Source organism: Elephas maximus, chromosome 4 (genome assembly GCF_024166365.1).
Source record: "Elephas maximus indicus isolate mEleMax1 chromosome 4, mEleMax1 primary haplotype, whole genome shotgun sequence".
NCBI classification, from domain to species: domain Eukaryota; kingdom Metazoa; phylum Chordata; class Mammalia; order Proboscidea; family Elephantidae; genus Elephas; species Elephas maximus.
Window position 1 is genome coordinate 106,707,961 of NC_064822.1, and position 212,685 is coordinate 106,920,645.

At 42.9% G+C, this 212,685-nt stretch overlaps 3 protein-coding genes across 14 annotated transcripts; 1 reads left to right on the top strand and 2 right to left on the bottom strand.

Annotated features, from left to right (window-relative positions):
* Nucleotides 1-3,055: 3,055 nt before the first annotated feature.
* On the bottom strand, nucleotides 3,056-17,835 carry CELA1 (chymotrypsin like elastase 1). Its single transcript, XM_049883161.1, is given in 9 exon segments — nucleotides 3,056-3,103; nucleotides 3,830-3,979; nucleotides 10,195-10,340; nucleotides 11,535-11,537; nucleotides 11,743-11,876; nucleotides 12,798-12,918; nucleotides 14,302-14,416; nucleotides 15,533-15,615; nucleotides 17,796-17,835. Coding segments are annotated over 9 exon segments (810 nt in total). The 3' UTR covers nucleotides 3,056-3,085.
* Nucleotides 17,836-21,580: 3,745 nt separating this feature from the next.
* On the bottom strand, nucleotides 21,581-65,901 carry GALNT6 (polypeptide N-acetylgalactosaminyltransferase 6). 5 transcript variants are annotated; one of them, XM_049883127.1, is made up of 13 exons: nucleotides 65,814-65,891; nucleotides 61,777-61,921; nucleotides 56,049-56,167; nucleotides 49,883-50,473; nucleotides 48,720-48,892; nucleotides 33,741-33,890; nucleotides 32,448-32,682; nucleotides 29,100-29,217; nucleotides 27,577-27,777; nucleotides 26,884-27,015; nucleotides 26,147-26,248; nucleotides 24,493-24,645; nucleotides 21,581-23,369 (listed from the first exon to the last, which is right to left on the bottom strand). In XM_049883127.1, the coding sequence occupies exons 4-13, from the start codon at nucleotides 50,371-50,373 to the stop codon at nucleotides 23,256-23,258; spliced, it is 1,869 nt and encodes a 622-aa protein (XP_049739084.1). In that variant the 5' UTR covers nucleotides 50,374-50,473; nucleotides 56,049-56,167; nucleotides 61,777-61,921; nucleotides 65,814-65,891; the 3' UTR covers nucleotides 21,581-23,255. The 5 variants fall into 5 exon arrangements, with proteins under 5 accessions (XP_049739084.1, XP_049739083.1, XP_049739085.1 ...); XM_049883126.1 differs by lacking the exon at nucleotides 65,814-65,891 and adding an exon at nucleotides 65,124-65,195; XM_049883128.1 differs by lacking the exon at nucleotides 65,814-65,891 and adding an exon at nucleotides 65,124-65,195 and having other exon boundaries at nucleotides 61,735-61,921.
* On the top strand, nucleotides 65,281-206,952 carry SLC4A8 (solute carrier family 4 member 8). Of its 8 annotated transcripts, none has more exons than XM_049883109.1 (30): nucleotides 65,281-65,791; nucleotides 66,286-67,604; nucleotides 95,039-95,132; nucleotides 96,639-96,835; nucleotides 97,446-97,513; nucleotides 97,960-98,025; nucleotides 130,469-130,550; nucleotides 146,239-146,385; nucleotides 146,890-147,025; nucleotides 148,374-148,534; nucleotides 150,923-151,111; nucleotides 152,296-152,387; nucleotides 153,295-153,452; nucleotides 154,526-154,613; nucleotides 155,599-155,745; nucleotides 156,600-156,700; nucleotides 172,193-172,367; nucleotides 172,979-173,112; nucleotides 175,552-175,797; nucleotides 178,156-178,261; nucleotides 178,861-179,022; nucleotides 182,016-182,129; nucleotides 184,666-184,827; nucleotides 185,967-186,218; nucleotides 189,478-189,546; nucleotides 194,241-194,414; nucleotides 196,045-196,182; nucleotides 199,283-199,374; nucleotides 203,333-203,428; nucleotides 205,058-206,952. In XM_049883109.1, exons 8-30 carry the CDS (start codon nucleotides 146,268-146,270, stop codon nucleotides 205,068-205,070), a joined length of 3,123 nt encoding a protein of 1,040 aa, XP_049739066.1. In that variant the 5' UTR covers nucleotides 65,281-65,791; nucleotides 66,286-67,604; nucleotides 95,039-95,132; nucleotides 96,639-96,835; nucleotides 97,446-97,513; nucleotides 97,960-98,025; nucleotides 130,469-130,550; nucleotides 146,239-146,267; the 3' UTR covers nucleotides 205,071-206,952. The 8 variants fall into 8 exon arrangements, with proteins under 8 accessions (XP_049739066.1, XP_049739065.1, XP_049739069.1 ...); XM_049883108.1 differs by having other exon boundaries at nucleotides 65,281-65,669; XM_049883112.1 differs by having other exon boundaries at nucleotides 65,281-65,642.
* Nucleotides 206,953-212,685: the final 5,733 nt, after the last annotated feature.

The following is a 212,685-nucleotide window of genomic DNA, read 5'->3' on the forward strand; positions in this document are numbered from 1 at the left end:
GCGAAGGGCTGGGGGCACCCCAACGCCCAAAGCAGCGGGCCGACTGGGGACATGTCGCGCTCTGGCTAGGGGGCTGGGCCTGTCCAGAGGAGGCCGGGTCAGAACGGTGGAGACTTGGGCCTCCCCTCAGGAGGCCGTCACTCAAGTCCTGCTTCTGTGACCCTGAACACTGGCCCTGTTGAACAGGGTTCACAAATGTGAGCCAACACTCATTCTTTAGAAAAACCAAATTAGCTATGGTAATCAGCACTGGAAAATAACTGAAATAATAGGATAGAACGTACTGTGATTTTCACTCAGTATGGGTATTTATTGTATTGGGAAACGTGTTTCAGGCATATGGGTATGCATGCTGGGTCTCCAAGTAAAACGTATTTCTTACTTCAGGTTGCAGTTTTGAAAAATGGCAAGCCATGAGGTTGGCTCTAGGCCTGGGACTGATAGGGGTTGAGTGCAAAAAGGGGACCAGACTCCAGATCTGGATTTGAAACGGGAGGAACAACTGAGCTGGAGAGAGAAATATGGGTCCAGAGGAAAGAAGATCTCAAAAAAGATTGCTTGGGATGGGAAGCCAGTTTTCCTAGCTGGACGGAGAGCAGCATACCAGGTGGAGGCAGGATGTGAAGATAGACGCACATTGTGTAAATTGGAAGGGCGGTGCTGAGATTACAACTATGGCTTCTCTAGGGAGAAGGTCTCCAAATGCAGGTTATTCCCTGGCCTGCCTGAGGGAATAGCTGGAATTTAGGACACTAGGTTTGGAGCAATCATTTACTTAAGGAATTTTTAGTAGAGGTAAAATTCCCTCCAGTGAAGGAACAGGGTCAGTACAGTTCCTAAGGAGTGGAGAGAAAATCTGGAGGCCTGAGACAAAACTGGACACTCTTTTCTGCTATTGTTTTCCAATTCATTCTTCCAAACAAACATACATACCGCATTCAGGGCCAATGGTGTGCCAGGCATTGTTGGGTATTGGGAAGCCAAAAATGAATAAAATGCAACCCCTGACCTGTAGATGTTAAAAGCCTGGAGATGGAGATAGACTGTAATCTGATCATTATAATGTAATGTGCCAAATTTGTTTTTAGCTGTCATTGAGTAGACCCCGACTCCTGGCGACCCCATGCACGGTGGGACAAAATGCTGCCTGGTTCTGTGCCATCCCCATTTAGGTTGTGGATCAAACCATTGTGATCCATAGAGTTTTCATTGTTTGAATTTTGGAAGTACATTGCCAGACCTTTCTTCCTAGTCCCTCTTAGTCTGGAAGCTCCTTTGAATCCCATTCAGCATCATAAACCAAAATCAAACCAAACCCGTTGCTGACGAGTCGATTCTGACTCATAGCAACCCTATAGCACGTGAACGTCTACTGACAGACGAGTGGCAGCTGAAGTGCATTGGCTGGGAATTGAACCCAGGTGACCTGCATGATTGGCAAGAATTCTACCACTGAACTCCCACTGCCCCCATTAAATTCATTTATAGAGGTGGACAAATTTTTCAGGCAATAGGTGATTATTCTGGGTGTTGGCTGTGAGGATGGCCTGGAAGGGGCAAAGTGAAAAAAATGGAAGGACTTGGTGTTGGTTGGAGTGGAGTGGGGAGTGGCCCAGAGGGTGGTTGTACTGTGCCAACACTGAGAGAATACGGTGATGACAGGTGTGTCACTAGCAGGAGGCTGTATCACTCTCAGGACTCCATAGCACCCTCAGCAACACGGCCCAACAATTGCCTCCCATGAAACGCTCCCTCATTGTTAATCTTTTGGGAATAACTGAAATTGATGGTTACCAAATCATAGAATACTGGAGCAGGAACAGCCCTTAGAAGTTAACCAGATGGGGAAACTGAGTCACAGAAAGGGCGGGTGACTTGCCCCAGGTTACCTCCTCAGTCGTGGAACTGAGAGGAGAACACAGGCCTCCTGATTCTAGTTGAGCTTTCTATATCCACTGCTTCCTTCCAGAGGGCTCTGCTGACATAGCAGCCGATCAGTTCCGGGACTGGTCTCAGCCAGGTTCTCCTGCTGTAATTTAGCTACCGATCCATCTTGGAAACCCTGGTGGTGTAGTGGTTAAGAGCTATGGCTGTTAACCAAAAGCTTGGCCATTCAAATCCTCTGGGCGCTCTTTGGAAACCCTGTGGGGCAGTTCTACTCTGTGCTATAGGGTCACTATGAGTTGGAATCAACTAGATAGCACTAGTTTTTTTTTTTTAGTCCCTCTTGTCTTCAGAGACTACTAGGAAAAGCTGCTACTCATCTTCTTAACCTTCTCCTTTCAGTTCCCCCTTTGCTCACTCCCTGACTGCTCTACCAGACTGAACCCTAGCCAGGATGAAGCAGAATTACCAGCTTCCCAGTTCTCAGCAGTTTATAGAACCCTGGATCCGGTTGTCTATTTTAGGCCTGGCCTTGAAGTGCTGACTCACACTTATTATGAGGCCCCATGTTGTTGTCTCCTCTCCCTTTCTGTTTTGCCTTTTCCCCTCAACCCTTTCCTTTCTTTACTTAGTATCTTTTCTTTTTCTTATTCTTTCCTCCCTAATCTTTCTTATTCATCACTTTCTTTGTCTGCCAGCATCTGACCTACTGCCTAATCCTGTATTCCTCCCTCTAGTGTATCCCAGTAGTTGTCACCACCCAGAAGTTGGAGTAAGCGCTTGTTCTATAAACTGGAGAAGAAACCAAAGGACAAGCCCACAGTCTGTTTGGGAGAGTCAGGGCAAATTGAGTCGGTGCTTTTGAATAAAGCAAATGTGGGGGTCGGGGAGAACAGATTAATAGATAGATGGTAGATCCTAAAATAATCCAAAATGAATAATGTAAAACCACTCAGCGTAATGTGTAGACTGGTAGGGGTGACAGCAATGCAAGGGAGGAACTGGCCCAGAGATGTGGTAAAGTCTAGCCCGGGACCTATACCTGCATTTTTTTCTGTAGGGCTTGGTTCCAAATAGAAAGACACGGGATGAGAATGTATATTCAGTTTTATTTTCTTTGCTGTATCTGGTTCAAATGTCTTGCTTGATGGTATCAAGTTTTGCTGAGGACGTGAGAACCACCTTGGACTCAGGAAAATGCTCAGTTGGAGGCAATGGCCTGAAGGAGAAACAGTTATGTCCACAGTCAGTAACTTCTGCCCACCTCCCTTCTCTCTTTTATTTAGAGATCCTAGTTAAGTATGGCTCTGTACTAGGTGTATTGACAGGGTGGGGGCAGGAAGCAGGCTTCAGCTGTCAGAACATATCAATGTATGGGCATGTACCCAGGACATAGTGGCAAGGACAAACTTCCTTGTGAGCCAAGACTCATTCCACAGGGCTCCAGAAAGTGTTTGAAGGCAGAAAGGCACAGGTGGGATGGGTCGTGGGGCTTTACCACTAGGTCATTGTAGGCGGAATCTCACCTAACCCACAAGCGTTATTTAAGGTGATAAAACTACTCTCCAAAGGAGAGAGCAAATTCTCACAACACCCTTAGAAAGAGCTTTTGAGAGAGGACATTGGTGCTTTCTTCCCTTGTCCAGAAGAGTGTTGGTCTTTCTGAATGATTTCTCCCTTGGGTTTGACTTAGGACAAAACTTATATATGTCTGGTTCAAGCCTGCTGCTGCCACCATCTTACCCTAAGCAATAAACAGTATGTGAAGGGGGACTGAAGATGGCAGTATTATTGGGGAAAGTGCACTCTGTGGGGAAGACAGGAGGGAACCACATGAATGGTGAGGAAGATGATGGCTTCCCCAGCCTAACCTTTGTTTCCCACTATAGGCAGTGTGCGGATCTCTTGGTGACCCTATTTCAATCCATCATTTGTGAGGACTCACATTATTTATCCAAGAGATGTAAGCAGAGACCCGGGTGAAGACTGTGGGCTTCTTGGAGACATTACAGCCCAGGATGGACACAAAGGTGGTCACTCCATGGATAGCATACTGGCCATTCACCAAGCAATGAAGAGGGCTCCCAGAATCACCCTGCAGGGAAGAGGAGCGGAGTCTGAAAAAGTCCACATCTTCTGATCTTTGGGACTTTGTTTTTGTTCTCTCTCTCGTGCCCTACCCACTCCATCTCTGCTTATGAAATCCTGTACTGTTTTAAAGCTCCAGTTCATACCCCCACCTTCTTCATACCGTCACAATCAAGATGAATCTCTTCTTCCTTTCTAAACAACCACAGTACTTTCTTCCTCTTTTACAGCGCTTATGTTATGGTCTGCCTTGTATTATGGTTTCATAATTTGTTTCTACCTCCCACGCATACATATCTATGAGCTTCTTGAGACAGGAACTAGATCTTACTGATGTTTTTCCTTTCCAAACTGCTTGCACACAACTTTGAACATCTTAAGCTCAATAGCTTTTACTGATTTAAATTGAACCTGGGGTGGGGGAAGTGGGGTATTCTAATAGTTCTTTATTCCCAGCATCTAGACCGGTGCATGTCAGAGGGTAGGTAGTCAACAGATGTTAAACTAAACTGGGGCGAAGAGGAGATAGAGTGATGTGTTGGATAATAGTTACATGCTCAGGCTTAGAATTAGAGAAACCTGCATTGATAGAATATGACTTTAACCGTCTCCTCCTGCAAAGCTCCCAGAATGCCAGCAGCAGGCCTGTCATTCTGTACATAAAATTGGAAGCTATTTCTCTGGAGAATCTGACCAGCTCAAGAGGAAAGATCCAGAGGTACTGACATTAGAGGTCACCTAAGGAAGTTACCTAGCTCAGTGACCTGACAAAAGAAGTCCTCTACAGATGAACCCCATGTAAGACTCTGAGCAACCAATCAGTTTTTTAGCTTGCCACTCTGCAATAAGAGCAGCTGGTCAAGAATCACCCAACATCTGAAGAAAGCTTCTAATATAAAATAAAGATAAAAACAAATAGACAAAGAAATAAACAAAAAATGAAGACTACACAGGTCGAAGAATACTAGCAAGAAGACAATTAGTATTGCATCCACAATACAAGAGCAGCATGCTATTAAACAGAACACCCAGAGAACAAAGAGAACCTTTGGATATTACAAATATGATAGGAGAAATGAAATATTTGAAGGGTTGGAAGACAAAGTAGGACAAGCAAACAAAATACAGGGAAAATAAGAGGAGGTAAACATGAAGAATAACCTGAAAACCTGCTGCTGTCGAGTTGATTCCGACTCATAGCGACCCTATAGGGCGGAGAAGAACTGCCCCATAGAGTTTCCAAGGAGCACCTGGCGGATTTGAACTGCCAACCTTTTGGTTAGCAGCCGTAGCACTTAACCACTACGCCACCAGGGTTTCCAAATGTGAAGAATAGAAAACTGAAAATGGAAGGGGGGAAATCGTTAACAAAAATTAAACATTTTCAGAATGAAAGGCCTCAAATTTACAGATTGAAAAAGCCAAGGTGTCCCGCACAGTAAATGCAAAGACTCATACCAAGACAGGACACACTAGGGTCAAGAAAAGATAAAAACGGGTCACTTTGGGGGATAAGGATGAGGATGGGAAAGTGCATGCCTAGAGTGTGTGTGTGTGTGTGTGTGTGTGTGTGTGTGTAAAAGAGATCCATATCTCCCATAATGCCTGAGCTAAAAAATCAAGTAGCAATATAAGTACATATTTTTAGAGATACATGGAGGCAAACACCAAAAGAATCATTTGAAAGAGTTGGAAGCAGTCGCCTCCGTAGAGGGATAATTAGTGGGGTGGAGGGAGCACAAAGACAGTTCTTTTCCATTATTAAGCCTCATAGTTTGATTTACCAATTTAAGTAATTTAATATTATAGCTTTGATAAAAATAAAAACTTAAAAAAAGAAGAGCTAGGGGAAAGGACCAAAAGTTCAAATGGGGATAGTTTCAAAGAAGAACTAGCAGTACCCTACCCCGACTACTTCTTAGGAAAAGAAGGTATTTTCTTTAGATTATGGTACTCAAAACAACACAAAACAAATGAATCTCTTCCACCGAAATGCTAATTGAGATTCAGAGTATATCTGGACTAGAGAAATGGAAGAGTAACTGAGTTGTATATAAGCTATTGTTTTATGCTAATTGACCTGAAAAGAGACAAAGCCTCTGGAAAAATGAAATGTATGGCTGAGCATTTTATGGCAAAAGAAAGAGCTGGAAAAGAGCTCAGTGGGAATGAGTGGGTTGAGGTAGGAGGGGGTCTCAGTGAATCTACTCTGAGGAGAAGTATTGGGGACCCAGAACTCTGAAGGCTTCTTAAGATATACTATTTGGGAAACTCCAGTGGAAAGGAAAATAGAAACACTGCCTCAAGAGAATTGTCAGTTGGGAGTGGCAGCTAGAAAAAAAGGACTCCAGTGTTTTAGAGATCAAGGCCTTGAAACAGAGAAGAGACTAGTGAACTAACTCAGGTTAAATGTTAGGAGGTTGGTTATAAGAGGAGCTGGGTGTGAGGGCCTGAAAGAAGTTTAATTACGCTTTACGGTTTTTTTTTTTTTTTTGCCCCTACCCCCATGTAGGCACCTGGGACACAGAACTTTCAATTTTAAAACTAGGAAGGTCTGGGTCACTCTACTTCCATACTTCTTCAGGCTCACAGAAACCTTCAATTCCTTCTATTTCAGCTGGCCCACCAGCCTCCTGCTGGCTTCTCTTCCCCCTTTACCGAGCTTGCATGTTGCAGTTGATATGCAACCCTGTTTTTGTCCCAACCATGCAAGAAAACCCAGGCCTGGATTAATCAATTGTCAGCCCTACAACTGGACCTTTGAGTAAAATGGAGTGAATTATATACCCATGTGGTCATTACTGTGCAAGTGAATGGTCTCCAATCTCAGTTTATCAGCAACATCTTGGAGAACAATCCTCCCATTCCCCTTAACAACTACTCCAGAGGTGAACAACCTTGAGCCCTTCCTCACTTTGAGCAGTTAACCTGACTCCTCCTAGTTCATTAGGAAATTGAAGCAATAATGTGGAACACCTTCCAACTTCCGGCTACCCAACCTACAAACTCATTCACATCCACATGCATCAGGTGTCCCTCTTCCTGCTCAAAGCCAGCTCCCTCTGTGCTCTTGGTACCATCTCTTCCTTCTCCTCTGGGACCTTGTGCCATCTGTTATTCCTTTTCTCTGACTCTACAGGATCCTTCCCTCCCTCCCTGTAACATACTCATTTTTCTTCTCTCTAAAATCCCCCCCTCTCGCCTCATCACTTGCGTTCCTCCTTTAGCTAACCAAGTTTTTCTGCCCTTGTTATTTCATTCGGGATTTTTGGAAGAGTAATTTACATTCCTTGCTGTATTTCTTAAGGTCCCTAGGTGGTACAAACCGTTTGCACTTGACTACTAACCTAAAAGGTTGGCAGTTTGTACTCACCCAGTGGTACCATGGAAGAAAGGCCTAGCAATCTGCTTCCATTAGGATTCTACCCAAGAAAACCCTATGGAGCACTTCTGCCCTGTAACACATGGGGTCGCCATGATATTGCCTCTTTGTTCCTCACCCTTCCCATTTGAGCTTCTGCTCTCATCATTCCTCTGAAATTTCTCTTGCCATGGTTACCAGTGACCCACCAATTTCCAAATCCAGTAGACATTTTCAACTCTTCTCTGATGGGACTCTTTGCTACATTGTATTTTATTTGATGACCTATCTTAAATCTCTATGAAACCAAAATCACCCGGCTTTTCTCTTACCTCTTAAAAACACTCCTTATATCCTGTGGGCTCTTTGTCTTCCAAAAACACTCAAACGTTTATATTTTCTGGGGTTCTTCCCCAACCTGCCTCTCTTTCCTCATTCTACAACTTTTCCCTTGCTCTCATGGGTATGTCTAGCCCAGATCTCTCCCCTTAACTCCACTTTCTTATATCTAGTTTCTTACTAGTTAGCAACATATGGATGCGCCTCTGGAATCTCATACTCAACTTGTCCAGAAATGACCTCATTATCTTCCCTCTCAAATCCTGTAAATCTTGTCTCATCTGTGGCAACACCCCTCGTCCCCAAATCACTTAAGCCAGATGCCTGAAAGTCATTCCAGATCTTCTTCTTCCGTCCTCTCCATTCCTACCACCACTGCCCTAATTCATTCAGGCTGTCAAATTTCTTACCTAAATAATTGCAATTACCCCCTAACTAGTCTCCTTGTCTTTCCTGCCCTCTTCAAAAACATGCTTACATTGTCATCAGAGAGCTCCTAAAAGGCAAGTCTGCTGCTACTCTCCTATTTAACTCTTCAATGGTTTCCTGGTACCTAAGAGATAAACTTCATGTCCCCAAGGCCCTATGGCATATGGCTCCTGCTTACCTCTCAGGTCTCATTTCCTGACTTTCTCTAGTATAGTTATAAATTATGCTCTACCTAGAGGCTTGCACACTTTTTCTGTTAAGGGTCTGTTATGGATTGAATTGTGTCCCCCGAAAATGTGTGTCAACTTGGCTAGACCATGATTCCCAGTATTGTGTGATTGTCTACCATTTTGTCATCTGATATGATTTTCATGTGTTGTAAATCCCACCTCTATGATGTTAATGAGGCAGGATTAGAGGCAGTTACGTTAATGAGCAGGACTCAGTCTACAGGATTAGGTTGTATTCTGAGTCAATCTCTTCTGAGATATAAAGGAGAGATTCCATCAGAGAGGAGAGGGAGCTCATGGCACCAGGAAAAAAGTGCTGGGAGCAGAGCATGTTCTTTGAACCCAGGGCCCCTGTGCTGAGAAGCTCCTAGACCGGGGGAAGATTGACGACAAGGATCTTCCCCCAGAACCAACAGAGAGAGCGAGCCTTCCCCAGGAGCTAGTACCCTGAATTTGGACTTCTAGCCTCCTAGACTGTGAGACAATAAATTTGTTTTGTTAAAGCCACTTATGGTATTTCTGTTACAGCAGCACTACATAACTAAGACAGAGCCAAATAGTAAATATTTCAGATTCTGCAGGCCATCCAGTCTTTGTCACAATTCTGCCCTTGTAGCATGAAAGCAGCCATACACAATAGATAAATGAACAATCATGGCTGTATTCCAATAAAACATTACTTACGGACACTGAAATTTTATATATTTTTTGATGAGTCATGAAATATTCTCCTTTTGATTTTTCCAACCATTAAAAAAACATGAAAACAAGCCAAAAATGTAAAAACCATTCTTATGTTGTGGGCCATACAAAGACAGGCAGCTAGCTAAATTGGCCTATGGGCCTCTGACCTCTGCTCTAGCTATAAGAACCAAACCAAACCAAACCCGTTGCTGTTGAGTTATCACTCAGAGACCCTGTAGGGATGCTATATAATTCTCTACATCTTCTGGATTGTTTATTGGCCCCATGCCTTTGTTCATGCTGTTCTTGCTCTCTGAATGTCTTTTTCCCTTTTTCCTGGCTTATTCCTATTTAACCTTCAGGACTCACTACAGACATCCTTTTGTCCACCAAGGCAAGTCTTTTCAGATCCCAACAGGTAGAGGTAGGTACCTATCCTTTGGGTTTCCATATCTCCCTGTGCATATCTTTATTATTATAACACTTAACCACATTGTCTTACTATGTTCTATTATGTGCTTGCTCTTCCCATTCCTCCGCTAGTCACTGTTTGATTCATCTTTACATCCCTAGCACTTAGCACAGTGTCTGACAAACAGAAGGTGCTCAATGGTTATTTGTTGATCTGCATTAGGTAATCTGTAAGATGGTGTACTGCAGAGTGAACTTGTCTAAATAGAGGATTCTCTCTATTATATATAATCTATTATAAAGTTAAAAAAAATTTTTTTTTTGTTATTATAAAATTATGGGCACTTTCCCTTACCATACTCACCTGTATATACTGTCATAAATGCTTCTCGGGTAAAGGGGTGGTGGAGCTACAAGAAAAGCTGGGGATTGACAGGAAGGGGAACCACCTCTTTCACATCTCTAACCACCCCGCCAGGCCCCAGCCCTGTCACTGCCATACACCAGCACACACATGTTGGGTGACATTCAAGCTTTTTGAAGTGGCGGCATTGAACATGGTAAATTTTAACTATGTCCTTTCAACCATAAGATTCTGTGATTATAGAGTTAGAAGCACAGACTCATTCACGTGCCGGAGTAGAAAGTTGAATCCATGCATGGGGGTGTGATTTGGGTGGGGAGTAGGAAAGTGAGGAAAGAGTGGAGGGTGGGAGACAGCGGGGGGTTGGTGCTGGAGTTGGGCTTCTGATACCTCCTATTGTTTACCTGGCATCCAGGGCGAACCCCGTCTCCACCAGCACACACCACGATGTTCTTCACGGTGCAGCCCCAGTGGGAGGAACTGGAGCAGGTGGAGTAGTTCACACAGGGCAGGTAAGCCTGCTGCAGGGTCTGGGCCAGCTGCCCATTGGCTGCAAAAGGCACACAGCATTGAAGGGTCAGCCCCAGATGCTGTCCAGGGAAAAACCCTCCACGCTCTGCCAAACCTTCTCAAGCTCTGGTGAAAGCCGACTCAGGGCAATCTCCTCTCCACCCACAGCATTGTCATGGAGACTCTTCCTCACATCTCAAGCTATAGGCAGCTTCCTCCAGGGAGTCATATTTGATTACTCTCCCCAAGCTCCAAGCCACCCATCCTACTCCTGCCCTTTTTTCACTCTTAGTTAATTTAGCTAAGGGAATCAGAGGGTCTTATCGGTTGACAACTTATCTATCCTGCTTCATCCTCACACTGTAAGCCTCTGAAACAGAACTAGGACTGTACACTCTTGTTTCCATTTCTTAGCAGCTTTCCCTTATCTGGCTCTTTTAACTTTTCAAAGCCTTTGCACATATACCGTTTCTTTTGATCCTTACGACAACCCTTTCATGTTATAGATCAGGAAATGGAAGCACAATGACATTAAATGAACTGAGAGCAAAGCTGCATTAGAAGCATGTCTCTGTCTGCTCCAGGTTTTCCCAGTACACAGGCTGCTCACAGCAAGGTCCTGTCTCTCCTTCAGAAGCTCAATACTGCCTGGTGGCTGATGGACACCTGTGTCAGGCCTAATGTCTCTTTAACTATTCCTGCTCATAGCCCTCCTACCTTTCCATGTCATCTGAATGACATTCCCTACCAGAAATCTTCTCATGATGACCAGAAGAGGGTTGAGGCCTCCTCTCTCACTCCTCTGGATATATAGCTACCTCTGTTTTTCCCTCCAACCCACAGCCCAGTGCCATCTATGGAGGTAGCATGGTGGTATAATGACCACCAAGTAGGCATCAGAGTGTCTAGGTTCTGGCCTCAGCTTTGCACTAACCAGCCATGTGATCTTGTACAAGGTTCTTAATTTTTCTGGGCTCCTGCTTCCTCATGTATAAAATGAGAGGCTGGTACAGAATGAGGAGACCTGGTAGTTCAGTAGTTAAGCATTGGGCTATTAACTGAAAGGCCAGTAATTTGAACCCACCAGTTGCTCTGCAGAAGAAAGATGTGGCAGACTGCTTCCCATAAATATTACTACCTTAGAAAACCGATGGAGCCGTTTTCCTCTGTCCAATAGGGTGGTTATGAGTCGATTCCAACTCAACAGTAACAGGTTTTATTCGGTACAGAATACTTTCTGAAGTAAGACTTTTTTAGTTTTAATAACCTGTGAATCTTTGACTTGGCAATTTCACATTCCATTTTTAGCTTGGTTTAATGTACCATTTATTTTATCTGTTGTTCCTTTGGCTCTTGGTCTCTGCCTATGAACACTTAGAATCACAGAAAAACATGCCCCACAAACTGAGCTACCTTATCAAGATGGTCCCCGTGTAGATGACTTACTCTGCCCCAGCCTGTGATATAGCAAGGGGTGTTGTTAGCCAGGACGATTCCCTTCTGGGGCAGAACACCAAGTTGGATGTAGCTGTTGAGAGAAACGCTTTGGGCCAGGCGCAGCACAGCAATGTCATAGCTGCAGGAGGAAAGGAGACTGGGGTCAGGTCTTCCCTGTGGTCAAGACCCCACCCTCTCTAATCCTCTGTGTACCCGTGGAATTGGGAACCAAGACTTTTAAGAAGGAGGGTGGTAACTTGCATGCTAAGCCCCAAATTTGAGGAATTAAGCCATTTGGATTGTAGAACATTATATGTTTAATAGCAGCACCTGCTGGTGGGGCCTTGGTATTGCAGCTTAACGCTCATTGCTGGCAACCCAGGAGAGTGGAGCTTAGATCTTTCAGCCATGAATGGGGAATTCAGAAGGAACTGAGTGGAGTATTTGGTGGCAGAGAAGAGTTCTCAAAGGAGAAAGATGTATTCAGACTCTGAAAGCTCTGAAGAAATATCACAATTACTTAAACCCATCCCCACCACCCAGTTCCCCAGCCCCACACTCAACAGAATTGACCACCATTTTGGTTACTTCCTTTCCAAAACTTTACAACTCAGCCTTGCAAGAAGTTTCCCATGCTTAGATCCAAATTAAGAAATTTACATTTGGGATGGAGTCTATCTCATAAAGTGAATAATAACAATAAAAAGATAATAAAAACAGAAATGTTAAACTGTAAGGGAAGGAGATTAAGGTGAGGCAATCATGCAACCCAGCCTAGATCAAGCAAATCCCAAACACCTTAAAAAATTTTCAAGCCCTCCAAAATCTAAATTCTCAGAACTTTCCTGGATGAACATGCCAGCTCATTGTCCCCCTCCAAGACATGACACGCTCTCCCAGGCTCAACTGGGCCCTCTGCCAAAGGCCAAGCCACGAGCCACAGACTTGGTCTCAGGCAGTGCAATTTCTGCAGTCCTCTGGGAACACATGTGAAGGAAGCCTCGACCCCCATGGCCAACCAGTCAGTCCCCCACCTCCCATCCCAGGGCCTTGCCCCTACCCGGCAGCTGCGTTATTGCTGCTCCAGTATGGATGCAGCATAATCTTCCGCACACTCACATACTGCTCAGTGCCATCGTTCTGGCTCAGGTTGTGTTCGCCGACCACCACACGGAAGGTCAGTTGGCTGGAGTGAGAGAAGGAAGCCTTGAGTGATTCAGGGGCTTCAACCCTCTTTCCCCTGTTAGAGAAAAGTTGGAAAGCCATCTTATATCTTATCTTTAGGGCACATCTTATCCAGCCCAGGCAGAGGAGGGGGTGAAAGACCTTCAGAGGTGGGAAAGTAACAGTCCGTCTTATTCCCTAACAGGGCTCTGAACTGGTTTGGTTCAAACTCCTGCTGGGAATTTGTATTTCTAATAAGTTCCCAGGTGATGCTAATGCTGCTGGTTAGGGACCAGTTCTGAGAACCACTAGTAGAGCAGTGGTTCTCGAAATTTCTTATGCTAACAATCACCTGGGCATCTTGTTAAAATGTAGATTCTGATTAAGTATATCTGGGGTGGAGGTGAAAATTCTCAGCCGGGTTTCGGACCGGAACAAACCAGTTTGAAGCCCTGTTCCCAAATCCATTACTTTGTGGGACTGGCAAAAACTCCCATCAACTTCATTTTCCCAATTTATTAGGCTAAACTTCATAGGCTGAGTATCTCATAACCTAAGAGGTGTGGTGGGCATAAGTAAATAATGGCTGTCAGTCCACAGAAGAATTTTGAAGGAAATATAAACTTCTAGAAGGAGCCCTGGTGGTACAGTGGTTAAAGCGCTTGGCTGCTAAATGGAAGGTTGGTGGTTCGAACCCACCAGCTGCTCTGTGGGAGAAAGATGTAGCAATCTGCTTCCATAAAAATTACAGACTTGGAAACCCTAAGGGGCAGTTCTACTCTGTCCTATACGGTCATCGTGATTTGGAATTGATTCAGTAGCACTGAAAGTATAAACTTTTAGATCAGTAGTTTTTAAAGCATGGTGCCTGAGCCAGCAGCAGCAGCAGCAACATCACCTGGGAATTGTTAGAAATGTAAAATTCCAGGCTTTACCCTGGACCTACCAAATAAGAAACTCTGCTGGGTGGGCCCAGCAATCTGTGCCCTCCAGGTGATTCTGAGGCATGCTCAAATTTGAGAACCACTGCTGAAGATAAATATGAAAAAAAAAATAGTTACCAGCCATACAGTGACTAGGTACTTTAATATTTACTCACTTAATTCTCATAAAGTAGGTATTATTTTAAAGATAAGAGAATGGGGGTATGGAGGAGCTAAGTCGTCCAAAGCTACATAGCAAGAACGTGGAATGCAATTTGAACCAGAGCCCACCTGACTCCAAAATTGGTACTTTTCATTATACTGTACGGCCTCCCCATAGGCCCCCAAACATGAATGGACTTAGCAATAGCCCACTGCCCACCCCTAACTCTGGCCCAGAGAGGCCAAGTGTACATATTTCCCCAGAAGGGCTGGGCTCATAGACTCTTCCTTTTTCAGGGGCTCAGTAAAGCTGATTTTTGTTTTTCTCCCCATCCACACAGTGAGCAGCTGTCAACACTCAGTTCTGCCTAATGAGGGTCTCTCCACAGGTGTGATACCAGGAACCTCTGGACAGATACTGAAGGGAAATCTAGATCGGGAGGGAAGAAAGATAAGTGGGTGTTTCTCAAAAGGCTTTGCCCAAAACTACATTTTACCTCCTTAAATTCCTGTCATCTCTCAAAACGTTCTCCAACTTTATGGGCTAGAGGCGGCAAACAGGTTCCATTTGACCTGCCAGTTGCTTGGTTGGTTGGTAGTGGCTGCCTGGAGTATGGTGTTGAGAATGGCTGTGAAGATGCCTCAGCAGCAAAGAGTGCTGCATTGTTTGATGATGTTTGCTGTGTACATGGACCGGGGGAGTGAAGACATACACGCACCGTGTATTTGGCATCCCTGCTGTAGGTTTTTGCAATAGGCCTAGACCCTAGGTCCTTCTACCTTCTTTCCCTCCGGAAGGATGAAGCGAATGAATTACTCCATCACCTAAACCCCGCAAGCTCAGGTCTTCAGAGCTTCCTCTCCAATGTTATCAAGACACACTGCTCCCCTCCCCAGCACCATTTCAGGGGATACTTAGAAACACCTTTGGAGTGTTCAGTTGATCAGCTCATGTCTCCTCCTTCACACCACATATTATACGATAGCTCTGCTCCTAAAAATGAGGCCTCAGACTATTGTGAACTAAATCTAGTTCTAATTGTAGTGGTTCCTTTCAAAGTGTGGCCATTTACCAGTTACACTAACAGTTTCATACATTTATATTTGCTTAAATCAAGGTCCAGCTGCCCTTCAATGAACCTCTTTAAACAGCCAAATAAACAACGTGCTGTACTTGGGGGCAGCAGGTGCACGCACATGCATGACACACTGTGTGGAGGGGTGTGTGCATCATTGTATGTGGAATCTGAGGTGCAGAGCTGGCACACAGTCACGTGAGTGTGGCACAGTGGTGTCGCTGGGGGTATAACCATGGTCTGTGTTTGGGTGTGTGCCTGGTAGAGTGAGTGAGTGTAGTTGAGGTTTAAAACCCCTTTTCTTAGCTTTCTGTATTTAGAGGCTACCTAGACCCGGTCCCCTCTGTCCTTATATCTGGAATCCAGGCAGCTGGAGAGCTGCCTGTTCATAAGGACACACATAATCCTGTATATCCGTGCACAGGCAACTCTTATTTTGATGGAACTCTGGAGCTGTGAGGAACACCCACCGGAGAGGGCCGGGAATTCCTCCCAGCCTCAGTCCCTCCAACTACCCAGGCGTTGGTTTCCGGAAAGTCCTGGGTGCTGTGTCCTTTGTGGGCAGAAGAAAGTGATGATTAAGCATGGAGTCAGTTCACGGTGGGGTCAAGGAGTGGGAGCTGTGCTTTGAGGAATGTTAGCCTTGTCTGTTCGTAAGGTTTTCACTGTCTAACGCTTTTCAGAAGTAGACTGCCGGGTCCTTCTTCCTAGTCTGTCTTAGTCTGGAAGCTCAGCTGAAATCTGTCCTCCATGGGTGACCCTGCTGGTATCTGAATACCGGTGGCATAGCTTCCAGCATCACAGCAACACACAAGCCCCCACAGTACGACAAACTGACAGACACATATTTATGCCTATTCCCAAGAAAGGTGATCCAACTGAATGTGGAAATTATAGAACAATATCATTAATATCACACGCAAGCAAAATTTTGTTGAAGATCATTCAAAAATGGCTGCAGCAGTATATCTATAGGGAACTACCAGAAATTCAGGGCGGTTTCAGAAGAGGACGTGGAACCAGGGATGTCATTGCTGAAGTCAGATGGATCCTGGCTGAAAGCAGAGAATACCAGAAGGATATTTACCTGTGTTTATTGACTACGCAAAGGCATTCGACTGTGTGGATCATAACAAATTATGGATAACATTGCGAAGAATGGGAATTCCAGAACACTTAATTGTGCTCATGAGGAACCTTTACATAGATCGAGAGGCAGTTGTTCGGACAGAACAGGGAGATACTGATTGGTTTAAAGTTAGGAACGATGTGCGTCAGGGTTGTATTCTTTCACCATATATATTTACTCTGTATGCTGAACAAATAATCCGAGAAGCTGGACTATATGAAGAAGAACAGGGCATCAGGACTGGAGGAAGACTCATTAACAACCTGCGTTATGCAGATGACACAACCTTGCTTGCTGAAAGTGAAGAGGACTTGAAGCATTTACTAATGAAGATCAAAGACCACAGCCTTCAGTATGGATTACACCTCAAAATAAAGAAAACAAAAATCCTCACAACTGGACCAATGAGCAACATCATGATAAACGGAGAAAAGACTGAAGTTGTCAAGGATTTCATTTTACTTGGATCCACAATCAACAGCCACGGAAGCAGCAGTCAAGAAATCAAAAGACGCATTGCATTGGGCAAATCTGCTGCCAAGGACCTCTTCAAAGTGTTGAAGAGCAAAGATGTCACCTTGAAGACTAAGGTGCTCCTGACCCAAGCCATGGTATTTTCAATCGCATCATATGCATGTGAGAGCTGGACAATGAATAAGGAAGACCGAAGAAGAGTTGACGCCTTTGAATTGTGGTGTTGGTGAAGGATATTGAATATACCATGGGCTGCCAAAACAACAAACAAATTTGTCTTGGAAGAAATGTGGCCAGAATGCTCCTTAGAGGCAAGGATGGCGAGACTGCATCTTACATACTTTGGACATGTTGTCAGGAGGGATAAGTCCCTGGAGAAGGACATCACGCTTGGCAGGGTACAGGGTCAGCAGAAAAGAGGAAGACCCTCAATGAGGTGGATTGACACAGTGGTTGCAACAATGAGCTCAAGCATAATAATGATTGTAAGGATGGCGCAGGACCGGGCAGTGTTTCATTCTGTTGTGCACAGGGTCACTATGAGTCGGAACTGACTCGATGGCACCTAACAACAACAACAACAGCCTGTCTGCAAATTCACAGCTCCTTTCTAACAAATGAGGGGCCCAGCTGTGTGTTCCCTGAGCCTCTTCTGAAAGCAGGGGAGTCTGTCTTCTGCTTCTTCCAGGTGTCCCCAGAACTCTGGCATACTGTGAAGGACCAGTCTCACACACCACGTTAGGACCTCAGAGGTCTCAGCCTTGTTCACCCCATGACCTGAGGACCCCCACCCCTGTGCTTTGGCAGGATTCCCCAGGGAGCAGGGACAGCAGTGCACATCCCAGCCAGGCATGAGGATGTCTTCCTGTCACTGGTGCTGGTGGGGAAGCCCTGGCACCCAGAAGAGGCTTTTCTCTGCTTCATGGGTCAGGGACCTGCCACCTAGGGGAGCTGTGTGTCCCTGACCTTTCCTATTATAGACTCCAGGAGAGTAAAGTTTTTGCTAGACTCACGGGCAGAGCGTTCCACTCCTTCCTGGGATAGGGAGCAGGCCTGGGCTTAGGGATGACTTTCTGACCTTCCTGTTCAGATCCCCTCCCTGCAGAACTTGGGCTAGATGACCCACTTACCATAAAGGATCAGGGTGGCAAACACCAGGAAGCACAGCATATTGCCAGCAGAGTAGATCACTGCCCCCTTGCATGCACCAAGCCCTCTTTATATTCCTCTTATCAGTAGCTTTGCTGACCTTCCTCCTGCCAGCTGGCAGGGCTTTGGGTGGAAGGCAGGGAAAATCACAGGTGACACGGAAATACAAATGAAAAGATTTCTTTTCAAGTAAACTCGTTCATCTGTTGTTCAAAGACAGAACAAAGCCAGGGCTGAATTAATAATCCGCTTTTAGTTGCCCTGGCAGCGCAGTGGTTAAGAGCTTGGTTGCTAATCAAGAGGTCGGCAGTTCGAATCCCCAGCAGTTCCTTGGACACCCTGCGGGGCACTTCTGCTCTGTCCTATGGGGTCGCTATGAGTTGGAGTCAACTTGACAGCAACTTTTTTTTTTTAATTGAAACTCATCCAGCAAACTTTCTTGGAAATGAGATGGAGAACTGGGACTGGCTTTTGCCTTGGAGTTCCCTCCCGCTTCAAGCCCATCACTGTCTCACTGTCATCCTTAGTGGCACCTGTACACTAGGTAGTGGATGCAAGTGTAGGATGGCGGATGGGAGCATGGTTAACAAGAGGAAGCTAAGCCAAGAGGAAGTCAGCAACATCTCCCTGCTCCCAGGATTCAGAAATAGGTGTAAATGCAGGTAGATAAAGGCAGATTCTGGTGGAAGAGGGTACCAAGAGACAGGCTTAGGGAGACTCAACTGGGGAACCAAAGAGAAAGAGCTTCTTAGAGAAGAAGAATGTGGGATGGATCAGAGGAGGCAACCCTTAGGACAGGAACATACTCTGAGGGCTATGATGGTGGAGGGCAGAGGTAGCAGGAGGTGAGGAGCGGGTATATCCTGCAGGAGATGAAAGGCAAGCAAAGGAGAAAGGAGGGAGGGACAGTGCGCTAAGAACATTGAGGTGGGCGGAGGGCTTTGGGTTCGGCTTAAAATGCCCAGAGCCATTGCGAGCCCTAGAGCAGAAGACTGTGGGTGGAGCAGTGATGGTGGCAAAGCATGGGATTCTGATTTAGGCAGGAAGAAGCCAGGAAAATTACCTGGTCTACCTGGTGCACCTGGGGACTTCTTTTGCTTACACACTCTGGAATTCAGACTCATGCCTGCAAGGGTGGGATAGGTCTGGGAAGGCAATTTCATGGAGTCCTGCAGACTATCACCTTTTTAGGGCCCTTAAGCTGTGCAGGGGAGTTGCATTTTGCTGCTTAGGTAGACTTGAGGGCTTCCTCTCACCCAAACATGTAGACCTTGGGGAAGAAGGCTGAGCTGGGGTAGGGAACCCAGGGCCTCTTTATTATTTTCCTCCTACCTCCTTACCTTCTCTGGAGAGAAAGGAGATAGCTCTAGTTACAGGATGAGTTGCCCAAGAGGAGGCTTTAACCAAAACCCATTGCCATTGAGTGATTCTGACTCATAACGACCTTATAGGACAGAATAGAACTGCCCCCACAGGGTTTCCAAGGAGCAGCTGGTTGGTTCGAACTGCCAACCTTTTGGTTAGCAGCCGAGTTCTTAACCACTGCACCACCAGGCCTCCAAAAGGAGACTTTAGGGCCTCCTAAAGGTTACCCCTTGACAGCACTTACTCCGAAGTGGTAGGCAACCAAGGACAGAGACAATGTCATATCCATCTCTGAACCCTAGGTCTAGCTTGCTCAGGATCTAGCCCAGAGAAGCCCACTCTAGTGTTTGTTTAAAAAAACCAAACTGTTCAGGCCTTCATGAAAGGCCTCACAACCTGTCCCTGATCTATGTAACTAGCCTCATCTTCCATGCTTAGGGTCAGGCCTATTTTTATTTTCATTCTTAGAATTAGTCATGGCCAGTGGCCTGAGTTTAAATTCTGAAGCAGTGCATTCCTTCTAAGTAATTCCAAGAATGCATCCTTTTGAAATACAACCACAAAAATAAATGTACAAGGATGTGCATTATAGGATAGTTTATCATAACACAAAACTGGAAAAAAACCCAGTATTCATTAAGAGGGGGAGGTAAAATAGATTTTGGTTTAACCATATTATGGAATACTATGCAGCTTTTAAAAAGAATGAGTTAGAGTTAAATGGACTGACGTGAAAAAATGTCCTTAGTATAGTAAGGGAAGAGACCAAGTTGTAAGTAATATGGTCTCTGTGTGGGTATGTACATATTCATAGGATCTAGAATGATCTATAACAAGCTATAAACAGGGAATGGATAGGTATGAGGGTGCATGAGGACAAATTTCACTTTTTTACCTCATATTCCTCTGTATTATTTGACTTCTCTACAGTATTACTTTTGTAATTAAAAATAAAGAATAAATTCTGGGACATTCAGCTGTCTTTACCTTTCAAGGTGTCCATACCTTTCAAGTGGCAAATAGATCTCTAGAGGGAAGCAGCTCTTCAACGCTCAGTCCTTGCAAACGTGAGAAGCTTCTGGAGCCTAGATGTAATAGCCCAGGGCTAGCAGCAAGGTTTTGAGAGGTGGGGGACCCTAGTTAGCGCAAAGAATGGTGAAAGAAGTAAGTTTTAGGAAGAGTGCCGATGTTGGGTTAGTGCAAGACTAGCCTTGGCTAAGGGCCAGGTCATGAAGCTGGTTTCTTGAGCCTTCCCACCATACCACCAGTGCCCTCTCCCTCATCTTGACTACTTCCTTTTCCTAGTCTTCCCTTTAATCTCAAGCTTGGGTCTACTTTCTAGGCATGTCATGTGGTCTTTCCTCCCTCCTGCTAGCTTCTCACCCCCTGTGAGTTACTCTTAGCTGGCTGCACATGGGAGAGGCTATATTATTTTTGGGCAGGGGTGAGGAATCTTGACTTCACAACAGGACACCGTGGTTGGGCATATATCATGAGAAGATTGGGCTGGGGGGCTGTTGGGCAATGCTGCAGGCAATATTAAGGATAATGGGATAAATGGCAAATTGTCAATACCTGATAAATGTTTGGGTGGTTAATGCAACAGAGAGCAGGGTTAAGATTAGGGTTAGGAGCTATGGCTCCCTATGGCTTACCTGATTTATGAGCATAGCATTCAAAGCCTTTCTCAAATGGGCCCCAACCTACTCTTCTACAAGACTGACTTACCCAGTAGGCACAGGGCCTAGGCCCCTCAGTACTTTTAGGGGCCTACTAAAATGTTTTAATTTCTTTAAAAATTATTGGGGGGGGGAAGCAAATACAATCTAGCCTAGATTATATATGTCTTCATACCAATACAATTGTAAAATGTAATTTGATTTTTTTTTAAAGGAGTGAGTCCCATGAAGGCCAAAGTGTTTAGGGCCCATGAAAGGCATAATACAGTCCTGCTCTTATTACTTCTGTACCTACCACTCCCTCACCCTGATGTCCTTTTGATTTTCCAGACCTACTTGTACCTCTGTGCCTCAGTGGCTTTGCTGATGGTAGATCTTTGCTTATTGAGCCTTTCCCATCTGACCACTCATCCTTTGAGGTCTTAGGTCAGATGTCACTGTCTTCGTGAGGCCTTCACTGATTCACCTAAATGAAAGGAACTGTTCCTTTTAACCCACCTAGCATACCTTTAAACATCTCCAGGCTTGTCATTTGCTTATATCTTCTTTCCCCAGCTAGAAGGACCCCATCTTATATTTCCCCATACTCATGTCTACGCTGTGCTTGACATATAATATGTAGGGTAGATCTGGGGACAAGAGACAGTGACTGTGACACACTCTTCCAGAGGTGAATCAACAGATTCTCCAAATGGATCATTTAACAGAAAACACAGGGGAGGAGGAACTTAACACAAACTTACTTTACTAATGTCATAAAACCTTTATTTCCCGCTGAGATACCATGTCCAGTTCTCTTCTCTTCCAGGAAAGAACTGCTCTCTTTCTCCACCCCAGGTGACATCCTGGCCATACTCTTCTCTCCCTTTGGCTGGGATACTCCAGAAAGTCTCCTCTATAGGGTCCCTCGGGCTCTCAGGGACCTAGCAGACCCTCCTCAGTGGTGCACCGTAACAAAAGGTAGTCGTGGTCTGATGGCACCCTCATGTGGCAATGCCCAAGATTACAGTCTGCCACTGAGTCAAAAAAAAAAAAAAAAAAAAAACCCTTCTGTATGGAATCTCAGCCCTGTCTAGGCATCTGGGCTCTCTACTTCAGGCAAAGAAGCCATGTGCAGTGGGGCCCAGATGTGGTCACCATGGGTTCCAACTTGCTTGGAGAAGAGCTGGCATGCACTTGGGGACTTCATGTGAGTTCACTCTGTACGCTGTCCCTGCTTCCTCAGACTCCCAGAGCTCTTGTTAGCCTACCTGTTCAGGAGGCCTGGGTTTTAGCTTCAGATCTGCCAATACCTTGCTGTGTGGCCTTGGACAGATTATTTCACCTCTCTGGCTCTGGTTGTAATATGAAAATGGTAAGGTTGCACTAAAAGACAGTTTTTCAAATTGTGTCCTACAGACCGTTGGAAGTTCAGGGACTGGTAGACATTGCCCTCCCACCGTCCCTCAATTTTACCCATAGCTACTTTGCCTTTTATCTACTTTATATACAGGATTTTGAACAAAGGGTTCTGGGACTTAAACTTGAGAGTCACTAGCTCCATGAGCTTTCTTTCAACACCAACATCCCAGGATTCCCAAATGAGGTCTCTCCCAACATGGCTACCTGTCTCCATTGTTCTAGGCTTTATGAAGGCCACCCAGCTGGAAACAATTAGAAATGGAGGGAAGACGAACCAGGAAGACTGGCTGCTAGTTATCTAGTGTTCTTGTGGCGTGGTGGAAGGAACCCTGATTCCAAGTTGAAGATCAAGTCTCAATCCTGGCTCCACCATCTGCTAGCTGTGGGACTATGGGCGAGCCCCTTGAAGCTCTTTGCCTTTAGCTTTCTTATCTGTAAAATGGGCAAGGTGATTCCTAGCCTGGCTTTCTCAAAGCATTATTGTGCAGACGAAATAAGATAATGGACATGGGCCAGGGTGCTTTCTGTAAACTATAACTGGTTCTACAAACTTTGAGTAATATTAGCAAGGGAGGCTGTCTTAGACCTCCAATCCTCCTGTTAGGTCAAATTATTTCACTAGATTCTGTGGGTGCTCTGGGTGAGCAGGGACTGGGAAGAAGACTGCAGAGGTACTTTTCTTGAGTTCAGCATTGTTGTCCTGAGCCCTCCCCTAGCTGCCTTCTCTGCTTTGGAAGCCTCTGTTTCTAGGACAGAAGGAATGTCCTAGACCAAATCCTTCAATCGATGTGTCCTTCCATCAGTGTGGGAGAAAAAAAAAAAAAAAAATGGGCCCAATGTTTTTGCAAGGAGTAGAAAGTTCCTGCCTTGATATTCATTGAGTTTAGAAATCCATCTATAAGGCCTGCAAAGGTGCTGATGATTGGGTTCCCAGACATCAGCAATCCTGTTTCCTGAGTGGCTGTGGAGGCTCCCACTGAGTGGTGATCCAGGGTCCTAGGTGAAGAGCCAGTGCTGGTGGGGATCGCTGGGATTGCAGGGGGCCATGGCTGGCTGCTTGTCCTGGGATGTCAGGCAGGTACCAGATCCTGAGTTCCTGATGAGTTGATCCTAAAAAAATAAAGAGTAAAGGGTGAACCTGGGCCACTGGACCTCTGATAGCACTGCTGAGGGGTAGCAAAATGGCGGGGGTGGGGGGGAATAGACAAAAGGCAAAGGAAACCCAACAAGGCACAAAGAGAAGGCTTCCAAAGTCCTTTCCTCAGCAGGTCACTCTGAGGGGATGCATTCCCGAGTCAGGTCTCCACCTGTCTCCAGCACTAATTCCCTACCCCCAGGTTTAGCCTAAGTGGCTGGCATAGAGGAAGGCAGGAAGGTGAGATAACTGAAAAATGAAAAAGCAAAAAAACAAATCCAACTAATAACAACTGAAAAATGTTTTCAGGCTCCCCCCACCCCCAGCAATGACCAGGCTCAAAGACCTGGAGCCACTGTTGCTCCGCTCCCCATTTTCTGAGTCTGATCATAATCTCCTCCTCACCCTGTATCCCCCAGGTTAGGACTCTCTTTACTTAAGCCAGGAACTGGAGACTGGGGTAGGGTAGGGTGCAGAGGTTCATGGCGGGTGCTGGGGGCCCAGTATCGTGGAAGTTACATTGTATATCGTGAGGCCCTGTGGTATAATAGGATGAGCTCATGCTTTCAAGGCAGACTTATCAAGGTCTGAATCTCAGGCCTGCCATTTACCAGTGATCGATCTTGGGCTAGTCACAAACTTGCTTGAGTTTCAGTTGCCTCATCTATAGAAATGAGACCACCACCTACCTGGGAATGATCTCTGGAAAAGTAACCAGGTCAATGTGTATGAGTGCCTAGCTCTGCACCTGGCACACAGACAGCAGGCAGCAACTATGAGTGACTCTTCACCCTCATCTACTTGGAGTCAGCCTAAAAACTCCTGGGCCATCGAAGAGCTGGCCGCAGACCATAATCCCCAACCCCATCTTCATGTCGCCTACAACAGCCATCCCCTAACACCACTTAAGCCTGTGAGACGCCTGCCTGTGACCAAGCCCATACTCTCCAAGCTTTCTACGTTGCCCTGATCCACCCCGTGGTTTCTCCGTTGCCCTGATCCATCCCATGGTGTCTCAGGCAGAAGATGGAAAAAATAAGAAGGGGAAGGTAGTAGCCTTAACTTCTTGATCCTGAGCTTCCTGGGCAGCTGACTCACCTGGGTTAATTCCCATTCTTCGTCCTTGGGAACCTGGCTATTTTTGCCAGTGAAGTGACAGCTCCTAAGGCCCAGAGTGCCAGCGTTGGCATGTAGACACAGCTGCTTCGCGATGTTGTGGCGAAGGTCCCTCTGGGTTGTATACTCAAAGTACTGTAAGGCAAGGCAAGAGAAGCCCTGAGGGGTAGGCAGAGAGTTTGCCCACCATCTTACAAAGCCATCACCGTAAGATGCCAACCCTGGCATAGCCTCCCAGGAAGGGAAGGGAGCAGGCAAGACTTTAGTAATTTATGTGCTACCTTCATGATTTTTACCATGTCTGGCTGGGTTACACTAGAGTAATAGTTACTTAATATTTTTTTAAGTTAATTCAAAATTAAACTTTAACTTAGCCTTATTTTAAGGAATATCTGTGAAATCATGTGTTTGATACAGTTGTTTTATTTTTGCTAAAGTTGTTGTTGTTGCTCACTGTTGCTGAGTCAGTCCCCAACTCATGGTAACCCCATGTGCAATGTAATAAAATGCTGCCCAGTCCTGTGCCATCCCCACGATCAGTTAGAACTGGACTGCTGTGATCCACAAGATTTCCATTGTGGAAGTTACACGGTATACTCTGAGGCTGTGCAAAGTAATAGGAAGAGCTTGTGCTTTCAAGCCAGACATATCTAGGCCTGAATCCCAGGCCTGCCATTTACTGCCGTTTTTGGAACTAGATCACCAGGCCTTTCTTCCTAGTTTGTCTCAGTCTGGAAGCTCTGCTGAAACCTGCTCATCATCATAGCAACACATAAGCCTCCAGTGACAGAAGGTGGTAGCTGCACACGAGGTGCACCAGCCGGGAATTGAACCTAGATCTGCACGGACGGTGAGAATCTTACCACTGAACCACCAATGCCTCAGGTTTGTTTTTTTGCTAATAGAGTACCATTAAAATAAAAAATGTTCATCAGTTTACCACTTAAAATCGTCTTGCAGAACAGTGGCTCAGAAAACTGCTTTAGAGTTACTTCTGTTCATGCCACCTGTTCAGGGTCCCGTGCCACCCCTTTCTTTGCCCCACCTCTGTTTCTAACACCTCTTACCAGATGCCAAGCATCCAAGGTCGACTAAAGAACTGTGGATGGGGAGGTTCATGGTTATCCCTCAGGGAAAAGCTGGGGCATTGTAGAGCACGGGGTAAATTCTCAAGATGCCAGGTAGCTGTGAGGTGTCAGCAGGTGGCTGGTATCGGGGGCCACTGCTGGGGGGTAAGGCTGCAGTGGTAGCTTCTGGGCAGGGGAGACACTGAAGATAGAAGTTGAGTATAGGTGAAGGAAAGCCCTCAAAAAATGTCCACACTCAGCATTTGGCACCACTCAGCAGTTGGCATCATCCAGGAAGCCTCTATGATTACAGGCCTCCTTTCCCAGCCCCCTCTAGTTAGTGCTCTCTCTAGATGTTCCTAATTCAGATGCTGTTTGTCTGTGTCATGTGTTTCCCCTCAGACTGGGAGCTTCCTGGAGGCAGGGCTGATATCTCCTTCTCTCTTGGGATCTCCCCCACTCTAGGCCTCAGGAAAGGACTCTTTAGGGTAAAAAGAGGGTCTGTGAGGAGAGGGGATACCCCAGAGAGGCTTCTCTCAGACCTCCTCTGGTGTGATTGGGCTGCACACCTGGTTGCCGCCGAGGCTGTGGCAGGGGTACATGATGAGGGGCTTCCCGCCATGGTTGTTCTCTCCCACATCCAGGCAGTGATCTGTCCCAAGGCTCTTGATCTGCAAATAGAGTAATATGGGCAGAGAGGGGAACCAGGATAGCACAGTCAGGACTTTCCTAGTTCAAGGTGTGGGGCCCAGCTGGAATACATTTGCATGACTGGATTTCCTCTCTGTGATTTTTCTCCTCTGCTCATCAACCCAGATGCCTGGAATTAATAGCAAAGTGAGGTGCAAAGTCCCAGACAATGGGCAAGGGCAGGACCAGACATCCTCTGTAGGGCAGGATGGGTAACCTCTCAGGATGCCAGGTTCCAGGAAGTCTCAGCTCATGGTAGTTTCCTTAAGAGAAGTGATTCTCAAAGTGTGATCCTTAGACCATCACCTGCGAGCTTGCTAGAAATGTAAATTCTTGGGTTCTGCATCCAGAAACTCTGGGGGTGGGACCCAGCAAGGTGTATTTTAACAAGCCCTCCAGGTGATTCTGATGCACCGTGAGGTATGACAATCTGGCTTCTGGGTTGTTTTCCCCTTATAAGGCTTTTTAGCTATAGGAGCCCCAAAGTGGCCTCTCAGTCCTCTTCCTAGATAAAGGGGTATCAGTTTTGTCGGTCATCCATCTGTGGGATAAGTGGTCCTGAATTTCTCCAGGCGGTGATGTGATGGTGGGTAGGCAGGTTGGTTTCAAGACTTACGGCTCCATAGAAGGTGGGCTTCAGGTCAGGGACAAACATCTCTGGGTAGACATTGTGTAGAAACCAGGAAAAGTTGTGACAGTGTAGTTGTTCCTTCAACTTTAGTCGTTCCGAAATGTCACCAAAGGATTTCTGTCAACCAAGCCAGCCCCCAAAGGGTCAATACCACTAGCCTTGACCTTTCCATCTGGGTTGAAATAGCCCAGACAGCATGAAACTCCTGGGGCCACCTTCCCCCAAATATGTCTGAGGCTCATTCCTGCTCAGGACTTGTTGGAGCTATTGACTCAACCTCATATCCAATCCCAAACCCCCTGCCTTGGCTTTGGAATCCCCATCTATACCTCCCCATGCCCTCATCTCTTGTGACTCCCCACTGAGTTTTCCCCAAGTCCTTAATTCCGAGTCTTTCAGAGTCATTACTTCTAACAGGTTCTTCCTCCCAATCTCCTTCCTCCCCTTCCCTTCTAAAGGATGCTGGGACACTCCAGACGGGGACAACAAATGCTCCTCTCCTCATTCTTCATCTTTCAAAATCTCTGTGCCTGAGACTTCCCCTCACAGGGCTCAGAGGGATGAAGGGAGGTACCAGGTGGTAGAGATGAGGTGGCCTTTGTCATTAGCCCTTGGCCAGCCTCTGGAATTCTGAACTTCTCTTCATCCAAACACCTCCCAAGTACCACCTTCTCTCACCTCTTCAGCCATCTTCGCTGCTTGCAGGTTTCTCCGGTAGAAAATCTCTTTGTACTCATCCATCCAGACCTCAGCCAGGCGTACTTGGTTGCGGGCAATGACATTGATGCCTTTGGGGAAAGTGTGGGGGCTCTTGGTGCGGAACACATGGCCTACCACAGAGCAGGGGATGATTTCCAGCTGACCACCACACTGCCACACCTGCCACAGAGGAGACAGGGTGGGGCTTTCAGGGGTGAGTCAGAAAAATCTTCCCCTAAGCACCTCTGTTCTCTTCCCAGGGTACCAGACCCCAGGTCCTAGGTCTCAGGCAATAGCTGTTCTTTCTCCTTGGAAACAAAACAAAACAAAACATTGACCGGGCCTCTTTCCAGGTCATGACTACACAGCCCCAGGATCTTGGATGTTGGTTCACTCTGACCTAAGCAAGCAGAGATTTACAGGGGTCCTGAGAGTTTTTTTTGAGAGTTAGCATGGCCCACTCTAGAGAAAAGACAGTTGGTTAACTTTGTGTACCTACTCTGAGCTCTGGCCACTTGACTTTTTGACCTGTAAATGTGATTTTATCAGCTCACCCAGATATTACTGGAAACTAAAACTTCTCAAATCAAGATAGACTGGTGACCCAAATCAGAGCATCAAAATGCATTAATGGTGAGGATGCTAACTGCCAGGTGGCCTGTGGTAGTCCCCTGGACCTTTGGCACACTCGTGTCCCAGGAGAGAGACTGAACAGAGGTGAGCCTAGAATCAGAGCCCTGGGTGTTATGGTGACTGGGCTGATTTAATACTGGAAGGTATGTTGTTATTCATTTCTAGTATAGCAGCAACAGAAACACATTGTCATAGTCATAGTAACAGCAGATATCAATTATGTGCTTAAAATGCGCCAGGCACTGTGAGGGGTGACTTTATAAATGAGCTCATTTACTTACTAATTACCTCTCCCCTGGCATGGCAATTTGTGCAGATTTCGTGGAGGCGAAATGCTTTCTGACTTGATCCTTATTTACCTAATTCCTGGAATCCCTCAGAGTTCTGGGATCCACCAGAATTTGGGCCACCATCTTTTCCCCCACAGTTACGCAGGGCTTGCTGAGCAAAGAGCAACTCCAAGGCCACCAGTGTATGTGTCCTATGACCTTGGCAGGAGAGCTTTATTTTTCTAGAAAAAAGGTGGTGATTGGATTCTGACCTGTTTCCACCTTTACCTTCACCCTTTTCCCACAGACATCATGAAAGATGTCATCAGTTTCTAGACGTCCAGTCCTATTGCCACTATGGCCCCTTCCTTCTGAGAAGTGCTGCCCAGTAATTTGCCCAGTTGTCCAATCTGTTTCCCAAAGATCTGCTGCCATGAACAGGGAGGGGATCAGAGGAAAGGCGGAGCTATGATGAGAAACAGCCACCCTTCTACGCTCAGTTCCAGATATGACATCCCTGAGGCTGCTGCTGCTCCAGAGACAGGTTCTCAGGTGTCCCCTGGGACATTGTGGTTCCCCCCAAGCCCTCTTCACTCTCACCCGGAAGGACATTTCCACGTTCTCCCCTCCCCAGATCTCCATCTGATTATCATAGGTACCGATGTGCTCAAAGTAGGACTTGGCGATGGAGAAGAGGCCACCAGCAAACGTCGGGGATCTGGAGAGAGAGAGGGAGAAGCATGTGCATCTTCTGGGGGGAAGAGAAGCAGAAGCCTGGCATGAAACAGCTGTTTGTGGAGTCACCGCTAATGCCTCCTAATCTACCTCCCCCTCCACCCCTCTCTCTGGGACGCGCAGTCCCTCTTCCATTAATTCACCCATTCATTTAGCAAACGTTTTTCGAGCATTTACGATGTCCTCTTCCCCTCCTAAAACCAGGCCAGGAAGGGATGTAATTATACTATCTTCTAAAAGGCACCTATTCATTCATTGATTCAACCAGTGATAAACACCAGCCGCCAGGGCCTGTGCTACACGTTTGGAATCCAGGGCTGAGACGGACACAGATCTTGTTCTCTGAGAGATCAGTCTTGTAGCCCAGGGGAAAGCTACCATAGTTTGCTTTGTGGTAGCAAATGCCTGGAATATAGTAGATACTCAGTTATCAGAAGTTGCTTGAAATTGTTTTTGGAAATAGGCAGGATTCAAATCATGAATGAATGAACAAATATTATCAGCTGGGCTGGCCCTATACTGTTTTAGGGTTCCTGGCCCTTCTGAGATAATTAAAAACAAAACAAAAAACTGTTGTTGTTGAGTGGATTCTGACTCATAGCGACCCCATGTGTTACAGAGTAGAACTGCTCCACAGAGTTTTCTTGCTGTAATTTTTACAGAAGCCGATTGCTAGGCCTTTCTTCTGCAGTGCCACTGGGTGAGTTCGAACAACCAGCCTTTTGATTAGTAGCTCAGTGCAAGCCGTTTGCACCTCCCAGGGACCTCAAAACCAAATTTGTTGCCATTAAGTCAATTCTAACTCATGGCAACCTATACTAAAAAACCCAAACCCATTGCCACTGAGTTGATTCCAACTTATAGAGACCCTGTAGGGCAGAGTAGAACTGCCCTGTAGGGTTTCCAAGAAGCAGCTGGTGGATTTGAACTGCCAATCTTTTGGTTAGCAGATAAGCTCTTAACCATTGCAGCACCAAGGCTCCATGGCAACCTATAAAAAAAACCCGTACCCGTTGCCGTCAAGTTGATTCCGACTCATAGCAACCCTAAAGAACAGAGGAGAACTGCCCCACAGAACTTCCAAGGAGTGACTGATGGATTCGAACTGCTGACCATAGAGCCTGCACATTAGTAGGATCCTGGCCGCCGTACTTAATACTGTGCGAGAAACTTTAGCTTTGGGGAAAAGCTACTAGCTGCTCTGAACAGGGGAACATGACAAGAGGTGTTCCTGGGAATAGGATGAGCAGTGAGGTGAGATCAAGCTCAATTTGGACTAAAGGGAGCCTTTGGGAGGTTGCAAAAAGATTCTGGCTTCAGACAAAGGCAGGGAGGCACAGACTCAAGATAAATGAACAAAAACATCTCATTCTTTGAATTTAGATAGTAGGTTGCTCATAAGAGGAGCTGAGCTAAGATGAAAGTATCCAGTTGTACAAGGAGAAACAGAAAGGAAGGGGGGTATGTAATCATTGGCTGTTGGCTTCTGTGCCTGGGCCAGGCTGCCTGAATAGAGCTTTGCTGCCACCAGTGGGTGGCTCCATGCGCTACAACCAATGAGAGAGACACTGACTGCTCTGTAAAGCTGGAACATAGCAAGGTGCCTTACACGGTGGGGCTCACCCAGTGCTCATCGGACTGATCTGTCTAGGTGACCACCCAGGAGCCTGACCTTGGTGTTACCCTGAGACTGATGTTGTCGCCTTGAGGTTGACTATACACAGCTCTCTCGGCCGCTTCTGGAAGGAATTTAAGCCGGGAAACCCTCTTGCTCAGGCTGGCTTCCCCTCTCCCCTTCCGTTGTTTCCTTTCCTCCTCCTGATGGAGCCAGCAGCTGGCTTTTCAGGGTCCGTGGGAGTCCTTTCTACTGAAACCCTGGGCAGCGTCTCTTAGGGCTCTGGGTATGTGAAGGGAGAGGAACTCCAGCCCCCTCTCCCTTTAAATCTACCCTCTTATCTTTAGCTACTGTATCCCCAACCCGCTCTTCCCTCCACCCCTAATGTACATTCAGTAGTCTTTTAAGTTTCCTGGCCAGTAGAAGAAAACAATGGCACAGATAATCCAAAACCAAATATTCTAACAGTCACTCCCCAGCTCAATTGGGAGTGACAACCGTTAAAATAAACCTGTGGTCTCTAACAACACCAGCAGGCAATCTGGAGAGGGAGAGGCAGGTGGGTGTGTATGGTGGAGGGAGTTGAATTGGGCACTGTGGATATTCACAGTGGATAAACTCTTGAGTAGTCATCATACAGAAGTCCTCTGGCACAAACAATTAAGTGCCAAACTACTGGCTGAAACGTTGGCAGTTCGAACCCACCCAGTGGTACCTTGGAAGACAGGTCCGATGATGTGCTTCCAAAAGATCACAGCCTTGAAAACCCTATGGAGCACAGTTCCACTCTGCACACATGGGGTCACCATGAATTGGTCGACTTGACAGCAACTAACAACAACAACATCTACAGTCTAGCCCAGATATTGACTAACCATGGCCAAATCTGGCTTCACAGCCTGTTTTTGTAAGGCTCTGGAGCTGAGAATGGTTTTTACATTTTTAAAGGGTCATAAACAAAGAGAATATGCAACAGACTGTATGTGGCCTGCAAAGCTCAAAATATTTACTAGCTGGCCCTTTACAGAAAAAATTCATGGCAGCTGCAACAAAGTGCAAACTGCAGCACGCTCATCTATTTCCTTTTAGTATGTTCTGTCTTTTCAAAGATAGTGACCTGGGCACACATGGCACCCCTTCAGTCCCAATGGCTATTCAACAATGGCCTCCCTCCACCCTCTCTCACCTGCTCTGCAAGCACCAGTCATGACCTTCGATGACTGGGGAGGAATAAATGAAATAAAGTATGTACAGCCCTTAGCCCAGTGCCTGCCACACAGTGAGTGGTAAGAGCAAACTGTTATGGCGTGGGGCAGTACAGTGCCACAGTTAGGAGAGGGCTTTGGGCTAGGCAGGCCAGGCTAGGTATCCTTGCTCCATCATTTTCTAGCTACATGATCTTAGGCCAAATGTTTATTACAGTGAGCCTTGACGTTCTCATCCGTAAAACAGGCTAATCATAGTACCTGCGATAGGCAGTGAGGACTACATAAAATGTGTCAAGTGCTTGGTAGAGCACCTAATAAATGTTGATATGAGATGGATAGGACTGGGGCCGAGAAGGCCAAGTTGCGAGCTCACCAGGCTGTGGTCCTTACTTGATGGGGTAGGTCTCATCCTTGCGCCTCTGTTTCTCATGCAGAGGGACAGTTTCCCAGCCGAAGGTCAGGCTCCAGTCAAAGTTGCCCCGGCTATGGACTCTGCCCCTCTGGACAGGCTTGGAGAACTCGAAAGTGTTCAGGTCAATGGTGATGATGTCTGGGCTGACCACCACTGTCTCATCCTCAGCAATGCGAGCCAGGAGGGGCTCCAGCCAGCCATGGAAGCACTCGCCTGCAGGCCCGGACCAGGAGGCAGCAGTCAGGGCCCTGCCCAGAGCCACCCCAGGGAGAAGACCCAGAACAGAAGGACCCTCCACCTACTCCCTGGTTATAGACTGAGAAACACACACAAGCTGCACGGCGTAGAGAGCTCTCCTGAGACTCCACCCCAAACCCCCAGCTACTCCCAGGTGGAGGCAGCCTCGGATAGGAGGATGGGGGTCTTAGAACCTCTGCCCATCTCGTGGCAAGAACACCAGCACTCTCCGGGGAGTAAGATGGCACCTCCAATCATCTAGCCTTTTCACCGAATCAGCCCTCTCCACTCAAGTGAGGATTTCAGAAAGGTCTGTTTCCTCTCCCAGGGGTATTTGCATCTTAAGCTTTAGCTCCAGTTGTCTAGCTGTCAGATTTTCAATGAATTTCTGCAAATACGACTTCATTTAGCCCTCAGAGTGATAATTCTGCTAGGTGAGTAAGGTCAGTATCCTCATTCTCACTTTACAAAGAGGAAGTTGAGGCTCAGTCAGTGGTGGAGCCAGAGGGCAAACCCAGGTCTTCTGACACCACGTGCAGAGCTCTTGCCAAGATATGTCTCCCCTCTTAGGGTATATTTTTTCCCCGACCAGTGGTGGGGAGATGTTTTGGCTTGAGGCAGGATGGAAGGCCTTCCTGGGTCTGTGTGGCCCTACAGGAAACTCCACACAAGCCATTCTTAGTGGTGGTGGGAGGCCTCTCTGAGGGCTGAGCTCAGAAAAAGGAACGGATGGGGAGGGGGGCGTGTCTGGGGCCCCAGGGCCCACTCCCTGCAATTTTTGGGTCACCAAATGTTTGAGTTCTGTTTGTCCCTACTGATAAATATCTTTGGAGTTGGGAAAGAGAAAGGGGTAGGAAAGGCTGGGGCAGGTCCCAAGCTTCCCACACTCTTGGACAGTAGAGCAGGAAGGGGGTTTGGTGATGCTGCCTGTGGTCCCAGCTTTCCATTCCACCAGGGAAGAAGCTGAGGCCCAGAGAGGCCGCCCCGGACCACACCCAGGCCTCCTGGCGGTCAGGCAGCACCCTGTTACTCACAGTGGGCATCCAGGAATGTGAGCACCTCTGCCTGTGCCACGCTGGCCCCCAGCAGCCGGGCAGTGATTAACCCCTTCCGCTCCTGCTGCCGCACCACCCTCACGATCTGCAGCTGCTTCACGTACTGGTCCAGCTGCTCCTTTAAGTACTCTGCAAGTGACAGTGTCATTGTTGCCAGCTCACCACTTTGTTGCAAACCTAATCCTGTGTGGGCACCAAGCCCAAGTGCTCTTGGGCCTCCAGCAGGCCCGACTTTTAACCCTCCAGCACCTACAGCTAAGCAATTCCACAGAAGCTGGAGGCGAGGGGCGGAGCGGGGGAGGCCGGAAGGAGGAGAATGCGGAGAGGAAGGGGAAGCCCCACCTGTGGCCAAGCCCACCCCGCTATCCCAAGCCCACCTTGCCAGGACAGCGGCTCTGCAGTGTTGGATCCTGGGCCTATTTACCTAGGCACCTTCTGTAATGTCATGACAGGACCTGAGAGTTGTGTTTCTTTGTCCACAAATCAAACAATCTTCTGACAAAGGCTCTCAAAAGCCTCTCCTGGTTACCCCACCCTCTCAGCCACTATCTTTCAGAACTGAGATTCTGGCCTCCTCCTCTCTCCACACCTGGAGCTTGTGGCAGACATTTCTTAGTGTCTACGATTCCTGGTCTCCCAGACTCTTCAGAGTGTGGTTGACATGTAGAGCACACATACAGTCTGATTTCTTGCTTGCTGGATCAGCAGCAGGAAGTCTTATTCTAATCCTCTTTACTACCTCCTCTGCATATGGTATTCTTTAAGAAGATGAAAAGACATCAGACAGCTTTTTCATTAAAAAAAAAAAAAAAAAAATCATGTACCAGATGCCTGCCCTGGACCAGGCACAGTGATAGGAGTTGGGGGGTAGAGTGTGAGCCTGGCCCATATGGTCATTGTCCTAAGGAGTGCACTGTCCAGGGGGCAAGGCTGGCCAGGGGCAGGTAACTGCAGGGCAGGTGACCTGCCAGAGGTTGTACAGGGCAGGCAGAGCCCCCAGGAGGGGCAGTCATCCTGAGTTTCAAGGAAAGCTTTTTGAAAAGGGAGAGGTATTTCTCCCGAGATTGCCAGCTCATTCTGAGTTGGGGTTTAATTCATGACCTTGTTCTTCAATCTGAAATTTTCAGAGCCTTACAAGTAGCTCTATTCTGAAACAATCCATCATGAAACATATTCTAAACCTTATGTTTTCTTAACTGCCAGTTTGGTTTATCTGTGCCACTGCTCTATTCCCAACTGCAAGGGATGGGGTTGCCTATAGTTTTGGAGGTGAAAGGCAGGTGTGTATGTTTTCCCTCTGGGGCTGTGACCTGGCACTGACTGCACCATGTGTCCTGAAATCAATTGCTTGGGTTGTGATCACACATACACACACATTATACCCAAACACTTGAGCACCTACTATGTGCCGCCTCTTGAACTAGGTCCTTTCATGTTTACTTTCTTATTTAATCTTCTCTGTGAAGCTTAACTGGAGCTCTGGTAGCACAGTGGTTAAGAGTTACAGCTGCTAACCAAAAGGTCAGCAGTTCGAATCTACCAGCCGCTCCTTGGAAACCCTGTGGGGCAGTTCCACTCTGTCCTATAGGGTTGCTGTGGGTCAGAATCGACTCGACAGCAATGGGTTTGGTTTTTGTACGAAGGTTAATTGAGTCCCTGGGTGGTGCAGATGGTTGATACACTTGGCTGCTAACCAAAAAGTTGGAGGTCTGAGTCTACCCAGAGGTGCCTCGGAAGAAAGTTCTGGCAATCCGCTTCCAAAAAGGGAGCCACTGAAAACCCTATGGCGCACCGTTCTACCCTGTCGTACATGGGTTTGCCATGAGTCAGAGTTGACTCCACAGCAACTTTTTTTTTTTTTTTTTAAATGAGTCTTAACAACTCTATGAAATACAGAGTTTTTTCCCTAGCTTTTATAGATGGGAAAGCTAAGACTCAAAGTGACGAGCCCAGGGTCACAGGAAATGCAAAGGGCAATGGCAGCCACGTCTGAGGATCCTCATCTCCCCTCTCTGGGGGCAGCAAGGACACAACGTGCATGGGTGTCAGTGTGGCCTGTGTGGCCTCCGTCAGTCATCCAGGGCCTTAGCCACTTCCGTATGTGTGAGATCCCAGGAGGGAGGAGGAGAGAAAGGTACTTGGACACTGCTCCTCCTTAGTCTAGCTTTGGTCACTGCCTAGGAGAGGGGAGCTCCAGGAGAATAAAACTTTCCATAAATGGGAACTTCAGCTCTTTTCTTCTCTCTTTCTCAATCCTTCTGGATAGACAGTGTTCTGATGCGGTGCCAACTTATGAAGGGATCCTTCGGGCAGTCATCTGAGAAGAGGCTGTATCTTACTCCAGGAATGGGGCCTCTTGTCTCAGGCACCAGAACCCCATGAGTCAAATTTAGCCTCATGTGACAGCTTCAGCCCACCACTCACTCAGCAAATGTCTGCTATAGCCCTGCCTGGGTGCTAGAGACACTACCCTGGGCATGGAGGGGCCTGGTCTGAGTCCTGCCCTCAAGGAGCTCCCAGACTCATAATCTAACTACAATCCCAAGTGCTGGAAGGGGAAAGGAACCCTGGCCAGGAGCCTCACCTTTTCAGGGTGGCTGATTTTCCCCCTGAGAACTTGCTTAACTGGGTTTATAGACGTTCACAGTGGTGGAGATAACCCGGGGACAAAACATCACAGGAAGTGGGTTTTGTGGTAAGAGACTGTGAAGTACTGAGCTGTGAACCTCAGGGGGCCTGAGTTCTACCCAAAGCCATTTCCCGTACCTTCCTTCCAGTCTCCGGCGATGAGGATGGACCTCCGGATTCTGAGCCTTACAGGCAGGGCTCCTCTGGGACCCCACACTGTTAAGATTGTGTGTCAACTTGGCTGGGCCATGATTCTCAGTGGTTTGGTGGTTATATAATGAAGTTGTCATCCTCCATGATGTGATCTCATGTGATCAGCCAATCAGTTGTAAGGGGAGTTTCCTCAGGGCTGTGGCCTGCATCCAATACACACGGATGTTCTAGCAAAGCTCGCTTGTGTGCTCTGGATTCTACATCTGGCTCATTATCACCTGACCTCCAGTTCTTAGGACTTGAGTGAGCGGCCTGCCATCTTAGCTGCTGATCTTAGATTCGTCAGCCTTCCCAGCCCTTGAACCAACAGCCTGCTGTCTTGACTTGCCAGTCTTGGGTCCCTGAGTCAGGAGAAGCCTCCAGCCTGATGCCTAGCCAGTGGACTTTGGACTTGCCAGCCTCTACAACCACGTGAGTGGTTGAGATAAATCTCTCCCTCTTTCTTTCTCTCTCTATTTTTGCTAGTTTTGCTCACTAGTTTTGCTCCTCTAGAGAATCCAGCCTAAGACATTTGGTAGCAGAAATGGTTCTAGAGAAACAAAATCATAATGATGAGTTTTCTAAATTGGTTCTCAAGTCTGATTAATCTTATAGGCACTGATGACTCTGCCTCCAGTAGTAAAGAGGGTGCTGCTAGTCCACGGCGTGAGGTGGCAATATTAATATGCAAAATATCACCACCAACAGATCAAGCATTGGTGAGAAGTGAGGCTCTGGGTGACTGCATGTTTGATACTTTTCTATAGTTTTGTCAGAATAAGAAGTATAGGGAAGCTAGCTGGTTGGCCTACTTTCACTAGACAAAGTGATGAAATAAAGGGATGAGATTAGGGTTTGAGTCACAGCTCAAGTGCCATATAAAAGACCTCAGAATTGCCACTTGTGTCCTAAAAGAAAGCCTTATTTCTTATAGTAACAGAGCTGATATTGCCGAAAACCAGAGTCTTATTGTAAGAGTGGACAAATTACAATACCAACTGAATTTCCAACCTCAAATGGTAGCTGAAGTTAAAGTGAGGGCATTGACTGGGAAGAAATGGGATCCTGAAACTTAGGATGGGGACATATGGACAGATAATCAGGAAGCTGGGGACACTGAGCCCCTAAATTCCATTGACTCGCCCTTGCCAACAGAACCAGTCCTCTTACTCCCATCTGAAGAGATTACCACATCTTTGTCAGCTAAATCACACTTCGCAGTAAAACCATTATCCCCTCCAACCCCATCTGATGAGATTAACCCAGCTGTGCCTGAAGAGCCTTTGTCTGAGTTAACACATGGGTGGCATCTGAATCATTGCCTGGGGCACTGCTGGGGTAGATATCTTTCAAGACACTGCTGAATGTTCCCAGGACCCACCCCCACCACTCGTTTTTGCTAGACTTAAGTCCCAGCAAGCCCCAAAAGGTGAAATACAAAGTGTGACCCAGGAGGAGGTACACTACTTTCCAAAATGTACATTCCAAAAGAACTTCTTGACTTTTCTAATACGTAGAAACAGAGACCTGGGGAATATGTGTGGGATGATGGTTTAAGGTACATAAAGTTGGATCAGTTTGAGTTTACTGATGTGGGCTCACTAAGCACAGATTCTTCATTAAATTTTTCAACTCAAGATGTTAGGAAAGGAGCTAATACTTCATTTGGTCGGTTTGCTGAAGCATGGATTATGCGGCGGCCTACACTAAATCAAGTTGAAGTACCTGACCTGCCTTGGTATACTGTATGTAGAAGGTATCCAAAGACTTAGGGAAATTGGCATGTTAGAGTGGATTTATAAGGTTAGATCCACAGAGCCACACATGGAGTGCCCAGAGGACACATCTTTTACCACAACTGTGAGGAACAAACTTGCCAAGGGAGCCACAGCATCCTTGAAGACTGCTGTAATTGCTATTTTATGTAAGTCAGATTTGACAGTGGAAACTGCCCTAACTAAATTAAGACATCTAACTGGACCCTGTGGTAGTAGGGTTCAAGTGGCGGCATTCTATTGACAAAGACAAGATGGGCATGGTTTCTTTAATGGACAGTGGAGTCAAAGTAGTAATCAGAATAGTCTGACTCATACAGACTTATGGTATTGGCTATTTAGTCATGATGTCCCTAGGAGTGAAATAGATGGGAAATCTACTAAGTATTTACTTGATCTGTACAAGCAGAAGAATTCTAGGTCAGGTGAATAATTGAATCACCAGTCTAGAAAGTCACAGCTGCTCAATCAATTCCCAGACTTGAGCCAATTTACAGATCCACAATCCCTTGAACGAAGGGGAGGCTGGGTCCCCTGGAGAAAGGACTTTACGACACTGCCAAAAATTTATACACTGTTAATTTTTCTCTCAGCTTTCCCCAAAGGGATCTACAGCCTTCTACTAGAATGACTGTCACTGGGGAAAAGGAAATAATCAGACTTCTCAGGGAGTACTGGATACTGGTTCTGAATTGATGCTAATGCCAGGAGACCCAAAACATCACCCTGGCCCACCAGAGTGGGGGCATGTGGAGGTCAGGTTATTAAGAAGTCTTAGCTTAGCTTAGGTTTGTCTCACAGCAGGTTCCCAAATCTATCTTGTAGTGATTTCCACAATTCCAGAATGCATAATTGGAATAGACATACTCAGCAACTGGCAGAACCACCACACTGAATTTCTGACAAGTGAAGTAAGGACTATTATGGCAGGAAAAGCCAAGTGGAAGCCATTAGAACTGCCCTTACTTAGGAAATAGTAAACTAAAAGCAATACCACTTTCCTCAAGAGATTGCAGAGATTACTGCCACCATCAAAGACTTGAAGGATCCAGGGGTGGTGATTCCTACTACATCCCCATTCAACACATCTGTTTGGTCTGTGCAAAAAACAAGTGGATCTTGGAGAATCACAGTGGACTATCATAAACTTAGCCAGGTGGTGACTCCAATTGTAGCTGCTGTTCTAGATGTGGTTTCACTACTTGAGCAAATTAATACATCTCCTGGTACCTGGTACACTGCTATTGATCTGGCCAATGCCTTTTTCTCAATTCCGGTTTCTAAGGAACGCTAGAAGCCACTTGGCTTCAGCTGGCAAGGCCAGCAATATACCTTCACTGTCCTACCTCAAGGGTATAGCAACTCTCCAGCCCTGTGCCGTAATTCAGTTCACAGGAAACTTGATCGCCTTTCCCTTCCACAAGACATCACACTGGTCCATTATATTGATGACATTATGCTCACTGGACCTAGTAAGGAAGAAGTGTCAATGACTCTGAACTTTTGGTAAAACAGTTGTGTGCTAGAGAGTGGGGAATTAATCTCACAAAAATTCAGGCACCTTCTACCTCTGTGAAATTTTTAGGAGTCCAGTGGTTTGGGATACTCCTTCTGAAGTGAAAGATAAGTTGTTATATCTGTTTCCTCCTACAACTAAAAAGAAGGCACAATGCCACAATGCCTGATGGGCCTGTTTGGGTTTTGGAGGCAACATATCCCTCATTTAGGTGTGCTATCCCAGCCTATTTATCAAATGACTCAAAAAGCTGCTAGTTTCTTAATGCTTCGAAGGCCAGTGTAGCAGGGGCGGGGGTTTGGGGACCATGGTTTCAGGGGACATCTAAGTCAACTGGCATAATAAAATCTACTAAGAAAACATTCTGCATCCCACTTTGGAGAGTGGAAGCCGGGGTCTTAAACGCTAGCAAGTGTCCACCTAAGATGCATCAACTGGTCTCAACCCACTTGGAGCAAAGGAGAATGAAGAACACCAAAGACACAAGGTAATTATGGGCCCAAGTGACAGAAAGGGCCACATAAACCAGAAACTACATCAGCCCGAGACCAGAAGAAGTAGATGGGGCCAGCTACAACCGAAGACTGCCCTGACAGGGAACACAACAGAGAACCCCTGAGGAGCAGGAGAGCAGTGGGATGCAGACCCCAAATTCTTGTAAAAAGACCAGACTTAATGGTCTGACTGAGACTAGAAGGACCCTGGAGGTCATGGTCCCCAGACCTTCTGTTCACCTAAGACAGGAGCCATTCCCAAAGCCAACTCTTCAGACAGGGATTGGACTGGACTATAGGATAGAAAATGATACTGGTGAAGAGCGAGCTTCTTAGATCAAGCCGACACATGAGACTATGTGGGTAGCTACTGTTTGGAGGGGAGATGAGAGGGCAGAGGGGGTCAGAAGCTGGCCGAATGGACACGGAAATAGGGAGTGGAGGGAAGGAGTGTGTTTCTCATTAGGGTGAGAGCAACTAGGAGTATATAGCAAGGTGTATATAAATTTTTGTATGAGAGACTGACTTGATTTGTAAGCTTTCACTTAAAGCACAATAAAAATTAAAAAAACAAAAACAAAAACCTGCTAGTTTTGACCGTGGCCCAGAACAAAAGAAGGCCCTGCAATAGGTTCAGGCTGCTATGTAAGCTACTCTGACACTTGGGCCATATTATCCAGCTGATTCAATGGTGCTTGAAGTGTCAGTGGCAGATAGATACGCTGTTTGGAGTTTTTGGCAGACCCCTACTGGTAAATCACACCACAGACCTTTAGGATTTTGGAGCAAAGCTCTGCCATCCTCAACAGATAACTACTCTTTTTGAAGAACAGCTTTTGGCTTGTTACTGTGCCTTAGTAGAGACGGAATGTTTAACCATGGGCCACCAAGTTACCATGTGGCCTGAGCTGCCCATCATGAACTGGATGTTGTCTGACTCACAGAGCCATAAAGTCGGAAACACACTGCAGCACTCTATCATTAAATGGAAGTGGTATATTCGAGATCGGGCTCAAGCAGCAGCTGAAGATAAAAGTTACATGAGGAAATAGCCCAAACGGCCATGATCTAGACTCCTGTCACATTACCCTCCCTCTCCCAGTCAGCATCTATAGCCCCATGGGGGAATTCCTTATGATCAGTTGACTGAGGAAGAGAAAACTCGCGCCTGGATTACAGATGGTTCTGTGTGATATGCAGGGACCACTTGAAGGTAAACAGGCAGCACTACAGCCCCTTTCTGGGGCCTCCCTGCAGGACAGTGGTGAAGGGAAATCCTCCCAATAGGCAGAACTTCTAGCAGTGTACCTGGTTATCCACTTTGCTTGGGAGGAGAAAAGGCCACTTGTGTGACTGTATACCGATTCATGGGTTTGGCTGGATGGTCAGGGACTTGGAAAGAATATATTTGGAAAATAGGTGATAAGGAGGTATAGGGAGGGGTATGTGGAGAGAGCTCTGTGGATGGGCCAAAAGAGTGAGGATATTTGTGTCTCATGTGAATGTTCACCAAAGGGGAGCAGAGGAGGATTTTAACAATCAAGTGGACAGGATGATGCGTTCTGTGGAAACCAGTCATCCTTTCCCTAGCCACTCCTGTCGTTGCCCGATGGGCTCATGAACAAAGCAGCAATGGTAGCAGGGATGGAGGTTATGCATGGGCTCAGCAACATGGACTTCCACTCACCAAGGCCAACTTGGCTACCACCACTGCTGAGTGCCCAATCTGCCAGCAGCAGAGACCAACACTGAGTCCCTGATATGGCATCATTCCTTGAGGAGGTCGGCCAACAAGCTGGTGGCAGGTTGATTACACTGGACTGCTTCCATCATGGAAAGGGCAGCATTTTGTTCTTACTGGGATAGACATGTACTCTGGATATGGATTTGCCTTCCCTGCATGCAATGCTTCTGCCAAAACGATCATCTGTGGACTTACAGAATGCCTTATCCACCATTATGGTATCCCACAAAGCATCGTTTCAGATCGAGAGACTCACTTCACAGCAAATGAAGTGTGGCAATGGGCCCATGATCATGGAATTCACTAGTCTTACCATGTTCCCCATGATCCTAAAGCAACTGGCTTGATAGAACGATGGAACAGCTTCCTACAGGCACAATTATGGTGCTGCTAAGTGGCAGTACTTTTCAGGGTTAGGGAAATGTTCACCAGGAGGCTGTACATGCCCTAAACGAGCGTCGGATATATGGTGCTTGTCATGGATTGAACTGCGTCCCCCCAAAATATGTGTCAACTTGGCTAGGCCGTGATTCCCAGTATTGTGTGATTGTCAACCATTTTGTGATCTGATGTGATCTTCTGAATTGTTGTAAATCCCACCTCTATGTTAATGAGGTGAGATTAGCAGCAGTTATGTTAATGAGGTAGTACTCAAGCTACAAGAGTAGATTGTGTTTTACATCAATCTCTTTTGAGATATAAGAGAGAAGTGAGCAGAGAGACATGGGGATCTCATACCACCAAGAAACAAGAGCCAGGAGAATAGAGCGTCCTTTGAACCGGAGGTCCCTGCATGGAGAAGCTCCTAGACCAGGGGAAGATTGATGACAAGGACTTTCCTCCAGAGCCAACAGAGAGAGAATCCCTTCTCCTGGAGCTGGCAATCTGAATTTGGACTTCTAACCTCCTAGACTGTGAGAGAATAAATTTCTCTTTGTTAAAGCCATTCACTTGTGGAATTTCTGTTATAGCAGCACTAGATAACTAAAACAGAATTTGGTACCAGGTGTGGGGTGCTGCTCTAACAGATATCTAAAATGTGGAAGTGGCTTTGAAACTGTGAATGGATAGAGGCTGAAAAAGTTTTAAAGTGACTAATAGTTAAAGCCTAGGTTATCTTGAAGAGATCATTGGTGAAATTATGGACATCAAAGACTACTGGTAAGGACTCAGAAGGAAATGAGGAGAGCTGATACACTGGAAATGGTGCAGATGGCAAGAGGCAGCAGCAGAACCAGGAGACCAGCACCAGACAGTGCTGGAGCCGACCCACAGAGTGAGAGAGCTGAGTGCCTTTGGCAGAAGGCTTCCTGGTAGAGTGGGGTGCCTCTGAGCATTTATTGGTGGAGCTAGGCTTGCCAATCCATGGAGCAAGAGAGCTGAGTGTCTTCCGGTGGAAGTTTACTGGCAGAGTGGGGTGTCTCCAGGCACTTATCAGTGGAGCTAAAGAGCTTTGGAACACTTGCCCCAGCAGGGCAGATGCAGGCAGTGAGGCCCAAGGGGCTGAGAGGCCAAGGAACCAGGAAGTAGAAGCTGAAAAGACAAGGAACACAGGAAGCAGAGCTACCTCAGTCTTAAAGGGTAGGCCCACAACCTCTCAGGTCTCAAAGGGTGGAGTCGCCACTTAAAGGAACTAAGAGAATGGGGCTGCTCAAATTTGAGGGAGCAGAGCTGCCGTTCCATTGGGCCTGGGAGGCAGAGCTGAAGGCCAGACAATATAGCAGCACTAGGTAACTAAGACACTGTATGATCTCACTTATACGAAATAAACAAATATATGGAAACCAAAGATTATTAGTGGTTACCAGAGGTGGCAGGGAGGGAAAAAGGGGGAACTTTTGCTTAGGGGGCACTGACTTTACATTAATAGAATAATTTTGAAAAGGATAGTGATAATGGATGCACAACATGAAGAATGTAATCAATGTCACTGAACTACACACGTAGAAATTGATGAATGTTTTGTTGTGTATATTTCACCACAAAAACAAAACAAATTCAGGTGATAGATGAACATCATAGTGAATAACATTAAAGTCACTGAACTACATACATAAAAATGGTTGAAATGGAAAATGTTTGGTTGTATATTTTTTTTATCACAAAAAGAAACAAAAAATACAAATCCAAACACTGATCATCACTTACAAATATCTTCATGATTCAGTTCGCCTCTCTAAACTCACTTTGCACCAGTGTTCCTTCTGCTTCCTTGCTCACTTCCCTCCAGCCTCCCTGGCCTGCTTTTTGCCCCATTAAAACACCAAGCCTCTGGGCCTTTGCATTTGCTGTTCCCTGGTCGCTATGAGTCAGAATCGACTCAATGGCAACGGGTTTGGTTTTTTTGTTTTGTTTTTGATTGGAACATTCAGAGTAGCCTTTCCTCGCCACCCTGACTAAAAAAGACAGCTGCTGTGCAGTTGATTCCAACTCATGGCAACTCCATGTATGTCAAAATAGAACTGTGCTCCATAGAATTTTCAATGGCTGATTTTTCAGACGTAGATCACCAGGCCTTTCTTCTGAGGCATGTCTGAGTGGACTCGAAGTTCCAACTTTTTGGTTACCAGCTGAGTGTGTTAACTGTTTGCACCATCCAGGGACTCCTAACTAAACGAGCTCCCTAATTAGTCACTATTCCGTCACCATGCATTATTTTCTCTTTTTCCTTACACAGCACTTGTTACTATCTGAAATTATTTATTTTGTGTCTTTCCCACTAAAAAAGTAAACTCCAAGGAGACAAAGACGTTGCCTAACCTATTTGCTGTTGTATCCCCAAGGCTTGGCACAAGGTCTTCCACCCAGTAGGTGACCCCTAAATACTCATTATGCAAATCAGTGAATTCCTGCCTTTACTGACACTTCTCTTGCTTGGACTGTTCCCTTCTTCCTTGGCTTCTGAAAAATCTAGAAAAGTAAAAAAGAACACCTTTTCTTCCAGGGAAGGCTGTCTTTCTAATTTTTCCTGTTTTGTTTTTTATTCTATTTTTCTGCTTATCCATGTTCTATCCAGCCTCAAATTTAATTGCAACTAGGAAATTTTTCTTGATTAATCCGTTAGGAAGGATGGGAGGAGAAATACACAAGCTTGATACCCTTTGGGAATATTCTATAATCCACCTGCCCAGGTAGAGCATTTGGATCTTGGGCCATAGTTTCTAACCCAAATCAAGACTCAGTGTCTGACACTTCCCACTTTCAGGGGTAGACTGGCAGATGACATTTACATGTGGGATTAGTAGAATTTCTTAATAAGGAGAAACGGAAGAAAATACTGCAATGGAAACTTTCCCAGAAAATCCAGGATATAAGGTTTAATATAGAGATATTTTCCTCTATTACACTACAAGCTCAGAGGTTGGGACAGACACTGGAAGTTGTAAATCATCTAAAATCAGAGCCTTTGAGCAATTTCTGTATTGCATCCCTGACACCTCTTAGGAGCGCAGGTGGCCATAAGAAAAACTGCCACTTAGCTCAGTTCTGATCAACAAGAGATGCGAAAGTGGGAGAAATCTTGGGTTAATCCACGTTCCCATCTCCTCCCTGGGTCCCGCACAGGGCACTTCCCGACCTCAGGGCTGCCCTTTCTCTCCTTTCCTCCCTCTGCTGATCTCTCTACCTTCCCTTCCTACAGCACCCCCTCCCTGACCAACCCCACCTCCTCTCTCTGTAAGGAACTTGCTCACTAAGGGTCATGTTCGTTCCCAGATGCTCTCTGGGCCTTGGGTATGTGTCTGATCTCCTCCAGGAAATCCCCACAGGAGGGAGACCTAGGCTCTCTTCTCCTTGGCCTCCCCCAGGGGCAGGCAGGGCTTTGGACATGGGGATGTGCCCCTCTTTGGGGCAGAGTAGGCTAACGGGACTGGGGGGCCAGTTTTCAGAAGCTCAAGGAGTGTGTCAGACCAGGACCAAACTCTGACTGCTGACGCGGCTCCTCACGAGTGAAGTACTTGGCCTAGTTCTGACTCTGAGGTGGGAAAGAAAACGTTCTCCAGCCTGGCACTGGGCCTCCTCTCCCCCTGCATCAAATGCTCGTGTATTCACGGTTACAGAGCAGCTGCCGGGTGCCTGGGTAGGAGGAGAGAGAGCGTGGACATCATATTTCAGCAGAGACACAGCCCCGTTTGTATGTGAGTAACAGGAGCCGGTTAATCTGATCGAATGGTCCAATGTGTGGGAAATTTTATCCCACTGTGGACCGCAGAGATTTCTGACCAGGAGTCTGAGGTTTTTTTCCCCTTTCCCCACTGAACTGAACATTGCTTAAAGTATCTCTACAGTCTGAAAGCCCTCGAGGTAGGGTTGTTTATCATAGGGTCTACCAACTCCCTGAAATGACATGCAAAAATGTGTGTGTGCATATCATTGTGGGAAATTATGCACCATTGCAGGGAAAGGGGCGTAGCTCTTCACAGATTCTCAAAGGAGGCCAGGACACAGAAAAGTAAGAATCGCTAGCTTAGGTTTTTCAGGCAGGTGATTCAGAGATGCTGGAATTGGCCTTAAGAGAAATTTCAAGGCCACAAGGGAGAAATAGCCAGAGGGAATGAGTATGTGTCTGGTGGCCCCAAGGAGCAGACACTTCGGAGAGGCTTCGGCAAATTTCACCCCACTGGGCACAGGAGACTCCACCCTTTAGATGCTTCCTGTGCCTATCTGGCACCATGTCACTTGTCCAGCCTGGTCAGAGGAGTTGCCCAATTGGGCACTTGTACCTTATGAACTCACTAAATTGAGTGACGAGTTAAAACAGCTTAGAACCCCCGCCTCATGTGATTCAGGGAGAAGGAGCTTCCGGGGGATGGTGGCACAGGGTTAGAGGGAGAAGGGTCATAAGAGAGTCCAGTTTGAGAGGAAGGGTGGCTGGTACACATTCCATGTAACCATTCCATTGCTCTGGAGATTCCCCAGAGACTACTTGCAAGCCCCTCTTATCTCTGTCAAACTTTGCCCCTCCCTTCCCAGAAGCCTAATCTTTGTGTTTCACCAGACCCTTATCACTGCACCCGTGCTATTTCGTTAGTGCAGCTAAGTGCCTGCCCTCCCTGGGACAATATGAGTTCCCTAAAGATACAGATTGCACAGTCCTGACACTCAGTCCTCCTTCCATGGCCTTCCCCAGCCCTAGTCATCTTTTTAGCATCACCCCTAACCTGGAGGGCATGAGGGAAGTGGGGGCAAGGTAAGGAGACAGCAGCAGCCCTCCACGGGGGTGGCCCAAGGGCCTAAGATGGGAAGCTTGGAATCAGGTCCTGCCCTTGATATGGGAGCTTGGGCACAGAGGGCCAACCTGGGAGAGGCCAAGATACCATGTGCCATCTGGGAAGAGGGCTCAGCTCCGGGAGAATCCTGGTCTAATGATGCATCAGTACCACAGCCACTTTCCTAGATCTGGCCCCGTAACTCCACTCAAGTGATTTTAAGAACTTGCTCTCAGAACTCTGGGACCTCCGCCTCTCTTTCTGCCAACTACCATGCCCCCTCTACCCCCAAGGCTGCCATCATTCTGAAACATATCACTCTGCAGCTTAAACACTGCCAATGGCTCCTCATTTCTTCCTAAACACTTTCAGCATGGCATGAATGCTTATTCAGTGCCTTTTTAGTCTCATTTTCTATGATAAATCTAAGCTTCAGCCACACCAGGTCTCTCAAAGTTCCACACACACATTGATGTCTGTAGGCTCTGCTCATGTGGTTCTCTCTTCCAGGAATGCCCTTCATACCCTCTTCTCTGCCTAGACAATCACACTCATCCTTTACGGCCCAGCTCCAATCTGGCCTCCACTGTGAAGCCCCCAGCCATGCCAGGCAGAAATAATAACCCCTGGCTCTGCCCTCCCATGGCCCATTGTTCCCCTACAATGAACAAAATGAACCTAATGCTTATGGGGCTCTTGCTCAATGCCAAGTACTCTGTAGCACATGAATTATCTCATTCATCATGTATCTTGCCTGGATCCCTCACCCACCATGTGAGGGAGTCAATTGTCAGTTATTTTTAGAAGAGGAGACTGAGGTTCAGAGAGGCTAAGTGTCAGAGACCTAGGAAGATTTAGAGCTGGAATTTGAATCCCTGGGTATCAGACTCCCAAGTCCATGGCCTTTTCTGTTACTGATTGCTGTTGTAAACGGCTGGCTGTCCTGTGAAGGTTAGTAGCCTTTTCAGGGCAGGACCTGCCTCATTTGTCATGGTGTCCCCCAGTCCTAGGTCAGTGCCAGGTAAAGGGCAAGTGCTCATTAGATGTTTATGGAACTGCCTTGAAAGGTGGGAAGTTTGGAGGGCAACCTCATTTACCTATTAACAACCATAGTAAACAGGGCTTCGTAGGTGGAATCTTTAAGAGCAGAAGAGTGGTTTGCATGTGATACAGAGGGGAAGGCCCCCCGCCCCACCTGTCTTGACCTCTCTCAGCACTTCTGAATTGGGGTTGGTCTTGGCAGTCTTAAGGGAGTCCTGGAGGCCAGAACTGTAAAGCTCTTGGGCTTTAGGAAGGTCCAGGCTTTAGGAATGTGGTGCCTGCTCCCTCGAGAGGCCCTACCCTCCTTCCCAGAGTGCCAATGGGAGACCCTGACCCCTCCTCAGGGCCCCTCAAGCCTCACCTTCAGTGCTGGCATCATCCACCAGTATGATCTCCTTCAGGAAAATGGCAGGGGCAGTATGCAGGACACTGTACACCGTTCGCAGCAGTGTAGACCAGGCCTCGTTGTGGAACACAATGATGACACTGGTGGTGGGCAGTTGGGGGCAGCGCCGGAACTTCTGGTCCAAACACCTAGAGGGATGAAAGTGTGGACACACCTCTCCAGGCCCCTGGGAATTCCTCAGGAGATAGAGAGGGCTCTGTCCAAAGGCCCCCCACAACCACCCTCTGTTCCTCTGAACCATGAGCCACATTCCCTGTTGCTGTCCAGAATATCTACTCCCTCCCCCAGGCCAAAAGTCCCTGGGTGGTGCAAACAGTTAATATGCTCAGCTGCTAACCAAAACATTGGAAGTTTGAGTCCATCAGAGCTACCTGGAAAGAAAGGTCTGAAGGCCCACTTCCAATAAAATCAGTCATTGAAAACCCTGTGGAGCACAGTTCTACTCTGACACATGCGGGGTTGCCATGAGTTGGAATTTACTCAACAGCATCTGACTGGTTTAACTGGTCCCTGGATCACTCTAAAATTGCCACCCTCTCTGAGCCTCTGGCACTGGACCTAGCCACCTCACTTGAAAACTCAGCTCCCCAGTGCTGGCTCGGCCCCGCAGCTGTATTGCTGAGGGCTCACTTCTCTGTCTGCTCTCTGCTGGGAGTTCCCAGGGCTGACTCTCTCTTCTTCAGTAATGTGTGCTGCATAAAGTGTAATGCAATCCAGAAGTTCCAGAGGGGTACGTGATAATGGCAAAACTGACACCTGAGAAAAGTGACTACTATAATTTCCATACTCAATGAGAGGAAAAGGCTCCTTTCTTTTTACAAACTACAGTTCCTCTAATCCATTTCCTCATTAAGTCCCTGTAATCTGACACTATTATCACAGTCAATTTCCTGTGACCTTTCTCTATCCTTATCCATTCCAACCACTCGGTGGCACTTGACCACACTGTCCCTTCTTGACACTGCATTTTGGGGATGGGGGATAGGAGTATGTGACTCCTGGATCTCAAGGAACCATCTGGCTGAACATCCTTTCTTTCCTTTCGGGGGGTTTATGGTCACGCCAGTCACACCTTTGGTACAGCCCTGACCTCATCCCAGGATTTCGGTGTTACTTACTCAGGGGGTCGGGTGTCTGGCCCCAGTGCCCTCTGCAAGGAAATCCGGTCACTGGCAAAGGCATTGAAGCAGTGCTTCTTATAGCCCTCCTCTTTTTCCTGGGTCTCTTGCGGGGTCCACTTGTCCTTCTGAAATGCTTTTCCGTCTGCCCCAGGACCATTGGGGTCCTGCGGTGGCCGTTCCCAGAAGGGCTTCAGCTCGGCTGGGACATAAAACCCAGGGAGGCAGGACTGGTTTGTTGACACCATGGTCTCCTGGGGCTCTGGAGCCTTGATCTGGAGTTTGGGCATCGAATCCCTAAGGTTATTCACAGCTCCCAGCATGAGGTCCAGGACGTGATCCTTCTGACTCACCAGGGACTTTAGCCATGGTTTCTCCGTGACCTGCTCCCTGTTGCTGACATCCCTTTGCAGAATGAAGAGGAAGAGCACAAAGGCGCTGCCCACCATGGCCAGGCGCAGGGGCATGTGGCGTCTGCGGAGGAGCCTCATCCCCTGGAATCGGTGAGGCCCAGCTAGGTCAGCTCCAAGTGCTGGGCCCACCCTGGAGAGAGTGCATTAAGTCGTGGTGGCCACACTTTGGGACCTTAGCCTGAGAAGGGAGGGGAAGAGAGAGAGAAATGAGCCAGGGGAGGGACAGGGAGGGGGTCAGGTGTTTGAAGTTCAAGTCCAGGCTCTGCTGTTGAATGGTGGCATTCCCTTAGCCCAGCCACTTAACTTTCCTTTGCCAAAATTCCCTTCATCCATAAAATGAGGCAACTGGACTCAGTGTTTCTTTCCTGTATTAAGATCCTGAGATTCATGGATCTACAGAAACCAGAATACTGAAATGCTACATGAAGAGGTTTAAATCAACATAACCACTTTGGGAAACAATGTGGAATTATCAAGTAAAATTTAAAATGTACATACCCTATGGCCCAGCAATTCCACTCCTTGTTTCATATCCCAGATAAACCCTCATACACGTGAACCAGGAGGCGTGTACAGGAATGTTCATAGCAGCACTGACTAAAATCACAAAAACTGGGAACAACCCAAATGGCCATCAGTGGTACAAAAAAAAAACCCCAAAACAAAACCCACTGCCATTCAGTCAATTCCAACTCATAGCAACCCTATAGGACAAAGTAGAACTGCCCCATAGGGTTTCCTAGGCTGTAATCTTTACGGAAGTAGACCGCCACATCTTTCTTCTGTGGAGCGGCTGGTGGGTTCCAACTGCCAACCTTTCGGTTAGCAACCAAGTGCTTAACCACTGTACCACCCGGGCTCCTCTATCATCAGCAGAATGAATAAAATGTGAAATAGTCATACCATGGAGCACTCTACAGCAATAACAAAGAACGAACCACTTCTACACGTAACAAGGATGCAATACTGAGTGAAAAAAGGATGTTGCAGAAAGATAACACAGTATGCTTCCATTTACAGGAAATTCAAACACACGTTAAGCTAAACAATATATTGTTTAGGAATACAAATATGTGGCAAAACTATAAAGAAAACTAAAGGAATGATAAAGCCAAAGTTTCTGAAGAGGGAGGAAAAGGTACAGGAATAGAGATAAGCACAAAAGGGACTTCCAAGTAAGGTGTCTGTCTTAGCTATCTAGTGCTGTCATAACAGAAATACTACAAGTGGATGGCTTTAACAAAAAGAAGTTTATTTTCTCACAGGAAAGTAGTCTAAAAGTCCAAATTCAGGGTGTCAGCTCCAGGGAAAGGCTTTCTCTCTCTGTTGGCCTTATCATCAATCTTCCCCTAGACTAGGAGCTTCCCTGTGCAGGGGCCCCAGGTCCAAAGGATGAGCTCTGCTCCCGGCACTGCTCTCTTGGTGATATGAGGTCCCCAACTCTGCTTGCTTCCCTTTCCTTTTATCTCTTGAGAGATAAAAGGTAGTACAGGCCACAGCCCATGGAAACTCCCTTTACAGGGATGTAACCTGGGTAAGGGTGTTACAATCCCACCCTAATCCTTTTTAACATAGAATTACAATCACAAAATAGAGGACAACTACACAATGCTGGAAATCACGGTGCAGCCAAACTGATACACATATTTTTGGGGGGATACAATTCAATCCATGACAGTGTCTTTTCTTAAAGGGATGAGGGTGACTGCTGGTGGTATTATTATTCTTTATACCCTGTTGTTGAGTGCTGTCGAGTCGATTTTGACCCGTAGCAACTTCATATACCCTACTCATATTTTACAAATATTCTTCTATAACTGTTCATTTTAAATGTGTTTTTTATTGTGGCAAAAAACACATGACATAAAATTTGCTCTATCATCTCATATTTTTTTAATATAATTTTTATCGTGCTTTAAGTGAGTTTATAAATCAAGTCAGTCTCTCACATATAAACTTATATACACCTTACTACATACTCCCATTTACTCTCCCCCTAATGAGTCAGCCCGCTCCCTCCTTCTAGTCTCTCCTTTCGTGACCGTTTTGCCAGTTTCTAACCCTCTCTACCCTCCCATCTCCCCTCCAGACAGGAGATGCCAACACAGTCTCAAGTGTCCACCTGATATAAGTAGCTCACTCCTCATCAGCATCTGTCTCCAACCTATTGTCCAGTCCATTCCATGTCTGATGAGTTGTCTTCAGGAATGGTTCCTATCCTGGGCCAACAGAAGGTTTGGGGACCATGACCACCAGGATTCTTCTAGTCTCAGTCAGACCATTAAGTCTGGTCTTTTTATGAGAATTTGGGGTCTGCATCCCACTGTTCTCCTGTTCCCTCAGGGGTTCTCTGTTGTGCTCCCTGTCAGGGCAGTCATGGATTGTGGCTGGGCACCATCTAGTTCTTCTGGTCTCAGGTTGATGTAAGTCTCTAGTTCATGTGGCCCTTTATGTCTCTTGGGCTCATAATTATCTTGTGACCTTGGTGTTCTTCATTCTCCTTTGATCCAGGTGGGTTGAGACCAATAGATGCATCTTAGATGGCCGCTTGTTAGCATTTAAGACCCCATTGAAGACTTCAAAGTGGGATGCGGAATGTTTTCTGAATAGAATTTATTTTGCCAATTGACTTAGATGTCCCAAGGCCATAGTCCCTCAACCCCCGCCCTTGCTCTGCTGACCTTCGAAGCATTCAGTTTATTCAGGAAACTTCTTTGCTTTTGGTCCAGTCCAGTTGAGCTGACCTTCCCTGTATCGAGTATTGTCCTTCCCTTCACCTATTTTTTTTTCACCTAAAGTAGTTCTTATCTACTATCTATTCAGTAAATAACCCTCTCCCACCCTCCCTCCCTCCCCCTTCTCATAACCACAAAAGAATGTGTTCTCAGTTTAAACTATTTCTCAAGATCTTGTAATAGTGGTCTTATACAATATTTGTCCTTTTGTATCTGACTAATTTCACTCAGCATAATGCCTTCCAGGTTCCTCCATGTTATGAAATGTTTCACAGATTCATCACTGTTCTTTATTGATGTGTAGTATTCCATTGTGTGAATATACCATAATTTATTTATCCATTCATCCCTTGATGGACACCTTGGTTGCTTCCAGCTTTTTGCTATTATAAACAGTGCTGCAATAAACATGGGTGTGCATATATCTGTTTGTGTAAAGGCTCTTATTTCTCTAGGATATACTCCGAGGAGTGGGATTTCTGGGTCGTATGGTAGTTCTATTTCTCGCTTCTTAAGGAAGTGCCAAATCAATTTCCAAAGTGGTTGTAGCATTTTACATTCCCACCAGCAGTGTATAAGAGTTCCAATCTCTCTGCAGCCTCTCCAACATTTATTATTTTGTGTTTTTTGGATTAATGCTAGCCTTGTTGGAGTGAGATGGAATCTCATCGTGGTTTTAATTTGCATTTCTCTAATGGCTAATGATCGAGAGCATTTTCTCATGTATCTGTTAGCCCCCTAAACATCTTTAGTGAAGTGCGTGTTCATATCCTTTGCCCAAATTTTAATTGGGTTGTTTGTCTTTTTGTGGTTGATCAACTCATATTTAATAAAAAAGAATTAAAAAAAAATTCTAATATCTCATGACAACACCTTCCAGGCAGAACTGGGCATAGGGCCTCCACCCCCCAGGCACGTGGTCCCTCAGCTCAGAGGAGGGATGTTTGTAAAATGTTCTGTGGAAAGCTCTGGGTGTATAAGGCTCACTGGTTAAATGCTAGATATTGGTGGCATTAGACCTGGGCACAAATCCCAGTTCTGCCCCTTCTAGTAATAGCACCTACCTCCTAGGATTGTTTTAAGGATTAAGTTCAATGAAATCAGTCAAGAAAAAGGCTTAGCTGTCTCTGCACATGGTGAATTATCAAAAAGTGTTAGTTTTTATCACTAGCAGCTGTGTGACCCTTGGGCAAATTACTTAATCTCGCTAAGCCTCAATTTCCTCATCTATAAAATGTGGGTAACTAATACCTAACTCACAGGGTTGTGGAAAGGATTAAATCAGACAATGTATATAAGTACTTGGTAAAGTGCCTGGCATATACTAAACCCTCAATAAATGGTATCAATTATTTCTACTATAACTAATAAGACCCTGCTCAGCAACCCGGCAATTATCTCTAAGCACCTGGTCTTTAGCCAAAGCCACACTCATCACCCCTCAGCACATCTTGCTCAAAAGTAGCTCCAGTTGAGCTGTTTTAGGCTGTTATTTAAACACACAAGCTCCTGCTATGGAGAAGCTTGGTGTTCGGAGTCACCTGGATCTAGGGAATATGTGGCTGCAGTGATCAAGGGGGAGCAGGGGTCATTCTGGGCTGGGGGAGACAGATGGTTTGTTTCACAACGTCAGAGTCAAATCAACTGAAATCTCTTTGAGTGCCTACTTTATGTTAGGTGTTGTCTAGGAGATGGGAGAAGAGATTTGTTCATGCTGCTTCTATTTGTCAAATACCTGTGATATGTCAGGTATTTTACAAGATGCAGGGATACAGAGATGTGCAAACCCAGCCCTCATGCAGTGTGCAGTCAATTGGGGGAGCCAGATTTTAAGTGGAAAGATCACCCAATGGGAAGACAGCATGACCAAGGCACCTCAGGTGCTGCAGAAGAGGGGGCACAGGAAACTCAGCAAATAGGGGAGAGAGGGAGTCTGTGAAGAAGTCCTGCAGGAAGAGAAGCTTGGGCTGAGTCCTCACCTGTGAGCAGGAGTTGCAGGCAAGGAGAGCACATTTCAGAGGGAACAGCACACGCAAATGCCCAGAGGTAGAAGACAGCATGGTCAACCAGAGAACTGCAGTATTTTGGTATGGCAGGAGTGTGAAGGGTGACGGGAGTAGCAGACACTGGGCCTGGAAAAGCAGCTGAAGCCAAGTCAGAGGGCCTTGTTCATCACGCCAAGGAGTTTGCCCTTGACTTGAGGTTATGGGGAGCAATAAAGTGTTGGCTGGAAACCAAGCATTACAGAAAGAACAATGTGGCAGCTGTGTGGAAGGGGTCTAGGAAATGGACCTGGTTGGCAGCTGGATGGCCAGTTCAGAGCGGACTGGGATATAGCCCAAAATAACAGCACTGCTCATGCAGGAAGCAAGGGGTGGTGCTAATAAAACTCCTTTGGGTGACGGAGTGGAAAAATTCACCCCAGCAGGAACACAGAGAGGGAGATAAGTATGAGACGAGATTCCTTTCCCACAAGATTCCTTTCCCCAGGGGATTTTAAAACCAGAACAAGAACTGACAGCACTGGATCCAGGTAGCACCTGTCCAAGGAAGGGACAGGACCAGGAAAAGAGCTTTCACTGAATATCTTTTTGCACTTTGGATCATGACAATATTACCTATTCAAAAATTAATACAATTAAAACTTAATAATAGTATAGAGAGTAAGTGCCATTCTGAGAAAGGCAGAGTTTCCTATGGGCTTCAAGGAAGAAATGGGAATTCAGTGTAGAGGCAGTTTCCTGTCCCGGGGGTTGAGCTGTGCTGGGGTCAGCACAAGGGGTTCTGCTTGACCTAGACATCGTATCAGTTCTGGAACTGTCCTGGCTAAGCCCAATCAGAGGGCCAGCAGAACGGGGGCATGTCTGTCACGACGGTGTTGAATCATCCTGTGGGCTCCATCTTTCCCGCTACTTTCTGACCACCGACTTTCCCAATCCATCAAAATAGAGAGCACAATTAGAAACAAAGGCATGGTAACAGCTTAGTTACCAGCTGTTGCCCATGCTCAAAACTCACCTCCAGGAAGGCTTCCCTGACTGATTCACTCAAAATCACCCAGGTCACTCCAACTCTTTTATCCTGGCACTGTCTTGTGGTCCCTCGCAGTGGGGTTCGTCTTTGCTCCTTTTATTTCCCTTGGAGAAAGAGACCCAAAGTTAACTCAAGCCCTTCCCAGGCATCTCCTCTCTTGCCCCAACCTGACTAAACCTCTGCCTGCAGCCAGCAAGTTCCTCAAGGTACTAACCACATCCTGGATGAAATGAGATACCTGTGATTTGCCTTGGAGGTAAGGGACACACTCTTGAGTTTGCTTAGCATGTAGGTAACAGGAAAGAGCCCTTAGAAGAGACACATAAACTGATGGAAGCCAGAGAACTTTGGGATTAAAGATTCCTGCTCTCTGCATAAAAAATGATACCCAGAAGTGTGGTGAGGTCTGCTGGTCACCCCTCCACCAGCCTTATAGAAGGAAGAGCCCCTGTGCTAGTACTTTGTGCAGTGCCAGGCTTCACAGGATCCTCAATAGGTGTCCTGCATAGCTCCTTTACCTTCAGGATCCCACAGCCTGGCCTCTAGGTACACCACAAGGTGCCAACAACCCTCATCCACCCACCCCGCTCCTGCTGCTTGTGCATTCATCCTCAAGTCTTTTCCCCCCAGCCACCCTTGGGCCTGCAACTCATCAAACCATCTTGGTTTTAGTACTGAGATGATGTCAGAAATCCTCTTCTTCCAGGAAGCCTTCCTAGGCTGAACAAATGGACTTGCTTCCTTGGCTGTGCTGGCTGAAACATGAACCTACCTTCTCTTACTGGTGTAAGGGAACTGAGGCTTCACCCAGCCCAGTGCCTATCAAACCACTGATTGCAACCCATTACACGATTGTGAAATAAATTTAGTGTTGCAAGTCAGCATGAAAATATTTCTTTAAAAGACCAGAATAGAATAAAAAAACAAGATATCAAAGCGTATCACATGTAATATAGAAAATATTGTTTTGTCAAACTTTTGTTTCAGTATTATATGTAATATATAAACCAAACCAAAACCTGTTGCTGTCAAGTCAATTCCCAACTCATAGCAACCCTATAGGACAGAGTAGAACTGCTCCATAGGTTTTCCAAGGAGCGGCTGGTGGATTCAAACCGCCGACCTTTTGGTTAGCAGCCGAGCTCTTAACCACTGTGCCATTCGAGCTCCATATAATATATAGAGTATACCAAACGTCTTTATTGGTTGTCATTGACTCAATTGCAACTCATGGTGACCCCACATGAATCATAGTAGAACTGTGCTCCATAGGGTTTTCAGTGGCTGATTTTTTTGTAAGTAGATCGCCAGGCCTTTCTTCTAAGGCACCTCTGGGTGGACTTGAACCTCCAACCTTTTGGTTAGCAGCTAAGCACATCAACTGTATCACCCAGAGATTCCACCAAAAGTCTTAGTGCAGCTTTAAGCTTTAATAACCTCAGAAGAATAAATGCTACAGATTTACAAAGAACATCATTTGCAAGTTTTATTTAAATTTCTTTTACCTTTATTTAGTTTCATGAATTTTGAATAATAATTCGTTTCAGTCCACTGAAGATGGTAAAAAAAAAAGATGGTAAAACTGCCTAACACAAAATTAAAATAAAAATGTGTTATTCAAAATTCATAAAACTAAATAAAGGTAAAAGAAATTCAAATCATTAAATTTCTTAAAATGATTTTATTTTTAATGATTTAAATGTTTTTTGTTAGTTTGTAGAATTTTTACTTCTGATGTTATTAAAGGGTAAAAGTGCCCTAAGACTTCTGGGGTACTCTGTCACGTGTACGTAGGTACTCACTCTTGTTGTAAAACGTATTTCTTCTTGTGATCCAGCCACAGAAGTTTCAAAGCCAATGATGGATAAAGTCTGATGCCTCCATTTTATAGCCTAGCCTCCTCCAAGAAGCCCTCTCAGATCTAGCAGAATCAATCCCCCAGCTCATCCCCTTAGCATACTGTTGATGCTGCTACTCTGATCTCATCACAGCCTATCTTCTGTCAGTCACTTACTCACTTACCAGAGAGGCCAGACCATTTTCACCTTTGTATTACTTGCAAACTGGCTGCTGTCAAGTCAATTACTTGCAAAGTCTAGCACAAGTTTTTCATGCAGTAGGTATTTCATAAACTCTTATTAAATGCGATGAGAAAACCAAGGCCAGAGGGGTTAAAGTCAGCTCAGCATTAAGCACTGGATTCTCAAAATGCTGTTCTTATAAAGCATTTACTGCAACAAGCATTTGAGTTATATGATACTCTTTCTTTAAAAAGAAATTAATCTTTCTCCCTTTCTCTCTCTCTTCTTTCTTTTTAACTGTGGTGAAATATCTATAACATAAAATTTGTAATTTTAACCAATTGGAAGTGTACAGTTCAGTGGTATTGTAGCCCTTGGGTGGTGCAAACAGTTAATGTGCTTGGCTGCTAACAGAAAGGTTGGAGGTTCAAGTCTACCCAGAGGTGCCTCGGAAGAAAGGCCTGGCAATCTACTTCCAAAAAAATCAGCCACTGAAGACCCAAGGAGCATAGTTCTACTTTGACATACATGGGGTTGCCATGAGTCAGAACTGACTCAACAGGCATTCATTACATTCACAATGTTGTGTAACCATCACCACTATATATTTCTAAAACTTTTTCATCACCCCAAACAGACACTCTGTACCCATTAGCCAATAACTCTCCCTAGTAACCATCAATCTGCTCTATGCATTTGGCTATTCTAGATATTTCACAGAAGTTGGATCACGTAACATCTGTCCTTTTGTATGATACTCTTTTATTACATACATATGCCCCTATGACTAGGTTCATCTGTAAGTCCAGTACCCTCACTCTCGGGTGAGTCTGGAGTATTAGGTGACTTCTCTAGCATCACAAACCTGGTCTCCCTACTCCCAGGCCACTCTCTGTTCACACTCTTGCCTCCCTTAGAGTTGCGTGGGAGTTTGAGGGCTGAGCCGGGCTGGAGCTTGGGGGAAGGCTGTTTTCTGGAGCCACCCCCACTCAACTCTAAGACCCCCACCCCCAGCCTTGTACCTGCTCTCCCCCAGCTCCCACTCACGGTCAAAAATGCTTTAAAGATGCCGAAACTGAAAGTGTCAGGCAACATCTGCTTTTGTGAAACCCAGGGTCAGCCACCCAGAACACGCCCTTGCTGGCCAGGTGGCTCCTTTGTAACAAAGTTTCTTTCTGTTTATCAACTGGGCTGCTCACCTCCGGGGACGTGGCAGCCAGGAAGTAAGCAGTCCCCACAGGGATGTTTGCTCAAGTTACTCAGACTGTGGCTCAATTACAGGTTTCTTCGAAAAGTAGACTGTCACCACTCTCACTGAGGGCACAGGTGTGTGGAGCTAGCCATCACTGTGGGGAGGGGACAGACCAATTTCAAGCAACTGAGGGAAGTGGGAGGCTGAGTAGCCATTTTGGCCAAATGATTGGCCCTTTCTTCTTTGCAAGCCCTTTCTCTCCATGAAACGCTTGTTTCATTTCCCCTGTGCTCATGCTAGGAACAGAGCAGCAAATGATCTCCTCCAAAGCCCTCCCCCCACTTCTGACCCTTTTGATCACAGAATGCAGGGAGGTTTTCACTTCTCCGCATAATTACACCTTCAAGATGCTTCAGCTTTTCACCTAGACCAAAGCTGCAGTGCTGTGGCTTATCTTCCCAGACAGATAAACTGAAAGTAGCTAGTCTATCAGGCTTTTTCTCCCAGGATATCTAGGTTCATGCTATGTTTGCGTAACATTTTAAATGTAAGTTACCCAAACATGAATTTTCAGTTGAAAAAATCCGACCTAACCGGGGTCAATACTGTAGACCTAAAACAGTGTTTGGCATATCATAGGCACTTAGTAAATATTCGGTGACTTATTCCAAGTTTGTAAAAGTCACCGAAAATCAACATGATACGTGACCAACAGGAACTATGTGCAAGTCCAACAGCTCACAGGTTTCTCACCAGGAGATGTCAAGGTAGGGCGGGGCGTGTAGCTGTTTTCAAGTTGAGCCTTGACACTGGAGGTACCTAGGTATCCAGGGGTGAAGGGACCCTGGTGGGGATGGGATGGGATTCCCTAATCACATAGGAACTCTGTCCAATTAACTGTTCCTAACAATCAGGCTGGGTTTGAGAGAAGGAAAAAGGGAACTTGAATTGATTTTCACCAACTGTTGGTAGCGGGAGGAAGGGAATAAGAGAAGTGGGGGAGGGTGCAGGAGAGCTTTTTTTTTTTTTTATTGTGCTTTAAGTGAAAGTTTACAAATCAAGTCAGTCTCTCATACAAAAGCTTATATGTACCTTGCTATATATACTCCTAGTTGCTCTCCCCCTAACGAGACAGCACACTTCTTCCCTCTACTCTCTCTTTTCGTGTCTATTCGGCCAGCGTCTGACCCCCTCTGCCTTCTCATCTCCCCTCCAGACAGGAGCTTCCCACATAGTCTCATGTGTCTTCTTGATCCAAGAAGCTCACTCTTCACCAGTATCATTTTCTATCCTATAGTCCAGTCCAATCCCTGTCTGAAGAGTTGGCTTTGGGAATGGTTCCTGTCTTGGGCTAACATAAGGTCTGGAGACCACCACCTCCGAGGTCATTCTGGCCTCAGTCAGACCATTAAGTCTGGTCTTTGTACAAGAATTTGGGGTTTGCATCCCACTGCTCAGGAGAGCTATTCTTAAAGGAAGGATCCTGGGTGGCACAAACAGTTTGTGCTTCACTGCTAACTTAAAAGTTGGCAGTTCAAACCCACCCAGCGACACCAAAGGCCTGGTGATCTGTTTCCGTAATGATTACAGCCAAGAAAACCCTATGAAGCGGCTCATAGGTTGCTGTGAGTCAGAATTGAGTCTACAACAACAGGTTTGGTGTTTTGGTTTTATTCTTAAAGGGTTGGGCCAGTCTAGGGACAAGGCAGTGATAGGAGGGGCAGAACTGAGTGTTTTCCTGTTCTCTTCGTCCCACAGTCTGCTCCCCGCTGCAGAACTTCTACCCGGGGCCACCAGATACTCAACACGCTACACTCTGAACTTAAGCTCTGTGCACTGTCCCCTAAGGTGGCCAGTCTTTCCAATTTCCCTTGTTGCCAGTAGCATAGCAATCCTTCAAATGACCCCTACCCCCGCTCCACTCCCAGACCTGGAGTAGTTTTTAGTCCCTTCTCAACAGCAGGCTCACTCCACTCCACCCACTCCCAAATCCTGCTGATTCATTCCCTGCCTCCCAGGGCCTCCCCTTTTACTCTCACAACCAAGTCATTTGAAACTGTGCCCTTATCGCCCAACATCTAGAGGATCAGCAGTAGCTGCCGGCAAGCCTCCTCTGCCTCTGGCCTCTCTCCCCCTTTCAAAACCAAAACAGCCATTTTCGTATTCCTTCAGAACCATTTGATGGTGGGCAGTCAGCTTCCTGTTTGCTTCTCACCTTCAGGCTTGACCAGTGCTTGGCAGTGGCTATCCTTCCCTCCTCAAAGCTCTTTCCTAATCTTCTTGCTAAGCAAGCCATGTCTCTTTTCTGTTTCAAGTTTTTACTATGACCAGAAGAACTAGATGGTGCCCGGACACAACCGATGACTGCCCTGACAGGGAGCACAACAGAGAACCCCTGAGGGAGCAGAAGAACAGTGGGATGCAGACCCCAAATTCTCATAAAAAGATCAGACTTAACGGTCTAAGACTAGAAGAATCCTGGCAGTCATGGTCCCCAAACCTTCTGTTGGCCCAGGACAGGAACCATTCCCGAAGCGAACTCATCAGACATGGACTGGACTGGACAGTGGGTGGGAGAGAGATGCTGATGAGGAGTGAGCTACTTGCATCAGGTGGACACTTGAGACTGTGTTGGCATCTCCTGTCTGGAGGGGAGATGGGAGGGTAGAGGGGGTTAGAAACTGGCAAAACGGTCACAAAAGGAGAGACTGGAAGGAGGGAGCGGGCTGACTCATTAGGCGGAGAGTAAATGGGAGTATGTAGTAAGGTGTATATAAGTTTATATGTGAGAGACTGACTTGATTTGTAAACTTTCACTTAAAGCACAACAAAAATTATTTAAAAAAAAAAATTCTTACTCTGAACCTTCCTCCTCCAAGAAGACTTCCTGTCCTCAGTATCCAAGTGCACCTGTTTCTAAGCTTCACCACTAGTCTTTTCCCCATGTGGAGTTCTCCCACTAGATTTTACTGAGCAAAGAAAACCAACAGGCCCAGCCGCAAGGCCACCCAGATCCCGTTTTCTTTCTCAATCCTTAAATCCTGGTCCCCAAACTTTTGCCTCCAGAATGCCTTTCCTGACCAATCCACCTAGCCTTCCAGTCCTGTAGTGTCTGCTACCTTGAGGCACATGGTCGTGCCGTCCTAGTCCACTGACCTGGCTGTCAGTCCTGTGTTCTCTATTAGATGCAGAGCTGAGGGCGAGGATTGGGTTTCCTCCTTCGTCCAAATGTCTACCCTGAGCTCAGGACTGGGTAGCACGGGGCAGAGGAGAATAACCTGACCTCCCAGTGCTCTCAGGTACCATAAAAGAGTCTTCTAATAGTCTTTCTTCTCCCTGAGCTGAACCCATCCTTGTTTACCATGCACGCCTTTTACATAGCACAATTACAGCATTGAGCTCCACACAGAGACAGGCGCTGCCCTGCACTTGACCTCTAGCTTTTTCAAATTCTCACCCTTATCCCCATCAAATGGAACTGGACATTCTGGGCTTTCCCAGAGAGGGACAGAGGGCTATCTGAAGAACTGAGTTCACCCAAGCCTGTGACATGGCTATTCACTGGGTCCCTTTGGCACCTGCTCCCACTCTGGTTCTCAGCCGCACTTCCAGGACTGGAGACTTTGGACATGTCTATGTGAGCCTAAGAATATTTAGGACAATGTCACCACTGTTTTTATCACCAAAACCAAAACCAAAACCAAAATCCACTGCCATCAAGTCGATTCTGACTCATAACTACCCTATAGGACAAAGAGCTGCCCCATAGGGTTTCCAAGGCTGTACATCTTTAGGAAAGCAGACTGCCACATCTTCCGCTGACCTTTTGTTTAGCAGCAGGTGCTTTAACTGCTGTGCCACCAGGGCTCCGTTTATATTGATATCAAGTTAAGCTAAAGTTATCTTCTCCATTTTACACAGAAGGAAACTAAAGCACAGGGAACTTAAGTAACTTGACCAAAGTCACACAGCTAGGAAGTAGCAGAGGCTGAATTTGAACTCAGGGCCATGTCTCTCCAAAGCCCACTCTCTTAACCACTACACCTCATTGCCTTGCATTTGGCCTGTGCTTGGAGCTTTGCCAAAGCACATTCATATACATTTTCTCATTTGCTCCCCTCCCAGGAAGTGTTTATGTGATTTGGCCAATGTTATAGAGCTAAATTAGTGACAGAGCTGAGCCCGCTGCCTGGCTCCATTATACCCACCACCTCCTTGCATTGAGAAGTTACTGCCATTCCTATTCCTAATTTCTGTTCTAGACAATGGTTAATGGACTAAGGAAGCAATGGTCATATCTCCTATCCAGGTTTCCCCCAGCTGAACTTGGTCTAAGGTGCTCCTGATCTCAGAGGGCATCTGACACATATCAGCTGCCCTGCTGACTGTGGGCAGTGATTAGAGGGTGAGGCCATCTCAGACAGCCCGGTGTCCTTCATGGTTCTGCCAGCTTCAGACTCTTCCTCTTCCCTTTGATGGTCCTGTCCTGCTCTCTGCCCTGGTGCCCCTGGCAGCAGCTTTCTCTTAGTAGCTCTGAGTGCCTAAAATGAGTGGCATCCTTGAGGAACTGATGCTAGGGAAATGCTTGTGATAATACTGGCTTCTGGTGGATAATTTGAACCAAAGAATATTTCAAACCCCTCACTTCAGCTTGTTCTATTCACCACTTGAATTTGCCTATCTCATTGTTCTTAGTCCTCCTCTGACGGGTAGGGGCACAGCCCATCTGTGTGGGTGGAGAATAGGTCCTGGGTCATGCACACACATGTCTGGTAAAATGAGCCATTTCGGTGTGTCCAGAGTTACTAACCTCTCACAGCGCCTGTAAACTGCATTTTGTGGGTCTGGGTGTGAGCTGAGAGAATGGCCTTAAAACCAACGGTGGGACTGTCGCAATGGGTTGTTGGCTGATGGGGGGGGGTCTCTTCTCAGCTTCTCTGGAAAACTGACCTCCCCCCCAACACACACAAAGGAGAGCCCTGTCCTACACTCTGTAGGTCATGGGGGCAAATAACAAGCCATTTCTCCTTTCTGTCAGCCTGGGACTTGGAGCAAGTGACGGGAGAAATAGGGAAGTTGGTGACAGTCACAGTCACGAACAATCATTCAGGCCCCCCTTCCCCCCCCCAATACCACAGAGCGCCCTCCTAACCCCCAGAAGGCCCAAGCCTCTGGAGGGAGTTTAAGGAAGTCCCTGCTCAGACCACCCCCACCAGGGTAGCCTCTCCTCCCTCATCACTTCTGCTCAGGCGCAACGTGGCAATGGCAGGAGGGAAGCTTCTCTGAAAGATTTTCCGGACTAGAGCACACGGGGTGGCCCAACTTGGGGGGACTGGGGTGGGGGCGCGGAAGGAACGCGGGGGGCGTGGGTGGGTGAGGAGAAGAGGGTGTAGAGCCCTGGAGGGACGGCCATGGCTTGTCTCCCCGCATCCCCCACTGCCCCCCCACCCCGCCCCAGTACCAGAGGTCTGGGCTACCCCACTCATCCCTTAAAGAAGGGGCAAAGGCAAGGGAGATCCCCTCAGCCCAAACAGATTGGTTAAAGAAAGTCTGAAGAGAAAAGGAGAGAGTGGAGGGGGGTCCTACCGAGGGAGGAGCTGGAGGCCACGACAAAGGGCAAATAGCGTGGGCAGGAGGGCTCAGTCTAACCCAGCCCCTTCATTTAACTGTGGGGGGTGGTGAGGAGGAGGAGACGAAGGTTGGCAGAGGCGGGAGTGGGAAGCAAGGACTTGGCAGAAGCGAGACCAACTGGAGGGAAGTCCCGAGAAGCGGAAGGGATCTGGGCCCCGAAGCCGGGGGAAGGCTCGCGGGGGGCTGAGAGGGGCGCGGGCAGCCTGGGCCGCTTACCTGTCACGCCGAGTCACAGCCGCGGCCGCGCCGCCGGACAGCTCGCGGGTTTGCAGACGGGAAAACCGGAAGGCGGGGCCGGGGCGGGCCCTACTCGGCCGCCCGGGCGCGTCTGACCCGCCCCTCCCGGCGGCCAGGTGCAGCCGCCCGCCCGCCCGTCGGCCCGCCGGCCGGTCCTCCGCGCTCCGGGGCGCAGCTGCGCGCTCCGAGGCTCCCAGCGGGTCCTAGGGCCGCCTGGAGACCTGCGCCTGGCGGCGGCGGCCCTCGTGCCCTACCCGGCCCGCCCCTGCTGGTAGCTGAGCTCCTCCAGATTTCAGCCCACCCCGCGGTGCCAGTCTCCGCAGCCGGGGTCTCGGCGCCGAAAAAGGCTGTAGGGTCCTAGCCACCCGAAAGGCGACAGGCACCATTAGAAGACCCCGCGGCGGAAGCACAACGTGCAGACGCCGGCTCCGAGGCAGCGCCGCGCCAGCGCTCAGAGCCCGGAGGCAGCGGCGCTGGAGGGAAAAACGCGGCCGGGCGGTGAGGAGCCCTGCAGCCCGGTCCCAGGTTTGCTTCTCATTTGTGGGATGGTGTTGGTCAAAGGACACCTCCCTCCCATCCAACAGTAATAGCTAGTATATAATTGTGTGCCACGAACTGTGCTAAGGACTTCACGCTCCAGGTCTCAGGTAAACCCCAGCAGGTACCTACCATTATTAGCCCGAATATACACGAGCGGTGGCTGGTTAAATAGCTGGAGAGTGCTTCTTAAAGTGTGGTCCCTGGTCCAGCAGCATGGGCATCACCTGGGAACTTGTTAGAAATGAAGGCTCTTGGGCCTCACCCCAGACTAAATAATCAGAAACTATGGGGGTGGAGCCCAGCGGCCTGTGTTTTTAGAAGTCCTCCAAGTGGTTCTGGTGCACCCTAAGCTTTGAGAACCACTGAGCGAGCAGCGGCAGGGCTGGAATTAGTATCCAAGTAAGTAAGTTCCAATTCCTAAACTCGTGCCTGAATCACCCGGCTAGGGCCCCTGCCTGCTCATCAACACTCCAGTTCTGAAGTTCTGTGATTTAATCTTTTGGGCCCTTATCTCAGTGATAGAAAAAAATAGCATGGATGACTCCACATAACTGATCATTTGGAAACTTCCTATTTACTAACGGAATTAATTTTGTTATAGAAACTTGGACCACATGGTAGAATTGAGTCTTTCTGAAGAAGAGGTTTTGCCAGAGGCCAGAGATGGTCCAGTGATGGAGTCTGCAGAGGGCAGGCCAGTGAAGCATGGAGAAGAAGAGCTTCCTCAGGGTGACAACGAAGGGTGAACATCTCCCTAGGACTTTTGCCTCTCTCTACAGGTCTGAGCCTACCTCTTTGCCCTATCCTTCCTCTGACTCTGCTGTGGAACCCTCAGGGCCTTGTGCCTTAGTCACAGCCCAACCTGACCTGGGGGTGATGGGCTAGGCTGGACTTGCAGCCTCAGCTCTTTCTGGGGAGAGGGCTACGACCACTGACCTCAGCCTGGAGTTCCTGAGAGGGGTGTGCCCAGCTTCCCAAGGAAGCAGCATCAGTCTGTGCTATGCGCTCCGTGTTCTGGATGCAAGTTACTCATCGGATTTTACTTCAGGTGACTCTGATTTTAAATGTGACTTTGAGTCCTCAGACTGCCTAATTTGGAGGTGCATGTTGTTTGTAGGATGTGTGACCCACCCTTAATGTGTCATGCACTGAGCTCTTCTTTCCCAGCAGGAAGGGTGGTGCAGGCTCCTCTCTCATTGGTCCAGGAAGGGCTGGCAGGAGCCACTGCAGAATGGTGACTGAGACCTCAGCTGCCACTGATGGCAGGCCCCTTAAAAAAGAATTGATATCTTTAGAAAAGTTGTATATGCACATGGAAAAAAAAAAATCAAGCACTATAAAACAGTATACAATGAAAGATGCACTTCCTACCTTGAGCCTCTTTCCAGAAGTCATATATGCATATTCATAACTGAAACTCTTCCTGTCATTAAACTTTTTTGCAGACCATACCTCAACTCCCCTAGCTGCAAAGAGAAGACTCAAAATGACCCCTCCTCAGGAAGCCCTGGGAGTTTCTTTCTTTTTTTTTTTTTTCTCACAGCCTTATTTTTATTTCTTGGCCATTTGAGATTGTTTTTAGGTGTTCTGAGTTTCATTTTTCACATCAGTGTGCTTCAGGGGCTTTCCCTGTCAGCAAGGCAGGAAATACGGTGCAGAGCAGATCAGTTGAAGCAAACGAGACAAGGCAGCTCTGTGAAGCTCTTGACATTGGCTCTGGCCCTTATCAAAGTCACTTCCTTCCGCACACAGTCCCTGGTGAGGGGACGCCTGCCTCTGGCTGGGGCAGTATAGCCAAGTATAGGCTCCACTTAGCAGGGAAAGTTTGCGGAGGAAGCTGTCTCAAACTTGCCAAGGCTGCTCGAGAGCCAGCCAGCCAGCCCGCCCACATTCCCATTACTCCCTGGCTGCCCCTAACCAGTAAGTCTCTTAACCTTTTTGAGTCTAAGTTTCTTTTCTGTGAAGGGGGGTGAATAATCCCCAGGGTTGTTGTGAAGCTCAAGGGAAAACTGATTTGAAACTGTGATGGTTAGTTTCTTCTGTTAAATTTGTTTCTTCGCCTCTTCTTCCCCCATTTTTCCTCTTCTTCTCATCTTACCCCACGCCTAGAAGAGAGATAATCAAAGCAAGAGATGTTTTAGGAACTGCTCCAAGTGCTTCTATAATCACTCATGCATTATAATTCACCTGTCTCTGTGTACCTGAACTTCCTCAACTGTAAAATGGGGATAATATTTTTATTACTGGATTTTTTTTTTTTAGATTAAGTAGGTAGTGTTTAACCCAGTGTCTGGTACATAATAAACACTCAATAAATGTTAAAATATTAGCTATTCTGGTGAGGAGTGAGCTTCTTGGATCAGGTGGACACTTGAGACTATGTTGGCATCTCCTGCCTGGAGGGGAGATGAGAGGGTGGAGGGGGTTAGAAGCTGGTGAAATGGACATGAAAAGAGAGAGTGGAGGGAGAGAGCGGGCTGTCTCATTAAAAAAGAAAATTTTTTTTTTCTTTTAGGGGGAGAGTAATTGGGAGTGTGTAGCAAGGTGTACATGGGTTTTTTGTGAGAGACTGACTTGATTTATAAACTTTCACTTAAAGTACAATAAAAATTATTAAAAAAAAATATTTTAGGTGAGGGGAAAGACAACATACAATGCAGGGGAGGTCAGCACACCTGGACTAAAGCAAAAGCAAAGAAGTTTCCTGAATACAACCAAAGGCTTTGAAGGCCAGAGTAGCAGGAATGGGGTTCTAGGGACTATGGTTTCAGGGGACATCTAGGTCAATTGGCATAACAAAATGTATTAAGAAAACGTTCTGCATTCCACGTTGGCGAGTGGCATCTGGGGTCTTAAATGCTAGCAAGCAGCCATCTAAGATACATCAATTGGTCTCAACCCACCTGGAGCAAAGGAGAATGAAGAACATCAAAGACACAAGGTAAGTATGAACCCAACAGACAGAAAGGGCCACATAAACCAGAGACTCCATCAGCCTGAGACCAAAAGAACTAGATAGTGCCTGGCTATCACCAGTGACTCCCCTAACAGGGAACACAACAGAGAGTCCCCGGTGGAGCAGGAGAACAGTGGGATGCAGGCCTCAAATTCTCATTAAAAGACCGGACTTAATTGTCTGACTGAGCTGGGGGGACCCCAGAGGTCATGGCCCCCGGAGCCTCTGCTAGCCCAATACTGGAACTACTCCTGAAGTCAACTCTTCAGACAAGGATTGGACTGGACTATAAAGACAGAAAATGATACTGGTGAGGAGTGAGCTCCTTGGCTGAAGGAGACACATGAGACTATGTGGGCAGCTCCAGTCTGGAGGTGAGATGCGAAGGCCGAGGGGAACAGGAGCTGGTTAAATGGACACAGGGAATACAGGGTGGAGAGGAAGAGTGTGCTGTCACATTAGGGAGAGAGCAGCTAGGGTTATGTAGCAAGGTGTATATAAGTTTTTGTATGAAAGACTGACTTGATTTGTAAACTTTCTCTTAAAGCATAACAAATAAATAATTTAAAAACTTATTAGTTATTTTTCTTCCTTCCTCCCTTTCTCCTTTCCTCCTTACCTTCGTTCCTTTCTTCTTTTGTTCCTTCCACAAAACAATGTTGTAGCCCCACCATGTGCTAGCCTCTGTGCTAGGTTGTATGCCCATAGTTTAGCAAGGGAGGCAGATAAATGTAGAAAGGGTTATCACTGAGGCAGGACCAGGACTAGGGTAATGCAAGTGAGGCACTCACCTTGGGTGCAAAATATAAGGGGGCATCAAAAAAATCAGTATCTAGATGTCTTAGTCATCTAGTGCTGCTATAACAGAAATACCACGAGTGGATGGCTTTAACGAACAGAAGTTTATCCTCACGGTCTAGTAGGCTAGAAGTTCAAATCCAGGGTGCCAGTTCCCGGGGAAAGCTTTTTCTCTCTGTCAGCTCTGGGGGAAGGTCCTTGTCATCAATCTTCCCCTGGTCTAGGAGCTTCTCCACACAGGAACCCTGGGTCCAAAGGATGCACTCCGCTTCTGGTGATGCTTTCTTGGTGGTATGAGGCCCCATGTCTCTCTGCTTGCTTCTGTCTTTTATATCTCAAAAGAGATTGGTTTAAGACACAACCGAATTTTGGAGATTGAGCCCTGCCTCATCAACATAACTGCCACTAATCCCATCTCATTAATATCAGAGAGATAGGATTTACAACACATAAGAAAACCACATCAGATGACAAAATGGTGGACAATCACACAATACTGGGAATCATGGCCTGGCCAAGTTGACAGATATTTTTGGGAGACACAATTCAATCCATGACACCAGAGAAGTGATATTTTATTATAATATCTAAAAGACATCAAAATTAATGCAAAGAATCTATGATGAACAAAATCTCAAAAATATATAAAAAAAGGAAGTTATTTTACATGCTGTGACTTGGATGAACCTTGAAACTGTGCTAAGTGAAGTAAGTCAGACACAGAAGGACAAATATTGTATGATTCCACTTACACCAAATATCTAGAGTAGACAAATGCCTAAAGACTAAAGAAGATTTGTGGTTACCAGTGCATGTGGGGAAGGGAAATGCAGACTTACTGTTTAATGGGTACTCAGTTTCTTTTTTGGGGTGATTGAAAAGTTTCAGAAAGGTAGTGGTGATAGTTGTACAACATCGGGAATGTAATTAATGTCACTGAATTGTACACTTAAAAGCGGTAAAAATGGCAAATTTTATTATGTTTAGGTTTTTTTTTTATCTTTATCTACATGTATAATTTTGCCTTAGTTATCTAGTGCTGCTATAACAGAAATACAACAAGTGGGTGGCTTTAACGAACAGAAATTTATTTTCACACAGTTCAGGAGATTAGAAGTCCAAATTCTGGACACAGGCTCGAGGGGAAGGTGTTTTCTCTGTAGGCTCTGGGGGAAGGTCCTTGTCTCTTTTCAGCTTCTGTTCCTTATGGCGATCTTCATGTGGTGTGGCATCTGTCTTTCCCTATCTATGCTTGCTTGCTTCCTTGCGGAATCTGCTCCTTTTATATATCAAAAGTTACTGGCTTAAAGCACACCCTACCTTAATACGGCCTTATTAACATAAAAAAGAAAATCATATTCCCAAATGGGATTACATCCACAAGTATAGGGGTTAGGGTTTACAACACATATTTTTGGTACATACAATTCAATTCATAACAATTACCATGATTAAAAAAAATAAAAAATGAGTGTTTTGCTGAGACATTTGGAACCTGAAACAAAATGGTTACTTTCGTTCCCCAGAACATTAAAGTAGTTGAAAAAATGAAAGGTAACCTGTTAACCCATTGCCGAGAACACTAAAGTAGTTGAAAAAATGAAAAGCAGATGTATTAAGACCCACAACATTATTTTAAGTATTCATACCATAACAGAGTTTGTTATGATTTTATTTCTGTTTAAGTTAATTAAAATTTATTTAAGATTGTCACTTGGTCAAGAGAAATTGTCAAACATTGCAATTCTCTCAATTGAAAATGAAATAAGCAAGGAAGCAGATTTTGAAAATACTGCAGAGTTTGCTCGCATTAAGCTCTTTGTTGGGTGCTGTATAGCGACCCCATGTGACACAGTAGGGCTGCTTCATAGGGATTTCTTGAAGTAGCTCTCCGGGTCTCTCCAAGAGCAGAGTGAAGAGTGGCTGAGTGGGTTTAAATCGCCAACCTTTCACTTAGCAGCTGAGCCCTAAACCATTGTGTCACCAGGGTTCCTTTGCATTAAAGCTAAGGTGACACATTTTTCCTTTTGCCTCAGGCTCCAATAAGGCTTGGCACAGCATTGGGTTGGGGTCTGGACAAAGAACCAGAAGAGAATACAGGGGAGCATAAGAGAAAGAGAGAAAGTTAGAAGAGCCAGGGACAAGGATATAGTATTTATTGTTTTTTTCTAATTACCCAAATATCACATTTGATATACAGAATTTAGAGAGCACAGAATATCACAAAGAAGAAAATAAGTGACCTGTACTTACGATACCTAAGAATAACCACTGTTACTATTTTGCTGTAATATGTTATGGATTGAAATGTGTTCCTCAAAAATATGTGTTGTAAATCCTACTGTACCAGTGGTTATAATCCCATTTGGGAATAAGGTTTACTTTATGTTAATGAGCATATTAATGTAGGGTTTGTCTTGAATCAATCTCTTTTGAGATATAAGAGAGCAGATTAAAAAAGGAGCAAGGAAACAGATGAGGGAAGTAGGTGCCAAGCCACATGAAGATCGCTATGGATCAGAAGCTCAAAAGAGACGAGAACTTCCCTCGAGAGCCAACAAAGGGAGAAAGCCTAGAGCCAGTGCCCTGAATTCGGACTTCTAGCCTTCTAAACTGCGAGGAAATAATCTTCTGTTTGTTAAAGTCACGCACTTGTGGTATTTCTGTTATAGCAGCACTAGATGACTAAGACAACATTCTACTCTTTTTGTATGCGTATATAATTCATATACGAATATATATTTTATCAATTTTAAAATGCCTATTTTTTTACTTTTAAGCATTTCTGAAATCAGGATATATCTTAAATTGATAGTGTCATAATTTAATTAGCAGTGTTGTTTAATTTAGTGGTATATAAAATAATGGTTTGTTTTCAATTGTATGTTAGATGACATATAGTAAATGAAATTATATAAAGATAATATTACCCATGTATTACTATATATATTATGAAACTTGTATTGAACATACAGTATTTTGATTTTTTTTTTTTACACTTACTATATTGTGAATATTTTTCAAGGTGATAGAATAATCTTCCCCTCCAAGATCATTAATGGCTGCGTAGTAGTCTGTTGTATGGATGAGCCATATATATATATATAAACCCAAAAACCCAGTGCCGTCGAGTCGATTCCAACTCATAGCGACCCTATAGGACAGAGTAGAACATATATATATATAATTTAAAATTTAGCCAACTACCTGTTGCGGGGCAATGTTTTCCTTGTTTTTCTCTACTCCACTAGAGGTTAAACCCATGCATGTGCTTTTCTTTCCCTCTCTGTCCCTCCTCAAGTGACAGAGAAACCAGAGAGTAGGTTTGGTTAGCCTTTGGAGGATAAATCACGTTTGAGTCCTTGAAGGATCTTCTTACCAAAAGGTGTGTGTGTGTGATTATTACCCTGAAAAGCACCACAGGACCTGTAGATAGGCATGTAACCGTATTGGCTACAGGAAAGTGAGACGTTATTAGCCCTTTTGTGTTTGGAGGGTCTAAAAGAAGAAAATGCTAAACCCCTGGAAGTGGCCAGAAGAAGGAAAAGTGGTCTCAGTGGTAGGTCCAGGAGACCCTTTGTAGCTGGGAGGTGGCCATGCAAGAGACAAGATTATGGGCATTGGAGATGTACGCGTAGTGGAAACTGCACTAGAAAATATAGCCTATCACAAATTTAGGCCCAACTTGGCCAGGCCTCTACCCCATCTGCTGCAGAAGATACTGATATCTTTATCCTGGTGAAACCCAGTATAATACAGACAGCAGGCATCCTTTGTCTAGGCGGGGCCAGGCATCTCTCTGCTATACCCTGTTGCAGTGGGTACTATGAATTTCTCTGTTTTTCCAAAAGAGGAGTTTATAAACACAGCAGGTCACTGTGATCCCAGGGTCTGAGCTCTTAGCTACTACTTTTTACAAGTCTCTGCATTTATTTATATCCTTATTTTAACACCCACAGAGAAGTTTCCTAGTGTTCTCCCTCCCTAATCTGCAGTTTTTTTTTTTTTAATTACTCCATGGTATTTTATATTTTGGTTGCTGTTGTAAATATTATTTATTCCAAGAGACTGTTGGTCAATTTGTCTTTTATATGACTGAAGCCTCCTAATGTCATACGTTTAATAATTTTTCCTGCCTTGGGAAACACATGGGGTTGACAAACTGTGACTATAGACTCTTCTACTTAAGTCACATAAGACCTTCTTTTTTAAAGCGCACAAGATGCCCAAGATCTGTGGGCGCCTTTTGCAAAAGAGACATTTCATAATTGTGATGAATAAAACATGTAAATGCTTGCCAGGTTTTGCTGTGAGAACTCTTTCTGCCCCAAATTATGATTTTTTTTTATTCTTTAATATCCCTTCTAAAAAGAGAGAGAGGCATATGCACGTTGAACCTTCTCAAATGAGGTAATTGGATCTTAACCTGGTAATTATTTTTGTCGAAAGGGAGGTAATAAAAGGAGTAATAAACTGTCTCCCACTTTAGTAGCTCAATTGGGGGAAAAAGTAAGCTCATTGCTTACTAATTCCCATAGAATTTTATTTATTTAACCTCATAGTTTATACATGCACATGGCACAGCAATCAAAAGTCCGAAAGTCCAGTGCCTACCTCTAAAAAAAATTGGAGAGGAGGTTCTTATCTTCTTAGATATTTTAAAAACTGGTAAATTTAATTACAGGGTTGAAATCTGATAGCATTTGAATGTTTATACATATATATAGTACTCTTTTAAAAAAAATTGTGCTTTAGGTGAAAGTTCACAGCTCAAGTTAATTTCTCATATAAAAATTTAAACACATATTGTTATGTGACACTAGTTGGAACCCCCATAATGTGACAGCACACTCCCCCTTTCCACCCCGAGTTTCCCGTGTCCATCCAACCAGCACCTGTCCCTTCCTGCCTTCTCATCCTGCCTCTGGACAGGAGGTGCCCATTTGGTCTCATGTAGCTACGTGAACTAAGAAGTACATTCTTCATGAGTGTTATTTTATGTTTTATAGTTCAGTCTAATCTTTGTCTGAAGAGTGGGCTTCAGGAATGGTTTTGGTTCTGGGTTAACAAAGAGTCTGGGGGCCATGTCTTGGAGGGTTCCTCCAGTCTCAGTCAGACAGTTAAGTCTGGTCTTTTTACGTGAATTTCAGTTCTGCTCCACACTTTTCTCCTGCTCTGTTGGGGACTCTCCATTGTGTTCCCTGTCAGGGCAGTCATTGGTGATAGCTGGGCACCATCTAGTCCTTCTGGTCTCAGGCTGATGGAGTCTCTAGTTTATGTGGCCCTTTTGTCTCTTGGGCTAATATTTTCCTTGTGTCTTTGGTGTTCTTCATTCTCCTTTGCTCCAAGTGGATTGGGACAAATTGATGCATTTTAGATGGCCGCTGTCTAGCTTTTAAGACCCCAAGGTGGGATGCAGAACATTTTCTTAATAAACTTTGTTATACCAGTTGACCTAGATGTCCCCTGAAGTCATGGTCCCCAGACCCCTGCCCCTGCTACTCTCTGTCCCTTGAAGTGTTTGGTTGTGTTCAGGAAACTTCTTAGCTTTTAATTGAATGTTAATATTGATTTGGATGGAAAATAAAGGAGGGGCAATAGAATAACTCATTGGCAGTTCTAATGTCCTGAAAATTCTGTCTCATTGCTTACTAATTCCCATAGAATTTTATTTATTTAAGCTCATAGTTCATACCTGCGCATGGCACAGCAATCAAAAGTCCAGAAGTCCAGTGATGCATAAGTTTCCCTCCTACTCCCATCCCCAGTCACCTAGTTTTCCTCCCCAGGGACAGCCATTGTTACCTGTTTCTTTCGATTCTTTCTAGAAACATTCTATTTTATTTGCTTATAAAAAAAAAAGAAGAAAAATAGACCAAGCCCAGAGAAGGAGCCACTCTGATTTGGGCAAGTACCTTAAGTAGTAACTTTTTTTTTCATTATATTGTTCAAAATGGTTAAAACTATTTTGAAAGCAGACAACTTACTGAGCTCTCTTTGTGGCTCTGATAGGTTTCCGATTGATTCTCCGGGGTTTTCTCAGTGGACAGACATATCAACAGAATATGATTCTGGCAAGGTGAAAACAGTTTTGGAGTGAGACCTGGGCTGAAGGCTGGTTCTTCCAGCCACCAGCTGTCTAATCTTCAAGCCAGCCTTTAAAGGCAACATATAGGTACAAAGTAGTCCTCCTGCCCCTCAGCTTAGGTGCGTGAAGTGGGCAGAGGGCCACACAGAGCCAAATGCTGCCCCCTCCTAGGTTTGTTTTACCTGGACCCACAGATAAATCTAGAAGGCTTTAATTTCAGAGATTTTAAACTTCCAGAGATAGGAGGTGAGACTGAAGAGGAAGCCCTAAACTAACCTTTTCTTTCTTCATGAATGGAATGTTGGTTATGTTTGGTGAGAGCAGACAGGGTTTTGGTGTATTTGGTGCTGGTGTTTGATAAGGAGTGGTACCAAGGAAAATTATGGTAGTGAGGGAAAAAACACGCTGTCTATTGTCTGTAGAGTTTTATCAGATTGAATAGGTGCTCCAGAACATCTTAGGGACCCCTGCTCCCTTTAACTACCCGAGGGGAAAGGTGATTTGGGGATGTAGATTATCTAATTTGCTTAGATGATGTAATATTTTTTCAGCAGGACCTTAGAGGAACAGGAATGAACTCTTTCGTATCCTATACCACCAGGAGGAGACAGCTTGAAGTGGTACCTTCATATATGCACATTCTGCTAAAATGTGACAGGGGTGACCTCAGACCTTGAAAAGAGATGTCAGCCTGCTTACTGGTTACCAAGACTAAAATATCCTGGGGTCAGCTGCTATAGAGGTTTATAGGAAACTATTCCAGGATTGCCAAACCACCTAGTGATGTAAGGGGTGCTAAGCAAAGACATTTCGAGAACAGAGGAAGAAGAAGCCCCACTGAGGGGACCTGAGATTAAAATAGATTTTATTGTCTGAAATCATTTAGGACACTGAAGGGGTCTTTAATGTGTTATAGTGTCCTGGCATTCGCTGCCCAATGAGCTCACAGGTGCAAAATTTCAAGTCTGTGGTGGTCAGGGTAGTTACTCTCCCTCCCTCTTGCATTTATTGGTTCCCAAGCAATTTTTTTTTTTAAGCAATTGTCTAAACTCAACATGGTCATCGCATTCTCCTTGCCAGTGATGGCCATTCAGGATGTCTGCTTGGGGCCTCTGAGAAAACTTTCATTTCTTTGAAAAAATGAGACGCAAGAATAAGACAGACCCTCAGGAGCCTACCTGAGGACAAAGCTCAGCATGGTGGGAAGGGGGATGACGGAACCTGGGCCCTTGCTGAGACTGTCAAGCTCGAGCTCATACTGGTTGTAGGGCCAACCCCACCCTGGCATCTGTTATGTGAGATAACACAGTGGGCTGTTTGGGAGCCAAGGCGGAGACCAAAGGGGAGAATAGAGAGCATCTCCCAAAGGGACATGGACCTCCTTCAGGGCCATTAAGATTTTGCTTTGAGTCTAGAAAACTAGAATTTCTTTAGGACCTGGTATGCAACACTGGAAACTATCCTACCTGAGGAGCCAGAGAACTTTAGCACTAAGATGAAGCTAATCTTTTAACCCCAATGGCCAAGAAAGCCATGTCTGGATTGGAGGCTCAGCTTACCTCACATGTGAATGGCTTCTCTACCCCAGCAAAGGAGTGAAGTCCTGGAGCCAGGGCTTATGTTTGCCTTTGGAACCAGAGAGCTAGAGCCCAGGGAACATTTGGAGGTAGAAGGCCACTTCACCCGTTCTCACAGGGTTATCCCATATCTGGATGCTATGGGAGAGGCACATCTTAGTACATGTGACTAGGAGGCTTTGATAGAATTTCCCCCAAACGAAGAAGAGATTCTGAGAGTGACTGCATGAAGTCCCTCATTTAGCTGACAGTTGTGTAATTGTGGGCAAGGTGTGTAACCTCAGTTTTCTTGTTTTAAAAAGGGGATATTGATACGTGTGTGCTGTGAATATTAGATGAGATAACATGTGTAAGGAGTCCCTGGGTGGTGCAAATGGTTAAACGCTTGACTACTAACCAAAAGATTGGAGTTTAGAGTCCATCCAGAGATGTTTTGGAAAGGAGCCTTGGCAATTTGCTTCCAAAAGATCACAGCTGTTGAAAACCGTATGGAGCACAGTTCTACTCTGACACACATGGAGTCACCATGAGTCAGAGTGACTCAACGGCAACTGGTTTTAATATGTGTAAATTACTTGGAATGGTGCGCAGAACATAAGTGGTAGTTACAACAACAATAACACAGGTATCCAGGGCCACTCCTTCCTGCTTCCAAGGAGACCCAGAATAATTAAACTCTACTGAAGGTGTTGGATGCTCAGCGTTTCTCAAGCTGAAAGAACTGACGAAAAAATTTAAGCCTCGAGTTGCAATATTAAAGAATTCTATGGGCAAAATACTGAGCAATGCAGGAAGCATCAAAAGAAGATGGAGTGAATACAGTCACTACATGAAAAAGAATTGGTCAACAGTCATTTCAGGAGGCAGCATGTGATCAAGAACAGATGGAAGAAGTCCAAGCTACACTGAAGGCATTGGCGACAAACAGGGCTCCAGGAACTGATGGAATATCAACTGAGATGTTTCAACAAACAGGTTCAGCGCTGGAGGTGCTCAATCATCTATGCCAAGAAATTTGGAAGACAGCTACCTGGCCAACCGACTGGAAGAGACCATATTTTTGCCTATTCCCAAGAAAAGTGATCCAACTGAATGCAAAAATTATCGAACAATATCATTAGTATCACATAAAAGTAAAATTTTGCTGAAGATCATTCAAAAGTGGTTGCAGGAGTACATTGACAGGGAACTGCCAGAAATTTAAGCCAGATTCAGAAGAGGACGTGGAACCGGGGTTATCATTACTGATGTCAGATGGACCCTGGTTCAAAGCAGAGAATACCAGAAAGATGTTTACTTGTGTTTCATTGACTATGCAAAGACATTCGACTGTGTGGATCATAACAAATTTTGGATAACATTGCAAAGAGTGGAAATTCTGGAACACTTAATTGTGCTCATGAGGAACTTGTACATAGACCAAGAGGCAGTCATTCAGACAGAACAAGGAAATATTGCATGGTTTAAAGTCAGGAAAGGTGTTCATCAGAGTTGTATCCTTTCACCATACTTATTCAATCTGTATGCTGAGCAAATGATCTGAGAAGCTGGACTATATGAAGAAGAATGGGGCATCAGGATTGGAGGAAGACTCATTAACAGCCTTCGATATGCAGATGACACAACCTTGCTTGCAGAAAGTGAAGAGGACTTGAAGCACTAACTGATGAAAGTCAAGGACTACAGCCTTCAGTATGGATTACACCTCAACATAAAGAAAGCAAAAATCAGCTGAGCCAAGATGGTGGAATAGACAGACACTTCCGGCGAGCTCTCTTTACAACACAGACCTGAAAAAACAAGTGAAACGAGTATATTTGTGACAAGCTGGGAGCCCTGAGCATCAAAGGCAAGCATAGACAATGAATTGAGGGGCAGGGGGAGGAAGAGATCAGTCAGAAGTGGAGAGGAGTTACTGGACCTGAATCGTGGGGAGCCCTCAGGCACCATTCCCGGGGTGGCGGCTGCAGCGGGCTGGTACTAGCATTCAGCCGCAGTTTCCTAAAGGAGAAGCAGCCAGCCACACAGCCTACTTACACCTCTGGAACCTGAGGAGAACGGAGCTCTCAGCAAAAGCTAAGTACTTGCATATATTTTACCATGCCCCCCTGACCCCCAAGCCGGCCTTGGCGGCTGAATCCCTGGGCCTGAGATAGACCCTGGTGAGCACCTAGAGCCATCCTCCCAGCCTTGGGGAAGGAAAAAATTTGCAATTGGGGGGAAAAGATAATTTGCTAGCTCCATTAACCGGGGGAGCTCAGGAAAGAAGCGGCTCCTGTCCAGGCATAAACCATCCATGGACCTTGAGCACCTTTCCCTTCTTCATGGACCTGTGTGAGCCTATTTCAGGAGAATAAGCCCTTGTTGGCAAGCTCCAACCATTTCAGCTGTGTGGTGGAGAGGTGGGTGTTTGATGTTTGACATTGCTTTGCCTATTAAACAAGGTCCTCACCTACCCACATGAGGGACCTAAGGACTGGTAGCTCCACTCAGGTCACCCAGCAACCTGCGACAGGGATCCAAAGATAACTGGTACCTCCCAGTCCTTACAACCAAAATCTTTGGGTGCCTATCGTCCCTCTGCAGAATCCCACCCACCAGCATGCTCTAGGGAACAGAGACACGTTTTCCTCAGAGACACCTGGGGGTCAGTTCTCAGCCCCCTGCCTTGTTCAGAGAGTGACCCCCTGCTGCAATCAGATACCGATATATACGCCAATCACCCCTGCCCCTCTAAGACTGTAGGACAGAGCCTATACCACACACTTGATGATCAGCTTTCTGGAAACCTGAGCTGAATTCATACAGGAAAACTGAATGGACTCCTAGACTGATATACCTGATAACAGCTCTAGCCAGCTGGGGACAGGACACCAGAGCTCCAAAGGTGAAAATAATCAAGCTAGCTCACTCAAGCAACCCATAGGGATATACCAAAACAAAACAAAGCAAGCAGCTACAACACAGTAAGCAAGTATAAACAAATACAATAACTTACAGATGGCTCAGAGACAACAGTCAATATCAAGTCACATAAAGAAACAGACCATGATCACCTCAACAGGCTGTCAAAACAAAGAATCCAGGGATCTTTTAGATGAAAGTGCATTCCTGGAATTACCAGATGCAGAATACAAAAGTTTAATATACAGAACCCTTCAAGACATCAGGAAGGAAATGAGGCAATATGCAGAACAAGCCAAGGAACACACAGATAAAGCAACTGAAGAAATTAGAAAGATTATACAGGAACATAATGAAAAGTTTAATAAGCTGGAAAAATCCATAGACAGAGAGCAATCAGAAATTCTGAAGATTAACAATAAAATTACAGAATTAGACAACTCAATAGAAAGTCAGAGGAGCAGAATTGAGCAAGTAGAAGCTAGAATTTCTGAACTTGAAGATATATCATTTGGCACTGATATATTTGAAGAAAAATCAGATAAAAGAATTGAAAAAAAAAGAAGAAACTTTAAGAATCATGTGGGACTCTATCAAGAGAAATAACCTACGAGTGATTGGAGTACCAGAACAGGGAGGGATAACAGAAAATACAGAAAAAATTGTTGAAGATTTGTTGGCAGAAAACTTCCCTGGTATTGTGAAAGATGAGAAGATATCTATCCAAGATGCTCATCGAACTCCACATAAGGTAGATGTTAAAAGAAAGTCACCAAGACATATTATAATCAAGCTTGCCAAAACCAAAGATAAAGAGAGAATTATAAGAGCAGCGAGGGATAAATGAAAAGTCACCTACAAAGGAGAGCCGATAAGAATAAGCTCGGACTACTCGGCAGAAACCATGCAGGCAAGAAGGCAATGGGATGACATACTTAAAAAATTGAAGGAAAAAAATTGCCTGCCAAGAATCATATATCCATCAAAACAGTCTCTTAAATATGAAGGTGAAATTAAGACATTTCCAGATAAACACAAGTTGAGGGAATTTGTAAAAACCAAACCAAAACTATAAGAAATACTAAAGAGAGTTCTTTGGTTAGAAAATCAATAATATCAGGTATCAACCCAAGACAAGAACATGGGGCAGAGCAACCAGAAGTCAACCCAGACAGGGAAATCCAAAAAAACAAAGCAAGGTTATAAAAAAAAAGCCAAAAACAGGGTAACAGCGATGCTATTATATAAAAGAAGACCATATTAAAATAATAAAGAGGGACTAAGAAATGTAATCATACACCTTCCATATGGAGAAGAAGGTATGGCGATACAAAGAAATAAAAGTTAGTTTTAAATTTAGAAAAATAGGGGTAAATAATAAGGTAAACACAAAGGAGACAAAATATTCTACTCATCAAAATAAAATACAAGGGAAAAATACAGACTCAGCAGAAACAAAATCAACAACAACAAATATGAGGAAAGGACAATATATAAAGAAAATCTACTCAGCACATAAAATCAAGTGGGAGACTTCTAAGTCAATTGGCAAAATAATTCTATTATGAAATCATTCTGCATCCCACTTTGAAATGTGGCGTCTGGGGTCTTAAATGCTAACAAGCGGCCATCTAAGATGCAGCAATTGGTCTCAACCCACCTGGAAAAAAAAACCTGGAGCAAAGGAAAATGAAGAACACCAAGGCCACACGACAACTAAGAGCCCAAGAGACAGAAAGGGCCACATGAACCAGAGACCTACATCATCCTGAGACCAGAAGAACTAGTTGGTGCCCGGCCACAATCGATGACTGCCCTGACAGGGAGCACAGCAGAGGACCCCTGAGGGAGCAGGAGATCAGTGGGATGCAGACCCCAAATTCTCATAAAAAGACCAAACTTAATGGTCTGACTGAGACTGGAGGAATCCCGGCGGCCATGCTCCCCAGACCTTCTGTTGACACAGGACAGGAACCGTCCCCGAAGACAACTCATCAGACATGAAAGGGACTGGTCAGCGGGTGGGAGAGAGACGATGATGAAGAGTGAGCTAATTATATCAGGTGGACACTTGAGATTGTGTTGGCAACTCTTGTCTGGAGGGGGGATGGGAGGATAGAGAGAGAGGGAAGCCGGCAAAATTGTCACGAAAGGAGAGACTGAAAGGGCTGACTCAAGAGGGGGTGAGCAAGTGGGAGTAGGGAGTGAGATGTATGTAAACTTATATGTGACAGACTGATTGGATTTGTAAACGTTCACTTGAAGCTTAATAAAAGTTATTTAAAAAAAAAAAATCAAGTGGGAAAAAGAAACTGTCAACACATAAAAAAAAGACTTCAAAATGATAGCACTAAATTCATACCTCTCCATAATTACCCTGAATGTAAATGGACTAAATGCACCAGTAAAGAAACAGAGAGTGGCAGAATGGATTAAAAAACAAGATCCGTCTATATGCTGCTGCCTACAAGAGACACACTTTAGAGACACAAACAAACTAAAACTCAAAGGATGGAAAAAATATATCAAGCAAAAAACAATCAAAAAAGAGCAGGAGTGGCAATATTAATTTCTGACAAAATAGACTTTAAAGTTAAATCCATCGGAAAGGATAAGGAAGGATAGTATATAATGATGAAAGGGACAATACACCAAGAAGATATAACCATATTAAATATTTATGCACCCAATGTCAGGGCTGCAAGATGCGGAAAACGAACTCTATCAGCATTGAAAAGTGAGATAGACAGCTCCACAATAATAGTAGGAGACTTCAACATACCACTTTCAGTGAAGGACAGGACATCCAGAAAGAAGCTCAATAAAGACACGGAAGATCTAAATGCCACAATCAACCAAATTGACCTCACAGACATATACAGAACACTCCACCCAACAGCAACCAACTATACTTTCTTTTCTAGTGCCCATGGAACATGCTCTAGAATAGACCACATATTAGGTCATAAAGCAAGCCTTAGCAGAATCCAAAACATTGAAATATTACAAAGCATCTTCTCTGACCATAAGGCCATAAAAGTGGAAATCAATAACAGGAAAAGCAGGGAAAAGAAATCAAACACTTGGAGACTGAATAATACCCTGCTCAAAAAAGACTGGATTATAGATGACATTAAGGATGGAATAAAGAAATTCATAGAATCCAATAAGAATGAAAACACTTCCTATCAGAACCTTTGGGACACAGCAAAAGTGGTGCTCAGAGGCCAATTTATATCAAGAGATGCACACATCCAAAAAGAAGAAAGGGCCAAAATCAAAGAATTATCCCTACAACTTGAACAAATAGAAAGAGAGCAACAAAGGAAATCCACAGGCACCAGAAGAAAACAAATAATAAAAATTAGAGCTGAACTAAATGAAATAGAAAACAGAAAAACGATTGAAAGAATTAACAAGACCAAAAGCTGGTTTTTTTAAAAAATCAACAAAATTGATAAACCACTGGCCAAACTGACGAAAGAAAAGCAGGAGAGGAAGCAAATAACCCGAATAAGAAATGAGATGGGCGATATTACAACAGACCCAACTGAAATTAAAAGAATCATATCAGATTACTATGAAAAACTATACTCAAACAAATTTGAAAACCTAGAAGAAACGGATGAACTCCTAGAAACACACTACCTACCTAAACTAACACATTCAGAAGTAGAACAACTAAATAGACTCATAACAAAAGAAGAGATTGAAAAGGTAATCAAAAAAACTCCCAACAAAAAAAAAACCCTGGTCCAGACGGCTTCACTGCAGAGTTCTAACAAACTTTTAGAGAAGAGTTAACACCACTACTACTAAAGGTATTTCAGAGCGTAGGAAAAGACAGAATACTACCAAACTCATTCTATGGAGCCACTATAGCCCTGATACCAAAACCAGGTAAAGACACCACAAGAAAAGAAAATTATAGACCTATATCCCTCATGAACTTAGATGTAAAAATCCTCAACAAAATTCTAGCCAATAGAATTCAACAACATATCAAAAAAATAATTCACCATAACCAAGTGGGATTCATACCAGGTATGCAGGGATGGTTCAACATTAGAAAAACAATTAATGTAATCTACCACATAAATAAAACAAAAGACAAGAATCACATGATTTTATCAATTGATGCAGAAAAGGCATTCGACAAAGTTCAACACTCATTCACGATAAAAACTCTCAGCAAAATAGGAATAGGAGGAAAATTCCTCAACATAATAAAGGGCGTTTATACAAAGCCAACAGCCAACATCACCCTAAATGGAGAGAGCCTGAAAACATTCCCACTGAGATCGGCAACTAGACGAGGATGCCCTTTATCACCACTCTTATTCAACATTGTGCTGGAAGTCCTAGCCAGAAAATTAGGCTAGATAAAGAAATAAAGGGCATCCAGATTGGCAAGGAAGAAGTAAAAGTATCTGTATTTGCAGATGACATGATCTTATACACAGAAAACCCTAAGGAATCCTCCAGAAAACTACTGAAACTAGTAGAAGAGTTCAGCAGAGTATCGGGATACAAGATAAACATACAAAAATCAGTTGGATTCCTCTACACCAACAAAAAGAACATCGAAGAGGAAATCACCAAATCAATGCCATTTACAGTAGCCACCAAGAAGATAAAATACTTAGGAATAAATCTTACCAGAGATGTAAAAGACTTATACAAAGAAAACTACAGTACACTTCTGCAAGAAACCAAAAGAGACTTATGTAAGTGGAAGAATATCCCTTGCTCGTGGATAGTAAGACTTAACATTATAAAAATGTCTATTTTACCAAAAGCGATCTATACATTTAATGCAATTCCGATCCAAATCCCAAGGACATTGTTTAATGAGATGGAGAAACAAATCACCAATTTCATATGGAAGGGAAATAGGCCCCAGATAAATAAGGCATTACTAAAAAAGGAGAACAAAGTGGGAGGCCTTTCTTTACCTGATTTTAGAACCTATTATACCGCCACTGTAGTCAAAACAGCCTGGTACTGGTACAACAACAGATACATGGATCAATGGAACAGAATTGAGAATCCAGACATAAATCCATCCACATATCAGCAGTTGATATTTGACAAAGGCCCTAAAACAGTTAAATGGGGAAAAGACAGTCTTTTTAACAAATGGTGCAGGCATAACTGGATATCCATCTCCAAAAAAATGAAACAAGACCCATACCTCACTCCATGCACAAAAACTAACTCAAAATGGATCAAACACCTAAATATAAAATCTAAAATGATAAAGACCATGGAAGAAAAAATAGGGACAACATTAGGAGCCCTAATACATGGCATAAAGAGTATACAAAACATTATAAAGAATGTAGAAGAAAAACTAGATAACTGGGAGCTCCTAAAAATCAAACACCTATGCTCATCCAAAGACTTCCCTAAAAGAGTAAAAAGACTACCTACGGACTAGGAAAAAGTTTTTAGCTATGACATTTCTGATCAGCGCCTGATCTCTAAAATCTACGTGATACTGCAAAAACTCAACTACAAAAAGAAAAATAACCCAGTTAAAAAATGGGTTAAAGATATGAATAGACACTTCACTAAAGAAGACATTCAGGTAGCTAACATATATGAGGAAATGTTCATGATCATTAGCCATTAGAGAAATGCAGATCAAAACTACAATGAGATTTCATCTCTCTCCAACAAGGCTGGCATTAATCCAAAAAACACAAAATAATAGATGTTGGAGAGGCTGTGGAAAGATTGGAACACTTCTACACTGCTGGTGGGAATGTCAAACGGTACAACGACTTTGGAAATCGATTTGGCGTTTCCTTAAAACCTAGAAATAGAACATCATACGATTCAGCAATCCCACTCCTTGGAATATATCCTAGAGAAATAAGAGCCTTTACATGAACAGATATATGCACACCCATGTTTTTTGCAAGACTGTTTAAAATAGCAAAAAGATGGAAGCAACCAAGGTTCCCATCAGCGGATGAATGGATAAATAAATTATGGCATATTCACACAATGGAATACTATGCATTGATAAAGAACAGTGAGGAATCTGTGAAACATTTCATAACACAGAGGAACCTGGAAGGCATTATGCTGAGTGAAATTATTCAGTTGCAAAAGGACAAATATTCTATAAGACCACTATTATAAGAACTTGAGAAATAGTTTGAACTGAGAAGAAAACATTCTTTTGTGGTTATGAGATGGGGGAGGGAGGAAAGGTGGGAGGGGGCATTCACTAATTAGATAGTAGATAAGAACTACATCAGGTGAAGGGAAAGACAGCACACAATACAGGGGAGGTCAGCACAATTGGACTAAACCAAAAGCAAAAAAGTTTCCTGAATAAACTGAGTGCTTCGAAGGCCAGCGTAGCAGGGGCAGAGGTCTGGGGACCATGGTTTCAGGGGACATCTAAGTCAACTGGCATAATAAAATCTATTAAGAAAACATTCTGCATCCCAACTGAAGAGTGGTGCCTGGGGTCTTAAATGCTAGCAAGCGGCCATCTAAGATGCATCAATTGGTCTCAGCCCACCTGGATCAAAGGAGAATGAAGAACACCAAGGACACAAGGCGATTACCAGCCCAAGGGACAGAAAGGGCCACATGAACCAGAGACTATGTCATCCTGAGACCAGAAGAACTAGATGGTGACTGGCTACAACCAATGACTGCCCTGACAGGGAGCACAACAGAGAACCCCTGAGGGAGCAGGAGAGCAGTGGGATGCAGACCCCAAATTCTCATAAGACCAGACTTAATGGTCTGACTGAGACTAGAAGGACCCCGGTGGTCACGGTCCCCAGACCTTCTGTTGCCCCAGGACAGGAACCATTCCCGAAGCCAATTCTTCAGACAGGGATTGGACTGGAGAATGGGTTGGAGAGGGATGCTGGTGAGGAGTGAGCTCCTTGGATCAGGTGGACACTTGAGACTATGTTGGCATCTCCTGCCTGGAGGGGAGATGAGAGGGTGGAGGGGGTTAGAAGCTGGCAAAATGGACACGAAAAGAGAGAGTGGAGGGAGAGAGCAGGCTGTCTCATTAAGGAGAGAGTAATTGGGAGTGTGTACAAGGTATGTATGGGTTTTTGTGTGAGAGACTGACTTGATTTGTAAACTTCCACTTAAAGCACAATAAAAATAAAAAACAAAAAACAAAAATCTTCACAACTTGACCAATAAGCAACATCATGATAAACAAAGAAAAGATTGAAGTTGTCAAGAGTTTCATTTACTTGGATCTACAATCAACACCCATGGAAGCAGGAAAATCTGGAAAAGACCTCTTTAAAGTGTTAAAAAGCAAAGATATCACTTTAAGGACTAAGGTGCACCTGACCCAAGCCGTGGTGTTTTCAGTCACCTCATATGCATGCGAAAGCTGGACAATGAATAAGGAAAAACAAAGAAGAATTGATGTCTTTGAATTATGGTGTTGGTGAAGAATATTGCATATATCATGGACTGTCAAAAGAACAAGCATATCTGTCTTGGAAGAAGTACTGCTAGAATGCTCCTTAGAGGCAAGGATGGCGAGACTTCGTCTCACATACTTTGGACAAGTTAACAGGAGGGACCAGTCCCTGGAGAAGAGCATCATGCTTGGTAAAGTAGAGGGTCGCAAAAGAGAGGAAGACCCTCAATGAGGTGGATTGACAATGGCTGCAACAATGGGCTCAAGTATAACAACAATTATGAGGATGGTGCAGGACACGGCAGTGTTTTGTTCTATTGTACATAGGGTCCCTATGAGTCAGAACTGACTGGATGGCACCTAACAACAAGGGTGTTGGAAAGACACTAGGTGTCATAAATGGTTTGTGCTCAACTGCTAACCTAAAGGTTGGCGGTTCAAACCCACCCAGCAGTACCACAGAAGAAAAGGCCTGGTGATCTGCTTTAATTTATATTACAGCCAAGAAAACCCTATGGAGCAGTTCCACTCTGTAACATGTGGGGTCGCCGTGAGTCAGAATTGACTCAAGGGCAACTAACAGCAACATAGGTCTTGGGGCCACGCAACCTGAACAAAAGTGTCGATGGAGCCAACCCATGGCTTTCTTTATATGTGGTTTTCACTAGAAAGCTTTATTTACTTGTTTCTGGTGTTTGGGCAGGAGCCTTGATAGCTCCTTGATGAGCTTGGCTGAACCATGAAGTTTGGTCTGGGGTTGAGGATATGCAAGAATGACCACTTGGATCCTGTTCAAAGTTGCTTTCAGTTTGGTTTATTCCCAAAACAGCTGAAAGCAGTGCAAAGAGCAGAAAAGAGACAAGAGTACATACAGGGGTGTGTTGCTGCTCCCCATGGCCTCTCGCATCAACTCACAGAGAAGCACCCTCCAAAGTTTGACAATACTGACGGTGGATGGGGAACAAGATGTTTGCCAGACTGGAGTTGCACAGAACTACAGGTTCACTGCCCTCTATACCTTAGCTATACTATATCCAGAAGCAACACAAACATTCACAAGGCAATTACTCTGCTGCTTGAGTCATGTCTAAAGTCCAGATTCCAAGCTTTCCAATTCTTCTTGTGCCAGCCTTGGGACAATCGTCCCTTATCTGCTCCTGTGCTTCAGACAGGGAACTTGTTAGCCCAGGAGTAGCTGCGTGTGAATTATTAAAAGGCACGCCTTCCTCCAGGCAGATGCAGACCTGAACCAGCACTCTTGGCTTGGCAAGCTGAGCATGCTCCTTTCAGCCAGGCGCTCTTGGGGAGGGCACAAGCGGCAAAACCGCATGTGGCAGCCATGGCTGCGAGCCTTGGAGTTTCCATTTCTGCCCACTTAGTGGCTCTCTGTGTCCCGCCCAGGTTTGGACAGGGCCTGACACAGTGATCTCTGCCTTAGGAGAGGCAAGGAGAGTGGGATTTCTTCAGGGCGAAGCCAGGCTTATGGGCAAATTACAGGAATCATACTGCTTAGCCATAGTTTCTGCTTGCTGCACACCAACAGAATAGACACAAGCATGATGTCAGCTACATGAAGGGGACTGATTACTGTTTGGAACCAGGGGCTGCCTGGTGGACAGAAAATTGTCAGTCTGTGGAAGTTGACTGCAACCAAATGTGGGAGGAACTGGGGAGCCTGACTGTCTGTACAGGACAGGCAGAGATTGGGACAAGACCAGTCAGATATAAAAACAAAACAAAACAAAACAAAAAAACCAAACCCACTGCTGTAGAGTTGATTTCAACTCAGGGCTATCCTATATGACAGAGTAGAACTGCCCCATAGGGTTTCCAAGGCTGTAAATCTTTACGGAAGCAGATTGCCACATCTTTCTCCTGAAGCAGCTGGTGGGTTAAAACCAACGACCTTTCGGTTAGCAGCCCAGCACATAACCATTGCATCACCAGGGCTTCAATGTTAAATATAAAGAACCTGCTTTTATCTTTATTCAGTGTCTCTTTAAGCAACTACTTTCCTTTGATTCTTAGTCCAGAATTTGAGGTTCAGATGAGGCTGACCTCACTCCCCAGAAGCAGGGTGGCTCTATGACCCCTTGGCGACAGTGATTGGTTTAGGGTCAGGAACCTAACTCAAACCAGGCCAGTCAGAGCCTTCCCTGGGGCATTTGCTGGAACTGGCAAGAACGATGCACCAGCTCCCCCTCCCTCTCACCACCATTCTACTACCAGTGGAATCATTTGGCTGGGAAGGTGATGTAAGTTTAGAGTTACTGGTGGCCATCTTCGCTATTATTTAAGAAAGAAGAGTCAACCTGAGCATAAAGCCAACACAGAGAAAGCAGAGGAGGTAGAGAGTGAGAAGACCCCAATGATATCTTTTGGACTCCTAGATCCTGCTGTACCTAAAGTCATTTACTCCTAGACTTCTCCTCTCTTTCACCCCCTCTCCCCTTCCCTCCTTTCCTTTCTCTTTCTTCCTTCCCCACCTCTCCCCTTCTGTCCTCTCCTCTCCTCTTCTCCCCTCTCTTCTTTTTTTTTTCCTCCCCTGCTCCACCCATCACCCTCTTTCTTTTTTTTTTTCTTGTCTTGGCTAAAACTTGAGTGTGTTTTGTCACTTGCAGCCAAAGGATCAGGTCAATAAATAATATGATACACTGAACTGACTTATCGCTATAGGGGTGTTGGTGAAAGGACTGTCTATGTTCCTTTAAATCTGGTTGGGAGGTTTGCTGCCAAGGAGGAAGCAGAGGGAAGCCTCCAAGAAAAACTTAGGAAATGATGCCTTGACTCCCCAGGTGTCATGAATTGAATTATGTTCCCCCAAAATGTGTGTATCAGTTTGGCTGGGCCATGATTCCCAGTATTGTGTGATCTTCCTATATGTTGTAAATCCTGCCTCTAAGATGTTAATAAGGGAGGATGGGTGGCAGTTGTGATAGTGAGGCAGGATTGGATTGTGTCTTGAGGCAATCTCTCGATATATAAAAGAAAGACTCAAGCAGAGAAACAGGGGGACCTCATACCACGAAGAAAGCAGCACTAGGAGCAGAGCATGTCCTTTGGGCCTGGGGTCTCTGCACCTGAGAAGGTCCTTGACCAAAGACCTTGCTCCAGAGCCGACAGAGAGAGAAAGCCTTTCCCTGGATCTGACACCTTGAATTTGGACTTTTAGCCTACTTTACTGTGAGAAAATAAACTTCTCTTTGTTAAAGCCAACCACTTGTGGTATTTCTGGTATGGCAGCACTAGATAACTAAGACACCAGAGAATAGGAAAAGGGAGTTGAGTGGTGACTGACTGGGAATATGGGGACATATTGAACCACCCATCCTTCTAAGGTCTTATCTTCTGTAATGCCCTTGAGTCAGGTACTTCCCCAGGTAGGTCTTGGAGGTAGATGCGAGAGCGGGGGAAATGAAAGACTTTCCCTTGGAAGAGGAGGTGACCTAAAGACCAGAGAGGCAAGAGGCTAGTCCAGCATCTGACCCATCTCTAAGATCTTTTAGAGCATGCTACACCTCAATTCCTTCAGGTGCTGGGTGAGCCTCAGAGAGCACCCTTTTTCCACTGCATTGCAAACTCAGGCTCAGGCGTGCAGATGTGCTCTATGGCCAGCCATGTCCTTCAGGTTTGCTTTGGAGAGGTTGCCTTTAAGTTCTCCAGTGGGGTCCCTTGTTCTATATAAATAGTGTTGCTATAATCCCCCTTGGTGCACTTCTCTGACCATTTTTCTGACAGTTAACTTCCTTAAGTTGAATTCGCTGGGTCAAAGGCTATGAATGTTATTGAAGTTTTTGATTCATATTCCAGGATATTATCCATTACTAGAAAAGAGATTTAAAATGTTCCAGCCCTTCTCAACTAAGAGAGGGCTGATTGTCAAATAACTCATGGCAAGAGGTGGCCTGTTTTTCAGAAAGGCAGAGTCATGTCACACTGTCTATTACAAACGGAATTAAGACCATAAAATGTGGTGTGGGTGCAGTAGATCACATGGCATTAAATAAATTGGACTGTCTGGTTCTCTGGAGATACACGGGCCAAAAGGCCCCAGGGAGGCGTAATGGGGTTACAGGGTGTTCCTACCCTTGAAAGTAGGAAGTGTGGCTGCAGCAGCTGCAGTTGCATTTACTGAGGTCGACTTCTGTGTGGATGAGGTTAGGACCAGAGGAGGGCAAAGAACTAGCATTTCTTTCTCAGGGAACTCTTTGTCTAATGAGGGAGATCACCAGCTCCAAAGAAGATTATCCCAGGAGACAGATTTTGGCCCTGTGTAAGGAAAGACACTCTAATATTCTATTTGTAGCTGGAAAGGGTAAAGCATTTGAAAGCACTGTGGAAACGGTAAAGCACTATTGGTGTGGGGTGCAGTGCTAGGTCCCAGGGAGTCAGAGATCAAAGACATGGTCCCTACCCGTAGGAGGCTCACAGTCTACTGAAGAGTCAGTCTAAAGTGTGATGAGAGCTTCAGCAGAAGAATGTATGTAGGAGGCCCAGTGACAGCACAAAGGAGGGAGTGATTAACTTCACTAACTGGAGGAAGTGGTGCTTTAGGATTTAGAAGAGGTGACATGACCTGGTTTGTGAAGAATGAATAGAAGTTTGCCAGGTGGGTAAGTGGGAGAGATGCAGGTAGAGTGAAGATCATATGTGTGACCTGGATAGCTCCCACAATTTGGGGTTCAAATAACATGTCCCAGCTGGTCCCTGGAATTTAGCACTCCTGGCCCCACATGCAGTGATAGCCAGTCTAGAAGTCCAGTCTGTTGCCCTCTAAGGCTCCACCCTCTCCTCAGGGTCCCAGGGGCTTACTAGTGTGGAGAGGAAGAAGCTAGTCTGGCTTGGTCCTGGCTCAGTGGGCTCACTGAAACAGAGGGCTGTGGTTAATGAGGAGCTAGCCTAGGACAGTGAGGACTCAGGGTGGAAGCGGGCAAAGTTCAAGGCATGCGAGAGGACGAGGGCACTGGCTGGCGTGATGTCTTGCCCTGAGGGTGTGTCTCTTAAATGTGGGCTCCTTAGTCTCTGGAAAGTACACTCTTAACTGAATTGGTCAGCATTCCCTGTTTAAAGCTCATTTGGTAGCAGAAATGCAAATAGAAACCTGTACACCATTGTTCATTGTAGCACCTTTCACAATAGACAAAAGGTGGAAACAGCCGAAATGTCCATGAACAGGAAAACAGATTTAAAAAATGTGGTATATAAATACAGTAGAATATTACTCACCCGTAAAGAAAGATGAAGTTTTGATACATTCTACAGGAGCCCTGGTGGTGCGGTGGTTAAAGCGCTCCACTGCTAACCAAAAAGTCATCAATCTGAACCCACCAGCCGCTGTGTGGGAGAAAGTTGTGGCAGCCTGCTTCCATAAACATGTACAGCCTTGGACCTATGGGGCAGTTCTACTCTGTCCTATAGGGTCGCTGATGAGTCAGAATTGACTCAATGGCAGTGCGTTTCTTTTTGGTTGGATACAGTCAACGGCATGGATGAACCTTGAAAACATGTTGAATGATGTAAGTCAGTCAAAAAAGGAGAAATATGACCTCACTTATATGAGATAGGAGCCTGGGTGGCACGGTAGTTAAGCATTAGGCTGCCAACCAAAAGGTCAGCAGTTTGAATCCACCAGCCACTCCTTGGAAACCGTATGGGGCAGTTCTACTCTCTCCTGTAGTGTTGTGATTAGTTGGAATCTACTCGCTGGCAATGAGTTTCATAGGAGATAAGCAAATGTATAGAAAAAACATATTGCCTTTGAGTCCAACTCATAGTGGCCCTATGGGACACAGCAGAACTGCCCTACAGGGTTTCCAAGGAGCAGCTGTGGATTTGAACTGCTGATCCTTTGGTTAGCAGCCAAGCTCTTGACCACTGCACCACCAGGGCTCCAATGTATAGAAAGCAAAGTTTATTAGTGGCTAGCAGGGGTGGGAGGGAGAGAAAAGGGGGAAGTTTTTGCTTGGGTGGGGGCACTGGGTTTATATTAATGGGGTGGAATAATTAGGAAAAAGATAGGGAGAGGGGTTGCACAACGTGAAGAGTATGATCAATGTCACTGAATTGTACATGTAGAAACCGTTGAATTGGTGAATGTTTTATGGGATATATTTTCACTACACACACACACAGACATACACACACACAACTAGAAAAAAATATTTTGGTTTTTTCCAACAGGCCACTTCACCAGTACTGAGCTGTCTGCTCTGGTGGTGGTGAGAGCACAAATTCTGTCACAGACAGGTGACGGCTGAACTTTGAGATACTGAGGACCAACACTCCTGTACTGCTCAGGCGTGGCACTTCAGGAACGTGGTATTTAACTCTCTCTGCTTGAGGACACAAGGCTGCTCAAGATTGTAGCTGCAGGAAGGCATGGCCTACAGGACACTGGAGCTCTGCCCATGCTCACTTGGTGTTAAACAAGGATTGTTTAATGGAGGTTGAGTCCCCACTTCCCAGCTGTCAAGGGAGCTTGAGCTGGTCCCTTGTCCCTCAAGGAAAGATGAACCCCCAGTGTAATGCTCTTTCCACAGCATTTTCCATCTAGAATATTTATTTCACTTGTTAATATTGAAATCTTTGGTCCATCTGGGATTTATTTTGGTGTAAGGTGTGAGGAAGGGGTCTAAATAGCTCCTCAGTTTTATTTTTTCAGAATTGTCCTGGGTATTTTTCCTTTCTCATTAAAAAACTAGAAACAAAACCAACAAACAACAGCAAACACCTCTTGGAAATGTTATTAGGATGTTCTGAAATTTATAGGTGAGTAGAAGAAGAATTAACGTCTTTAACAAAACTGAGTTTTTCCCACTAGAGGACAGAGGGAAATTTTCCATGTATTCAAGGCTTCTTTTGTGCCCCTCGGAAGCCCTGGTGACATAGTGGTTAGGTGCTATGGCTGCTAACCAAGAGGTCGGCAGTTCGAATCCGCCAGGTGCTCCTTGGAAACTCTATCAGGCAGTTCTATTCTGTCCCATAGGGTCGCTATGAGTCGGAATCAACTTGATGGCAGTGTGTTTGGTTTTGGTTTTGTGCCCCTCGGTAGTATGTTAATGATTTTTTCACGTAGTTTTTGCATATTACTTGCTGTTTGCTAGGTCTTTTATGTTTTCACTTGCTACCATAACAGGAATCTTCCCTCTCATCCTATTAGCTAAACACCTGTGCTTTGCGTTATAAGGAAAGCTATTGATTTTTACGTAATAATCGTGTGCCCAGTCACTTTTCTGAATTGTCTTACTGTTTGTAATAGTTTTCAGTTGATTCTTTTTATGTTCCTAGTCATATAATTTAATATCTTCCTGACTAGTTTTTATATAGATATATTTTTTTCTGTTATCAAGTTCTATTGGTTAATTCCCTTCCTAACAATTAAGTAATCGTAGTGACGGTTGTCCTCCTTAACTAGTTTCTGATTTTGCTGGGAATACTTCTAGTGTTTTCCTATTAAGAATGATGCTGGCTTTGATTGTTCTGGGTACAGTCATCCGTGAATGCATCTGGGGTTGAATTTGTTCATTTATTTATTGGAGGGTGTTTCTTTGAAAATTTCTCCCTTTCCCCCATAGAAAATTCTCGTTTAACAATGCTGTTTTTTTTTTTTAATAGAGAATTATCCGTTTAGCCGACTTTTTCAAAGTGACTTACGCAGAGTTGAACAAAAGGATTCTTTTACCATCATGCTTCCCCACACCATGATTTGGTGAGCTGATAGTTTATTTTTTTTCTCTGAAGAATTAGTTCTTGGATGTATTTATAAGCTCTATTGTTCTTCTGTTTTTTAAGTGAATACTTTCTACTTTTACCTTTAAAAAGTCATTCTTTAGATTTTTTGTGGCTCTTTTTCTAACTTCTTTGGGTTGGATGCTTAATCCATTTATTTTTATTCTCCTATTTGCTTAAATCTATAGAAAATTTTTAGTTCTAGTCTTACGTAATTTCAGTTTTGTCTTCCTTTTCTTATGAAAGAGTTGCTTAAGAGTTTTAAAAAATATCAGGTAGTAGAGTTTTTTTTTTAATTTTTAAAATAATTTTGTCACTGATTTTAAGTTTTATTATATTATGATAACAGAATGTCTGTTACTCCGTAGAATTTATCATCTTTTGTTTTTGCCTAATAATCAATTTCGGTCAAATATTTCATGGGCCCTTGAAAAGATGTATTATTATTTTTTTTTTTTTTGCAAGGAATAGAGTTTAACACATATAAATTAGATCAATCATATTAACTATGTTACTCAGGTCTGTATCTTATTTTTTGTCGTGGTCTCTCACAGGTTGAGAGAGGTAAAATAAATTCTTCTCATAATAATGTGTGTATCGATTTTTTTCTTGTATTTCCAATAAATTTTCCTTTGTATATTTGTTGCTATTTTATCTGGTTGCATAGGTATTTGTTAGATCTTCATTGTAAACTTTTTTTTTTTATCATAAAGTGCTTATCTTTGTGTACTTAAATAATATTTGGCTTGAAATCAATATTGCCAGAAAGTAAGGCCATACTCCTACTTTCTTTTTTTTTGCTTTTACCTGGTATACTTTTGCCCATCCTTTATCTTTCAAATTTTCTGAGTCACCTTGCTTTAGACATGTCTCATATCCTGGAGACAATCTGTATTTTTGGCATTTGGCCAGCTTGAGGCAGGGATGTCCTGAAGTTGTGCCCAGTGGCTTGGGAATTAGCCTGTCGGAGAGAGGTTTTTTTGTTTGTTTTTTTTATTATTTGTGTTTTTGAAAATGTCTATTTCACTTTTATCCCTTCCTTACCTTTTCTGGTCCTTTATTTCCTAACTTTTAATTATAAAAAATTTCAGCCATAGAAGATATAAAACAAGGATAATGAACACCTGTAAAGCCTCCACTAGATTCCACAATTGTTAATATTTTGCTACATTTGCTTTATTTATCATTATATATCTGTCATTTACCTACCTATCTCTTTCTATACCTATATTGCTTTATCATTTGAAAGTAAGTTGCAGACATTATGATATCACCCCTAAACACTGCAGGAGCGTGCATCTCCTAAGACTTAGAATCATCTTCTACATAACCACAATCCTATTATTACATAGCAAAATTAACAAAAGTGGAAATCTTTTTAAATTCTGTATTCCCTTGCTGGAAGCTCTCTTAGTAGTTTAGAATCATTCTGATGCGGGTGGCTTGCTAGAGACAGTAATCCCATCCTGATTATGCCTTATCTCAGGAAAGAATTCCAGTAGACAAGAGCAAGGGAGGATACCATAATTGGCTGCAAGTATTTGAAGGGCAGTCATGTGGAAGAGTACCTAGACTTTCCCTTTGGAGGCCCAGAGGAGAACACTTAGAGTCAAGAGCAGAAGTTCTAAGTGCACAAACTGAACATGGCTCACAGTGGAATGGGGCTCCTAACTTCATTCATAGGTGAGTTTCCCGTTACTGGAGGTTCAAGGAAAATTGGATGACCCCTTCTCTGGGGTGCTGAGGAGGGGAGTCAGACTCCTAAATTCCTTCCAACAATATGGACAAGAAGTCTGGGAGAAACTCAAACTAATACACAGGTTATAATCAAATTAAAATGTCTCTAGTCCATTTTGGGACTTCCTGGGTGGTGCAAATGATTTAGTGGCCGGCTACTAACAGAAAGGTTGGTGGTTTGAATACCAGAGAGGCTCCTTGGAGGAAAGCTCTGGAGATGCACTTTCAAAAGATCATAGCCATTGGAAACCTATGGAGCGCAGTCCTACTCTGAAACACATGACTCATTGGCAACTAGCTCAGTCCATTTTTCCTACCCCAAACAAACCTGATTTTTCCTATACCTGTTTTAAGCTGGATTTTTTTCCCTCTGCTTTTAATTGGCTACCTAATTTCTTTTTGGCCTAATAATCAATTTTGGTGTATATTCCATGGGCCTTTGAAAAGATGTGTTCTTTGTTTTCAAGCGATAGAGTTTAATATATAATCTCATAGCCCTGGTTATTCTTGGTAAATCTAGCAAATACTCTTTCTTATATTTTCTGTTGGTTTACAGAAAGGACCAGAGAACTCAGCATTCTTTAAAGTGGATGCTGGACTTTTCAATTTGACAAAAGATGAGAGGTAAGAAAAGATACACCAGTGAAATAATTCAAATTCTATGTCTATTCCCTTTGCTCCAGCCCAAATGTTTGAATGGGATTCTTTTCTTTTCCATTAACTGTAAAATAAAAGGCCTCAAGGGGTATATCCTGGGAAGTAAGAGTATCTTGGATTGAATTTATATCTATGCTAGATAACATTGTTCTAGAGATGGAAGCAGTAATAATTATTTTCCAAACTTTATGGGAGTTTGCTTAGTAAACTAATGAATGGGTATCACAGAAAAGCATTTCAAAGTAGATGTTACATGAAACCGTCATCTGCTGGGAAGGGTAACAAAGGGGAAAACCCTGGGCTTTTGCTATGGGACGTTAATGTGAGTTCTAAAGGAGATTCACATTTTCACTATTCCGTTGAAGACAATTCAATTTTATGCAAAAAATGACTGAATGTAATTATATTTCTAGAAAGCCACAGAGTGGAGTGGGAAGCATCAGTAGTTCTTGCACCAGTTCTTCTATTAACTGGCCTGGGTAAGTCCTTATGCCTGGTCACAGTTTCCTAGTCTATAAAACATTCAGTCTACATTTATAGACCTGTTGAAGACAAATGAGATAATGGAGGTTTTTAAAAGTTAAGAGTATACAGAATTATACAAATGTGAGGTATTGAATTTGCTGCCACTTTAAAGATACCCCAGGCCTATTCGCTAAAAGTGAAGTTAGGACTTCTCTACTTAGTACAACAAGGCTAAGAAATCTTATCTCCAAGTACATAAGATATGGAGTGAAAGCACTCTCTACAGACCTGATTTCAGTGCAAGGTTAGGTCTGATTAGAAATAGATAAGATAAATTTATTTTGTTAATGCAAATGTGTCCAGATCTGGTATCAAGAAGTTGGCAAGTCCTTGGTTAACACCTCTGTTTGTTTAAATCCCTGAATGGCTTCCTGTATGGGTCTGGAAGGCCCCCCTAATCTTATTCCTCAAAGGCCTATTCTTTACTTGCATATGACAACAATTTTTTTACAGCTTAGTTTTCTATTTTGTTCTGCTCCCTTCTAAAGTTCCTTTTTTCTACCTCCGCTTCTGTCCAAATGTCCAGAGAAAGCAAAAACTAGGTTTTTGCTATTTTATTTGTATTCTCTCTACCAGAGCCTCACTTAGTCTTGAGCAAGACAAAAATGAGTACATTACAAGGAGGGTCTTCAGATGCTGCTGCTAACGACAGATTGTCTAAGCTATCTAGTGCTGCTGTACAGAAATATCACAAATTCGTGGCTTTAACAAACAGGAACTTACTTTCCCACAGTTTAGAAGGCTAGAAGTTTGAATTCAGAGTGCTGACTCTGGGGAAAGGCTTTCTCTCTCTTTCACCTCTGGGGGAAGGCTCTTTCTTGTCTCTTTTGAGCTTCTGCTCCTGGGTGATCTTGTGGCTTGGCATCTCTCTTCCCGCATCTCTGCTTCCTCCTTGTTTGTTTCATCTCTTTTATATCTCAAAAGGGATTGACTTAAGACACACCCTACATTAATACAGTACTGTCTCATTAACATAACACAGAAAACCCATTCCCACATGGGATTATAACCGCAGGTGTGTATATATATATATATAAACAACCTGTTGCCATCAAGTAGATTCCGACTCATAGTGACCCTGTAAGACAGAGTAGAACTGCCCCATAGGGTTTCCAAGTCTGTGAATCTTTACAGAAGCAGACTGCCACGTCTTTCTCCCACGGAGTGGCTGGAGGATTCAAACCTCAAACCTTTCGGTTAGCAGTGGAGTGTTTAACCACTGCACCACCAGGGACCCTCACCACAGGTATAGGGGTTCAGGGACAAATTACCCAAAAAGCAAGGTATGCATGGGCTTACTTATGTTTATTTACTAATCTGTAGTGCACAGTTTCATCTGTTTTCACCATACAAAGTGTGCTTACTGTAAACCCGTCCGTGCCTTGCTTATTGGGTAATCTGCCTCCGGTTAGGACTTAGAACATATATGTTTGGAGGACACAATTCTCGGTGAAGGAGATTTTCAGTCAGGAGCTCAGCTCTCCGTCTCTGTGGGGCTTCATTATTCTCTGTGCGATGTAGAGTGTTCCAGGCTGGTGGCGTGCTGTGAACAAAGAAAATTGTATTCTGTAGCCTCTTTAGATATGCTGTGACTTTGCAAGTGCTGGAGGCAAAACGTGCACCTGCGTAACCTTTTCAGCTCTCCTCTCCCTTCCCCTCTCACCCCTCCCTTCCACAGGAAACGCTCCCAGACGGGAGCACAAACAAGCCCTAATTAAATCTTTCCTTGGAACCCAGCGTTTTTTCCTCCAGCCTTTTCTTGGGTTTAGAAGTGTAATTAAGAGGAAGGTGGCGAAGCGGAAGCAGGTATAAAATGCAGCTGGGACTTGGGAGCTACCTAATGGCAAGTAGACTAGGACCTCTGCCCTGATGGCCCTGTTGACAGTTTAAACGGGGCAGGAGATGTGGTAAACTGTTGGAGGAATTCATATGCTTGTGACTGAAAGATTGGTTGCAATTATCTGAGAACATTTTCAGACCCTTTGAATTTCTTGCATGTTTACCTTTTTGTCTCTGAATGAGAATTTGAATGTCTTTCAGCCAACATTTAGAGATACTGTATGTAAGGTGCCAAGTATTTCCCTGGGAAGTCTGAGGATGTATCTTTAAAATTATAATGCAAAAATTTGGGCTTTGTGTACTTATCTGAAAAGAGAGTCCATACGTTTGAGGTCTACAGGGGGTTCGAGACCACCCTCTTCCCCCCAAAGTTGAAGAACCACTGGTATTAAAAAAAAAAAAAAAAATTTTTTTTTTTTACTTTTACTGGTATTAGAGAGGCTAAAGTCTAGAGACAAAATTCGTAAGGATGGTCTAACATTTGGAAGCCATGAAGAAGGGGCAAAGCCTATAATAGAAAAGGAGCAATCAGAAAGCAGGAGGTCCAAGACAACCCCATGGGAGGCAGTTGTTGAGTCAATTCTTGGAAACAGTTTGCCAGGCCTAATCTGCTGACGATCTCTTGCGGGTTTGAACTGCCAACCTTTTGGCTAGCTGTTGGCTGCTTAACCATTTGTGCCACTCAGCCACCTGTGGGAGGCAGTGGGGTGGTTAAGTATGAGCACTCTAGAATCAGATATGTCTGAGCTCAGAGCCCAGCAATTCCATTTACTAACTGTGCTGGCTGTATTACCTGGAGCAAGTTACATGCCTCAATGTCAGTTTTCTCATCCGTAAAACAGGATGATAGAACCTACCTTATAGAGTTGTTGCAAGGATTTAAGTGAGGTCATCCAAGTAGCATGCCTCCCTGCCTCCCTGTTGATGTTTGCGTGTGTGTGTGTGTGGTCTCTGTCCCTACACATGTATTTTCCATTTTCCTGTCTACTTCATGCTTCCTTCTAGGCCAAGCATCCTGTGCAGGCCCCAGATGGCTTTGAGCTCTGTTCTGCTACTTGTTTCTTCTGCTCTCTTTAGAAATATAATGAGTGTCAAGTGGTATTCTTGGCCAAATATCCTCCTTCCAGGTCTTCCACGGCCTGATTGCTGGTAGGCTGAGAGCAACATCTTTGCACTTATCCAAGCAGGATAGGGAGCGGCAGGGGCTGAGGTCCTGGAGCCTGCGGAGCAAGCCAGCCTCCTTTGGGAAGGAGAGACCAAATCAGCCCTGGGTAGGGAGAACCTGTCTTATGTAGCGCCCCAGATAGCACAGAGGCAGCCTCAGTAGCCTAGTTCCTTTTGTAATTTGCCTGATAGGCCAGAAGATGGGGCTCTTGACCCTGGAGTCACAGGCTAGAGGCTCTGACTTTTTCTACCTGTAAACTGGTGGAAAATCAGACCCATGAGCTCTCAGGAATCACTTCTACCACCTCATTCCTTTCCCTCCCCTGCCCACTTCAAATGTAGCTAGAACCTGTCTTCTTGGGGAGTGGGGGATTCAGGGCACATCCTCCCTTTGGCCACCATCCTATGAATAACATGTTGCCAGAGCCTCCAAAATGATCCCCTGCCCCAGTTCCCCTCTGACCCATCTTGCACCTAAGGGCAGGTTTTGACAATGGCACCACTTTTATAGGACAGTGTAGTACAGAGGGCAAGAACTCTACTATCAGACAGACTTGGCTTGACTCATTTCATCAGCAGAGTCTCTCATCACCTCTTCAGAGAGCCTCTCCCTGACCATCCCATCTAAAGTAGGTCCCTACCCTCTACCAGTTATTCTTTGTCATATAATATTGTTATTTACTTCATGTTGTTGTTGTTGTGTGCTGTTGAGTCAATTCCGACTCATGGTAACCCTATAGGACAGAATAGAACTGTCCTATAGGGTTTCCTAGGCTGTAATCTTTATGGGAGCAGATCACCAGGTCCTTTTTTCTTTGAAGCCTCTGGGGGGGCTCCAAGTGCTGACTTTTCAATTAGCAGCCGAGCACTTAACTGTTACACCACCATAGCAGTTTTCATATCGTGTAATTATCTTGTTTACTTGCTTACTGTCTCCCCACTAAATTGTAATGCTCAAGAGGGCAAGAACTCTGTCTTATTTCTGTTTCCCCAACACCCAACACAGGGATCGATGTATAGATTCTTGGTAAATATGTTTTGAATTAATAATTGAATGATTGAATCCCAGCTTAATGACTGCTTGACCTTAAGAAAGTTGCTTAACTTCTCTGAGCCTCAGTTTTCTTATCAGTGAAATGGGGAAATAACAGGGATGTTATATTAAATTACACAATGCATTTACACCACTAAACCCAGGGCCTGGAACATGGAAGTGCCGTCTAAAACTTCTTCTGTGTCCTATATAAGAAAAACAAAATTCAAACTAATTAGCTGGCTCTCCACAATTTGATCACAATGTTTACTTCTTACTGCTCTTCTCCAACACTTTCTGCTTTGGCTCAAATTGCAGCTGCCCTGAACAGGCCACGTGCGTTCTTATTCCTAAGTCTTTGCCCAAGACTTGAAATGTTTGCTCTACTTAGCTAAAATTTACCCAGGTTTTCAGATTTGACTCAAACCCATCTCCTCTGCTTCACAGTCCTGAGTGCCCCACATTGTAAAGATCATTATCTCTTCTGATCTTTTGTAGTCTTTGTTATCTGTATCACTCATATGGCTCTTATGCTATGCTCTGTTATGTTGTAATTTTATTAATGTATATCATGTTTCCCTGCTTAGACTCATACGGCTCTTATTCCATGCTTTGTTATGTTGTCATTTTATCAATGTATATCCTGTTTTCCTGCTTAGTCTTAGTATTTATTGCCACGGTATCTGTCAATCTCTTCACTAATCTTCTCCCTTGAATCTGGAATCACATCCCACCCCTTGGAGACATATATGATATTTCTCTGCATCTTCAGTGCTACTTGGGCCTGTGCAGAGTAGGTGTTTGGTTCATTTTTTATTAGACTGAATTAAAAGCATATTATTTGCTAACTACTTTCTATGTGCCCAGCATTCTTCTAAGCTCTGTGGAGTATACAAAAGGGCATAGGAAAAATGATCACTGCCTTCAAATATTTCAATATTGTAGTAAGCACAAATAAAGTTCTTAAATAATCAATCACAGCATGGTAACTGCTATAAGAAAGGTATTTAGTACTATGAGGATTCGGTGGAGGGAGTGAGGAGTAAGGAAAGTCTTCTTGGAAGAAGTGGGTTTTGATATTGGCTTTGAAGGATGGTTAAGATTTCGATGGGTGAAATGGGGTTGAGGGTGGCCTGTGAATTCCAGATTCAAGGGAGAGGATTAATGAAGAGATTGACAGATACTGTGGCAATAAATACTCAGACTCAGGCTTAGACAAGAGACCAGAAATACCATCTTGCTTTAGGGACACTGAAGTGCAACCTTGTTTCAAATTCATCAGGGCCAAGGAAGGGAGTGGTGCGCACGGCAGGGAACTCTAACATTGTTATAGATTGAATGGTGTTCCCCAAAAAGATATGTTGAAATCCTAATCCCTTTACCTGTGAATGTGACCTTGTTTGGAAATAGGATCATTGAAGATGTTATTAGTTAAAAGGAGGTCATTCAGCAGTAAGGTGGGCCTAATCCTGAGTGGTATCCTCATCAGAGAGAAGAAACACAGAGAGATACACAGGGGGAAGACTGCCATGTGAAGATTCATCTACAAGCCAAGGAATGCCAAGTAATGCCTGGGGCTACCAGAAGGAGAGACAAGAAAGGACCTTCCCCTAGAGCCTTCTGAGAGAATGTAGCCCTGCCAACACCCGAATTCAGAATATTAGCCTCCAGAACTGAGACAATAAATTTTATTTCTTATAAGCCACCCAAATTGTGATAGTTTGTTACTACAGCTCTAGGAAACCAATATAAACATGTACCTGGCTACATTCTCCAAGTACTGCTTTTTCAGAGGCTGAGAATTATTTACGATTCTCTTTTCCCCTAACAATGGCACTCACCTACAGTCTGATCTGACAGTGCATATAAAGGATTTTAGCCAGTCTTTCCTTTTTTTTGAAACTCAGATCAAATTGAATGCATTGCAGATGATATTCTAACCTTGCCTTAGAGCAGTAGATCTTGTTACATCATTTACTTCAGGTCATTTCTTGGAAAAGTTGGAAGCATTTTTGTGTAATTACAATCATTCTTAGCTCCATTCTATCCTATTTGTTGTCAATCTGAGACCAAGAAGAAGCCCTAAATCAGAGTGAGTCTGTGGAGGGGGTTTCATCGCTGCCTGGCTGCTCTCTTTAATGCTTTTAAATCTGGCCACTAGCTCAGGGATTAGCAATTTTAGAAGGCCCTCTCCCCTCATCTTCAGTTACTCCATTCTTCAATCTCTAGGGGTTGAATCCCCCAGCATTTAGAAATCATCTCCCAAGGAATAACATCAGAATACACAAAAGGTCAGGTGTAGTCGCCAATGGAAGCAAAAGATTTTCAATTTCTAGCAAGCAGTTGGAAGGACCTTCAAGCCCAGAGGCCCCTGAAGGGAGGGAGGCGGTTTCCACGGCAACCGGGCCCAGGAGTGGCTGGTTCCCCGGCTCCCTCCTCCTCCTGGTAGCCCAGGGTACCACCGGACAGCGTCCTCTGGTGCTCCGCGTGCTGATTGGCCGCACAGCCCGCGCGCTGATTGGCTGTGGCGGATGCCTCGCGGACTGGTGGCTATGGAGGCGGCGGCGGTTGATGGTTGACCGTTGGCTCCGGGGTTGGGGTCGCCGCTCGGGCGATCGTCTCAGACCCGGCCAGAGTGCGCGGGCTGCTGACGCTCGGCCTGGAACCCGCGGGCGAGACCTACTTGGGGTCCGCCATGCCGGCCGGGAGTAACGAGCCGGACGGCGTCCTCAGCTATCAGGTAGGGCCCCGCCTCCCGCCCCTCCCCGGGGCTCAGCCTCCTCATCCTCTGCCCACCCTCCTTCCTTCTGCCCCCAAGCCCCAGCGGTGCGGGCCACACCCTGAGGGTGAGGGGAGGCCAGCCCGGGACACCAGGGGGCGCTCCGGGCGATTGGGGATAGGGCGGGGGCTGCGGGAGGGTGACCTTGGGCCGAACCTGGGAGCCGGCCGATCACTGCCGCATCTCTTGCGCCGCCGAAGAGGTATGACGGCCGGCTGCCGTTGACCTCTGTCTCCTCGGGTCCCAACTGTCGGGAGAGGCCGGTTTGTGGCCTCACGTTGCCCTGTGGGAGAAAGGGTAGCCAGGGATCTTACTCTGGTGGAGCAGGTCCCTTCTTTGTGTTTTTGTTTCTGGAGGCTCCTAGTTCTTCCTGTGCCTCAAGAGGAAGAGCTGGAAAGACTGGGAACTGGGACCAAACCCCGTTCCTGTAGCCCAGGTTTGTGACTCCCTCCACCCCATTGCACAGATGTCTGACAAGTTCTGGGTAAAAAAAAACAAAAAAAAATTATTTTTATTTTTTATTTTTTTTCGAAGCAGAAATAGTCTGGGATCAGGAACAGGTGTGTTTATTTAGGAGAATGAGAACACCAAGTTTAAGTAACTTAACTGAACTGTTGAGGTGGCGACTGTAAAAAGACATTGAACTAGGTGTCAGAGTTTGTAGGTTCAAATCCTACATCTGTCTGGCACAGGCTTTGTGACGTTGCATAAGTCACTTGCTTCTTTGAACCTCAGTTTTCCCATCTATTAAAATGGGAATAATATCTGCCTTGTTTACCTCACAGGTTTGTTTTGAGGCTCATATGAGGTGCTGTTTGTGAAAGGGCTTTGTGAAATAGCGTTCACTGTGTGACAGCCAGTGAGAGAGCGGTAGCTCATTGAATTCTCACTCCCTCTTTTCTGTGCAATCAGGTGGCAGAGTTACTGTCCTGGAAAAAAGGGGTTAAAGGTTGATCATGTCTGAAGCAGAGGACTGTGAAGAGGATGGAGTGTCTTAGGAAGGATGACAAGTCTTGGAAACAAGTGCTGTGTTGACGTCAGGGATAGTTTCTGGAAGGGGGCAGGGCAAACACTGAGTTTGTAGCAAAATGGGTATCAGACACTGGGTCTGTCTTCTTCTTGGTAACAGTTTGTTACTGGAAGATCTGTAGTTCTTTGCTAACTTAGCCAAAAAAGGAACTATATTTAAGATTTTGGAAAATCTTGCCATATCTAGTCCTCCTATATTTATTGAAGGCCTACTAATCTCTGTTTGGGATACAATGGTGAACAAAAATAGGCAATGTTTTTGCCCTCCTGTAGATTACCATCTATTGCGGGCGGAGGGCGGGGGTGGGGAATGACCATTTTGAATCAAATAATCACACAACTAAATGTGTTACAAACTATGGTGAGTGCTTCGATAGAAAGGCAGTGCTAGGAGTGTGTATAACAGTGGTTCCAGCCTGGGTCTTGAATCAGAGAAGATTTTACTAAGGAAGAAAATTTGGGCAAAGATCTAAAGATCTAAGTGTCAACTGAGGGAAGAAGGAGATCAAAGACTCTTGGAGGCAAAGAGAATAGTATATACAAAGATTCTGTGGCAGAAAGGAGCAGGTCTAGTTAGAAGATCTGAAAGAAGGCCAGCGTGCCTGGAGCCACAAGAAGCAATGACAAGAGTGGTGTGAGATGTACTCCAGAGCCATATCATGCAGAGCTCAGGTTGAAGAAGGTAGTATTTATTTGAGGATACAAGGGGAAGCCACTGAAGGGGTTTATGCAGAAAGAGGAGGGAGGGAGGGAGGGAGGGGGAAAGAGAGCAGGAGAGAGAGAAGGAAAGATCATGATCAGATTTTCTTTTTTAAATTTTTATTGTGCTTTAAGTGAAAGTTTACAAATCAAGTCAGTCTCTCATACAAAAACTTATATACACCTTGCTATATACTCCTAATTGCTCTCCCCTTAATCAGACAGCACACTCCTTCCCCCTACTCTGCTCTCTCGTCTCCCCTCCAGACAGGTGATGCCAAAACAGTCTCGTGTGTCCACTTGATCCAAGAAGCTCATTCTTCAGCAGTATCATTTTCTATCCCATAGTCCAGTCCAATCCATGTCTGAAGAGTTGGCTTTGGGAATGGTTCCTGTCTTGGGCTAACAGAAGGTCTGGGGACCATGACCTCTGGGGTCTTTTGTCAGACCATTAAGTCTGGTCTTTTTATGAGAATTTGGGGTCTGCATCCCACGGCTCTTCTGCTCCCTCAGGGGTTCTCTGTTCTGTTCCCTGTCAGGGCAGTCATCGGGTTGCAGCCGGGCACTGTCTAGTTCTCCTGGTCTCAGGCTGATGTAGTCTCTGGTTTATGTGGTCCTTTCTGTCTTTTGGGCTCATAATTACCTTGTGTCTTTGGTGTTCTTCTTTCTCCTTTGCTCCTGGTGGGTTGAGATGTATCGATGCATCTTAGCCACTTGCTAGCGTTTACGACCCCAGAAGCCACTCTCCAAAGTGGGACACAGAATGTTTTCTTAATAGATTTTATTATGCCAGTTGACTTAGATGTACCCTGAAACCACTGTCCCTAAACCCCCGCCCCTGCTACTCTGGCCTTCAAAGCGTTCAGTTTATTCAAGAAACTTCTTTGCTTTTGGTTTAGTCCAGTTGTGCTGACCTCTCCTGTATTGTGTGTTGTCTTTCCCTTCACCTAAAATAATTCTTATCTACTATCTAATTAGTGAAAACCCATCTCCCTCCCTCCCTCCCTCCCCCATCTCGTAACCATCAAAGAATATTTTCTTCTCTGTTTAAACTGTTTCTCCAGTTATTATAATAGTGGTCTTATATAACGTTTGTCCTTTTGCAACTAATTTCTCTCAGCATAATGCCTTCCAGATTCCTCCATGTTATAAAATGTTCCACAGATTCATCATTGTTCTTTATTGATGAGTAGTATTCCATTGTGTGAGTATACCATAATTTATTTATCCGTTCATCCGTTGATGGGCACCTTGGTTGCTTCCATCTTTTTTTTTTATTAACTTTTATTGAGCTTCAAGTGAATGTTTACAAATCAAGTCAAACTGTCACATGTAAGTTTATATACACCTTACTCCATACTCCCACTTGCTCTCCCCCTAATGAGTCAGCCCTTCCAGTCTATCGTGACAATTTTGCCAGCTTCCAACTCTCTCTATCCTCCCATCCCCCCTCCAGACAGGAGATGCCAACACAGTCTCAAGTGTCCACCTGATTACAAATAGCTCACTCTTCATCAGCATCTCTCTCCTACCCACTGTCCAGTCCCTTTCATGTCTAATGAGTTGTGCTTCCATCTTTATGCTGTTGTAAACAGTGCTGCAGTGAACAGGGGTGTGCATATTTCTGTTTGTGTAAAGGCTCTTAATTCTCTAGCATACATTCCAAGGAGTGGGATTGTTGGATCGTGTGGTAATTCTATTTCTAGTTTTTTTAAGGAAGCGCCAAATCGATTTCCGAAGTGGTTGTACCATTTTACATTCCCACCAGCAGTGTATAAGTGTTCCAGTCTCTTTATAACCTTTCCAACATTTATTATTTTGTGTTTTTTGGATTAATCCAGGCCTTGTTGGAATGAGATGGAATCTCATTGTAGTTTTGATTTGCATTTCTCTAGTGGCTAATGATCTTGAGCATTTCCTCATGTGTCTGTTAGCTACCTGAATGTCTTCTTTAATGAAGTGCTGTTCATATCCTTTGCCCATTTTTTAATTGGATTATTTGCCTTTTTGTTTTGAGTTTTTGCAGTATCATGTTGATTTTAGACATCAGATGCTGATCGGAAACGTCATAGCTAAAACCTTTTTCCCAGTCTGTAGGTAGTCTTTTTACTCTTTCGGTGGAGCCTTTGGATGAGCGTAGGTGTTTGATTTTTAGGAGCTCCCAGTTATCTAGTTTATCTTCTGGTGTTTGTGCATTGTTAGTAATGTTTCGTATACTGTTTATGCCATGAATTAGGGCTCCTAGAGCTGTCCCTATTTTTTCTTCCACGATCTTTATCGTTTTAGATTTTGTATTTAGGTCTTTGATCCATTTTGAGTTAGTTTTTGCGCATGGCGTGAGGTATGGGTGTTGTTTCATTTTTTTGCAGATGGATATCCAGTTATGCCAGCACCATTTGTTAAAGAGGCTGTCTTTTCCCCATGTAACAGACTTTGGGCCTTTGTCAAATATCAGCTGCTCGTATGTGGATGGATTTATGTCTAGATTCTCAATTCTGTTCCATTGGTTTATGTATCTGTTGTTGTACCAGTACCAGGCTGTTTTGACTACTGTGGCAGTATAATAGGTTCTAAAATCAGGTAGAGTGAGGCCTCCCACTTCGTTCTTCTTTTTCAGTAATGCTTACTTATCCGGGGCCTCTTTCCCTTCCATATGAGGTTGGTGATTTGTTTCTCCATCTCATTAAAAAATGTCATTGGAATTTGGATTGGAATTGCATAGTATGTATAGATGGTTTTCGGTAGACATTTTTACATGCTAAGTCTTCCTGTCCATGAGCAAGGTATGTTTTTCCACTTATGTAGGTCTCTTTTGGTTTCTTGCAGTAGTGTCTTGTAGTTTTCTTTGTATAGGTCTTTTACATCTCTGGTGAGATCTATTCCTAAGTATTTTATCTTCTTGGGAGCTACTATAAATGGTATTGATTTGGTGATTTCCTCATGGATGTTCTTTTTGTTGGTATAGAGGAATCCAACTAATTTTTGTATGTTTATCTTGTGTCCTGATATTCTGCTGAACTCTTCTATTAGTTTCAGTTGTTTTCTTGAGGATTCTTTAGGATTTTCTGTGTATAAGATCATGTCATCTGCAAATAGAGATACTTTTACTTCGTCCTTATCAATCTGGATGCCCTTTATTTCTTTATCTAGCCGAATTGCTCTGGCTAGGACCTCCAGCACAATGTTGAATAAGAGTGGCGATAAAGGGCATCCTTGTCTGGTTCCTGATCTCAAGGGGAATGCTTTCAGAGTCTCTCCATTTAGGATGATGTAGGCGGTTGGCTTTGTATAAATGCCCTTTATTATGTTGAGGAATTTTCCTCCTATTCCTATTTTGCTGAGAGTTTTTATCATGAATGGGTGTTGGACTTTGTCAAGTGCCTTTTTCTGCATCAATTGATAAGATCATGTGGTTCTTGTCTTCTGTTTCATTTATATGATGGATTACATTAATTGTTTTTCTAATGTTGAACCATCCCTGCATACCTGGTATGAATCCCACTTGGTAATGGTGAATTATTTTTTTGATATGTTGTTGAATTCTATTGGCTAGAATTTTGTTGAGGATTTTTACATCTAAGTTCATGAGGGATATAGGTCTGTAATTTTCTTTTTTTGTGGGATCTTTACCTGGTTTTGGTATCAGGGATATGCTGGCTTCATAGAATGAGTTTGGTAGTATTCCGTCCTTTTCTATGCTCTGACATACCTTTAGTAGTAGTGGTGTTAACTCTTCTCTGAAAGTTTGTTAGAACTCTGCAGTGAACCCATCTGGGCCAGGGCTTTTTTGTTGTTGTTGTTGGGAGTTTTTTTTTTTTTTTATTACCTTTTCAATCTCTTCTTTTGTTATGAGTCTATTAAGTTGTTCTACCTCTGTTTGTGTTAGTTTAGGTAGGTAGTGTGTTTCTAGGAATTCATCCACTTTTTCTAGGTTTTCAAATTAGAGTACAATTTTTCATAGTACTCTGATATGATTCTTTTAATTTCAGTTGGGTTTGTTGTAATATCGCCCATTTCATTTCTTATTCTGGTCATTTGCTTCTTTTCCTGTTTTTCTCTTGTCCGTTTGGCCAGGGGTTTATCAATTTTGTTAATTTTTTCAAAGAACCAGCTTTTGGTCTTGTTAACTCTTTCCATTGTTTTTCTGTTTTCTATTCCATTTATTTCTCCTCTAATTTTTATTTTTTGCTTTCTTCTGGTGCTTGAGGGTTTCTTTTGTTGCCCTCTTTCTGTTTGTTCAAGTTGTAGGGATAATTCTTTGATTTTGGCCCTTTCTTCTTTTTGGATGTGTGCATTTATTGAAATAAGTTGGCCTCTGAGCACTGTTTCTGCTATGTCTCAAAGGTTCTGATAGGAAATGTTTTCATTCTTATTGGAGTCTATGATTTTCTTTATTCCATCCTTAATGGCTTCAACAACCCAGTTGTTTTGAACAGGGTATTGTTCAGTTTCCTAGTGTTTGATTTCTTTTCCCTTCCTTTTCTATTATTGAGTTCTACTTTTGTGGCCTTATGGTCAGAGGAGATGCTTTGTAATATTTCAATGTTTTGAATTCTGCTAAGGCTTGCTTTATGACCTAATATGTGGTCTATTCTAGAGAATGTTCCATGTGCACTAGAAAAGAAAATATACTTGGCTGGTGTTGGGTGAAGTGTTCTGTATATGTCTGTGAGGTCAATTTGGTTGATTTTGGCATTTACATCTTGTGTGTCTTTATTGAGCTTCTTTGTGGATGTCCTGTCCTTCACCAAAAGTGGTGTGTTGAAGTCTCCTACTATAATTGTGGAGCTGTCTATCTCACTTTTCAGTGCTGTTAGAGTTTGTTTATGTATCTTGCAGCCCTGTCATTCGGTGCATAAATATTTAATATGGTTATATCCTCCTGGTATATTGTCCCTTTAATCATTATATAGTGTCCTTCCTTGTCCTTTGTGGTAGATTTAACTTTAATGTCTACTTTGCTGGAAATTAATACTTCCACTCCTGCTCTTTTTAAATTGTTGTTTGCTTGATATATTTTTTTCCATCCTTTGAGTTTTAGTTGCTTTGTGTCTCTAAGTCTAAGGTATGTCTTTTGTAGGCAGCATATAGATGGGTCGTGTTTTTTTAATCCTTTCTGCCACTCTCTGTCTCTTTATTGGTACATTTAGCCCATTTACATTCAGTGTAATTATAGATAGGTCTGAGTTTAGTGCTGTCATTTTGATGTCTTTTTTTATGTGTTGTTGACAGTTTCTTTTTCCCACTTAATTTTTTGTGCTGAGTAGTTTATCTTTATATATTGTCTTTTATTTGTTGTTGTTGATTTTGTTTCTGCTGAGTCTCTATTTTTGTCTTATATTTTGTTTTGATGAGTAGGATAGTTAGTTTCTTTTGTGGTTATGTTAATATTTACTCCTGTTTTTCTAAGTTTAAACCTAAGTTATCTCTTTATATCGCCTTGTCTTCCTCTCCGTAGGAAAGACCTATGACTACATTTCTTAGTCCCTCTTTATTGTTTTAATGTTGTCTTCTTGTACATAGTAACATCGCTGTTTCCCTGTGTTGAGCGTTTTTTTTTCTTTATCTTGATTGATTTTTGTGATTTCCCTGTCTGGGTTGACATCTGATTGCTCTGTCCAGTGTTCTATTCTTGGGTTGATACCTGATATTATTGATCTTCTAACCAAAGAACTCTCTTTAGTATTTCTTGTAGTTTTGGTTTGGTTTTTACAAATTCTCTAAACTTCTATTTATCTGGAAACGTCCTAATTTCTCCTTCATATTTGAGAGACAGTGTTGCTGGATATATGATTCTTGGCTGGCAATTTTTTTCCTTCAATGCTTTATATAAGTCATACCATTGCCTTCTTGCCTGCATGGTTTCTGTCAAGTAGTTGGTGCTTATTCTTATTGACTCTCCTTTGTAGGTGACTTTTCGTTTATCCCTTGCTGCTTTTAAAATTCTCTATCTTTGGTTTTGGCAAGTTTGATTGTAATATGTCTTGGTGACTTTCTTTTAAAAGCTACCTTATGTGGAATTTGATGAGCATCTTGGATAGATATCTCCTCATCTTTCATGATATCGGGGAAGTTTTCTGCCAACAAATCTTCAACAGTTCTCTGTGTATCTTCTATTATCCCTTCCTGTCCTGGTACTCCAGTCACTCAGTGGTTATTTCTCTTAATAGAGTCCCATATGATTCTTAAGGTTTTTTCATTTTTTTTAATTCTTTTATCTGATTTTTCTTCAAATATACTGGTGCCACGTGCCTTATCTTCAAACTCTCCAATTCTGCCTTCCACTTGCTCAATTCTGCTCCTCTGACTTCCTATTGAGTTGTATAATTCTGTAATTTTATTGTTAATCTTCTGAATTTCTGATTTCTGTCTCTCTATGGATTCTTGCAGCTTACTGAATTTTTCATTATGTTCTTGAATAACCTTTTGAATTTCTTTGACTACTTTATCTGTGTGTTCCTTGGCTTGTTCTGCATATTGCCTGATCTCCTTCCTAATCTTCTTCCTGATATCTTGAAGAGTTCTGTATATTAATCTTTTGAATTCTGCATCCAGGAATGCACCTTCATCCAGAAGATCTGTTGATTCTTTGTTTTGAGAGCTTGTTGAGATGATCATGGTCTGTTTGTTTATATGACTTGACATTGACTGTTGTCTCTGAGCCATCTGTAAGTTATTGTATTAGTTTATTTTATGTTTGCTTCCTGTATCCTAGCTTCTTGCTTTGTTTTGTTTTGATTTGCCTAAATGGGTTGCTTGAGTGAGCTAGCTTGATTATTTTCACCTTTGAAGCTCTGACATCCTGTCCCCAGATGGCTAGAGCTGTTATCAGGTATATCAGTCTAGGAGTCCATTCAGTTTTCCTGTATGAATTCAGCTCAGGTGTCCAGGTAGCTGATCATCGATTGTGTGGTACAGGCTCTGTCCTACAGTCTTAGAGGGGCAGGGGTGATTGGTGTAAGTACTAGTATCTGGTTGCAGCAGGGGGTCACACCCTGAACAAGGCAGGGAGCTGAGAACCATCCCCCAGGTGTCTCTGAGGAAAGCACGTCCCCGTTCCCTAGAGCGTACAGGTGGGTGGGTTCTGCAGACAGACCATGGGCACCCAGTGCTCTTGGTTGTAAGGACTGGGAGAGACCAGTTATCCTTGGACCCCTGTCGTGGGTACCTGGGTGATGTGAATGGAGCCACCAGTCCTTAGGCCCCTGATGTGGGTAGGTAAGGACCTGGTTTAGTAGGCAAAGAGGTGCCAAAATATCAAATATCCACCTTTCCACTGTACAGCTGAAACGGTTGCAGTCTGCCAAGAAGGGCCTGTTCTTCTGAAATAGGCCCTCACAGGTCCATGCAGGGGGAAAAGGTATTCAAAGTCCACGGACCATTTATGCCTGGACAAGAGCTGCTTCTGTCCTGAGCCCCACCTCGTTAGTGGAGCTGGAAAATTATCTTTTCCCCCAATTGTGAATTTGTTCCTACTCTAAGGCTGGAAGGATGGCTCCGGGTGCTCAAGAGGGCCTATCTCAGGCCCAGGGAAATCAACAGCCACTGAAGCTGGCATGGGGATGGGGGGCATTGTAAAATATACGCAAGTACTTAGCTTTTGCTGAGAGTGCCATTCTTCTCTGGTTCCGGAGGTGTGAGTAGGCTGTGCAGCTGGCTGCTTCTCCCTGAAGAAACTGCGGCCAAACACTACTACCAGCCTGCTGCAGCCGCTTCTGGGAATGGTGCCTGAGGGATCTTGGCGATTCAAGTCCAGTAACTCCTCTCCGCTTCTGAACTATTTCTTCCTCCCCCTGCCGCTCAGTCTGTTTTCTAACTTTGCCTTTGATGTTCAGGGCTCCTAGGTTGTCATAAATATAACTGTTTTACTTGTTTTTTCGGGTCTTTGTTGTAAGAGGGATCACAGGAAGTGTCTGGCTGTTCTGCCATCTTGGCCCCTCCTTCCAGGTTTTCTTATTGAAAGAGTTCTCTGGCTGCAGTGGGGAAAACAGGCCGGGGGTCGAATGTAAGGAGACTGTCCTTAACATGCAGAATGTGTGCAGATGATATTATTGAAGCCATAGTGGCCTTAGGCTTCTATTAGTGCTCTGTGAAAATGATAATTCCTGAGAGCTTCTGGGCTAGGATAGAAAATAGTTATCTCCTTTTCAAGTAGTTGGTAAAAAGTTCATGGGTTGGTGGGGTGAGGAGAGGGAAAGGAATAGAGTGGGAAGAATAGGACTTCATGAAGGCTGGAGTCAGGTGATGAGCAAATAGGAGCTTGAGATATAGGTAGGAAAAGAGAATGAGGGTAGAGGGAGAAAAGGAAATAGAAATGAATTGGAAGAGACACAGTCAATCAATTGAAAATGACCAGTTATGCCTCCTCTGTGCCCAGATAGGCTTGCAAAGGGAGTAGATTTTGTAACTTGATGTAGAGAGAGAAAAATTTCAGATATCACATCTCAGTAGAACCTTGCGCTGTTTTCTCTGGTTTGGGCTACTGCACTAGCCTTGCAGCTATTCCCTCTTGCTTCCTTTCTTGCCCTCTACAGTCCACTCACCACATAGCAACAAGAGGGAGCTTCTAGAAACACAAATCAGATCATGTCTTATCCTATCTTGAAACCCTTCAGAAGCTTCCCATTGCATTTTAGAATCAAATCCAAGCTCTTTATCATGGCCTACCAAAACTTTATGTGATCAGGGCTTTGTCCACCTCCCTAACCACCTCCCCTCCACTCTCTTACCATGCACTGCTACACTGGCTTTTTTTCCTGCTTCTTCAATATGGCAAGCTGCTTTGTGCCCCAGGACCTTTGTTCTTATTGTTCCCTCTACCTAGGACACTTCTACCTAGTCCTTCAGATGACCCAACTCAAATGTCACCTCCTCAGAGTGGCTTTCCCTGACCCCATCCTCAGTCACTCTGTTTCATATGATCCTGTTTTATTTTGTTAATAGCATATTTAACTTTTTTGAAGTGTTCTTATTTTGATTTCTTATTATCTACAATATAAGCTTCATGCAGGCAGGGACTAGGCCAAAAACCTTGTCATCTAGCACAGTGCCTGACATAAAATACCAGGTGCTCAACTGCATGAATAAATAAATGACTCACCTGTATATATCCAAGGTGCCTCTCCTTAAGGAGTTCATGGTCTAGTCAGGATTAGCACAGAGCAGCAGGTGGCCGTTGCTTGACTACACAAAGCTCTCACTTCTATGCTGTTGTGTCTTTGCTCAGAAGTTCCAGCTAGAAAATCTTTCCCCTCCTCCCCACCTAGAAAACTTCCTTTTAACCTTCAAATTTGGCTCCATATCACTCTATCAGAATTTGCCATTCAGCCTTCTCCAGTCACACACACACACACACAAAACAAAACCCACTGCCCTTGAGTCAATTTCTAACTCTATAATGACCCTATAGGACAGAGTAGAACTGCATCATAGGGGTTCCAATGCTGTAATCTTTACAGAAGCAGACTGCCACATCTTTCTCCTGCAATGTGGTTGGTGGTTCCAACTGCCAAACTTTTGGTTAGCAGCCGAGTGCTTAACCTCTGTGCTACCAGGGCTTCTTTGTCTGCTCACAGCACTCACCAAGTGCTGTTACTCCTCCCACCCCTTATTTGTGAAGCATACATGTTTGTCTCTCCTGCTAACCTGAGTGCTCCCTTTGTTGTTTTTTAATTAACTTCTATTGAGTGCTTGTCATGTGCCAGGTACAGTGCTACGTGCTTTCCATGAATTATCTAATTTAAATCTCACAATCACCCCTGAGAGATAGGCATTATCCATTATCCAAATGAGGAAATCGAGACTTACAGAGGTGAAGTAACCTCTAATAAGTGGCAGGGCTGCCTTTGGCTCTGCCATAGCCAGAGCAGCCCTTTGCCACAGGATGTGCCCTTCATCACTCTGCATTACTGCAGCTTGTCTCTGATACCTAACCAGTGCCAGCTCTGAGTGAGCACTTAATAAGTGCTTGGAAAGATAGGTGTGCTAAGGTGTACAAAGGATATATTAGCATGGGGAGAGACTGGAATGAGAGAGGCCAGCTATGAGGCTATTGGTATAATTTAGGATGAGTTAGTGAAGGCCTGATTATTGAATTCTGATGAGATCTCTGGAGGTGATTATTGAAATTTTGAGAGTCAACGGGGTAGTAATAGAGGAGGAAGTTCAGAAAGCTTTACGGAAAGTGCATAGTTTGGGCTGGAACTGGGAACATCTTTCAACTTCACAGCTTTCCAAAGGAACACTGTCAGAACTGAGCAGACAGAAGTGTTGGAGGAGAAGACTAGGGAGAGGTTGGAACCCTCTGCATTTGAGCCAGCTGGTACGGAGACCTGCAGGGGAGTTTAGGGAGGGTGGAGGTAGTGGAGGAGAGAGTAAGTGAACTTGTGCAGTTACCAAGGCGTTTATGTGATCAGTCCTGCTCAGAATGGAAAATTATGCAGAAATCTTTAGAATAACAAACCCTCGTAAATGGATAATAATTGGGAAGCATGGCTGATGGGAAGGGATGTCTTATGGTGGACCTGGGAAAACTCCAAGACGAGTCCCTGAAGGAGACCTGAATTCTAGTGCCCAGTCACTCTGGCACATGTTGGAGCTCAGTAAATATTTGCTGAGTGAATGAATGGCTCTGTAGAGAGCAGGTCACTTTTTCTGAGGGTCATGGCGAGTTTTGGAAAGCAGTCAGTAAATATTTGCTGAATGTTATTGAATAGAAGTATCAACCATGACAGTTTCTCCTCTCAACACATTGCATTGTGCAGTCCATACTCCACTACCCTCTCTCTTGGCTCATAGTCCCCTTCCTCCACACTTAGGCATTCTTTCTTTATATGGGAATTGGGGAGCCTGGGTGCATTCTCTTTGCTTGGCTTTACCAGCTCTGCTGGGGAGCTTCAATAGGAGAGTGTGGGCTGACTTGCCAAGCAGAGAAGTGAGGCAGTTTAAGGGACAATTCAGTCTGCAAATTTACTTCCTTCAAAATTTGTAGATAATTGTCTTAGCTCATGGTTTCCCTTGGCAGGGTAGACAGGGCTCTCAGTAGGCAAGCCTGCCACAGTAATAATCAGGACACAGAAAAGCAATTGTGTTTATTCTAAGTCTGCTGCTAGGTAACAGCAACAAATCTTAGATAATGGAGAGGTTGGTTGTTTCCCATAAGGTAGTAACAAGTTTACTCTGACCTTGGTAGTTAGGAAGCCATGATGTATGTACTAGTTTTACAGGGCTTCCAATGAGTTCATTCTGGTTCAAATCCCTGCTGCGAACTTGCATGTCCACCCCAGGTATACTGAACAAGAATCTACATTTTAACAAGATCCGTACGTGATTCTTATGTATAATAGATTATGAGACCCCCTGCTGTGCAATCTCAGGCTTGGTCCCTAACTAGCAGCATTAGCATCACCTGAGGACTTGTTAGAAATGCAAATTCTTAGTTGGGGTTCAAACTGGATTGAACTGGTGCAAAGCCCTGGTTTTCTACCACTGCTGTAACAAATTACCACAAATTTCCTGGTTTTGATGATACAAATTTATTATTTTACAAATTCTGTAGTTCAGAAGTCTGACACCAGTCTCACCTGGCTAAAATCAAGGTGTTTGCATGGCTGCATTTCTGTCTGGAGACTCCAGGAAAGAATACATTTCCTCACCTTTTCCAGCTTCCAGAGGCCTCATGTATTCCTGAGCTCATAGTCCCCTTCCTCCATCTTCAAAGCTAGCAACATTGCATCTCTCAGACCCTGCTTCTGTTGTCACATCTCTTTCTCTGACCTTACACTTCTGCTTCTCTCTTCTACTTTTAAGGATCCTTGTGATTACATTGAGCTCACTTGAAGAATCAAGGACTATCTCCCTATTTTAAAGGTGGCAGATTAACAACTTTACTTCCATCTGCAATCTTAATTCCCCTTTGCCATGTAAGGTAACATATTCGCAGGTTCTAGGAATGAAGATATGTACATCTTTAGGGGAGACCCTATTTTGCCTACCACAACCTACTAACTAGAAATCTATACCAAACAAGAATGACTTCTAGAGGGATTCAATAAAAGGATCTCTGAGAAACCAGAGCCATTTCTGGATTTTAGGCCACTGGTAGGCTGCTGAAGAGTCATAATGGGGAGCTCGTGGGTATCGAGAGCTCATGGCCGCCAAGGAGAGGAAGCCTGGGCCGCCTGTGCGAGTCATCGTGGAACCTTTTTCTCTAGCTATAGGATGTCTGAGTTCAGTGGGGAAGTCAAATTGAGGGCGTCAGAGAGTTGGGGGTCTGTGGGTCAGGTTGAGTGACAGGGTATACAACAGACCAAAACTTAGAGGCTCTGTTGGGTGAAGGAGAAGGTGGAAGGGAATAAGGAGTTGGAGAATTATTGGAGCTTTGGTTAGTAAAATGGCACTTTGAAGCCCAAGGTTCTGGAGCACTACTAAAGGTTTAAGAAGGTAATAAGGTGGATCTTGAGCTATTTTTGTGGACATTAACCCATGATTGGGTGACCTGAGCTCTCTAAAATGCCCAAATTACTTGCTTTTGGTGATGTTAGTATATAATGAGCCCAGACAGACTTCAGTTGGAGTTCTGCCTATCCGCTTTAGCTCTTGTAAGATCTTAGTCTTGATTTAGGACTATTGTGAAGCTTAGGTGAGGTAAAGTATGCAAAATTCTTAGGACAATGCTAGGCATGTAATAAGTATTCAATAAATATTTATTAATACTAATTTACCAACTCAGTTTGCTAATTAGAAACTCTGCATGTCATCTTTTTTTCAATAATTTTTATTGTGCTTTAAGTGAAAGTTTACAAATCAAGTCAGTCTTTCACATATAAACTTATATACACCTTACTACATACTCCCACTTACTCTCCCCTTAATGAGTCAGCCCACCCCCTCCTTCCAGTCTCTCCTTTCGTGACCGTTTTGCCAGTTTCTAACCCCCTCTACCCTCCCATCTCCCCTCCAGACAGGAGATGCCAACATAGTCTCTAGTGTCCACCTGAGGCAAGTAGCTCACTCCTCATCAGCATCTCTCTCCAACCCGTTGTCCAGTCCAATCCAAGTCTGATGAGTTGTCTTCGGGAATGGTTCCTGTCCTGGGCCAACAGAAGGTTTGGGGACCATGACTGCCGGGATTCTTCTAGTCTTAGTCAGACCATTAAGTCTGGTCTTTTTATGAGAATTTGGGGTCTGCATCCCACTGTTCTCCTGTTCCCTCAGGGGTTCTCTGTTGTGCTCCCTGTCAGGGCAGTCATCGGCTGTGGCCGGGCACCATCTAGTTCTTCTGGTCTCAGGATGATGTAGTCTCTAGTTCATGTAGCATTTTTTGTCTCTTGGGCTCATAATTACCTTGTGACCTTGGTGTTCTTCATTCTCCATTGATCCAGGTGGGTTGAGACTCATTGATGCATCTTAGATGGCTGCTTGCTAGCACTTAAGACCCCAGACGCCAGACTTCAATGTGGGTGCATGTCATCTTTATATTTGTTGATTTTAAAATGGTTAAATACATCAGGACTCAATAAAGGCTGACTTTTCAGACTTTTCAATTAGGCCAGAGATTGGAACTGGGTGGTGTTAGATAAAGCCTTTGAAAACATCCGATCCTTGAGGAGGTGGGGAGGATGAAAAGGATCTTTGGAGAAAAAAATTGAGACTGAACAGCAGGAAAGGAGGGGAAGTCTAGTTGGGCAGGTCCAGAGTGGAGCAGCAGGAGAGGTGTGTCTGGGAGAGAGGGCTCCAGGCTGGCTCTCCACCCCCACTGTAACCTCTGTAACTGCTTCCAGGAGCTGGGGCCGTTTTGTAAGACTCAGCCCTTCCCCACTGCCTTTTAGTTTGTTCATTAACATAAGCCAGAATCTGGTCTACTACTCAGCTATAAGTAATTGATCTTTTAAGGTTCCTAGCAATGCTTTCTCTCTCAAGGTCTGCCTTGTAGCTTCACTGTTTTAATGTATATTTAACTGCCTTAGTTCTTTTTATCTTATCTAGTCCTTGGGTTAGGCAACCCAAATCAATTCACATTTACCAAGTCAGCCATCAGCAAGGTAGGGAAGTACGGTAATGAAAAAAAAAAGATATTTGGAAACAGGGCCTTTCTCTAGTTTACCCTTCTTTCCCTCCCTCCCTCCTTCCTTTCCTTTTTATCCTAAGCTTATATGATGTGGTTCTCATGGTTCTAATCTTTTCTGGGTCACAAGCTTCTCTGAAAATTTGATGAACATTATGGCCCCTTTCCCAAGAAAAATACACACACATATTCCTACGGATCCTCTGAAGCCCATTCATAGATACCCTAGAAATCCATGGACCTCAGGTTAGGAAATCCTCTTTGCCATAAATAATGACAGTACTATATTAGAGGAAACAATAACCAACTGTTGCGGAATCTGCAGAAGTATAGACCAATGAGACCTGATTCTTTTCATTTTTTAATGATTTTAAACAAACTTTGTATATGTTTGAAATTTATGGAACATTTTAAGTATATACCAAAGTAGAGAGACTTGCATAATAAGCCCTTAGGTACCAATGACCTAGTTTCAACAATTAACACACAACCAATCTTGCTTCATTTGTGTCTCTACCCATTCTTTAGCCTACCTCCCCCATTATTTTGAAGCAAATCTCAGCCATCAAAAACTTCAGTATGTATTACCAAAGATAAAGACCCTTTAAAAAAATTGCATAATCACCATATCACAATATTATAACCTTTAAAAAAGTAAAAATAATTGCTAAATATAATAAAATATCCACTCAGTTGTTTAAATTTCTGTGAGTGACTTTTTTTTTTTTTTAACAGTTGGTTTATTTGAACTAGAATCCAAACAAGGTCCACACATTCACGTCTGACTTTTAAAATGTTTTGGCTAATGGTTATTGGCAATGGTTCTTTTTCTTTGGCAAGACAAAGTGGATGGACAATTATTCAGTGAATGTAGGCTGTGGTTAACCAATCTAAATTAAGGAAACTAACAAACAACAACTCTTCTTTCCTTCCAGTAGTGAGTTTTTCAACCTGAATTTTCCAGATGATTGACCTTGCTCTTCATATCTTTACTTTCATAGTCCTAGCCAGTCAGGAAATCAATCAATACTTCCTTCCTTTTTTCTAACTCCCACTGTGTCAAGTATCTGTGGACAGAACCAAGCATTATAATTAATTGGCCTCTGGTGGTGCAGTGGTTAAAGCGATTGGCTGCTAATTGCAGTGTCAGAGGTTCTAAACCACCAGCCGCTCTAAGGGAGAAAGATGTGGCACTCTGTTTCCATAGAGATTTACAGCCTTGGAAACCCTATGGGGTCACTATGAGTCGGAATCGACTAGATGGTAGTGGGTTTCAGTTTTGTCTTCCGGATATTATAAACTGGTGGGGAAGCCAACACACACACACACAAAAAATTTCTCAATAATTTATATGTATTTCTGTGTGTATATATACATATATATAGAGAGAGAAAGGTTGGTGGTTTGAACTCACCCAGAGGCATCTTGGAAGACAGGCCTCTTCATCTGCTTCCAAAGGTCACAGCCTTGAAAACCTCTATGGAGCAGTTCTACTCTGCACACGTGGGGTTGCCATGAATTGGAATTGACTTGATAGTAACTATGAACAACAGACACTATATATATATATACACACACACACACACACACACACACACACATATTGTATGTGTATATATAATATTTTCCCCCACATGTCTGTCAATTTGTAGTACTGTGGGGGCTTACATGTTGCTGTGACGCTGGAAGCTATGCCATCGGTATTCAGATACCAGCAGGGTCACCCATGGAGGACAGGTTTCAGCTGAGCTTCCAGACTAAGACAGACTAGGAAGAAGGACCTGGCAGTCTATTTCTGAAAACCATTAGCCAGTGAAAACCTTATGAATAGTAGCGGAACATTGTCTGATCTAGTGCTGGAAGATGAGCCCCCCAGGTTGGAAGGCACTCAAAAGATGATTGGGAAAGAGCTGCCTCCTCAAAGTAGAGTCAACCTTAATGACGTGGATGGAGTAAAGCTTTCGGGACCTTCATTTGATGATGTGGCACTACTCAAAATGAGAAGAAACAGCTGCAAACATCCATTAATAATCAGAACCTGGAATGTACGAAGTATGAATCTAGGAAAATTGGAAATTGTCAAAAATGAAATGGAACACATAAACATTGACATCCTAGGCATTAGTGAGCTGAAATGGACTGGTATTGGCCATTTTGAATCGGACAATCATATAGTCTACTATGCTGGGAATGACAGCTTGAGGAGGAATGGTGTTGCATTCATCATCAAAAACAACATTCCAAGATCTACTCTGAAGTACAACACTGTCTGTGATAGGATAATATCCATATGCCTACAAGGAAGACCAGTTAATATGACTATTATTCAAATTTACACACCAACCACTAGGGCCAAAGAAGAGGAAATAAAAGATTTTTACCAGCTGCTGAAGTCTGAAATTGATCGAACATGCAATCAAGATGCATTGATAATTACTAGTAATTGGAATGGGAAAGTTGAAAACAAAGAAGAAGGATCAGTAATTGGAAAATATGGCCTTGGTGATAGAAACAATGCCGGATATAGAATGATAGACTATTGCAAGACCAATGACTTCTTCATTGCAAATACCTTCTTTCACCAACATAAACGGTGACTACACACATGGACCTCGCCATATGGAACACACAGAAATCAAATTGACTACATCTGTGGGAAGAGACAATGGAAAAGCTCAATATCATCAGTCAGAACAAGACCAAGGGCCGACTGTGGAACAGACCATCAATTGCTCATGTGCAAGTTCAAGCTGAAACTGAAGAAAATCAGAGCAAGTCCATAAGAGCCAAAATATGACCTTGAGTGTATCCCACCTGAACTTAGAGACCATCTGAAGAATAGATTTGACACATTGAACACCGGTGACCGAGGACCAGACGACTTGTGGAATGACATCAAGGACATCATCCATGAAGAAAGCAAGAGGTCCTTGAAAAGACAGGAAAGAAAGAAAAGACCAAGGTGGATGTCAGAGGAGACTCTGAAACTTGCTCTTGAGCGTCGAGCAGCTAAAGCAAAAGGAATAATTGATGAAGTGAAAGAGCTGAACTGAAGATTTCAAAGCGCGGCTCGAGAAGACAAAGTAAAATATTATAATGACATGTGCAAAGAGCTGGAGATGGAAAACCAAAAGGGAAGAACATGCTTGATGCTTTTCAAGCTGAAAGAACTGAAGAAAAAATTCAAGCCTCGAGTTGCAATAGTGAAGGATTCTATGGGGAAAATATTAAACGACATAGGAAGCATCAAAAGAAGATGGAAAGAATACACGGGGTCATTATACCAAAAAGAATTAGTCAATGTTCAACCATTTCAAGAGGTAGCATATGATCAGGAACCGATGGTACCGAAGGAAGAAGTCCAAGCTGCCCTGAAGGTATTGGCAAAAAACAAGGCTCCAGGAATTGATGCAATATCAATTGAGATGTTTCAACAAAGAGATGGCAGTGCTGGAGGTGCTCACTCTTCTATGCCGAGAAATATGAAAGACAGCTTCCTGGCCAACCGACTGGAAGAGATCCATATTTATGCCTATTCCCAAGACAGGTGATCCAACCAAATGTGGAAATTATAGAACAATATCATTAATATCACATGCAAGGAAAATTTTGCTGACGATCCTTCAAAAACTGCTGTAGCAGTATATTGACAAGGAGCTGCCAGAAATTCAGGCTGGTTTCAGAAGAGGACGTGGAACCAGGGATATCACTGCTGATGTCAGATGGATCCTGGCTGGAAGCAGAGAATACCAGAATGATATTTACCTGTGTTTTATTGACTATGCAAAGGCTTTCCACTGTGTGGATCATAACAAATTATGGACAACATTGTGAGGAATGGGAATTCCAGAACACTTACTTGTGCTCTTGAGTAAACTTTACATAGATCAAGAGGCAGTTGTTGGGACAGAACAAGGGGATACTGATTGGTTTAAAGTCAGGAAAGGTGTGCGTCAGGGTTGTATCCTTTCACCATACCAATTCAGCCTATATGATGAGCAAATGATCCAAGAAGCTGGACTATATGAAGAAGAACGGGGCATCAGGATTGGAGGAAGACTCATTAACAACCTGCATTATGCAGATGACACAACCTTCCTTTCTGAAAGTGAAAAGGACTTGAAACACTTACTAATGAAGATCAAAGACCACAGCCTTCAGTATGGATTGCACCTCAACATAAAGAAAACAAAAATCCTCACAACTGGACCCATGAGCAACATCATGATAAATGGAGAAAAGATTAAAGTTGTCAAGGATTTCATTTTACTTGGATCCACAATCAACAGCCATGGAAGCAGCAGTCAAAAAATGAAGAGACACACTGCATTGGGTAAATCTGCTGCAAAGGACCTCTTTAAAGTGTTGAAGAGCAAAGATGTAACTTTAAAGACTAAGGTGCACCTGACCTAAGCCATGGTATTTTCAATCGCATCATATGCATGTGACAGTTGGACAATGAATAAGGAAGACCGAAGAAGAACTGACACCTTTGAATTGTGGTGTTGGCGAAGAATATTGAATATACCAAGGACTGCCAAAAGAACGAACAAATCTGTCTTAGAAGAAGTACAACCAGAATGCTCCTTAGAAGCAAGGATGGTGAGACTGTGTCTTACATACTTTGGACATATTGTCAGGAGGCATCAGTCCCTGGAGAAGGACATCATGCTTGGCAGAGTACAGGGTCAGTGGCAAAGAGGAAGACCCTCAACGAGGTGGATTGACACAGTGACTACAACAATGGGCTCAAGCATAACAATGATTGTAAGGATGGTGCAGGACCGGGCAGTGTTTTTTTTCTGTTGTGCATAGGGTTGCTATGAGTCAGAACTGACTTGACGGCACCTAACAACAACACATAATATTTTTATATATGAAAGAATTCAGAAAACTAATAAACATTTATCAAAATTCATTTTATACTTACCATGTGCCAGACATTGTGCTAGGTAATAAATACTAGGTACACAGTATTGGGTGAACCTAAGACACGGTACCTACCCTTCTGGAACTTACAGGAGGGAAGGCTATTTACAATGGCAAGCTACTCTGTTGGGCTCTGGGAGAACATAAGGGTGAAAAACGTGTGGCTCCTTCTGTCAGTGGATTCATGATCTAAAGGAGATATAAGCCAGGTAAACAAATACCAAATAAGTTCAAACCTAAAGGCAGGTTTTTTTCCTCGTTCCTTAGAAAGGTCTTGACTTTATATGAGAGGCTTTACAACTTAGGTGGAAGTGAATGGGTATGCTTTGGAAAATTGTGTTAATTGACTCAAAGCACCTCTGGTGTTGAGGAAGACACTGATGTTGAAGGTGCTTTTGAAAACTTAGAATAAAATTATTTTATAAAATGTAAGTGAGAAAAAGGAATATTTCTAATATATTATTTAAAATTATGTGATTTCTCAGTCTCATCTGTAAATATTTCAGTATGTATCTCTAAAAGATTGTTGTCATCAAGTTGCTGTAGATTCCAACTCATAGTGATTCTATAGGACAGAGTGGAACTGCTCTCTAGGGTTTCCAAGGTGCAGCTGGTGCATTTGAACTGTTGACCTTTTGGTTAGCAGCAATAGCACGCCATAGCTCTTAACCACTGTGCCACCAGGACCCCAACATCTCTAAAAGATAAGGGTTGTTAAAAAAAAAAAAAAAACGGCGCAGTATTATAAAGCATCTAGTCAGTGTTCAAATTTCCAATTGTCTCAAATGTCATACCATTAAAAAAAATTTTTTTGTTTGTTAGAATCAGGATTCAAATAAAGTTCACACATAGCAATTGGTTAAGTCTTTTTTAATCTATTGGTTTTACCTTCATATCTGTTTCTCTCTCTATCCTTGCAATTATTTATTTAAAACAAGCAAACAAAAAAGGGAACATTTGTCCTATAGAGTTTCTCACAGTCTGGATTTTGCTGTATTCCTGTGGTGTTATTTTTCATGGAATGCTGCTTCTCTGTATGTTCAATAAATTGGTATTTGGATTTACAGGCTTGATCAGATTCAGGGACAATTAATTTGATTAAGACTACTCATGGGTGGGGAAACCCTGGTGGCGTAGTGGTTAAGTGCTACGGCTGCTAACCAAAGGGTCGGCAGTTTGAATCCACCAGGCACTCCTTAGAAACTCTATGGGGCAGTTCTACTCTATCCTATAGGGTCGCCATGAGTTGGAATTGGCTCGACGGTGCTGGGTTCGGTTTTGGGTTTGGTACTCATGGGTGGTGGTACATTCTGCCATTACCAAACCCAACCCATTGCTGTTGAGTTGATTCCGACTCGTAGTGACTCTATAAGACAGAGCAGAACTGCCCCACAGGTTTCCAAGGCTATAAATCTTTACATAAGCACACCGTCATATCTTTCTCCCGTGGAGCTGCCGGTAGGCACTAACCACTGACCTTTCAGTTAGCAGCTGAGAAACACGTAATGGTTGGTTATCTCTCTTTTTGTGACATTAGTAGCTATTGGAAAAGCCATGCTAAGATCCATTAAAGCTTGCAAAATGGTGATGTTTTATCATTCCTTTTAAAAAATATTGTTCTTTCTTTTTCTCTTCTGTAATGAGAAACTTCTCTCATTTTCTCTATGGTACCACTCTATATGGTGCAGTTCATATGGGAAAGTCAGGATAAATTATTTACAGTTTTTAAAATAATTGGTTGGTTCTCTAGCATTATCCTCCAATGTGACCAATTTGGTAATATGTTAAGTGACATTGTGAATGCATGAGTTTTAACATATTCGATGCCTTCAATTTGTTGCAGTCATTACCCTTATTGATGTTCAAATTGTCCTATTTTTTGCAAGAAATTTCTTTAAATTGGCTCCTGAGTACTTTTGACATGACCCTAGTGGTCTTTGAGAGCTTCTTTACCGTCTGATATGACAAGATCTTTTAGAGTCTTCTTGTACATTTCCTGCCCCAGACCTGTGATCAGCCATTTTTTTCAAGGAGCTCTGATTCCTTTTAGTAGCAATGGTATTTTAAGAGACCACGACCTAGTTGCTAATGATGCTCATTGCTATTGTCTGATTATTTTTTCTAGGCTGTTTGAGTAGATAAACCAAACCCATTGCTGTCGAGTTGATTCCAACTCCTAGCGACCCTGTCCAAAACCCATTGCTGTTGAGTAGATTCCCACTCATAGCGACACTATAGGTTAGAGTAGAACAGCCTCATACGGTTTCCAAGGAGTGGCTGGTGGATTCGAACTGCCGACCTTTTGGATAGCAGCTGAGCAATTAACCACTGTAATGAAATGTAAATTTAAAAATTTTTAAAGATAAAAATGCATCATGTATTCATGTTGATACTTCCAATTCAGGATTATGTACATGGTTTTTACTTAAATTCTTCTTTCTTACAACTGTATCTTGTTTCTCCTCTGGTGAGAATCCCAGTTCTCAATTATACATACAGTGATAGAATAAGTTCTCATAATTTGTCTTACCCTACAATACACGACAGTCTCAGAATAACAACACCAGTACTGCCAACAATATAACTAAAAGCAGCTTAAGATCTTCTCAAGTTTTTTTTATTGGTTGGGTTTATGCCACTAAGGATGTTCAGCCTGTTTATTGTGTTTTCAAGTTACTTGGAATTATTTCTCTTGGAATATTTACACAATCAATTTAGCATTTGTTTCATTTTATTTTTGATTTGCGAGAATTGCTTTTTTTTAATTTAAATTTTGTTTTAAAAATATGTAAAATATTTACAAAATAAGGTATATTCAAAGAAGTCTAGTTTCTATCCTTGTGTCCTCTACTTTATTCCCTCCCTCCCCCATTAAAAAAAAAAATTTTTTTTTTTTTTTTTTTACCCCGTAGGTAAGTACTAAAACATTAGTTTTATGGCTTTTTCTTCCTTTATTTATTTTTAAAATATTTAAAAATACTTACATTCCCAACCCTATTTCTTAGATAAAAGGCAGAAAATAATACACAATTTTCTCCACCTTGATTTTCAAAATATTGTATCTTGGAGCTCAATCCGTGGTAGTAGTAATATGTAATTTTTAAATGTCTATAAAACTAAATAAATAAAATACTCTCAGTAGACATTTGACTATTTCATCTACTTCCCTAAAAGTTTGCTTCATTCAAGTTGATCCCCAAAACTTCTTTTGAACCTTCTCATTGGGAAATGGATTGCCTTGTATTCAGGGTTGCCTTATTTGGAAGCATAGATGATAATTATAAAATAGTAAATTTTGAACACTAAGCTTTTCAAGTAAGGAAGTAAGTAAGGAATCTGGGAGGATCTGAGAGGGTGGTTAGGAATGACTTGATGAGGAGTTTGGGAGAGGGCATGTTAGGTGACTGGACAGTGTGAAATGAAGATGGAAATGTGCACAGTGCCCTTGGGATTGGTAAGCCTGGAGCAGCAGTTTTGGGAAGGGAAATAGGTTGTCAGGGACGTTGGCTAAGATGTCTTTGAAATAATTCAGGTGTGAGGTCTTGATAAGGTAGGTGCCATTATATTCATTCTTTTCACAGAAATTTATGAGCACCTACTGTGTAAAAAGCCTATGCAGCATGCTGGGAGTACAGTGGTGAGAAAGGCAGATGTGATCTCTCCCTCAAGGAGCATAAAGAGATGTTTCATTACCAAAGAGAGTTGCAGTATGTTATGAAGGCACATGGAGTCCCTGCGTGGCACAAGTGGTTAAGTGTTCAACTGCTAACTGAAAGGTTGGCTGTTTGAACCCACCCAGAGGTGACTTGGAAGAAGTGCCTGGTGATCTGCCTCCGAAAGGTCATAGACTTGAAAACCCTATGGAATGCAGTTCTACTCTACAAACATGGGATCGCCATGAGTCAGAAATGACTCAATAGCAACAGTTCCTTTTTTTGTTGTTGTTATAAGGCATATAAATGGGAGGATCTAGTTTGGGGGGGGTGGTAGTTAGGAAGGCTTCCAAGGAAGTACTTTTAGGCTGAGCTCTATGGGGTGATGAATAATTATTAGCTGATGAGTGGGCAGGGGTGGCAGGGAGAAGGTGATAGTTCCAGGCAGAGGGAGCAGCACTTTGGGAAGAAGGTGAGTGTGGTTCTAGAAATGAAAAAGACCCAACCTGATTTAAAGGAGTCCCTGGGTGGTGCAAATAATTAAGCACTGGACTCTTAGCTGAAAGGTTGGAGGTTCAAACCCACCCAGAGTTGCCTTGGGAGACAGGCCTGGTGATCTGCTTCCAAAAGTTCACAGCTTTGAAAACCGTATGTAGCACAATTCTACTCTGACACACATAGGGTCACTATGACTCAACCACTACTAACAGATTTAAAGGGCTGGAGAGTGTGGGGTAGAGTGGATAAAAGATGAAAGTGAATTTTAGAAAATTACAAAGGACTTGATAAGAAAAGGGAGCTATCTCCCTGAAGGCATGTAGTAGGCACTCTATAAATATGGAATGGATAAATAAATAAGTTTGAAATTTCAAATGTTGGTTAGGAAATGATGGTGCAGTGGGTAGAGTAAGTAAATGAGCACTCATTGCCATTGAGTTGATTCTAGCTCATAGAGACCCTATAGAACAGAGTAGAATTGCCCCCAGAGAGTTTCCAAAGCTGTAATCTGTACAAAAGCAGACTGCCTTCTTTCTCTGGTGTAGCGGCTGGTGGCTTCGAACCACCAACTTTTCATTTAACAGCCAAGCACTTAACCACTGTGCCACTCCTTGTGTCTTATAAAGGGTCCAGCATATACTAGGTACTCAATTAAGTGTTTGAATGAATGTATGCATTTTACTATGACTACTTCTTTGTGTTTAAACAGAGACCAGATGAAGAAGCTGTGGTGGATCAGGGTGGGACCAGTACAATTCTTAACATTCACTATGAGAAAGAAGAGTTGGAAGGTAAGAACTGCCGTTTTATATGACTGGGAAATCCTGGCGGTCTGTGTGATTGGGAAACTAGCAAGAGACCCTCTAGAGTGGGAGGACCAGTGCTGGCTTTGCCATCAAAAGACCTAGGTTTGAGTTCTAACTCTTTCTCACTAAGACCTGGGGGAAAAATCACTTAATTTCTCTTAACCTCAATTTCATCATCTGTTAGATAAAAGTAGGGATGATAATATACCCATTTTACCTACCTGACTGGGATATGGTTAGGATCTAACAGCTTGTGAGACAGTGCTTTGAGAACTATAAAGTCCAATATAAATATTAACAAGTCCAGTCCTTGAGAATGCGAAGTGCTCAGTTCGGATTCTTGATTCTTGTCAACTACCTGGAAATATATATAAAATTTTATCTCTTCAAGCTAAATTTACTTTTGTATTGAGAATACTGTCCCATAGTTGGAGAAAAGTGATATGTAACCATCTATTGAAAACAAATTTTTTTAAATTATGGTAAATATATATGTAAGAAGGCGTTTGACCTTTCAACAGTCTTCACACGTACAGTTTAGTGATATTAATTATGTTCATCACGTTGTTCAACCATCACCATTAACCATTCCCAAACTATATCATCACCCTTAACAGAAGCTCAGTGCATGCATGTGTATGTATGTATGTATACATATATGTATAATTTAAGAAAATACAAAAAAAATTAAACTCAATTTGGTTATAAAACCCTGTTTAACCCATGATTGTAAAATGTGTTTTCACTTCATTCCTAATGTTTGCTCTTCCCATGACATGTATACCCACTTCTGCATGGTGCTTTCAGTCTTAATAAGAAAAGAGAAAACAAGTACACCCCTGTAGCATATTCTTCAAGAGTTCACAACACAGAGTCAAACAAAAACTCAATTGAAGTGGAAGGGAAGGAAGAGGCAATTTTCTGACCTGCTCTGTCTCTGTCTAGTTTATCTTACTGAGGCCTTTCTTCCCTTGTTGATTCCCCACCCCCAGCTCCCTCATGACTGTTGCGTGGTGTTCTTCTGCTTTCCTTTTTCCCCGTAAGGCCTCTTTGGGGCTTTAGCAGTTGGGCTCATACCTGGGCGTGGCTTCTGATTAGTGGTAGCACTGAGTTTTATTAGAGGAAGGCTGTTGTCCAGTACACCTTTAATGAGAACCCACATTTGGCTCAAAAGCCTTCGTGAAATCTCTGCAGCATCCCCTGCAATGTTGAAGGCTATGATATAGCAACTTTCTAATGACTGAGACAACATGTGAAAGGTTCGTGTACTGCTTGTTCCTGTGACTTTTTTTTCATCAAAGTTCTACAACCCCCAGAGAAAACTTGTCCTTTGGATGGGGAAAGCAAGAGCTGTAGAGGCTGATTCAGCCTCTGAGTCTGTTACCATCAGAATTTGTGTGGGTGTCTTTGTGGAGGTCATTGAAGTATATCAAGGTCAAGTTTTCCAAGCTATTTTGGCCAGATCGAAGAAGAGCCTTTGTGGGTTTCAGGACTGGGAGAAAGTGAGCAGAGGAAAGGGTGCAAAGGTGGGAAGCTAACATTTGTTGAGCCCCCTTTATGTGTTAGGCATTAGATTAGGCACTTTGTATAAATTATCTTTTTAATCTTCACAGCAACCCAGGGAGGTGGGTATTATTATTCCTATTTTATATGTGGTGAAACTGCTCAGAGTCCTCCAGCCTGATAGGTGAGGCTGGAGTGGAAATCTTGCTCTTCCCACTCTAACATGCTGTTTACAGGGGAGAACAGTACCCGGTATTAACCATCCAACCTCAATGTCTTGCTCCATCATATAAACATTTTTATGTATCACCCCCCGTTATTGCCCCTGCTCTCCCTACCCTCTCATTGCACCTTGGGGCACTGTTGCTCCTGGTTTAGTTGTCCTCCAGTAAGTGCCTTCAGCAAGGATGTAACCATTTATGAGCACTCTTGTCTACATGAGAGTAGAATAGGAAACCTGAACAGGCTCTCCTGGATCTCAGGGTCTGGGTTTCATCCCTGGAAGTCAGCTGAGTAATTGGCAGCAGGAGCTTCTCAGGATGACATCATCTGTTCCTCATGTGCTCTCCACTTTACTGGAAAAGAAAGCCACCTGTAGTGATGTCATTACTGGGGGATAGTGTGTTGGGAAATGACCTTTATAGATGTACCTTTTTGGAAATCAGAAACTTATTATGTTAACATAAATTTTTAAAAAGCAGGACAAACGGTGACCATTCCTCAGGTTTGATATAGTTCTAGAACAGCTCTGGAGAAGAGAGGAAGAAGTTTGGATTTGCTATAGATTTGCCTATGCTGTGCAGTTTCACATTGACTCTCTCCATAGAGAAGCCCAGGGCTCAGTGAGGCTGTACTCTGAGTGGGTGTCTTGTCTTGAAGGCATGGAATAAAACCAGTCCCACTTTGATGGGAGGGGAAACTAAATTATGTCTGAATCAGTATTTGTGCCATAATACAAGGTTCTGTGGTCAGAGATAAGTCTCCAGGTCTTTCTTTCTTCCGCATCCTCTGCTCCACATGACATGAACCATTCCCTCACACCTTGTTCAGAACTACTTCTGATACTTAGTTTCTACGATTTTTTGTAAATGTGGGTCTTTTTTGCGTAAGTTAATTTCATCAGTGGAAGAAGGTACATTAAACCATGACATTACTTTATATATATATATGTAGAGTCAAAAGAAAACATGAGAACAGCTTTACAAAGATAAAGTCAAGAAGAGCAGTAGTCCATGATGTGCTTCAGCTGACTCTCCCAGTCCCAGAGGAACACAGCTCAGTTGCTTTACTTAGAGGAATGGCTTTTTCCATTCTTTTTGGCAGATCATTATTCCTGATTAACTACTAGATTTATGAATCCTGGAGTAAGTTCAATGCTTTCTAGAAAGTTTTTAACAGAGGTGAGAGCCAATGGCTCGTATTTATAAGTTAAAAAAAAAAAAAAAAGCCTTGCATCTGCTCCACAAATGAGATTATCACCTGTGGTTATTGATTTTGAGTCAACCTGTGAGCCTGGGAGGAGCAGAATACCCTTTTGTGTGTGCTAATGAGCTCTGTGTGCAAGCTCAGTAAATAGTGTGTGTACAGCACTATATTTGGTAGGCCCAGTCTCCATCGGTAGGTGGAACATATCTGTGGTTTCTGTCCTGCTTCCAGGGCTTCGAACTGGTTCCTTCCAGTTTGAACCCCTGCCAGAACTTGCATTTCTACCTCGGATATACTGACTCAGAGTCTATATTTCAACAAGATCCCCAGGTGATTCTTATGTATAATAAATTTTGAGAACCACTGCTGTACTAGTGGTTCTCAGAATTGGTCCATAACCAGAAGCATTATTGCCTGGGAACTTGTTAGAAACGCAAATTCTCAGCAGGGGTTGGAACCCAAGGAACCGGTTTGAAGCCCTGCCTGCTTAGAAAATTTATTACCAGTTCACTAATGTATATATGTTGTGTGGTGTCAAGTCAATCCTAACTCATAGCAACCCTATAGGACAGGGTAGGACTGCCCCATAGGGTTTCCTAAACTGTAATCTTTATGGGAGCAGATCACCAGGCCTTTTCTCCCATGGAGCCACTGACAGGTTCAAACCACCAATCTTTCAGTTAGCTTTTGAGCACTTAACTATTGCACTACCAGGGCTCCTTAATGTATACACACTTATGTTTAAAACTGTACCTTTCCAATGAGTTTTACTAAATGAATACTCAAATATTTGCACACAGATATAAAAAATAAATTTTTTTTTTTTTACTCAGCCCCAAAAGAGTAGGTATGATAATGACTAGAAAAAGAATGGGGAACTAGATGGGAAGGAGTGGGCTTTGGGTGAGTTAGTAGGTAGGCCAGGGAGACAAAGTCTGTGGGTAGGAAAGCAGTTAAGTGGTCAGCAAAGTGACTGCAGGATTAATTTAGTGAAGTCACTGGACTGCCCGAATCCAGTTAGACTGACTGGATTTTACTGGTGCTATATCTGTTTCTAGGGAAACTCTGGTGACACAGTGGTTAAGTACAACCGCTGCTAACCAAATGGTTGGCAGTTTGAATCTATCAGGTGCTCCCATCGTACGAGTCAGAGTCAACTAAATGGCAACAGGTTTGGTTTCTTGGTTACCCATTTACAAGGAGTCTTGGTGGTGGAGTGGTTGAAGCGCTCAGCTGCTAATCAAAAGGTTGATGGTTCGAACCCACCAGCCACTCTGGGGAGGAAGATATGGCAGTCTGCTTCCGTAAAGATTACAGCCTTGGAAACCCTGTAGGGCAGTTCTACTCTGTCCTATAGGGTTGCTATGAGTTGGAATCTACTTGATGGCGATGGATTTTTTTGGGTCTATCCATTTCCCAGTGTCCATTTGTTTACCATCTTTTGGGCTCATTTCACTCAGAAAGCCCAAACCCCAGCTTCAGAGTCCCCAGCTTAGAAACTGATACCTAATTCTCTGACTGGCACTTCCTAGTTCTGACCCCTGCTGGGACTTGTTTTCATTTGTGCCTGTCTCTCTGGTGTTTTCAAAAGGCAGACACTGTGGTTGGTTGATGTTTGTGAGAACTGATTCAACCAAAGGAACAACTCAAATCTCCTTTCTCTAATATTTAAGTTTTGCCTTACTTCCTACAGACCCATCAAGGGCAACTGAAGGACGTCTTCCTCATTATGCCTTAGACCTACCTAGTGGATAGCAAACAAAACAATGTTACTCACTCAACAACCCTTTACTGAACTCTTTTTGTGGTTCCTTTCTGTAGCAGTAAATAAAGATAATGAGAGCAATTGAACCATCTTATCTTCTCTGAAGAGTGACCTAGCCTGAGCCATGCCTTGCCTGAGCGATGCCTAGCCTGATCATTAGAGCCTGGACTTGCCATCAGCTAGAGAAGACCCAAGAAGTTATTTGGTCCAACCTTCTTGTTTTATATTAGTAGTAACAATGGGTAAATTTACCAAGAGATGAGATCTAATAACACAGGTTCTAATACCCAATCACTGGCCCCTCAATTTCCATATAGAATGTAGTTAAAATTAAATAATACTAGCAATATTCCATCCCGATCTCAGTGGAAGTATCTGGAATGTGCTCAAGGAGAAGTGAAGATTTTGGCCTGGCCAGTAACCTTCTAGGCTGTTTGCTGGGAAAAGCAAGCACATGGTCAGGATGGTTCTATTGGGGGACTGAAAGGCCTTGTCTCCCCTTAGTGAGGCTATTCTTTTACCTCAGTCCAGCTCTACATAGATAACACCAGATTTTACAGCACCTGGGTCACCATTTTAGGGGCCTGTTGAAGAGGCTCTTGAGGATCTAATTATGCTTTTCATAGCCCATAGGCTTCTCATAATCTGCATCTGCTTGTATCATCTCTGATCTCTTTCTCCTTCTCCCCTCCTCAGCCTTGCTCTGGCCTTTCTGGCCTTCCTTTTGCCTTGGAACCAGCCTAGCATATTCCCACTTTAGGGCCTATGTACTTAATCTTCCCTCTACCCGAAATGGTCTTCCTCCAGGTCTTCTCATGACTGCTCCTTCTCATCACTCAGATATTCTCTCTGATTATCTTAGAAAAGTATCCCTTCTTCATCCTACCTCCTGCCCCAGGCACTCTAGCACTTTATTTTATTCATAGTAGTTATCAATATTTAAAATAATTTCTTTTGTTTTCATGATGTCTGTCTCCTCCCAACTAGAATATGTGTCCTGAGGACAGGAACTTTATGCTATTCATTATACTATCCCTAGCCCTAAGGTGTGCCTGACCCAAGCCATGGTATTTCAATCGCATCATATGCATGTGAAAGCTGGACAATGAATAAGGAAGACCGAAGAAGAACTGACACCTTTGAATTGTGGTGTTGGTGAAGAATATTGAATACACCATGGACTGCCAGAAGAACGGATAAATCTGTCTTAGAAGAAGTACAGCCAGAATGCTCCTTAGAAGCAAGGATGGTGAGACTACGTCTTACATACTTTGGACATGTTGTCAGGAGGCATCAGTCCCTAGAGAAGGACATCATGCTTGGCAAAGTACAGGGTCAGTGGAAAAGAGGAAGACCCTCAACGAGGTGGCTTGACACAGTGGCTGCAACAATGGGCTCAAGCATAACAAGGATCGTAAGGATGGTGCAGGACTGGGCAGTGTTTCGTTCTGTTGTGCATAGGGTCGCTATGAGTTGGAACTGACTCGATGACACCTAACAACAACAACAACATCCCTAGCCCTTGAGATAGGACCTGGAACAATTAAATGACTCTAGTCTGCTGCTAATGTCACCTGGGTTGATCTCAGTAGACTACAGGGACCTCATTAACATATTATAGTGGAACACTATTGGTTAACAGATGGTAGTTTATTAAGATAGTATTCAATTTAGTTATGTTCATGCTTTGTGTACTTTATGGTTTACAATGATAAAGTCAGAGGTCTGTGATCCCACATCTAAGCGGATGACCTCTTCTGGTTCTATATTTCTGTTTTTTCCGTAAAGTTGCAAGATTACTACGTTATGTTCAGAGATCTGCCTTCCAAAAGTGTTCTGCAATGTGGCCAAGTCAACATGGGACAGTCCTGAGACAGAATGAGGGTAAGAGGTACAATTCTAACAGCTACTGTTGTTGTCAGGTGCCGTCAGAACAGCTCCAACTGATAGCAACCCCATGTACAACAGAACAAAACACTGCCCGGTCCTGCACCGTCCTCAAAATCGTTGCTATACTTGAGTCCATTGTTGCAGCCGCTGTGTCAATCCATTCATTGAGAGTCTTCCTCTTTTTCACTGACCCTCTACTTTACCAGGCCTGGTGTCTTTTCCAGGGACTTGTCCCTCCTGATAACATGTCCAAAGTACATGAGATGAAGTCATGATATCCTTGCTTCCAAAGAGCATTCTAGCTGTACTTCTAAGACAGATTGTTTGTTGTTCTGGCAGTCTATCGTATATTCAATATTCTTTGCCAACATTGTAATTTGAAGGCATCAGTTCTTCTTCAGTCTTTTGCAGCAGATTTGCCCAGTGCAATACATCATTTGATTTCTTGACTGCCGCTTCTGTGGTTGTTGATTACAGATCCAAGTAAAGTGAAATCCTTGACAACTTCAAACTTTTCTGTGTTTGTCTTGATGTTGCTTATTGGTTCAATTGTGAGGATTTTTTTTTTATGTTGAGTTGCAATCCATACTGAAGGCTGTAGTTTTTGATCTTCATCTGTAAATGCTTCAAGTCCTCTTCACTTTCAGTAAGCAAGGTTGTGTCATCTGTATATTGCAGGATGTTAATGAGTCTTCTCAAATCCTGATGCTATCTTCTTCTTTATATAGTCCAGCTTGTCAGATTGTTTGCTCAGCATACAGATTGAATAAGTGTGGTGAAAGGATACAACCCTGACACACACCTTTCCTGATTTTAAACCATGCAGTATCCCCTTGTTTTGGTTGAACAACTGCCTCTTGGTCTACGTACAGGTTCCTCATAAGCACAATTAAGTGTCCTGGAATTCCCATTCTTCGCAGCATTATCCGTAATTTGTTATGACACACACAGTTGAATGTCTTTGCCTAGTCAATAAAACGCAGGTAAACGTCTTTCTGGTATTCTCTGCTTTCAGCCAAGATCCATCTAACATTAGCAATGATATCCCTCATTCCGCATCCTCTTCTGAATCAAGCTTGAACTTCTGGCAGTTCCCTGTTGACGTACGGCTGCAACCATTTTGAATCTTCAGCAAAATTTTACTTGTATTTGATATTAATGACATTGTTGGATAATTTCCACGTTCTGTTGAATCACCTCTCTTTGGAATGGGCACAAATATGGATCTCTTCCTGTCGGTTAGTCAGGAAACTGTCTTCCAAATTTCTTGACACAGACAAGTGAGTACCTCCAACACTGTATCGTTTGTTGAAACATCTCGTTGGGTATTCCATCAATTCCTGGAGCCTTGTTTTTCTCCGTTTCCTTCAGTTCAGCTTAGGCTTCTTCCTTCAGTACCACTGGTTCTTGATCATATGCTGCCTCCTGAAATGGTTGAATATTGACCAGGCCTTTTTGGTACAGTGACTCTGTGTATTCCTTCCATCTTCTTTTCATGCTTCCTGCATCGTTCAATATTTTTCCTGTAGAACCGTTCAATATTGCAACTTGAGGCTTGAATTTTTCTTCAGTTCTTTCTGCTTGAGAAATGCTCAGCATGTTCTTCCATTTTGGTTTTCTAATTCCAGGACTTTGCACATTTTATTATAATACTTTACTTTGTGTTCTTGAGCCACCCTTTGAAGTCTTCTGTTTAATTCTTTTACTTCATCATTTCTTCCATTTGCTTTAGCTACTTGACATCAAGAGCAAGTTTCAGGGTCTTTCTGACGTCCATTTTGGTCTTTTCTCTCTTACCTGTTGTTTTAATGACCTTTTACTTTCTTTGTGTATGATGTCTTTGACGGCGTTCCACAACTTATCTGGTCTTCAGTCATTAGTGTTTAATACTTCAAATCTGTTCTTGAGATGTTCTTTAAATTCAGATGGGTATACTCAAAGTCATATTTTGGCTCTCTTGGATTTGCTGTAATTTTCTGCAGCTCAGCTTGAACTCATATGTGAGCAATTGATGACCTATTCCATAGTCAGCTCGTGGCCTTGTTCTGACTGATGATATTGAGCTTTCCTATTGTCATTTTCCACAGATGTAGTTGATTTGATTACTGTGTATTCCATCTGGCAAGGTCCACGTGTATAGTCACTGTGTATGTTGTTGAAAAAAGGTATTTGGAATGAAGAAGTTGTTGGTCTTGCAAAATTCTATCCCGTGATCTCCGGTGTCATTTCTGTCACCAAGGCCATATTTTCCAACTACCAGTCCTTCTTTGTTTCCTAATTTTGCATTCCAATCACCAGAAATTATAAATGCATCTTGGTAGCATGTTTGATCAATTTCAGACTGCAGAAGTTGGTAAAAATCTTCCATTTTCTCATTTTTGGCGTTAGAGGCTGATGCATAAATTTGAATAACAGTCGTATTAACTGGTCTTCTTTGAGGTGTATGGACATTATCCTATCTAACTATCTATCTATCCTTCAGGATAGATCTTGAAATGTTCTTTTTGAGGATCAATGCAACGCCATTCCCCTTCAATTTGTCACTCCCAGCATAGTATACCATATGATTGTCCCCTTCAAAATGGCTAATACCAGTCCATTTCAGCTCACTAATGCCTAGGATATCAATTTTTTTGCATTCCTTTTCATTTTTGACGATTTCCAATTTTCCTAGACTCCTACTTCGAACATACAATATTCTGATTATTAATAGATGTTTGCATCTGTTTCTTCTCGTTTTGAGTTGTGCCATCTTGGCAAATGAAGGTCCTAAAGCTTTGCTCCATCCATGTCATTAAGGTCGACTCTACTTTGAGGAGACAACTCTTCCTCAGTTGTATTTTAAGTGTCTTCCAACCTAAGAGGCTCATCTTCTGGCACTATACCAGGCAATGTTTCACTGCTACTGATAAGGTTTTCACTGGCCAGTTTTCTCAGAACAGACTGCCAGGTCCTTCTTAGTCTTTCTTAGTCTGGAAGATCCACTGAAACCTGTCCGCCATGGGTGACCCTGCTGCTATTTGAAATACCGGTGGTATAGCTTCCAGCATTACAGCAACACATAAGCCACCAAAGTATGACAAACTGACAGATGGTAAATTCTATATATTTTATCCTTTTACAGGTACTATATATTTTATCCTTTAAAGCGTTAAAAAGCAAAGATGTCACTTTGAGAACTAAAGTGCACCTGACCCAAGCCATGGTATTTCCAATCTCTTCATATGCATGTGAAAGCTGGCCAATGAATAAGGAAGATAGAGAAAGAATTGACACCTTTGAGTTATGGTGTTGGTGAGGAATACTGAATATACCATGGACTGCCAGAAGAATGGGAAACCCTGGTGGTGTAGTGGTTAAGAGCTACAGCTGCTAACCAAAAGGTTGGCAGTTCAAATCCACCAGGCACTCCTTGGAAACTCTATGGGGCAGTTCTATTCAGTCATATAGGGTTGCTATGAGTCGGAATCGCCCCGATGGCAACGGGTTCAGTTTGGCCAGAAGAACAAACAAATCTGTCTTGGAAGAAGTACAGCCAGAATGCTCTTTAGAAGTCAGGTGGCAAGACTTCATCTCACATACTTTGGACATGTTATCAGGAGGGACAAGTCCCTGGAGAAGGACATTATACTTGGTAAGTAAAGGGTCAGTGAAAAAGAGTAAGTCCTTCAATGGGATGGATTGACACAGTGGCTGCAACAATGGGCTCAAACATAGCAACGATTGTGAGCATAGTGCAGGACCAGGCAGTGTTTCGTTCTGTTGTACATGAGGTTGCTATGAGTTAGAACCGACTTGTGGCACCCCTGGACAGTAACAACAACAGAGAGAGAGTATTAGATAATGGTGACTACAGCAGCCAAGGCCATGAGGAGAAGGTGGAGTCAAAACCAGGCCATTTTGTGATTATTGTAATTGCTGTCAATAAGTTGTATAAAAAAGTTGAACTGTAAAAAGTTCAACTGGTAAAAGTTGTAGCATAGACATGTTTACAACAATAATAACAACAAAAAGAGAGTAGCTGCTGAGGCTGCTTATATACAACCAAAATCTTTATGGATTATACCCAAAATCCTCATGGGTAGGTAGATACCCAAAAGACTTGAAAGCAGAGACTCAGAGATTTGTATACCAATGTTCATTGCAGTACTATTCACAATAGCCTAAAAGGTGGAAATAAGAAATAACCTAAATGCCCACCAGCAGATGAATAGATAAACAAAATGTGGTACACACATAAAATAGAATACTGCTCATCCAGTAGGAGAAATGAAATCTTTTTTTTTTAAATTGTACTTTAGATGAAGGTTTACAGAGCAAACTAGTTTCTTATCAGTTAGTACACACATTGTTCTATGACATTGGTTAACAACCCCACAACATGTCAACACTCTGCTTTCTCAAGCCAAGGTTCCCTATTACCAGCTTTCCTGTTCCCTCCTGCCTTCCAATCTCTGCCCCAGGACTTGTGCGCCCCTTTAGTCTTGTTTTGTTCCATGGGCCTGTTCAATCTTTGACTGAAGGGTGAACCTCAGAAGTGACCTCATTACTGAACTGAAGGGTATCCGGGGGCCATAATCTCAGGGCTTCTCCAGTCTCTGTCAGGCCAGTAAATCTGGTCTTTCTTTTTGAGTTAGAATTTTGTTCTACATTTTTCTCTAGCTCTGTCTGGGGCCCTCTACTGTGATCCCTGTCAGAGCAGTCAGTGGTGGTAGCCGGGCACCATCTCATTGTTCTGGACTCAGTTTCGTGGAGGCTGTTGTAGATGTGGTCCATTAGTCCTTTAGACTAATCTTTCCCTTGTATCTTTAGTTTTCTTCATTCTTCCTTGCTCCTGAAGGGATGAGACCCGTGGAGTATCCTAGATGGCTGCTCACAGGCTTTTTAAGACCCCAGAATCAACTCACCAAAGTAGAATGTAGAACATATTCTTTATAAATTATGTTATGCCAATTGAGCTAGATATTCCCCAAGATCATGGTCCCCATAGCCCTCAGCCCAGCAATTCGGTCCCTCGGGGAGTTTGGATGTGTCTATGGAGCTATCATGACCTTGCCTTGTACAGGTTGTGCTGGCTTCCCTGGTATTGTATACTGTATTACCCTTCACCATAGTTTCTACTTACCTATTGTCTATTAAGTGTTTTTCCATCCCTACCTCTCCCCTCCCTCATATCCACCAAAGATTGTTTCTTTTTATATGTAAACTTTTTCATGAGTATTTACAATAATGGTCTCATACAATATTTGTCCTTTTGTGATTGATTTATTTCACTCAGCATAGTGTCCTCCAGGTTCATCCATGTTATGTGATGCTTCACAGATTCATCGTTGTTCTTTATCATTACGCAATACTCCATTGAGTATATGTACCACAGTTTGTTTACCCATTCATCTGTTGATAGGCATCTAGGTTGTTTCCATCTTTTTGCTGTTGTGGGCAATGCTGCAATGAACATGGGTGTACGTATACCTGTTCGTCTGATGACTTTTAAGAAATGAAATCTTGATATATGCTACAGTATGGATGAAGCTGGAAGATACTATGCTGAGTGAAATAAGTCAATCAAAAAAAGGACAAATATTATATGACCTTACTAATACAAAAAGACAGGAAAAGGCTAATATATATGAGAACAAAGTTTATTAATAGTTACTAGAGGTGGGAAAAAAAATTTTTTTTTAGAGGTGGGAGGGAGGGGGAAAGGAGAGGTTAACAGTAACAGAAGTATCACATTGATTAGGATAGGGTTGCACAGCCAATTATTGTAATTGCTGTCAATAAGTTGTACACCAATAGAAAGTTGAATTAGCACAAGTTGTGTGATAAATTTACAAAAAAAAAAAAAAAGCTGCTGAGGCTGCTTAAACTCGTGGGATTTGGTTTCTTGGTTTGGAGATTTAGGATCATGGTTTCATGGTACATCCCAGTTAATTGGCCTAATAACATGTTTAGTGCTTCTGTTCTACCTCCTAGTTTGTTGGGTAGTTAGTGCCTGAGGTCTTCAAAAGCTTGCAAGCAGCCATTCAAGGCACAACAATTGGTCTCTATTCACCTGGAACAACAGAGGAAGAAGGAGAGTCAGGAATAGGAGGAGGATATGCAATGTGTAGCTAATTGCCTCCATGAACAACTAGCTTCCCTTGCCATGAGACCAGAACTGGATGGTGCCCGGCTACTGTTACTGAACATTTTGATCAAAGATTCTAGAGAAGAATCTGTTCAAAAGTGGGGAAATGCAGAAGAGAATTTCAAATTCTTATAGACTTCAGACTTCCTGGAGTCATGAAGGTTGGATGAACCCCTGAAACTATTGTCCTGAGATCATCTTTAAATCTTAAACCAAAAAATCCCCTGACGTCTTCTTAAATCCAAACAATAGTAGAGCTTAACTAGTAAACAATGTTTTCCTTGAGCATTATGCTCTTTGAAGAGCTATCTATATGGGATCAAATTGACAACAGCAACTGGAAAGATTAGATAGGAACTTTAGGGGCAGTGAATTTATGTTAATGGGAGAGGAACACTTTAGAGAATATTTGTACAACTTGAAGAATGCAATCAGTGTCACTACATGGTACATGTAGAAACTGTATATTCTCAGCAGCAACAAATAAATAAATAAATAAAATTAAAACAAAACAAAACAAAAAATCCAGGCCTTTTTTTTTTTTTTGGAGTATAGATGCAGAAAATGTATGTTTTTAGATTTCCTTTTTCCAGAATTTTTAGTCTGTGTGAGCGTGTGAAATTTCCATTTTTTCTTTCTTGAGCTAATCATTGAGTTGTTTTAGAGGCCTTTCCTTTTATTTTCCCACTGGTGGTATAATTTCCCCTAAAGGAAGAAAAAGATATTAGGAAATAATCTGGTGTGGGAACATGCAAGCATGGAGGGTCCTGAATGCATAGTGGGTGAGCCATGATCAGAGCATTGCTTCAGGAGAATTGTGTGATTGAATTGGTATGGGAGGCAGAAAGGAGGTCCCTGTTGTTGTCAAAGCGAGAGGAGAGAAAGACTTGACATCCCTAACTTATAGGATGTGGCAATGAGGGGGGAAGGAGTAGAGGTGGAATTCCAAGGTAAGTTTGAGGCTTTAAGCCTGGAAAGTTGAGAGAATGGTGATGTCATGAACAGAAAAAAAAAAGCAGGGGAGAAATGAGTGTGATCCTGATTAGATGATTAGTTTGCTTTGGGGCATGTTGAATTACAGTAGTTAAAGATTTGGAGGTTGTTTGTGGAAGTAAACTTTGAAATCAGAAAGTAGATATCACTGAAAGAGAGAAGAAAAGAGAGCCAAGGATAGAAGCCTGAGGAGCCTTACTTTGGTGAGTCGTAGAAGAGATCCAAAAGGCATAGTCAGAGGAGGTCAAATAAACCAGGAGAGGGCAGTGTCACAAGAGCTGAGTGAGCCGGGAGCATCAAGAAAGAGGAAGTGGTAAGGAATTTGGATACTGCATGGCACACATCGGGCCCTCAGGAAAGTCTTTTGAATCGAACTGAAACAGCTGTCGTAAGTTAGGGGTTTGGTGATTAAGTGGTCTTTGGTGTCTTTACTGAGGGCATTTTCAGTAGAGAATGAGGTCAGAAGCCACATTCAGAGGCTGTGGAGCAAGGAAGTGGTTGAGGAAAGGGAGCCAGGTGGGTAGAATGTTCTTGAAAGTGGTTGGATGGAGAAGAAAAGAAAACAAGGTCAGAAACTTGGGAGAGTAGCACTGCATTGAGAAGATTTCATTTTAAGGTAAGGGAGACTTGAGCAAGTTTGTAGTCAGGAGAAACCTGTGAAAGGATGGATGCAAAGAAACTGAGGATGACAGATGTAGGACTCCAGGTGGGTGAGAAGCAATGGGATCAAGAGTCTTAGTCATTAGCTTGGCAAAGAAGAAAAGCTGAGGGGGGGTGGGGTAGGGAGGGAAGTTAGTCAGCTTGAGGTAGAGGGAGTTCACCTGAGATGCCCGAAGTCTTCTCAATAAAATGTGAAGCTGGATTGCCTGCTCAGAGGGGACAGAATGTGGATAAGGTTGTGGATTTAAAGACAGAGGCTAAAGACTGGAACAGCTTCTGTAGTGGAAGATGTGGGAGGTTAGCGTCCATCTAGATTGCTGAGCAGTGGTAACCAGGCAGAAATGTGACAAGACCAAAGAGGTGGGGTGGAGAGTTGGGGGCTGGTATTGAGGAGAGCTGACTGATTCTAGGCTCCAGGCTTGACAGGACAGCCTGTGAAGCCAGATGGAGGTGATAGAGGCCTGGAAGTCATGAACAAAAAACAAAACAAAACAAAAAGCAGGTGTAGAGAAGGAATGAGAGGGTAGGAGAACACAAACTAAGGAGGAATTGCTATTGGATCACTTGTTTTCTGAAGTTCCCCTCTCTTTGTACGGCATTTAATATCTCTTCCCTGAACCCTAGCTTCATGCTCCTTATGATTTGTAACTAGCCTGTCACTATTATTCTAGATTGTATTTCGCAATGCAGAAATAAATTATGGAAGCTGATCTTAGACTGTATTTGTTAACCTTTATTCCAGGCATTGTGCTAAGCATTTTACATGCATTATCTTACTTATTGCTCACAAAAACCCTATGAGTTTAAATAATAAGCTTTTAGTATTCCCTGTTAAAGATGAGTCACAGAGAGATTATATAACATGCTAAAGGTCACAAGGCTAGCAAATGGCAGGCAGGGCTGAATTTTGGACCCAAGCAAGTTGACTCCAGCCCTGTGCTCTTACCCTTCTTCTAAATTGCCTCCCTGCCAGGACTTACTGCAGCTGGCATAGAGCGACTGATTGCTTTTTAAAAATTAGTCAGTAACTGGCATCTGTATTGGCCTTTACAGTTTGCAGATCGTTTTCACGCACATTATTTCCTTTATCTTCACCATGTCCGCATGAGGTTTGCAGCCACATGTAGGATAAACCAGGAGACCTTCAACTCTGCCATCTCTACATCTTCGGTCCTGGAAGTCTTTGAAGTTTGGTCATTACAGAGGTGTGACCAGGCCCAAGAACTGTGATCTTTGTTTTTCTCCTGAATATGCTAGGCTCCTTTTACTAAAGGAGTTCCCACCACAGATCTTCTGTTTCTTTCCAGGTCATAGAACTCTGTACGTGGGGGTTCGGATGCCCCTGGGTCGTCAGGGCCATCGGCACCACCGAACTCATGGCCAAAAGCACCGGAGACGAGGGCGAGCCAAAGGAGCCAGCCAGGGGGAGGAAGGCCAGGAGGCCCTGGCCCATGGTAATATGCTCAGGAGAGAGGGTGGGGGGTGTTTATGGCCGGGAGGTTTGGTGATGCTGAGGTATATCAAGCAGGTGGTCTTGATTCTCTAGTCCTTCTGTAGGGTTTTCTAGAGCCTGCTTCCAAGAAGAAGAAACACGTCTCAGAATCAGAAGTATATTTCTGAAAACTTTATGGTTTAGGCCTGCCAAAAATCAATACCACAGTAGTAAAATCATTTACTGGAGAATTAGCCATTCCTTTTGATCAAATTAGTCAGGTTTTTGGTTTCTTATGGGTTTTCTGAAAATGGTCTTAGTTCATGAATATTTCCTCCCATGAAACTGCTTCCACAGAATAGTTTCTTTCTGGAAATAAAGAAAAATCTTTGATCTGCATTCAGGATTGTCTTTGGTGCATTCCTCAAGTTGTTAGGCCACCTAGGTGAGCTAAATAAGGCAGAATATTATTTCTGTGCTAAGTTTGAGACTGAGAGCAGACCTTTCTCCCTGGTTGATCTTCTAGACACACCATCTCAGCGTGTTCAGTTCATTCTTGGCACCGAGGAAGACGAAGAGCATGTGCCTCATGAGCTGTTCACAGAGCTGGATGAGATCTGTCTGAAAGAGGGAGAAGATGCCCAGTGGAAGGAGACAGCCAGGTGAGGCCCTAAAATAACCTGGGTCAAGATCTGGGTTGGCAAATGTGTACCTTTCAGCAAGTTGCAGGCCTGCCTGCATGGCTTTTATTTCTTTCTGGGAGAAGTGATGAGTGACATGGGGTCTGATGGTCCAGAGTTTCCTCTGGGCCATTTTGGTGTTGGCTTTTTTATAATGTCTCTGGTGATACCTATGCCAACTGACCTTGAGCCTGGGGTTGGTGACATAAACATGAAACATTCAGGAGGCCCTCTCTCGTTTTGGGAGGGCCCAGATTGGTTCACAGGCTATCTTGGTGTTGTACAGCTGGTTTAGAAGACACCTGACAGGGCCACCTCGGTTTGAACTTAGCCCAGCAGAAATAGCATAGTTCCAGATTTTTCCCACAGGTGAACCATAGGGTCATTTGGGTTTTTAATTCAATAGAAGTCCCAGAATTTTTGAGAATTTAAGTTCATCTGGAATAATTCAACCTCATAGAGACCCTTAGGATTATAGCCAGCCGTGTGTTAGGCTTCCCAGGATAGTTGTAAAGTGACCGTGCTTGTCTTAGGCTCATACTCCCCGAAAACCCTCAGATTAACCAGGGCCATATCTAGAACTCTTCTAATAACTGACGCGTGAGCCTTATGGATGGTACAAAGCCAGCATTCCTGACCCTTGGGGAAGGAGGCAAGGAGGTAATAGCAACACAGATTCAGCTCTCATTGGAACAGCTCTTCCAGGATACCCACTGTATCTGTGGATGCTTTCTATGGGCAGAGAAGATTAAACAGGCCAATTGGCCTGATACCAAGTGAAAAGGCAATTAGGCTTGTCATTCTGTCTTTGCAAGCTTCTTAAAGTCACACAGAACACTATGGTTGCCCTTTCTTTTCTTTTGAAAAATAGTTGACTTTTTTAAAAAGAAAAATATCATTTTATTTATGTGATTTGTCAATATGTCCAAAAGATAGAGATCAGATCTGTTTTTTAATTGCACAAGTAATGCATGTTTGTTATAGAAGACTAGAAAATATAGATAAGCAAAAAGAAAATGAAAATTATCTGTAATCTCACTATCCTAGGGATAATGAGGAATATAGTATTTTGGTGTCTTATATGTGTATGTGTATTTTTAAATTTTTCTTTAGACAAAACTGAAATCAAATTATACTCACTCTTGCACTTTTTTATAACCTGCTTTTTTTTTTTTTTTTACTTACCAATATACTTTGAACACATGGATTAAATCTTAGAGTGTTCAATATGATTATTCGGATAGCTCTCTTTGTGGCTTCCATTAAAGATTCTTTCATGAAAATTCCTCACTTTCTATCTGTGGCATCTAGTTATTTGTAATGCTTTCAGGTGGCTGAAGTTTGAAGAAGATGTTGAGGATGGGGGAGAACGCTGGAGCAAGCCTTATGTGGCAACCCTTTCATTGCACAGTCTGTTTGAGCTAAGAAGCTGCCTTATTAACGGAACAGTCCTTCTGGATATGCGTGCAAACAGCATAGAAGAAATTTCAGGTAAGGGTAGATGAGGAAAAACAGGAAGCTTTGTGTAAACTAAGAAGTATGGTGTAAAGGAGAAAATAAAGTGGCTCTGTATCCTTAGGCAAGTCACTTAAATTCCCAGCCTCAACATCCTTAGCTGTGGGATGAATCGAGTTTCATTTCATCAGTGTCAAATGCTGCAGAGGTCAGGCTAGGTGAGGACTGTAAATATCCATTGAATTTAGCAACTGGAAAGTTACTGATGATTTGTATCTAGAGCAGTTTCATTGGGGTAGCCAAATTGCAAGGAGCTGAGGGATTTTTATTTTGGGAACTTTAAGTGAAAGGAGGGAGAGGAGGAAGTAGCTAGAGGGGTAGACATTTTTTTTCCTCCCCAAGATGAAAGATCCTGAAGTATAAGCCAGTATAAAGATTAAAGTTACAGAAACACGAATCCTCATTCATTGCTTCTAGCCTTGGATAGTCGTGAATGGAGTTACAAGCTGAGAATATGTCGGGGCTTGGGGGGAAGCTTGGGGGAAGATAGGTAGGATTGAAGTAAAACTGCTAGGGTTCTTCATATCTAATATAGTCATAATGTTACTGATAAGGACAGGTAAACTGCATCAAGTGTTTCCTGTGAATCAGAACTTTATGTACATTATCATTTAATTTTCCAGATGTTAGAAATGTTAGAACCATTTGATCAGTGAGTCAGTGTTCTGTTTCCTATTCTCCCCTATCCTATAATCCCAAATTGGCTTTGCGACTACTTTAATAAGAAGTTGATTTTTAATTGTAAAAATGGAAGAAGAAGAAAAAAAGACAATTATTCTATACATTCAATCGAGTTTGAAGAGATGAAAGCTGATTTTTTTTTTTAATTGCTGTGCCTCGAAATGTTAAGTTATATGGGGAGCAACAGCAAACAGGTGCTAATTTATTTAGATAGAGTATAAACAACATCTAGATCTTTTAAAAGAACAAGATATATAGCTGTATGTGCCGCTGTTGCTTTAGAGTTTAAACTGCTTTTCCTTTTCAGAAATTGTACACCCTCAAGATACTAAGGGCGTTACTCTGGTTGTACTTTGGAGTTTTCAATTTATATAAATAGTTATACAAATGATATTTTGTTTACAAAAATTTCTCCAAAACAGGGTCATGACATTACTTAAAAGCTCAGTTTCTTGTGAGGTAACTCTAAGTGTAATGCACTGGCTTTGTGGGTTGCTAAGAAGCTGATATTTTGACAGTGTTTATAGACCTTTGTATAAAAATGAATGCCCTGAGAAGCAGGGAGGTTGGGTGGTTCAACAACAAAGAAACAAAGAGTGTTGTGGCGTTTGAATTTAGAGTAGTTGAAATGTCATCTCAAGTTAAGTCACCGGTCTGTTTGCATTTGATACATTTTTATACTAACTAGCACCGTAAAATTATTTCATGGTTAGAACATACCTGTGGATATTTGTATAAAAGTGTGAAATAAATTTTTTTAAGAAAGTGTTCATTCTAAATAACACAGCATTGTCTGTGGAAGGAACTCTAAAATTATAAATGACAAAAAAAAAAAAGTAGGTGAAGTAGGTGATATTATTATCTCCATATTACAGATGAGAAAACTAGGGTACAGAGAGGTTATATAACTTGCCCAAGATCACACAGCTAGAAAGTCGTGGAACTGGGATAGAATGTGGTTCTTTAGCTCCAGAGCCCATGCTCTTAACCACTGTGCCAACTGCCTCTCAACACCAGGGATTGTTTTCCTCCTTCGTTCTGTTGGCCTACACAGGTTAAAAGTTGATGCTTGGTGATAATTGTCGGCAAAGAGTGGTCAGTTAACTTAATTATTCTTATAGGTTCCACCTTCAATTTTGAGTTCTACAGTTACAGTTTCCCTTAATAATCACGGCAATATTAAAATCTTGGAGGAAGGGAATGCAAGAGAGGTTTGACAGATAGCAGAACAAAGTGGGTAATAATGTGAGGTTTCAAGTCAAACAGTCCTGGGTTTGAATTCCAGCTTGCAGCTTATGAGCTGGAATGACCTTGGGCAATTTTGTTAACTATTTGGGTCTCAATTCCCCTATCTGTAAAAATTTTTATGATGATATATACTTCTCGTGATTTTTATGGGCATCGGATAATGTATATAAAGTTCATAGTATAGTTCCTGGTGCATATTAAATGCTCAATAGTTTCTATTCTCAATAATAATGATTTATTACATGATAAAGTATAATTTTCACAGATGCTATCATCACAAAGCTCTTTCAGACACTGAAGCTGAAATTGCACCTCAGTGATCCTGGTGGAAATGCCTCCCCCACCCCACTCCCCTCTCACCCACCCTCCCAACGCTGGCCACCTTGGGTTTGTTGACCCTCAGTCTGAGTGTTCATGTCAGCGCCTACTTTCCAGACCTGATCCTGGACCAGCAAGAATTGTCCAGTGACCTGAATGACAGTGTGAGGATTAAAGTGCGGGAAGCCCTTCTGAAAAAGCATCATCATCAGAATGAAAAGAAGAGAAACAACCTCATTCCCATTGTTCGCTCCTTTGCTGAGTCTGGCAAGAAGCAGTCTGATCCACATTCAATGGATAAAAATGGTGAGATTTTTTTGGAGTGACTCCTGTCTGTCTTCATGAATAAGACATTTGAGAACTAGTTGGAGATGCTAAGTTACTAGGGAGCAGGGCCTGTATTTGTCTTCTATGCCCCATGCCAATTTGGATACTAGTACTTTTTGATCATCAGTTAAGATGGGCAGCTGGGGTGGTACCTGTCTCTCTCTTGTGGCATCAGGGATGCACACCTCAAATAGACCTCAGTGAACTCAAGATGAAGGACTCGTGCCCCAAGGTAGCATCAAAATCTAGCATGGCTTTTGGGAGATTTCTACATTGGGGACAATTTGGGGTCAGAAAAGGTCACCTGGAGCTTTTTAGGATCAAATGTAGTTCATTTTAGGACCTTAGAAAGAGGCAAAATATAGTAGTGAAGCTCCTGAGTCCAACATCTAGGTTTGAGATTTTGGCTTCACCATTTGCAAAGTGGGCAACCTACTAAACTCTTTTAAGTCTTACTTTATGTAAAACAGGGATAACAATGGGACCTACCCCACTATTGGAAACCCTGCTGGTGTAGTGGTTAAAAGTTTGGCTGCTAACCAAAAAGTCAGCATGAACAATCCACTCCTTGGAAACCCTATGGGGCAGCTGTACTTTCTTCTTTAGGGCCCTATGAGTCGGAATCGACTTGATGGCAAAGGGCTTTTTTGTACCCTATTATTGTGAGACTTCAACGAGTTAATCCATGCAAAGTCCTTAACTCAGTGCACAGTATTTATAAACACTCAGTGAATTTCAGCTGCTGATTAGTTACCTTTTCTGTGGCCAGGTAGGGTCAATGTATAGTGGTCTACTGGTCCCCACATTTACTGAATCACAATGTGCAGGAGATATGCCTAAGAATCTATACTTTTGAAGAGTCCTTCAGAGGGGTCTTTGATATGCCCTTCTAAGTAAGGATTACTGCCTTAATGGAGACATAAAAAAGGGTCATAAATGTGTTCAGGAAGAAGGTACAGAAGTAATGAGACCTCTGTTTTCCCTTTAGCCCTAATGAATAGGCAAATAGATAGGTATGTGTGGATCCTGACTTCATAGCATCTCAACTTCTTCCCCCTGTAGGCTTTCAAGAGATAGTCATAGCCAACTGATGGTGGATGGGGTGAGCCGGAAGGAGAAAAGGGCAGGGACTTAGAGAATTTGGTTTCATTTTCTCCAAATAGGTCAAACGGTGTCTCCTCAGTCTGTTCCAACTACAAATCTTGAAGTAAAAAATGGAGTGAATTATGAACATGGTCCTGTGGATTTAAGCAAGGTGAGCAGAGACATGGGAATAGGCTTATAGCCTAGGGTCCAATTGCTAGATGCTGAGTAAGCTTCGGTCTTTCAAGACCCTTTTTCCAAGACCGGAGCCCCTTCTGCAGAAAAGGAGACCTGTCTGCTCCTATCTTCTCCCTTCTACCTCAGCCTTTTGCCTTCTCATTAGTATGTTCATCCAGATTCAACAAGATAAAATAGCCACGGAGGGTCTTTGACACATCTTAATTTTCCAGTTATTTTTTGACACCTGCTCTCTAGCTGCTGCTTCTAACCTCCAAGGGTTGTGTCAAAATAATACTTTTGCTGTTGTCTCCTAAAACTCCCACATGGTTGAAACTCTTTTTGGGACTGTGACTTTGGTACACAAGGCCTTCCACAGATGTAGTGCCTTACCATAGAGTTACTGGTTCCACCCTTGGTGTCCCTGTGTCTCCAGTTCTCCTTGCTCTCATTTCTCCTTGACACTATCTTTCTAAAACACAATAGTGTTATGTCAATTCTCAGAAGGCTTCCCATTTTATATAGAAAAAAACTGAAACCTCTAAGGAAGCATTCAAATATTTGAGGATGGAAAGAATTTGACCCAGAGTTTCAAAAGTGTTCCTCTCTGAAGAAGCAGGGTGTAATGGATTTAAATCCAGATTCTATCTCTGAAAAGCTCTGTGGTCATGGGCAAGTCAACCTCACTTCTCCAGTCTCAGTTGCTTCATTTTTTTTTTTTTTAAGTTAGGCTAATAAGGCCTGTCTTGTCCATCTTATAGGATTATTGTGAGGATCAAATGAGATAATATGACAAAATATTTTATAAGCTATAAAATGACATTATTAATGTAAAGCATGAAGACCATGATTATGTTGAAGTGATGGTTCCCAACAGTCAGAGGGTTATTTTGGACTTTCAGGTGGATCTTCATTTCATGAAAAAGATTCCCACTGGGGCGGAGGCTTCAAATGTCCTGGTTGGAGAGGTGGATACTCTGGACCGCCCCATCGTTGCCTTTGTGAGGCTATCTCCAGCTGTTCTTCTCTCAGGCCTGACAGAAGTGCCGATCCCAACACGGTAAAGACAAAAATAACCAATCTTAGTACATTCTAACTAAAATCCAGATTTATGTGAGCTCTAATGGGAGAAATCAGCTTAATACCAAATTTAGGATTAATTAACTTTGAGAATGCTATATAAATTCAGAAAACTGGTGTAAATTTGATTAACTACCATGCAGAAGAATTCTAAGATTCTTAAGGCTGTGGACTGCATGACCTACAGCCTTGGAAGTGGAGAACTGAGGAGTATTAGAAGGGCTTGTTGTTATTAGGTGCTGTCGAGTCAGTTCTGACTCATAGCGACGCTGTAGGACAGAGTGAAACTGCCCCATGGGGTTTCCAAGGAGTGACTGGTGGATTTGAACTGCCAACCTTTTAGTTAGCAGTCGAGCTCTTAACCACTACGCCACCAGGGCTTCTAGAAGGGCATGGTAAGGGCCAAATTTGTTATGATGGCAAGCCTAGGACTTCGTCTTCCAATTCTATAGAGCTGTATCACAGGGCAACGTCTCTGAGCAAAGGTATTGGTGTCTCTCTCTTTCCACAGCCCTGGCAGTGTTTGTATGGTTTACGGATATGCCCCTATTTGTTCAAGCTGTTCCTGTTCTCTGTTGATGCAGATGATTCAGAGCCCCATTAATTACAGAGGATTCAGATGTCCAGAACACAATTTAGAATCTTTTTTTTTTTAAGGGGATTAATCATTTCAATTTCTTTAGCCTTCTCCTGTCTCCATCATTTTCTTATTAGAGTAATGAATGGGATTCAGATAACTTTGAATTTGTAGTACAATAAAAATACCATGTTTTGAAAAAAAACTGTCCTTTTTATATGAGGAATTGTGCCTATGGAAACCCTCAGAAGTGTAACCACATTATTGAATGGAGTCATACCAATAGCTTCTCATGCCTATAGAGGAGCTTTTAGGTCAAGGCAACTCATATTGTTCCATCATTGGTATGTCTCCATTTATTGAAGGTACAGTGATTATTTCTGTTTGAAAGGAGAGAAATGTTCTGTTTAGAGAGGTGTAAGATGCCACTTCTTTATGTTTATTTACATAATTTCATCCTCTGTGTGTGTTGCCAGGTTTTTGTTTATTTTATTGGGTCCAGTAGGGAAGGGCCAGCAGTACCATGAAATTGGCAGATCTATGGCCACCATCATGACAGATGAGGTACGCCCCACTTCTGCTTTTCAGTCATTCATCCCATAAATATTTATTGAGTGTTTACTCTGTCTGAGGCACTGTGCTAGGTGTTGGGGATAAAATAATTATAATTGCAATGATTGCTGGGAAGCAGTTTAGGGCATGTCTCTGAGAGCCTATTATATGGGGGAGGCAAGACCTTTGGGGGATTTTTCTTCCTATGTCATCTCTCCCTTTTTGAGTAATCAAGGAGGCAGAGAAATCTTTTTCTGGGAAAATTATTATTGCTAAGGAGGATACTTAGAATACATTAAAGCTGAATTAACTTTCTATAGGGGATGGTTAATTAAACGCATCCAAGCTATTTACATGAGGAAACCTCATTGCTGTTGCATATAAATGAGACCAGTTGTATAGGGACCAGGTATATGACCTCGGGCACTATAATGTGAATGTCCTGACATGTCCATACTAAGGCATCTAGACATTTTGCTGAACCCGTAATTCATAACCAGTGAGAGCTGCTCTGCTCGTGTGAGCTCAAAGCAGGGCTTTTGATGCATATGTTTCAGGAAGCAGGGGGAGATGTGGGTTGTGTTTATAAGCTCTCTTTGATTGGGAGGCTTCTTACATAGAGAAACATCATTAGTAATTTCATCCAGTTTTTCTAACCATTATGATCCGGAAAATTTTGTGGGCATCTTGCCTTTTGTTCCATTCTTTGAGGAGATAATAGAATTGTACAGCTTTAGAGTCACGTCTTATCTCCGCTTACACTAATAGACATATATTTAGTTCTTTTTGACCTATCTTATCCTGGTTCTTTTTTTTTTTTTTTTAATTCTGTTATCCATTTATCCTTGTGCTTCTCTAAGTGCTCAGTTTTCTGCATCTCAATCCCTGTGACAGAGATAAAAATCAAGAGATCGTTTCCATCCTTCACCATGTCAATTGATGATTGTTTTAAGCAAAGTTACTTTCAACTTTCCTGAGTTTTTTTTCTTTTCTGTAGATTTTTCATGATGTGGCATATAAGGCAAAAGAGAGAGATGACCTCCTGGCAGGGATTGATGAGTTCCTGGACCAGGTGACGGTGCTCCCTCCAGGAGAGTGGGACCCCACCATTAGAATTGAGCCACCCAAAAATGTTCCCTCCCAGGTAATGTGTGCACATCAGGCAGTGGTCATTAGCATCACTTGCTGAGTGCCCACCGTGCCAGAGCAAAGAGTGTGGGTATATGGTAGGTAACTGGAGACATGGCGCTCGGCTAGGGCACCTAGAATGTTCGAACAGTAATAAAAAGTGAAGATGCAATAACATAGATTAGCTCAGGTGCGTTGGGGTCAGTCAGGATTATCGGTGGGTGAATTTTAAGCCAAATTTTGAAGGATTCATGTGGCAGAGTAGAGAGGGGAGGACATTTTGGGGGGAGTACATCATGTACAAAGCCATCAGATGAAAAGAGAAAGTGGTATAGGGAGAGCAGAGTTTCCCCCATACTTTTTTTTGCCATGTTAAAGTTGGGAAGGGAACTCCTACTGTGTACTGACATTAGGCTGGGTACTTTACATATGCTAATTTAATCTTCACAGCAATATCCCAAATAGGTATTATTGTCCCTGACTTTACAAATGCCCAGTAAAGCTTGAGGAGGAAAAAAAAAAAAAAAACTCCTCTGGGGCAAAGTTTTAAGGAAAGGTAGATTATACAGAGACAAATTTGAAACTTGAACTTTAGGTCATATCTGATGCCAAAGCCTGAATTTTCCTGTTTCTGGCCAAGGCAGGTGAGAAGTCAGATACTAATAAAAAATTATATATATATATATATATATATGTCCCACAAGGAAAGTCAATAAACTGCTCCAAATAAAAAAATGCATTTAAAAGTTACAGAGAAACACTTGGGCATTTTGGGCTGATTTTGGGTTATCCCATCATCATGCCCCCCTCTTAGCAGGTAGGATAGAACAGATGGCTGACTTTACTAATTTTGCGGGCCTCTCTTAATAGGAGAAAAGGAAAATGCCTGGAGTTCCAAATGGAAACATTTGCCACATAGAACCAGAACCACATGGGGGCCACAGTGGGCCAGAACTTCAGCGCACTGGGCGGTAAGTTCTGGAACATTTCACAGCTGATGCTACTTACTGGGCAGAAGGTGTGTAAAGGAATGAAGCGTCCTCTTTGCTTTCAGCCTTCTCCTTTGTAGTGCCTTTATGGTCTAGGAATGACTTTTCGAATGGAACCACCAACTATAACTATTACAAATATATCAAATACTGTATTCATTCACTCAGGTTTCTCAAACTACCCACCATGTTTCATCTCCCCTCCAGTCCTTCCCATATGTTGTTCCCTCTGATTTGAACACTGTCTCCCTTCCTCATCTTTTGTCTAATTCTGACTTGTCCTTTGTCTCAGCCTAAGCACTGCTTCTTTGGAGAAGTCTTCCAGGACTCTCTATAGATGAGGCTAGGTGTTCCTTCTACGCGATGTCACAGCATTGAGCTCCCCTGTTACAGCCCTTATCATACTTTATTATTATTGCTTGATTAATTATTTTTCCTGCTAGACTGCTCCATATGGGAAGGGACCCCACCTGTCTTGGTCACCATTATATTCCCAGCATCCAGCATAGGGCCTGGCGTAGAGTAGGTACTCAGTTAAAATCTGATGAATGAATGAATACTTTTAGAGTGATGCCTGTTTTGTAGCATGAGATGAGCAAATGATAAGTGATCATTCTCGGTTAAGAAATTCCCTTACAGTAGGAAGATAAATACTATCTTAGGAGTGAGTGTGTCTCAGAATAGGAAATATACTCTTCTAGGGTAAGGTTTTAAAGACAGATGTCCAAGGAGAAGGTCCTTTATAATAGGTAAGGGAAGCAGGTCCTCAGATTAGGAGATTTTATTCCCAGGTAGAAGGGTGGTAAAAGAGGGTAGTATTTTGTATTGGTATGGCAAACAGAGGTGTCCCCAGATCACGGGAGAAGGTCGAGACTATGGCTCTGGCTCTCTAAGTGTGATTGTGTCTGTGGAGGACATACTGTATGGAGATTCTCAGGACAGGACTCGGATCATAGAGAGCAACCTAATGTCCTCCACTCCCTTGCTTTCACCTTTTCTTCTTCTTCCTTGCTTGAAATTGCTTTCCTCATTCCTTTATTCTCAGTACTCCACCCAATAGAAATGCAAGTTCGTTTTTCTGGACTAGTGGTAATTGTCTCTCCTCTCACCCCTACCCCTACCCCCTTCTTGGAAATTCAGGAAGAAGCCAGGAGTGGAGACAGAGAAGTAGGAGAGAATGGTGCTTAACTAGCAGTGTTCTGCTATAGAAGTTGTTTCCTGGTTGGAGGAATGTACTTGAGTGTTGAGAAAGATAGCTAGGTACTGGGGAGTGAGTGTTGGAGGAAAGCAGGAACCCTTGAATGGGAAGGGTCACTGAAGAGAGGGAGCAACCTCCAAAAGTGAGTTGAACATTTTCTTTAAAGTTGGGAGAGCTCTGAACTGGGTGGGGAGGCGTGGTACTGGGAGGCAGTTCTAGGGAAGCATTGCTTCTTAGATGGGTTCCAGGATAGAGGAGGTGGTGTTTTTTTGGGAAGAGTATTGAATATGGATTGATAGTATTTCCGAATTAGGATTTATCTTTTGAGTACAAAGGGGGTTCACACCCCAGTTGGAATTGAGGGAAAAGGGTCTTCCCCAAATAGATATCCATGCAGAGGCGAGATTTCAGGTTTATTTTGGTGCCAAGGAAAGGGGAATATACTACAGTAGGTAAGGGAAACAAGTCCCCAGACTAGGAGGGCTTTTGAGGGGTCACTGATAATCAATTCTGTGTGGCAGTTTAGGAGACCATTGGAGTGGATCTCAGTAGTTCTAGAATCTCAGAAACGGTGACTCAAGTCCCAGAAGAAAATCTCTTATTATCAGGAAAACACATGCCTAATCACAAACTCCAGGTACTTTTGTTTGCAGTTCAAAAGGAGTTTGAGGGAGCTCTCCGAAATGGTTGTATCAGGAATTTTGGCAATTGACAGCTGAAAGGAATATTACCTGTGCCCAGGGTCTAGTGTTGGGAGACACTTCCTCTTCCTGAGCTCCTGATGTTTTCCTCAGAGTCCTCAGTAAAGGAACTCAAGAGATATGGCCACCCGCCCAGTGTAGCTTTTCAGGTTGGGTGGGCTAATACCTACATCAGGGATCATAGTTCTTTGCCAACTCTGGTTTCTTTCCCAATCTCAAAGTATGTGGGTGTGTCAATGTGAACCTTCCCCTATAGGTGGACATCCTAGGAGTTTCTGGACCTTCTTGGACCGCACAGACAAAAGCCACATTAGCCTGGGTTTTATAATTCTTCAGACCATTAGCTGCATACCTGAGAAGTGAAAAACCTGCTTTATGCATACCATGTTGCACAACAGTGGAGTAAATCTTAGAGACTTGGGAAATATTATCCTCGTTGGATGGAGAGGCATTTGAAGATGGGATAGAGTAGATTCTCGGAAGGTGAAAAAGGAGAAAAAGTTGAAAACAGTGCTCTGAGTTCTGTATTAGCTGACCCTCCAAGTCAAGGCTAAGACAGTGTGTTGAACCTCCCTGAAACCGACCCAGATAGTGATGCTGCTGCATTCCCATACGTAGCAAAGAGGAGACTCTGGCTAGAGTGTTCCCAGGCCAGAAGCCTCACAGCAGGGAGGAGACTCTGGAAAGGGGTTTTCCAGGGCAGATTTGTGTCTTTTATTAGGGATGCCACTTCTAGGAAGGGTTAATGAAAAGAAGAATCAAGAGCTTCTATATCTATGATCCACACCCTCCCTACTTTAAACAGCTTTCTTCCAAAGCACATCAGACAAATGGATGGCTGGCCTGTCCCTAAAGCCCTCCACAGAAGGGTACCCTAAGTCAGTGCTCCAGAGCCTAGTGACCCTCTACATTAGTAAGTCCTTTCTTGCATCCCTGTGTGCCTCCTGCCGCCCAAAACCTTAACATTCAGGGCAGTCGAAAACGAAAGGAAATCTCAAATATGAAAAGAAAAATCCCTGTCTGATTAATATCTGTGGCAGACATGCAATTGTGGCTTGATTTTATGCATTAATGAGGTATGAGGCTGACTCCATAAGTAGTATTCAGAAATTATTTTATTAATTTAAAATTATATCATTGATATGAGCCTCAGATCTTTTTTCCCTCCCTTTAATCAGACAGATGTCCTACCTTTCTATGGCTTCTCATAAATCCATTTCATATAAATATTTTGTCTGTTATTCACAGGCACCTCTTCTCTCAGAAGGTGCCTTCCACATCCAGGTGCCAACCAATCACGGCAGCATCTTCAGTTGCCTCAGCCAGGCACGGTGGGGTATGAACTCAACACAGAAAGAGATTCTTTGCCCAGAATAAAGCCCTTCAGAGGAAGGTTATTGATGGTTAAGAAGTGATAATAACATGGTAATAAGATGATATGTTGGGTAAGAATCCAGAAGCACTTGAATCTTGTCATAAACTAATCACTGGTGCCTGCAAAGCCCTTTATGGGCTATTTACTCAGAAGAGAAAGAAAAACAAAGTGATGCTTTATTACTAACTGGAGCCTCAGCCCTAAACCCTAAGGCGGAATTTAGGCAGATGTAGGATAGCTGTTTCACTGGCTAATTTTTTTTCACAAGTAGTCTACCAGGTCCTTCTTCCTAGTCTGTCTTAGTCTGGAAGCTCGGCTGAAACCTGTCTACCATGAGTGACCCTGCTGGTATTTGAATACCAGTGGCATAACTTCCAGCATCACAGCAAAACACAAGCCCCCTATAGTACAACAAACTGACAGACCTTATGAATAGCAGCAGAACATTGTCTGATATAGTGCCAGAAGATGAGCCCCTCAGGTTGGAAGGCACTCAAAAGACTGGGGAAGAGCTGTCTCCTTGAAGTAGAGTTGATTTTAATGGTGGGAATGGAGTTGAGCTTTCAGGACCTTCATCTGCTGATGTGGCACAACTCAAAATGAGAAGAAAGAGCCTTAGACGCCGTTAGTAATTGGAATGTGGAATGTACGAAGTGTGAATCTAGGAAAATTGGAAATTGTCAAAAATGAAATGGAACATCGATATCTTAGGCATTAGTGAGCTGAAATGGACTGGTATTCGCCATTTTGAATCAGATAACCATACAGTCTGCTGTGCCAGGAATGACAAATTGAAGAGGAATGGCACCATGTTCATCGTCGAAAAGAATATTTCAAGATTTGTCCTGAAGCACAACGTTGTCAGTGATAGGATAATACCCATACGCCTACACAGAAGATCAGTTAATACGACTATTATTCAAATTTACTTACCAACCACTAAGGCCAAAGATGAGAAAATGGAAGATTTTTACCAACTTCTGCAGTCTGAAATGGATCAAACATGCAATCAAGATACATTGACAGTTACTGGCAATTGGAATGAAAAACTTGGAAACAAAGAAGAAGGATTGGTAGTTGGAAAATATGGTGTTGGTGATAGAAATGATGCTGGAGGTCACATGAGAGAATTTTTCAAGACCAACAACTTCTTCATTGCAAATACCTTTTTCAACAACATAAACAGTGACTGTACACATGGACCTCGCCAGATGGAATACACAGAAATCAAATTGACTACATCTGTGGAAAGAGATGATGGAAAAGCTCAATATCATCAGTCAGAACAAGGCCTGGGGATGACTGTGGGACAGACCATCAATTGTTCATATGCAAGTTCGAGCTGAAGTTGAAGAAAATTAGAACAAGTCCACGAGAGCCAAAGTGGAACCTTGAGCATGTCCCACCTGAATTTAGAGACCATCTCAAGAATATATTTAACAAGTTGAACACTAATGACCGAAGACCAGATGAGTTGTAGAATGACATCAAGGACATACATGAAGAAAGCAAGAGGTCATTAAAAAGACAGGAAAGAAAGAAAAGACCAAAATGGATGTCAGAAGAGACTCTGAAACTTGCTCTTGAACACAGAGTAGCTAAAGCGAAAGGAAAAAATGATGAAGTAAAAGAGCTAAACAGAAAATTTCAAAGGGTGGCCAGAGAAGACAAAGTATTATAATGAAATGTGCAAAGACCTAGAGATAGAATACCAAAAGGAAAGAGCAGTCTCAGCATTTCTCAAGCTGAAAGAACTGAAAAAAATATTCAAGCTTCGAGTTGCAATATTGAAGGATTCACGGGGAAAATAAATGACGCAGGAAGCATCAAAAGAAGATGGAAGGAATACACACAGAGTCACTGTACCAGAAAGAATTGTTTGACATTCGGCCATTTCGGGAGGTAGCTTATGACCAAGAATTGATGGTATTGAAGGAAGAAGTCCAAGCTGTGCTGAAGGCATTGGCAAAAAACAAGGCTCCAGGAATTGACAGAATACCAACTGAGATATTTCAGCAAATGGATGCTGCACTGGAAATGCTCGCTTGTCTATGTTAACAAAGTTGGAAGACAGCTTCCTGGCCAACCAACTGGAAGAGATCCATATTTGTACCCATTCTAAAGAAAGGTGATCCAACAGAATGCGGAAATTACTGTTAATATCACAAACAAGTAAAATTTTGCTGAAGATCATTCAAAAGCGGTTGCAGCAGTACATTAACAGAGAACTGCCAGAAATACAAAGCAGATTCAGAAGAGGATGTGGAACAAGGGATATCATTGCTGATGTCAGATGAATCCTGGTTGAAAGCAGAGAATACCAGAAAGATGTTTATCTGTGTTTTATTGACCATGCAAAGACATTCGACTATGTGGATCGTAACAAATTATAGATAACATTGCGAAGAATGGCAATTCTAGAACACTTAATTGTGCTTGTGAGGATCCTTTACTTAGACCAAGAGGCAGTCTTTCAGACAGAATAAGGAGATACTTCGTGGTTTAAAGTCAGGAAAGGCGTGTGTCAGGGTTGTATCTTTTCACCATACTTATTCAGTCTGCATGCTGAGGAAATAATCTGAGAAGCTGGACTATATAAGGAAGAATGGGGCATCAGGATTAGAAGACTCATTAACATCCTACAATATGCAGATGACACACTCTTGCTTGCTGAAAGTGAAGAGGACTCGAAGCACTTACTGATGAAGATCAAAAACCACAGCCTTCTGTATGGATTACACCTCAACATAAAGAAAACAAAAAGCCTCACAACTGGACCAATAAGCAACATCATGATAAATGAAGAAAACATTGAAGTTGTCAAGGATTTCATTTTACTAGAATCAACAGTCAACGCCCATGGAAGCAGCAGTTAAGAAATAAATGGCATATTATATTGGGCAAATCTGCTGCAAAAGATCTCTTTAAAGTGTTAAAAACCAAAGATGTCACTCTCAGGACTGAGGAGTGCTGACCCAAGCCATGGTGTTTTCAATTGCCTCATATACATGTGAACACTGGACAATGAATAAGGAAGACTGAAGAAGAATCTATGCCTTTGAATTATGGTGTTGGTGAAGAATATTGAGTATACATTGGACTGCCAAAAGAATGAACAAATCTCTCTTGGAAGCAGTACAGCCAGGATGCTCGTTGGAAGTGAGGATGGCGAGACTTCATCTCACATACTTTGGACATGTTATCAGGAGGGACAAGTCCCCGGAGACGGACATCATGCTTGTTAGAGAGTGAGCGAAAAAGTGGAAGACCCTCAGTGAGGTGGACTGACACTGTGGCTGCAACAATGGGCTCAAGCATAATGATGATTATGAAGATGGTGCAAGACCAGGCAGTGTTTTGTTCTGTTGTACATAGGGTCGCTGTAAGTCGGAACCAAGTCAATGGCACCTAACAACAACAAGATAGCTGTGAATAGTTCCTTTAACTAAACTAGGATTGCCAGATGGACTACAACTAAAGCAGGCTAGCTTTGCTTCTCTTCCCTAAATCCAGACCCAGATTGTGGATGTTAGTGCTGTAAATTGAGAAGGGGCGAATCCCAATTACACCCATCTAAACCAGAGGAAAAGTGGATAAGAGAGACCACTGCCTGCCTGTATCCACCTGCACACCCATTGTACCCAGCTAGGTAAGAGAGAACATTTGAATGGAGGAGAGCCAGCTGGGTTTTCTCTCCTGGGATACAGGTCCCAGGCATCATTGTGGACTTCCAGCCTCCTAGGCAAAAAGAAAGAACTGGCTAGGCCTCTTTCCAGGAAAGTAGCTTTTTACTTTTATTTCATTCTTTTTTTTTTTTTTAGCTTGTTATACAAAACTTCAAACATAAAAAAGAAGAGAGAGATGATTTTAGGGGCGGGGCCAAGATGGCGGACTAGGTAGATGCTACCTCGGATCCCTCTTGCAACAAAGACTCGGAAAAACAAGTGAATCGATCACGTACATAACAATCTACGAACCCTGAACAACAAACACAGATTTAGAGACGGAAAACGAACAAATATGGGGAAGCAGTGATTGTTTTCAGAGCCTGGAGCCAGCGTCCCAGTCAGCAGATTTTCTGGAAAAACTAGTTTCCCAGTGATGGCTCGGAGACAGCAGTCCATATCAAACCACATAAAGAAGCAGACCATGACAGCTTCTACAACCCCCCAAACAAAAGAATCAAAATCTTTCCCAAATGAAGATACAATCTTGGAATTATCAGATACAGAATATAAAAAACTAATTTACAGAATGCTTCAAGACATCAGAAACGAAATAAGGCAAACTGCAGAAAAAGCCAAGGAACACACTGATAAAACTGTTGAAGAACTCAAAAAGATTATTCAAGAACATAGTGGAAAAATTAATAAGTTGCAAGAATCCATAGAGAGACAGCATGTAGAAATCCAAAATATTAACAATAAAATTACGGAATTAGACAACGCAATAGGAAGTCAGAGGAGCAGACTCGAGCAATTAGAATGCAGACTGGGACATCTGGAGGACCAGGGAAACAACACCAACATAGCTGAAAAAAAATCAGATAAAAGAATTAAAAAAAATGAAGAAACCCTAAGAATCATGTGGGACTCTATCAAGAAGGATAACTTGCGTGTGATTGGAGTCCCAGAACAGGGAGGGAGGACAGAAAACACAGAGAGAATAGTTGAAGATCTCCTGACAGAAAACTTCCCTGACATCATGAAAGACGAAAGGATATCTATCCAAGATGCTCATTGAACCCCATTTAAGATTGATCCAAAAAGAAAAACACCAAGACATATTATCATCAAACTCGCCAAAACCAAGGATAAAGAGAAAACTTTAAAGCAGCCAGGGAGAAAAGAAAGGTTTCCTTCAAGGGAGAATCGATAAGAATAAGTTCAGACTACTCAGCAGAAACTATGCAGGCAAGAAGGCAATGGGATGACATATACAGAGCACTGAAGGAGAAAAACTGCCAGCCAAGGATCATATATCCAGCAAAACTCTCTCTGAAATATGAAGGCGAAATTAAGATATTTACAGATAAACACAAGTTTAGAGAATTTGCAAAAACCAAACCAAAGCTACAAGAAATACTAAAGGATATTGTTTGGTCAGAAAACCAATAATATCAGATACCAGCACAACACAAGGTCACAGAACAGAACATCCTGATATCAAGTCAAATAGGGAAATCACAAAAACAAATTAAGATTAATTAAAAAAAAAATACTCATAACAGGGAATCGCGGAAGTCAATATGTAAAAGATTACAATAATCAAAAAGGGACTAAATACAGGACGCACAGAACTGCCATATGGAGAGTGATACAAGGCGATATAGAATGATACAAGTTAGGTTTTTACTTAGAAAAATAGGGGTAAATAATAAGGTAACCACAAAGAGGTATAAAAACTCCATAACTCAAGATAAAAGCCAAGAAAAATGTAACGACTCAACAAACATAAAGTCAAACACTACGAAAATGAGGTTCTCACAATTTACTAAGAAAAACGTCTTAGCACAAAAAAGTATGTGGAAAAATGAAATTGTCAACAACACACATAAAAAGGCATCAAAATAACAACACTAAACACTTATTTATCTATAATTATGCTGAATGTAAATGGACTAAATGCACCAATAAAGAGACAGAGAGTCTCAGACTGGATAAAGAAACATGATCCGTCTATATGCTGCCTACAAGAGACGCACCTTAGACTTAGAGACACAAACAAACTAAAACTCAAAGGATGGAAAAAAATATATCAAGCAAACAATAAGCAAAAAAGAAGAGGAGTAGCAATATTAATTTCTGACAAAATAGACTTTAGACTTAAATCCACCACAAGGGATAAAGAAGGACACTACATAATGTTAAAAGGGACAACTGATCAGGAAGACATAACCATATTAAATATTTATGCACCCAATGACAGGGCTGCAAGATACATAAATCAAATTTTAACAGAATTGAAAAGTGAGATAGACACCTCCACAATTATAGTAGGAGACTTCAACACACCACTTTCGGAGAAGGACAGGACATCCAGTAAGAAGCTCACTAGAGACACGGAAGACCTAATTACAACAGTCAACCAACTAGACCTCACTGCTTATACAGAACTCTCCACCCAACTGCTGCAAAATACACTTTTTTTTCTAGCGTACATGGAACATTCTCTAGAATAGACCACATATCAGGTCATAAAACAAACCTTTGCAGAGTCCAAAACATCGAAATATTACAAAGCATCTTCTCAGACCACAAGGCAATAAAACTAGAAATCAATAACAGAAAAACTAGGGAAAAGAAATCAAATACTTGGAAACTGAACAATACCCTCCTGAAAAAAGACTGGGTTATAGAAGACATCAAGGAGGGAATAAGGAAATTCATAGAATGCAACGAGAATGAAAATACTTCCTATCAAAACCTCTGGGACACAGCAAAAGCAGTGCTCAGAGGCCAATTTATATCGATAAATGCACACATACAAAAAGAAGAAAGAGCCAAAATCAGAGAACTGTCCCTACAACTTGAACAAATAGAAAGTGAGCAACAGAAGAATCCATCAGGCACCAGAAGGAAACAAATAATAAAAATTAGAGCTGAACTAAATGAATTAGAGAACAGAAAAACAATTGAAAGAATTAACAAAGCCAAATGCTTGTTCTTTGAAAAAATTAACAAAATTGATAAACCATTGGCTAGACTGACTAAAGAAATACAGGAAAGGAAACAAATAACCCGAATAAGAAACGAGAAGGACCACATCACAACAGACCCAACTGAAATTAAAAGAATCATATCAGATTATTACAAAAAATTGTACTCTAACAAATTTGCAAACCTAGAAGAAATGGATGAATTCCTGGAAAAACACTACCTACCTAAACTAACACATTCAGAAGTAGAACAATTAAATAGACCCATAACAAAAAAAGAGATTGAAACGGTAATCAAAAAACTCCCAACAAAAAAAAGCCCTGTCCCGGACGGCTTCACTGCGGAGTTCTCCCAAACTTTCAGAGAAGAGTTAACACCACTACTACTAAAGGTATTTCAAAGCATAGAAAATGACGGAATACTACCCAACTCATTCTATGAAGCCACCATCTCCCTGATACCAAAACCAGGTAAAGACATCACAAAAAAAGAAAATTACAGACCTATATCCCTCATGAACATAGATGCAAAAATCCTCAACGAAATTCTAGCCAATAGAATTCAACAACATATCAAAAAAATAATTCACCACGGCCAAGTGGGATTTATACCAGGTATGCAAGGCTGGTTTAATATCAGAAAAACCATTAATGTAATCCATCACATAAATAAAACAAAAGACAAAAACCACATGATCTTATCAATTGATGCAGAAAAGGCATTTGACAAAGTCCAACACCCATTTATGATAAAAACTCTCAGCAAAATAAGAATTGAAGGAAAATTCCTCAACATAATAAAGGGCATCTATGCAAAGCCAACAGCCAATATCACTCTAAATGGAGAGAACCTGAAAGCATTTCCCTTGAGAACGGGAACCAGACAAGGATGCCCTTTATCACCGCTCTTATTCAACATCGTGCTAGAAGTCCTAGCCAGGGCAATTAGGCTAGACAAAGAAATAAAAGGCATCCGGATTGGCAAGGAGGAAGTAAAATTATCTCTATTTGCAGATGACATGATCTTATACACAGAAAGCCCTAAGGAATCCTCCAGAAAACTACTGAAACTAATAGAAGAGTTTGGCAGAGTCTCAGGTTATAAGATAAACATACAAAAATCACTTGGATTCCTCTATATCAACAAAAAGAACACCGAAGAGGAAATCACCAAATCAACACCATTCACAGTAGCCCCCAAGAAGATAAAATACTTAGGAATAAATCTTACCAAGGATGTAAAAGACCTATACAAAGAAAACTACAAAGCTCTACTACAAGAAATTCAAAAGGACGTACTTAAGTTAAAAAACATACCTTGCTCATGGATAGGGAGACTTAACATAGTAAAAACGTCTATTCTACCAAAAGCCATGTATACATATAACGCACTTCCAATCCAAATTCCAATGTCATTTTTTAAGGTGATAGAGAAACAAATCACCAGTTTCATATGGAAGGGAAAGAAGCCTCGGATAAGCAAAGCATTACTGAAAAAGAAGAAGAAAGTGGGAGGCCTCACTCTACCTGATTTCAGAAGCTATTATACAGCCACAGTAGTCAAAACAGCCTGGTACTGGTACAACAACAGGCACATAGACCAATGGAACAGAATTGAGAACCCAGATATAAATCCATCCACGTATGAGCAGCTGATATTTGACAAAGGCCCAGTGCCAGTTAATTGGGGAAAAGATAGTCTTTTTAACAAATGGTGCTGGCATAACTGGTTATCCATTTGCAAAAGAATGAAACAGGACCCATACCTCACACCATGCACAAAAACTAACTCCAAGTGGATCAAACACCTAAACATAAAGACTAAAATGATAAAGATCATGGAAGAAAAAATAGGGACAACCCTAGGAGCCCTAATACAAGGCATAAACAGAATACAAAACATTACCAAAAATGATGAAGAGAAACCCGATAACTGGGAGCTCCTAAAAATCAAACACCTATGCTCATCTAAAGACTTCACCAAAAGAGTAAAAAGACCACCTACAGACTGGGAAAGAATTTTCAGCTATGACATCTCCGACCAGCGCCAGATCTCTAAAATCTACATGATTCTGTCAAAACTCAACCACAAAAAGACAAACAACCCAATCAAGAAGTGGGCAAAGGATATGAACACACACTTCACTAAAGAAGATATTCAGGCAGCTAACAGATACATGAGAAAATCCTCTCGATCATTAGCCATTAGAGAAATGCAAATTAAAACTACGATGAGATTGCATCTCACTCCAACAAGGCTGGCATTAATCCAAAAAACACAAAATAATAAATGTTGGAGAGGCTGCGGAGAGATTGGAACTCTTATACACTGCTGGTGGGAATGTAAAATGGTACAACCACTTTGGAAATCTATCTGGCGTTATCTTAAACAGTTAGAAATAGAACTACCATACAACCCAGAAATCCCACTCCTCGGAATATACCCTAGAGAAACAAGAGCCTTCGCACAAACAGATATATGCACACCCATGTTTATTGCAGCTCTGTTTACAATAGCAAAAAGCTGGAGGCAACCAAGGTGTCCATCAACGGATGAATGGGTAAATAAATTGTGGTATATTCACACAATGGAATACTACTCATCGATAAAGAACAGTGACGAATCTGTGAAACATTTCATAACATGGAGGAACCTGGAAGGCATTATGCTGAGCGAAATTAGTCAGAGGCAAAAGGACAAATATTGTATAAGACCACTATTATAAGATCTTGAGAAATAGTAAAAACTGAGAAGAACATATACTTTTGTGGTTACGAGGGGGGGAGGGAGGGAGGGAGGGAGAGGGTTTTTTATTGATTAATTAGTAGATAAGAACTACTTTAGGTGAAGGGAAGGACAACACTCAATACATGGAAGGTCAGCTCAACTGGACTGGACCAAAAGCAAAGAAGTTTCCAGGATAAACTGAATGCTTCAAAGGTCAGCAGAGCAAGGGCGGGGGTTTGGGGACCATGGTTTAAGGGGACTTCTAAGTCAATTGACAAAATAATTCTATTATGAAAACATTCTGCATCCCACTTTGAAATGTGGCGTCTGGGGTCTTAAATGCTAACAAGCGGCCATCTAAGATGCATCAATTGGTCTCAACCCACCTGAAGCAAAGGAGAATGAAGAACACCAAGGTCACACGACAACTAAGAGCCCAAGAGACAGAAAGGGCCACATGAACCAGAGACCTACATCATCCTGAGACCAGAAGAACTAGTTGGTGCCTGGCCACAATCGATGACTGCCCTGACAGGGAGCACAACAGAGAACCCCTGAGGGAGCAGGAGATCAGTGGGATGCAGACCCCAAATTCTCATAAAAAGACCATACTTAATGGTCTGGCTGAGACTAGAGGAATCCCGGCGGCCATGGTCCCCAGACCTTCTGTTGGCACAGGACAGGAACCATCCCCGAAGACAACTCATCAGACATGAAAGGGACTGGACAGTGGGTGGAAGAGAGACGCTGATGAAGAGTGAGCTAATTATATCAGGTGGACACTTGAGATTGTGTTGGCATCTCCTGTCTGGAGGGGGGATGGGAGGATAGAGAGAGTAGGAAGCTGGCAAAATTGTCACGAAAGGAGAGACTGGAAGGGCTGACTCATTAGGGGGAGAGCAAGTGGGAGTATGGAGTAAGATGTATGTAAACTTATATGTGACAGACTGACTTGATTTGTAAACGTTCACTTGAAGCTCAATAAAAGTTAATAAAAAAATAAAATAAAAAAAGAAGAGAGAATAGTACGATGAATTCCCCTGCACTCATCGAGAGTGATTAGGATTTTGCCAGCCTTGTTTCATTTATTTCTCTACACTTTATTATTTTATTTTTATATTTTCTAGCTTATTTTTAAACCAAATCACTACCATTATGTCATTTTACCGTAAATACTTCAGTATGTATCTGTATTGGATAAGAACATTTTAAAAAACAACTATCATGCTATTAACAAATCTAACAAAATTAGCAGTAATTCTTCAAGTTGTCGAAAGCTCAATCCATACTAAATTTCATGATTCTCTTAGTAACGTCTTTTTGGAGTTCGTTTGTTCAACATAGGATCCAATCAGGGTTTACTTTTGGTTATTATGTCCCCATTTTGTAACAGCTCTTCTTCCTTTTTTCCCAGCGATTCATTTGTAGAAGAGACCAGGTAATTTCTCCTACAGAATGCTGGGTGGCTTTCATCACTCTGACCTCACCGGGCAACTTTCACACTGGTGCAGTTACTCCACTCTTATCAAAAGTGACCCACTTTGGGAGGACTACTCCTTCTGTTTGTTGTGGGAGATCTTGCTCTAGATCTGTCTCATCTTTGAGTAGTAGAGAGGGCCCCTAAAGTCCTGCCGTTAAATCCTGTTTTGTACCTCCTAAATAGCACTTGAGTCCATCCACTTCTCCTCGTCCCTAATCCACTGCCTCCTGTCTTGCCCAATGCCCTATTCATCACACTGCCACCAGATTGATCATTGCAGAATACGTGTTCAGTTATGTCCCCCCCCATGTTTACAATCTCCCAATAACTTGACATGGCACTGGAATAAAGTTCTAATTTTTTAGAACAGTTCACAAGGCCCTTCATGACTCAGCCTCTCCAGCTTTGCCTGTTGGTATTTCCCCCTCACATAGTATTATCCAACGATATTAATCTTTCAGCACCTTGAACCTGCCTTATGCTCTCACCTCTAGGACTTACCCATGCTAGCCCCTCTGCCTCCTCTAGCTAACTCCGGTATATCCTCAGGTCTTGGGTGAAATGCCTCTCCTTATTCTGTGTTACTATAGCACCCTCGCAACACTGCCTGTCTCCTGCACTAAACTGTTGGTCCTGGTGAGCAAGGGCTGTGTCTGTGTTGTTCACTGCTGCATCCCCACTACCTGGCACAGTGCCTTGCACAAAGTTGTCAACTGCACCAATGAATTATTATGCTAATTTCTTAAGAGTAAGGTAGGAAAGTGCGTGTGATAGGGGCTTCTTTTCTAGAAAACATATAATAAAACTAACAACTTTACTACCTTGGATTGGTTTTTGGAAACCCTGGTGGCATAGTGGTTAAGTGCTACGGCTGCTAACCAAAAGGTCAGCAGTTCGAATCCACCAGGCGCTCCTTGGAAACTCTATGGGGCAGTTCTACTCTGTCCTCTAGGGTCGCTATGAGTCAGAATCGACTCAACAGCAGTGGATTTGGTTTGGGGGTTTGGATTGGTTTTGCACATTTCCTTCTAACAGCTCAGAATTTGAAAATCGAAGCTAATACTTGCTTTCATGTTAACTTTTTTGAACTTTTTATGAATGGGTAATATGTATACCAAATTTTTTTATGCTTGGGGTAATCATTCAAATTTACTGTAAGTCATGCTCTTGGTTGCAAATATAATGTGTGCTGACCCTAGAGAGATATCCTGTACTTGGGGCCCAATTAAAGCCAGTGTATTACCTCAAACAGAGCACATTTTCAAGTGCATGTTGTTCATACGCTTTTGTCAAAGAGGGACTGCGTTAGAGGGCTGTCTACCATGTTTTCACAGGCTGTTTGGGGGCTTGGTGCTGGACATCAAGCGGAAGACCCCCTGGTACTGGAGTGACTATCGGGATGCACTCAGCTTGCAGTGTTTGGCCTCCTTTCTGTTCCTGTACTGTGCCTGCATGTCACCTGTCATCACCTTTGGGGGATTGCTGGGAGAAGCCACTGAGGGACGCATAGTAAGAGTTTTTAACCACTTCTAATGATTCCAAACAAGACTTAAAAAATTGTGGTGACAGCCAAGCCCACTGAGGGGAAAATTCCTAGTGCTAGGACTAAGGAGATTGGATTCTTCCTACTGAATTATCACTGTCTATCAACGTCATGCCAATCAGTGACACAGCTCTCCCTATAGAACAGACTCTCTTCTGCTTGAATATCAATTTCAGTAGTTGATTGCACAGTAGGATTTCCCATTGTCCCAAGAATTAAAAATGGATATATTGATGTCATTTGAAAATAAGGTTTAAGTGACTCTGTATGACAGCTTATAATGTGAACAGTATCATTGTGGTTTGTATATGTTTTGAATACTGAATTGAGTAACTACAGAACAAAACTTAGTTGGGGAATCATATGTGGTTGTGTTTGGGCACCTGAATTATTAAAGTGGTATCTGTTTACAGGAGTATTAGATAGTGTGTACACATCACTCTTGCTAAGATGGAATACAAGCAAATGACTGTCAAGGCACATGTGAAAGCTAAGCCAGGAATGTACATAAGCCAACATTACTCTTTACTGATGGACTACGGACTCAGTGATTTTTTTTTTGTTTTTTTCTTTCCAGAGTGCAATTGAATCCTTGTTTGGAGCCTCCATGACTGGGATTGCCTATTCCTTATTTGCAGGGCAGGCTCTCACCATCTTGGGAAGTACTGGGCCAGTGCTTGTGTTTGAAAAGATTTTGTTCAAATTCTGCAAGTAAGACATTTGTTTTTCTGAAAATGCTAACTGGATGTGGTTGGGGTGCTGTGGGATTGATTTCCACGGTCCTAGGTGAGTACAAGTAGGCAAATATTCTGGATTGTAAAATACCTGAAGAAAGAACATCATTTGGACAGTTGTCCAGCTTCCAGGTAGCACCACACCTGAAAGAGCAGATCTTCTATGGTTGAAGAGCTTTATAAATGTCCCTCAGCCATTATTAAAGTCTTAACTTTTTCTCTTTAAAAAACTTTCCTTAGCCAATTCAAACTCTTCTATATTTATTTCAAGTCAATTTTAATTTGGCTTAATATCCTCCCATCATATTCTACATGATAGTGGAGGTGGGGGCTCAGCAATTTCCCTGCTTTTCCTGTAACATTTTTTACCCATTTTCTATTGGAAGCAGGAACATGTGGAAGAAGGGCCAAGCTCTCTTTCTTAATGCAAGAATAAGATCTTAATTACATTGGGCAGTAATGGCAGGAATGTTGTGCATTTGCCATAGCAAGAATATGCTTTCCATATCCTTGCTATGGCAAATGCCGCCAATGAAGCATATCTTTATCACAGTTGTCCCACGGTGGCATTTAGTAGTGAAATATAGTCAGAATTAGTGATAAACTGGGTTGTAATGCTCATATGGATAAATGAGATGAAGTAATCATATTTATTGCTGTTTAGGTGAAAGTTTACAGAGCAAATTAATTTCCCATTCAACAGTTTATACATAGCTTGTTTTGTGACTGTGGTTGCAGACCCCTGAATATGTCAACACTCTCCCTGCTTCCTCCCTGGGTTCCCTGTGTTCGTTCGCCCAGCTTTCCTGCCCTTACTGTCCTTCTGAACTTTGTTTTTGAGCAAATGCTTCCCTTTAGGTCTCATATAGTTGATTGTTCTGAACTGTACATTCCTCACTGGTGTTATTGTTCACCTGTCTATTGTACGGCTATAATGTGATCTCTGGGAGTGATTTCAGTTCCAAATTTGAAGGATGTCTAAGGGCCGTAGTCTCAGGCGTTCCACCAGTCTCTATCAGACCAATAAGTCTGGTCTTATTTATGAGTTCAAATTTTGTTCTACATTTCTCTCTCACTCTGTCCATGATCTACTATTGTGGTCCCAGTCAGAGGAGTAAATGGGCACCATCTAGTTCTTCTGGTCTCAGACTAGTGGAGGCTGTGGTTCATGCAGTCCATTAGTTCTTAGGACTAATTGTTCCCTTGAGTCTTTGGCTTTTTTCACTCCTGTTTGCTCTAGACGGGAAGAAAGACCAATTGTTGTATCTTAGATGGCCACTTGCAAGCTTTTAAGACCCCAGTTGCCACTCACCAAGGTAGGATGTAGAACATTGTCTGTATGGATTATGATAATGCCAATTGACCTAGATGTCCCCCGAGACTATGATCCTTAACCCTCAAGCCTAGTATCTCAGTCCTAGGAGGTGTATGGTTACAGCTAAGAAGTTTTCATGACTGTGACCCCTGTGTGCACTATTGCATACTTGAGTGTATTTGCAGCATGTATACAAATATAGGAAACACTGGTGGCATAGTGGTTAAGTTCTACAGCTGCTAACCAAGAGGTTGGTAGTTCAAATCCTCCAGGTGCTCCTTGGAAACTCTATAGGGCAGTTCTACTCTGTCCTATAGTGTCGCTATGAGTCGGAATCGACTTGACGGCAGTGGGTTTTGGTTTATACAAATATATGTACATGGGTGTACCTCCATGCGCCTTTCCACCCTTGTTCAGCTTACATGTCTACCTGTGTGTTTACTCATACATAAATGTTTGTTACTACTGTTGTTGCAGGATTGTATATGTATTAGTATTTACCGTTGTTGCCTTTTATTCTTATGTACCTTTCCTTTACCTTGATTATGTTGTGCTGACTTCCCCCATATTGTGTATTATTTCTCCCTTCACCAAAGTTAGTACGTGTCTACTATCTACTACTGGTTTTCCCTGCCCACCCACCCCCACACAGTAACCATCAAAGAATGTTTCTGCGTGAAAACCTTTTCCTGACTTTTTAAAATAGTGGTCTCATACAGTAGTAACCACATTTTTGACCCTTTGTCTCTTAAGCCTATCGATCCATACTTTTTGTTTGTTTGTTTTTTATTAACTTTTATTGAGCTTCAAGTGAATGTTTACAAATCAAGTCAGACTGTCACATATAAGTTTATATACACCTTACTCCATACTCCCACTTGCTCTCCTCCTAATGAGTCAGCCCTTCCAGTCTCTCCTTCCGTGACAATTTTGCCAGCTTCCAACTCTCTCTATCCTCCCATCCCCCCTCCAGACAGGAGATGCCAACACAATCTCAAGTGTCCACCTGATATAATTAGCTCACTCTTCATCAGCATCTCTCTCCTACCCACTGTCCAGTCTTCCATCCATACTTTTTGATGAACTTTGGTTTTGTTTCAGAGACTACGCTCTTTCATACCTCTCCCTGCGAGCTTGTATTGGACTGTGGACCGCCTTCCTGTGTATTGTCCTTGTGGCAACTGATGCCAGTTCCCTTGTCTGCTACATTACCCGCTTCACCGAAGAAGCATTTGCTTCCCTGATTTGCATTATTTTCATCTATGAAGCCATAGAAAAGCTGATTCACCTGGCAGAGACCTACCCTATCCACATGCACAGCCAGCTGGACCACCTTAGCCTCTATTAGTAAGTGTGCTTTCTGCTTTTTTTTAATGAGCAAAGGACCTGTGTTTAATGGTTGATGTAGTGTTCCAGGCAGTGCCTGTAGCTTCTGTTAAGGAATTTGGCTGTCTGGGAAACAGAGCTTAGACATAGATGAGGAGACTTGGAGTTCTGCCAGAGAAGAACAATAAAAAATGATGACGGAGAGGGTAGACTAAGAGCAAAACCCAGAGAGACTCAAGAAATGGTTTCCAGAGCATGTCTTGATTCCAGGCCTTGAAAGAAAAATAGGCTGCAAATGTAGCGGGAAGAATTTGAGTTAGCTATTAGGAAGAACTTTTTTGTTACAAGGACTCGTAAGACCCTGGACCATGTTCTCGTGAGCGAGTGACTCTTTCTCTGAAAGTATGTATAGGCAATTCTTAGAAATCATTAGGTAGAGATATATTAGTAATTCCTTGAAGATTCAGGGGCCTCTTACTCTGTATCATAAAGGTCTAGAAACCTATTTACTTACTACATTTCAATTCAAGAGATTGTGTTTTCTTCATGTGTTCAATGTAGCTTGGATCAGCTGGAAAGGAAAACCAATATCTGGCTAGGTTTTTAAACATCTTGAAGACTCTGGTCCTATGAATCATTTCTCTTCTAGAGCAGTATTCTCCAAATTATCACTAATGGTCCTCTTCCCTTAGCTCTGAACATCAAGTTCAGTCCTTTCTGGCTGTACAGTTCTGATGTAGAGGGTCTGGGTGGGAAGCGAATAATTTCAATCTGAATCTGCCTAAGAAGAGAGAGCACACACCCTGGAGGCATCTGCCAATTAGCCACAAATACACTGTTATCTATTCTAGTTATTCATTCATTAACCATTTTAAAATGAGAATGAAGAGAAAAAAATTATTAGACTTTTAAAAATTATTTTACTACAAAAGAAAAACCATTAGGGAGCATAATCTTCGAAGCCTAGTAGATAGCTAATCAGTACTGGAATCTCGATTTCTGTAAGGTTCATTCTTTGGTTTCTTTTTATCATTCATTTATTCATTTAACAAATATTTATTGAGTGCTTATTATGTGACAAACACTGTGTTAGACTCTGGAAGCATCGTGGTGAGCATGACAGACAAAAGATCTACCTTCATGAAGCTTATATTTTAGTAGGAGCAGACAGATAAAAGTGACTACCCCTGGATTAAATAGACTTTGGGTATTGATACTGTAATTCTTCCTTAATAAAGCTCAAAGTGGTGTTTTTCATAGTTGCATTTCACTGTTGGTTCATATAGTGCTGATGTGAAGCCAAATTCCTCAACTCTAAATGATTTTCTTTTAATATGTGTGGAATTGATTTCTTAAACCTAAAATGTAGGACTTTAAATCCTTCCCTGTTACTTTTCATTTTGTTGGTTTCCTCCTATTATTCTAACTCATTGAGATTATTTTGAATCTTAGTAGTGTCATGCTGGAAACCCTGCTGTCATAGTGGTTAAGTGCTACGGCTGCGAACCAAAGGGTCAGCAGTTCGAATCCGCCAGGCGCTCCTTGGAAACTCTATGGGGCAGTTCTACTCTGTCCTATAGGGTTGCTATGAGTCGGAATCGACTCGACGGCACTGGGTTTGGTTTTGTTAGTTTAGTGTCATGCTACCTCTTAGAAGGTACGATCATTAAATTAAATTTGCAGATGAAACAAAGTGGTCAGGGATGGCCATGTCAGTTGATCATACTGGTAGGCAGAGAACATGCTGGGACTGAGAGGCAACATGGTGGTCAGTGGGACAGAAGAAGTAAGTTTGGTCTGGATGAGAAGGCTAGGGGAAGCTAACATAGCTGCCAGGTCTGGTTCCAACAAAAGCAGCCTGGAAATGTCCAAGGTCGTGAGATGAGGTATCGCAGGGGACAGTGCAGTGTCAAAAAGAGCTTGCATCATAATTCCAGGAGACTCTAATTTTCAGAGCAGAAACATGGTAGGGATTGTAGAGAGCAAGCTATTGAGTCTTGGAGAAAGCTGTTGAGAACTTAGTTGGGGTCAGGTTCTCCTTGCTATGTTGATTTATTTTTATGGGAAGGGACTATGGTAAGCAAAGGAACTACCCAGGGATCATTCTGGGCACATCAGATGCCAAGCTTGGTTGTCAGCACAGTTTAACCCTAGACCTATGCACTGATTTGTGTCTATCTTTAGTAATGACTGACTAAAAAATTGGAGTGTAGTTGGACCTACAGATGAACCTTAACCAATAGGACCAACCTCAGGGTCTGAAGTAGGCAAAGGCAGGACAAACAACTCAGGCTCTGACAGAGTCTTTAGCCTAATCATGGATAAAATCGTCTAATATTTGGTTGCTTTCTTCAGGAATGTTTCTTCTTTTCCCCTCAGCTGCAGGTGTACTCTCCCAGAGAATCCAAACAATCACACTCTACAGTTCTGGAAGGACCATGACATTGTGGCAACACACATCAGTTGGGCTAACCTGACTGTTAGTGTAAGTCTGGGAGCTGTCAGATGCCCTAGCATCGTGATCATCAGGTTTGAGAAGAACTTCTAAGTGGAAGCAGGGTAGCTCTTTGGCAAGCTCTGGTGTTTTCGGAAGTAAAGCTTATTATTATTATTTTTTTTAGTATTAATTCTTACAGACTATCTTTTCCCTTTCCAAAGTTTTCTTGCATATAAAAGGAAAATAAGATAACCCCTCTGTTATCTCCCACATATACCCTGCCTGGGGGTCCTGCACTAAAGTTATGTGGGGATGATACCAGGCAGGGCAGGGGGCAGATCCAGGTTTGGAGGCCTCTTTAATAGAAACAATACAAAATTTCTGGGGCCCTTGCAGGGCCCTGAAAGTAGTGTTTTCTCAGGGCAGTTCTTGTTTCATTCTCGAAAGAGTATTAGGACCATAAATGGTCACCTGCTTGGAACCTGTACAAGCGAGAGCCCCACAGTTACATAGAGGTCAAGAGGGTGCTGCTGGCAGCCTGTATTCCCCAGCAATCATGGGATGATAGTGGGCGATGGAATCAGAAGATAGCAGCTATTTATTTCCTTGTGCCTGTCTTTAATCACCCAGAATGCTTGTTCCTCCAGGAATGCCAGGAGATGCATGGAGAGTTCATGGGATCTGCATGTGGCCATCATGGACCCTATACTCCTGATGTGCTCTTTTGGTCCTGCATTCTCTTTTTTACCACCTTCATCCTCTCCAGCACCTTAAAGACGTTCAAGACGAGCCGCTATTTCCCAACCAGAGTAGGTAGCTTGTCTTGATTAACCCAAATCCACATTTAACCAGGGAGTGCTGAATGGGCATATGTTGCTTCTGTGTTTGAATCCTAATATAATAGAGCTTTTCTCAGACTCCATGCTGCTTGTTTGGTGGGTGGAGAGCTCCAGATGTCCTGAGGAGCCTCACTGTGGCTTTCTCTTCCGGTGTTTGTCAGCCTCTTTTATAGATGTGTAGCTTGGAATGAGGGGCTAAGGCTTAAAAGCTTTATCCCCCCATTTAGGAACATGGTATTTATTCAGGTTTTCTTTCACTCTTTTTTTAATTATTGTGGTAAATATATATGTAACAAAACATTTGACATTTCAGTAATCTTCGCATGCACGGTTCAATGACATTAGTTGTGTTCATCATCTTGTTCCACCATCACCTTTTCCTTAAAAGTCCTTTGATTTAAACTTTTTGAGTTTAAGGTGGCAGTAGTGTTCTTCAAAAGGTTTTAAGTCTCACTTCCAGAATACTGTTAAGTTTCATTTCCAGAATGCTGGCACACTTAGCATGCAATAGCTAGAGCTGGCTCTGGAATATGATAAATTGGGGTGATCAGCTTGGATACTTAAGGGACCTTAAAGTCTTCTCCCAGGGATAGCTCTTGCAAAAGCTTATGAAATCCCTAGTAACATTGACAGCAGCAGCCAACATGCTCATACATGACTAAAACTCATTCTTAGGCCTCAGTGAACCCACACAGTAGTTAAAGGGAGCACATATTCAATAAGTTCTGGGTCTTTATTTCCTACCTGGACAAAGAGTAAGTGACAGTTATGTACTGTTTGCTCAGGCCTGGGTTAAGTGCTACATGGGATACAAGGGAAGTTTAGGGCATGCTGTCTGCGACCAGGTAAGAAGGGAAAACACATGAAGCAATTAGATGCCATTTGAGAGAGTAGTAAATAGTTGGATGCCAAACTGGGAGGTAAATGCTGAAGCAATTCAGAGAAGAGAAGGGCCACTGGGCTCCAGGATGGTCAAGATGGGCTAGGAGAAGTTCAGAGAGTTTATGTAATATTCCAAGAAGAACTACCAAAACCTGGGAGGGGAGCTGGAAACCTCAGGTTTCAAAGGAAAACAGAGTCAGTTTAAGGTGTTAGTGCTTAAATCTAGCTAAGATATGTTTTGCTCTATCTCTGTTGGAAGTTCTGACTAAGGTAGGCACTGGGCATTTGGTGGGTACTGTATTTATTAAAGCTACACTAAACTATAAAGTGGTACAGTCATCTGAGGGCAAGTCTTAAACTGGATGGGAATCCCTAGCAAAATGGCGATATTAAAAAAATAATCAAAACTCAAAGAAATAGAAACATAAAGTTCATTCTGAGTAGTTGATCTGTATGCATGCAGGGAGGTCATTTTGTTACTAAAAACAATCGGCTGAAAGTAGACTACTTACAACTGTTAAAAATAAACCTTTGAATTAACTCAAGAAGTGATATGATATTTGATTATTTCATCATTAATAAACAATTTGCAAATTGGAGAAGCACAAGTCTCCTCACATGAAAGAATTGAAGAAAAAGAAGCACTCTTGAGGATTGGAGATTTTACAGAAACTTAAATATTTTTTTCTTAATAAATACAAGTTTCCAAGGTGACCAAGTACTTAATGGTTACTGATATAGCATTAAAAAGGAAACTCCTGAAGATTTGGCCCTGTACCCTTTTGTAGGTATGAAAAAAACTAGTGAATTCAAATTGAGGAAGCCCACCTTTTTTTTTTTTTTTTCATTAAATTATGAGATAATGGTTTTGTTATTGAGTACCCTTTTCTAGCCAAAAAGACAAATTTACAATGGTGCAGAGCAGTTTGCGGTGAAACAACTCAATACTTCTGCGGTTTGGGTCAGACTTTTTATAGTTAATTTTTGGCTTCATGGGTAAGAAAAACCCCTTAAGTCAAAGTAGGATGTATGTTGTTATTATTTTTGTCCTTTACTCTGATAAGTGTGAAGGAGAAAAATAAAGCAGGAAAGGGGTACGGGAAGTGATAGGGTAGAGGAAGATGACCAGTTTTTAATAGGGTCAACAGAGAAGACCTCACACTTGACACTTGAATGTCAAGGTGACACTTGAGTGACCCTAAAGGAGATAAGAAACCAAGAGGTTACCTAGAGGAAGAGCGTTCTAGCTAGAAGGATCACCAAATACAGAGGCTCTGAGGTGGGAGTGAGCCTGACATGTTTAAGAAACAAAAGGAGGCTTGTGTGGCTTGCACAGAGTGAAGGAGGAGGAAAAGAGTAGGAGCTGGGATCAGGAAGATGATAGACACCAGTTTATGTGGGTCTCATAGGCCACAGAAGGGCCTTTGGGTTTGAACTTAGTAAAATGAGGAACCATTTCAGGGTTTTGAGCAGAGGAATGACACGGTCTGACTTATGTTTATGTATTATCACTCCAGTGGCTGTATTCAAAGAAGACTGTACAGGACAAGGACAGAAGCAGGAGTAGGAGGCAGCTGCAGTTACCCAGGCGAGAGATGATGGTGGCTTTGACCAGGGTATGAAGAGTGGAGGTGGCGAGAAGTGTTCAGATTCAGTATATGTTCTGAAGGGCCAACAGGACTTGCAGATAGATTGGATGCTTTGTATTAGGGAGAAGAGGAGTTGATGGTGATGCCAAGATCTCATGTGGTGCAAATGGACATTGGCTGGTCTCAAAAAACCTTATTCCAAGTTTTTAGAACTAGAGCCTAAACTTAGACCTAGATGCCCCAAACAGAACTCTTCAGAGATTGGGGTGGGTTACATTAGAGTTTGTCAGAGTGTTCTTTTTCCTCCATTATATCTACACTTCATGGTCATTGATTTGGGTGTATTAATATATTCTTGTTTAAATATGCATATATTAATTCAACTATATAATTAAAGCATTATTCTGAGGATTTTGAAAACTTTTACAATCCTAAGTTCTTTTTTACCCTGTTAGTCCTACTAAAACATTTTCCAATTTTTTCTCTTGACAGGTACGCTCCATGGTGAGTGACTTTGCCGTTTTCCTCACTATCTTGACGATGGTGATTATTGATTTTTTGATTGGAGTCCCATCACCAAAGCTTCAAGTTCCTAGTGTGTTCAAGGTAAACAGATCTCACAGTGCTTGGTGTCCTCATGTAGTCTCATAGACTCTGATCCTAAGCTGATTTCAAAGGCCTTTCCATATCACAATCATGAGATTTTTTTTGTAGTCCTCCAAATGGCCCTTGTTATTTATGTCTTGCTATTCAGAAAAGCAAACTCTTCAGCCTTAGCTGAACATAGAACAGAAAAACTAAGGTGATTTAACTAATGGAAAGCATTATTTATTATCACTAATGCCACTTACTGTTTTAACATGTTAAGATTTAAAACAGTGGAATGTGTACGTTTATATAAATATATGCCAGACACTGTGGTAATGTGGGTCCTTAGAACAAGTCTGCGTTAATAGCACTTTCGGTGAGCATCAACTAGTTAAGAGCATTGGGAAGGATGAAAAAACTAAAGTTCTCAGTCCCTTCCTTCAAGGATCTTGTCATTGCTGAGGGAAATGGAACTAAGAGGGGCTTCAGGAAGAGTAATCTCTTTAACCTGATTTCATTCTTTGTTTATATACCTCCACATAATCTATGGTATTTTTCAAAAAACCTACACTAAAAGTAAAATAAACAATCAGTAAATAGAAACTCTAAATCTACTTCAGTTTTGGGGCATGAATTGAGTAAAGAGAAAAGATGGGAAAGTTGAGCTCAGTTCCATAGATCCCCACAGAGATTTGAAGAGCAGAGGAGAGAAAACTGGGCATACTCAGTGATGCTGCCACCCATTGCCGTTGAGTAGATTCCGACTTATAGTGACCTATAGGACAGAGTAGAACTGCCCCATACAGTTTCCACCTGCCAACCTTTTGGTTAGCAGCCCTAGCTCTTAACCACTATGCTACCAGGGTTTCCTTGGTGATGCTGGGAATCATAAAATAAGAGGTTGAGGAGGCCGGGGAGAAGGCAGATGGAATAAAGGCCGTCCCTGACTTGTAAATACCCCATACACACAACCTTTGGCTTCCCTTTCTCTTTTTTCCCTCTCTTCCTGTAGCAGTCCTAGTTAAAAATATCTTTTTCCATATTGCCTGAAAAATTTACATTTTATTTTACTGAATTTGCTAAAATGTTACCACTTAGAAATTTATGAGTTAACAAACACCCTCTTTAAAAATATAATACCTCTGAGAATATGTCTTTCTCACCTTTGTGTGAATGAGGACAATCAGCTTTCTAATACCTAGCTGAGGTCACCCCTGCAGAAAGAATGGATTTTTTTGTAAAAACAGGTAATTTGGGAGGAATAAGCAGTCCTTGGGGAGGTATCCTGTTGGGTAGGCTTAAGATAGTCAGAAGGACTGAGTTCTGAGACATCTGGAAGGAGGCATCTGGGAGATAGGAAAGAGGTAAGAAAGAGAAATGGGAGAATGTCAGAGAAAACATTGCTCATGACAGGTCCAGCTTTCAGGAAGCAGAAAAGAAATTTTCTTTCTTCTTGCCTTTCCTATTAATACCACATGGGCCCTCAGCTCCCAAGACTCAATCTGAAAGCTAGTATTATTACTAATGGGTTAAAGCTCCTTGTTTAATAAGTTTTTTATGTTGGCCTAAATGTTTAACTACCTTTTAAAACATTGTTACTAAGGAAACAGATTCTGTACACTTTTAGAAAATAACCCCTCATGATATGATACCTGGCAGTATTATTGAAAAGTCTTGAATCCTGGAGTCATGACTGATATGGAACCAAATGCTTTAGGCATAAAAGTCTTTGCTTTGTTTGCTGAGTTTTGGTCAATTCTGGCAATTCGTATCACTGGCCTTTTATCTTCCTGGACTGTAGGGTGAACTTCTCTTAACCAGAGTACCTGGGGGGTTCTCAGAAACTAGGAGAGTTCAGGTATGTCATGAACACCCTGAACTGTAGTCTGGCAGGAGCATTTGAGAGGGTCCTAGATCAAACAAGTCCCCAAGTTCAGCAGTCTTGGACCCCTCTCTGAAGTCTCTGGTGCCTGGGCCCCTGTATTCACTGCTGATAGAAGGCTCCTGGACCAATTCAATCTAAGCCCAGAGATTCTATGCAACTGGCTCCATTTTGCCTTCATCTGTGCTATAGACACACATTGTATGACTTCTGGAGGAGAGTAGTGAGGAGAATCGTCTAAGCTATTTATATTTGTCTTTGGAAGTCTTTAAAAAATTTTTAACAACAGATTTAGTTGTGAATTATATTTTTCTTGGGCTAATGTTGAGATAAAGTTGCTTTGTTGGTACCCTGGGGCTTAGGAAATAGGTGGAAGGAAGTGTAGGTATAATGAATATTCCACAGGAAGTTGATAATAGAGGATTGACTGTGTAAGGAGATTTGGAACAAAGTCATAGATTTTCTAAGAAATTTCTCTCTCTCTCTCTCTATATATTTAATATATTATTATATATTAAATATTATGTATACATTATGTATATATATAAACGATTCTCATTCAAGACTAAAAAGAAATGTGGATGTTGTGATTCAGTTTGATCTGTTTTTCCCTAATGTCTGTAGTTAATTTAAAATACAAAAAGCCTTGTTTGTTTTGTTTGTTTCCCATAGCCAACAAGGGATGATCGGGGGTGGATTATTAGTCCTATTGGCCCCAATCCCTGGTGGACTGTGATAGCTGCTATTATCCCAGCTCTTCTCTGCACAATCTTAATATTTATGGATCAGCAGATCACAGCTGTCATCATTAACAGGAAGGAACACAAGCTCAAGGTAATAAGAGGTTCTGACCTAGAAGGACCAATGGCAGCCTGTTACATTTTTTTGATTTCAGGGTAAGCCCATCTGGACCAGGAATTGTAGCACCTGGATAAAAGTAGCCATGGAAGGGGGGTCATAAGAAGTTTCCACTCCCTCCATTAATGACAAAGATCGGTTTGGGGATGAGACTAGAGCAGAGCATAGCAGAATGATGTGGAAAAAAAAAGCTTGGACTCCATTACTCTGTCCTCAAACCTGTGGGGAAGGTGGGTGAGCAGAATTCCTGGTGATCCCTATATAGATACATGCTCTGGGTTAGAAAGCTGGACAACTTGTTTTCTTTAGGTTTAAGTCAGGGTCTAGGCCACTGTCATCTAGAGGCAACTGTCTTCCCATTGGTATCCATTACTGGGGTTTCCAGATTGAATTTTTAGAACAAGGACCCTAGAGTCAAACCAAACCAAACCTACTGCTGTCAAGTAGATTCCAACTCATAGCGACCCCATACAGCAGAGTTCTAATTGCCTCACAGGGTTTCCAAGGCTGTAAATCTTTACAGAAGCGGACTGCCACATCTTTCTCCTGCTGAGTGGCTGGTGGGTTCTAACTGCCAACCTTTTGGTTAGCAGCAAAGCACTTTAACCACTGCACCACCAGGGCTCCCTGGATCCTAGAGGGGTAGGGTTAATTCCAGTATATTTATTAGCGAGAGACTTTATGCCTTCCATCTCTATTCTTTCCTTTACTCAAGATAGGCAACATCTAAACCTGGCAATGATTCTAAGAACCCAATAAAGAACTTATCCCCAACTCCTATAGTGTCTATTATCTAGAGTGGTCCAGATGTGGCTTGAACTCTGGCTACTCTGCCAGAGAAGGGTGGATCTTTGGGCACGTAAGATCAGGGTGAGATCCGAGGACACTTGGATAAAGAATGGATATTAGTGTGTAAAGGACCGACTAAGGTATTCCCTTTTCTTCCCTGTCCTCTCCTAACCAGGAGGGGCTACAAGACTCCTTTGGGATCCCTGGACCCCTTTCTTCTTACCCATTAACCTCTCTCTGTGTTGGACCTGAAACCCTTAGCTCACTGTTCTGTGGCCCACTGCAGCCTGCCCACTGCTGGTGACAGAGACTCTGTTTCCCCACAGAAAGGCTGTGGCTACCACCTGGACCTGCTGATGGTAGCCATCATGCTGGGTGTCTGCTCCATCATGGGTCTTCCCTGGTTCGTCGCTGCAACTGTCCTGTCCATCACACATGTGAATAGCCTCAAGCTGGAATCTGAGTGCTCTGCTCCAGGAGAACAGCCCAAGTTCTTGGGCATCCGAGAGCAGAGAGTGACAGGCCTTATGATCTTTGTGCTGATGGGTTGCTCAGTCTTCATGACGACTGTACTAAAGGTAATCATTAATTCACTTGTTCAGCAAATATCAAGTGCCTGATTTATGCCAGGCAGTCTGCAATATGATAGGAATACAATGGTACACCAAACAGGCACACGCATAAACCCCTGCCTTCAAAGAGCTTATTCTAGTGTGGCAAGACAAATAATATGTAGTTAAAAAAAAAAAAAAGTTAATTATAGAATGTGATAAATTAAAGGAAATCTATAGTGCTCTATGGTACTATAGATAACCAAAACCAAACTAGTTGACATCAAGTCAATTCCAACTCATGGTGACCCAACGTGTTTCCGAGTAGAACTGTGCTCCATAGGGTTTTCAAGGCCATGAATTTTTGGAAGCAGATCGACAAGACGGTCTTCCGAGGTGCCTCTGGGTGGGTTTGAACTGCCAATCTTTCAGTTAGTAGTTAAGCACTTAACCATTTGTACCACCCAGGGGCGCTACCTATAGATAATAAAGGGTGTTATTCTAGTTAGTGTGGTCAGAGGAGGCCTCTCTGAGGAGATGACATTTCAGAAGATATGGAACCAGCCATGCTATGGATGGTGGCTGAGGGCACAGAGGAAGGGAAGAAAGGCAATTTAGTCAGGCCCCGAGGTGGGAAGGAGTGCGATGTGGAAATACAAGGGCCATAGGTTCAAGGGTGTTGAGTTAGGGCAAGAGCACAGTGAGATGAGGTTGGAAAGTGGGCCGGGGTGGATCATGCAAGGCCTTGTCCACCATGGTAAAGGTTAACAGGAAAGGAACATGATCCAGTTAGTATTTTAAAAGATCACTCTGGCTGTTGTCTAGAGTACAAGTTTTTAGGATTGGGGAAGAATAGAAGCAGGGAGACCAATTAGGCTATTACAGGTGAGAGACGATAAGAATTGGATAAGGAAAGTGGTGGAAGTAGGAATTAATAAAAAGGCATGGCTTCTATATATCTTGCAGGCAGAGCCAAAGGTCTTGCTGGTTAACTGGATGTGGAGTAGGGAGAGGGAAACAGAAAAATCAAAGATACCTACTAAGTTTCTTACTTGACCATCTGGGTAGAGTGTAATGCATACATTAAGAGGGAGAAGACTGCATAAAGGAAGAAGCGATTTTGTGAGGGGTGGGGCTTGACTGGATTATCAGTGAGATGTCAGGAGGCATCTGAGTAAAGATGGTACAGGAAGGTTCTGGACTAAAGGTGTAAATTTGAGAGTCAACAGCATATAGGTAGTATTGAAAGCCAAGGGAATAGATGAGATTATGCAAGGAGAAGGGTGGATATAAAAGAGAAATATAAAGGAGAAGAGGAATCAGAAGACAAGAGTCTGAGGAGCTCCAATACTTAGAGGTTGGATAGAGAAGATTCAGAAGGAGTTGACAGAGATAAGAGGGAGAGGAAGAGGGTGTGGTATCAGGAAGTTAAAAGAGGGGAGTTGTTTCAAGGAGTTGCCACTGGATTTGGCAACACGGAAATTTAACTTGGAATGACGGTGCAGAAGCCAGATTACAGGGGGCTGAAGAGTGAATAGGAGATGAGGAAGTAAGGGGAATGTGTGAGCAGAAAAAGGAACAGAAAAAGGAGCAGTGGCTGGCATGAGATGTGGGAGTTTTGTTTGTTTTTTTTTTGAAAGATGGCAGATACCTTGAACATGAGAAAATTGCTATTTTTTTGTAAGTATAAGGCCTGCACCTGAGAAAAAGGGGTGAAAAGGAAACTTCTTTAGCTGTATTTCTAAGCCCCAACCATTCTGGAGCATGTTCTCCTCTCTCCTCTTTTTGGCCTGCACTGCAAGTGGTCTTCGTGGGCAAGAGGAATGGTAATTGAAAGGGATGGTAAACATTCTTGAACCATCTTCCTGTCCCCATACTTTATACTTAACCTTGCCACCTCTCTTCATAGCCCACAGCCCCACTGCCACTCCCATCCTTGGTCTTGGTGCCAGCTGGGGGAAACCAAAGGTTATTGCTCCTCCAGAAGTGTGATCACAAAAGCATGGTGGTAGGGTATTGCCTGGCCTTTTTGCAACCATCTCAGGAGGACTCTTTTAGGACACCATTCCATAGTTCTACAAACGAGATTTTTAATTGAGAGGCCTACTCACTCTAGAGCTGGACCAACATAAAATCCAGTGGGGATTTTCTAATTCTGAGATGAATTATGTTTGGGAATTTTTTTTTCCTAGTTACCTTTTTATTTACAGTCAACAGAAATTGCTTTAACGCTGTTACAACATTAAGAGAAACTAACAGAAACACTCAAGAAAGCACCGTGATATCACCGTCCCAATGTCACCAGCTTTCATTTGTCTGCGTTCCTGTCCAAGTTGTTCAGAACTACATACACAGGCACCTACTGGCTCTACCATTTCCATGGTGCATGCTAGGCAGGTTCTAGAGCTGCTCTGCCTGTGTTTCATTTGTAAAAGGGTTTATAATTAAGAGGCACAGGACTCCTTTGTGAAGGCTTACTGCCCTAATATATGTAAACTTCTAATCATGGTGCCTAGCATGTGTAGGCACTCAACAGATATGTTCTTTCTACCTCCCCTCACTCACGGGAACTTCTGCTATTCTGTTTGGGAATATTCTTTAGCCCCAGAAAAAAAGCAAGTCAAGTTTGGTCTTCAGTTCTGAGACTTTCCTTGCCTTGATTCTCTGGCCTCGTTTCCCTGCTTCCTGGTGCTTCTCTGAAGATTACATAGGTTGATAGATGTGAAAGTGCTTGGCAAAATTATATTCAAGTGCTGCATACATATCCAAGTGCAATATAATAATATTAACATTATTAATATATCCCCCCAAATTATTCCCTGTCTGACGAGATACCTTCCTACTCCTACTTCCTACTCAGTAAACGGGGAAACTTTTTTAGTCTATTTTAAAATACATCAAATCCTTGGAGAGATGCTTGTGTGATTAAAAAAGATTAAAAAGGTATCAGTTCTGTAAAAGAGAGGCGTGTATCTGTGTGTGTGTGTCTGCCCATTCCCATGTAAGGAAAAGAGTCAGAGGGGGTAAGATGTTAGGCCTATGATTTAACCAGGTCCAGGTTACACTTTTCAGTGTGATTATCTTGGAATGAAATGATTTTTATCATTGTCAACTTCTGCTTTTGCTTCTAGTCCTAAGTCATGCAAAGGCAACAGAAACTAATGCATTTATGTAGCAATTTTGTGACTTTGTTTCTTTCTTGAAGATTTAAAGTTTTATATTGTCTTAAGTATGCAATGCATAATATAAAATTTAATTCCCAATTCTTCTGTCCTTCTGTCTCCAGTTTATTCCGATGCCAGTACTCTATGGAGTTTTCCTCTATATGGGAGTCTCTTCACTACAGGGAATTCAGGTATCGCACGATTCAGCAAGGGCAGTGTCTTCTCACTGTCAGCTAACTTGTCCTGGCTAGGGAAGAATGGCTACCCAAGGGAAGCACAAACCAATTCTTTAGAAACTATTTCCTGGCCTTGCTGGTTTGCTATTTTATACATTTCTTTGAATATGGGCAAAATAAAGTCACGTTGGCATGAGGGTACAGAGACTCCCAGGGTGGTCTGGCTTGATGATATGGTTCCAATCATTAATTACTCAACAGATAATTATTAGCACTTAGGAAACTCTTGAGCCGCCCTTTGACATCTTTTATTCCACTCTTTTACTTCATCATCTCTTCCTTTTGCTTTAGCTACTTGACGTTCAAGAGCAACTTTCAGAGTTTCTTCTGATATCCATTTTGGTCTTTTCTTTCTCTCCTGTCTTTTTAATGATCTCTTGCTTTCTTCATGTATGATGTCCTTCCACAACTTGTCTGGTCTTCGGTCATTAGTGTTCAATGCATCAAATCTATTCTTGAGATGGTCTCTAAATTCAGGCCAGATATGCTTAAGGTTCCACTTTCGCTCTCATGGACTTGTTCTAATTTTCTTCAGTTTCAGTTTGAACTTGCATATGAGCAACTGATGATTTGTTCTGCAGTCAGCCCCTAACCTTGTTCTGACTGATGATATTGAGCTTTTCCATCATCTCTTTCCGTAGATGTAGTCAGTTTGATTGCTGTGTGTTCCATCTGGTGAGGCCCATGTGTATAGTCACTGTTTATGTTGGTGAAAAAGGTATTTCTGATGAAGAAGTCATTGGTCTTGCAAAATTCAATTATTTGATATCTGGCATCGTTTCTATCACCAAGGCCATATTTTCCAACTACCAATCCTTCTTCTTTGTCTCCAACTTTCACATTCCAATCATCAGTAATTACCAATACAACCTGATTGCATGTTTGATCAATTTCAGACTGCAGAAGTTGGTAAAAATCTTTAATTTCTTCATCTTTGGCCTTAGTGATTGGTGTGTAAATTTGAATACTAGTTGTATTAATTGGTCTTCCTTGTAGGCATGTAGATATTTTCCTATCACTGACAGCATTGTACTTCAGGATAGATCTTGAAATGTTTTTTCTGATGATGAACACAACACCATTCCTCTTTAATTTCTCATTCCTGGCATAGCAGACCATATGATTGTCTGATTCAAAATGGCCAATTCCAGTTCATTTCAGCTCACTAATGCCTAGGATATTGATGTTTATTTGTTCCATTTCATTTTTGATGATTTCCTATTTTCCTAGATTCATACTACATACATTTCATGTTCCTATTATTAATGGATGTTTGCAGCTGTTTCTTCTCATTTTGAGTTGTGCCACATCAGCAAATGAAGGTCCCAAAAGCTTGACTCCATTAATGTCATTAAGGTCAGCTCTACTTTGGGAAGGCAGCTCTTGCCCAGTCGTCTTTTGAATTCCTTCCAGTCTCAGGGGCTTATCTTCTGGCACTATATCAGACAATGTTCTGCTGCTATTCATGAAGTTTTCACTGGCTAATTCTTTTCAGAAGTAGACCACAGGGCACTTCTTCCTAGTCTGTCTTAGTCTGGAAGCTCAACTGAAACCTGTCTGCCATGGGCGACCCTGCTGTTATTTGAATACTGGGGGCATAGCTTCCAGCATCACAGCAACATGCAAGCTTCTACAGTACGACAAACTGACAGTATTATAGTGACATGTGCAAAGACCTGGAGTTAGAAAACCAAAAGGGAAGAATGCGCTCGGCATTTCTCAGTCTGAAAAACTGACCAAAAAATTCAAGCGAAAGTTGCAATATTGAAGGATTCTATGGGGAAAATATTAAGTGATGCAGGAAGCATTAAAAGAAGATGGAAGGAATACACAGAATCACTATACCAAAAAGGATTGGTTGACGTTCAACCTTTTCAGGAGTTAACATATGATCAGGAACCAATCGTTCTAAAGGAAGAAGTCCAGGCTGCATTAAAGGCACTGTCAAAAAACAAAGCTCCAGAAATTGAAGAAATACCAATTGAGATGTTTCAAGAAATGGGTGCAGCACTGGAAGTGCTTGCTCATCTATGCCAAGAAATTTGGAGGACAGCTACCTGGCCAACTAACTGGAAGAGATCTGTATTTATGCCTGTTCTCATGAAAGGTGATCTAACCAAATGCGGAAATTATTGAACAATATCATTAATATCAGAAACCCCAGTGGCATAGTGGTTAAGTGCTACAGCTGCTAACCAAGTGGTCCGTAGTTCGAATCCACCAGGTGCTCCTTGGAAACTCTATGGGGCAGTTCTACTCTGTCTTATAGGGTCGCTATGAGTTGGAATTGACTCAACGGCAGTGGGTTTGGTTTGGTTTTTGAGTTTTATCATTAATATCACACACAAGTAAAATTTTGCCGAAGATCATTCAAAAAGAGCTTCAGGAGTATATCAACAGGGAATTCCCAGAAATTCAAGCGGGATTCAGAAGGGGATGTGGGACCGGGAATATCATTGCTCATGTCAGATGGATCCTGGCTGAAAGCAGAGAATACCAGAAAGATGTTTACCTGTGTTTTATTCACTGTGCAAAGGCATTTGACCTTGTGGATCATAATAAGTTATGGATAACATTGTGAATAATGGGAATGCCAGAAAACTTAATTGTGCTCATGAGGAACCTGTACATAGGTCAAGAGACAGTTGTTTGAATAGAACAAGGGGATACTGTGTGGTTTAAAGTCAGGAAAGGTGTGTGTCATGGTTGTATCTTTTCACCATACTTATTCAATCTGTATGCTGAAAAAAAATCCAAGAAACTGGACTATATGAAGAAGAATAGAGCTTTAGGATTGAAGACTCATTAACAACCTGCAATATGCAGATGATATAACCTTGCTTGCTGAAAGTGAAGAGGACTTGAAGCACTTACTGATGAAGATCAAAGACTACAGCCTTCAGTATGAAGTACACCTCAACATGAGAACAAAAGTCCTCACAACTGGACCAATAAGCCACATTATGATAAATGGAGAAAAAATTGAAGTTATCAAGGATTTCATTTTACTTGAAACCACAATCAACACTCATGGAAGCAGCAATCAAGAAATCAAAAGATGCATTGCATTGGGCAAATCTGCTACAAGAGACCTCTTTAAAGTGTTGAAAAGTGAAGACTTCCTCTTGAAAATTAAGGTGCACCTGACTCAAGCCATGGTGTTTTCAATCACCAAATATGCATGTGGAAGCTGGATGATGAATAAGGAAGACCAAGGAAGAATTGACGCCTCTGAATGGTGGTGTTGGTGAAGAATATTGAATATACCATGGACCGCCAAAAGAACAAACAAACCTGTCTTGGAAGAAGTACGACTAGAATGCTCCTTAGAAGCAAGGATGGCAAGACTACATCTCACATACTTTGGACGTGTTATCAGCAGGGATTAGTCCCTGGGGAAGGACAGGGCCAGCGAAAGTAGAGGGCCAGCGAAAAAGAGGAAGACCCTGAATGAAATGGATTGACACAGTGGCTGCAACAATGGGCTCAAGGATAGCAGTGATTGTGAGGATGGCACAGGACCGGGCAGTATTTTGTTCTGTTGTACAGAGGGCCACTATGAGTTGGAATTGATTCTATGGCACCTAACAACAACAACAACAGGAAACTCAGTGCTTTGCTAGGTGCTGGTAAACTTGGATTTGAAAGGTTGCTCAAGAACCAAACTGGCTTCCTCCCCCACAAACGAGACAGTGCTAGTTGTAGTGCTAGGCTAGAGTGTGAGAGTGAGGGTTTAACTTTGGGGTGCGTTGGTAAAGAGACTGGAGGAGTAGTGGAATTTGCTCCAGGTAAGCAGATGTCACTTCCTGTCATACTCTACCTTTCCCCACTTATCAGCTCATCCCTCTTTCCGAGTCCCGTGAACAGAGAAAATTAGGAGCTTGGCACTAATAACTTGAATACCTGAGATGATAATTTAGCTTCTTTTATTGCTGACTAGTCTGTTTTTGTTTTTCTTATACCTTGACTTCTAATATGACCTTGAGAAGCTTGTTTAACTTCTGTGTGTCTCTGTATTCCTTTTTATAATATAAGGATGGTCAGATTTTCTATATCCAGAATGTTAGGAGGTTTCATCTGATCTTTTTACTACAAATAATCAATGAAGAGCTCCCAAATGCTGAAAGAATAAGTATAATATTTGGTTTCGATAATAAGAAGAAAGATGCAATTGGCTTATTTTGTTTTCATTACTCCCTGAGAAAGATCTCTCTCAGGGTCACAGTATAAGATAGGAGAAAGAGCTTTGAACATAAAATTAGGAAAAAAACAAAAAACAATTAAACCTGTTGCTGTCAAGTCAATTCCTACTCATAGCAACCCTATAGAACAGAGTAGAACTGCCCCTATAGGGTTTCCAAAAAGTGGCTGGTGGATTTGAACTGCCAACCTTGTGGTTAGCAGCCAAATGCTTAACCACTGCACCATCAGGGCCCAAGAATTAGGAAAAGTGGATGAAAATATTGACTCTCTCACTTACCAACCTTGGCCAAATTACTTGATCCCAGCGAGACTCAGTTTCCATTTCTGTTCAGTGGAAGTAGCATTACTGCCTTTCAGAGCAGGTGATAGAATAGATGTGAATGGGTCTAATCAGGCTTCTGACTGAAGAAGGCTCCTAATAATACATGTTGGTTCCCCACTTTCAGTTCTTTGACCGTCTGAAGCTCTTTGGGATGCCTGCGAAACACCAGCCAGACTTTATCTACCTGCGTCATGTACCACTACGTAAAGTGCACCTCTTCACCCTGATCCAGCTGACCTGCCTTGTCCTGCTCTGGGCCATCAAGGCCTCTCCAGCTGCCATTGTCTTTCCAATGATGGTGAGGTTTTTGATTATTGTTTTGGTCTTTGCAGCAGCAACGGCAGCATTTTCTTTGGGATCTGAAGGTCTGGATGCAGACATGTAGCAGTTTGCCATGTTTATTTTTCAAGGCTACCGGATTTTTTCGTAGTGACTCTAACATGGAGAGGAGTCTTCATGTTTGCAATAATTTGCATATTACTTCAAAACAATTTAGCTTCAATTGAGGATTTATTGCAATCAGAAGTGTCTAAAGTGGTGAAGATGCCCTTTTTAAGTCACTGGGAGAGAGGGAGTTAGTGTTGAGAAGTGACTGGGACATCATTATCTCTTTTCTACCTGAAACAAAGGCTTTGAAAAGGTGACCAGGGAAGCTGAACTGTGTGTGGTCCAATAGGTGACAGACAAGCTGCTTCCTAAAACCCAGGATGATGATGAAATTCTTGATGCTGTCCTCTGTAATTTACCTGTGTCTTAAGGTTGCTGAGAATTCAACGGGCTATTTGAAAGTTACCCTAAAGAGGGTCTCTAGGGAGACATGTCAGTGAGGGTTATGTTTGTTTGTTTAGGTACTTCTTGAACTCTGTTTTACTAGGAGAATATTAAAGAGCGAGGAATCTGGAGGGGAGTTTCTTTTTCCTTAATCCCTCAAATCCACACGCTACCGATGGGTTTCTCAATTTTGTCAGAATACATGAAGGGCTCTACATTTGGGTATTATGTTCAGGGACTGAGTGTTTGGTTAAAGAATTAGCAAGTTCCTGGGCACGCGTGGAAGGGATCCTACCAAGTTTGGATTTATTAGGAAAGTAGTCATTAAAATTAGGGAGAAATATGATTGAATTTCATAAGCCTGATTTGCCTCATTCCTTGTCCAGCCACCAGGTGTAGCTGGTGAACACCAGTGAATCCCAGCAGGTCATTCTGTGGTTATTCTTGGTTCCCCTTCAACTAAAACGGTCCTCATGGGAAGAAAGTGCAGTAGCAGTTGAAACACCCTGGACCTGTCATAAAGACAGATCCCCTTTATTGAAGAAATCAGCTGTCAGATTTTAGGCAAGTCACTTTCTCTCCCTTGGCCTCAGTGTCCTCATCTATGAAATGAACATCAGGCAAGGCCAGAGGGCAGAGACAAAAACCACTAGTGATGCATGATGCAGGCACAAAGCAAGGGCTTTTTTTTTTTTTTTTTTTCTTGAGGGAGGGGAAGAATAAACAAGCAAAGGAACAGAGGGAATAAAGATGATTCTTCAAGGTTCCCTCATCCTGTGACAAGGCGTGCTTGGGCTGGGCAAGGCATACCAGGGCAATACTCCTATAGAGGCTCTTCACCCCAGTACTGCCCTGTAGCCCTTCCTGCTGAACCCAAGCTTAGGGGAAGGCAGATGTTAGGTTGTCTAGCAAATTGTGGGTTTCTCATCTCGCTGAGGGAATTAAATTAGCTTCTAAGTTGCAGGGTCGTTATGATGACAGTTAAATAAAATACTGTATTAAAACATTTACCTCAGAGGGCATTCAATAAATGGCAACTACTATAATTATTATGAATTTGATGTTGCTTGGAATGTTCTAGTCTACTGTGAAAATAAGGCTTTTCTCTAAATCCTGGAAGGAAATTGACCTCTTTAACCTACTTTCTTTTTCTTCAGGTTTTGGCCTTGGTCTTTGTCAGGAAAGTCATGGATCTCTGTTTCTCTAAGCGAGAGCTGAGCTGGTTAGATGATCTCATGCCTGAAAGCAAAAAGAAGAAGTTGGATGATGCCAAAAAGAAGGCCAAGGAGGAAGAGGTCATAGTCCTTGTACCAACTGAACACTTTGAGGCAGCCTCAAATTACAGAACATAGGAAGGGCTACATGAAAAGTCAGCATGTCTGGAATCCCAGCGTTGATGTTTAGGAATTAGGAAGATCACCCCAAAGGTGTTCCCAGCTGAGAAGGGATTAACAGTTCTTTTCCCTGCCTGTCCTTCCTTATCAGATTTGATAACCAGCTGTTTTTTCCATTGTCTGTTGTCTACTCACCAGGTTTACACCTAGATATGAACACAGAATCTGCACTTATTATCAAAGCTGGTGGCTTATGTCTTTCCAAAAGGTTGAATTGGACAAGTATATAAAGCCCATTCTTTTCGGAGAGTATACATTATGTATCTAATTGCAGATGGTGCTGTGGTTTGCATCACGCAAAGATAACTTGCATAGGACTTTTTTGTCCTTTCTCACATCCCAGCACTTGGCATTTTGCCATCCACATCGTGCACCCTCAATAAATGGCCTATACCTGCAAAGAATAGATGTGTAGCAAAATGAAAATAACAGAACAAGAAGTGAATGAGTGGGGAATTGTTTCCAAATACATTTAATGCTGTAATTAATGGCCTTTGAAATGTATTTAAAAAAAAAATTTTTTCTTATATCATGAATTTTAAAAACCATAAAAGCAATGGAAGAAATCTTAAAAGAGAAGATTGATAAATTTACTGCACAAAATGTAAAGCTTTCAGGCACCCAAAAACTCTATAACAATTTTTTAAAAATAACAGACAAGTAGAGACAAGTTAATATCCTTTTCAAATAATTTTTAGAAATTAATAACAATAATGCAATAAAAATGACCAATGGATATAGATAATTTACAATAGTTTACAAAAGAAGAAATACAAATGGCTAATTAGCTTATGATAAAAAGTTCATTCCCCTTAATAATCAAAGAAATGAAAATGTAACAAGATCACATTTTTTCTCTTTTCAAATTGCAAAGATTTTTTAAAAGATAAAAATAACCAGTGCTGGCAAGACTGTGATTGAAACGGGCTTTCTCATCCACTGCAAGTGGAAGTATAAGTTGAATAAATCTTTTTAAAGAGAAGTTTAACAGAGTCTTAAAAATGTATATGTCCTTTGGCCCAGTCACTGTAACTTTTGGATATAATCAGCAACGTGGACAAAGGATTTTAATTATGGTGTTATACAAAATAACAACAAAAAAAGGGAAATTTTAGTAAATATATTACGGTGGAATATTGTACAACAATCTAAAAATCAAATTTTAAAGAATACTTAATGATATATGAAGATGTTTATGGCATTGTATGTGAAAAACATACAGGATGGAAAATGGAATATGTAGTAAAAATCTCAATTTTGTACACACACACATTAGAAAAAAAAAGGCTAAAATATTTATTGTGGCTCTCTCTGAGTAGTGAGATTGTAAATGTTTTTATTTTCTTCCTTCCGTCCATCTGTTCTCCCTCCCTTTCACAAATATTTACTGAATGCCTACTCTGCTCTGGTCACTGTTCTAGGCTCTGGGAACACAGTAGTGTACAAGATAGACAGAGTCCCTGACCTCATGGAGCTTACATTCTCATAAAGAAGACACATATAAACAAATAATCAACAACTATATATATATGGAGAGAGAGAGCCTTGGTGGTACAGTGCTTAAGACCTTGGCTGCTAACCAGAAGGTCAGCAGTTTGAATCCACTAGCCGCTCCTTGGAAATCTTATGGGGCAGTTCTACTCTGTCCTATAGGGTCACTATGAGTTGGAATCGACTCAGTGGCAATGGGTTTGATTTTATACATATACATATATATATGTATATATTAGGTAGGAAACCCTGGTGATGTAGTGGTTAAGTGCTATGGCTGCTAACCAAAAGGTCGGCAGTTCAAATCTGCCAGGCTTTCTTTGGATACTCTATGAGGCAGTTCTACTCTGTCCTATAGGGTCGCTATGAGTCAGTATCGACTTGACGGCACTGGGTTTGGTTTTTTTATATTAGGTAGCAATAAGTTTCAGAAGAAAAATAAAACAGATTAAAGGAATAGAATGGGAGTGAGGAATTATTTTATTTAGGGTAATCAAGGATAACTCCTCTGAGGAGACATCTGAGTAGAGTGAATAAAGTGAGAGCCAAACTATGAGACTATCTGGAAATAAGAACATTCCAAGCCAGAGGAACAGCAAGTGCAAAGATCTCAAAGCAAGAATGAGCTTGGTGGGCTTGAGGAACATTGAGATAGCCAGCATGGCTGGAAGGGAGAAGGGAGACTAATTAGGGAGACTAGTTAGGTGTCACCTATACTTCCAATTGTTTGGGCAAGAGGTAATGGTGAAGGTGGGGGTGGGGTGGTGAATGAGGTTGAATTTGGGACTTATTTTGAAGATAGAACTGACAGGTTTTGCTAATGTATGGGTAGGCATTAGAGACAGAGAGGAAGCAAGGATGATGTCTAGATTTTTGGCGTGAACAATTGGATGAATATTATTAATATTTTAAATATCTTTGTACACTTCTTTGTAATCATTTCCTTTAAATAAGTGGAATTATTTTTTTTAGGTAAACATTTTATTATGGGACATTTCAAATATATACAAATATAGAAAGAAAAGTCAGTATTCGTATTTCTTCAGTTGTCTTACTATTTTTAACAATTTGCTTGAATTGGAATCCAAATAAGGTCTATGTTAAGATTGGGTGATATATTTCTTAAATTTCTTAGGTGTTTCTCTCTCTGTTCTTCTTCTTGAAGTTCTTTGAACTATAGTATTTCCCACCATTTGAATTTTGCTGAACATGTTCCTTGGTGTTATTTAGCATGTTTCTCTGTCCCCTGTATTTCTAGTAATTTGGTTGTTGAATCTAGAGACTTAATCAGATTTAGATTATTTTTTTTTTCCAATACTATTCCATAGGTACAAATATCTGGTTGTCCCTTTTTACAATGAGTCAAATTTATGAAAGATCATAATTCTACTCTTTTATAATAAATTTGAGAGGAAATTAGGTAGGAATTGTGATGGTAGAAGGAGAACGGGCTGCTGAAGACTTATGGTCTTAACTTTGGTTCAAGATATAATGTCTTCTTTTCTTCCAGGAGGCTGAGAAAATGTTAGAAATTGGGGGAGACAAGTTCCCCTTAGAGAGCAGAAAGTTATTAAGTAGTCCTGGAAAGAACATCAATTTCAGGTAAAACTTACAAAACACCAAGGAGTTTAGTGTTTTAGTTATATAAATGTTCTGGCTTTGTGATGGGGTGGGGTGGAATCACAAATGCAGTTGCTGGTATAAAGAACCAAATATTCAGCTTTCTACCCTAGCCGTATCCCATTAAAACACCCTTTCCTTTCATGGTTTAATGAATGCCTGCTATGCACCACGTGCTTGGAGTCCCAAGGAGAACAAAGGTAAGGGAGCCGATGTACTGAGCACCTCCTCTGTGCCAGGACTGTGCTAGAAGGCTTACTTATGGTGATCTCATTTAATCTTTACAAAAACCTTCTGATGTAAGTCTCATTATCTACATTTGTTCAAGTGAGAAGCTGAGGCTTGGAGGATTTTAGGTAATTAGCTCAAGAACATAAATCTGCTAAGTAGAAAAATTAAGATTTAAACCCTAATCTTTTTACTTCTCAAACCAGTGCCCTTTTGCCCTACTCTGCCACCTTCCAAAGATGAATAGGGTGTGATCTTTGTTCCCATGTTTGAGCAAGCCTTTGGGGATGGGTAGAGGCAGCCCATTCCAGCTTGATTCATGACATCAGTAGTCCTGGGAAGGAGCCCTGGTGCCACAGTGGTTACAGTAAGTAACTATAGTAAGTACAGTAAGCTCCTAACCAAAAGGCCGGCAGTTTGAACCCACCACCTGCTCTGTAGGAGAAAGATATGACAGTCCCTTCAATAAAGATTACAGCCTTGGAAACCGTATGGGGCAGTTCTACTCTGTCCTGTATGGTACTGGGAGTAGGAATCAACTCAATGGCAATGGGTTTTGGGTCTTACAGTCTTGGGAGCCAAGGAGGAACTGAACTGGAATCACAGAAATTTCTTATTTCTGCTAGTGATTTTAGCCCTTTTTTCCGCTAAACCTCTTGCTCACCACAAATCACAGGAAGCTAAATTGGTCCATTTGTGGTTTCACTCTTGGTATCTTATTTCCACCTTGGAAGAAGTATACACAGGTTATAAGAAGTCCAAAGTTTGAGAGGGAGCAAAGAAGGAAGAGAGCAGGATCTAGGTCATCTAGATCCTAGATAATTTACTGCTGAATTATTAAATTGATTGTGGTTTATACTGAGGGAGAAATCAAGAGGTCTATTCTTTGATCCTTAGTAAACTTTCTACAAATTATTATTGCAGAATCCATAGGGCCTGAATTCTGTGCCAGCAAAGTAGAAATAGTGTACCTTCTCCAGCAGGAGGCTGGCTCCTCTCTGAGCCTTTTTACAAGGAGACAGTCTAGTTCATAGAAAGTTTCAAAATACTCTGGGGCTCTAGGAGACCAAGGACCTGGATTCCAGGTCTTGATTGTCCACTTACTAGTGTTTAACCTTGAACAGTCACTTAGGCCTGCAAGCTTTGGTTTCTTCACCTTTAAAGTGAAGATACTAATATTTTCTATTGCTGTGATCATTCAGATAAAATATTGTGAAAATGCTTTATAAACTACAAAAGAAAAAGGATTGGCAATTGTCATGGATTGAATTGTGCCCCCCAAAAATATGTATATCAGTTTGGCTAGGCCATGATTTTGTGATTGTCTACCGTTTTGTCATCTGATGTGATTTTCCTATGTGTTGTAAATCCTACCTTTATGATGTTAATGAGGTGGCATAGGTGGCAGTTATGTTAATGAGGCAGGACTCAGTCTAGAAGATTGGATAGTCTTGAGCCAATCTCTTTTGAGATATAAAAGACAGAAGTGAGCAGAGAGACAGAGGGACCTCATACCACCAAGAAAGCAGTGCCAGGAGCAGAGCGTGTCCTTTGGACCCGAGGTTCCTGCAGGGAGAAGCTCCTGTCCAGGGGAAGATTGATGAGAAGGACCTTCCCTCAGAGCTGACACAGAGAGAAAGCCTTCTCCTGGAGCTGATGCCCTAAATTTGGACTTCTAGCCTACTAGACCTTGAAAAAATAAATTTCTCTTTGTTAAAGCTATCCACCTGTGGTATTTCTGTTATAGCAGCACAGATGACTAAAATAGAATTTGGTTCCAAGAGAGTAGGGTGCTGCTCTAAGAGATACCTAAAATGTGGAAGTAGTTTTGAAACTGAATGGATAGAAGAATGAGAAGGAAGTGAGGAGAACTGCTAACACTGGAGAAGGCACAGATGGTGAGAAACAGCAGCAGAGGACCAGCTGCAGCAGAGCCAGGAGACCAGTGCAACAGGGCACCGGAACTGACCCACAGAGTGAGAGAGCTGAGTGCCTGTGCTCAGGAGGCTTCCTGGCACAGGGTGCCTCTCGGCACTTATCAGTGGAGCTTGCCAACCCCTGGAGCAGGAGAGCTGAGTGTCTTCCAGCTGAAGTTTACTGATGGAGTGGGGTCCCTCTAGGCACTTACCAGTAGAGCTACAAAGCTTTGGACCACTTGCCCCAGCAGAGCAGATGTAGGCGATGAGGCCTGAGGGCCAAGAGGCCACGAAACCAGGAAACAGAAGCTGAAGAGACAAGAAACACAGGAAGCCAAGCTGCCTCAGTCTCAAAGGGTATGGCCATGACCTCTGGGGTTTCAAAGGGTGGAGCCATGGCCTCTGGTGTTTCTAAGGGTGGATTTGCTACTCAGATGTAATAGGAGAATGGTGCATCTAAAGCCAAGGGAGCAGAGTTGCTGTCTCAGTGGACCTGGAAGGTGGAGCTGACATCCAGGGCCAAAGGGCCCCCACTCAGAATCTGGAGAGTGTAGCTAATACCTAGAGTCTGGAGGGCAGCGCTATTGTGTAAATTGTCTCAGAGAACAGAAGATTGTTTTCAAAGCCTTGAAGGCTAATGTAATATGTTTTGCTGACTTGCTTGGTGCCTGTTATCCCTTCTTTCCCTCCAGTTTCTTCTATTTGGAATGGAAATGTTTAGCTTATGCCTGTTCTGCCATTGTACCTTTGGAAGCAGATAACTTGTATTCTAGGTTTCACAGATGAAGAGGAATTTTTGGATTTTGGACTTGGAGTTTTAAGATTTTTGCTATGATATGATGGGGTGAATATGTTTTACATGTGGCAAGGACATGAATTTTGGGGGGCCAGAGGGTGGAATGTCATGAATAGAATTGTGTCCCCAAAAAATATGTATATCAATTTGGCTAGGCCATGATCGTGTGATTGTCCACCATTTTGTCATCTGATGGGGTTTTCCTCTATGTTGTAAATCCTACCTCTATGATGTTAATGAGGTGGGATAGGCGGCAGTTATGTTAGTGAGGCAGGACTCAATCTACAAGACTGGATTGTGTCTTGAGCCAATCTCTTTTGAGATATAAAAGAAAGTAGGGAGCAGAGAGACAGGAGGACCTCATTACCACCATGAAAGCAGTGCTGGGAGCAAAGCATGTCCTTTGGACCCTGGGTTCCTGTGCGGAGAAGCTCCTAATCTAGGGGAAGATTGATAAGGACTTTCCTTCAGAGCTGACAGAGGGAGAAAGCCTTCCCCTGGAGCTGATGCCCTGAATTTGGACTTCTAGCCTATTAGACCTTGAGGAAATAAATTTCTCTTTGTTAATACCATCCACTTGTGGTATTTTTATTAATAGCAGCACTAGATAACTAAGACAGCCATGTAAGTAAGAAAATGAATAAATAGTGCTTAGCACCATGCCTGGCACATAGCTCTCATCAAGTGGTAGCTCCTGTTGGCCTCATTGTGTCATCATCAGCATCCCTAGAGGGGCCCTTTGGAGGAGTGCAAAAATGTGGGGACAGGGCCAGCTACTACCCGACACACTAGCCCAGCCCTTGCGCCACCTCGTGGGCCACCTTTCCTCTTGCCATTCTGACCTCAGTGGCTCCATCTGGTCCCTAGCACTCCTAAGAGCTGTTAGCTGGGCTCCTTCAGACCTGATTTTTCCCCTTCTGGTGGGGTGGTGGTCATTACAGATTGAAATACGTACTTTATTTGTATGCCTCACAATTACTATCCTAAACATTGATTTCAGATGTGACCCCTCTGAGATTAATATTTCTGATGAAATGCCTAAAACCACAGTCTGGAAAGCTCTCAGTATGAATTCTGGAAATACAAAGGAAAAGAGGTAAGGAGAACTGTAATTGCTGATTTTCTGTTTATTTCTAGCTTTTAAGAATGGCAACTATATTGAAGGCAAAATATTTTTTAGTTGTAGTAAAAGTGAAGTTGTCTAATAAATAGCTTCCAGGACTGCACCTAACCCTGTGGGAGCAGATCTAAGCCTGAGAATAGTACAGATGTTTTGTAACTAGTTGAATAAACCAAAAACCAAACACATTGCTATCGAATCGATTCTGACTCTCAGTGACCCTATAGGACAGAGTAGAACTGCCCCATAGGGTTTCCAAGGATCACCTGATGGATTCAAACTGCTGACCTTTTAGTTAGCAGCCATAGCTCTTAACCAGTATGCCACCAGGGTTTCTTAACTAGTCAAATAGACTGTTTTAAGACACAGGTCAAAAGTCAGGATGGAATCATTATGAGATGTAAATTTGCTTTATCTATTTAGTTTCATTAATCCTCCCTGGGTGATGCAAACTGTTAAGCACTTGACTGCTAGCAGAAAAGTTGGCAGTTCAAACTCACCCAGAGGCTCCTTGGAAGACAGGACTGGCGATCTGCTTCCAAAAGGTTACAGCCTTGAAAACCCTGTGGAGCACAGTTCTACTCTGACACACATGGTATTGCCGTAAGTTGGATGAATCCTTTAGTGGGGTCCCTTCCTAAAAGATGGGGTTGGGAGTAGGAGGGGAACAGAGAGAAACGAGAAGGCTCTCCAGCCCTGTTAGCATCTAACAACAACAGCAATTCTCCTAGTTTCCATTTCAAAATCTGTAGGGCAGCTCTCTGGTTATTGCAACCATACAAATTGGAATATTGCTAAAATATTTGAATAGTGTTTCTAGTATTGATACAGACTTTAACTTATTTAACTTGTTTCATAAGGGGATTATTGCCAAGCAAGGATTTGAAATATTAAATTGTAACTGCTTTCTTATTTTGGAAACTAAATTCTGTGTATCATTTGCCAATAGCATAAATAAATTTTAATCAGATTAATGAAGAAAATGGAAGGACTTGAGGCATCTTTGCCTACATTGAATTAGGCTGTGCACCCAAATTACTTGAGTAAGTTAGTTCAAACACTGTTTAAAAGTTTAAGTAGTCAGATAACTGAAGGCAAAATCTGAGGCCTTATTAAAGGCAACCTTTCTAGTTTAAAATAAAAAAAGCAGTAGGCTAGGAATCAGGGGACCTGCTCTTGCTATTATTCCATATATAACCTGGCGGGCCACTATCACTGGCACTTGGCTTGCTCAACTATAAAATGGGGATAATAATAACTAACTGGCTCACTCATAAAGCTGTTCTGAGGAGAAACTGAAATGTTTTGAAAAGGCACAGCCACCTGTGGGTTGTAGTGGTGGGGTTATTTCTTCATCGAATGGGTTAAAATAAATCTGTGCTGACTGTGAGTGAAATATAGAATCTTGTTTCCTTCAGAGGAAAATCCAAGCAGCTGTTGAAATGTATAGCACACATGGTTATTTTTAGTTGAGAACTAGTCTACTTGTAAATGAACTTAAAATATAGCCAGATCCAAATTGTGGTGACATCTTCAAAGTATTTTGTTAAAAGCAGGAATGAATCATGTGTTCCCTTTTTGTCTAATTGTAACACTTTTATTCAGTCTCTTTAACTAAGAGTCTTTGCTGGGATGGAAGTTCTGGTTAAAGAGAAGATGGCGACTCTCTCAGAGAAGAAGCAAGGCCAGACCTGGCCCTGTCCTTGGTCATGTCGAAGCCATGCTGAAACATTCAGTTATTCTTGGTGTGCATCGGAGGGCATTCAGCTATCCCCATACCAGCAGCCAATCACCAGGTGTGAACGTGGAAGCAGAAGACCACCTCCTGTTGGTACTTCTCCTTCTCTTCCTCCTCTTTCTCTTTAGGACTGCCACCATTGAAGACCCAGCTTCCCATTTTCCAGACATTTTCTCTGAAATTCTCTGCCGGCATTTCGAGCCATATGGATTCATTCCACCACTGAGGATTCCTTTGGTGGGATCCCTTCCTAAAAGATGGGGTCAGGGAGTAGGAGGAGAAAGAGACAGAAAAGAGAAGGCTTTCCAGTTCTGTTAGCATCTGAAGAATCCTAGGTAGTTCTGGGCCTTGGTTTGATTGCCTACACTGGGGTGAGCTGGTCAGACTGAGAGGTTGTCAGGAGGCTCAGCTACTAGGAGGGTCAGCAATCTGAACATCGGCAGCCTCCACCATTGCAGCTGGGAAGATGGCTCTGACCCAGGTTCGTCTTCGTTACTCCCCAGCAGGAGCCTGCATAACTCTATGAGAACCTTGGAAGATGGAAGAGCCTAGAGGGACATTGGAGTTGTTTGCCTTAGACGGAAAAAGGCTCAGGGGAAAATCAATAATGATAAATGAGGATGAGCACCTTCTCTCAGTTTTCATTGAGGATGGAGTAAGAGAATGAGCTTAAATTTCTACAGAAAGAATTAGTATAGGCACCAGGAAGGACTTTCTAGCCTGAAGATTTGTGATAGTGTCTGTTTTCTACATACCTGGGATAGGTTTGATAAGAGTTGTTTGTGAGTGGAAAGGTGGGATGAGGTGTTATTTTGGCCATTTTGTGGAAACTTTTGATGTCTTTCTGCTGTCCCTGGAGGACACATTCTGATTCCATTCCTTGAGAGATCCAAGTGCTTATGTGATGTCTCCTTAGCTGCCTTAGTAGTGAACCATTATCAGCTCAATGGACCAAAACCACCTTTGGCCATGTGGTTTCTTCATCATCATGGATTTCTGTTGGTTGACAAATGTTCTGGCTCTCAGATGTAAAAACCACACTGGGAAATGAACCGTAAGTGGTGAAATTAATTTTGATATTTAGTTTAAAACCATAGGTTTTTCTTCTCTTCTGTGTTACAATGGATGGCAAGAGTTTGGGTTCCAGTACATTTAGATGTTCCTTTCCCTTGTGCACAGAATGTGACTAGCAAGCACCTTGGCACCCAGGAGATTCCATCACATTAGTTTTCCATCCTGGGAAACCTTCGTACAGTGGGAAGTTCCCCAGTGTGCTTTCCTTTAATAGGAGAAGAGTGTTGTGTCTCTGCCTCACCGTCACCCCAAACCAGTTGCTGTCAAGTCAGACTCATGGACACCCCATGTGTGTCACAGTAGAACTGTGCTCTGTAGGGTTTGCAGTGGCTGATTTTTAGGAAGTAGATTTACCAGGCCTTTCTTTCAAGGTGCCTCTGAGTAGACTCAAACCTCCAACCTTTTGGTTGGCAAATAGCTGAGCACATTAACCTTTTGCACCACCCAGGAACTCCACCAGCACCCCACCCATTCCTTATCCATTATTTTGTTTATAATCAATTCCTCCCTTCCTTCTCTTCTATGTCCCTTCTCTTTCACCCTTTGCATTTGGGAAAAAGGGAAATTTCCCTGGGTGCCTACTTTAGGGACTTTTTTGCTATTCTCAAGTGTAGATTTTTGTTTAGAACAGAAAAATAACCTGGAGGTTTAGTTTTAAAAAATTAACATTGAATTAATTGAAGTTACAAACCCCCAAAACAATGATTTCTTATGCTTTTAAATTTTAACTTATGAGTCTCATTGTACTGTTTAGTATTCTAGCAAATCTTAGCACTTAATGTCTTCAAACAGTTTAAACTGCTTTGATAAATCTATTTGATTTTCTTTTTTTTAATCCTTAGATTACCTGACTTAACAAAACCTTCCTGAGTACTTAAATTTTTGTAAACCTAATGCGCTGAACTTATGAAAGACAGCAAAATTTAGGTTCTCTTGATTGTTCTAATACTGTGTATAAGCTTAGTAAGATTTCGATTTAAAATTACAATTAATAATTTTTAAATTACAATTGTAAATTAATTATACATTTTAAAATTATAATTACATGATTAATCTGACATGCCAAATTTCCTTAAAAGTTGTAATTAATATACCAAATATGCTCATATTATTTCTAAACTTAGCACAAACATATTAATACTGTAGGTTTGATTAGCTTAGTATCTGTATATAATTCTAGATCTACTCAGAGCTAAAGATGCTTACCCTCAAAAAATTTTTGAAATTTCCTTCCCAGTAATTTTTTTAATGGACTTTTCAGCTTGCCAAGGTGTCTTTATCAGACTTATTGGCTGGCATGTGACTGGATCCTTGTCTGACAGTGATAGGACGTACTGGACCCCACCTATGTGGCTGTATCAACCCCCTTCAAATGGAGCAGTCATGTCTTCTGGTTATACATAACTAATTTCTCCTTCTACTCATGGAGGAATTCAATCTCTACCCAGTTGGCTATACCACTTAATTGAATTTTGCATTTCTTAGACTCTTAAAATATATTAATGTATTCTGGTCTTACTCTGAAGGCCTTTGATGTTGAAGGAATCTTGCATTTCTTTCAGGTTTCCCTATCTCATAGGGCTCCAATTATTTTAATACAGAGATGATTTTCAAAATATTTAACAACTGGTACAGGGCAGACACCAATCACTCAGAACGGATGCCTGCTGTAAACAAGCAGTATGTATGACTTTACTGGTGCCTGTTGGCTGAACATCATGCTGCTTCCAAGTATTAAAATTATATCCCCTTGAATTTTGAGTATTGCTTCAGATAGGTCTGACTACTAGTCAAAAGGCTGCTTTAGGGACAGTCTCAGCTTCCCTTCATATGGTGCAGACAGGACCAGGCATGTTTCTTTGAACTGTCTAGGCATTAAAGTCTTTGTAAGCCAAGGTTTCACAATTCATCCCTTGAGGATAAATGTAATAATTGTACCCATTTACCTACCTAATTTTGAAAAATGAAAAAGGCAGCCTGTCAGTAGGAAGAGCTTTCTTTTCTTGACTTTCAACTGTTCCTCTCTGGCTGCTTCCTTGAGCTTGCCTCCTTTTTTATCATCTTTGTTCCGGGAAAGCATCCCTGCTTTGTTCTCCATCTTGCCCCTCCCATCTTTTCCTGCCACCCTTTCTGTAGGGAGGTTGGTGACTGCTTCACCTGTTTCCCTAGTCTCAGCATGCTATAAGGAATGTAACAGGGAAGAGTTCAACACGCAACAACCCCAGGTAACAATCACCCAGAAAAATGCCCCTCCTAAGACACTGATGTCTCATGATGCCTTTTATACTCTAGGCTTTGTGAGAGAGGGAACTTGTCTTTGTTAACTCCATGCAGTGCAGTTACAGGACCACATGTGCACTTCTGAGTCCGTCCCAAGCCAAATCCTCCTAGGTGACTGCGCCTCAGGCATGCTAGCTATTGTGAAAGGTGATGACAACTCTCTTAGGCCACTTCATTTTTCTCCAATAATAACCACTTCATTTCTGCCAGATCTCAGTGGTAGGAACTATTTCCTACTCTTAACTCTGTCCTCTTTCCCAACTCCTGTCAAACACATAACCCCAGCTTTGGCTGCCTCCTTGCTCAGGTCTGTGGATGGTGAGCATCATGGCAGAGTCAGGCTAAGCAGTGTTTGGGGTAGGAAATTGGGAGTGGAGGTGAAGAAGCCACAGTGTTTGTACATGTGTGTGGTACGTGTGTGTGTGCATGTGTGTTTACCAACAAATGAGAGTGTATCCATAAGATTTCATCGCTACTGTTAAAAAGACTTTATGCACGTAGCTGTGGGTGACTCCAAAAATATGTCATTCTTTCATCTAGGGAACTTGCAGCTCAGATTTCTCTGGTAGAATAGCTTGAGGACAAACATAGGCAGATTAATCAAAAAAAAAAAAAAAAAAGAAAGAAGTAGAAATAGGTGTTTAAATGGAAAATTAAGGAAAAACTGACTTAGGGGTAGAAGACAAAGTAGGTAGGTAGGTGATTTCCATGCCCATATATGCTTGGGTCAGAGAACTGTCTGCTTCTTTTATGAGGAGACAGTTTCAGAAAAGTTTAAGTAGGACGATGCCCTGATAGGCTGGTGGTGTGGAGGAGGAAGGGAGGGAGGCCAGAAATTTAAGAAAGTGATGCAAGTAGAATGTTGGTTCTAAGGGGAAAGAACTGGAGCTGCTAAGTGAGTGAGTTACTTCCTTGTCCATGACTTTTAGGGAAGGGTTGGTATAGAGAAGGTGAAGACCAGCAAAAATACACTGTGAAATTGTCAAATATGTTTGGTTGCATAAGGTGCAGGCTGGCTCTTTGTGGCTAAATAGCTGGTATTTCAGGCTTCTGGTGACAGGATTGTCAGATCTGATCTTTACTACATACAGCTTCTATCTTCATCTCCTTATTCATAGAAACTTGCCTTTAGGTTAGAGGGAGAGTGAACCATCTACTCCAAAAGACACTGTGAGTAGTGGCTGCTTCCCTTTGTCTGGGGTGTGACTGGATTTTAAATTAGCCATAAATGTTTTTCAAGGAGCGCCTGGTGGAATCAAACTGCCCACCTTTTTGGTTAGTAGCCAGTAGCTCTTAACCACTATGCACCAGGATTTCCGATAAAAATCTGTTATGTGCTAAGTCCAGACTTGATTGATGCCTCAGGCTGTGATGGTCATGACCTTCATAAGGCCCTGGTTTGGGGAATCTGTATTTTCTGGGTGATCGGAAAAGACAGTCCCCAGTTCTATTTTATTTTCTACCCACTCAGCAATCCAGCCTTTCTTCTTAGTAGAGGAGTCAGAAATTTGCCCTGTATCTTCTCTGTTGATTTCGATGTCCATGTTCTGAGTCTTCCAGTTCTCCTGAAACATAAGACAAGGCTTAGCCCCAGGGCCCCTGGATTTCCTTTCCTAGCATCAGAAACACTATCCAGTTAGTTTTCGCTGCCACTTAATCAGCTTCTCTAAATTCCTTCCTGTGCAAGGGAGTCAGTACCCCCTTCTAGGATTTTAAACAGCCGTCTTTGCCAATTTGTTAGTGAATTTTGTCCGGGTTTCTCAGGTTGCCATGCCACATCCTAGCAGGACATTCAGGAACTTCATGTGCATTGAATGTTTTCAGCCTTCTTGACTATTTTGGTTGTACCTGTCAGGGCTCCCATGAGGTAGAAATCCTTTGCAGAGGCCCTGGCTGGCCAAATGAGACATCATCCAAGTTCCTTTCCCTTTTAATACCTCAGCTTTTTCAAGCACCTTTTGCTCCTCTACTTTCTGCCTTTTCCTCAGTCTTTCAAGTTCTCCTTGGAGGGGAGAAGTTATTGGTGAGAGGTTCTAAAAACCACAACTAGTTAAGGGTGACAACAACAGTAAGAAGCTTGGATGGCTCTGGGATTTCTCAGAAAAGGGGCTTCCTGGTTATTTTCCTTATTTAGAGTGAGGAACTAAGGATCCTCAAGCCCTCAGGCTCATCCATATTTCACTGTAAACAGAAAAAGCCAAATAGAAATGATTTTTTTCTACGAAATCTGTTCTTTATGGTTCTTGTAGTTATAGACAATGGGCAGTTGACTCAGCTACCATTTCTTCACCAGAAGGGAGGGGACTTTTCATAGCCAAAGGAGGTGTGAAGTAGCTACATCACCGCTTGAAGTGTGAAAAGAGGGAGTATTTCGTGAATCTTTTCAATAGGAACATTTGGAAAGTGAAATGATTCATCCATAGGCATAATCCTTTTAGGGAATTCTGTGCTCAGAGGAAATGGAATGGTTTCTGATCCTTCTAAAAAGAAAAGGAATAGCATTTTGTTAATCTTATTCCACTTTCAGCATTGGAGGATACAGAACATTTTTTCTAGCTGATGGCATTAATATTTCCATAGAGAGGGAATGAGAGCCCTCCCACAACACTTTTCCAAGCCCAGCAGAAACCAGCAGAGCTTGGGCTTCTCTTAGCAGGTTTGCAATTGACTCCAGTGTACTTGCAGATTTTTCACATGTGCAATAATGTTGGAAACAGAAGCAACAAACGGAATGTGCAATTACTTCTTTTGGAAAAGAGGCCAAAATCCTCCACCCCCCTCCTTTCTCCCATATTCAACCTTCCAGTGTGATAAGCCTCCCTCTTGTTTATCAGTGTCTGTCTGTCTGTCCATCTGACCGATCAGATATTATGGCTGCCCTTCTAAGCTAATGATGTCAGGTGGAGAGCAGAGTTGTCCCCACAGAAGAGGACAACTTGAGGTGCTGGTACATTTCCCTTGTTTTCTATGTTCTTCTTTCTAGTAGGTCTCATGTAGAGATGGAGATATTTTTGTTTTAGAGATTCCAAAGTATATATTTTTAGTGTAAGAAATGTACCCTCTCCACACTCCATAGTGTAAATAGAATCAAGACAAATGTATCCTTGTGATAATCCCATAGCAGTCTGAGGTAGGAACAGGAGTCCTTTTGCTCATCACGAAGTCTCCTGGTCCGTGTCTGTAATCCAGGGCAGGTGACTGTGATGCTGCATCTTGTAGAACTCTGCCTGCCCCACCTTCATGTGCTCACCTCAACAGGTGAAAAATAAAGTCTGTATGAACTGTTCACACCTGCAGTGTTCTTTGTCTGAGACCAAATCAAGGGGCTGAGCAGTGGAACCATGGTCCCTTGCCAATGCTGACCAATTTCAGCAGTGAAAGAAGATTGGGGAAAGAAATGTGGTGTCTGCTGAGAGAGAGTGCCTTAAGAGGGAAGTGCACACCTTGTGTGGATCCTGAACAGAGTCCTTGGGGCAGAAGAATGGAAAGGAGGCGACAAGGGCCCTTTCTTCGGGGACCACTTAGATTTATGGGGAGGAACCAGGATCGAATGAAAAGAAATCCCATTTGGGAGATACAACCAGGTAGATGAGAACAACTGCTACTGTTTAGGGACTATGTCTGCCAGGAAATCCAGATTTTAAAATCTGCTGTCACTCCAGGGTGGGTTGGGTGTGTGTGTGACGGGGGGAGGCTCCATTTCTCTTCCTCTCAAATCCCACTGTTGGAGGGTTGGAGAGAAGGGAAAGAAGGAAGTGATGAAGTAAGAGTCAAGATGCCAGTGAGGAGGTGAAAGAGGAGGGAAGGGGATGAGCCAAACAGCAAGCTTTATTGTGTGACATTAGACAGGCATCAACTGAAAGCATTCTGAACACTATAACATAATGTATTTTATTAAGTGAGAGCCAGTACAAGCTGGGCTAACAGTCTGTAGACAAAGAACTCACTAACCCTGAGGGCTTTTGCTGTCTTTCAGCTATTTTTTAAAACACCCAACAGCGTACGTATTATGCCACTTTGTCACACACAGACATGCTTAAATTGCATTGAGTAGTGGGTAGTTTATGGGAAGGCTACTCGTGCAGGGATTGGAGCCCGTTCTGCTGCCTTGAGCTGCAGGGAGGGCATTTATCATCTCCCA

What these genes read in the sequence shown, in the direction of transcription:
- GALNT6 (XM_049883124.1), bottom strand. Translation starts at nt 50,373, where the DNA reads ATGAGGCTCCTCCGCAGACGCCACATGCCCCTGCGCCTGGCCATGGTG. An exon ending in ACAGCCTCGGCGGCAACCAG is followed by an intron (nt 24,646 to 26,146) that starts GTGTGCAGCCCA and finishes CTTGCCTTACAG; the next exon opens with TACTTTGAGTATACAACCCA. An exon ending in AAGAATGGGAATTAACCCAG is followed by an intron (nt 23,370 to 24,492) that starts GTGAGTCAGCTG and finishes TTATTTTTTTAG; the next exon opens with GATCAACTCATCAGGAACTC.
- SLC4A8 (XM_049883107.1), top strand. Translation starts at nt 104,803, where the DNA reads ATGCCGGCCGGGAGTAACGAGCCGGACGGCGTCCTCAGCTATCAG. An exon ending in AAGCCACTGAGGGACGCATA is followed by an intron (nt 172,368 to 172,978) that starts GTAAGAGTTTTT and finishes TTTTCTTTCCAG; the next exon opens with AGTGCAATTGAATCCTTGTT. An exon ending in GGGCTAACCTGACTGTTAGT is followed by an intron (nt 178,262 to 178,860) that starts GTAAGTCTGGGA and finishes TTGTTCCTCCAG; the next exon opens with GAATGCCAGGAGATGCATGG.